Consider the following 223,421-nt stretch of genomic DNA (forward strand, 5'->3'; position numbering starts at 1 on the left):
CTCCCTAAAATATGTGGACCCTCGGGCAACACTCGGACTCTCCTCGTTACATCCTGCTGGACGCCCCGGGCGTATACTGGTCCGCCATGCCGGCAGTCTGTATATCGTATGATACAAAAACATCACGTTATTTTCTTCTTTCTTTCGCCCGAATCGTTGTCCCTAGCGCCGTCTCCCTCTCTTTTCTTGTTCTTCGCCGCGAACGAAGCGAGAACGCCACGGGGCATGTGACCACCATTACGCCTCCCTTCCTGCTCTTTCTCTGCTCGACCTCTTCGTCCTCTTACTCCGTAGTTGCTTTGCACCAGGTATCCTCTTCCTTCTTTCGTTCCGTACCTACCGATCGCGCGACCGTTCGACGAAGATCCCACCTTGGATTACGGCCGTTCGTTAAACGATTCGAAATGCCCGTCGCGAGCAGCGCCGATTAATTATGCTCGCGACACAGAACGTTTTCCATTTTAATTTTTTTTAGGACCATTTGGAGCCAGTTCGAGGTTTCTAGAAATAGCCTGGCCGGGATCGACGATGCTCGAGGATCCGGAGGGGGTCGACCTTCGCTCGATCGCGTCAGTTTCCACGATATCGTTTCGAATTTTTATGAAGGACATCTTTGCAATTTCAAAATAAATTGATCGAACGTTTGACGAGTGTGTCAAAGTATTAGGTTGTCAAAATTATAAAATATCCTGAATTTTCACAACTGAATCGACCAACCAAAAAACTGTAAAAAAATTTTTTTCAGTACGGAATGACACTTTTCCAACAACCACAAGTCTCAATTTGTTTGATCAATATCACTACAGCCATCTAACAATAAGTGAAAAATAATGGATTTCTTTTTCCCCGACCCAATATAACGGAGCTCCGTTTAGATTCAATGCACGACGTTCTCCCGAAGAGAATGAACTGTAAACACTCCTAGAACACTAGGTTTACAGCCGAACAGGCCATGCATAAGATATGAAGCATTGTTTGCAAACGTTTCAATGGAATCAGTCTACGGTTACCGGAACGCAAAAATCGTTGTAATTCGGGAACAAAGGGAAATAGATCATGCATTTGTATGAGCGTACGCCACTAACGTAATCACGCGAACGAAATACTATTAAAAGAACGTTCGAAGAAAGTTTATTTATTGCACAATTTCCTTACCCATTCTCCTGAATCGAGAGATAAAAATCATCGATCGAAACCGATATTAAGCGTCTGGTAGTTTACAGACGGTGGCTGGGAACAACAACAAGATGGATGACTATTTTTATTCGCGCGTCGGCGTAACGTTGACGAGTTTCGATCGTCAATTTATCGATGATGCGCAAACATCCGTTAATATTTCCCGAACGTGTCACACGTCGGCTATAAAGGTTACCGGGAGATTATGTAGCCGGACAGGAATATGGCACACGTTGCAAAAAACCGAATACCAAAATGCCTAATAAATTCTACGCGGATACAAGCGATTTCGAAAGATAATGCGACGAGTGAAAGCACGATGCAATCTTGCGTACGACCGGTGTCTTCATTTTTTTCTCCATTTAATCGACGTCGAAATCCATCGCGGAATGCAGCCACCGAATAGATCTATCGACCGATCGATCACCATAGACAGCAGTTAATACGGCTGTTGGAGGTGTATTAATCTCTTCGCGCTTCGGACAGAAATCTATACATCGTCTCCTCCGTGCCATTTGTATGTTTTTACACGAACTATCGATCGTGGGATAGACGAGGATCGCTACTGTTCCGTAAAATTCGAGGCGCCGCGTCTGACAACGACTCCATGCCGCGCTAGATCTACTTAAAGTGGAACCGAGGCAAGGTTCTTCATACCAGTTGACTAACAAGTAGCATACTTCAGGGGCCCGTCAAAACCATATAAACTCTTAATTACTTTTTAAAGCGAATCTCTGATGAATTCCAACGTCCTTCGGAACGATTCGTCGACGATTAAAATCTTGACGCGTTCGAACGTTCCTTTCTCACGCGGGAACCGAAAGCAAAAAGTCGTAATGAAAGTCGTCGTCGGGTGCTTCTTTTTATGCACGGAAAGGCATACTAATTCTCCGACTAATTCGGTGACTTTCGTCGTGTGCGCGGTGGGGAAGACGGCCGACTGGATAATCAGTGCCTGGAACGGCCTGCGAGAGGCCGACGACAAAAACGGGCCGCGGACGTTGATCAAGGAACGTTTCAAATGAGTCTCGAAACGACGAAGTAACCCCCATCCTCCCTCCCCTCCTGTCGGTGGACCACGCGAACGTACACGAGCGTCACTTTGTCCCTGACGAAGTTAACGTTTACGTATGCGAGCAGCATCGTCCGGTGGGTTTGGAAGCGCCCCGGGCATTCTGGAACGATGTTGTCGGCCGTGGCCGTTTTAGCCCCGGGCGTCTCGAATACGACAGACACCGAAGCCGCGCCGAGGCTTGGTTCCCTTTATATCGGCCCTCGCCAACTGCCCCATTATTCTCGATGGCCGATGGCCAATCGTATCGGCGAAGCACCAACTGTAACTTTACGAGAAGACTCGCGGAGGTCCGTTTGGAAAAGCTCCAGGTGCCACGGAGTATCGCCGGCGAGGCCCTCCCGTGTGCATTATTTATCGTCTTTTTTTTCTTTCGACCGATCGATTTTTCGGTTACTTGGAACAATTCTGGTCTATCGCGACCGAACAGCGTTCTTTGACTTCGTTTGCAACGCGATAGACTGAAAAAAGTGATGTTACCAGCGCTCGCCGCTAGAGGGACCGCTCTCTCGCAAGCACTCGGTCGACCATCGAATGTCATGGCGTCTAAAGCAGCCCTTTTCGTTCTTAACGAGAGATTATGGTATCGTGTTGATTTAATAGCTGACCAAAGACTCGTTTACGATATATTACGATCGCGTCCCTAAAAAACGAGTACGAGCGAATTTAGCGAAATTAGTCTCATTTTTCCCCGATTCTTCCCACGGGGATCGCCCCCCAAGAGCGACAATATCACTTTTACATTGTAACGACGAGCGGCGGATTGCTCCTTGCGCAGGATAATTTATACAGCGTGCAACTACTACTCCTCTGGGAGAGCTGAAAAGGTAAATGAACGGGTAAGTACGAAGCACCCGGCATACCGCGCATACTAAATATCTCATTAGTTGACTCGAAGGAGGATTCACAGATTATTGTTATTATCATAACGTTAAGTGTGATCCATCTAAACGAGAGGCGCACAGATAGCAACGGGTTATCTAAATTGTTTATCGGGGGCAAATTATTTCCCGGATAGAAAAATCGAGTGGATTGAGATCGTCTAACCCGTAACTTGTCCGGCATTTTTAACGGGTCGATAATAATTCGTCTTTTATTATAGATTCGCGAGAAAGCGGATCGAACGTTTCCTGATCGACGAGAAGTATTGCGTATCATCATAGTCATCCGTGGGTTCCGAAGATCGTCTCGACCAGGATGCGTAAGAAGAACCTGATCGACGATGATCGGGCGGTTCGCGTATCTTGCAAACATCTGTTGCTTTGGTGTCCCCAGTCGTGCCTAAAAATACTCTAAATTTTTTAAAAGGATCAGTAGGTAGTTTACTTATTTTTTTTAAGATACTCGAATATTTATTGTTTACAATACAGTTTTACCAACCCTAAGCCTGGATATACATTCGTTTCGCTGCACCCTGGTCCTTTCATCTTCCCTAATTATATAGACTTTCGCAAATCTAGATAAAAGTCGAGTATAACCGCTTCCGGTGGGTTCCCGAGTGCCATCGGGGCGGTTAAAGAAGCTAGACATCGGATTAAGGAATCTAATAAGGCCGCGATACCTCGGGGCGGGGCAACGATGGAGTTGTATCTTTGATTAAATTTCATTTGCATCTCGACAAAGTTGCTCCGACGGTCTAGTCTCTAGACTCCGGAGGGAGGGGGCGGCGCGTTCGACGCTCCGAGCGAGCGGAATCGAAATTGCGCGCGAATAAGGTCCTCGAGACGTGGAGGGTTCCGGTGAACGAAAGTCGCGAGCCTAATTAACCACAAGGGAAAAAGGGACCGCGAGAAAGAAAGCGTCCATGGAAATAATAATAATGATAAACGTGAATCGAATTGACCGCGGGGCATTGAAAGGGGGGGTAGAAGAAGGGAGGTCGAAGCCAATTGACACAGAGCAGAGGGGTGACCTCGAGGCTGGGCGAAGAGGATTGCAAGCTCAGGGCGCTTACCGAAACGCCGCGAGCTGTCGGAGCGTACTGGAGGCGCTCACGGCGGGGGAGAAGGACGACGTCGAGGTAACCTAACCTGTGGTGGGGGTAGACGGTCGACCGGGGGGTGGGGTGGAAGTAGCGCGAACGCTCTGACACCGGAGAAGACGCTTCAGTCCCATTAAGGCTGCGGAGGCGCGCGGCTCGCGCTCCTTTCACCCCTCGAAAGAAGACACGTGAACCGTGACCACGTGGATCTGTGCGCGACACACGAGACCACGAGCCGCCCCCCGATACACGGTGGCTCCGACAGTAGTGCGTTCTGGTTTTTCGACGAACGGGGGATTGTTAATCGGCCACCGTGGACGCGAGAACAACCGTCAACCTGGAGCCCACGTGTCAGAAACGGTGAGCGCGTCGACGTACATTCTCGTTTAGTTTTTTATTTCACGGAACTTAAAAGGTTCGTCGAAACGTAAACCCCACAACTAGGTACTTTGAAGGTACTCGAACGCCCCGAATTACGTTATTAAAAAATGAAGAACACGAATATTTGACTGGATCTGAACGGAATCATAGTAAAACTCTTACTGATCTTCGTTTGCGAACAATGTTGCCTTGTTAATTAACGTCAGAACATATAAAAAAAAAAAGATCTCATCGTTGATTCTCGATTCGTTTGTAAAAGCAATCGTGTAACAGTATAATTAGAAGCAAAGTATCTAATGGTTGCGTTTTTTCCCCCCTGGCGCAAATTACCGTATGCATATCTACGGCGTGCGTCAGTGTGCCGTGGAAAACAGTGTCCTCCGTTCAACCTATAATTTCGAAATCATAAACTCGAATTAAGGAGAGGAAAAAAAGAAGCGGAGAATCTATAAATATCGAAGCGTAGGAAAGCGATTAGAGAAACCAGGGGAGCGTACGTTCGGTCACGATTTATCTAATCAGTCGTTTTACTTTCGCGCCGATTGCACGGTAATTAACTGGCTGGTGAACAATTTATCGTGGCTAGACATAGTTAGCAGATAACGCGCGGCATGCCTCTCTCCTGGCCCAGCTTAATACCCGTTTTAACGAGGCTAAACGCGTCTTTGACTAAATTTTATGCAACGATCGCTTTCACGGGGACGCAAAATTCCACCGTTTCTACGCGATTCGACGATCATGGTCAGTGAAAACTACTTCCGGATCGCACGAACCGCGGCGAACGTGGCTCCAAGCGCCGATGCGGGGGGGAGAGTAAGAAAACTAAAAACGCCGTGATCGTGTTGTTTCCCTTGAGCTCGCTGTCGAAATATCGCGTGTCGGATCGATGCCCGTGCAATGGAAATGGAAACGAAATACTTTCTAATTTAGCTGCTGGAAAGCTGTCGAGATGTAAAATGTCCACCGTAATGACAGCCCGCGGAATCGATCGCGATTTTATAGTTTTTCTACTCTGAACGCTATCTACAACAGCCTTTTTAAATTTTGCATATTTACTTACACGTGCCTCAAGACATATGGATTTTATTCATGGGTTTCTTCCAAACATTTTAGGAGAACATTGATGGATCGATTCGACTGCGATTTTTTTTCTACAAAACCTCGAACAAACGTGAAATGTTTTTTTTGGTAAAAGAACAACAATTTATCGTGGAAATGTATTTTTGAAAATACCTGGGTAGAAAAAAAAAAACACGCGCTCCTGGCGCTTCCGATTTTTTAACCGAACCGAAACAAGCAAATGGCTTAGTTCCGTGTTTACTGAGCCTATAACTACGACCGGGGCCACAAAGGGAACAAAAATTGAAAAACGACGCGGCATGTAACGAAAACTGGCCAAATTTCGCAGCGGAAGAAGTGAAACGTTTAAACAGAAATTTAATGATTTCAGATACGATGTCGGTTACGAGGCAATAAAACCCATTTTATCTCCGCCAAGTGCTGGCGCATTGTCAACTTTGGGGTTTTGCCATTCCTTTTACTTCCGTACGAAAGCTACGATTTGTATTTTTGCTGAGCAATAAACATTTTTCTTGATAAAGAAGCTTGATGTCCGGATTTTACGAAAAGTATAAGCGCGAGAAAATAGATTTTCATCGAAACTCGACGTAGCATTCCAGGATTACAATGGCTGGGCATTGAGTACACATCGAGCAGTATAATCAAATACAGCCAATCGGTTCATTGAATTATATCTATGTACGCAATGTCCAGAAAGTCATCGACCGGTGAAATGTGCACACGAATTTAGGGTTACAGTCGACGCGTTAACGTTTTAACCGCAGGCTGAAAATCGCATATGTGACAGGCTTAATGCGTGACAACAAAGCATACGCGTCGATTAAACTATTGAATAAATCTGCAGCGACGAAACGTTCGATATAGGTGGACTGTTCCAAAAATAGTGGAATCTAATATCTCTTTTGTTTGATATTGTCTATCCTGTATTTTTATTCTCGAGGAAATCGAGTTCGACGTGGGACATCCGCATAAGTAGAAACAGTGAGCAATGGACAGACGCGCCAGCCAAATCGTGCTCGATCTCACGCGTATCCTACAAACGTTCAAACACTACCATAATCTACACTAAAATAGTACTATCTCACAAATAAAGCATTATAAATAAAAATTTTATTCCACATTTTCGAATTAAATAGTGCATTCTGTACGCTTCAGGAAACGTGGCTTATGTTTTGCAAAACTTAATTTTCCTATAGAAGATAAACTCGTGAGTTTTACACGATGAAATTGCATTGAAATTTTTTTCGATCCTAATAAAAAAAACATGTATAATAAGCTGGCTGCGTTCACGAGAAAGGACTCTGTCTTCGTAGATTACGAGCGATGAAGTCACTGGATGCGACATCGCGGATCTTTTTTCGAGGAAAGAATGCGTGGAAAACGCAGGAGCGTAAGAAACGCGTTCTGTTCAGGCCGGCTGACGTCCTCGCGAGAAAAAGCGTAATCGACTGGCAATATTTGCGCCCGCCTGCCGAGGCCTCGCTGAAATCCTGAAGACACAATGATATTGCTCAATCCCGGGCCGCATTCCGGCGTCATCGAACAATGCTTACGATCAATTATGCATCTCCTGTTGCACGCGGTGACATATAATGCCGCACGGAATCCGCTTTCGAGAGCTAATGGAGTTCGAGTAACGCGATACGACGGACACTCGAACGTCTACGAGACTCGATAATTTTTAAACAACGATCTTCGCTTTCGAAGACACGCTTCGAAATATTCGTAGCCACCGCGAGCGTTCTATACAGCGATTTTAAAAAATAATATATTCAGTTGGCCTGATTCTTGATCCTTCCTGACGCGATAACGAGAATATTCGAATCTCGGGAAAGTTGCGTTCGAACGAGTTTCCACAAAAAAAAGAAAAACGCAATCCCGAGACGTTTTCTTCTTTTCACCAGCGCGTAGATCGGAACGCGATTAGTTCTCCGGGTGCGATCAATTTATGAAACGATGGAAAATCTGAATACCGGTCTTTGAAATGTCTTTGGAACTGGTTGGGAACGAAACAGGTGGCAGAAACGCCGATCCCTCGGATGGATTGTTTATGGACAGTAAATGTCACCAACCAGTGCCTAATAATTCAATTTCTTCATTCGAGCGCGTCTTCGTTGCAACAAATAACGCGCGTCAATTTTCCGAGAAGACATCGTAATTCTTGAACCCTTCGACTCGTGTGACGAATAAATCACGCGATTCTGTCTGCTTTTCTGGGAAAGCTCGATGGAAAATGCATAAATATGCGTCATAGTTAATCTTCTTCGTCACATCGTAGCAATGTCTGCTCTGATAGTCTGGATATTCGAATATCTCATTCCTGTAGAAATGTTTATGCATTTATGGGAAATTTTAATCCTCAAAAAACTACAGAATGCATTTGATATTCAAATATATAAGAAATACTTAAAGTAAGATACGAGTTATTATATTTAGGGGTTGAGACAGCCCTCTGCGAAACTTCCGTTTCATTAATTCTATTAATAAAAATGTGAATTTGCATAAAGATCCGCAGTCTATTTATAATAATTTTCAGACGACTGGTAGAGTTGTTGAATCTTCGAAACATTCCAGATATTTTCCAGATTCTCTGGCAGCTTTGTCACATACCGAGTATTTCAACTCGGAACTGTCTTCGTAGTGGACGTTCGATAAGCAAATGGTTTCGAGTGGCCACAGAAATAAAAATCCAGAGGGATTCAGACGCGAGGAACGAGCATACGAGGCAATAGATCCTGCACGACCTATTCATCCGTTCGAAGACTGTTTGTTCAAGAGTCGCATAGTTGCTCGAAGAAGCGCATCGTCATGCATAAACTACACATCTTCCAGTATTTCATACAATCGACTACTCGGGAAATTAACATAAGATTGACTTGTTAATCTGCCATTAAGAAAAACAAGAAGTTAACGAACACCGTGCAAAAACTGTTATGGCGAAGATTGCACCACTGTACCGGGAATAGAAAACGCGAGAAAAGTGGGCAGTAATATCCTGAATCAGTGGAAAGGGAACCCCTACGATCATTCTGTCAACCTGTTTTGGATGATATTTACAGGCTTAATTTTGTAATTTTAGTTGAAATCAAATTAAAATAAAATTTGAGAGAAAGACTGGTGTGGGGGTGAGTTTTACGAGAATCGACGAAGACAAGGTATCAAGGATCGAAGGATCGACCGGTGAACCGTTCCACTTCGTACGTCAGACGTGTGAAAGAATTATTGCAATAAACGGGATATCTGAAATAATTATCGTCCTGTCGTCTCCGGGACGCGTGTAACGGTTCCCGTGAGGAAACGCGGCTCTCCAGTTCGCGATTTATCGTCTAAATAAACCGGGGAATTTACGAGCAAAATAGCAATCTTCTCTCGAAACGAAACGAACGCGCCTCCTTCGTCCCAAGAGAAAAGTTTTTCAAATTTTTTAGGCTTCGAATCAGACTCCTCGACGACGTTCGCCGAGCGTTCCGTTCGCGTTCTCGTTTTTGATACCGCGGCGATCTTTCAATCTCTAATTAGCAGAGCCAGGAACTGACGCGACAGAAAGGCATCCCCCGGCGTTCCGCTTTTCGTTTCTTATTTACGCTGCATCCCGCGTCGATCCCCGTGACCGGAGCACCGTTCGACGGGGAGAATCGGAAAACACGTCGGTGCAAAAGAAAAAAGCGCGTGACGAGCGCGCGTGGTTTCTCATTCGGATACCCGGTTCATTTGAAATAACATCTGGAATTTCGCGACAGCGACGGCGGTGCACTCGAAATCGGGAAAACAACGGGGGGAGGGACGGCGGAAACTTTTCAAACCGGTTACCGATGGCGACGGAGGAGGCGGTGGGCGGTCGACGTACACCGATAGCGAAGAAGGTAGGACGGAGGGCGGTGGTGGCAGGGGGGGGCCGCGTACCACTGCTAGCATTTCAGAACGGATGTGGAAGGGATGTGGACTCTGTGGAAATTGTGCTGGGGCAGGAAAACGGGGGTTGGAAACTGACCCGGGGGATCGCCGTGGGCGCAGACGAGCTCTGCAGTTGCCGTAATTAGAACCGAGCGCCGGGGGCGTCTAGCCGACGGCTGACGAGTCTCCTGCGGACCGAAATTATTCATGAAGCCGCGCCACCCGCGGCGAAATTTTCCCGTAAATATTTTGCCTTGTCCGAGATATCGGGCCCCCGCGATTCACGCGTCCATAGACGCTCGAACCCGCTTCCGCCCCGTAACGTTCCTTTGAAATCCTCCACCTAAGTGCAATCTGGAATTCCTGCGCTACCTAGAACACTAAGATTAATTTCTGCAACAAGACTTTGACACATCTAATAAATATTGCAAATTAAAAAATATGTATCAAAGTTCAGTTTCACTCAAAAATGTATCTTAAAAGCTTGGATACTTTTAAAATAATTATTGGAATACTGGTAGATTTATGTTTTTGGGGGTGGTACATAATCGGTATGAAATGCTCGATTTTCAAGTTTGCAAATTATTTTCAATCTAGAATTCCTGCATTTCCTTGAACAGTCGGATTAATGGGTGCAACAAGACTTTGACACATCAACAATGGAACGATTAATAAATATTGCGAATTAAAAAATATGTATCAAAGTTCAGTTTCACTCAAAAATGTATTTTAAAAGCTTGGATACTTTTAAAATAATTATTGGGATACTGTAGATTTAGGTTTATGGGGTGGTACACAATCGGTATTAAATGCTCGATTTTCAAGTTGGTTGCAAATTATTTTCAATCTAGAATTCCTACGTTTAGAACAGTCAGATTAATGCGTGCAACAAGACTTTGACACATCAACGATGGAACGATTAATAAATATTGCGAATTAAAAAATATGTATAAAAGTCCAGTTTCACTCAAAAATGTATTTTAAAAGCTTGGATACTTTAAAAATAATTATTGGAATACTGGTAGATTTACGTTTTAGGGGGTGGTACACGATCGGTATTAAATGCTCGATTTTCAAGTTGTTTGCAAATTATTTTCAATCTAGAATTCCTGCGTTTCCTAGAACAGTCGGATTAATTTCTGCAACAAGACTTTGACACATCAACGATGGAACGATTAATAAATACAAAAATGTATTTTAAAAGCTTGGATACTTTTAAAATAATTATTGGAATACTGTAAATTTATATTTTAGGGGTAGTACTCGAGAAATTAAGTACTCGATTTTGTTCCAAGACCCCTTCACTGTATTAAATGTAATCTATAGTTTGCAAATTATGTTCTTCCAACAGGGGCATAGAAATTTTCGAGAAAATCATTTATTTGAAAATGAATAAGGTATGAGTGCACATCTTCGTGCAATATGCTTTGATAATTGCAAAGGGAATCGATTACGTTCGTTTAAAAATCTGACAAATATTATTTCCCAGCTTCCAACGATTTAATAGTCATCCTTAACGAAGGAACTATTTTTCTTCTTCGCGAAGTATTTCTTCTCCGGATACGTTTCTTGTCGTTTCTTCAACAATTTGATCGCCAATTATGATTTCAAAACCGCGATCGTCTTCGTTGCTCCTGAGTCGTTTATCCGCGATATCATTATTTATACAACGTGAAATTGATGTTGCAACCTCACGCATTTCTGCAATTTCAACTTCTTCGCTCCCGGTATTTATACCACGTCACGTTCCTAAGTAATCCTTCATTTTCTTTTTATTTGAGGCCATTAAATCCTGGCGAACGTATCAGACGCAGTAGAACGTTTATTATGGATCATGAAATCTTTTATTTATTTTGCATCTTAAGCAAATACATTTGCTTATTGTTTCGATGATGAAATTGAAACGAAAGAAATCGTACTTCCTATTGACTCGAAGGGTACTGCAATGGTCGATGACGGCGATAACCGCGCATTTAACGATCATGACGAAATAGAAATTTTAATCAACGACAGCGCGATAAACTGATTTCTTCTTGCGCCCGCCAGTTTTTACTGCCGATGAAAATTGAATTGCAACGCACCATGACGTTAGTATGCTCTAGTTCAATAACGTTCGATGAAAACGCGACCGTCGAATCGATCTGAATGATGCAATTAATAATTTAATTACCGGTTCAACAACGATAACTGTACTTACCGTTGAAAAATTTCAACGCATGAACGCGGACTGCAGCGCCCACGACACCTTTCCTCACCTGAGCGATCGAATAACGTCTACCAACAAAACGACATCCTACACGCCTTATCTGAACGATTAATTATCGCGATTACAGACACTGCTCCTTAATATATTGCAAAATCCACCTCCCAGTGTTGCAAAACTTTACTAGCACCACGAAGAAAGGAACTCCTACAATTTGTTCCAGAAAAACTACTAGATTCGTTTTTTTGATCATTTAATAAAATTTTAAGATCTCGAAGAAGACTATGTTATGGAATAATAAAATTGATTTCTCCATTTTCTGTATCAACCCTCAACGAGATCCAATTCTCGATACAAAACTCGACACTTTTACTTATCAGATCGAACGTTTATTATTAATAAATTCGTTATCTTATTAGTCTGAAAATACACACGCAGAGAATTTTCTATTTAAAATCAACCCTGTTACATGAAAATTGTTATTTAGATTTCACTGCTATACAAATTCTACCAAATAGGATTAGATTTTACAGTGTACCCAGGCTAATGAGTCCTCGACTGTGACGTGATCCAAGTTTTCACCCCATTTTCCACTGGGAATATTTACTTCACTAAAAACTAAATATCTTTTATTCCCATGTTCGACACAAAAATATCTAATACATAATTCCCATTCAGTCTGAACATGCTAATAAGCACTCGACTGTGATGTGATTCCAGACTTGCCCCACTCGAGGCTAATTTCACCCCACTTTCCCCTAGAATATTTACTTCGTAACCTACCAACGAATCTTCGCTAAAAATTAAATATCTTCTATCCCCATGCTCGGCACAAAAATATCTAATACATAATTCCCGTTCAGTCTGAACATGCTAAGTGATTCATCCATTTTCCTCCGGCATATTTGCTCGATAATGTCCTCGATGGATCTTCGTTAAAAAGCAAATACCGTGGTTGGCGTAAAACTATTTCGGTTTTCGTTCGTACGAAAAAATAACTCGAACTCAAAGTGGGAGAGGGGGGGGGAGAAAAAAAAGCGCGCGGTTATCCGCGCGAACGCATCGCGTCGGATCGATCGCGGCAGCGCGTAAAACGCGCACACCTGGTCGCGTCGGGGCCAGGTTCGTTGGAGGTTTGTGTCGCAACGGAGCGTGTTTTGCGCCGCATGAAATTCCTATCGCGGCTGGGTCCGCTAACGCGCCACGTCTCGGTCAGAGTTTCCGTCTCGTAGGGTAAGTAGGTGAGAGTAAGTGGTGGGAATGGGCGAGGATGAAATGGAGCAAGACATGCATTGGCGCGTGTCGGGAGTGCCTCCTCGGTTCTCCGCGAGGCTGTTGCAGCCCAGGCCTCGCGTTACGTGGGCAGCCTGCGTACCTGAATACTTCACATCGGGTACGATGTAAGTAACGACGCGTGCAACCGCCTCGTAGGTAGGTAGGTACACAAGAGCCCGGGCTAGCAGCGACGACGTATTGCCACCAGGCACGACGGGCCCGAACGGAGATTTACAGAACGGACGCTATCGCGACGACGAAAGAGAGAGAACGAGCACTTCACGTGCAACCAGTCCGGGTCCTGCGTGTATCGTGCGTGTCCCAGGCCGCGGCCTTAAACGATCGAACGCAGAAAAATCGAACCGCCCGGGATTTATTCGACGATAAAAGCGTACCGCGTCTCCCACTGGACGCGACAAGCGTTTAGGAGGCCGAGCTTTTGTGGGAACCATCCGTGAACGCACGCGAGGAACTTCCACGACAGAATTATAACCGACGGGGACGATAAAGTTCAGCGGCGCTGGTAACGATTCTTAAAATGAACCACAGGTATACAGTGATAACAGTTAGGAAACGGAGCTGGATTTCGGAAGTATCGTATGATCTTCGCCCTCTGAGGCGCGTAGTTTGGAACTTACCGGTAATGATTCTTAAAATGAACCTGTGATTCGTAAGTTGAAACGTTTATATGTCTCCCAATTGGGGAGGATTCCCCTTGGAGCTAGCGAAGCGTGAAAGATTGGTGTTGACTTTCGCCCTCCGCTGTACGGACGATGATGTTCATTTTACGAATCATTACTATATACCCTCTCTGAGAGGCGCAAAGTATCCCTTGGAAATCGGAGAGTACTTTCACTGTACCACTTACAGCAACAGTAGAATATGTATTTGTGATTGCAATCGTCAACCTCCCATTGTAACATTATTCGGGAAGGTTGTGGCGCTGCTTCGCTACAGGTAAGATCTCGAGAGAATTGTAGGAGGACGGAAAACGAAAGGAGGGGGCGCGTTTCGTCTAGGTCTGCTAGTGAAATCATCAATAAGACTTTCTAGCAGACCCTGCCTTAGACAACTGGGACATTTTGAAATCGGTCGAGCGCTTGTGAGAGCGCAACCCCTCTGGTGGCGAGCAAGGGAAGCAACGCCACATTATCCCCCTTCCAGTGCTAACGATACCAGATTAGTCTACCATTTACAGGACCTATCGAATACTATGCACATTCTATTTACAGTTGTTCCACTCCTCCGCTAAATAAAAACTTTCTGACTGCAATTTAGGTATCCGACGATATCAATTTCTGTGTCCACGCGATCAGGAAGTCTATAACCGAGTCTCCGAGACAGACAGTCGATTTGACGTATTTTAAACAAATACACGCCGGTTCGAGATCTCGGATAAGATTTCTTCGACCAGGGAACACCGGAGCCGCGGAAAGATTTACATCGCGGCTGGTTTACATGAGACGTCGCGGCGACTGCGTGGTCGATGAAAAATATGGAAGACCGGGAAGAATTTACTCGACGATAAAACGCATTTCCCGTAGGCGAAACGGACAGTTAGGATCCTGGATTTCGAGTAAAAATGCCCCACGCCGCGGCGGGAATAAATTTTCACCGACAATCCCGTTTGATTAACTGGACGCGATTAAATGTATCCGCGGAAACTCTCGTCGGTTTCAGCGAATCTGATAAACGCTCGGGACTCTCGTACTAAATTTGTACTTTTTAAAGTAATCGAGGAAAATTTCTAACAGATTTGTGTTATGAAATGCAAGCACTATATGCATCGAGGAAAAATTGTATTATCAAGAAGTAGTCGTTCCGGTTGTTATCTCGTGTAATAAGAACGTGGCACGCCGAGATTATCGAGCATAAGTAGAATCGATGGTATTAAGGAAACAAATCAAACGTTGAGTTTTCACCGTTAGTTAATCAGGCTATAAAGTATTATAAATCAGGATTTACATAAAAGAAAAACATTGGAGAGTAGTATGTGATAAAGTAAATTTACAGGATACGTAATTTATAAAACATTTCATTAATTATTGCTAAGGAAAATTGTAATTGATGCAGACATAAATTTAAAGTGAAATTCATTTACAAAAAAATTTATAAAAGATTTATAGATAGTATTAGTTGGAGAATAATCTTTACAGTTAGGTAAGAATAACCATATTCGTTAACGATAGAGATTCCAAACCCTTTGAAAGCATTTTTTTATCCATTTATCCGGCAACGTTACTGGCAGATTCGACTACTGTATTATCGATAGAATGTAATATTTTAGTGCAGAATATACTGGAGAAAAACTGAGAGGAAGTAAGTAATGGATTCTCTTCCGATAACAATCCAGCTTTCATGCTCCGATGATATTAACGTAACTAAATATCCGTCCGCGAGCGCGCGGGAACGCAGAACGATGGAAGCTCTCGTGCATGTAAAAAGTTTAATGAAATTCAAAAACGATGTTTCGGTGCAACGGGTAGCCTTTAGAAAAGTAACGTTGAACTCGAGCGGCCATTTGCATTGTAAAGTCTGTTTTTACAAGCGGGATATATACACACGGCCTGCAATAATTCGTCGGTGGCTCGTCCATTCGACTGTTGTAAATTACTTTATCGTGCTCAGCTATGCAAAACCACCGACCGACAGCTTCGCGGATAATTATCGTTAAACCTTTTCGTGTACTTTGGCCGGTATCCTCGATCTTCTGACGAAACGCGTTTGCTTCGCGCGGAACATAGTTTCCGTATCACGAAAGAAATGTGTTCCCGGCGTTAATGGCACGGGCACAGAGAAACTTACGAGTTACCGGGGCTGGTTAATGATAAAGAAACAACAAGCGAGAACTTGGGGAACTTCTAGCGACAAAAAATTAATAAAGGAAATTTAAATCCTGATTCAAGTAATTCGACCGGCCGAGTCAAGGAATTAAATTCCCGTTCGTCCTCTGCTCGGCTCTCGTTAACCAGCTTCAAACGAAATTAGAATATTTTACATCCGCGTAATTAGCAGAGTGTGTAATTACTCGAATCGTTGGGTTTTCGTAGGACGCTGGTCGTTCGATTCTAATTAACGTGTTTTTGGTCTTTTATACTCCAATGCTTTCTGCTCCCACTGCAGATACTTTTTTTGTGTGTTCTAGTAATATTTATTTAAAAGTCTCTGGATCTATAACTTAAGGAGTAATAGCTTTTTTGCATATAAAAATGATCTGCTTCTTTCGTGGCACAAAAAGAATTACGTATCTAAGAAGAGATAGCACCTATTGGAGTCGTCGACTTTGCTCCACCATTTTGGTAATTCTAGAGCAAAAATAAGCATTGCAAATGCTCAATAGATAGATATTGTTATGTATATAAGATTGATTAAGAATGATCTACTTCTTTCGTGACACAAAAAGAACCACATGGGGTCACCAATTCTACTCCAATTTTGGTAACTCTACAGCAAAACTAGGCAGATATAGCCCTTTTGCGAACGCTCGATGGATATTTCTACGCAACAATTAGAAAATGACCGGGCAGAGATGGCAGAGTAATCATATTGCGTGCGTTTCCTTATAACAGATCGAACCGGTTGGGTAATCCGTTAAGTCCTGCAAGTCAGGACTAACAGCCAGGTTCGTTTCACTTTGTGCGTAGAGGCTCGAAGCGACCAGTGTGTGAGGGGATTTTTTCATTTAATAGACGAACGTATTGCCCAACGAGGCGAAGTATCCGGACGTGATGGATCGTTGGTTAATTGAAGCTTCTCTAAACGAGAATTAAGCGACAAGCACTCTCCGGGTGCTCTGAAAGGATAAGCGGGACTACGTGCCAGGCCACGGCATCGATAAATTTCAGACTACCTACGTAAGCGTTCGTGGTAACTGCGAGCGCAAGCCAAACCGGTCGGCACGCGCTTCGGCCATCCACTATCGAAGCTCGTGCATGCACCAAAGAAAAGGAGCCCACTCCTCTTCCTTCTCGTCCTCTTCCTTCTCGTCCTCTTCCTTTTACTCTCGTGCCCCCTTCTTCCACCCCCCCCCCCCACACACCCCCTGCCGCCATCGGGCAACACGGACCTTTTTTATTTGCGCAACCGTACAGGTAATCGCGCCGGGACAATGAACACGCGATCGTCTCTTGCTCCCTGACGTTCTTTGCCTGGTACCCGTACGGTGACATCGCGTTCCATCGTCGTGTTAAACCTCCTCGAAGCTTTTTCTTGTGCCCAGCGGGGCCGCCATTCACGTTTCGAACGTTTAATGAAGTCGAGAAGACTCTTTTACTCTTCGATGCTTCGCCTGGCCCTGCAACGTTCTTGTCGATGAGAGTAATCCTAGCAGACCCTCGCTTAGACTGGGGACATTTGATAGTCGAGCGCTTGCGAGAGACACGAGAGTGTCGCCCTCTGGCGGCGAGTACGGGAGGCTACGAACCCCCACAGTCCAAAGACTTAATTTCGTATTGGGTATCTTTGTAACTTGAAATTAGCGATTTTTCATCGTCGTAGACATCGAGACGGTTTCGAAACGCTATTTTTATCCTTCGGTACGAGACACTAACCCTCAAAGTTGAGTCTGTACGGACTTTGTGGCTCTAAAAAGACCGAATCGAGTACGCGTGCGTGAGCGTCGCGGCGTTTCTAAGGACCTCACATCGGTAAACGCTGATGCCCGGCGGCGTGTCAACTCCGAGGGTTCGTGTCTCGAGGTTCAAAGCAGACAGCGTTTCAGAACGTCGGAATATGAATTTTTAAAAAAAACATAGCTCATTGCTTCGTTAAAGATAAGTTAAATCTCGACCGTGTCAGCCAACGCGGCGACAACCGTTCCCCCCCCGGTTTTTCTTCTCTCCTTTCCGCTTCTTCTTGTTCCTCCTCATTACGCCGCGTCCTTCTGGCGTGCACGTCGCGCTAAGGTGAGCCAAGAAGGCTTCATCTATCTCTCGAAAGCACCGACGCTTATTAAACCTGGTAATAACTACCGTGCCGTTCCTCGTCCGATCTTCAATCAGCGGATCTAACGAGTTACTCGCGTAGCGGCGGATGTGGGTCAGCGTGAAAGCTCGCACAGCGAAGGAAGTCCTCCAGCAGTCAAGGACGTTACACGTCGAACGTCCTCGGCGTACCCGGTCGCGAAAATTGCCGGGGATGGCCAGATACGAAATTATGGTCGACCGGAGGGGTCGTGACCCGCGACTCTGCCTCGATCGCTGACCCAGTTCGCGTATCACCGCAACGTAAACGCGCCGATTTATAGCGCGTTTCGGTGCCGCGTATTTTACGTTGCCACGGTTAATTATCGAACTGGATTGGCCAAACAACGGGAAGCGGATGGACTCTTTCCGAGGGTTTGTCGATCGAGCTTCGATGCCACTTTTCGTTAATTAATCGTTCGATGAAATTGAATTGTTTTGTCGTGGACGCTTTCTGGTCGTTTCGTTAACCCTTTAATGCTCGTTTTAACGTTTTTATCGTAAAAATTGTAAAGTTTTGTGGCGTTACACTCTGAAATCCTTGATAAAGTGAAGGAATAGAGTAGTTATTTAGAAAAATGTATAAATATTAAACAGATTTTAAGTCGTGCAACAGACTTTTACTTTTGTGATTCCTTCGAAAATTATTATAATAGCTAAATGTCATCGGATAGCGGAGTGGTCACCGTTTCGAATCGCGTAAATCATAAGGAGAAATCCAGCCACGGTGAACGGGAATACTCGTTCCCTCCACGATCGTTTTAGTAGCCAAAGGTTGTCGATTATCATTGGCGAGAGAGTCCATTTAATCGACGATAAGTCCGATCGATCGGTCGCGAGCATTCCAGGGACGACTACGAGACGGAGACGGAGAAGAAAGCCAGTTGAAAACGTTAGATCGCGGTCATTTTCACGCCTCGGTGAATACGCGCGGACGCATACGAAACACAAACAATCCGATCGCGTTCCAGTTTCTACGGTTAGTCAGCAAACGACAACCGCGTGCAACTGTCGCCTAGACGGAAATGTTAGGTTGCCCCAAATCGCTCGTTCCCTTTCGTTCTCGAAAGGAAATGTACGATCGTCGATCTTTGATATAATATTATTGAATTGTTTCTAAAATTTCTCACGAAGTATTGCACGAAGATGCTTGTTTCATTTTTTTTTTTTATAAAGTTGGTATATTTAAAATTGTTAAAATATTAATGGAAAATTATTTTATCAACGAATCTAAAAATTGTATTGCTCATGTGGGAATAAAGTGTGTCGAATTTTTAGTGTACAGAGCTTTCGAACCGCCGACGAGGATTAAAGTTACCGAGGTGGATGGTAAAAAAGGGAGAAAACAAAGGGACAATTACAATAACTAGATTCCGATCGCAATCAGTAGAGTCGAAAGTTTACCGCGTCGAAACAGCAAAATCATGCACAGCTGCGTATCGAGAGCAGACAGTCGGAACTGAAAATCAATGCAAACGTAATGCAAAGAGGAAGTTAACGAGCGACGAGTGTTTCGAACACGGTTCTCGCGTCCGCCACTAAGTGCGCGTTTATAGCCTCCTCATGATCGTCGAGCGCTAATGAAACGCGCTAATGATCGACATATGTACCTGTAATAAGGGCTGTTTCTTTTTGCAAGCATCCTCGATACGAAACGAGGCACGAGCTGCCGTCGTAATTGCCCGGCCAACCGCGGACGTTAGTTTGTAACTCGGCACCGAATTTGATTTTTATCAATTTTAAGAATAAATAGAAAATACTAATATTTTTTTAAGAAGAAATCGTTTTGAACGAATAAAATATTGCGGAGCGATATTTGTTTCTCGGCTAGAAATATTCCATTACACGAATGCATTTCAATGGACAAGTATGGTACCATCGAACGTGAAATAGGATATCGAATTTGTTGGAAACGACCCGGATTAACAAAAAAGGCCAACTCAAAGGAAACTCGAGCAAGGAACAAATGAGACGACAAAACGTAAAATGTAAGGTCGGGTAGAATAAATCCGGGGAGAATATCAAGGAGACAACAGGAAAAATAACGTTAAGAGGCACAAATTCTGTGAATGCAGAATAAAAAAAGATCGTCTGCTTTAAGTAGCTATAATAAAAAAATAAAATAACAGTCGAAGACAGAACATTTCAGATCCTGAAAACAACAGACTCCTTAATCGTAACCACGTAGAATGCAATGATAAATTAAAATTACAGACAAAACGTATATTTAATCAAAAGTACAGTAGATAACGATCTACGTCTACCGGACTTCGTTCGGATCCAATTATCGAGGGAAAAGAACGATGCAAATATCCTTTAATTTTGCATGCCGAAAATACCGGAGACTGGTTCCTTAATTGCGTGGAATACGACATAGCTGTGGCGATAAACTAAAATTAGAGGCGAGGAGGAAACGAAGGAAGACGGGATAAGTATCCGTGGGTCTTCGTGTTCCCCGAGCACGACCTCTCGATCATCGTGATTTCTTCGAAAGAAAATAAAAGAGGAAGCTTCGGTGGTCCCGGTAGCGAAGAGAGAATCCTCGGACTCGTAGCATTAACGCGACCCCCGGCGTTCAAATAATACTACCCGCGGAGGGAAATGAGGCATTTTCGAATTTGCATTCGCAGAGGCCGCGGGCCACCGTTGTCCTCAGCGCTCGACGTAGCTCTCTCGACTCGGTTTCTTGTACAATTCCGACGCAACGAGTTCAGGTGGCCAGCACGTACCGCGTACCAGGCGAGCCTGGTTTCGAGTTTCCTGAATTTATAAGCTTGTGTGTGCCCGGCGTGTGCGTGTGACGTTGACCCTGAAGCGTTGGCCAAGTCCTCGGGTAGGGTGGACCTGCAACTCCTCGAGGGCTCGGAACCGCACAACGCCGCGCGTACGAATGCCTTTGTTCGTACGAATATTATCGTCTGAATATTTTAACGGTTCCTGCAACCGGCTATTTCGAATCCCCAAGTTCTTTACGAACTTCGCGAAATCGTACATTGTGCGTTTTCTTTTTCATTTCGCTCCTGGACGACGTGAAATTAATTCCCTTCGAATCGCACGTTTTTCTATTCTGCGAGAAAAATTTTTTCATTTTTATTCGCGACAACGATGCAGACGCGTCCTCGACAGGTTGCCAATCGTTTCAGCTATTGTGCAGATTGGCTCGCGTAGAGTCATGTTTGAGAAACCTGTTTCGATGGAACGTAACGAATCGACGGTGGATATTTCCGAACATTTATCAAAGTTTATGGAAATAAACTTCTTGGAAGCGCGGATCCAGAAACGTCACGATCGATGTCTGAGACTACTTCGAAGCAGTCGAATTTAAACAACGACGTCCAGAGGATTCGAAATTGAACGTGAAAATCATGCAACGTTTAAAACGAAAATCGCCTCGGATTGTACGCAGGCCGCGACGCGGTTTAATTCAATATTTCACCGTTCTGCTAGTTATACGCATCGATAATTTCCCCGATTACGTTGCGGCCCGGAACACACGCACACGTTCGAAAATACCGTTGCATTACAGATATTATTCAGGGAACTGGCGGTTTGCTGGCGGTCGTAACGAAATCGCGAGAGCGAAGCCCGCTGATCGAGCCAAATTATATTTTCCATCTTTTTATCAATTTACGTCGGAGCTGGTTACTGCGTTATTTCAAAAGGAACGCACAGTCGACCGTCTGTTAAATAATGAATTTTAATTAACCCCCACGTTGCCACGCAAAAACATCGAACGTTTTAACTAAATCAAGGCAGTCAAGTCTGATGTAAACTCTCCTTAGTCATAGAGAAATTTCACATTCTCTGTTCTGTTTCTTTTTTTAATTTTATTTAGGTTCACCATTCGTCTGGGACAACAAAAATTTAATAATATATTCTCTTAATGTATCCATTCTTTCGGTGTTTTAAGAAAGGCTAGGTCAAGTTTGTGACGTCACCTCGCGTACTCGCCACCAGAGGGCCACGCTCTTGTCTCTCTCGCAAGCGCTCGACTGACCCATCTGTTCCTTGCTCTTCTGCTTTCAAATTCAAAATATCGAAACAACGAGCAGATAGCAAGATGGCCAAATCTTGTACGTCCCCAGAGTACTGTCATAAGTTTGAATACCGCAAAGAATATCCAAACTGATTCGTCAGAGACGCGTCTGTTTATCGAATATTGCATCGCGACGCGTCGTGGGTAACCTTAAACCGTTTCTTCGCGAAGGAAACGTTGTTTCCTCGAAGGATTCCCCTCCTCCAGTGGAGGTGTCGATGGGATCGGTGGGATATTCACGTCGCGGCGACACGTTTTCCGGAAACGCGTGGTTGCACGCTCGACAACAGGCGGAATTTGCATACGCGGACGGCCCGGGGCGGTCGGTCGGGCGTCCACGCAAACTTACTAGCAGACTTCTAGCCCGCGACGTCGTACACGCGCTGAGGACACGCGCGTGTCCTCAGAACGTGTTAGACGCCTCCTCGTCGTGGCCCCGGGCGACGCTCATCTTGAAGGCGCACGTGCAACGCAGCTGGTCACTTGGAACACGATGACTGCTCCGCGCTGTGCACACAACTGTCGCGGGGAACGCGACAAACCGACCACGACGATCGCAATAAGAATGCGCGTTCTTCCTCAGCGCGCTACCAACGCAGTGGTTTTCAAACGGTTCCAAAGGCAACACGGAAAACATCTCTTTCCTCGGAAATTGTATAAAAATCGGTTCCATTTATAGCTCAATGTGAGCACATGTCATATATTTAAAATCAGTGACAAGACTTTTGCTAACTTTTTCACAAGGGGTTCTTATTTATGCACACTTGTAAAGGAATGATATAAATCCCTCGATGTTTTTAAAATGTATTATTTTTATGCATCGTCGAATGTTTTTTTTTTAGCGACTGTGATATGCAGGGTGTTCTACCACTCCTGGGAAAAATTTTAATGGAAGATTCTAGATCCATTTTTACCAAATTTACCCCCGAAATCCTACCCACTTTTGAGAAAAAAAATCGGATAGGTGCTGAAATTTTTCTGTGAAAAAAAATTTTTCAAATCGTTCTAAAAAAATTATTTTCGATTGCATGGGTCGATTACAATCATTTTTGGTTATTACACATAGCCCCGAAATTCTACGCATTTTCGAGAAAAAAATTCCTTACCGAAAATCTAATGTGAGGCCCAGAAATGCTTCCCTGAAATTACATGCGTATCTTTAAAATGTCATAACTTCTGAACGGAGTGGGGGATTTTAACGTTTAAAAAAGCAAACGACGCGTATTTTAGCGTAGAATATGTAGAAATTCTAAAAATATTCAAAAAGTTGTTCCTTAACCCCGTAAAGTTAGAAAAGCCCCATAAAAATGGTTCAATTTTCAAACAACCATAACTCCTACAATAGTAAATATATTTCAATGAAACTTTTTTTCTGAGGTAGAGCCCATGGATACCTACTAAACAGTATTACACAACTTTTCCGTACAGCGTCAAACAAATTTTTACGAAAAATCGACAGGGGGTACGTGCCTAAATTTTTCGGCGAAAAAAAAAATTTCAAATCATTCTAAAAAAATTATTTGTAGCTAGAGAGGGCAATTACAATCATTTTTAGTGAATACACATATCCCCGAAATCCTGCCCACTTTCGAGAAAAAAATTCGTTAAGTGTTTTTGCGACGAAAAGAAAATCGATTCTTCAATATGAATAGTTGCTTGATCATCCACATTGAAAATATTCCTCTCGCCCCTCAATTCGAAACTCACTGTATTACGCGCCTGGGCTGCCCAGTATCGTCCCATTCTACTTCCGCTGTTGCAGTCACGCTCGCCAGAGAGAACAGAAATAGGGACAAAAAATTCCCATCTGAATAAATATTTCAAATCAAGAACAAACAACTGTTCATCTTTGAATGAAAATTAAAATTGAATTTATACAAAAATAAAATAAAACACAGTTTGATTTTTGATCGCAAAGTAAAACTAACAAACATAAATGGACGAACTATGGAAATTAGATTAAAAAATAAAATGTTCCTTCCAAGCTTGCCAAAAAAAAAATTTACTTTTTTGAATCCACCGAAATAGAAGCCCCTTTTTAAGCAGGATTTATAACGTCGATATAATTGTAAATCGAAGATGGACGCTTCGAATGCGCAGCAGACGTTTCCTGTTGATTTTCATTCTCTAAATTTAGCGTCAAGGAAACCATGGTATTGCATCGTGGAAATTCTTTTTTCTTATTTACCTCCGGGACGCTTTAAAGATGCGATCCGCGCGCATTAAGGTGTCGTTCGGTAAACACCCTCCGGGCGTCGCGTTCATTATCGTAATGTACGACTGTGTCCTGTCTTTGTGATCGTGTTGATCATACGCGCGCACGTCGTTCGTAAATTTTACACGCTAACGCGGTTCTTTTCTGCGTTGTCGACACACGATAGACCAGCTGTTACACCGTCGCGATACTCCCCTACTTTCTCCGGCTAGTCCTGTCCCCGTTCGTTAGTAATTTATTACGAGCCGACCAATAACGCTAACTATCCCGATGGAATACAAATGGTTGCGTTTCTATAGGATGGTACGCTTGGAAACGAAATACCATCAAATGGAAAACTCTTGTCGAGCAACCGATGCGTATCGAACGTTTTCGGTGTCCCGAATCATCGCTCCGGGACATCGAATTTATATAAAAATTAGAAAAGAAAATATAAATGTAATTATTAACGCTTTCAATATTTCTGTTCTTCCACACTGAAAGAGAAAATGTCCCGCTGGTTCTATTACTAATGGACCACCCTGTGTATCTACGAGATCTTCGAGACGAATACACTTTCCAACTAACCAGGTCGGGAACGAAAATCGAACGAAATCTAGAATACCGAGTTTGGATAATTAACCTCTTTTAGATCACTCTCGAAGGCGATTTACGGCGCGATCATGATACAGGTTAATTACCTGGCACATCCGTACGCTGCATCTTTATTAATGGCACTCGCGTACGCGGCGATCGATCGCCCGGAGGCATTCGTATCCGCGATGATCGTTACCGGGACGTTGTTATAAACAGCTCTGGATTCAAATCAATCTCGCGAACAATACGTGAAACGGCATCTTCGCGATTCGACTATTTATCAAACGTTCGATCGCGTGTAAACTTTCTCGCGGGCTCTAATATCGCGTCGTGTACAAGATAGAGATTAAGATGTGGGTCAATTAGATAGATCATTAGTGTTTCATTACCCGGTGGATGAAAGCGGTACACGCGAACAATAGGTCGTAGACTTTCGTGCGTTTAGAGGGAAACGAATTAGAAATTGTTTCAATGAAAAATGGTGAACCGAGGGAAATTAGAAACCGAAGGAGACATCCTTGCGTCTCTGGTAGCGAGACATCGTTGATCAACGTGACAGATCTCATTCCACTTACAATGTCAGCAAATAAAGCAAGCAGAATGGATACTATTAGTTATCGTTGTACGAATAATCAACGTCCATGTCGATCGTAAGATACGGTGATATAAAAATGTAAAGAATGTCCATCACTGACAGTGAGTCAGATTATTACGATTCATTTTTTGATAGTTTAAACGGAGCTTCTGACTACTCGTGTGAATCTAAATGTATGAGTTTTCTCGAAAATAGTGTCCCGATGCTTATAATTATTCGCGAGAGTGAAAGAGGGTGGTCTGCGCCGAGTATGGAGGCCACGTCAGCGAGGGGCTGAAATATATGGGCCAACCGTCCAAATAAACAACCATGCTTGTATTCGTCAGTTATTCTGCATTCATGACCGTCCACGTGAGGTCGTCGATCGGCCCCGGGCGACAAGCATGGCCGTTGTTGCCCTCCTCCGACTTCTTCTTAAGGGTACATTCTCATTGACAAGCTTCGAGTATCTCCTCCAAGGAAACGAAGTTTAAAAATTTATTCCAAACCATCCGTGTTCGTTATATTTTTCTGATCTATCTCAAATGGTTCAACTACCCTACTTTTTAAAGTAGTTAAACGTTGCCCTTTTGCCGTGTTTGTTTGCCATACGTACTCAATTTATTAGGAGAAGCCTTCGTATTTCTTGAGATTCATTATTAAGTTTCAAATCACAGTCTTTGTACAATTATGATTTACACTGATGATTCTTAAAATGAACAGCGGAATTGGCACGTTCATCTTTCGTACATCTTCCATACAAAACGACACCCCGATGGCTTCGAAGAAGGGGATAAAAACATTCAACTTACGAATCACGTGTTCATTTTAAGAATCATTGCAGATAAGTTCTAATCTACGCATCACAGAGGACGAAAATCATATGACAATTCTCAAATTGCTTCGTTTCTTAACTTTTATCCCTGTATATCTGTGGTTCATTTTAAGAATCATTGTCGTATCAACTCGTAACGTGTTTTAAACGTCTTCGACGCTTTACTGGCTTCAAAGGGGATGCCCCACGAGTTGCGAGGGATGGAAACATTCGATTTACAAATCGCGTCCAGGGGTTCATTTAACGAATCATCGCTGTAACTTGTAACCTACGCGTCCTAGAAGGTGGAGATCGCGCGGTAACGGCTTTGTTTCTTAACTTTTATCAGCGAGCGTGTATCTATCCGTCTGTTCGTGGTCTGGGGTTAACCGACGACGACGGAGTATCTCGCAGCGACCAAGAAAAGACGGTGCATCGCGTTTCGCGCGGTCCCCGCGGCGATGCGCCACGGCGCATGCTGGCGCATCGCGGACCAGGACGAGAAGAAAAAGGGGGGCAGGAGGAGGGGGGAAAAGAGAAACCAGTCCCCCTCGCCTTCCTCCTCGTCGACGTCGTCGCAGGAACTCCGGCTTGAAAATAAATATCGCGGCCGCGAAGGGAACCTTTTTCCCGTCTCGAGTTTCGTGGTCGATGGTACTTTCGCCTCGGTTCTTTAATACCCCCACGATACACACTGCCTCGTATTTATCGATGTTTATACGGCGAAGACTAACGTTACCGCGTCGGGGGAATGATTTATACCCGCTGAACGCCAACCCCGCCGCGGCGGGCCGATTTTACGCAGTCAGAATGATCCGGATGTTTGGGGTGAAGTTAATTGATTTACCGTTGCAACGCGTTCGACTCGCTCCGCTGAATTCTCTTTGTTATTTATTCAATTCGCCGTCTCGAGGCCGGGGAATCACCCAAGATTCCATATAAAAACTCAGCTTTCTTCTGGTGTAATTTTGTCGAGAAATCAATTTTGAAAAGATGGACACATCGATAGGTAAAATCCTGGAATTTGGGGGGATGATAATTTTTACTATATGGTATGATCTCTCTTGGCTAGCAGAGTCATTGAAGCCTCCCGTTTTCAAAACGAAGGCGTGGAAAAGACACGAAAGAAACTCTGTGCAAACGGATCGCTGGTTGGAAATTAAAACGAGTCGTGATCTAAAGCTACGGCTAATAAATTCATATCCCGGTTGAACGAGATGCGACGTTGTGTAACTCTGGCAGGATAACAAGCAAATGCGCGTATAGAGTACGTATAATATACAGACAATTCTCGTGTAACGCGAAGCTCCTACAACGTAATTTCACTCCAACACGGTTTGCACACCGTAATATTGACATTCGCTGCTATCCACTTACGCGAACGAATGTTTCCATTAGCGGTAATCGTACGAAGTGAATCGTGCTTGAAAGCTTTCGATCGCGAACGTTTGGCGCGATAAACGTGTCTTAAAATATAAAATGACCGTAGCCTCTAAGGGGGCTATCTTTCAGGCCAATAGCGTCTTCGTGGATAGATCTACCGAAAGGGAACGGTCAACAAACGAAAATTCGTACGAGCCTCGAATTCATCCTTACAACTCCCTGTGTCAACCGACACAAATCAATTTCCTTTACCTAATTCTCTCTCTCTCTCTTGGAGGGCCGCGTGATCTCGAGCGGAAGAATTCGGGGCTACCGTGGCGAGAGAGGCCGTGGAACAAAGCGTAGGAGTTTCGTGTGTACACAGGCTGGAAATGAGTCCAGGATCTCTTTAAACCGTCGGCCGAGGCGACCCAGCCTTTCCAATTTTCTCGTTCCTCGGACCCGCTCGGGTTTGGTTTTCCCTCGAGCGGTCGGACTGTCGTTAAATATTGTTTCGCCCGTTAATTGCCTTATTAATACGTATGAAAATTACTAATTAACGGTCCGATTAAACCGGTGACGGGCCGGGGAACCGTGCTGGGCGGACCGTTCGACCGAAAACAATGCTCCGTTAAATCAGCCTTATCATCGCCCCGACGACCAAACCGTGAGCGTCGATAAATTAAATCAAGCTCTGGGGCGATTGAAATCGGCGCGAACGCGACCTCGTTAGGAGGGGAAAGTTCCGCGCTAATGTCAGCGGCGACCAGTGCACCGTTTTGACTTCTAAATGGCGGCTGCAAACCGTTTGAACCGGACAATTGCACAATAACGTCCCCCGTGTGACAATTATCGGGATAGATCGAGTGGTCGAGAAACTTAAGAGAAATGATGGAGGCTTCGGGCTTTTGTATTTTATTGTTTTTAGTCTTTTGGAAATTTAAATTAAGCTACTAGCAATTAACTGTAAAGGATAACGTTACTGTCGACAAACATTTTTCCGCGTACAATTTGGTGGAATGTTTATTCTTTAGTGATATCGTTCTGTGAGATAACATTGTAAGTGCATAATGTAGATTTTTAATTGCAGACGGAAATGTGAGGCCGACGGAAAGGAGGCGAAGGCGGAACTGCCACAACGCAATATGTTCCCTAGCGCTCAAATTAAAATGAGGTAAATATAGCCTTATTGAGAGTACGTACCTAAAAAGCAACGCATATTGCAAAACGTAGTTCCGAACGACTTTACGAACGAAGCTTGCATGTTAGAAACCGTCGTCGATGAGAAGAAATTAACGTCAAAATGTGAATGAAATAATTGGAATAATAGTAATACGCATTTGCAATGATTGATAACACAAACGAAGAACGATGGGGATTAAGGAATCGTTAATAACACGCCTTTTATAAAGTGACCATTAAAAAAAAAAACTAAAGTTTTCCTTTTTCACGAAAATCTCATTAAATTTTGAGAATTATTTTGTTTCGAAGGGGGCCAAGGCTAGCGGTAGAAACGACGAAGGACTAACATTACGAAGCTTAATTTCAATATGCCCATAGCACGTACGACCATTTAAGGAAGAACGAGGTAACGACGGTCGCTTTGAGTGAAATTATTAATATATTCGCTTGAAATTATTTTTCGTTCAAATTGTTGGGTTACAGGTAAAATACAAGAGTTTACCTTCGAGTAATATCGTTGCTCGGTATGTTCGTTTAACAAAAATTTTACATAAAAATAAATATAAAAAATTTCTGTAATTTTCGTAATCGTGGCGACCTACTGACCGCGGTGGCCCCGTTCTCCCTTTTACGCTTTCACGATTCGTTACGTTTATATATTGTTGCTTGTTTACGTTGTTTAATTCAGCAAAATATACAGAGTGTCCCCGTAACTGGTGGTACAAGCAAGTAGGGGGTGATTCTACGTGAAAAATTGAATCGAAAGTATAGAATAACATTTTTTCATACCACTCTTTATTTTCGAAAAAAATAAGTTCGAAAATTTGTCGTGTACGTCGAGCTGAAGCTGGCCCAAGTGCACGCGTTTTTTCGAAAATAAAGAGTCATATGAACAAATTTTATTCCACATTTTCGATTCAATTTTTCACGTAGAATCACCCCCTATTCGTTTGTGCCACCAGTTACGGGGGCACCCTGTATATTTCTCGCGAGATTAATTCATCCCCGTCGTTCTTCCTGCATACGCTTCGTACGCCTCGCGTAAGGAACGGGTGGCTGACGGTGGCTAATGTCGAAAGTATATCTGTCAGATTGCTGTCGCCAAGCAGTTCGCCGGCCACGTCGCCCACAATGTCGAATTCCTCGTCGCCGACGCCCCCGACGCCGGCTGCACCGGCCTACAACCAAAAGATGACCGGGATACCATGCGTGGCGGCCGCTTCCAGGTACACGGCACCGGTCCACATCGACGTAGGCGGCACAATATACACCTCCTCGCTCGAAACGCTGACGAAGTAAGCACGCACACGCGCGATCGCGTACCTCAGAGTTTCACCTGAATATTTATAACACGCGAAAAACCGGCGCCACGGCCGCTTAATAACACGCGGGACACGCCGGTTAAGCGGTTTAGCGGACTCGTGGAAAGCTCGCCCGGACACCGCGGCCGCCATTCAACACGACCACGCGTCTGTCATTCTAATTTATTACGCGCACGAAAAGTGAAATCTGCGATAATGAATGCGCGATAGAGCGTTTTTAGCGTCGGCTCGAAACACCCGCCAGACGCTCCATGGCGTATTCTGACGGGAAACGCGTATTGAAAATAACTAAAACTTTAATTACTTGTAGTTTCGAAATTATTAGAATTTTCTTCATTATTGCGCCATTGTTAGCTGCGGCGAAGCTTCCTCTTTGAAATGGCTTTTGGTTTTTGACGATCCGACTTTCCGTTTTCGAGATATCGTCATTTATGTGAAAGGGTATTTTTCTTAATTTGACTATCTCTGTCTCCGTCTGACGCGGCGCGTTGAGCCTCATTGACCTGAGGCGCGCGAGTTCATTGACCTCAATGAACGTAAACAAACGCTTCGGCCCCTTATATCTCCGAAACCAGCCACCGCATCGACTTGAAACTAAAAGCGCTATATCTCCGGAACTAATAAAGCTATCGACAAGTTCGAACGCTCATTTTAAAGGGTATTTCATCCTCTATCAGATGACTATAACTACTGTTGTAATTTATGCTGTCTTCTATGTTTATTTTGGCATTTACTTTGACGCTATGTATCTGAAGAAATTTCAGCAATTCCTATCGATTATACGACTGATGTGCGATAAAGCTCGATTATAAATTGTACATTTAATTGAAAATTAATTTAAATTAGTATACACGACATTTCTCTGATATCGACTTCAAACAAAATTCGTTTCCAAAGGTATTTTATTTTTTATCCAATGAAAATTACGAAATTTCGACGTAGTTTGTAACTTTCTCTATGAAATTAATTTTGAGTAAATGTACTGTATATTTTTGTACAGATATTTAAAATATGCGACATAAAAGAGATAGATATCTCACGAATGAACTTCAAAACACAACTTTCCATACATATAATGGAAAAATTAGAAGTACGTTGCCTCGTAAAAGAGAAAAATTAATAATTCAATATTGGGCACGCATAATTGCCTATTTGTTTCGATTAAAAAATTTGTGACATACGAATTGCTAATGGAATTGAGGCCAAACGCTTTGAACCAGTGTTACCGAGGGAAAGAGCAATTTTTCCATCGTCCCGGACAATTTATTTATTCGAAAGAATCCGAGTAATTCAGATTGTTGTCTCCCCGGAGAAGACGTATAGCAGTCTTGGAAAATTTGCCCAGAGACTCGTGGCGCGAAAGCGTTCGGGTGACAGTACACGGTTCGATGATCGAGCGCTGCACTTCTTGCAGGCATAAATCCACATTCCCAGCAGGTAGAAAGACGACGGTTGGTCAAGATTGATGACTACGTTTCGTCGTATATAAATAAATACTTTCTTGCGACGTCCAATCGTGTACGCAATATATCAACGGATCGTCCAGGTACGCGTTTTAAAATCGCCAGTCGACAAATTCTACGACTAATTTTACAGCGAGAAGTACTCGAACTCTCTAAGTATCCGCGTGATTAAATCGTCTCGAAGCCTTCCTCGTATATTACACCGCATAAATACGATGTAACGCGTTAGTTCCTAATAAGTTCCACTTAAAAAGACACTCTTTACCCCGCGAACGAGTACACGAACGAGGGCGTAACTCGAGTGGAATTCCTGCACGTTTTCCATCAGACAGAGCATATATACGAGTCCATTTTTAACGCCGCGGTCGCGTTTCCACGAAAACGGTCCTCCGCGTACGAAGAATTCCAACGTTAGAGAGTAGAAAGGGAGCGTGATGTCCGGATCGCGGAAACGTGACCATCGACAACGCTCCAGGATGTTCGTAGTAGGCCATATCTCACAGAACATATCGCTCGCAATCAGGCACACCGTTACTATGCCCGACAGTGTCCAAAGGCTATTTGCGATATACCCGTGCACTTTATGCATAAAAGAGACGTAACGTGAAAGCACAACTGCGCTTTGCGCCGTGCCGGGACTCTAATCTCCTCGAACGATCCCCCCGGCTATCTAAACGTCGATCGATCGCAAAAATCTACCTCGACTCTTAACGATAACGCGGATGCGCCTCTAATTGGCGCCTCGATAACACGAACCACCGCGTCTTAGCCACGTTCGAATTTATTTCCTTCGTTTAACTTGCGAATTAATTATTCCCAAAGCGTTGATATAACGACAGGACTTTCACAAAAAATAATCTAATTTTCATAAAAATTTCGAGACACTATTCTTTAGAACTTTAATAAATGGATCCAAGAAGTAATGATATCAGAGAAAAAAAACATAATAATGAAGGTTCAACAACGCGTTTTGGGGCACGGAAAAATATTTAGAGGTTTTAACTACAGATTCCGGAGATGTTATGCAACGAGAACTATTTCATAAATAGAAGTGATTCTTACGAAAATTCTTTCCAATTTATTTTTGCCAGATGTTTTTATTTCTTACGAAATATTCAGCTTCGACCGTTGTTTGCAACCGCATGACTGTTTCGGGACGTTGAGAAACAGCGTCCCGGGTAAGTTATGCAACGAGATCGCCATGATTTTTGTACCCGCGTAACACGGTGCGCGGAACGTCGCGTCGATACAGTTAGGCGGGCGTCTCGCGACGTCCATGTCGATGCTCGTTACGATCGGACCGGTACGCTAACTAACCACGACGTGGATGGATATCTGGTGCCCCTGTCGGCTAAGAGAATCGTTAGTTGCACGAGATCGCGGGAGGATCGGACGGGACCGCGTGCGTCCGTGGGAAAGCTAATTCTAATTGACAACCGGCGGGGCCCCGTTATCGTTCGCGTCGTTAACGAAATCGCTAACCGAGTCACTGGGGCTCTGGTTCGTTTCCCGGTACGATGAGCCCCGTCAAGATTTACGAGCCGGTCCCGTTACGTAGACGAACGGATTGCTCGAAACAATAGATACTGTCTGGCCGCGAAATTATCGCTCCAAACGGATCTGCCTACGCGAAATTGTTCGATTCCGTTAAAAGCTTTCGACGAAGATTTCTTTGGTCCAATCGGTGGAGAAAACGCTGTCTCGAGACACTGGTATTTTATTAATTCTATTAAATATATTTGCAATGTTGAATTTGTTGGTAATAACTAACTCGATGTCTTCCGATGTTGCTTGTTCATCGATGGAAAAAAATGATCGAAGCCAGGACTCGTTTTTCATCTTTCTTGAGGTGCATAGTAATTATGGATATTCGACTCGCGCCTCGGAACGAATTAGCTGCGCAAATCGAGGATTTACCCGTACTTGTGTAACCCACGGTTGAGCAAGATCGCCGCGAATAAGGTACGAGCATTCTTCGTGGAGCAAGAATCTCGAGAAGCGCGATAACGAACTCTATAGGTGTTCCGTACCGACACGATAGCGACGTTAGAATCAATTAAGAGGCTCCGTGCATCGCCAGGCATCGATTGCTCCTCTGCAATTGGTATCAATTACGCTATAATGCGACTAATAAAGTGTGGAGATAAACCTAGCAGCCGGGAGAAATAGCGAGATGGGAACGGATAAACTGGCGTCTGTTCGCCGAGGAACATCCACCGAGTTTAGAACAATCGTGGCGCAAGTATTATTCAATGGGAACAATGATCTCTTATTAATTCGGTACATCGATGATAGTTTTCGACTATAAATCAATTACCATCTTATAGAGGCGCTAGCAAAAGCTTTTGAACAAAATTAAACTGTTTCTGGGGGCCAGTAACTTGAAATTAATATCTTTTTCAAGAAGCTAAATTTAAAAATTTTTAAGTCGATACAACTAACACGAAATCTTCTCTTTAAGCGAAATCTGGGGTTGCAATTCGATTGAAAAAAAAGAGTCAATGTCTCTGTACTTAGAACGTTCTATCAAAAGGTGTATTTGGAGGCCACTGAATTGTAAAAAAAAATAATTGAGAACTTTTTAAACATTTTTAAGTCGATGCAACGAATATGGAATTAGCATCTCTGTAGATGGGGTGTTCTTTCAAAAACTGTTTCGAAAAGAGGCTAGACTGTTTCTGTAGGCCAGTAAATTGTAAAAAAAAAATAATCGAGAATTTTTTAAACATTTTCAAGTCGACGCAACGAACATGAAATTAGCATCTCTGTAGGTGGGATGTTCTTTCAAAAACTGTTTCGAAAAGAGACTAGACTGTTTCTGGAAACCAGTAGATTGTCAAAAAAAAATAATCGAGAACTTTTAAAAAATTTTTAAGTCGATGCAACGAACATGAAATTAGCATCTCTGTAGTTGAGGTTTTCTTTCAAAAACTGTTTCGAAAAGAGACTAGACTGTTTCTGGAGGCCAGTAAGTTGTAAAAAAAAAATAATCGAGAACTTTTTAAACATTTTCAAGTCGACGCAACGAACATGAAATTAGCATCTCTATAGTTGGGGTGTTTTTTCAAAAATTGTTTTGAGACAAAACTAGATCGTTTTTGAAAGCCAATAAATTATCAAAAAAAAAAAAATTTCCTCTTTTTTAGAGGAAATCTGGGATTGCAATTTGATTGCAAAAACGGAGTCTGCGTCACCGTGGCTGGGGTTTGAGGGTTCGCGGGGTGGAAGCGGCTTTGAACAAGCTCGGATAAGTGTCGCGAAGAGGAAAGAGAAAAGAGGAGAACGGAACACGGGCGTTCGTCGGTGGATATCGTAGAAAACCGCCTGGGCAACCTCTCCGTCACGCTCGATTGCGCCTTCCTCCCTCATTACACGCCGTCGACCTTATTGTTTTGTCGAAAGTATCGCGAGATTGCTGCCCCGTTCCCGATCGAGCCGCGCAGAACGCGAGGAAATCGCGAGACGGTGGACTGTGTCGAAAGGCTTTCGGTCCAGGCCACGTGTCGTTCCCGCCACCACGTTACACGTAACACTTTGCGTTCAATCAAGACCACATTAATTTTCTCCTGTCCTCCGCGGTCATTTCCGTCGCTCCGTGGATCGATGGGATTCGTTCCGTTCGACGAGTCCTAAGAATTACGGTCTCGTCGATGGTTCGAACGAGCAGCGAACTTTCAGCGGAAACTTCGCGATTTTGTTTGGAATCGGAGAAAGGCGGTAAAAGTATAAATAAAGGCACAATACGTTACGTATCGTACGATAAGTTGCACCTTTCACCCGTTGGGTTGCTAGACAATGCGCGCCTGAAACCAGTCCGAACCTAATTCGACGTCGAAACCGATTTTAAACGCTCCTTTTTACGTTGAAACTCTTTCTAGATAAACTTAAAACGATACTAAGTTTGAAAAACGAAAGAAAACATTTCATTGACAACGAATAAAAGTAGTGGAAAGATTTGTCTTTTTAATAATGAAAAGATGGGCACTCCTTTGCACTTCTGGAAGAGTAAATTACCGATAGAATGAAAAGACTGAGTCAATTACAAGCTGCGGAGCTCGCCTCGAGTGGATTCAACGCGCAGTAAATATCAATTTTCGCAGGTCGGATAAGAATCAGCGATTCAATTAGAGGTGAAGATGCGCGTATCAATGGCGATCTAACGATACCGATATCGTGGACGGTGCAAAGCGGAGCCCCACCCTCGTACACCCGTGTTACTCGCGAAATTGATTTACGCCGGCTAAATCAATCGTCGGCGCGTAACGACATCGACGAAGATCGTAGATAGCCGTCGTTCGAGCCGAGACACCTACGAGAATTTATAACTACGGTCGAGAAACGGACGACAATGGACAAGCAATAATAATGATGATCGAGCGCCGCGATCTCGAACGGATAAGGCTGCGTGCCGCGAATCGTGAAGCAATCGAGGAAATATTGTTCGATATCTGCTGGAAACCGGGGAACAATCGTTAAAACGAGAATATAGAAAGGGAGGCTGGTGAAATATAATATAAACGACGAGGAGGATCGAATTTTGCATCAGTGACGATTTTCATCACAGATTTTGCTCTTGATCGATTTAGGGGATCGAAGTTTATAGAATTTTCAAAGGGTGGCTCTCTAACTCCACTCTGGTTCGAGAAATGACGCGATAGTATTCGAAATCAAAATGGACGGCGTTCGAGGCGAGCTGAGTGTAGGCACAATGCTTCCCACAGCTGGAAAACTTGTACAAATCAATATAAATCACTACTTGTCGTCTCAAGAATCTCAACAACGCCACACCTGTTTGAACCAACAGAATTTTTAACCGAAAGAAATCATTGATTCGCTTATATCGAATCTTTGTGTTTAGAGCTTCCAAAATTCACATGTGATTATATTAATTGAGGACTAATCCAAATCCAATTGTAATCACATCGAATTCCGTATATGTAAATTCGCTTATATCGAAGACCTCTGTTTTGAGACCCAAAAATCAACAGTAATTATAACGAATTCCATATAAGTGAATTCGCTTATATGGATTCACTCGGTTTAGAAGGGAATGGCTTCCGTTTTGAAGTAAATGGTTTGTCCTCCGAGCAATTGGAAACATTGCACAACACGCTACTCGCCCGTAACATAACTCCTTTCCATTTTAATTCCATCAAATGTGTCCAATTAGTATTTGCATCTGGTCAGCTAGAATTGATGTCTTCTCGTTATCCTCGCGTCCCTTTCTTTTGTTCTTTTACCCCATTTTAGAATGCCCGTAACGCTAGTTCGCTATTATCTTTACTACGATCTCGACGTACATCCACACGCGCGCCCACTTCTGCCTCTAACCTTCTCGTAATTCACCTGAATGATGCCCGAAGGTAGTCGGTTCGTAACATCCGTTGCAACACAAATGAAAGTGAAATAATTAATTATCAACGTTCCGCCTTAGAGATTATGCGGTAAATGTCATCTAAGCCAGAGCAGTTCCACGCACCGAACACACGGTACATTATTGCGCGTATCGGAGCTCTGATACGCCTAAATGCAATAATACGTGAATTCGTACGCAACAAAATATAAACTCGCGAATTAAAACTGTGAAAATTCACTCGAAACCCAAAAACAATTTGCACGGTGGCGTAGCGCCCAGAGGCTGCATCTACGGCTTAATCTCAAAGTTATTACGCAAACAGATTAAAACACGACGGGCAAGACAACGCAGGGGGGAAACAGATCGAGCATTATGGAAACCCGAGAAGGGAAAGTTGCACGAAGCGTGGACGTTCATATAAACAGATAAACAGATTCGAATTTTCCGCTTTCTTCCACGCGGATCGCGAGATCCGTTCCGCCAAAAACGAGCAACCGTAATCTAGAAAATGGTTAATCGTAATATACTGTTCTACAGAAGTAACCGTTCGCTGCCATCGTTTAATATATCATGCAACCCGTAACATAAATCTCCGTTCCGACGTACCTGTCTCAAATTACTGTATTACAATATTCAGCGTTCAGTGATTCGTTTCAGCAAAAGAACACCACTAAATGCGAAGCCACGGATTCCGTGTCCATTCATTTCTCCATATTTCACCGTGAAAACGTCCGGCTCGGACGTTGCAACGTCTGGCTACCATTAATAAAACCCAACGAAGTCAAATCATCGTATTAGCCAGCTTTTCAAGCGATCCGTTGCGTAAAATTAATCTTGCGCCGGGCCGGGGGGACGTTGTTTTCCCCCGGACATTTTCAGAAATTACGCAACCGGCGATCATTAGTTTGCGCTTCCGGTATCACGTAATCCCTAAAACATCGTCGATCATCCTGACCGGACCGCCGAGTCCTGGACCCGAAGACTTTACAACGCCCTCCGGGTATCCCATGGAGATCCGACGGAGTCCTCGTTTCCTCGCCCTTCAGTCCGGCACGTGCAATTTGCCCGACTCTGACAAAGCGATTTTGTATTGGTCGAGGCGCCTCGTTTCTCACACACGCGCCAACCCGGTGCATCCATTGTTGCGAGCACGGACGCGACCAACGGCATACATTTTATGCATCGCTTGCACCAGCCATGTACGACGACTTTGGATCGCGCGGAATTACCAAACTCTTCTTGTTAACGTTTCTGGAGGGAAATGTTTCGAAACTAGGACCAGGATCAACGAGATAGCTAGAACTACCGAGAATTCTAAAGAAATTGAAACGATAGATACGTGGAGGAATGTATAATGCAATGTAAATAAGCGTTTGTTTATTCTTTCATGGAAAATTATGGTAGATTTCCAGAAATTCGGTGTAAATTTTTTGTAGTATAAAGGTATCATACGAAGAGTGTAAAACAATATAATGCCAACAATACGCGGTGTTCCCAAGCGTTCAGCCATCTTGGTACTGTCCGCGCCCAACGTTGCTTAACTTCGGTGATCGGGACGGGAACCGGTGTTTCCAACGTGGCGGGATCGTTGGCAAATTTTGTTTTTCATTTATTCGTACGTGAACCGTTAAATATCTCAATGTACAAAAAAGTGGAAAACTCGATTCATAACAACCTTCTTTTTTCATTTATATCGCCATTATGACATAGAACAGAATGCAAGTCTCCACAATTTGATGCACCTCACTTCGAAACAAAATTTTGAGAACCTTGAAACCAATCTTAAAGTTTCTGTAACGTGTACAATGACCAATAACAAGATCAGTCGAGAAAGGAAGTGTGCAAAGGGAGTTTGGGGCCCGGAATTGGGCGAACGTGTTCACCTATCTACATAATCACGGTCGTATAAAGGCAGTCCTGTGCCCCACACACAAACACACACACGCAGCCGTGTGCATGTGTACGAAAAGCAGAGCAGGAATCTGAGTGATGTGAGCCGATCGTTTAGCGTTTTCCCATAGCGAGCGGATCTGACCCGGGATCGGACCTCGGTCGGTCGGTGGGCCCAAGAAATAGCCCGGGGTAATCACGGCGCTCGTCCTCCGCCCCTGGTACCGTTTCCTCCCCCGTACACCCACCCTTTCCGCGCCAGGATACCCACAAACAACGCGTTCCTCACCTGCGAGCACCATACATCCTGCTCTTGCTTCCCTTTTGTTGTTCCCCTTCGTGCTTTCTCGCTTTTTTTCCACCTCTCAACGCCCTGCGCCGCATCTATCCAACGATATCGTTCCCCGATCCTTTTTCTTCCTTTCTCTCTCAGATGAAATCCTTATCTAGATATTACATTTCTAGATAATCCTTTGGAGCCACTCCAAACAGTGACAAAAGTTTTGATCGTCGAAACATTTTCGGGTCAATGAGTCAACTATTTCATATAACTTTGGTTACTTTGGTTTTACCAATGGTGAAAGCGAAAGGGAGGCAACAGGGTAAATTACTACCGTTCCGACTCGATATTAATTGCGTTATACATACATACGTATCGTCAGTATGTAACTAGAAAACATGTTTAAAAATCAGAATTTATCGAACGACGAGCAACTATAATTTACCGAGCTGCTCCAGAGGAAGAACCAACGGCATCTTTCTGTTCTAGCCTGTCTCTGTTATTCTTAGACGCTGGTCGTGGCTCTGTCTTCTATTTTCCATATTATTTCTACCGCAGGAACGGGTCGAGGAAATCGGCGACGCGGTACCAAAGTTCCAGGACGACTAATATTTGATGCCGTGTTTTCGTAGCGGCGGTGTTTTCGAAACGAGATCTCGCGCAATTTTCATTTTCCCCGTCGACCGCTGGTGGTTGCCTCGCTCTACGCGCGCACTCGACTTTCGCGTCGTCGTCGAAAAGAGCGAAAGATAAAGAGGGACCCCGAGAGATATCCTCTTCGTCTGTGTACACGTATAGCGTCGTACCTACCCCGCGGTGTCTTCCCGTTCTCTCTCCTCCCCGTTGAAGTCAGATCGCCCACGGGCTCCACGAGGCCGTCGTTATTATATGTTATCGCCGTGGAAGGTATGGGAACCGGCCCGAGGGGGTACCGGATACCTACGTCGGTATTTCCCCCTCGTTGTGCCATAACGCACCGTCGACGGTACACGAAGAGAACCGAGGAGAGTCTCCGGGGCTCTTGTTCTCTCCTTCTCCGCGCTCTCCCGGCGGCCATCCTCTTTAGCGCCCCCGTCCCTACCGCCCTCTACCCTTTCCTCGTCCTTTTTCCAGGCCACTCGTCTATTATATGCTAAATTACGACGACCTTCGGCCGCGCGCGCAAAACGTGCCGCGGACGCTATCGAAAAACGCATCGAGATCCTCCTCGTTACCATTGACACGACCTGCCCAAGGCCCGTTCCTAACCCTTCCAGTCGAACCCTTCCATACAAACGATCGAAAAGCAAGGAAAAAACAAAGTTTATCCGGCTGCTTCGCGAATTTCTCGCTTATTCTTCTGCTCTACGGTCGATTTAACTGCAATTAACCCAATACCAAGCCCGCCATTTTGTCAAATATTTAAATACGCGATTTATAATCATTCTCAAAGTTTTATACGACCGATTCGAAGGTGGCTGATAACAAATCTGAACGCAGAATGTTCGAAAACAATATGGCCGACACAATATGGCGTTCTAAAAGGATCAGGGTTCCATGGTTTAATTTTAACCCCATACCAGGCCCTCCATTTTGACAAATATTTAAATACGCGATTTATAATCGATGCAGAATCATTTTCGAAGGTGGCTGATAACAAATCTGAACGCAGGATGTTCGAAAACAATATGGTCGACCCAATATGGCGTTCTAAAAGGATCGCGGTTCCATGGTTCAATTTTAACCCCATACTAGGCCCTCCATTTTGACAAATATTTAAATACGCGATTTATAATCGATGCAGAATCATTTTCGAAGGTGGCTGATAACAAATCTCAACGCAGGATGTTCGAAAACAATATGGTCGACCCAATATGGCGTTCTAAAAGGATCGCGGTTCCATGGTTCAATTTTAACCCCATACTAGGCCCTCCATTTTGACAAATATTTAAATACGCGATTTATAATCGATGCAGAATCATTTTCGAAGGTGGCTGATAACAAATCTGAACGCAGGATGTTCGAAAACAATATGGTCGACCCAATATGGCGTTCTAAAAGGATCGCGGTTCCATGGTTCAATTTTAACCCCATACTAGGCCCTCCATCTTGACAAATATTTAAATACGCGATTATATAATCGATGCAGAATCATTTTCGAAGGTGGCTGATATCAAATCTGAACGCAGAATGTTCGAAAACAATATGGCCGATACAATATGGCGTCCTAAAAGGATCAGGGTTCCATGGTTCAATTTTAACCTCATACCAGGCCCTCCATTTTGACAAATATTTAAATACGCGATTTATAATCGATGCAGAATCATTTTCGAAGGTGGCTGATAACAAATCTCAACGCAGAATGTTCGAAAACAATATGGCCGACCCAATATGGTGTCCTAAAAGGTTCAGGGTTCCATGGTTCAATTTTAACCTCACACCAGGCCCTCCATTTTGACAAATATTTAAATACGCGATTATATAATCGATGCAGAATCATTTTCGAAGGTGGCTGATATCAAATCTGAACGCAGAATGTTCGAAAACAATATGGTCGACCCAATATGGCGTTCTAAAAGGATCGCGGTTCCATGGTTCAATTTTAACCCCATACTAGGCCCTCCATCTTGACAAATATTTAAATACGCGATTATATAATCGATGCAGAATCATTTTCGAAGGTGGCTGATATCAAATCTGAACGCAGAATGTTCGAAAACAATATGGCCGATACAATATGGCGTTCTAAAAGGATCAGGGTTCCATGGTTTAATTTTAACCCCATACTAGGCCCTCCATTTTGACAAATATTTAAATACGCGATTTATAATCGATGCAGAATCATTTTCGAAGGTGGCTGATAACAAATCTGAACGCAGGATGTTCGAAAACAATATGGCCGACCCAATATGGTGTCCTAAAAGGATCAGGGTTCCATGGTTCAATTTTAACCTCATACCAGGCCCTCCATTTTGACAAATATTTAAATACGCGATTTATAATCGATGCAGAATCATTTTCGAAGGTGGCTGATAACAAATCTGAACGCAGAATGTTCGAAAACAATATGGCCGATACAATATGGCGTTCTAAAAGGATCAGGGTTCCATGGTTTAATTTTAACCCCATACTAGGCCCTCCATTTTGACAAATATTTAAATACATGATTTATAATCGAGTCAGAATTATTTTAAAAGCCAATATGGCGTCCTCGATAATGTTTACTTTCTCGACTCCGTCTTGTTCACCCGAACATTGAAAAGTTTACAAAGACGTCAGCCTCTACCCATCTCTTCCATATTGGCAGCTTGGAGAGCTTGTAATTTCTCAGGTACAGAACACAATGGCGTCTCGAGATTATTAATACCATATTTATAAGAAGTTCCAATTAACTTCCCGCTTCGTATCGCGGTAGATTCTTTGAAAAATAAATTAACCGTGTTTCGAAGAAAGCAATGGCGTCGATGTCCGATGCAACCAGTCGATGAACTTCCTAGAAAACTGCCATTTTGCCGTTCCGGGCGAGCGCCAGGCAGAATCGCATCTTTCATTCCGGCGACGCGACGAGGATTAATTCCTAGCGTGTTGGCGTCAATTTATTGCGAGATTAATCTCATGACGAAACTCATCGTAACAACTATGCATCGCGGTTGCAACGCTCGCGGTCTGTCTGTCATTATATCGGGAGATGCAATTCTCAGATACGACGTATCGAGTGCGAGGAGAGACTAGCCAGGCACGATCGACGATGCAACGCGAAACGTGCTCGAAAATGTCACGGAAACTTTCTAAAGGAGCCGGAAAAGGTGGCACGGTTCGACGACGACTATCTACGTATCCGTATCCGCTGCAATTAACCCAGACCTCTTTGAACCCCATTACAGTCTCCACTGACCCCAGCAATTAGACATTTTATTATACGTTTATTAGCAAGCTTAGAAATGACGAATTGAATAAAAATTTATTAACGGATACTTGAAAATTTTCAAAGATTTCCTGCAAACGTAAAACCTGACGAAGCGGTATCATAGTATGTACGTATTTACGGAAAAAACAAAAGGTTCAAGAATGATCGTGTTGAGCAGAGGCTCGATTAACTACTTGTCACTAGTCGCGTTATCTACGAACTGGATTTAATTATTTTGTTTTTCAAGGAGTTCCTCTCCTCGTTCCTCGTTCCTCGTAGCTCGTCCTTTCTCCGTCTCCGATCCTCCAGAAGGCATCCGTTACGCCGACTTTCACGAAAATGATGGCAGCAGTCTCTCCTCCGGCGTGGTAGCCGCAATAAAGAGATGAAATTCGAAGCCGGGCGATGACGATAATCGATCGTTGCCACGGGATTGAGCGATCGAAATCGCGCGCCTAATAATCGACGCCGCGAAAGGTATTTTAATGTAATATTAGGGTGTCCCGGGAAATGCCGAGCATTTCGAAACGTCAATTTATTAAATCACGACTGCGAACAGAAATAATTTCGAGGGTAATAGCCTGTGGTCTTTCCGCGTCGTTCGAAAGATCGTCCTCGAGGTGGATGTTCCAAGATAAAAATTTACTTTTCCTCGACTAATAGACATAATAGCGATTCGTTCACGATGAAGTGACTCGAGTTCTAATTTTTATTCGGATTAAATGTTTTCGACGAAACAAAATGGCCCACGGATACAAATTTCAGAGAGAACGTCTCCGTAGAACTCGCGGGCACGGTTTTTAAATCGTAACGAGAGTGCAACGGTTAATCAGGGGGGGATTATTAAAAAGGCAGAATGCTGGAACAGGTGGGCATCATCTCCTGCTTGGAATATTACTCGTTATATTACCACAGACGAGGTGTACGAGTAGACCTTACACCTATTCATTTTAAAATGAGGGTCAAATTAAAAATAATTTAATGTACTATGACATTTGTCATCTTAAAAATCGCAGAGGGCAAGAAGATTCTAATTTTAAGCAAAAGATACTAAGATAAAACAATATACCACGTATACAACCAGTCACTCATGTCGATTCGGACCTTTCGTTCTACGACATGGGGACTGGAGGAATAAAAATCATATGCAACTCACCGATTCCTACTGTTCGTCATCACTGGTCAGTAGTGGTCAGTACTAGTACCAGCACTGGTCAATAGAGGTCAGCACTGGTCAGTAGTGGTCACTAGTGGTCAGTAGTGGTCAGTAGTGGTCAGCACTAGCCACTAGTGGCCACCCCCGGTCAGTTCTGGTCAGTCCGGTTCACCAATGGCCAGAGATAGAAGCCCAAATTCCTCAGACCCGATCCGCTTTGAAATCCCAGTAGTACTGAACAAGTCTGTTATCAGTGCCTCTCCATATACCTCTTCCCAAGCTGAAAGAGTGGGGAGACGCAAAGACAAAGTTAACAGTCGATATCAATCTGGCCTACGGAAGAACTATTTCGGTTGGCCCTACCTCTTGGCCATTCCTGGACCTTCGATCTTGATGTCAGCCTCATTGTTGACCATCGATGACCATTACCTAACCATTGTTGACAAACACATAACGACCCATCAAAACCACCACGAAATCGAAGATTAAAGCCTTCTCACAAGGATTCCCTTAAAATTAATGCACGATCTCTTTAACATTCTGCTCCACTTCGAAGGAGTGTATCGCAAGACCAGGAAATAAAAGAAGCCAGCTTGTTACCCGAAACCGCCACTTTCGTTTTGCGCACAATGTACCGTTCCCTGAGAAATTTCCATTACGTTTTCATTAATCCAATAAAATAATAAGCCGACCGGGGGCCCGGCCGCGTCGATGCCCTTTATTTAGCGGCGCGTCGGTCCATGACAAAATATGCGTTTACGACGTGACGTTAATCGATCCGGAGCGGCGGCGATCGTCAATTAAAGCGAACCGAGGGAGTTTGTTAAAAAATTTCTGGCCCGCAACAGCTGCGGCGCCCTTGTGCCGGTGCATTGCATGTCGTAACTTGGAGCGATTTTGGCAGGTGACCGGTGAATATCGGCACCTGCTCGTCTCAACGAGACCTCGTCAATGCGGAAAGCGTAATTTATATGTCGTTGCTTCGAGTATCCTCTCTGGGAATAACTCCTTAAGGATTCCCCGTACGAATCGATCAACGAGATTTAAGACGACGCGAGAAGACACTCGCGAACGACAGTTTGCTCGAAAGAAAAATGATCGTTGCTCATCGATTTTATTCATTATTCGTCGAATAAAATATACGAATTATAAAATGAAACTATAGATAGATTGGGGTGTTTGTTTATTTACGTCTAGATATAAAGGGGGCCCCACGCAAATGGTAAAGTGTTTTTCCCCGTTGTTTCACCCTAGGTATCCGGAGTCGAGGCTAGCGAAATTATTTAACGGCAGCATCCCCATCGTTCTGGACTCCCTGAAGCAGCACTATTTCATCGACAGGGACGGCGGGATGTTCAGACACATACTAAACTTCATGAGGAACTCCCGTCTGCTCATACCGGACAACTTCGCCGATTTGGATCTGTTGCTGGAGGAAGCGCGGTACTTCGACATTGCACGTAAGAAGGATCCGTCGTTACTTTTTATTATACGATAATAATGAAACCTTGGTACGAAACACCCTGATCAACTGCAACCAAGTTGCTTCCGAAAATCTCGAGACCTGTTTCTGATCGGTATTAAAAATACCGCGTTTCGTTTTCGTCTTCCCGTGTTCCGTGCGATTAAGATTCTTTTTTTTAATGGCGAGTGATTAATATTACGAGAGCGGACGTACCGTTAAATGGAACAAAACGAAGGCATACAAATTCGCGAGAGCCAGGTATTAATTTAATCTCGTATGAAAATCTGAACGGTTGCTGGACACTGTACGGCCAGACGGACAACTTCCTTGGCTTCTGTAGCGAGGCGAAAGATCACGGTACAACGTCGATAAATCGTGTTATCTGAACGTCGGAATCTCTCCCCGGATCATTTTTCCTGCCATTAACCGGCAATACCGGCAGCGCGGAAAGTTCATATTATACCGTATTAAACAGCTGTAATCTTGATAACGAAGAATCACGACAAATATACGGGGCTCGCGAAATTCCGATACCACTTGTATCGCTCGATCGACAAAAGTCTGCTGACGATCTTTCTCAATTGATTTTTATATTCAAATTTGGGGGTCACGGGTTTGGTATCACCGTGCTAAATATCGAGCAATCACTCAGGATGAAAAACTCTATTTAGTGACCTAACAACAGCCCTACAGATTTGTGAGATTCCACTATAGCAACTGTTCGTAAATTGCTGTTCTTCAGAACTTTATATGTTAATAACTTATTACGAAGCCTCGACAAATTGATATTCTTGATTTTCGTCTCACTTTGGGTGGCTGAACACCCTCTATATACACTCCTCAACCGACTGATCCAATATCCCCCCAGCGTCTAAGGCAGGGTCCGCCAGGATGCCATCTCTCGTTAACAGGAGCCCCGCAAATCTGTAAAAAAAAAATAATACAAAACTGTTGAATTTTTTAAATAAATACAACAGAGTTTCGACCTAAGACATACTTAATTAAGGTATAATAGTTTTACAAGACAAGGAAATGCTGTTCTCAGTTTAACGGTTTCCTGCTAACTGGACTTGAGGTCCTCCTCAGGTGGTACTGACATTAGCAAGGGAGGGGACCCCACCATTGGATACAAATTTCCATTAAAAATATACTCTATGCTTCGATCTGTTGCAGCGATGTGCAGGCAGCTGGAGCAAATGAAGAAGGAACGTATCAAGAACGGCACGACGACGACGATGTCCTCCTCGTCGCCGAGCCCGCCGCCGTCCAATCAGCTGGGTAGCCGCGGCACGGGTTGCACGACGGTGCCCTGCAACCGGGACACGGACAAGATACGCAACAGCGACGGGAACTGTAGCTACGAGTGCGTCGCCCTTCACGTGAATCCGGATCTAGGCGAACGCGTGATGCTGTCCGGTGGGCGGGCGTTGCTCGACGAGGTGTTCCCGGAAACGACCCAGGTGGTGATCGACGCCAGATCGGGCGTCGTCTGGCACCAGCAGGACGACCGTCACGTGATCAGGTTCCCGTTGAACGGCTACTGCAAGCTGAGCTCCGTGCAGGCCATCACCAGGCTCCTGAACGCTGGATTCCGCGTGGTCGCCAGCCACGGGGGCGGCGTCGAGGAACGGTTCTCGGAGTACCTGTTCGTACGACAGTCCGTCAACACTTGACGGAGCACCGCGCACCAGCGCAAAACGAGCTCGAGGACGGTTCGTTGCATCCAACGCGACCGGGACCCCGAGTGAGTTGTCCAGGAGAAGACTCATCAAGACTGCGTCACGGACGATTATCCGATCGTTCTGACGGGCCACCACGGTGCAGACGCTCTCGAGGATCGTTCGCGAGATGTAACTGTACGCGTTCTGTTCCCCGGGTTGGAAAGATCGGTATTAAGGTGATAAAACCACTGTAAAAACCGAAAATAAAGCGTCTCTTTGCGATTTTTTTTTTTGATGCTTGGAAAAGTAAGAGGATAATAATATTCAAGGATGTTATTAACCATGTCGTTAAGTGTTAAAAAAAAAATATTTATTCATCAACGTCGTCATTTTGCAATATTTTTGAATAAATATTTTTTCTTGAACATTATGATGCTCTTACTTCTCCATCCATCAAAAAAATCGTAAAAAAACGCTTCATTTCAGGTTTTTACAGCGGCCTTACCCTTCGAGCGACGTCGAAAACAAATTAGCAAAGGAATCGTTACGCTCTCGCGATGGCTGACTAATTTCACGTTTCGTTTGGACATAGGAGTAACCCGTCCTCTCCGTGCCTCCTATTATAGAGAAGTCTTTCTTTTTTTTATTGTTTCGACGTAACCGTACCGGATAGGTTATAATTTTGCAATATTTTCGGAGCGCAATTGTGATAGCGGCCGGACGAAATCGTTGTTCGGATTGTACAGTAAGTTACGCGCGAATGGCGAGCGCAAACAGGCTGTTAGGAAGCGTTCAAGATCGACGGGAACCTAATTTATAAACCGATGCACGTAACACGGTCAAACTTCCCTTCGATCGAAGCTTACGTCGCGATCGAATGCCTAAACGGCACCGCGTACGGCGAGCATCGCGGCGCTGGAAATGTCCCGGAGTCTGTAATTTGAAATGAAAATTACCGTTAAAATTGATTCGGTGTTTCCGGGAACGTTGGTTTCGGGTAGCACAATCGTCGCAGTTACATATCATCGAACGGGTATCATTACGCACGCACGTGACCCACTTATGCTTAAGAACCTCGGGTGCGCCGGTCCTTACATTGCTCTTATTTAATAAGGTGTAACTATATGTATTTAAATGCCATACTAATTACAGTAAATACCGCGAATCAACGTGTATCTATATCTATATATATATTATATATATAAATATAAATATTCTATGTACTTGAATTGCCGACGCTCGGACGCGGAAACGCTCGACAAACGAAATAATTCGCGTTGATCTCATCGGCTGTCGACACGGTCTCTTCAGGGACGGGATTTATCAAAACAATTTCATTTCAGTTTTTACAAAATCTCGTTCTCTCTCTCTTTCGAATGTAAATTTTTGAAAGAGCGTCCCTGAAGAGATCGAACGCGCGTCTCCCGAGTCATCGAGACTGTTCCGGGTTATATTATGAATTGAAGAGAAGAATAGTTTCCGATCGACAGAACTCTTACTGCGATAAGTATCGTTTCGATTGATTTAATAAAATGTTTATTACTGGAAACCGTATCCCTCGTCGTCATTTACTTTCACAATAAAATGTTGTACATCGCCGTTTACATGAATATAGACGATTTCCACGGTGTCGCCGATTGGCTCGGAGAGCGAAAAATTTCTATTATTCGGTACTTCCCGGTGAAAGTTTGTCGACCGACGCCCGCGGCCGATTAACATTCAATTTTCTTTATTAACGGGCAAAGCGACGACGAATAAAGGCCACGGTCGAGCATTGTCCCGGAAACGTGCCAACCGGCTCGCGATACGAGAGGGAAAAAAAGACGGGGAGGCGTGTGTTTCCCGCGGGGCGGCCGCGGCTCGGTTAGGTCCGCGGAACAAAAATAAAATCCGCCGCGAAATGAAATCATTAGTCGGGACAATGCGGTTTCCGCGGCTCTCCGGGCATAAAAATTCGATAGGCTCTAAAACGGGTTACGCGGCATCTGCTTTCGACTCTTCCCACCGGCTGCGTCCAATCCTTTCGGTGCAACGAGTTTCGTAATATTTCCCGTATAATTGCGGGGGGGAGTTCGTTATCTCGCCGTAATAAATAGAAAAATCGTACGAGAAAAGTATCGTGTCAGATGTACGGCCCGTGTCTGAGCAGAGACTGTCCACGTTCTACTTCCCAAGTTTCTGTTTTTGACGCGGTCCAGTGTACGGAACAGAACATAAACTCTAAAGCGTTTTAACATTTTTCAAGGAAAAACAATTCTCGCGGCGCAAAAGGGTTAATAAATTTGTCGTAAAAACTGGGACGAGCTCAAAGTGCCTCTGTTTCGTCGCTCCCAAGATGCCGCGTAAACCTTCAGCCGACAATGGACCGTGGCATTAGATAAAAAGACAAACTAGCGTGCCGTCGACGGTGAAGAAGAGGAACGCAGAGGAAAGGGTGGAACGGCGGTCAGGGAAGGCGAAGCAGGAGAGAGAGCAAAAGAGCTCGGAACCGCGTTGATCACGTAACCGCGGGAATAAGGGATAAAGCGCACAAACGTCATTGCCTCGGGCCCCGTTTCCATGGTTACCGTGAACTCAATATCCGCGACGCCCGGGGGTAGCATGGGCCGCGGGCTGTCATCCCTCGAACCTGCCGAGCGGAGCGCCCGACGCTCCGTTTCGACCCTCTCCCTCCCCACACCCCCACGTTATATACATACATCTATCTCTATCTCTCACTATCTCTCTCTCTCTCTTGGTCCGTGCACTTTTCTACTTTTCCACCTTATTGTTTCCCGTCATATTCCTCGCGACTGCCTCGTGACCGTCTCATTCTTTCCGCGACCTCCCCCTGGGTTTCTCCGCCCGATAATTCTCTCCTCTTCTCTTTCGTAAGAGGGATCCCCCGAAACCTCTTCCTCGTCCCTCGTTCCCGGTGGTTCCTTCGTGGCTCTTCTCGCGACCACCCCCCTCCATCCCCTTGGGTTCTCGCGCTCACCACCGATTCCCCATCTTCGTCCACCCTTTTTCTGTCTGTTTCTCTTCGTCATCCTCCCCCCCTCTGGCTCGCTATTGGACATTTTACCCGCCGCCACTCGACGCGTTCTCCGTCTCTGTCGGAGCGCCGGGCTTGATTATATTCCATTTCTGGATCGCCCCGGGGCCGCCACGGTCCCGGGTCCTTCAATACACGACACCGGGCGAAGTAGCCTTTGGCGTCAAGGAAGACGGGCTTGAAATTTCGAGGATACCCCGGTTACGGCGGCGCTGCTATTGTCTAAGCGAGCACGCTCCACGGACGATATTTTTTTGCTGTCGACGTTCGGGGGATTTTTATGCTAAAACAGCCATTAAATTTCCATAAACGATCCTGGGATTTTCTTTCTCCCGCGCGATTTCTCTGCTCCATCGACGCCTCACCCTACGCCTGCTTTGTCCGTATCCAAGATGATCAATCCGATATTTCAGTGTTCGTAGAGAACAGGTTACTCTTTCGACGATTGGACCTAAAATTAAAAGCAATTTAGAACCCGTTCCAAGTTTTAATTCTTAATCCTGAGTCCCTTGTACGTTTCTCCTGCTTCGCGGAACAATCCAATATGGCGTCGCTGTTCTGGTGTAATTTTTCTGCTCGACGGATACTTACGAAAATTGTTTCTGTCGTCGTGAAATATTCGCCCCTGGGAAACAGCAACTAAAAAGAAAATAAATATAAATATAGCTCTTAAAATGGACGAACCTTCGTTGGAATTTCAGATTCCACAATTAGGTTTAGAAATTAAAATATGACTGTTGCGTGAGTGGATGGCCGCCATTTTATTTCCTTACATTTCGAGGAAACCTCCAACTTCTTGAAATCTTCTTTCGTTACAAAACGAATTTGTCGCCACGCTGATTCCCCCAAAAAACCTAAAACAGCATTAAAGTGTCAGTTATTGCAAATTAACGTTTCTAAAGGATCAATTGCATTTTATGTTCTTTTTTATTTCCAAATACCTCAGACAGATTGCTCGTAGCAGTTTAGGTGCTATAATCTAAAAAATAATTAAAATTTTCACACATTTTCAACGACCAAGACAACATGTTTATTTGCTCGAAATGCAAAATTTGAACTTTATTTTATTATTAAATTCGCGAATGAACTTTATTCTACTTTGTTCGCTTCTAATACGTAACTTCAACCCACAATGGCTTCCATGCACTACAGTAAACTGAATTATTACGATGCATGCTGCCTATCGCATTCTTTTATCTTTAATTTATTAATACGAATTTTTCGTACTACTGAACCACGGTTCGCGCGAATGAGCCAGTGAAGTCGCGTCCGTTGTCGGGATATTGAAGTATTTTCGATCCACTCGGTCTCTCGATAGTTAATCAAACATTCGGTTAACGACGTGTGTTGCATACTCGCGATTAAATTCGCATTAAACATGGTATCAGTCAATAAAACGTTCCGAGCCCTATTTTTTGACCCTCGTCAGAATTTTTATTGAGGTAAATGCAACAAAGAATAAAATTATTTCAACAACGAACTTAAAATTACGATAAAGTGTGATAAAGAAAAATTCAACGAGTCGTGGCTTACTTGCTAGATGCTTAAACCGTACGAAATATACACAGAAAATTGTTCACATGTTTCTGAAAGTGAGAAAATAATGATTGAATCACCAGTCATGTTTGTTTCTTTTTTTTTGTATTGTTTGCTCGAACTGATTAATTCCATAATATATTACTTTCTATTCAGATAGCTATATTGTTCCCAATAGTACTTAATTGCAGAGAAAAGAATGTAAATAATTCATACGTGGAATCGAATGATTGCTGTAATAGTTGATTGATCCAACATGATTTATGAGAAAAAATTATTTATTTTCACGATCTCGGTGACATTCTGATCTTGAAACATTTTTTTTTGCTGTCCAAGGTCGATTAAACTTTTATTTGATAACTTGAGCGATAGATAATTGCAAAGCAACGTGTCATTCGAGATAGCGAATGTAAATAATTTTCCTGCTTCAACTATAAGTAGCGGTCGAACGATTGCACGTGGAAACGCGTTGATTCGGCTCGAAAACTATAAAATAGTAACACAATAAAAGCATATATTGCAAATGTTTGTAGGAGCGCTATTATCTACTTTATAAATAATCGTTACATATAAATAATTGCACTGTACATGTTCGAATATTAACACGAACCATTGGAAACGTAAGACAGAAAACGATACAACAGGGAATAATGTTTACTCAGATTGTTACTTTCAGCATTTTCATCGTTTAATTTTGTAAATACACTAACAGCCCGACACTTTATAGACTTTATAGCTTCGCGGCGAAGATTATACCTAAATATCGAACTATAAAAGGAAACGAAACGAAAATTTGTCGCCATCGAAAGAAAAATAATGCACGTCGCAGGATAAACGCATTTTCTTTTTTTTTTCGAACAAAAAAGAACACAAAAAGCCTAAGAATAAAAAATTCGGGCTATTCTTTGGTGAATCTTAATCTTGTGTTTTATTACTTTTTTGTCGGTTACGGCTTATCCAATTACAATTTGTAAAAATATCATACTGTACCAAAACTGCTATGTACCTTTAGTTTTGTTGTTACTTTTTTTTTTTTTTGTGTTTTTTACATTCCTCTATTTTATACTTTATATTAATAATTCCACCTAGTGGCAGTAAGGAGAACGTTATAATCTATACTTCGAAAACTTGCATATTTTTTTTTCTTTTTCCCTTTCATCGAGCTCTCGTAAAAAAAATGATGCGTCTCGTCATCATTGCAAAGAGGAACACGCAGCTAAATCGTAAGTAAAAATTTCTTTACATGTGAGGTGCGCGGCAAAAAGTATGGTACAAGTAATGGTATGTGCGTCTTTCAGACGATGAAAGTATACGGCAGCTAAGACCGAATTATTTACATTGTTATTCGAATAACTTTTGCTTCAACGATCCGCAATGTACTTTTCTTTTCTTTCCTTTTTTCAATTTCCGGCTTCTCTCCTAATATAAACTTATTATATCAATTGCATTATATAAAAAGGCAATCGCTTCTTGGTGCACGCAATAACAAATAGAATTATAGTTGAGATCAATATTGCAATATACCATTGCACCCTATTACTTTTCAAATAATTTCCTTCTTTTTTTTTTTTTGTACTGATACACGTCTCGCAAATTGAACGGCGCTACAGATTAATCAAATGTTTCATGATTCCGTTTAACTTAACAGTTTCTCGTTTATTTTTACATATTTCGTCAGTCTTGTGCGCGTAATTGTATTTTAATGGTTTTGTGTTGAACCGTTGAAGCAATGAACGTTCCACGTGAACTGTGTAACTGAAACGTTACGTTAGACTCGCTCTTCGTTTCTCTCGTTATTTACACTAGAAGACTCACAGGTGTACGTGCCGTTGTAATGTTTCGCGAACGCCGGTTCAGGAAATGTATCGTCGTGCTTTCCAGCGAGCACGGAAGCACGAAAATCATCTAGAGGACAACGGTTAATCCAGATTACCGGGAATACGCTTTAGAATTTTCTAAAAAAAATTGTTCATTTACAATGGATAATCTGAAGTAACCCTTTCTAGCCGACTACTATGAAAAATAAATAGTATATATACCACGGGTACGTTATCGTTTCTGGAACTTCGATCGAGCTACTGACAGCGTAATAGAAAAAAATTCTATTCATTGCCTCTCGACAGTTTATATTACAGGCTACGAAAATCGATAATCATGACTGTTACTTTTTTTTGTCAGTGTCGCGTAAAGTATTCGAAATAATCGAGTGGAATCAAACGTTTGATTTTCTTTGTATTAGTACGTAAAGAGTGTACGCAAATCGTTCGAGATACGGTGAAAAATTGAAGCCGTTACAACATAAGACCGCTCGTGAACAGTCTGAAACCGATGTTTACGCTAGATTGAAATCTAATAAACGCAATAAACAATACATACGCATACTTAGCTACTGAAATGTATGTAAATAAACAACTCCGTTGCATTGATAGGCATTATACATGATTACTCGTAATTTTTGCACGAAAGATCTCCGTCGGACACGTGTAATGTGAGAACGCTCATGTAATGAGCAAAGTCAGGAAAGATCGATATCTTTTCAATTATTACTCTGTACGACAATAGGCACCCACGTACATCTGCAGCAAATTCTTTTACATTATAAATCAGGTACACGCTTTGAATTCTTTTTTTTCTTTTTCTCTTTTGTTTCTTTTCTTCAATTGATTATACGCGAAGCACACTTTTCTCTGAACATTAGCATAAAACTGCACCAATTCCGAAGAGGAAATATAAATAATTAAATTAACATCGATCGAAAAAATATCCGTAATTCTTACTTTTGTAAATATTTCTTTAATAAAAAACGTAACAGCTAATTCTTTTATAAACACTGAAAATGTAGATTACAACATAATATACTGATAACAATTCCATCTTATGGTGGAGAGTAGCTATATTTTGTTGTACCAACATTGAAATTATCACTATTTAGTATTTTTTTATGTGTAAGGTATTGTACAAATTATTCCATACTTTTTGGACAGTGTGCTCTCACGTTATATTATTACATTACAATTTGCAAAAATACGATTTACTATGATAACAAAACCTGCACTCCTTTACACTAGCGCTACAGTGTCCAAAAGTATAGGTCAAGTGTTACAATGCAGCGGGCATATACATAAATGACAATGTACACTCATTCATTCTGCATACACGCACGCACCATATAACAACATTTATATATGGCCATACGACATCCTTGCCATAAACAGACTACCCAAGACTGAACATGAGGCATGTGCTCATACACATTGCTCCTTCCTCAATGATGTAATTTTGCGTTGAAAAATAAAGAACAATCTATTATATTACATTTAAAAAACTTTCAGTCATTTACAGTAGGGAAGCTTATCGACATGGTAGAAATAATCTTATTTTGAATGTATGTGGAATCCCGATGTGATTCGCAATGAAACTTCATTGTATGCAACTTATGAAACACTGTACAATGCAACGTACACTGACGTTACACGATCCATCAAGGTCCATTGAGGCCAGCTCACACAAGACCATATAGGTAGGGCGCCAGATATCGGGCGGGTCACTCAAGTTCCTGCCCTTCACAGAACATCACTTCAAGTACGATTTATACAACATTGTGCTCCTACACGTTTCTTTCTCCTGTTCAAGAAGGAACAATAAGTCTCTGAAATTCACCCTCTTCAACCGTGGTCTCATTGGCATTTGTCTGTTGATACCGGTTGCCGATGTGTTCAAACCGGAATTACTTCCTGGACTACTGGCGGACCCCCCTACGTCAAGTTTAGGCTTTTTACGTGGACCGATCGCTTGTAAAGCCGTCAAGTTAGCTTCTCTTTGCCTTAATTCTTCCATTTCCGCGCGTTGCATCTGGAATATTTCAACCGTTACAATTTACCTTTGCTCACCTTTGCTTGTATATCGTTAATTCGATCAATTTTGCAAAAATACCTCTTTAGCTTTTGCTTTAAGCTTAGCTTGCTCAGGATCTTCCGTTTTCGCGCGACTTTTCGCAGCGCGTAAAAGTAACTCCCTTTCGTGTTCTTCGTGTCTTCTGCGTTCGACTTTATCCAAGTCTTCCAAGAATTTTAACTGTGCCCTAACATCCTGTGTTACCTCGTAACGTGGATCCACCTATGAAAAATACGCATCCATTATACCCGCGATTATATAAATCAATGTTAATTTTAGGTTATAACAATCTTCGAAACCTTACCTTTATCAAATCTATCCTGTGTTCTGCAATTACTGCTAATTTTTCTACTAAATTTTTTAACCTCTCTTGGGCGGCGTGCGAAATTAACGCCGCAACTTCTTGATTAGGTTCGTCTAATCCATACTCAGAAACTAAAAAGTAAGCGTGTGTATTATGAAACTCGTGTGATATACCATCAATTTAAGTTAAAGGATCAATATAAACAATTACCGATTTGTTTAATCCTGTGCTGTAATGGTGTCATATGTAAAAATACTTCATCTTTACAGGATCTTATTTGTGTCCCAACAAATTCTGTCGAACCAAGAATCCTTTGAGATTCCTCTGCAAGATTGACACCACCCATAGCCGCGACATCGTTGATATCATCATCGCCCCTATTTACAAAATATATATACATACTCGTTCGCTTTAAAACTTTATAGATACTGTACATTTATAAAGTGTGACCATTGTCACGCTTATAAACAGCGATTACTTACGTGTATCCCGCGGACGAAAACGTCTTTTTTTCTTTCTCTTTAGTAGTTGGCTTTGGAACAAAAGAAGGCACTACGGCTTTATTAACAGTAGTGGTTGTGTTGACTGTTTTGCCTTGTGTTGTAGTCGTAACTGTCTTAACAATAGTGGTAGTAACAGGTGGTTTTTGAACCATAGGAGCAGTAGGTCGAATTCCAGTTACTGCTACCGTAGACTTTACAGTGTACGCTGTGGGGCTACGAACTACTGTTGTCACAGGTCGTATCTAAAAGAAAAAACAGGAAAACCGTGCTATCTCTTCTAATTTACTGTACAAGCAAAGTAGGAAAAAATAGAAAACCACAAATTACTTTTCTAAAATCCTAGTTACCAGCACAGTATCTATTAAAGACTAATTGCTAGGAATTACATAAAACTCTAAATTATGTCAGTATCTTACCAGCCTTTGCTGTACTGGCTGAGTAGGTCGGGGGACTGTAGTTGTAGCTGCAGGTATTGGAGTCATTACTCTTATTTGAGTAGTAGCGGTAACTGCAGTTACAGGGATTGTTGCTGGTGTCACAGCAACAGTTGGTCTCAGCTGATTCTGCTACATTACATTACAAAATACAATGTGAGATACGTAGCAAGTACATGTACCATATAAATCGGAAAAGCATGGACAGAACTGCAACGCTATTCTTAACTACTTCATATAGCAAACGATCCACTACATTACGTTCACTTAGATAGTAGTAAACGTTTCTTACCTGTGTAACTACAGGAGTGGCAGATGTGACAGGAAAAACAACATTGGCAGGAGGTGGTTTTATGCCTTCTATGACTAACTCTTTTGTAACGAGGGATTGCCGTAAGAGCGGCAAACTCTTTTTCAAAAATCCGATCAGGCATGGTTGGGGTGATGCATTCAATAATCTTTCGAGTCTATCACAGAACTCCTCCGGTTCGACTTTAGTATCAATTAATTCTTGAATCAAAGTTCGAACGTTTCGCTCTACCGCTTTAGGTTCTCGACTAGACAACTCTAATAAATTTGCTAAAAATTTACGGCACTTTTCTTTGGTATTATCTGTAGTTTGACGCTAAAAATAAAAAAAACATCACATTACAAAAATACAGTAGTTGCAATGTCACCAAATTTTATATTATCAGTAATTGAAATGTATAAAACGCTAGATGTAATTCGTATCGATAGACATAATACTGTTAATTTATTTGTACATACTGGTGTAGGTGTCTGAACCGTCTGAACAGTAGAAACAGGCGGAGTAGGCGTTGTTGTGGCGGCAGCGGTCACTGTCACTGGGGTTGTAGTTGCTGTTGTGATAGTTGCAGCCACAGTCTGTTTCAATAAATGAAAACAAATGTTTTATAACACTCTTCCATGTTTCAGATTGTTTAAAAGAGTTTTTTTTTTTTTATGAATGATAAAAGAAGAAAACGAGAAGTGTAGTTTATTTTTTAAATAATATCTGTGAATTTGTAACTTCTCAAAAATTTGATTAGATTTATGAAACTGCAGTATCACTCCAAATTAAAAGCATGTTTTGCAGCATTGCTAAAAATAAAATAGAACTACAAATTTATAACATAACAATAACATTTCATTTATGCCATGCTTTCATCTTTGAAATATATATTTCTAAGCTTTATACGTTATTATTTCTGATACTCTGTTGCTCATTCTTAATAAATATTTGTCGACTACTTTTATCATATAATATATTTTAACCTTACTGAACAAACAAGACATTGTTTAGAAGTCTAATTTGGGAAAATTACATTGTTCAATGTTTTGAAAAAATATAATAATAAACTTACTTCCCACATGCATTTTCTTATTCAATATTTATGGAAATATTCGCGGTATCATATATTTTATATTTTTCTTCATTGCTATATTTCTGCTAATAAATAGGCCTTTTCTACATATACGTTTTCTTACGCATGCTGAACTTCAGATCTCCCAAACAACAAACGCTAAATGTAAACTATATTTTCGAGTAATTTCAATATTTCAAAATGAACGGACATAATTATGCTGCTTTGATGCAATATGGTAATTATACTACATATTGAAGACGCACTTGTACCTTGTACAGACTCATCATTATTTTTACTTCAAATTAAGTTTTGATTATTTATTATTAAAAGATACATACTGATTTGCTATAATCTTTATTGTACTTCATTATATAGGGATTGAAGTATTTTATGTGTTTATAATAAAAAAGTTTTATATAAAACTAATAGTTTGTACATTAAACTATTAAAATACAAATTTCATAGAGAAACTCAGTAGAAAATTAGTACGTGAAAAATTATATTCTTTGTAGTTAATTGCTTTCAGGCTATTTCATATGAATATCCTTGTGATTCGACAATTCATAAAGCGATTTATAAATTTATACGATAATTTCAAAATACGAAACTTGTACATTTATAACAAATATGAAAGAAGGTTTATTATTTTCATTTATATGTATGCAAACTCAACCATTTTTTTTTTTTTAATTATTACTCTATGATACCCTTAACCAATGTAACATGCAATATGTGTATATATGATAAAGGCATTAATTTTAATAAAATAATTGCACTTTTTAAAAACTTAGAAATTCTACAGTAAAAAGGCATCCCAGCAAATAAGCCAATAAGAAAACGAAACTCTTTATATACTACAGAAAACCTCTCAGCCATTTATGGAAACTGAAAGTTTAGTAGTAAGTACAAAAGTTTACACGAAATTTTAATTCAGCTGTAAATAGAAAATTCTCTTTCTTGCATACATTGAGATGATATTTATGTAGCATACAATATATGTTGAAGGTTTTTAAAAATTAAGAAAGAAATTTAGATGCAATAAAAGTGTTATAATTTAAAGAAAATTCGATAAGACTGAAACACTGTAAATTAATACAGAACAAAAGAATATAAACATAATACATAGCCTTACCAATAACACCATTCCAACTAATGTCACAAACTAAAAGTCTACTACAGCACTACATCGAGTCTTGTAAGAGGTATAAGAGTGCGTCACCTGAACCGTTTTTCTTAAGGTGGCGAGTGGTGGGCCAGTGAACTGTGTGTTCAGCCTACTTACAGCCGGCACTGAGGCTAAACGATAGGTAGTGCCTGGAGATGGTGCAGCAACCACTGCATTCCCCGCTATACTATTTGGTGTAACTGTAGTACCAGCCGGAGTACCTGCAGTCGGAGGTGGTCCTACCCTTATTAACTGATACTGTCCAGTTTCTGTTTTTAATAATATATGACCCTGAGTCCCAGGTTGAAGACCATGAAGCGTTTGTAATGTTATCTAAAAATTTTTAAACAAATACTGTAACAATGTCCTACAATACAGAAATTTATGAAAAAGAAAAATACAAAATTTGTATGACAAACATGCATGAAAAAATGTTTCCGATAATATATTATTAGATTTAGATAAGATGTACATATAAATGTGAAAATTATATGAATTATCAACATGACCTTTAGATGTACACATAGATTTGTTTACAAACTATGAATATCTTACCCCTGGAGCTCCAGGTCTTGTTCCAATCATATGTTGACCAATTACTACTCTAGACGCAACTTGTTTCCCTGCCTGCTGTCCTACCACTGGTGTGCCAGGACGCATTGCATTCACATTAAGAATTTGCACATTGCTGGGCACTATTGTAGATGTAACCCCAGCCTTACCCTGTAGTGCTGTGCTGACAGCATTGCCAGACACAGAAACAGGAACAGACATTGGAACGGAAACCATACCACTGGGTGCTACACTAGTCTTTATCACTAAAGCTGTACCTGTCGGCTTATTTACACTAGCCACTGTTTGACTACCCGTTTCACTAACGGAGCTAACATTAGTTACAACATTCGATGATGTCTGTAACACTCCCTGGGATGTTATTCCCAAAGTACCATTTGCTAGCTGTCCAACAGTTTGCGCAGGAAAGGAAAGTTTATTATTGACATTTGCTACCCCCGTGGTTGCTATTACCTGACCAACAGTCGGATAAATAATCTTGACAGGCTCGTGTGCTTTAGTAAGGCTTGGTATGTGTGTTGTTTGATTACTGGTCACCTGGTTTGTAGTAACTTGATTGATATAAGCAGCAGGGGGGACTGCTGATTGTGTATGCTGTTGCTGTTGTGTAGTAACCTGTGGCGCCACTGTGTTTGAGGTAACCACGTTTACTGGGAGAAGAGTGCTCGTGGTAATGGACTTCGTAACTTCTTGAGTCATCAGACTATTTACTGTAGTAGCACCGCCACCGTTCGAAACACCATGTTTCTGTGGCTGTACCGCGTTGATGGTGCCCCCGTTGGAAATACCACTGTTCACCTGATGATTCTGCTGGCTGACTGACGCAGAACTTGCTTGATGACCAGCGACAGCCGGCGTCGATGTTACCAGTTGCGTCTCAAGGGAGCCCACTATCGCGTTCACTGCGGATTCATCGACGTCCGTGCTCAGAGCTTCCTCCAGAAACTTAGCTGACGCCATTTTCTTCCAAGCTCCAACTGTAAACTGATCTGCGCATGCGCCTGTCGCAAATTGTTCCCATGGTGCATTGCCCCCCCTAGCGCAGCTGAAAATTATACGCGGCCTTTCTTCTGTTTACCATCCGGCGGTACTCGAATTGATTAATATTTCTCACCATAGTGAAAAATTCTATCAATCTCTTTTCATTTGTATGACGAATTACCATGTTCTCTGCCACCGGAGCATCGGGAAAGCGATTATCGCCATATTACGTACAATGTCGTTCATTTATGTTATGGCTGTCAATACTCGGCATGCAAACACGTCACCCGCCAAAATGGCTATCTTCCAAACTGTAGATTCGTACACGATTCGTTTCTTTGATAACGATGTCATGTTGGCATACAATTCGAAAAATTATAAAAAATTTATAAAAATTTTTAATCCCTGAGAGCTCTATACATTTACTTCCTTCAAGTATACCGTTAATAACAGTTGCTTCGAACATATGTATTCCGTAATCAATCATTTCCGACCACTGAGTCGATTTTGCGTTCCGCAATGCTTCGACGTTGAAACATTTCTATATTGTGAACAAGACCTAAGGATTTCAAGCGATCCAACGCCCTCTACACGGAACGGATGCTACTTTCTTGGTTAATATATCCTATCTTGTCTGCATCGTATATTTAATGCAATTCTAAATATGAAAGAATTTAAATTTTCATGCGAAATATTCATATTTATTACATATGTATAGTAATATTATACATTCCTTTGAAAAAATCAAAGCAAAGTATTACATTCACAATAAAAATTTAATACATATATACATACACTTTTTCGCGTTTACGTATTATATACATTCTTCTAACGTACGTTGAACGACTTATAAAATTGTTGTATTTTACGTCGTATAACGTACAGTAGTCAACAGTATTTTATTAAAGTATTTATACATCACATTTGTAGTCGAGAATATGAAATTCTTATGCGATATGTTCCGACTAATTTCTGTTGTAAATCATAATAATCGTGACATCTCTTAGTATAGTATGTAAACGCTATGTAATGTGTCACGTGATCTCTGTATTGTTCTTGTTTCCCGATTTCCGGCTCTGTACGCTCCTTCACTCACTTTCGTCTCGTCAGCCGTATTATAAACACAACAGCGACTCTTCGTGTACAGTTGAATATGTGTTAAAATAAATTCCTTTACAATAAACCAAACTACAACAATTTCAACTAATCTAGAAAAGAGATCTTCGTATTCTGTTTACGTTTTAATCATGTCAAGTTCTTTTTATTCTACTTTTAACCTGTATTAAAGACGTTATAGTGATATAGATTTGTTTATTATTAAATTAGACTCAGTGTTATATTTCGAATGGTTATCAGCTTATTATTTAAATAATCGCGTCAACGTATAATTGCATAAAACTTTGGACGATATGAACGATTAAATAAATGTGAAGCACACTATGTCAATGTATCACAAAATATGAATTAAAATTTATTATGACTGTGGCGACCAATGAGGCCAAGTTTTTATGACACTGTACAAAGCGTCACCCGGGCTTAATGTCGGAGAGACTTGTCGGTGCCCTAATAGCTTGTAATCCGGCGCGATTTTACCCTTTTCTACGCCCAATTCGATGATCCGTTGCGCGGCATATAATTGATTTTTCGGTGGTATAACGTTATTAAATGTACCGATAAAAGAAATACCTATACTTATGTTATTATATCCAAAGGAATGGGCACCTATGTAATCCCAACTCCGGCCAACATATACAAGCCCATCGCCGCCAACGAGAAAATTATAACCGATATCCGCCCATTTTCGAGACTCAATATGAAACGTTTGGGCAAACCGAACGTGGAATGTACATTCCGATTGAGTCGAACAGAACTCGGTAACTGTGTGACTTATAATCACATACGGTACCGGAAGTTTTAGTTTTGTCAAAGGCCCTGAAGGCGGTTGAGCACCCCATTCGTTACGTTCGACAAAACGTACATTTTTCGCGTCAACATCTGCAACTTAAATATTACAATTTTATTGAGACGAAAAATATCGACATATTTCGCGATAAACCAAGAACGCATTAATAACTATACACGTTTATACGTTATACGTTATCAGTATCCGGTGTATTTACGTAAACAACATATGATAGATACCTGGTATTTCCGGGAAAACAGGTGCCGATGGAATAGCAACATTGTTCGCGATGTAGACGCAAGCAAAGATCACAGCAGTCGCAATTAAAACTAGTACACAAAAAATCACCGCGCATCTACGAGTCCATAACCAGTCCGTTACTGAAATAATAAACAAAGAATCAAAATTTATCAAACACGGAAGAACTGACTACTGCTGATATACTAAGGATACTCTATTTTAATCTTTGTCAATGAGCCGTTATCTTCGTATCTAGCGATTTTTCAAATAATTACTTTCAAACCTATTTATTAAATAAATCTTAAACCACGACCTCGCCTACCGTTACTTTTTCTAGATTGTTATCGAATTCATCTAATAATCTCGCAAAGATAGAATTCAAGTGTCGCTGGAGTTGGCGGATTAGATAGAAGACGTTTGTTTGTGTTCAGCAATGACCGATTTAGATAAAATATTCTAACTCTAATTCTAGAAGCTATTAAAATGTCATCGATAAGATCTACAATATTGATTTATTCTTAATTGTTTCATGACTTTATATATTTGGTTTATAACCCCCCACCGGGGTCGCGTTTATTGGTCTTCGTAAAATCTTTACACGACAGACTGTATAAATGAAATATACAGGCAATTTTCATTTTACGAATTTAACACAATTTTCAATGGAAACAATTTAATTGTCGGGAACAGGTATTGGAATGAATAAATCCAGAATGGCGAGAATTACCCGTATTTACACAGTGCTCTTATCATAATCACCTTTATCGACGGCAGGATTTTGAGACAAGATTGGTCTGTTGGCATTGGCAGACAGATCTCCGTTAGCGGTTGATAAATCAGATGCGTTGGTATTCGAGACACGACTGGTGTTGCCCGTAACCGTGTCGCAGTCCTTTATCGCAATTGGATTCGTGTAAATGAACTGCTTTATTGTCACCGGATCTTTGTAAAATATCTTGTTACCAAGATGCACATTAGCTGAATTCTTTACGCAGACATCGCCGAAGTTCGAGGCGTCGGCGTGAGGTAGCGCCACATTCCCATTCGTGGTGGCCACTTGGTGTTGCTGGAACACCGTCGGCACAGGTAAATCGATTATCCATTCTCCATCCTCGATATCGGTCTCATCATCTTCGTCCTCGTCCTCTACGTCACTGCACTGCGTAGAGGAACCAACAAAGTTGTCATTTCCAGCGACGACGACCGCGGTGTCCGTGGGGGTGTGTACAATTTCGCCACAATTGCTCACAGTCTCGTGACTCTCGATGGCAATGTGACAATTGGCTTGTTCCTGGTCCTTCTGGTATCGGTTCCCGTCCGGTACTGTTTGCTGATGCTGCTGCACCAATGTCACCATGCCCACGCACTGAAGAAGAACGTTCCATGCTATCGTTTTGTTCCGAAATTTGAATCACGGCTCGATCATAAAGCGTGATTATTTACCTCGATTATAATGCACGATAAGTTATGTACGATCGATAATCAAGAGAAACGGTTCAATGAGTTAACGAAATTTAACGCATTAACGAAAGATGTATAATGATGATAACACATTGATTAATGTAACGCAACACGAATAGCATACAGTGTTCCATCTTAATCTTGAAAAATACATAAAATGCATAATCTGTTTTTTCGAAATATTTTTTCTAACCTAACCTAACCCTGTATGGATTATCTGATACAAATCTTAGTAGACTCTACATTGAGGTAAAGTAACCGAGTCTAATAGGTCAATGCTTCTTGTTAACGGTTCATAAACTCAGGTTTGTACAGTCACGTGTAGTACGTGCAATCTATACTTGTGAATTCTAGGACACTACGTACTGTTTCATGTACTTTGCATACGATGTAGCAACGTAAACATTCGTACAGCGGCTACACTTCTATGAAATACTCTGAATTTTAAATTGTTGAAAAATGAATCTTTTACATTTGCAATTAATTATAGCATAAGAAACCTACAGTAAATATTAAATTTTCAAAAGCACTAATTCATTAATCCATTAAGTCAATGATTTTCGAAAGTTATTAAACGACGATTTCGTATAATGCGTCATAACGCTAGTATGCTAATTTTGGCTTCCGGAGATCGTAAAACTCAAACTCACAGTCGTTCAAAACTATCTTTTCGATCGATATTTGTTCAACAACCATACTGACAAAGGCTTACTCTGTTACTAAGTTGTCATCGTCGAGATAAAAGATATTACGACTTTTTCTTGTTTAAATGGCCTACCATTTTATTCGTGGCATTGTAGAGCGTGCTATTCGTGTCGTTAAAGGGCAAAGTTTATCGTATCAGACAAAATTTACGCAATTACCGAGGATTGTACGCGACAAAATAAAAAAAAAAGTCACTTTTATTCGAACGGAAGTGTATCAGAAGTTACGGTAAAAATGATACAGCAGATGGTGCTATAAATGATAATAACAATGGCGATAAGGTTTGAAAAAAGTTGTAACAATGATGGACACCGATAAAATTGATTTTAATCGATCCGGTTGTTTCTCTTTGTGCGGTACAACTGAAATGTAATTACCTCGTACAAATCATCGTTTCCCTTATCCGCGGTCACTGCCAGCGTTTGATCACCACTAATTACAACATGGCGTCTTCTTAAACGAGTTTCCTTCGTCGGTGCTCGATGGAAATGTCTCTACAAGCTTTTACAAAGTTGCACGATTACCAACAGTAACTTGCACCACGATATAACGATCCGTTGATTATCAAAAACTCGTTTATAAATTACGCATTAACGACCTCATCGCGATTCTACGACACTGTCGCGGGCACTGCAGCCGGTTAAACCACGCATCTTCCGAAGGCCACAGCTGCAGCTAAAACTTGTACGCGACACGACTTTTATTTAAATCTCCTCGGTGATCCTTGACATACCAAACGAGATTCTTAACGAAAACCGCAGGGTTCTATAACCGATTCGATAAACGGCACATCCGTAACGTCCCGTGGATTCTTTTGTTAGTACGTCGTATCGTGTATCGTTGGTTTTGTAATTCTACGTCACTGCTTCGTGACGTGGGACGAGTTTTCACGAAGGACGTGACTGTCGTTAACGCTGCTCGCTGGAGGAAGAAATCTTCGTGGTCTCCGATACGTCATACGAGTAAATTGAAATAAAAATGAAAAAACCCAAAAACTGGTCGATGGTAGAAAGTCCACACGACTTGGCGACGATTTCCCTTGTAACGCGCCGTACGATAGGAACGGAAGTGACGATCAATTGAAACTAAACCGTTGACGGGTTCGGATCGCGACCGATGTTGATATGCATTATCTTTCCGCTAATCGTCACCGTGACGAACTGTCGGTGTTTCGACGATCGAGCTGCGAAATTGCTTCCAACCCCACTCTGTATCTTTCTGTCTTCGTCTGGACATTCTGTAGGAGTGTTCGCGTGTGCACACGATCGTCGAATTACATAGATTTCCAGTTTGTTACTCATGGAATTTCTGATACACCTACATGATGCGACAGTGCAGACGAACCGTCAGGTTAAGCTAGGGTTTTCCCAGTTTACTCTCACGATTGTCATGATCGTGTCCGAAATAGAGGTAAACAGGTATCATTTATAGGTTTTCGATCGATCGATTCTATTTATAAATCAGTATACGAACTGAATGAATCTCTTCGATGGGTGTATCATTGTAATTGTACACACTTTCGCCGCAATAAAAATCGCGTTACGTCCATCGATACTGTAAGTAAACACACGAGCTGGTAAAAGATATTTGTATCTTGTTGAACTTTATCTGTCGAAGCGATATGTGCAAGTACATCCGTACATAAGCAGTATAGAAACGCTAATCTCGTGTACATATTCTATAAAGCTATTAATATATTATAACCTTAAAAAATGTGATAGATATTCACATTTTAAGCGACACTGTTTTCCTTAATGATAAAATGATTCGGTCTTCGGTTAAGCAATGCAAAACGTAGAACGTTCGAAGACACTTCTCTTAGTAATCACGGTAAAAAACGATTTACAATCACGTATTCTAACGACGTTTGCGGTAATTGCGTGTGATCAAAGGTAGAGATAAAACTAAACTTTCTAAGCACGTACTTAAGATAAAATTCTTCATTTCACTTTGTGCAATTAAAAAAAGATAAACATTGCACTCAAAACTATATCTATTTATTATATACGCATAAATATTGATTGAAAACTAATCGTAACTTTTGATTTCGATACTGTTACAAGTTCTATGCATGAAATTTAAATAATTGATGATTTAACAATTCTATCAAGTTTTAAATGAATGTAATCATACTTTTACATTTAACGTTTGCTCTGTGCGTAGAATGCCTCGAAGTAATTGCGAGATGTACATTCGTGAATCATCAACTGATAAAAATATAATATACATTGCTAAATGTTTTGAAAATCAACGTCGTTACACGCGGCTATTAAAAATCTTATTCATTATTCATTATTATTCATAACGTACAACTGTTACGAGTTGAATTGTTTACGTGAACGGAATCTTACGGAATTAAATACACGGAATGCTCGAAAAATGAAATATGTAATCAAGACTTTTATTAAAGCACGCCTACGATGCTTGAAAAATGAAAATGCATCGACAGATAATTAGTGAATTTATTTATTTGCGATTTTTAACTGTTTTATCGCACATTATGTCTGCGACATCTTACGGTGGCCTGTTGAACTACTTTCGAATGTTACCTTTCACCGATCAAATAGCACCCTATTAACAACTCTACATCTGCATAATTTTATTTACTGACATTTGTGCTTTCAAGTAGAAAACCTTTCTTAAACCGATAAATGCGTATAAACGTATTTAAATATGTTGACAGTACAATTTGGACAATGTGGAAATCAACTAGGGCACACATTATTTTCAAAATTATCAGCTGACATAGAATGTGTGAATACAGGTGTATCCTATAATACTAATTATCAATATTCAGAAGATACATTTAATAAATGGTTTAATGGTATTTCTAAACAAGGTAAACGTTTAGCAAGGGCAATTCTTGTAGATACAGAACAGAAAGTAATAAATAAAATGTGCAATGACACAACTATTCCATGGACGTATTGGAACAAAAATATAATTTGTCAAGCTGATGGGGGTTGTGCAAACAACTGGGCATACGGTTATTTGATAAAAGGATACAAATTGAGCGATATGATACTAAATGCAATAAGACAAGAAATAGAAAAAACTGACCATTTTGATGGATTTCTTTTACTTTTAAGTTCAGCGGGTGGAACAGGGTCTGGTATTGGGAGCAACATTGCACAACTATTGCGAGAAGAATATGAAACAAAATCAATTGTTACAACAACAATATTACCATTTTCATTTGGTGAAGTGTGCACCCAAAACTATAATACATTATTTACTTTAGCAAAACTGTACAATCAAAGTGACATGAATATTATATTTGAAAATGAACAAATTCATAATATATGTAAAAATCTATTACAAAAGTCAGCCACAAGTTTACAAGATATAAATGAAATTATTTCAGAAAAATTATTAGCTGTTTTCCAGCCAATAAATCATGCAAGACATAGCATAAATTCAATAGTGTCTCAAATAGCATCGCATCCTTCTTATAAATTAGCAACAATTAAAAGTACTCCACATATAAGTACAACATCTTCTGAATATGAACCTGTATGTAATTGGAGTTCGTATGTACATCATTTAAAACAAACACTTCGAATGCCTAATTTAAATTCACAGCTGACTGATCTTGAACTAAAAATGCCATCCGGTTCAAGAGGAAGTACCACACATCATGTTTACACCTGTTCAATATCGAATATTCTAGTAACACGTGGTCCTACAACAAACGAAGACTTTATATTACCTGATGAATTTAGAAAGAAACATTTATATGCAAACTGGAATACAACTGATTGGTTTTCCCATTTGCACCAAAAACGAAAACTGTTAAATCATGATAAATTTCTTGCTTTGATTACAAATAATTCTCAAATTTGTCATCCTATGAACATACTTTTAGATAAAACTTGGAAATCTTACATTCATGCTGCATTTTTGCATCAATATAAACAATTTGGCTTGGAAGAGGATGATTTTTTACAAGCATTTGCAGTAGTTGAAAACATTGTGAAAGAGTACAAGGAATTAGTTCCACACGCAAAATCATAATTAATTTAATTTTATGAACTATTTTTAATCTTGAATATTTCTTTTACAAATAAAAAATTCAAATACTGCATACGCGAGAGCTAAGAAACGTGTATGTGAGAGGGTAATTATGACGTCATTAGAGAATCGACCAACTTGCGACGCCGAAAATGCATACACATGCGTCAAAAGATGCAACGACGGCAGGGAGAATGTAAAGAACAAAGGAAGATGGAATGAAAATATGAAGAAAAAAGGAGGAATAGACCGAGGGCGGCTTTAAGTTCAACGTGGGGAGAGTGGGATGAAACAGAACGGGCTACCCAGCTAAACACATCCCTTCTACAACTTTTACATGTTCTGCGCTTGTGCAAAGGGACGACCGAATTCGTGGAACAATATAAATGCAGAACGAAAAAGCCCTGACCGTTTCCGAGAAATGATGGAAAGACTTGGGAATCGATGGTCATTTCTACTTCCTTAAATATTTTTATATCTATCCCAGGAGAGTAAAAAAAATAAATTTCTTGGCAATGCTTCCATTACTGATATTGCAAATATTGTCTGATACAATACAATTTTTTAAATATAATTGTACATAAACGTAATAAAAATGTATATACAATTGATAAAGATTTCAACAACGAATGAAGTATTTAATACTTTCAGATTATTTCAAGGGTATCACAATTCATATTTACAAAAATACGCAATCTAAAATATGTAATGGAAAACGTTAAAAATAAAAACAAATCCTTAGATTCACTAATAGTTGAAATTATCTAGTGAAACGTCCTGCCATAGCTACGTAAGGTGCCTCAAGGTCAAAGTTTTAGACACGTTACGTAAAAGTAGAAAAAGAAGAATGATCTATAGTGTGGTGAATACTACATAAACAACGACAGATGCACTATCCGCACCGCTCTCTAGCATCAGTCAAGCGTTACAGGTACAGCCACGATTGTCAAGAACTCGTTTGCTGCCCCTTCATCACCCCCACTGCATATCCTAACTATTGAGCACCTTAAGATTAAACGTACCACCCCACCACTAATCTCCTAGACCCTACGATAGTGTGTGTCGTCAGAAAAAAAAAGAGAAAAGATTTATATATAACTGTTACTTCGTATTTTTCAAGGAATAAAGAATTCACATTAAATTCATAAAATCTTTTTCCTTTCTTAATAAAACAAAAAAATAATGCACCAAAGTTTTCTGTTAGCGATTTTTGCTAATACATACGGGGTAGAAGGAAGTAACATGTAAAGTTGTGGCGCCATCTAACGTAATCAGGGACGCACGCTCGTTAGTTCTCAAATGTTTGTTTATTATAGAAATATTTCAAGGTACGACAGTCTCTATATAACATCTATGACCATAATATCGAACAATAAAATCGGTTAAAGCCTTTATGGTGAAACAGTCATAAAAATATACAAACAGAGGTTATATTTTTATACCGTATATTTTGGAAGCATGCGTCCCTGCAAGCCTGCATACAGCACACAGCACAATAGGTAGTGAATCGGTGTGCGCGACTCGAATACTAAGAGGCGTGGTTTGAATAGATGGACCTGTTCCAACTTTGTCCCCCTCTGCTGTATAATACAGTGACGCCGTCTTTATACGCAATACAGAACAAGCGCACTCTGGTGTCGAAGCCGCGGACGACAGAGCGCGCCATTTTGTTTAGTGTCCGCTGGACGCGTCGTGCGTCGGGGTGTTGCGGGGTTGTTTTCATGACCGTCAACAAAAAGATATTCGCGGCTCTTTGAGCTTGCGTATAACTCGGACTAATACGTACAGTGTCACGTTCAAGAAAGTGCAATACGTGCATATTCGTCCGTATGATTATCGTGACGTGCAAAACGAGGATAATTTCCCCGAGAGAGTCGAAGACTCTTGAGCATCTTATAGTGTCAGACTCAGCAGTTGCGAAGGCTTCACAAATGCATGGCGCCAGTTACAACTTTATGGATACTTCGTAGGGAATCGTCGTTGTCGCCGTCGCTGTCGGCAGAAATTTTTTCTCCAGGTAAGAAGAGGGGTAGTGGCATGAGCTTAATCGATAAAGCGTCTCCCATTCTCTTCCTCTTCCTTGGTTCCAAACACGAGAGTCTCGTTCGATTTGTTCTATACTTTTTGCAAAAACGCGACGCTTCATGCTTCGGCGAGTTTTTCATGCCAAATATCGCGAGCCCCTGGCCACGATAGTGTCCCGCTTGTGCAAGCCGCTCGAGGAAAGTGAAAGCTCGTTCCCAATCGTTCTGCATTGAGTACGGATCTCGTTGCGTCCGTCGCAGCGGCACATGTTTTGTACTACTCTCTTGCAGTGTTACACGGATTGAAACGTCACTAGGGTCGAACTGTCGACACTTCGAACTGCACTCCGTTTACCATTTCGATAGATGCGTCGGTTATTTTTATACGAACGAATAAAATAGAATTCTTAAAGGGGCAGCGTTACAATCGAAATGGATTTTCGAAACATTTCTTAAAACTTCGAACAATGATATCAAAACCCAAAATGAGTATTAATGATTTCGTATTACCTGATGTATTCGAAACCAGTAAAATATTAAAATTGTGCACTGGGATAAGCAAATATTTACAATTTATATTTCAAGAATATTATATTTCTGAGAGAAATTTTTCTTGTTGGAATTCGTTATACTTCCAATTATGTACGTATACTTTTTGTGTATTCAAATTTTAACAATTTTTATATTTCTCTTGCCACGTATCCTCATTATATCGATTATATTAAATTTCAAATATAATAAAATTAATTTTTCAAAATATTATTGAAACTGCGTTTATTTAAAACTTAGCCGTAACAATGCATATGCCGATCACTGATATTGTAGCAGCGTCGCGATCACTGAATTTATCGAGTGATTTCAATGCCAGGATGTGCAGTATAATTCTGTTGCTTTAGCGAAATATTTAACAATACGTAAGTCCTATTTTTACGTGGTTATACAAAATTGCATAACAAAAGTGACGTAAACGCGTATAGATAAAAAGATGGTAATAATCAAACTTAATCAATTAGCACCGTTTGTATTTATTCTGTTGTACTTATATTGTTTCGCGTTGCTCGTTCATTTAATTGTATGTTTCTATTCCGAAACTGTATTATCCATCGACCTCGATATTAGGAAATATTTTTAGACTATTATAAAACCCGATAGCCGTTTCAAATATAACGAAGTTATGCACATGCACGTATGTGACGAATATTTCAAGGGTTGAAGGTGATGTAATATATTCCGTTAGCTTTATTAAATTTGTCGCTTCACGTTAGTCACCGAGTTGTTAACAGTGCCTAAAAAAGAAGGGGTGCAACATGCTCACTCTTTTGGAACATCGATCCGTTAACTCAAGCAAAATTTGAAGTGTACGTGCCTTTTTCTGTATGAAACAACAGCAGTTCTCAAACATACCAAATAACAATGAAAAAGAGGAAAAGAATTATTTTTTTTTTATCTTTAGCATTATCCTATTTTGATAGTTTTTAGTAAATGATTTACTACAGTTATATCCAATGTCTATTGAGCTTAATGGTACAAGTCCCTTTTGTACAGTACATGTAATCGTTCAAGTCGATCAATAAAACGTATTTCATTGAAACGATGTGATTATTGCAGTTCCTGTTATGCATTTTCTTTGTAATTGGAATTAAACTTTGACTGACACGAGATTTAGAAGGTTTCGGGGGTTGCTAGTAGCGTGTTAGAAGCTTACCTAGCTTGAATACAGGTGCTTGGGATTAATCCAAGGCACGCCTACGAGTGACTCACTGTACAAAACTTCGTATTCTTTTTTTTTTTTTTTTTTTTTTCGTGGTGCGAAAGGGTGCCGCGTTCAAACCAGTATATGGTAGTTATAGATCTGGTTGGATGCGTAATTAACTCGTTTGTTCTACTTTTCGACCAAATAGCGAATATAAAAAATCTACGATTTAATATCATGTCGGATGATACGTAAATTTAATTGAAATCCCAAATTTCTCCTATCATGTAAATTTTAATCATAATTCGTTAAGAAAAATACCTTTACTCGGAATGTTGATTCATTTTTTCAAAGATCTTCTTGATCGTTAGCTGAGAAATGCAAATAATACGGTCCTGCCTGATATAAGGAATTTACACGAAAAACAAAACCACGGTTAAGTTAGGTATGTGACGGTCACATACCACGCCTGTTACTAGATCGGCATTCCATTGAACCCAACCTCCCCATATTATGCCAAAGGTGATTTCTTATTCGTCTCTTCTCCTTTTCATCCGTTGCCTCATTCTCTGTAACACGGTAACGGATAACATTACATTTTGCACGTGTTATGCGTTTACGCGTGTACACAATGGGGTAAACAGAAACATTTCTAATGTGATAAGAAAAGAATTTGTGACGTAAGAAAACATTCTACTTAACAAGCGTTTTAACTCCTGTTTTAGAAATTGAATACGGAAAGATAGACAAGAATGCGCACCCCTGCTGAGACCGAGACACTACCTCAACCTGAGATGTATAAACTTGAATTTCAGGAAACGGAAGCACCGTCGGGTGTTAATGAAGTTGTTTTATCACCTTCGCACCCAGAAACGCATATATTTACTAATAGGTAAGAGTACCGGAGATAAACAAATCGATGCACGACAAATATATAAATTCGATACGTGCACTAATAATCTGCGTGCACGTGTATTTTATAATAATATACGCCCAAGACTATAATCTCTAATAAATATACATTTGAAACAACGCGCTTCCTTGTTAAAGTTACGCGCGTAGAGTCACGCATGCGTATGCTTAATCGCTTGTTGTGCGTCTACCGTAAATTATTATTTCAAACTGTAGCACTAAGAAGAATAGAAAACAATTCTGACTCGTACCATCGATTTCGACAAGTATTCTAGCATACGCGTTAACGCTACGAATATGTTGAAGATTCGTAAACAACGCGAGTTTAAATATTATCGAACCACATGCATCGGCAGCTGCGAACAATACATTACACTTGATCGTCACGCGTATGTCATATTGAAGGAGCGAACGGTAAATGCCGGCCCTCTGCCGGCGAATTCGCCAGTTTACGATATGTCTCGGGCTCGTGTATATCGTCTGTAGTTTTCACGTACTTATTTGTTGCTCGTCTCGCAAACGTTCGGTCGGTGGCATGATTTTGTAACACTTTCTGTCAGTGCATGCGACACGAGTGTTATATCCATATGCTACGCGTTGTACGATGGTTTTTACACGGCTTTTCCTCAGGAAGACGCGGAACGACGATGCGGCCGTTCCAAACAACGTCGGTACGAGGAGGTGAGCTCGAAGGCCAAATCGTCGGAATGCGCTTCCGATAACGGCACCATCGTTGACGGCTTCGATCTTGTCCTCGTACCAATACATCCGCATACAAACTCGCGTTTTCCAATTTTTTTTCATTTATCAGATACCCGTAACATAGTTTCCGTTTGCACGATCTGTTTGCACTCGCATCTTTCCATCCTTCGCGATTTTACACATAATTTTAACGCGCGATTCCACATCCTTAACGAACCTGAAATACATATTCTCATAAAACGATACAGCATAGGATGCATAATAGATTTCGAAGTAGTGTAACTTGTAGTGTCTATTCTACGGTTACCTATATTGCTGGCGATATATCGTTTTACGTGTAACATTACTTGTTTTGATTTACGCTTACGATTTATAATTGTTGGTTAAACATTTGACAGGTGTACAAATCACGTAAAAAAAGCATTCTAACGAGTATGATGCCCTTATTTTCTTATTGATTTTTAATTATTTACTTCGCGACATTTTATGAAAGACAATATTCGTGTTCATTGCTAATTTTGTATGGTATGCTTTATGTGGTTTGTATTGTATTTTTTTATTAAATTATTTTTATGTCGAAAATGAACGAACAGTGCTTCAAATTTACAGAGATACTTAACTGCATGTTATATTTCTTGAATAACACAATTTCCTCGAAGAAAGTTACTCGACTGCGAGCATAATAACGCGATTGTATCGTCAGCTGACTGTTTGCACCGTGATAAGACCAAACTGCAAATCAAAACAATAATTTATTTCTCACTAATTTCATAATCTCCATAGGACTTTTTTTTAAATTGGCTTAATTATCTTACTTACAATTTCTTCGATTTATATCGCGTATAAATCGAATACACGTTCGGCTATCGTTCGAATATTAAAATCAAATAATTATTTCTTCGTTTCTTTATATGCTCTGTTCTTCAATTAAGATACTTTTAGAAACAATTCTTCATTTTGAACGAATAAAATAATATTTGAAATGGAAGCTCATAAAATAATTTACTTTTCTTAAATTATTCTAGTGACTATGTCCGCACTGTCCGTTATTGTAATTATGAAGCTTTAAATGGATGAAAAGCCCTTGAAGTATTTGGTAGCATTGCAACACGTATCCGTTAAATCAATAATTGATAATCGACTCGTATATAAAACCCCGCTTAAACATGAATTTATTACTTTTTTTTTTTTACATTAATAAATATACATATACGATTTCCTTGCTTAGCGCGTAAATATTATTATTTGTGCATTTATTTAAGTTCGTAATGATCATTATACATATATGTATAGGTATCGCGAGATGCAACATAAAGAAAGTATATACAAATTTTACCATATGTACACACACAAGCACATAAGATAAACTTCCACGGATACATCACGTTTTCCGTCATCTTTGACCTAAACATTACTAATCACGCGCGACCTTGAAAACTTCTCTCAGAATATGTTAAAAATTACAAAAAATAAATGGAAAATAGTTCTAATGATTTGTCATATTTTATATGTATTATTCCAGGTTTGTAAATTAAATTAAGTAATACCGTTTTGTTAAAAAACAAAAGAAATAATTAATTCGTTTTTGGAAGTAATAACTGATAAAAATGCAATTTAGTTGTATAGATAAAATTGACTGTTAACATTTTTTAAAATTACCTGTAAATGATCATTTTTTTGATATCTTGTATCGTTTGTTTTAGCATGTTATGCATTCAAGAGGAATTGGGTCAGCTGAGTGGTATTGCTGGTGGTCCTATAATCACTGACACGCGTGATGTTCAATTACCTAATAACAATCATACCAATTCTGAAAGCAATAGTAATTCTAGTGAAACTGCAACAAAATGTACTCCAGGCTCTGTAACACTAGATGCACAAAGAACAAGTTGGGTAGAGGGTATACTAGGATGTATGCGTCCGGTGTGGACTATGCTTTCGAAAGCAGCTGTAAATGAGAAGATTAAAGGGCATCAAAGTAAATACTTATTTCCTACATGTTTTATACATTTTTTATAAATATAATTAATAAAAAATATTATTCCAGCGGATGATTGGGAAATACCGTTTGAATCAATTAGCGATCTTCAGTGGCTCGGGTCTGGAGCTCAGGGAGCAGTATTTAGCGGAAAATTAAATAAAGATGTCGTAGCTGTAAAAAAAGTACGTGAACCACGTGAGACTGATATACGACATTTACGAAAGCTTAATCATCCAAATATTGTTCAATTTAAGTAAGTTTCCAAACGTATTACCGAGGTGTAAAAATGTGTAATGTAACAATATAAAACGTCTCTATATACCTTTCAGAGGGGTCTGTACGCAAGCACCATGCTATTGTATAATAATGGAATTTTGTCCATATGGACCGTTATACGATCTTCTTAGGGCTGGAGAACCAGTTCCACCTCCAAGATTGGTATCATGGTCAAAACAGATTGCAGCTGGAATGGCTTATCTTCATGCACATAAAATTATACACAGAGATCTTAAAAGCCCAAAGTATGACGTTTAATGTAATATAACTCAGTTGTTATGATTTTTAGACTTACATTGACAAAAGGATTTAATTCACTGGAAATTATGCATTTGTATAGTATTGCGAATTTTTTCAGTGTGTTAATAGGACAAGGAGAAGTAGTAAAAATAAGTGATTTCGGGACAAGCAGAGAGTGGAATGAGATTAGTACAAGAATGAGTTTTGCCGGTACCGTTGCCTGGATGGCTCCCGAGATAATTAGAAACGAGCCCTGTTCTGAAAAAGTAGATATATGGTCGTACGGTGTGGTACTGTGGGAATTATTAAGTGGAGAAGTACCTTACAAAGATGTAGATTCTTCCGCGATTATTTGGGGCGTGGGCAATAACTCTCTTCATTTGCCAATTCCTGCAAGCTGCCCAGAAGGTTACAGGTTACTCGTGAAACAATGTTGGGCCGCAAAACCACGTAACAGACCTTCCTTTAAACACATTGAAATCCACCTTGGCATTGCGGCAGTTGAAGTATTATGTACAAAGCCTGATGATTATTTTAAAACACAGGTAAAACAATAGAAAGATTCTTAAGAAAACATAATACTATGTATAATATTAAAATATTTAATAATTGTGAAAATTACAGCAATCTTGGAAGAAGGAAATCAGGGATCACATGAAACAAATGCAAACAAATAGTTGTAGTAGTCCAAGGTTTGAAGCTGATCTGATCCGACGACGCGAGGATGAACTGAGGCATGCTCAAGATATTCGAGAACACTACGAACGTAAACTTGAACGTACAAATAATTTGTGCTTGGAGTTGAATGCTGTTTTGTTACAATTAGAACAGCGTGAACGAGAAGTGATCAAGTGAGTAGTAAATCGACATTTAAAATATGTTCGATAATAGAATGGTTATATGTAGTAATTTCGTTTGATTTTTTATTGTTCAGACGGGAACAACAAAATGGATATAAACAGTGTAAGAGACGTCTTGTACATCCTCTTTTAAAAGCTCAAGAAAGACTCCATCGTAGACGTAATCCTACAACACAATTTTCAACATCGTCTACACCAACGACTCCACCGTCGCCAACAGATTCTCCTCAGAGTCCGGTAAAAGCCACTATGTACACGCAATTAAATGAATCCAATAAACCGGAGACAATTTTAGCTCCTAGTAATAGTTTCAAACAACGCAAATACAGACATCGTAGAGTAGGATCCGGGTGTGGTGTGAGTTCTAGCCCAAGATCAAGTCCTCATCGTGAAAGAAAAGTATGTATTTATATACTAGAATATATACGTATATATTTTTATATATGTATGTATTCGGTGTGCACAGAGCGTAATGTTAAATACTCGTTTGTTTTCAGAGTACAGAAGTGTGTGTACGTTTCGTGGACAGTCAAACACAAACAGATATAATGCACATAAGTGAAACTGATTTTAGTCCCATTCTAAATACAACAGCAGCATCGCCAACAGAAAAGCTTTCTGTAAATAGCATTAATAAACAGTCATTAAGTAAACAAGTACCAGAGTGTTTAAATGGAAATTCAATTTTGTCCGAAGTTCATTATAGAATGCAATCTAGTCCTTGTTCCAGTCCTGAACCTACAAATGAAAATCATGCAAATGGAAATGAACGTTTAAAGGACTGTAGTGATGACGATAATCTTGAAACACTTGGCCGAAAAGTTAGTGAAATTATCAATGCTAATCGCCTTATTTCTCCGACAGATAATGGAAATTGTGACGATGTAATAATATCGCATAGGTAAGGTATATTTTATATACAAAATTTAATAACAATTATCATTATTATTATAAACAACAGTTAATAATCAATTTCAGGGGTAAAGAGGAATCGGTGAAATTATCTGGACATTTTTGTGGAATTATCGTTAACGGTACTAATGTACAACAAGAACAATCTGAAATTAAAACACGGCCTTGTTCTGATAGTGTAGATACTTTATGTGACCCTGAAGATGATGCTTATGAAGAAAGCTGGTCAGACGAAGAAGGCGAAGATCCAAGTTATACATATAATTATTCTCTTAGGAGAAGAAGGTACATTTTGAAAAACACAATCGCAAATATAATACGCTTTTGTAGTATAGATATATTTTAAACTAAAGAATTTCATACTTGTAGTATTGCAAGAAGGCCAATTGGTCCTGGATGTAGATTAAGAAGATTTAAACACGCAACAGTACGAATAGAACGGGTGTTGCCATCTGATGAGGAAAACACTTCCGAATATTCGCATCCTCCGTCCAGCCAATCCTCCACGTTAGAGAGCAATCCTGATGTGCAAAGAGAACTTCGTAACATACGTTATTCTCATAAGGTGGGTTAAAGTGCTTATTTCTTATTTATTGATATGTGAGATATAGTATGACATGTTAAAATTTTTGTTTTTATTCAGAGGAAAGGAATAGATGATGTTTCTGATACATCAAGTCAATCAGAAACAGATGAAGTCAGTGAGATTACAATTGCATCTCAACCGGTAGATGCAAATTCTAAAATAGAAAGCAGCGTTTAGATTAACACGATTTTTATATCTCACATTTACGAGTGATATGTTATAAGTACCTAATAGCAAGTGCATTTCTGTAGTGTATGTTCTCATTCGATCCTATGTTAAATATTGTAGATACTTATCCATTTAAGATATACGTTAGATATGTATGTACATTAATTTTACGCATTATTTATCAATGAAATGTTACATCAATATTCTAAACATTTTTGGACGTTAGCTGAAAATACGTGAAACAATTTTGAGTCACATTCTGAAACTAAGTACAACTTCTGTTATTTTATAGAAAATGTTCACCATCCAGGTACATTCAGTATATTAATTAATTCAATGAAAATGAACTTTCTATAATTATTTATAGTGTAGTTCACTCTATGTTATACAAAATGGACACTTAAAACTAATTACTTTTTCTATGAAAAAAAAAATATAGTATAGATTGATATTTTCAATAAGGGTGAAAATTTACAAACACATGTTTAGCGACATGTTACTATATAGTATTATTTGTAAATACATCCACCTCATACTTTCATACAAAGGGAAAGATAATTCATTGCTTCATAAAATATTCATTCCATTATCTCTTATTTTTTTATAGTTCCTTGTAGTAGGTATATCAATTGCAGCTAAGTATGAATTAATTGTTATCATGTATTGCATTTGTTTCACATTATTAACAAAAATTCAATTTTGGATTAATAATTTGTACAATGAATGCAAAATCAATTACTGATGATTGTATTCGTTAGTATGTATATATAGGGATTTACCGTAGTGTAGAAATCGATTAAAAAAAAAAAAATAGAAAACTCGTATGACTGTACGGTAGTCTACAAGAAAGTATTGTATATAAATACAATGAAGTCGTAAAAGAATAAATATTTCATTAGAAAGATATACACTTTAAGAAACGATTTAGGTAATAAGCAACCGAATGACAATGATTAAATAAATTTTACAACATAAGTGCCTGTGGCAATTTGCATAAAGTACACCAAACAATGACTATTAAAATATTAAAAAGAACAAAAAAAAAAACTTAAAAATGAATCAAGTTGTAATGTGCAATATGAAACAGTTAAAACTTATAATTGGAAATAAAATGATTTCGATACAATACGTTTTCAATTTTGCGAACGTTTTACTTTTGAGAATGAATTGAATTAAATTATGACATGAGGTATTACTCAAGTAATATCTAATCAGGTCTTCATTACACAGTGTCATGAAATATTCTTGATGCACTAAAAGTACATTTTTACAATTAATCTTATTATTGATGCATGTAATAGATTTTATTTCATTTCTCAATTATAAGATGAAAAAATCTAATTTAATAACTCTGTTTACAATAAAATTAGTATAAGTTGTATCGTAAACATAGCGAAAACAGTGCAGGTTGTCTGAGTTTCAAACCGAAACTCAACAATAGTATTGGACTGTACATGAAAGTCATACTCATTCTTTCAAATTAATAACAATAAGTATTGCAATTACGTATGCATAACTAGACGATATTGTCAACTCAATTGTCCAGAGTACTGTTCTGCATCCATCTATTGTACCTGCTTTGAAACTCAAATTGCCTTAATGACAATTACTATACATTGTAAATATAGACAATACAACGCGTACAATTAAGCAAATAGTAAATAAGATACATTATAACATTTTGATGTGCTCATTTGGACGAAGTAATTAATAAGACATACAGAGATGTACTTTCTAATAATCATACATATTGTATCGATTATATTTATGCAGGTAGTTGCATAAATTGTTCCTCCTTGTGCAGTGGCAGCTAAACTGACTAGTTCTATTATTCTTTAATAATAGAAGCGGTACATAAAATTTGTGTTACAAATAATAAAGTTGATTTACAATAATCTATTTGCTTCGTTTTATTGTGGTTAACCTTGTACAGATTATACCATCGATTGAATATTCAAATTTTGTTGAAATTAAATAAAATTCCTTCTAAGCAAAGTACAAGACCTCAATGATTGGTATTCATTAATATTTAGAAAATACATCATTTCATATTTGCGTCTGATTAAAAAATAAATATATTCATGTGAAGAAAACCAATAATACATACCACAATTTCACTTTATATAAAAATATATTAACTCACTAAAATACATATAATAAATATTCACACAGTCTCTTTCCAATAACCGAGGGTAATTTGAAACTCGGAGTTGAGTCGTCGAGAAAGCGGCAAATTCGAGCGAAGCCCGATATATCTCGAATTGAATTGTATCGAACGATCTCGAAACAGATCAACTGTCCCAGATATATCGAGCTTTGCTCAAATCCATCGTTTTCCTGATGGTTCGATAATGTAGAAATGAAAAAAGCGTATGCATTCTAATGCAAGAGAGTTTCTAATAGAAGAAATATATAATAATGAGATATTTCAAACATTTCAAACATTAAGAAACTGAATACAAGTTGAAAGAAATTAGCTTTTATAACATAAATGCTACATTGATACACATTTGTGTAATAAAATCCTTGTCCTGTACAACCATATTTACATTCTACAACTTAGTAGTTATAATTTCTTTTACTATACCATATGATTAGACCGAGGTTTTATGACTCATTTTATATCTTGTACTTTTTCAAGGTTTTATAATTCTTCGTTTAGTTATAAATTTGTAAGAAATTTAAATACATTGCATATATATATATACAGGCTAATAAAAAAAAAAATGTTAAGTAACAACATTAAATTTTCACTGCTATTTAGGATGTAAAGTAAAATTATGTTTGTCTACATTTTTTAATGTGTATACATTTGACAGTCTTGAAAATACATAGAAAAACTTAATGATCTGTGTATTTGTCACTCTTGTAATAAATATGATTATTTTATAAGTACATTATTAAAAGTGATGAGAAATGAACAAGTTGTCGCTCGTGATATAATGAAAAAATAAAAATCTAATAAATGTCATGGTATTACGAGATTATTAATCAGATATGCAATAATAAATTTGGTTGAAACATTTCGTTAACGAATTAACAACTTCAAACGTTCACTACTTTTATTATATTTTTTTGCCGATCATAAAATAAAAAAATTATGCTTAATGTTAACTACTTTTGAATTTACCAATAAAACGAATTCTGAAGAAATTCGGTAGTAGATTTGTATATTGATGAAGCACTTTGTCTTAATCCAGTAAATAAAGATACAACACCCTCTTTTTCATCTTCTTGCTCGTCTTCTTCTGGCAAATAATCTGGCATATCATCAGTGTCACAATTGTCTTCTGTATTAATCTGCAAATTACATCATGTATCATTAAGAAAATATGTAATTCAATTTACATGTATATATTTACCAGTGGAACAAGATACTCTTGGTTGAATTTATTTCTTGTAACCAATCTTGCTTCCATGGTCTCTGCATTGTTTTGAATAGCTTCTGCAATTTGTTTCGCTGTGACATAACTTAGCGTACGCATCGTAACACGCTGATGTTCTACATCGACTACAAGAGAAACCAATCCGTCGATTCTTATCAGTATTGATTCCAAATCTGAACGGGTCTCCTATTTCACATATCATTGGTATGAAATGCTAAATTTGTAATAGTAAGGCACGCATGTATTGCTTGAACTTACTGGTAATAGCCCTTGAATGTGTAACACGATAACATGAGTTTTTAGTTTTTTAGGTTCAATAACTCTTCTACATCTACTACGTAGATTATATATCGGGGGTTTCATTCTTTCTATGTCATCTTTTATATACTGAGCTCGGTTAGCTATCTTTGGTTCATCTATATTGTACTTATTTATAATTGCATCCAGGGCTTCCCGAACACCAAAGGTAGAGGTTATGTGTACATAATTATCCACATTTTTAACAAATAATTCGAGAATATCTAAGCTCAGAGTCATAATTTCAACATCGGGTACTTCTAAAACGTATGCTACGTACGACAGGACCGTTTTGTCCTGGAATAAAGAAATTGTGGCAATAGTAAAATCCTAACGAATTCGAAACAAAATTTTACCTTTAAGATCGTGTCATGGTTTGCAACATCGAGGGCCAACTTTTTATATGTTTCAAGAGTTATTTTCACATCTTTTGGATCTATAGAATCCTCTACGTCCATTATCTAAAAACGTAATGTTGACATTAACTTGAGCTTAAACCAATATGATCAAAACAACGAAAAGTATGTTGAGTAACGTTATGTGGTTATCCGTTTTCGTCACTATCGATAGCCATTCAGGAATTAATGGAATTATCCGAATATTTTTATTAAATTTAATATTTAATAATGAAAATACACGTTTCACGATAGTCGAATGTATCCACCGAACTGATGCCCTGACATTCAAACCACAGAATGGATTTTAAATTGATTTGTGGGTCAAGTTCTGTAAGTTCACTCGAGATATACTGTATAGAACATTAAACTAGAACCGATTTGCTGTTTTAAAATTCTTTGCAATTAAAACATCCAATAAAGTCGATTTCATGTAGTTTCAACAAAAATTCATTAATTGGTTTTAAATAAAAAAAACTAATTAAGATAAATGCAGGTTTCATTTAAGTCTATCCGTGAGATAGAAGATAATTTGCATACAACAAATGCTTCAAAATAGCAAAAATGGATAAAATATGTATACGTTTGACATACACATAAATTTTTTATGATGTATGCAGTAGGTACACGAGTACGTGTACGTATGCATTATTCATATATATGAATAAATACATGTAATACACACGAGTAATTTATATGTGTATCAGCATTACCCTACGTAGTATCACAGACGAGGTATGGAGTATAGACACAGACGAAGTATACTCGTATACTTGATCTCCACTACTAGTATACTTCGTCTGTGATTTTACAACTATTATCGACAGCTGGGTTACATACTGTTCTTAGAATCGCCGTCCATGGGCGCAGAGTGCGCTTAACTGATCTTTCACATAGTCGGTACTTAAGGATATGCGATCATTATAACTTCCATAGAATGTGTTTCCATAATACTCGATTTTATGTCGCGTGTATGGTGCTCCGATTGTAACACAGTGGAAAACAAACCGATTATGACAGAGTGTCGTGCGTTGTTCTATCTCGACATTGTCGCGATAAGATAAAAATAAGATAACGAAATTAATGCTTGTGGGGTTGACGAGGAAAGGGAGAAATCCTCTAGACGATCGGATATACGAATCTAACCTATGTCTACAGCTCTATCTCCGAATAAAATCGTCCGTTTCTTGTTTTCGTTTCTTATTTATTTCAATTAGTTATTAGCGAACAACCACTATAAGCAAAATGAAGTTATCGCAGGATTCCATTGAAGCTGGCGTAACGAGCACTAACTCGTGTAGATTGTGCCTTCGTTCCGAGGGCTGCGTAACGTCAATATTTACCGAGGAAGAAGAATCTCAACGTTTACGTTCCCACATTTTAGATTGCTGCCCAATCACAGTGAGTTTCTCGGACCTTTTTTCTCCGTCGTTTAGGCCAGTGTTTTTCAAAGTAGAAGGTACACCTCCAAAACAAGGGTGAATAACTTACACATTTTTTTATATTAATCCCTCTGACCCATTGGACGTACTTACACTTTTGTCGTAGAAAATCATAATTTTAATCGTAATTAAATAAAATTAATGGCGGTAAGTATTTTCTTTTTGACTGGGAGTGTATTACTTATTCGGTTGCTAAAATTTCTTCTTCCTCAGAGGAGTAACTTCTAGAAGGGTTGGAAATCACTGGATTAAGCCTTTAATTTCCCTCGCGTCTTCGTGTATCCCCTCAATCATGTTATCGCTTCCGCAATCGTTCAGCTGTCCGAAGACACCCGGCTGCCGCAGGCGATTTGCACCGAGTGCAAACACCAGGTGGCGGTTACGTACCAATTTCGCGAGCAGTGCAGAAAATCGGAACAAAAACTTCGATCGCTGTACGGATCGAATTATTGGAACGAGTTTTACCGCCCGAATACACCAAACTATAAAATCGTTCGGGTAAGTTCGACGAAAATTGCATATTTCCATCTATAAAACAATTTTATTTACTTTCGACAGGATTACGGTGTACAGACTAACAACTGGTCAGGATTGGTGATCGATTTGACAAAAGATGACGGGCAAAAGAAGAATGATCGAAAAGCGTCTCGCGTTAAAAAAGTTGCAGTACGTTTGTCGAGGGTTGGACGAATCGAGAAGAAACGGAAAAATGATGCTCCTTTGGCGAAAAACCGATCGTCAAAGAAGAAGGTCGAGGCAAAATTCGAAACTGTTAGAAAGGGGAAAAATAAGAAGGATGAGACACAAGTAGAAACTGTTAGAAAGGAGATAAATAAGGATGGAGCCGAGAAAACAGTGCAAAATTCTGTGGAACGGAGAAACGAAAACGTAGAAGAGGCAGGACTTAAAGGTGTAGAAGAAAGACAAGATGGCGACGACAATCACGATCACGATTCCGAAAATCGAACGAAACCGGCCAACGATAAAACAGGAAAACCGTATATGTGCGACGTTTGTAGCAAGACGTTCGCCTCCAAATCCGGATTGCGATTACATTTCAAATCGCACATTGGCGCGAAGCCTTACGTGTGTCGTCACTGTAACAAAGCGTTCGTTCTCCCGAGCTACGCCAAAAGGCACGAGAGAACTCATTTGGGCGACAAACGGTTCATGTGCCATTTATGTAGCGCCGGGTTCGCCTCTTCGAATGGCCTCAAGTATCATTTGAACCTCCATACCGGCGAGGCGAAGTATCGCTGCGAGACTTGCGGCAAAGCTTTCTATCGTTCCAAGTTTCTCAAAGAGCACATATTCACGCACACAGGCGAGAAACCGTTCGCGTGTAAAACGTGCGGATTCACCTATAAAAATTCTGGCAGCCTGTTCGCCCACGAAAAGAAATGTAAAGCCAAGTTTCAGGCCAGCAACGAACGCGTATCCGCGGTTAAAAAAGAACTGAACGGTAGCGCCGATTTCGGGGGCTGATTCAACAAATCCGTGTACAAGAATTTATAGATTGATTTGAAAGATGGACATAGTTGAACCGACTACGAACGGGACACACTACCTAACGTTAAATCTTGTATTTTATTTCGAATGTATAAGCTTGTCATGAAACTCGTTATAACTCGAAAACAAGATCAAATAGAATACACTTTTATACGAACTCTTTTTTTATTGTTTCCACGTGCAAAATTCCATGCTACGGAACACCCTGTATAAGATGCTACGACTTCCAGAAAACACTATATTCTCATCCGTCAAGAGGGTCACAACACTGCCTATGGCATGTATAAATCGCACAATAATTCATGCAAACAAGTTTTATGAACAATTGGATTTCTTGTACAAAGGGTAATCAACCCATTAAATAAATAATAATAATAATTATTATTATTATACACACTCGTAGCTTGCATCGAAATCCAGCGCGCGCTTACACCTAATATAATCTAACGTAACGTAATCGAAAGTCTTTGGTATCGCGAAGAAAGATTTGTCAACGAGCGCTAACGCGATCGTCAACAGTTTGGGTTTTTACGGACGGACATTTCCGAGGTGGCGATCGACATCCATCGATCGGTGTCGGAACGGAACCAAGTCAATCCTAGGGAATATTTGCCGTTAAGATTCGCGTGTTGGCAACGACTGAACCACCATCCGCCGTGGTAGTTGCTGGCGCAGTGGACCTTGCTGAGATCCATGTCGCGATCCTTGGCGCTAAAGCCCATCCCGTTCTGATAGGAGAGCGCGTCCGTCGCGTTACCGGCGTAACCGTTCACGTACAGTCTGTACCCGTTGGCCGCTGAATCGACCACGAACGAGTCGTATTCGGCGCGCCAACGTTCGCCGTAAATGTCCAACAGATCGACTCGCAGCTTGGCGCAACCGTCGTGGGTGAGTTTGTGGAGCAACTCGTTGCCCATCCAATACTCGCCGACCGGCGAACCGAAACCGAGGGAGTACTCGTGCCAGTTGCGATCGAAATCGAGGGTGCCGTCGCGACGACGGGCGATCACCATCCAACCGTCGCGACAGTAAGCCAGCATCGGTTTGCGAGCTCGACCCACCCCCAAAAGCCTAAGTCCGTCCCGATCTTCGCAATCGGTCGGCAAACTGTCCGCGATCAAATGATACTCGTCGTCCAGTTGCTCGAGTTCTAGCTCTAATTCGAGCATGTTCGAAGGCAACGACTCCGTTTCCGGCTCCGGGGCGGCGAAGCATTTATCCAAAGCACCCAGGCAGGTGCCGTTCAGGCGATCGATCGCCTCCTGCTGGCCGTCGCTTCTCTCCTGAAGCTTCGACGCGCTCACGCTCAACGCCTGAACGGCTCGACGCAAATTGCTCAGCTCTTCCCTGGTCAGCGATAGTTCAGCCCCTTTTTGTGCCGCGTTCACGCCTAGCCGTACCAATTCCCGCTTGGTCGCCGTGTCGTTTCTCTCGACTGCCTCACCCAGCACTCGCAACGAGTCGATCAGCTGTAAACCGAGCGACTCGCCGACGTTTCGCTCGGCAATTGCATTCTCGCTGATGTTCGAGATCTGTCGGTACAGCTCGGCCATGCTCTTCTCCAAACCTTTCATCCGTTTGCTCAAGATCATCGGCCATTCCTCGTTCTCGTACACGATCCGTTTCTCCAGCAACGCTCGCCGCTGCGAGAGCAAAGAGGCGGTGCGTTCCAGGTTCTTCAGACGCTCCTCGATCCGGATTCGACGTTCCTCGCTTCGTCGCCAGTAACCGTGACGTCTCGGGACCCGACGCCTGGGCGTCGTCGCGTCCAAGCTTTTACGATCCACGTTCCCCGACTCGGCCTCGATCCTCGACTTCTTTTCGTCGCGGTGGGCCGTCGGTCTACCCGACTCGGCCGACGACAATTCGCACCCGAGGGACTTCACCTCGACTTGGACCGCGCTCAGCTGAAACGAGAAGAATGGTCAGAGAATGGTCGTGTCCCGGGCGAAAAAGAAAAAGGCGCGTTTCGTTTCTTCTCGGACGGCATTCAAAAGAGAGGAACGAACGCCAGCTGGGCGTCCAGCTGGTCGCGGGGCAGCTGCAGCTGTCACGGTCGCGCCCTACGCTATCTATCGCAGCCTCGAATACCGAGACTTTTTTCCCAATCGAGACGCGTAAAAGCAACGGTAGGATCTCCAAGGCGGAACAGAGGGATGGCTGGAAGGAAACCGGGAGGAAACGAACGTAACGAAGGTGAAACTGGGCGAGCGCGCTCGCGAGACTACCGGGACATATGGAATGCGAACCGAACAACGCAGAAACAGAGAGGGAATCGAGGGAACGGGGCACAGCAAGCATGCCGGTAGAAATTAATACTGGCAGCGGAGCGAATCGCGGAGGGGATGTGGAAAAAAGCAGCTGCGTAGCGGGCGCGCTGGGACCGCCGAAACGCGGAGAGGTGTCCGCGTTTGTTTGCAGATATCCCGACGCGATCGCGGAATTTATCACGCGTAATAAAATGAGCAACCGGCAGGTAGATAGTGGCTCGTCCAATTACGTTCTCTGCGTTCCTTCGTATCATGAACGAAGCTACGCGAGAGGAGAAAAAAACATGAGAAACACGAAGAAAACAAGCGAAATCGAGGCAGATGCGCGTTCGATCGGGCACGAGCAGGTGGACAGAAGGATAAGAAGAATGGAAGGGAGAAAAAAGGCACACGACGACCAGGGGGAAAGTGAGCGTGTGCGGCTCGGGAAGGGATTGAAGAGGGACAGCGTGCCGAGAGCGATAAAGTGGACGGTACCTGACTGGCGATGTCGGCGCAGGTGCGAGAGAGCTGACCGAAGCGTTCCTTGACCGCCACGATATCGACGCGAATCGTGCCGAGGACAGCCTCGATCTTGGTGATCCTGCCGCCGAGATTTCGTACGCCTCTACCGACCGCGTCCACGTCGCTCTTCAACAGAGACAACTCGCTTCTCATCCTGGACCTCTCGGCGAGCTCCTCGCTCGCGTTCCTGGTCATTAGTACTTCCGCGACCTCCCCCTGAAGCTCGGTCACCGCGTTTCCTAGCCATTGTACCCGCAATCTCTCGTTCTTCGCCTCGTTTCCGTTACCGCCGCGAAGAGCGTTCACTTCCTTTCTGAGGGAACGAAGATCGTACAACACGCAAATTAATACACCGGCCTCGTTAATACGCAAACAATCGTTCGAGCCATTCTACGCGATTACCTGAGTTGCTTCACCTCGTCCTTCAGGACGAACAACTCTGTATTCTTTTCCATCGCGCGCTTCAAGCTTCCCTCCAGAGCGTTGTAATCCTGTTGCCGGTGGTCCAGAAGAGCGTTCACTTGCTCCCGCAGAGATCGTATCGCGTCGGTGACGTTCTCCTCGGCGCGAGTTTTGCTGTATACAACTAGAACGAACGTTACCCAGAACAACCACGTTTTCCCGGTCATCTTCGGGCCGGAATTCAAACCAAATCGACGATCGAATAACACGGTAAATATTCGAGAACTCGCGTTCGTTGGTAAAAATTCACAACGATTCGTTTGTATCGAGCTCGTGTTGTTCCCGGTTTCTGGTCGAACTTGAACGCGCGCGGTCCCGTGCGCGTGCGATGTTCCACCACCGAAAGCTCACTGGCCCGACCGAAATCCGCCCCACCAGTTTTATATCGTCCTCGTACTTTCCGTAAAAGGTTGGGGGCAAAATGGGCCCAACCCAAGGCGCAGGTGCGCTACGGTAACCGCCTGCAACCGCTACTACCGCTTCGCTTGTATTGTCTCGTGCGTGCACACGCTGCGCCCCCGATCCGTGATACCGATACCGATAACGCACGTGTTCCACCCTGTACTCGTTGACCCTTCACGGCTATTTTTTCCCCGCTGTGATACCTCGACCGCGAAATTCCTTTTATTATTCGTTCACGCTCCGTTTTTTTCTCCAGTCAACATTCTTGTCCCTCCATTGGCTTCCCTCGAGTCCCCTCTTGCGTACCCTAGGCACAGTTAAAATTAATTAAAAAGAAGCCCACGTGTGCGTTGTACTTCTCAAAATTGTCTCCCAATATACTTGATCCAGGCAAAAAAATCATCCTTTTGTAGAACCGTTAAACAGCTTCTCCAATGGGCGGTTGTCCAATTTTTACGCTGTCGTGCCAAACGTTTTCGCTTATTTTGCGACCGTGGCAATGACTTTCTGACGATAATTCGACCATGTAGCCGTGCAAACCGCACCAGTAATCTTCCAAGCCGTTTTCCACCTATTTCGTTTGCTGATGACAGTAATTTGCTCATCTTCGACCGGTACAATTTCTCTTGGGCGTCAAATATTCAATTACGCGTTGCGGTCCATGGACTCTTTATGATACTCTCGACTTCCGTGCAGTCTTTTGGTTGCTTTTGTCGATCGTGCGGTGAACGATTATCGTGACACGCGTTTTTACCTGTAATTTTTTCGTTTTCGAAGGGAATTAAACTCTTTTTGTACATCAAAGAAAAAAAAAAGGAAAAAGTAACATAATATAGATAACATAATATTTATATTCCACCTTTTATTTTATTTTCTACCATTTTAGTCGCTATGTTACTATTTTCGTTACATGGTTTCACTTATTTATCCGGCGAATATGTTACCCAAATTAACTTGGGTACGACAAGTGGTTATTAAATTAGTACGAGACCTCGACAAGATACGAATCTAGTCTGTATCGTATGATTTAAATTTAAATCCCTCAAAAAGCGCTCTCCTTATTATTGGTTCCACTCCTTCTGCTTCCGTCTCTACCAATCCCATCATTCAATCGTCAAACGTACTCAAAAACCTTAGCTTCATTCTCGATCCAACCTGGACGATTATGGTATCGCCAATACGATAACCACGCATACTCGATATCTGAATTCATTCAACTCGTTTTTGCTCGCAACGTCTTATCTTCCGGTTCGTGAGTTTTTCCTCGGTTCAGCCACACACGGTGATTTTATCATTATCAACCAATTTTTCGAAGACGCTGAAATTATTTGAAACTGTTTGACCAAATGTAAGATACACCATTTTAAACGTGAATCGTCTTACCTATTTTTCTCAAAAACGACGAGCTTTACGGGAACGGGAAAGAATACGTGTAAACTGTGAGCGCATTGCGTAAGGTCAATAATTTATTGAAAACAACTTGTTCCCTGACAAGACCTAAAATTCTATATATTTCTAAGGAAGTGCGCGCATGGTTCTATTTATCGATTACGGTACGACCATAATTTATGTACCGTAGTCGTCGGTATTACGATCGCAGCACGGTACAAAGAGACGTGTCCTGTCGCCTAGAGCGATTATTACGATAAAAAAAACTCGCTCGCGTCGAATAAATTTTGAACAAAAATTGCATGCAAAGTCAACTAATTTGTAGTGTAAACCTCTTCTTATTCGTCGCTACTTTGCTCGTTTTCCATAAATGAGAAACAACAATACACATTGTGTACGCACGTCGAGACACACTTTGCACGCAGAATCGACGATGTCGATAAAAATTGCAACGACTCTGCCGGTCAGTATATTCTACTTGGTAGAAAACGGTCATCGTCGAGATGCAACGCGCAGACGACCGATACAACCATTGGCACAACGTGTTTCGATAAAATTTCAACCGGTATTTTTTTTCTTCGCGTCTAACCTTATCGAGTAAAATCTTATGTACAGAAATAATAAAAATACATTTGTTCGAATCCAACGGCCTCCTATATAGCATCCTCTAAACTCGTGCTAAAACGCGACACGTTATATATTAAATGGCACTCTCTTTCCTCGATTAAACGAACTGAACGAAACGAATTTCAAAAATTCTGTAAAAATTCCACGCATGTTCGCTAATGGTACAAAAAAAAAAAAAACAACAAAATTTCATGGTATTGTTCGTACGTGACAGTACTGGTCTTACGTGGTTGATGTTTCCGGGCACATGCGTGCTATTAACATGTTGACCGCCACGTGTATCCAATCGGATATGTACTTACGTGGGTCCAGGGTGAGAAAAAAAATGCGGCGATCAACGTGTTAAATAAGGTTGTGCGTCGGAGAAAAGTTGCTTGAACGGTAAGCAACGTTTCTACTTAAGTTTGCGCCGATCCGTAAGTTCCTGTCGGCGGACGATACAACTTGGGTAGTGTCAGAATTTGCAAACTATTAAACGCGTATTTTCGAATTCCGATATTTTTCCAGGTATTCTCTCGTCGACATCCCTCGCTGAAATAAAAAGTAACATTTTTTTGTAACGCGTCAAAAAGATCTGCACCTTGAATTTCATTAGTCGAAGGGGAAATTAACCTTCTCATGCAGTCGAGAGCCCTCGGGAATTCGTGCTCGGCCAGATGGTACTCGCTGGTCAGTATGTTCACTTGCTCGAGAGTAATCGACATACCGGTGCGATCCTTTGCGCTTTTGCAACTGGTGAACCTCAGGCCGCGCATCCTTCGACAGATCTGAGAGGACAGCTGCAAGATTTCGACGTTCTTGTTCACTCTGGCCTGAACGCTCGTCTTCAGATTGGCCATGAGCTCCGCCAACGTTTGACCAAGCGCCGATCTCGAGCCGACTAAGTCGAACAGAAACGGAATAACACAACTATACAACCAACGGTACGAATAAACGCGTCGTGTTGGGTACGAAGCACGAACGATGACTGGAAAAGCTTACGTCGAGTCGATGCCGTTTCCGTGGGCAAGCTGAGCTTCTTAAACCGCAGATAGTATTCGTTCAATCTGTCGAAATTGTCCATGTTGCTCTTTTCTTGCGGTTTCGTGGTTCCTAGGCTCTCCGCCAGGGAGGCCATTTCGTTGATACCGACATTGAAGAAGACGGGGGTAACATTAAAGGAGATAGTTTGTCTGGAAGAAGGAACCAGTGGAAGCAAAGAATAAATCGCATCCGGCACTGGAAGCATCACCGTTAACGCAGCACGAGATCCAAGTACTCTTGGTAGTGGAAGTTGAACCAGCGGTCCGTTGCAGTTTCCTTCGAGCCTAAACAGCGGAAGAATTGGAATCGGTTAGATCGTTGTTCTCATACTAGGTGTATACTATACGTAATGTTTGCACCTCGACTGAATACCACATCTGGTCAGAGTAAAAGTTACGGTATGCATGTCCTCCACTGCCACAGCCATGTCTCCCCACATGTCTATCTCATCCCCGTAATAGCTAAGAAGCCCTTCGAACGAGACCAGAGGACCCAGGGTAGTTAAAATTAGGAGAAACATGGGGTCGGGCCTTTGACACCAAAGTTTCGCCATTATGCCTGATACCAAACTGGTCAACTGCAACCAAATAACAGTTCCTTATACGAAACTCGTCACCTCGTAGCTGAACGCAGTACTTACAGCTTGACTGAAGCACACGTCTCGCCTGTATCGAACGTTGCAAGCACGCTGAGCCATTTTCGCGTCCTCTTGCACTCTGAACACCGAGTGCGTCAATCTCGCAGTTTTCAAGAGACCGTCCATGGCTTGACGCAACTTCTTCATGCTTGGTCTGAGCTCGCTCGTCCAGTCTACGATCGAGGCAAAATCTAGACCCTCCGTGAACTTGTTTCTTTGTCCCGAATTACTTTTGATCACTCTCGTCATCGAGTCAACCGCCTGGCACACTTTCAATCGAAAATCATGAAACAAAAAATTATTACCGATATCCTCCCGTTAAACAAATATCAGAAACAAAAATCAGTGAAACGGATCATAGCAAGCGGAAAGTTCATCGATAAACGGATAAAGAATGCTATTTAACATGTCGTCGTTTCGTACCTTCTTTGGCTTTCGAAAAGGCTGGCAGCGTTTTCTCCGTTCCCGGGCTCGGATGTTGTCGCGAGGCGATACGATTTTCCACACTTTCGAGAAGTTTGATCGACTCGTCGTTTTTTATGTCGTTTTTTGGCTGAATCGTTACAACTTCGACGCTTTTGTTACGATTGTTCGGCATACATCCTTTCAAGCTGTGCGATCTTCCAACGGTATTTTTATTCCGCAAACGCACCGCCGGACTGCTGCATCTGCCGCAGAGAAACTTGACTTTCGATACCAGACACATCACGCTGGCCTCGATGTTCAGCTGCGTAAGGTCCCAAGGCTCCGGTTCATCCGTGGGCTTGTAATAGTTCGCTGATGGTGAATTGCACATTTTCTGAGTATCCAAGAACCGTTTACACGGATCGATTTCGCCTTTGATCTCCTCTTTCTCTTCGTTGTCCTCGTGTTCGTTAACGACAATATTATCATTCGCATTGTCATTACCGATATCGTTGTTGTCATTCTCGTTGTCATTGTCATTATCATTATCACCAGCACTTTGGGGTTGACGAACACCAAAACCGGTGCAACTCGTTTCCATGTACGTTTCGATTTCCGTTTCTTTGCTGGTGTCATTCTCAACCCCAGGGAAAAGTACAAAATTTTCCTCGGCCACGGAATCGTCGTTGCCGATAGAACTAATATGCTTCGCTCGTTCGCGGTCGCGTTCACGTTCTCGTTCTGTTTTCGCAGAGAATGTTGCGTAAGTGTTCTTTTCGTTCTCCTTCATCCACAGATCCTTGACGCACTCCGGAGTATCGGGTGTAACGAAATCATCGAAATCCGGGCTCTTCAAATCGAAATTCAATTGTTGGGTGATCCGCTTGAACGGGGACAACGATTGATTCGTTTTGAAGTCCAAGTTCAGAGTGTCCTCGTTCGCGTCTTCGGGAACCTTAGCTACTTTATACTCTTCGAGAAACGTTAACGCTTCCTCGACCAAACCCGGATCCCAAAGACTAAGCAGGATCCTGGTTTTCGTAATCATGTCCTCGCAAATTGGCAGCATTCCGCTCGTCTGCTTCTCCTTCGCGAGTTTCATCAGAGCGCGCATCGCGTCGACAACGTCGCGTCGGAGTTGCTTGATCGCCTGAATCGCATCGTGCGCCATCGTTATCTTTGATGTTCCTTGATACAACTGGCTACCGCGTGTCGGCGATTCTTTCAAAGCTTGCACCAATCTGAAACAGAATTTTCATTGGTGGAAAATTACGTATCTTAACCCTCTGCACTCCTGTGTCGAATGTGACTCGACATTTTATCAAGTCCAAACCAAAGAGATATACATTTGAAAATTACAAAATACAATATTTTTTAATTAACGTAAATTTCAAATAAAACACTTAAAAGCATTGGGAGCAACTGGTAACAAGATTGAAATATAATTCGGAGTGCAAAGGGTTATTGCGTGTATAACGAGGCCTGCAACTCGAACGCGATTCCAATTACCTTATCAGACCTCCGTTTTTGCTTTTATGCGAATGCGCGGTGAACGCTCCGACGGTTATGAAATCGTAAAATCCACATTTGTTCAAGGTGTCGTTGTGAACCCACATTCTCTGAAGGTGTAGATTCAGTGGTGCAAACTCTAGCGTCCTATCGTTTCTGCGCGATGACCGTTTAAAGTAACTCCCTGAGGAAGACAAGACAGAAATATAAATAAAAACGAAGAAGTGCAAAAGAAGGCATGTATTTACCTTTAAAGGTAGATAAATTCTCTTTAGCTTGCGAATAGAGGTGCAAGAGATGTAGATGACGATCGAGCAATTCGATTTGCTTGGTGTGCCAAGGCTCTCGCAGTTCACCCATTCCGGCCACCTCCTGCAGCAATTCCTTCTCCTCTTGGATCCAAATTGCACTGGACAGATTTTTTTAGAGATAATTTCAACAAGATATTTATTTATTTATTCGTTATATGATACACGTGATCTCACTCACAGTAAGTGCTGCGGAAACTGAAAACAAAGTTTACTTTCGGCCATGATCTCGTGGACGCAGATATCCCCGCCTAAGCCAGAGTGAAACCTGAAACGGCGACATTGCAGAGACCGCGTTGGAATAGGGTATAGTCTGGGCCACGATATAGCGAGGTCGTAAACTCGAGTAGGTGTAAACGTTTACGCGTTTCAGCTCCCAGAATAAGTGAATTGACAGAAATATGAGTAGTTAAGGACCTTATTAGACCAAGGTCAGGGCCGTACGAAGAAATGTTTTATCCAGTGTCGCCATTTTTAGAGATATCGTAACAGGCTGGTAATTTACCTGCTTATAATATATGTATGTAGAAAATGAAAAAAGGTAGTGCAATTACAGACACAGAAAAAAAGGCACCCTCAAGCAAGATGTCATGTACGGTACTAAGTGCCCCAACTCTCAAGAGTATAGTTTACGACCTCGCTATATCGTGGCCCGGACTATACATTTTCATTTTACTCGCTGAAATATACCTGTAAGTTTGCATGTACGGATTGGCGAAAAGAAGCTTGAGTTGTCCCTGATGCGGCAATTTGATTTTTGTTCCTAGTCGAGGTGGCAATGATTGCGAACGCCTGTGCGAAAGTATCTGCCGGGTAAGAGCGAACGAGCGAGTGAATGAACGGGAGGCGAGAAAGTAAATCGAGACCAGAACGAAACCATGGAGGAAATCAATAGAGAGCTATATCTCGATGTAGTCTTACCTGCTGATTCGACCCGGAGGTAGGTTCCTTCGACGGAGTGCTCTCCGTGCTGTTCCCTTTATCCTCTGCCTCTAGGTTCCACACGTTGATGGTCAGGAAGCCAACGGTCGTCGTTTTCGCCGATTTCAACGGTATCCTTAATCTAAAATCGTTCGATCGCTAGTCAAAAACGCGATAGCTCGGCGAACGTCGAAACGTAGTACGAAGGAGACAATATCGAAACGAGAGTCGCTAGAATTACCTGGGAGTGTCTTGAACCGCGTTCAGGGTGACGATCACGGTTCCTATCGGCGTTGCTGTCTGACTCACGCGTTCCCTAACGTCGTACGCCGTTATCCTCGCTTTCGTTCCTGTGGTCAAGCCGTCGCTGGCTCTGAAGCTCACGGTCGTTAAGAAACCGGGATTGCTGCTTCGCTGTGAACATGTACAGACCCCGTAACGTGAACACGGTGACCATACAGGTACGGAGGAGTCGTTAGAGAACACACGGAGCTCACCTCCACCACCTCTGTTCGCGCGTACTTGATCCAGGTCTTGGAACCCTTTGCCTGAACGTCCACCTCGAGAACCGGATTAGGCGGCCGACCGTGACCGTCACAGAGGAGATTGTCGCACGCCAGCGATATCTCGCACATCGGTATCTCGGCGGGATCTGAAATGGCGAATACGGATGGAATGAACACAGCCGGACGCCGCACAGTGCAGCCATTTGCACGCCAAACGCGATAAAAAATGGTTTTATATAAATATACCCCGAATTAAATAATGATTCGCTAATATATAATATACGTTCCATTGTTTACTATCTAGCCTTTGAAAAAAAAATTAAGAAAAAATCAGAACCTTGTACAAAAGAGGTTCTCCCAATTTTGGAAACTGAAGAAGAAGAAGATACGGATGAAGAATCCATCGATTCATGAATTCGTCCGTTTCCAAATATATACGTAATTCTAATTAAAACGTGTATTATTTGTCCCTGGATGATTTTGAGATTGAACATTTGAAAATCATGTAGTCGTATAAAAAATCGACGAATGATAAAAAAAATCACACTGAGTCATGGCTAGACTGCGGATATTTATGCATTTGTGGGAAATTTAGATTGTCAAAAAACTATAGAATGCATTTAATATGCAAAAATATAACAAAAACTCAATTAAGATAAGAATTATTGTATTTAGGAGTTGAAAGAACCCTCTACGAAGCTCTTATTTTATTAATTTTATTAATAAATATATGAATTTGCATAAAAATCCGCAGTCTAGTCATGGCCCATGTGTCCCATTAACTATTACGTTTGTATGAAACCACTTTTTACCGCGTTTGGCGTGCAATGACCCCCACTGTGCGCTGGGCGTAGAAAAAACACGAACCTGACGAGATACCGCGTTGCAGTCGCAACATTTGAATGTCCGTGTCCTGTTTGTGCCCGCTAAATGCTTCTATTCGTTGCCTCAACGCCAGCAACTGGCTTCTCATGCACTCGTAGCTGGCCAGCTGAAGCGCCTGCAGCCAACTGTCCCTCTCTTCCGCTGAATTTGCGCCCAACGCTTGAAACAGACCTCCGTCGAAGACTGAAACGCAAAAACGATAAATTAGATTCATCACCTGATCGTTCTCTGTTTCTTAAAACAACGTTACGTGATGAGACCGTTGTAAAAACCTGAAATAAAGCGTTCTTTTTTGATGGATGGAAAATTATTAACCATGTCGTTAAGTGTTAAAAAAAAAATAGTGCAAAATGGCGACGCTGGAGCCATTCTCGCGAGGCGTGTTTTGAATTTGAGTCGCTCTAATGCAAATTAGTATCTGGAAAAAAACAAAAAATTTTTTTCTTAATCTACACCGAGTATAGCTAGAGAAATACGCAGGGGATCTTCAATAAATTAATTTTAACATTATTTATTGACAAATGATTGCCCCATTTTTTGCACAAAATTGAACTTTCTCCTTCAAAAATTCCCTACGTATTTCTCTAGCTATACTCACGTAGATTAAGAGAAAATTTATTTGTTTTTTTCTAGATACAAATTTGCGTCAGTTACGTCCCGCAAGAGTGGCTTCAGTGTCTTCATTTTGCACTATTTTTTGGAATATTATTATCCTTTTACTTTTCCATCCATCTAAAAGTTTTATTACAGATTTTTACAATGGTGCCCTTACGAACCAAATTGATTCAGAGTACGGTAGCACATAGAAAAGCCCCGAAGCTAAAAATTTTACCCTGAAAAGCAAACGTGAACGCGCGAAACTTCGTCGAACAATTTCAATTTTACTTTCCTCTTATCGCGAAAGTGGAACACGCATCCTCTCGTCTTATTGCTTTTCGTACGGTTTATATCTCTCTCCGACGTAATTACGAATCCATGGCGTCTCTACGCGATACTACCCGACCAACGCGAGGGGAGCGGAGGGTTAATAATAACGACTCGTAATAAAGCAAAGAGACTTACCTATGCTGAATCCATAGGGGATATGATTGCTCGGTTGTTCTACGCGAACGAAGCATTGCTCGAGTATTATTACTCCCAGGGGTTCCGACCATTGCTCCCGCGATTTGAAATAAAACAACAGGTTCCCCCGTAATCTGCACCATCTCTCCAAACTTACTATCCAACAGAGGAGACAACGATTTGTGCGTTACTTTCTCAACGTCGTTTAGACATTAGAAGCTTTTTTGGAAGCTCCCGGGTGGTAAAAATGTTGAAAAGCATGAGATTGTATGGGACCCCCTCGACCTCGATGATCAGAAACAAAAGACGCAAGGGCGGTACGACACGTGTGCGCCTGATTCTTGGACATTGGTATGCGTGAAGTGTGTGTGTGTGTGTGTGTGCATGCGTGTGAATTTAACCGTTACACGGGGAGAACCAAAAGCAAGAGACAGCATTGGGAAAGCTTCTTACGAAACAGAGATCCTTGACCCTTCGAATTTTAGGGTCAAGCTTCATCGCGCGACGATGGATCAAAATTGTTCCGATCATCGATGGAAGTCGAAGAAAAATGATTCACGCGATTACAGGGTGCCCAATAGCATTTGGGGGCCGCTTCTAGAGCGAGACACTCTGTATATTACAGACAGAGAGGCAACTATAACTTTTCTTTTGATGTTATAGAGCACGAGTGTAAGTTTACTCTAAACTTAGTAAACTGAATGAAAAGAAAAAAACTAAAGATTTATGGTATAATGAAGAAAGTTGTGGTAAGTGGAATACTGTTTAATTTGCATGTGGACAGTTAAACGAGCGATGAGTCATACAATTAATTAAAAATAGAAACGTGATTAACAGCTTAATAAAAACGTGTGACATAAAAACACTTGTGATACTATTATGTTAAAGTACCTTGACAAACAATGCATTATCTGACACATGTTCCGAGGTCGACAGAAAAGAAATAATTGACTTACACTGTCCATAATGTATTTAATTGATAAAAAGCAAATTTTGTTCTTTTATGAGTCATAAGAAGTCATAAACCACGATAGAGTCCGGTTGGGTCGGTTTCATACGATACGTGCAAAATAGTTTCCAACGAGCATGCGAGATATGGTAATCTAACAGAGCCTACGACAGAAAATACAATATAAATCATGCAATTATGTTTAACGTGCAGACACGAAACTCGAATCTCGCTGAAGGCGGACATGCCAGGCACCGTTTAACGTACGTCGCATATTCTTGCAAATATCTACTCGTGCAACAACAAAAAAAGGGCGCTTTTCTTTCGCGAATCCCTCAGCCCCGATTGTTAGACCAGTTCCTCGGGGAATCAAAAAAACGACAAAAATAAGGACGAGGAATTTTCGGGGACGAGGAGACGGCGGGGAGAACATCTGAAAGCGCGAAGCGATTCTTCGATCTAACGTTGCTCTGCGCGTCGAAGGGAGGAGAGGCAACCTTCGTGAAAAGGTCCGGTACGTTTTAGTTTTGCGGCGATAAAGCGTGTTAATCACGGGTGGATCGAGTTAAGACAGTGATGGGATAACGATGTTGGGAAAAAAAAGAAACAAAAAACTCGAATATACCTTTACTCGTACTGGCTGTAACGCAACTGAAGTCTCGCAGTGTCTTATGCGTTTTTCCCTTTTGAAATTTGTTGTCAGATTGTTTACCTGTACCTGCAAATTACATGTAGCTACGGGTAGCTTTTAATTTGCTCGAAAATGGAAAAGCAGTCGGACGTGGCTCTTTTCGTGCGTATAAACTTCGATCTGCATAATAGTTGCTCGTTACCAGAGTTGGGCGAGAGTTTAACCGGGTATAGAATCGAATAAAATCTAACCTTATTCGTTATTCGTTATTCGTAGCTTCGTATAATCTTGTTTAACTTTATTCCACGAACAGATGTTTCGACTGTAACTGTAATTTCGCTTTAAAATCGAAGTAATTTAATTATATATTTGCCGCCATTAATTCTACGAAGCGACTGCACTGTAATTGTACCGTAATTATATTACAACTTCACGGCAATTATAGAGTCTAATGATTTACGATTATAATTATCGTATAATTGCAATATAATTACAGTATAATTACGTGGTAGAAATAACCATGACAAATCTAATTACATCATATTTAGCCTAATGCTGCTTCAACTTGTCGCCTCGAAGTTACAGTTACGTTAGTGGAATAACCTGAGATAACTTCATTAAAGGGATAAAGTTAACCAAGATAGTAATCTATTTAATCTAATAATTAATTTAATGTAATTGTAATTGCTAATCCTAACCCAGACCTAATATAAATTTTAATCAATACAAGGTGTTCGACCCACCCCTGGGAAAAACTTTAATGGCAGATTCTAGAAACCAAAATAAGACGAAAATCAAGAATACCAATTTGTCGATGGAGGCTTCGTTAAGAAGTTATTAACGTTTAAAATTCCGCCCTTGCTGAATTTTTTTCTCGAAAGTGCGCAGGATTTCGGGGGTATGTCTATTCACCAAAAATGCTTGTAATTGACCCCTGTAACTGCATATAATTTTTTTAGTACAATTTGAAATTTTTTAACTTTGTCTAAAAATTTCAGTACCTTTTTGAATTTTTTTCTCAAAAGCGCGTAGGATTTCGGGGATATGTCTATCGACCAAAAATAATTGTAATCGACCCCCGCAACCAAAAATAATTTTTTCAGAATGATTTGAAGTTTTTTAATTTAATTTTTTAACGAAATCTCAGTCAATTGATATTTTTGATTTTCGTCTTATTTTGGCCTCTAGAATCTCAGGGGTGGACAAACACCCTGTATACTTTGGTCGAGTATTTATTTAAAAAAGTATTTTTAATCCTTGGTTCGCTTTAAGCGTTTCTTTTCTTTGTCTCGAATCCGTTTGTTCGTTCCGTTAAAGTAACGCGTTACACGAGACCTCGTTAGGGCACAAGTAGCCGGAAGAATGCAGCCCACGGTATTTCGTTATCTGGGTATTCGACTCGGAAGTACGTATTCGAAAAGAAAAGAGAGTATGGTGGTCGCGTACGATGTCCACAAGCACGTCCGACTCGGGGAGCCTCGGCTGATCGTCAGATTCAAAGGCATGCTCGACGGGCACTTACGAGATGCATCGAGATATTTCGAAAATAAAAAGAAAAACACAATCGACGGTTCTACAAACTCGAAGATACAAGCTACGATAAGTCTAGGCCTTTGACAAAATTCTCATATACTATATAGAGCGTATCCGCAATTATAAGACATCCCGAATCGACAATCTAACGATTGCAAAATGGCTGATTCATCCAGCGAATTGTTCGTATCTCGTTCTTATGCCATCAGATACTAAATCAGCGTGCTATCTTCCTTCGAAACTTCACAATTCTAGACAACAATGCTACGATTAGAAAATTTCCCCTCCATAGTGGAAGACAGATTGTATGATCACCTTCGGTAAATATACAGGGTGTCTCACCTTAACTTCCTTAATATGTCTAGCTGTATCGTTTGATGCATAAAAAAGTACCTCATTCCCTTTAAAAAAACATAGTTGACCTTCATATATCCTTGACGCGTCCGCATACGAAAAAACTAATAACACAAGAATTATGCCCAACTCGATACTATTTAAATTCCCTATGAAATATTTTTCGCTACGTGCCACGATACCGAGGAAATCAAGTTGTAAAAATCGGCTGAGACACCCTGTATACATACCGAGAAATTCTCTACTACTAATAATTATTCTATGTGTGTGTTTCGAAATAAGATCTACTTACAATATCGAGCAAGGAGTAGAACGGTCTATTCGGGATGTTTCGTAGCTTCAACGCCCTATACATACATCGTAGGTTTGCACGAGGTCAACAAATTCTTCGTACACGGCGACATAAACTTTTTACGGTCGCGTTTCGCCTTTAAAACGGAGAAGAACGTCGACGCTCGTCGGTTCGTCGATATTCGTGAACATCAGTACCGTTCGTACGAGCCGTGTCTCAATAATGTTATCAGCCGATCATCGCGAGAGGGATGCGGCGGTCTCGTATAACTGCGAACGTAGACGAGCGTCGTATAACAAATGTCGCGCGATGAGTCTCAAGTTTTTCAGCGAGTACAACGAATCCCGTACATTCGGAACAGATGATGGGCTCTACATTAAACAGAAAACGAAGAATTTGCGTATCACGTGAGTTTATTTTCAAGGATCAGACATGTACAATGTAGATGAGGGAGATAAGAAACATGCGTCGGCCTGTGTGGCAAAATACATGTAAATAGAATGTACTCGATTAAAATAGGCGACCAGTCGCGCTAGTATCGTTCGTATTTGCCAATGATTGGGTCACTCACTCTCTGTTCTGCGAAAGAAGCCTTCTTGCCGCTCGCGTACATACAATATACCCTCCTTCTCGAATTTCTGAGACGGTTGCGTGGCCAGAGTCAGCAATTCCTGCTTGTTGAATCGCATCTCGGAGGACAGTCGTTGGTTACACCCACGTTATTCGTGATTATCCACGTTACGAAGTTTTCTTTGTCTTCATCTGTCAAGAATCAGACAATTAGGGACACGTGCGTCGAATCCTCGTCACGCTACATGATATTCGCCGATTAATCAACAAACGGGAACAAGATAAAACGTATCAGTCTCCGATTTCACCAAACGCGCTTGTCACATCGAGCCTACGAGATCTCTAACCTATTCCTTCCTACGCGTCTTGCGCTCTGCGATTCTCTCCTCCGCCTACTCGCGCCCTCTCGCTTCATCTCGAGTCGACCTCTCGTCTATCCTCTTCCCACTTAATCACGTTTACCGATACCTTGCGAATTTTTTGCATTTCGTTATCTTGTGCAAAGGAACAATTTTAAATCGTCAAATGCTGGTAGCTGACAAAGAATACGAGACTTTATCGTTCGAAACGAACGGGGAAGAAATTATTCGAGAACGAATAACAAGGGTAGAAATTATTACGCGAAAACACGACGTCACAGATGAATTTGTCGCACTGCTCCATAACGAACCTTCGTGGACAAAGTATCGTTTGGTGTCCTCTCGGAAATCAGTTTCGAGGCCCTTCTTGTCCTCGTGGTAACTTGTTCCGACTCACACATTTCGCGTCTTGACTCGGAATTGTTACCGAAACGATTAGCATTCGTCTGAAACAAATTTCAAGCAATGGATTGCAACGACTGTGGTGGTCGCGTGAACGTTTAAACGAAAGTACATGCTTGTTGGCAAATATGCATGCACGAAACTAAGAAAACGCGACAGTTGCTATATTAAAACGGTCAAAGTAACGATCTAGCCATAGAGAAAGGAACGTGTACCGTGTTTTACATCGCGCAACAAAGACTACTGATCGGTAGGACGGCGAAGCGAGCAGTTCCGGACATTATTGTCATGCCGGATCGTTCGGCGTCGGTTTTTTTTCGACCGTCGCCGAACATTTCCGAACAACTTCGAGCATTTCCGAACGTTTCTATAAGTAATGTCGGTAAATCGTCTCGTGGAAAATGAAAAATGTCATAGAACGAGTAAACAATTCATTTTTTGTTCATATTTAGTTCAAGTTTGCCCACTTTTGTCTTAAAATATTAAGTGTGCGAATCTTCGAGAAGGCAAAAAGTATTCAAAAGTTTCGAAAGAACTGTGTACCAAGTAAAAGGACCATGGAATCGTTCCTCTCGGCATCGAAAGCAGCTCTGGTAAATTCACATTTGTTTTTTATTGTTTTTTTTTATATTGAATATAAATCGAGGAACTTTTCACGTCAATTTATCGAACGATACCACAGACGAGGTATACCTCGTACTTCGCCGATGAACCAGTGTCGCCATCTCTCTTAAATATACGTAAGAACTAATTGAAAAGGGAAAACCGGAAGTTGGTAATACGTAAAAATATTTCTTAAAGCAAAGATCAAATAATTTCTAGTTTTCTGCACTTTGAACGGTCGCACGAATCGATTAATTGAATTGAAAATTGAAGAGAGTAGTGCAAAATAAAAACGCGGGAAAAGTTTGGCAGATCTCTGTTCCCTTATGATTTTAACCATTATTTTAGACGAACTTATCTCGCTGCAAAAGAATACGCATCGTTTTGGGTAACGGGACCTGCGATTTAGATTCCGCCGTATCTGCTCTGATCCAAGGATTCTCCGAATATCTAGATGGAATAAAAAACAAAGAAGTGGATTTGACAGTAATTCCATTAATGAATATACCGGAGAGAGAATATCGCGTGAAAACGGAAGTCGTGTATTTTTTCAAACGTCACAACATTTCCTCGAGTTCATTGACATTTTGGTGAGCCGAATTTTAAGTTTAATATAGCTGAAGTTCAGACGATATATGTACATGTATATAGACGACCGTTCTTTTCGTTTGTAGGGATCAGATAGATCTGAAAGCTCTAAAGGAAGATACCGAAAAGAATTTAGAAGTTATACTCGTTGATCACCACAATCTCCGGGACGAGGACATTTTTCTAAAAGACTCTGTAATCGAGGTTATCGATCATCGACCTCAAGACGTACGGTGGCCTTGGCCCGATAGAAAAGTTCACCTAGAAATTGTCGGTAGCTGCGCGACTTTGGTGGCGCAAAATTTCCTTCGCAAACATCCGGAAATGATGGACTCTTGCTTGTCGAGTCTTTTGCGAGGCAGGTCATTGCGTATCGTTTTAACAGACTATTTAGTCAAAAATTTCATCGTTTATGTATACCTATCGCAAATTTCGTAAATTTCAACAGGTCCAATTTTGATCGACACTTGTAATTTATCGAAGGAGGCAGGTCGCGCCACTTCCATCGACGTTGAAATTGTAGAGACTCTCGAGAAAATCGGGCGTCTGGATCTTGATAGACATCAAGTGTATAATGAGATTTTGGAAGCAAAATCCGATATCAGCGGACTAACTCCTAGCGATCTCCTAATTAGAGATTTGAAAATCACTGCAGGAGTGCCAATTGTCGGAATGCCTATACTGTTCGAGGTAAAGCGTGTCGAATAGCTCGGTCTACCTATCAGATAAATATAAAGTATCTTATTAGTATTTTATAACTGCATTTCAGAATTTTCTCAAGTTACCAGATGCGTCTGCAGCCCTTCGACCTTTCGCCGAGTCTAGAAGCACCACGATCGTCGTTCTGCTGGGAATGGAGTTTAAACAGGAGACTCAATTCCGAGATGTTGCTATTTTCTCGATAAACGGCGATCGACTGAAACAAAAGGTTGGCAGTTAACAAAATTTTCTTTGGAAAAGGAAAGACCGATTTATTCGATTTTATCATCCCCAGATAGTGGACGCGTTGACCACGGCCTCTGAACCGTCCCTTGAGTTGACCTTGACAAGGGAAATTCACGAAGAGAATGAAAAATGGAACTTGCTGATCTACAAGCAAAGAAATATACGCGCTACGCGAAAGCATGTGTTGCCGATTGTCAGAGACACGGTATTATCGCAGTGTGGATGCTGAGGAAAAATGTTTGCATGGTTAATACTATTTCATTTGATATTTTTCTTCATGCCTGGAAAATAAATTTTCGGGGAGCATTGTAACAACATTGTAATTAGGATACCCAGTTGTATAAATGTACAAAACTTGGTCGAAAATTGTACGTTGTAGTCATTTCCCTTATGTAAGAGTATTTTCAAAATTCTTCGATCGAAAAATGGAGTCCTCTGTGACAACGTCGTCGCCGTATCAACACCGACGTTATAATACCAGCAACGTCATTACCGTCGTTGCGAGAACCATCACTGGATGGTGGACGCGTGGGAGGGTGACCTTCCCCTAAACTCCTGCTACCGCCCCGTTCTCCCACCCTTCTCCATCGCGTTCGTATCTTCGAGCCGGCTCACCACGGGGCAATATCGTGGATGCTGGCTAAAACCCTGTACCGCAACGGGACTCGCGGTGGGTTGCAACTCGGGAAACTAGTTCGGAACGCGAACGTTGGAAAAATCAACGGAAAATATACAGACGCACAAGTGATGCGAAATATCGAGGGGTGTAGTGCCGCGAGCAACGATACTTTAACGTTCGTTTCTTCTCTTTAAAGATTTTCATTTTAAATTCGCGTTTCGTTGCGAGATCGACGAAGAACCGCGCGGCCGATGAAGGAAAAACGAGAATCGAAATTATGACAATTCGGTGCACGTTGATCCGGTTGCATTGAACCATGGTGAAATTCCCTCGGTTTCCCGGACACTCCGTTTCCGCGATACGCGTCAAGAATGGAAGATGCCGAGCTTGAAAGGTAAGCGATCCTTCGAATTCGATCGGACGTTGTCTTGGTGTTTTACGAAGGCACAGCAGTTAATTACGAGTCGCGCAAACGTGCTTTCGCGGCGAGAATTCGGCAGCACATCCATCATGGGTGTGGATGGAACGTCCTTACTACTCGACTTGAGCGTTGTGCATAAAACTATCGCATCCTATTTATCTAACAAGGTGTACGAAAATACAGTGGAATGGCTCTGACACTACGCTTCTAAAAATGTATTTTCAATTATTGCATACTCTCTCGCTAACGACTGTGCATCCGAGTTAACGGGGTCAAATTTCTATCCGGGTGTGTAAAACAATTCTACGACGTACTTTCTGAAACACAACCAAAGGCAGTTTCTATAATGGTTTAACTCTTATTCTCGTTGAATTCATTGCACCCTCGGGTTCTTTCCTTCGAGAGAACCGTTCGTTACGCAACAAGCTGAAGTTGAAAGGCTAAGGGCATATGTATTCATATTGTCGTCACGATAAGACTGGTAGCAACGTTAACGCGCACCTGAGTCTACCGAATGATCTTTTTACGGTCTCAAGAATGTAAATGTGGGTGTGCGTGTGTGTGAGCGTGCGCGTGCAACAATAGGAAGACCCTGTAGCCTCGATCTCCGGAGGAATCGAAGGAACGTTTCAACGAAAGTTTCATCGTCGTTCTATCGTTCAAGGCCGAAATCGTCATCTTGGTCGTGCTCGTATCGCGAACGAAATTACGCGATAGCTATTGCATACGAGCCAGGATGTACCACGGAACAGGCATGGTCGATCTCTTCCTTCCTACGGTTCGCTCGTATTGATCGTGCTTTACTTGTTGCACGCATAGCAGCCTCCGACTCCGTGCGCATTCCCTAACCCTCTTTGTCTTCATTTTCCATCAGCGAATCTAATTAACGTACGGCCGAACTACACGGACGCGATACCCACGTACAGGTGGGAACGTATTCGATTCTTGATCGCGAGAAGTCGTCGATCGATCCTTCGAAAGTCTATCCTGCCGATCGTCACGTCGATTCCTACTCTGGTCAAAATACATACGGAATTCTGTCACAATTTTCCCGTCCGGAAAATCGTTCGCGGTAACGCGATATCGTTACTTCCTGCCTCTACTTTCGACCGATCCAAAAAGTTTCCTCGAATTCGAGAAAATCGATTCGTGGTTGTTCGGTATCGAGTAAAATTGATCATCTTTTCGGTCAACTTTACGTAATTCAAGTTACGTTAAAAAAAAAAGAGAAACTTCTGTTCTTGGACGAAATATTTGTAGCGAAAAAACTGCGAGATAAGTTCATCGATCAAATAGGTTCTACAGTTTTAGTGGACCAAGTGATGATACCAAGCTACTCGACCTATCATGAGCTGTAAACAAGTCGAAGCGAATGCCAGGACCCGATATCAAGATGCGCCGCACGCTAACGATCGTCTCCTTGGTAGTGTTTTTCGCTGCGGCGTCCTCGCCCGTGGAGGATTCGACTAGGAACGTTTTTGGTAAATGACACGCTCGTACGTGAAGTAGAAAGATTGATGGAATATAACGAGTACCGTGTGTCCGTTTCAGACCAGTGCATTCTACCGCTGGGCATGGAGGAGGGAAAAATTCCAGACGATGCGATCACAGCTTCTTCCAGTTACGAGACTAAATCGGTGGGCCCTCAAAACGCGAGGTACGTTCGATGTATGGCTAGCAACGAATGGGATAACATTATAGTATACGTCTGGTACAAGAATACCTCAGCTTGTAAAAATAGATACTTACGTACAATACCCTTGATCCCCAACCGTGACCATCAATCGATGATCGTCTCGTGGTCGCTCTTTTTTCTCGACGAGGGAGGCTATACTGTATAGTCTGTAACAAATATATCATAGAAAGGTGTTAGTAAATTCGATCGAAAGAGAGCAAGACAAAGGAATGAAGGGAATAAATTTCTTGTAACCTAAACAACCAACTTATTCTTTTCGAGCGTGTTCGTAGAATACGACAAGAGAAGAATGGCGGCGCCTGGTGCCCGAAAGCGCAGATCAGCAGCGCGATACGGGAGTATCTGGAAATCGACCTGACGAGAAACCATCTGATCGCGTGGACAGAGACTCAGGGACGATTTGGGAATGGCCAAGGTCAGGAGTACGCGGAGGCCTTCTTTCTCGAATATTGGCGCGACGCACGGTGGCATCAATACAAGAATTTGAGGGGTGACAGAGTTCGTGTCGTCGGTAAATCGACCGGGAGTCGTCCGCGTTGCTTCGAACACGTTGTCGTTGAACAACTGCCGACAATGGGACAAGCAACGCGTCGATAAAATGACAAAGTAACACGGAGTGAGCGTGTTCGTCGGATATCCTTATCCGGTTTTCGGTTCGAGACGGCTCGTTCCAATCACTCGAAAGCAAAGCGAGACGTCTCCGGTGAACGTTGGTCGAAGAGACGAGTTGCTCGATTCCTGGCGACATTGATCGAAGCTCGCTCGTTTCAGGTACTACGCGGAAACAGCAACACCTACTTGGTGGAGAAACAAAAGCTAGACTTGCCGTTCGTCGCCAGCAGAGTGCGATTCGTTCCATACAGCCAACATCCGCGTACGGTTTGCATGCGAGTCGAAATTTACGGATGCGTCTGGGAACGTAAGTATAATTCAGCCGTCGAGACGGTGATCGCGATCGAGACTCGGCCGCTCGATCGTTTGCCCGCAGAATACGTCGCGAGGTACGCCGCCCCCAAAGGATCGACACCAGGCCCGAAAGGATGCAACGTCGAGGATTCGTCCTACGACGGCGCAGAGCTGGACACGCTCCTCGTGAACGGTCTGGGCCAGCTGACGGACGGAATTCTAGGCGAGGTTTCGGAAATTCTGACCGCCTCGACGACCAGCACCAACTGGGTCGGCTGGTCCCATCGCGACGTCGTCCAGCTGATCTTCGAGTTCCAAGAGTCGCGAGAATTCGAAAATTGTTCCATCCACGTGGGCCGTTTGCCGGCACTAGAAGTCGAGGTTCATTCTCCCTTTTGATACCGTGACATACTGAAAGGCGTTCTCGATATCCTCTTGATTTCCAAATCGTTTTCTTCCGAGGAATCTGTCGAATAAAAATCGATTGTAGACAAATCAGGGGAATATCAACTTTCACGATAACACAGTCGACTCCCGATCTAACCGATCGATGCTTGCAGACGTTTTCGACTTTGCGAATCTGGTTCTCCACCGACGGCGAAAATTACCAGGCCAATCCGGATATATTTGAGACTATGCTGATCGATGCCAGCCCGACCACCAACGACGCTATCTTGACGTCGATCGCGTTGCAGTCCAGGATCGGTAAATTCGTGAAACTGGAATTAAGTCTAGCGGGCAAATGGTTGCTCCTCAGCGAAATCACTTTTCACACTGGTAAGAACGATTAAGCAATAACCATAGAATAAACAGAGAAGGTAACCGGTTAACGTTTGGAATCGACAGTCTCGTGTATCAAGAATCGCTCGACCGATTCTTACTCCTCGATCGATGGATCCTTTCGAGCGGATCGAAATCAGAGCGAGTTGCAACCAAGGTCGCCCAACTCCGAAGGAACGATACCCGGCTTCAACGAGACAGAAATTTACGAAACCAAGGAAGACGTTTTAACACCGGACGCGTTTCCTGTCGGCACATCGCAAACTTACGTCGGCCTCGTGAGCGGCCTACTAACGGTGCTCGTTCTCTTTTTAACCTGCACGATATTCCTGATCAAACAAAGGGGCCGTAACAAAGTGGCTCTGTTGCAAAAGCACACGGCCCTTCTGTGCGACTCGTCCGCGCCCGGGATCGCGATCAGCCCAAAGGACGTTAAACTCCCGAACTCGATCGTGAACGGATTGTCGCTCGTACGCAAACCGATCACCATCGCCACCGTGGTCTCCGCCACCAACCTCGCAGCCAACAACATGCCCGATCAATTCGATCGTACGCGAACAAATTCTCGGGGCACCGCCGATTCCGACCGTCGTCCTTCCACCGTTTACGAAAGAACCTACAAGCTATTTTCTGACGAAAATTTCGTTCACGCGGAGCCAAACGCGTCCGCTTGTACAACCAATTCGTGTACCGGTAAGCCTAACATCGTGTTTCGACATGTTTTTAACCAATCTTTATCCAACAACGAATCTTGCAGATTTTAAATGTCTGCCAGGATTAGCAAAAGACAAATCAACCGAACTGCGATCGAAGAAGGTGCACCACTACCAATCGGGGAAAACGACTCAGAAGGTGCACGAAGGATATTACGCGGCAACAGATATTTTGACGGTGAGACGAGATGTAAAACATATTTGAGAGAATGCAGAGCAAGAGATATATAACAGAATATTATTTCAGATAAAAAGGCGAGTCCTTCCATCGACCGTGAGTCCATTCACGTCGCTGTATATTCGCGAGAAGGGTGTACGTTTGCCGCGTACCCTCGATCCGTACGACGTTCAACGAATTTCCAAACACAGATTGAGGATCTTAGACAAACTTGGCGAGGGAAACTTCGGTTTGGTAAGAACGAATCGTGCGCTCTATCGAAATCGTTCGGAATAAAATTTGAAATTCGAACAGGTTCATCTGTGCGAGGCAAAGGGCATTACGAATCCGGAATTGGGATCTATCCAAAATCGGCAGACCGTGATCGTTAGGTCTCTCTGGCGAGGCGTTGTAGATTCTTTGAGGTAAGCAGATCCATCGTGTAATTTTTAATACGCCATTTGATCGAATTTGATCAGTTTTTATTCTAACGCTCTGAGCTTCGTAGGCTAGATTTCACGAAAGACATGCTCGTGCTGGCGGCGCTTCGAGACCCAAACTTGACGAAAATGATCGCTCTGGTAGAAGAAGAACCGTTTGGGGCTGTTTTTGAGTACGGCCAACACGGGGATCTGCCAACCTTCTTAGAGAATCGCGAGAAGTCTGGCGGCGAGGACACTTTCAGGTAAAATGTTCGTTTCTACCGATCGAGATCGGACACCAAAACTTACTTCTGTTCCCAGCTATGGTAATCGTCTGAATTTTATCACGCAAATCGCGTCCGGTATGAAGTATCTTGAATCCATGAACATACCGCACTGTGATTTGGCGGCGAGGTAAGATCTTTACTTGCGAATCCACCGATCGAGTCAACTTAACGGGCGTCTGTTCGCTCTGTGCGTTTCAGGAACTGTATCGTTGACCAAAATCTGACGATAAAGATATCCGACCATGCCATGTACTGTAGCAAATACGATCATCATTATTACATCGACGGATGCAACGCGAAAATTCCTCTTCGTTGGATGGCATGGGAAGCGGTTTTATTGGTAAGCGTTGGCCTTCCTGTTCGTGATTCCGTTTGCTTGGATCTGAATGTACATCTCTTCTATTTCTCTTGCCAGAGTAAGCGTAGCTGCCAAGCCGATGTTTGGTCGTTCGCTGTAACAGTTTGGGAAGTTTTCATGAACTGCAAGGAGATACCGTATCCGGAGTTAACGGCGGAACAAGTTCTAGAGAATTGCGGTCGTTGGTACCAGAGCGAGACGTGTGTCAATGGAACCGGTGCCAACGACGAAAGAAATCGGCCTCGAACTCTTGCAAGGCCCAACCGTTGCTCGGACGATCTCTATCGTATGATGAACAAGTGTTGGAGCAAACGTACCGAGGATAGACCTACCTTCGAGGAGATCTATCTTTATCTCGAGAGACTAGCGCTCGATTGAACGTTTGATACTCGATCGAGTAGCACGGACCAAATCGGTTACAATCAGCTAAGAAGCATCCTGTCCTGTGTACGTAAATTTATCTTTTTTACGCTCATCCACATCCTCGCCCCGTTTCACCGTTCCTCTTCTTGTGCGCCACCCTCCCTCCCCTTCCAAGCATGCGATATCCTTCTTTCCACGGGAGAACCGTAACAAATCGACGCGTCGCTCCAGGATGCTCTGGCCATCAACTCGTAATGCTCAACTAGGTTTACTCGAGTCGATCTTTACGTACATAAGAATATATTATATTATGTCGAATACGTTTACCATCACGTGGGTAAACGCAAAGTTTTTTATAAAAGATAATACGTATTCTCGTCTTTTCGTCTATGACCTAGAATATTTGCGCGAACGATAAAGGTTTACTCGGACGTTGGCAAGCATCGCGTTGCCCGCCGATCGGCGGCGGTATTGCGTCAACAGACATCGCGATTGCGCCGATTCAAGATATCCAACACCACGGACCTTCGTTAATGTCCGACAATGCTACCGCTCGCTATACGTACGATATACGATATTATGTAAGTAAACGTAAGTAAGGGTTCACCAGTTTGGAATAACGCGACGTAAACTTGAATCCGTTCGCGTTATTCTCGATTTCGCGACAAAATCGAGGTTTCCTATTATGTAATTTCTCGACTAAGCGTTCATCTTGATCGACACTAAAATCAACTCGTTCGCGAAAGGGGTTCTCGCGTACGAATGTCCACGGATAAAAACGGGCCAAGCAGGGAACACGAGTACCCGGGCATTCGTACGATACGCATTCCCTTTCGTTTCTTGTTTCAACGATACGATCGATTCTGCGCTAATCTCGTAATTAAGCGATAGCCTGTAAATTATTTGGGCGCGTTACTATAAACGAAACGGGACAATCAATTTCGCAAACGTTGTTTCACACACCGCGCGATACGCATGACGAACGATAATTATCGATCGATTCGCTCGTACCTGTTTATCCGCACTTGGGACCTGTTAACGGTTTCTCCACTTACGTGTCCCGTGCCCGCGCGTGTGATCGATAATCAGTCGTGTCATCGTATCGCGTTGGTATCGCGCGTTCGTTTCTATCGAACAGTTTTTTCCATTTACGGTTACAGTTAATCGAAATTTGTAATACAAATCGCACACGTATCCCATCAAAAATTATATTCTTCATATTTCCAAAGTTACGACGAATAAACATTGTTATACCATCTAGGAAGTTACTGTTTCTGTGCAAAGACGGAACGACCACGGAAAGAAGAACTCGTCCGAGCGATTCCTACCAACTTCTTCGTTCCGTTTCAATTTTTTATTTGCACCAAAGGGACGATATTCATTTCACGATGAAATTCAACGAGCGGCTGCTCCCACCGTTCCTCGAAGTAAACTCCCAACAGAAATTTCGCATTGATTCCCGTCCTAATGGCCCACGAAAGATGATGTTCGAGGTACATCTTCCTTTGCCTGAAAGCCGGAAATGAAATCCAGCAACGCTCGGATACAGTCGAAACAAGTATAGTAATGCACGGCTAACTCGCACCAAAATCTGCACGAGTAACTTTCGATGATTTTATATTACTTCGACAAACACTTTTCGAACAAATCCTAACATAAACACGATACGATTTCTTATCGTTTGATACACAACAGTTTCGAAAATTTGGATTCATTTTTATCAGAAGAATCTGACAAAATATATAACGCGAAAGCTACGGAAAGTAAAATTTTGTATGTTGCAATGATTATTTTTTTTATCATAGCGGCATCTTTTTAAAGCGCCAAATCTCAACTATACTATATCCATCGCGCTTCTTTTTGTTGTAATCATTCTCTTTCTTTGTCTAACAATGTTCGAATTCAATTCTACATGCGTAACTTTCTCTGTTGGGCCCAAAATCTTATGAAAGTTAACCGTGCATTGCTGTATTCCGTTCCCTTTACCTTGGACGTAACCGATACGCTCCGAATATCGCTCCGCTCAAGCACATTGGCAAACGTAATTGCAACGCTTCTATCCACTTGACTGACACTTCACCGAGCATCGTGGTTGGCATTAGAAGCATCGCATGAAATATGTCGTGAGTTTCTCGATATCGTTGCATTACGTACGCCAACTCGGTATCTTCGACGAATCTGACCGCAGGTCTAGAATCGGGGGACACGTTCTGCAAAATAACGAATACCCTTGACTTTGAATCGAATGCCCCTCGTCGAACATAGTCGGTGAACTGTACTTGCTCCCGTGTACGTGCAATTTTTATTAGTGTAACGTAACGAAAGGCAAATAAAAATGTGTCGAAAACGATGCGTGGCCGTGGGATCGCGACGGTAAATATTGGGGCACGAACGTTTATAGGCTTGGTAAAACATCACGTTGAGAAGCGAGCAAATACGACTTAGAGAGTCAGAGTGGGGCATACGCACAGGTAGAATACACGGGTGAGCATCGTGAGCTTACGTTCACGTCCAAAAATTCGCGATAAGTCCTGCCGACGGTCCCCTTTGGCAAGCGTTTTAACGCGGAAAGGTCAATCGTTGAGGATGAAATGCGGGGCTTTTCGACGAGGATGCGGCGTCCCTCGGAGGTAGCTAGCATTTGCTGGTGACAGTAGGAAAGCGCACCGGCGCCGGTAGTTTCTCCCAGGCATGCAATCATGTCACCGCGAAACGGACTGACGAAGGATATCGCGGCTGCACCCATCGTCAAAACCGCGCGTTGCATGCGCGACAATGAGACGTGGTGTTTCGCATAATCCTCCGCGAACTGCGCGCCGCTGGAAAACCATCGAATCGAACTGCCTGAAACCGATCGAGGACAATAACAATCGATCATTACTTTTCTCCATAAATAGAATTTATTTCAATAAAATTTGTATGTACACATTGCCGCACAATGACGACACTGCGTCTTTTAAGTGTACGAGTATGTATATATGTACAAATTACGCTTTACATCGCGAATGGTCGCGTTCACCGCTAACCGGTACGCTATGGCACAGCGCATTCTAGCCGGTAACGATATATATTCACTTTGGTATGACACTCGTTGTCTCTTATTGTTACGTCCTTACACGTCTCCTTCCACCGGACAATATCGCAATATTCCCTCGCAACGAGACACAAGGAAACAAACAATCGGGAAGAGTGAAAACTATAGGATAGAAAAGGAATGGTAAAAGAAAATTCACTCACCGCAAATACGTCCATGATTAAAAATTAAAAACGCGACATAGCTACGAGATCATTGACTACGTGGAACTTTGTGACAGAAGGGAGCGAATGAGATAACGTTCCTGGTGCAACAGCTCACGATATGCGATCATACAGTCTGTGCTTTGACTACTTGGTCCTCGGAAAGAGGCGAGTATTTGTGCTCGCTGGACTCCTTTCTGCGGAAGGTGACCCACGTGTAAACCAAGCTACCGATTACGCTTAAATTCAGTCCTATGAAATTGAGCCATGTAAATATATAGTCACCGCCGATCATCATTCCAAGATACGTGACGCATATATTTTTCAAGCACCCAATTATGGTAGTGGTCAGGGCGGAGTTATGCAGGGTGCAAAGAATCATGCTATAAAATAGCACAAAGCCCATCACGCACGAAAGCCCAAATTGTACAACAAAGAAAACATTGCCCCAATGTGGAAATTCCACAGTGGAACGCACGTCTCCCATCCAACAAGCAATAGTAACTGCTGGAACAACCATGAACAAAGAATTATAATACATCAATCCATATTTTCCAAGCTCCTTCGAGTCCAGCTTCTTCTTCATATAGACGCCGTTAGCCGCGGTGAAGAAATCATTTAGCAGTATAAAGAGATATCCCTCCAAATTAAAAGCGAGATCGTTCGATGCCGCCACCACTGCTCCTAGAATCATCGTATAGACGCTCAACTGAACGGAAACGCGCGCCTTTATTCCGAGGATATAATATTCGGCGAACATGGTCATCAAAATACTGAATCGTCTGAGCGCGGTGAACATTGGGAGGCTGAGCTGTTTGGTTCCGCCTAATCCAAAGACCATGTTGCCGATGTAGATAATTGGTAATGGCCATATCTTCGTAAAGGTTTTCGCTTCTAGGTTAGGAAATTCGACGTAATGCAATTTCTTTGCGACGAACAGCAACACGATCGTAGCCAACATTTGCCCGACGCCGAGCATTTGAAACGACGGGAATTCAAATGTAGTCAGCACCGTTTTATTCACGACCGTGATCATGAACGATGACAATCCATAAAACACAGCGGAACCGACCCGCGCAAATATCACATTCTGCTCGTTCGCCGGCATACCGATCGATTTGCTCTGCCGCAGTACAGTTGCATCTGGTTCTTCGATCTCAATCCGCTCTTTTATTCTTGTTAGAAAGATATGTCAAGTGTGATGGAACGTACACTGATATAACCTCATTGTTCTTCCTTCCGTTCCGTAATGTAGACAATCACCAAAAATAACTGTCGATCACTGCAGGCAACGTTACTGCTTGAAACTGATCAAAATTTTTACGATTATTCGCGCGTTAAACCAAAAACACAAAGTTTTTCTTTTCTATGCGACTGCTCGTACATTTTTCGTCAACGTGTCAGTGCTTATCTTCGTCTCCCTTTTTGTTGTACGTTGTACAACGGTAATTCGTGTACTGCTCACACGTGTGTGCGCGCGCATCTCTTTTTACTAATCTCGATTCCCTATACAATCGTTTATGATCGAGAAAATTGTGCTATTAACATTTTGAATATGTATGATAAATATCGTAGAAAGTATTATATTCACTGCATCAGTGCTATTTATGTTCTATACATACATGAGTAAATATTTATTTGACATAGTAAGGCAAAAGAAATAGATTATTCTTTAATTTAATGCTTTCGTTCCTGTGGAAACCAAAAATCCCTTCGATGGAATTTCACCATAGATGACCAAAGAGGACCAGAATTCGGACTCTAAAGTACTATGTAATCTGTAATGTACATCTTAAGATGATACTTTACTGTAATTCGGTCAAACATCGATGCATTTACGATCCTAACACGGTTCTCTTATCGTTGATATCGGTCGTGTCCCCAATGCAACGTATGCGAACGCAATGTAGGCTCTGATGAGCTAGTGAAATGTTTCAGTTTTAGCGCAGTGTGTGTTCTCTTAAAATTATATTACATAACACTGAACAAAAATTGAAAAAACATAGACTTATTAAAATGTAAGTTGGATATTTTATTTCGAAGAAACTATGAAGAATTTGAATTATCTTTCATCGTTGGTTAGACGAAACGCAAATCGGAAACCGAATGGTAAAACACTTTCGTTGCTTCTAGGATGGAAAAAAGGATTTATTAAAAACGTGTTTTTATCATGGTATTTGTTTTCTGCTCGATCAGAATTTCCCGGAACATACCATGTTTATCCCCTTTGTTGAAACTTCCCCTAACTACGGTACGTAAAACAATTTATATATTTTTTCAAAATTCGTACAAGATTTGAAGTTTTAAAAAATTACCATGTGTTACAGTATTCCACAAAGGTTACATCAAGTATAAAGAAATTCACTTCTACGCAAAGGCATTACTATTTATCAGCTGCAAAATATGCACAAACTCAAACTCAAACCAAAGCATCAACATCCTTTGACCATAAAAAATCTACAGCACGTAAAGGCGCAGGAAATAATACCCAGAAAGATATACCCTTAAATGAGTCAGAATGGAGGGATATGACATTAAACCCTGTCAAGTTGCAGGACCATTGTTTTATGTTGTCCAAAATAAGATTAACATGTGAGCAAACCTAGCATTTCTCTGTAACTTTAATTTGTGGTTTGATGCATTTGAATGAAAGAAACTACAACTTGTGGTCTATTACAGCACTGGTGGTTGTAACAACCATGGCTGGATATGCACTAGCCCCTGGTCCATTTGATATTACTACTTTTCTTGCATGTGCTGTTGGAACCGGGATGCTGTCTGCAACAGCAAATAGCATCAATCAATTTTTTGAAGTTCCTTTTGATTCACAGATGTCAAGAACAAAAAACAGAGTACTAGTCAGAGGTTATCTAACGTAAATATAATATTGCATAATACGATATTTTTTAATGCTTAAAAATTACAGTAATAAAACTACATGTAAATTACATCCTTTTTGGTTAGACCAGCACACGCAATGACTTTTGCAGCAATATCTGGTTTTGGTGGATTGGCATTGCTCATTAATGAAGTAAATGGATTGACAGCTATCTTGGGTTTATCTAACCTAATCCTTTACAGCCTTATTTATACACCAATGAAACGTATTAGTATTTTAAATACCTGGGTGGGTTCAATTGGTAAGTATATTGCTATTTTTCCATGAATAAACTCGAATGTCTTTTACAAATATAGCCTAATGCGTACTAATTGAAATTATAACAATTATTCTTTAGTTGGTGCCATACCACCATTAATGGGTTGGGCAGCTTGTGTCGGCAATGTGATGTCTCCTGGTGCTTGGATTATGTCTGGTCTGCTATATGCATGGCAATTTCCTCACTTTAATGCTCTATCATGGAACTTGAGACCAGATTATTCGCGTGCTGGTTACAGAATGATGGCAGTGACGAATCCAAATCTTTGTCGCAAAACGGCACTACGTTACACAGTCGCATTAACCGGTCTTTGCTATTTGGCACCTGCCATGGACGTAACGAACTGGTGGTTCGCTCTTACATCAACACCGCTTAACGCGTACTTCCTTTATCTTGGTACGTTGAAAAAAAGTAGTGACTGTTGATAGGATTAAAGGATTAAAGGATCAAATGATTGCATGACTATCATCTAATGTCAGTTTCTCTTTTCTAGCTTGGAAGTTTTATAAGCATTCAGATAGTGGAAATTCGCGAAAACTTTTTCGCTTCTCGCTAATTCACCTACCGGTGCTGATGATTCTTATGCTCGTAAATAAGAAATACTGGTTTATCGAGAAGCAGGAAGATATGGCAAAGTATAAAGAAAACCAGACTGGTGGGTATTCGTTTATCACCGGCGTCTTCGACAACTTAGCAAAAAATTTCCATCAAAAATCGTAGTTGTTCATAATAGTACAAATCGTTGCGATATTCTGCCGTTTGAAACTGTACACAAATACGAGCCCGTAAGACACTCATCGACAAAGTATTGTATAGAATAATATAATTACAGAATAATTATTTATAACAATTATTTTGTGTTGTATATCGTCACTATGTCGCTCAATTTACTCGATCATTTAGTAAGACGAAGTTCGGAAGTAGAGACGTCGAAATTAAATGCAATTTTTATACGCATATACGTACATATTCACATGTTTATTTAAATTTTATTATTTACACGGTCATATCGTATCATCGATGGTTTCCCGTTTCGCAGCGAATCCTATCGCCATTTGTCTCCTGGTTTTAGCTAAATTTCCGTGTCCAGTGCAATCTAGATTTTCCGTAAAACATTTGTTCCGACAACATTGTCGGCACAATTTGTAAATGCACTTAAGACTCTACGAAGGAACGCGAACGAATAAAGTAATTTCATTTAGCTAGAAAATGTTGGAAAATATAGAATCACTAAAATTAATTTCTACTAACCACCGGATTCGGACAGTCGTAACACAAGACGGATCTTCTTTTTACAACAACGGCAGGCCTATTGGGACGACGCGATATTCGTCTAAGCTTCTTTAAACGTTTTCGCGATACTTCGTTTCCATCATCGTCCTTAAATTTTCTCTTCCCACTTTCGTTTTTCTGCGAAAATTAGGAACGGTAGGAGCGGGGATTATACAAAAATTTCAGCAGTGAAAAATGAATATGTTCTACGTAACTAACCATCTCGAGCTTTTCCGTCTCTAACCGTTGCATTTGCTCTTCCGGAGAACTCCGTACGTATGGTTGACATAACCACGGTGGTAATTTCAAGTTATAGTCTGAAACGATAATGCAAATATCGATAGGATACCTCGATAACAACAATAGCACAACACTGTTGATCGATTCGTTGAATTTGATCTGTATGTAAAGAGCACAGTTGCATACGGACCGGCTGTTTCTTCCTGCCACGTCAGACGTCCTTCGTGGTACGGTAGATATCGATCCCTTAAAGAGTACACGACGCTTCTAAACGACTTCATGGTAGAGTTTCTGGCTAAATTCTTCCTCTCTTCTTTATTCTCTGCTAAACAAAGTCTAGTCTCCAGTTAAAAGAACGTTGAACACATAATTCAATGTATAATTTGCAATAACGTTCGCGAGTTACAAGTAGCAAAAATAGCGCAAAACAGTTGCCAAGCAGCAAAATCGACCGCGCCGACAAAGCCAATACATACGTGTGTTGGAACAATTTGAAGAGATGACCACGAACGTAAGAAGCTGGAGTTGGATACTGTTCCACCAAATCTAAGTATTCAAGCGCTGGCTCCCAACTAGGCGGTTGACGGGCCTCGAATATGTAAGGATTATAAAGATTGCCTTCCGCCGACATTACACCGTTCGCACCTGTTTCCTCTATACATCTTTCGATATCTTGCAGATATTGTATATTGCCGTTGGCGAATACTGGAATCGCGACGGCCTGTCTAACGTTCGCAAGGAAGGATCATGAACGTGAGAAAAGTACTAATGGATCGGATAGAGAAAACACAAATCAGTTATACATTGTTATTTATACCTAACTGCTTTGATGTGTTCCCAAGACGCTACACCCGTTAACGGACCTTTTTGCTCACGGGTTCGTCCGTGCACGGTAAGCAATCGTGCCCCGGCGCTCTCGAGCATGCGAGCATACTGCACGGTTTTTTCAATCTCCGCGAATACTCGTAATTTGCAAGTTACAGGTACACGGAGTCCCTTGCTCAAGGTGCTTACTGTAACATTTTACAGTAAAACGAATATAATTAGATAAAAGGAAATTGTACAGAGAAGTGTAAAATTTATAATTTATTATATTGTGGCGCCGCCTCCCATGCTCGCCACCAGAGGGGTCGCGTTCTCACAAGCGCTCGTCCGACCCCTCGGTTGCTACATAGTATACAATCCTAGATCGACTTCCCAGAGACTGCTAGAAAGCCTTACCGATGAGTCCACTAGCAGGCCCTCCTTTCCTTTTCTGCGAGTTTTCTCCGAGTTCCTACCCGCAGCAGAGCAGCAGCGCCACAATATCTTAAAATACTAATAAAGGAACTTTGATTTTCAATACTATCCACAATTTATTGTACGAACCGATTCGTTGCAGCAAATCCCAATCGTCCTGAAGAAAAGCACCATAGCGTCCGCGTTTTGCGATAGCTTGGGGACAACCTATATTTACGTCTACCGCGTCGCAGTACGGCTCGGCCAAAAGTGCCGCCTCCAGCAAGGTACTTGGATCGTTGCCACAGAACTGTAACAAACGAATGTGCATAAATAAGAGCCGGACAGGACGATGACCGCAGAAACTCCACCCGAATTTAATACGTATCAAGTTTGAAAATTTTATGCAATCCTCTGTTGTCTCGTGAAATTTCATATAAAAGTAAATTTATTTACACGCAGTTTTATACCTGAACGATCAGCGGCCGATCTTCGTCGGTACTAGCAAGAGCTTCTCGTCGATACTTGGTATCTCTGCAAAAGACCGATGAGTGAAGCATCGGTGTGTAGCAAAGGTGCGCTCCGTGACGTCGACTCAACAGCCTCCAGGCTAACTCGCTCGCATCGACCATCGGTGCAACTATGTACTGCGGAGAACCCAACACGCTTTCCCAGACATTATCGTCCGCCTTTGATTCGTTGGGATCGGCAGTCTGGCCGGTCGAGAACGATTTCGCTGAAACCGATGCCATCTACGGGGGGGAAATTGGCCGTGAGTGCACAAGCACACGCGATCTATCTCGTTTACAGATTAGCAACCAGCACGCGAAAAGTAAACGGTCACGCGAACACTCTTTCTCGTTGAACGAATCACGTTTGCGTATACGAGATAGAACTCGTTCGCCTCGAGAACGCATCGAACAGTTGCTGAAGCTTCATGTTCACGACGAATCGAGTATCGAAAGTTCAAGCTACACGGTGCGCGGGCGCCTCGATGGACGAGATAAAAAATTATAGAAGACTGTCGCAGCGATGGAAATCACATTCCCGACGATGGCGGATCGAACCGAGGAGACGAGGAACGCGCGATACGCGACGACTGAGGTGAATTGGTGGAACGAAGAGATAGAAGGGAACACGATGATCGTGGCGACGCGGGTTTCGACAGATCCGACTCCAAAATGGGAGAGAGCTGTATGGATTGCGTTACGCGTGAATTCGCTTTCAGTCTTGGTCTCTTTCGGAAGGACGAGGTCCGTCGAGGACGGGTGTAGATGTGAGTAGCGGGTCTCCTCGTCGTCGACGATCCCGCCACTTTCCGCGTTTGAATCGGAATATGCTCGCAGGGGTGTCCGGTCAACGAACGCAGCGGAGGAAGTTTGGCAGGTGGACGCGGAACGGAGACCGCGAATGTTTTCGTGGGATCGGAAGCGAGAACAGCGACAGGCGAGGTGTCCTCCATCTTGACTTCCGGTCGAGCCGTATCGGCGCTAGGAACCACCTTGTTCTTCGATGCGCGGACGGCGTTCGCGTTCGACGACCGTCGGCGACCGTTTCTTCTCAGATACGTTCGCAGAAACTTTCCTATTCTTTCAACGGTTTCGCAGGAATTCGTCGGGGCGTGCACCGACTCGAGCGAACCCTCGCTGCCGCTCGGTCGTTTCTTCGATTTGTCGGCTCTGCTCGCCGAACGACATCGCACGGCTATCGAGTTAGCAGCAGCGAAGCAACAAGAAACCGGCGAGGGCGTCGAAGACCCGACGACACCGACCGAATCCCGGAACACGATCGTGGATTGGTCACGAGACGTGTCGGACGGTATCCGCGACGAGAACTCTATGGAAGTTTCGTTAACGGTCGACTGGAGCTCGTACGTGAAACAGAGTCGAAAATTGTTCCGTTCGTCGTCCCGACGACCGAATCGAATTTCCGTTGCGGCTCGATTCGATTCCCCTTCGACGTCTATTCTCCTGTCGCCGCTCAAACACGAATCCGTATCGGTTCTATGGCCGGACACGAACCCGCGAAAACCGTTTAGTCGGGTCGTTGACTCGGGAACGTTAACTGCGGTTTTCGTTATGGCAGCCGGCGGTGCGTTCTCGTTAGAGTCCGCGATCGTGTTGTTGGCAGCGACCGTAGCGCTGGCAGTGGCGGCGGCGGCGGTTGCGGCGGCGGCAGCGGCGGTGGCAGTAGCAGCGGCGGCGGCTGCCGCCGCGACGGCTGCGGCGACCGTGTTTCTTTCCCGCTTGTTACGTATGTACTCGTACGTGGTCAAACCGAGGCAAGCGATGTAGCCGTGAAAGAAGCACAAATGAATCAGTAGCACCGCCGCGATCGCAGAGAGGATTCCGATCGCGGATATCAGGATTATAGAGCCGGTGTCCGAAACTGGGATGATAGATAGGCCAGGACCGGTCGCGTTCTCCATACTCGCGTTCGCGATCCGATCGGGGATCAACGACAGCAACAATTCCGTCGCAGAAAGGCCGGCGACGAACAGACTCGCCAGTATCGCGGAGATCAGACACACAAGAAAGGCCAAATAGTTTCTACCTCCGATGCAATTGTTGAGCCACTTGCAATGATGGTCGAACCGTGAAACGCATTTGTTGCAAATCGAACAGTGCTTGGTCCTCTTGCTGTCGGTGGTTATGTTGCAAAGGTGGCACCGACCATTCTCGATAACGCGCGAGTGTTTCGCCCTGTCGAATTCCGGCACAACTTTGTTCGCCGGTTGGGATCTGACTTGGGGATCCGCCGGGTCCAACAAAAGTACGGTCACGTGAGAACAAAGATGCGTAAAAAAAATCGCTGCTATCGAAATCGAGAAAACCGGACGTAAACTGGTCTCGAGAAGCGGCGTTAAAACTGCAAACGTGTTTATCACAATAACCAGAATCACTATCCAGCCGATCACTTGTTGGGGGTGCAACGGTAACTGTAGTCCGTGCACGCGCCTAAACTTTCTGCGTTCCGGTGTTACGAACGCATTTTGGCCCGAGCACCATCTCGATACGATGTCGCTCGTGGCTTCGTTTCGCATAACGAGCCGCCGTTTCAGCTCCCATCCACTATTAATCTGTTCAGCCCTTTTCTCCTCGTCAACCTGTCACCTCTGTCCGATCGACGTTTTCTTTCCCGTTCTTGAAATACTTATTCTCCTTGCTCCTCCCATCACTGTCTTCTCTCTTTTATTCCTTATCCGCGCTTCTTATCGGACTCGTTCGTTTTTCTACTTGTTTCACCATTAAACGACCATCGACGTTACTACGGGACCGCTTGCCGGAAAACTAGTCGCGACGCGACATCGCGATTTTCCCCGACACGTCTCGGGAAAACTCGGTCAGATGTCCCATTCGACGAAACGCGCTTTGCGACTTACGAGTTAGTTCGTCGAATCGATACTCGCATGGCAACGTAGTCGCGTAAACGACCCTAAAAATACGTGTTGAATTTTCCATGAATGTAGACGCAATAGTGATAATTGCTCTCCTCCGAATCTCGACCTTTCGCGTCAATAGCTATTTTCTTACCTACCGTAAACATCGTTCTTTACTCTCTTCTACTTACGTTCCCCACTTCATATTTTTCCGGAAATTTAACTATTCCACGTTATCGAAGTCTATAACTGTGGTCTAACTCTCTCTTTGACGACTTTTTTCCAAAACATATTCCATTTTATGTAACACAACACGAATGTACACTTTTCGAACGATTCAATATGGAATACACGTATTTGTGATAATCGAACAATATGGAAAATCGTAAATATCTACCTACTTTACCAACCAACTTTACCAACTGTGTTCCGATATTTTTGTGTCTAGAATAGTGCAACGTATCGACATGAAAGAATAATTTTCTTTGGGATTATTAACACGTGCAAAACTGCACTTTATCGTTCAGCGACAGTTTTTGCAAATTGCAACGTAGATACAAAACTATTATATTTTATATCCTTTTCGTTTAATTACGAACGATTTCATTAAGAAGACCAATTCTATAATTATTATATTTTTAATTGACATCGTATTTTTTTTTATTTGCATATAACAACCTGTTAAACTTCAAATAAAGGTAACCTATAAAAACGTATAGTAATTTGTATTTCACATACAAATTAGTTCAAAAGCTACATATTGACATCGATTCAACATAATGTACACGACACGATAAAAGTATGTTCTTATTTTGTTTTAATAATTACTATTTAACTAACTTAATATTAATTTTTTAACAGAAAGTCAGTCACTTAATTTGTTTGCATTTGAACGTACCACGAGTAAACCATTAAAAGTAGTTGCGTCACATATCGCGTTCGTTTAAATCTTAAAATGCACTATTTTACAGATAAAATATGTTGACTAACCTTACTCTTGTATCCAATTTATAGGTTAGCCCAGGGATTTTATTTAAATTATAACGCACTCTAGTGTAACTGAAGTAAAATGTGCTTCGCTTTAAGAGATGACTAGAAACGTATTTAAAGTTTAACGATGCTTAAAGATAACTGTGATTGTTCTTAACTTATGTAAAACCTGTGCCGTTCGCGTCACTATTAAACATGGTTGAAAAAATTCGTGTTCCTTCAGTTCCTCGAGAGAGTATCGAAACCGTAAGATCGATATATCGACGGGTTCAAAGGAAAAACTAGAAACATACCTATACACGTAAATAGTTTGTTTCGTCAGCTGCCAGTATTTCACTAATGATCATGAATGCTCGTTTCAGTAATTTCGTTGCTGTTCTCATTTAATCAAATTGCTCAATCATTTCGACGAAAATTGTTATGTCGTTAAACGAATATATTTGCACCCCTTTTGTGCTATGTAATTCGTAAAAATGACTGGGTTAATCGTCTTTTGTACGATTTGTTTTGTCCTCTACTGCATTTTCACCTGGTAAGGTTAACAGTTATACGAAGTTACAAATTCTATATACAGTCGAAAATACAGTATTTTATTTAATTCGTTTATCAGGGTGATACCGAGACTTCTAGCATGGCTAGTGAAGAGACGATACAAAATTTATCTACGAGTCGGCCACATTTCACTACCGTATTTTATACTTCGGGACGTAAATGTTTCTAAAAATGGTTTTACGTTGGTAAGTAGTTACGAAATATTGCTATACGACCGAGCGTAATTTTACAAATTAAAATTAATTTCAGCAAGTCGAAGAAATCAGTATACGTAGCAGTCTCTTTAGCAGCGATGTAGCAAAACTTTTGGCAGTGATCATGAAAGACGTTAGAATTAATAAGGATGTTCCAATGAAAATTCCATGCGTGACAAAAAAACCCAAACACCCAGTGGATTTCAGGAATAAGAATATTCCACCCATAATTATAACGTTTGTACAGGTATGTTTCCTAGAAAGAATATCACACTGTTAACAAATTTGTTGCACTTGCCATTAGTTTGGCTAGTAGTGTGCGAAACATGTAACCATATAAATCATTTTATGAAAGTTATTTAATTCTTGCTTAAATCTTACGATTGCAATGTCTAGATGTTGACTAAGACCACTCTAAAATTTTCTAGTTTATGGCTGTGCACGTAGAAAATTTAAGTCTTCTGGTTTTGGGTAATGGTTGGCTTGCTAATGGGAGCGCAGAAAGTCTCACTTTGGATGGTAGCGTTGTTCATGGAGCTCGTACTCTTCTTGCGTCTGCAGCCGTAATGGGTGGCGCGATGAAATTGTTACGCCACGCGTCGGATGCGTGTCTTTCACAAGTATTCTTTGCCGGTACTGCGGAAGCTACTTTAAAAGCGCAAGGAGAACTTTCTGTAGAGGTAAGGAGATGTTGTTTACAGCGTTTGCATGCATTGTAACAGCTTAATTGTTCTTATGCGCAAATTACAAAAGCTATAGAGTAATACGACATTTATACGGCAAACCAAGAATTCAGCTCAATGCTTTGAATGGTAGCTATTTGTGTTTAGCGCACTTAACGGACGATCCTGAACAACTGTCCTTTGAAATGGGAATAAATTGGAATCAAGCAGGATCTAATTTATAGAAATTGTACATCGGAATAACGCAGACAGAGGGTTCTGGAGGAGCAGGTCTAATTACTTTCTTCAAAGACAGAAGCTCATTAACAGCGACGTCTTCGTATTCTGATGCACGCGTCGATTCTTCCATTGATTTATTGGCTCGATTAGCACCGGTTATACCGAAGGTATAGTTCGCTGGCGCCCAATAATAGGAGACATAGGTCTTGTTAATATGATTAAATACGAACTAAAAATGTCTAGGATTTCATGCTGAAAGTAGGAAATACTTCTATAATCACGGGTAGAGAAGATGGCGTGGTACTTGGTTTCGAAGGTACAATGAAAGGTCTTCAAATTAATACAAAATTTCAACCATGTTCGTCACAGTTAAACCTTACTTTAAATTTGGACGGGCTGTCTGTCCGTAGCAAACTTCCTATTTTGACGTTGCGATCCCTATTAATAAATTCAAAGGTAATAAACGATGTTACACGTTAAAACGTTTGCATGTTATTTGCTTTGCTAATAAATCGGTTTGATTTATATAATGTTACTTACATAGGTGGAACAGAATGTTTTGCAAATTGCTACTCAAATCAATAATCTTTCCATTATTTATGATCACAAAGATTGGGAGACGATATTATGCAGCACCGATCATGAAATTTCAAGACCCGTCGGTAGCATAACGTTAAAAAATAAATTACCTTGGTTAGATGTAAGGGTGAACATCGAATTCTATGATTCCTCCTTAAGTGTCAAGTTATTGGATGTCGATGAAGTTTCGTGCGGAGTAGCTCATATGAAATGTTCTCTAAATACGCTTACAGGTACTGGTGTGATGTGTTTTTGCATCAAGCTTCTTAATTCGAACGAAAATAATAATAGCAGTCGTTTAATTCGATAGACACGACCGATGGTTGGAATACGGAATTAGTAGTGGAATCTCTATATTGTACTTTAAACGGTTCCAGTACCGTTACCGCGGAAACGTCTCATCGATGGGGAACACCTTTGTCTATCGGGGTATTGTTAGCTACAACGCGTACCAATGCTATAGGAATTGCAGTAGACGCTCTCGTAACTGAATGGAGTTTAGAACTTGCTAGATTTCTTGAAGAGGCGTTTAAGTAAGTCATACAACCGCCTCGAGTAAAACATTCGAAGCGCATCTCGATATTTCCGATAACTACGTTTGATCATTTTAGATGTTGTCAAAGGTACAGAAAATCCGAAACAATTAAGAAGACCCGAGAGCCGGACAACGTTATTCAATTGAATCTCAAAATTACGAATTGTAATTTAATTTTTATCGCGGAAAATAATCGTACGTATTAAAATAAATGTATGCCTTGTCGAGTGAGATGCTTGCGTCTGAAGGATTACATTCAACAGCACAAATTTGCCACAAATTTGTATATATGGTGTTCCAACTTCCATTCGATCTCTCAGGAGCAGACATCTGAACTCGTCGCGGTATAAATGTATCAACAGCTTTGGGTAGTCGCATAATGTTTTTGTTTATTTACAGTATCTGTAATGGCACGTTTGGACACTGCGAGTTTGGAGCACAATGCAAAACGGCTTGTAGCCGTAGCGGAAGGTGTGAGCGCGATAACCCTGAATAAAAACGAGCCGATTATTTGTCAACACGCACAAGCGTTAGTTCATCCATTTTTAGCTATAAGGAAATGTAAAGGCGCTGTCGCTTCCGAAACGATAAATATTAGTCTAGATGGTACCAATTTAGCATGGAGTCCGAATTTACATCTTCGACTTCTACAGCTTTGGCTAGAGTCCGTAGATTTTAGATCGATTATAGGTCGAGATGCATCACCGATCGATGTTCAAGGTACCGTGCACTCCTTTTTTTGTTTCTTTCACCATTTCGATTGTTTATAGCGAAAGTACAGTTTATATCGATCTAAATTTTGTTCACAGACAAGAAGGTTGAAAAGCAGAAACGGGTGGTGGATATACTGGCCACCGGTGGTATTAATCTGTCAATTGATATATCTCCGAAACACTTCCTGGAACTTTCATCGGATCAGTTGCGTTGGTCGCAGGGAGAGTGGAGGTTGAATTATGTTCGCGCTACATTAGATATGGCCGACATAATTATGATAGAGGGTTTCGAACTTGTTAAAGCATCGGAGAATAAAGAAGTGCGAATAGAAAGACAAAGTAACGAGGGTTTTGTTCTGGATTGGAACGAGACTTGGGTGCTTAACATCGAATCGGTGAAGGCTTGCTTCCCGTACGAGCATCAGTTCACTGACGCTATCCAAAACGAATTGTTCAGTATAAGGAAATGGTTGAAGGAAATTCATTCTGCTTCGAGTAGGAAAAAGGAAAAGCGTTTACCGCGCGATTTGATTCTGAAGGTAAGTTCTTCTCAGCCAAGCATTGTTTGGGGGGAAATAATAAAAAGCAGGAGTTATCATTTACCAATCATTTTATACGATTGCAGATAAAAGAGTGGGTATTCGAAGTGAGCGATGACCCGTTCGAGGTACGGTTGCGGGACAATTACGAGCTTTTGGAGGACGAATACAAGGAGAGCTTGAAACGTCAGGCGATGCTCGATGCTAAAGTACAAGAGCTTTGTCGTGCTCATTTGTTGTTGCCCCAGGATAAAGTCGAAGAACTATATGCCAGTTTAAACAAGAAGAATGCCGAGATTTACGTGCAAAGGTGGAAGCAAATGCAACGCGCTGGCCCAGCGAGGACGCGATTGTTCGCGTGGTCTATGCTAGATCTCGAAATATTGATCTTGGCGGATCCATCGATCGACGGTATGGATAATGCGACAAAGGCTCTCCGGGAAATGGACGCGGAGACGCCTTGGCCCGAGGATGGCCTCGAGTTTAGCGCGCTCTGGGTCAGAGGAATAAGCCTGAAATGCGCCGAATGGAAGCTACACTTACGTGATTTCCCGCAGCCATTACTGCTCGTTGAAAGTTTGAGCGTGTGGGGTAGACTGGCTGGCGCGGAGGCTCTGGCGCCATCTCGAGCAAGACGCACCGTGAGAATCGAGATCGGCGCGCCTTGGGAGGATATCGTCGTGGAAAGAGGAATGACGTCCTTGAAATATTATCACGATCTGAATTGGGATATCGATAAATTTAGATACGCTTTTGGACCGTGTTGGGAACCGGTGATAGCTCAGTGCAATCTCAGCTTCGAGAAGATACTTCATCCGTCGCGAGACCCGAGTCCTCCGTTACCATTCTGGGATAAAATGCGACTGGCTCTTCACGGAAGATTAACGCTTTGCGTGAAACAGTTGACGGTTTTGCTTCACGGCTCGCTAGACCCGTACAACACGACGGAAGAGATGGAACTGACATGGTCGGGGCTGGAACTGGATTGGACACAGGGAAAGATTATCGTGAAAGGGGATCTGGACGTTTACGTTCGCACGGCGAGCAAATACGACGATTGCAGATTGCTTCATCTACCGAACGTGCGTCTGAGCATAAAGCTGGCATGGGTTTGCTTAGGCGATCCCAGGGATCATCATGCCGCGATACCTTGCGCCGCCGATCGACTTCCGGAATATTCGAGCAACCAGGAGCACGATTCGTTCAGGGCGTTTCGATCGCAGAATTTAAACGTCAGTCTTTCGCTCGAGACGAAGCCGATCTCCGGGTCTCCGGCACTCACAAGCGCACCGACCGCGTTGCTTTACGGGAGTACTTTAAGATGGTTCGAGAATCTCAAGTTCATTTTGTCCGGAGCGACGAGGCCAACGAGGAAAGGACCGCTCTTCAAGAACATCAGACCTCGGAAGAAGCAACTCAGCAGACATTACAGAAAAGTCAGATTGACCTTGGCTTTCCATCGATTTCACGTCAGCTATTGGATGTCGTTCGCGATGCAACGCGGATTTGAGGTGACCGGCGGGAGGGTGGCTTGTAGCTCCGAGCACAGCTTGTCGTTGCACCCGATCGGCGACGGTTTGATACATCGACCGCGAGCGGAATGGTCGGTGGTGTACATGAACTGCGAGCTCAGCGATGCGGAGATTTGGCTGAAGAGCGCTCTCCAAGAGGACGAGGAGAGTGCCTCGCTGCGACAACCGGTCGAGAAGTGTTACTGTTTGAGCGTGGCTCGTGTCAGTTACGGCAGAGAGGCAATGGTAACCGGGGTGAGCGGAGGAGACACGCCCACGCATAGGCTCGTCGTGCACGATTTGAAGGGAGCTTGGACGAAAACGAACAGAGACGTTGCCTTCGCGCTTTTCGATTCCTTCATAAAAACTCAACAGCTGAAGAAAAATCTTTCGACCGCGGCACTGAAAGGATTCCACAGGGAAAATTCTGTGACTGCGCATAAGAATCGAACGAGACCCGTCGAGCCGCAAAACGCACCAGCGCAAATAAGCTCGTCGTCCGCGACGAAACCGCAACAGGGGGAGGCAGTCGGGATGTTGCAAAGATTGATAGCCGAAGCCGCGAACAAGCCGGTCGCGTTCAGCGACGATCTTTCGGTGCAAACGAGAGGTCAGCAATTGCGCGGATTGGCAGCTTGTCACCAAGACGACGTTCTGCACAAAAATTGGCTAAGTATGGCCTTGCTCTTTATCATTGTTATCATTACGATTTACCTTACCTGTAATTGTGCGTTGTCTATTTCAGTTGCCTTGGTGAACAGTCAAGTATTGCTGAAAGGTATTGAAACACGAGGTTACGTGATTTTATCCGCGGCCAAGGCTGAAATATTGCAGAGAATTCATCAACCAGTATGGAAGGAGAGAACTCTGGTGTCGAAGACAACGTGGGTCGGGTCGTTGGAATGTATGCAATATTATGCAACCGTCAGCGCCAACATTGACGAAAATATCGACGATAATATAATGTGGTTGACGTTGGACAACATACAGGTACTAAATAAACAGAAATTAATACGTACAGAATCCATTGACAACGGTAATATTAAAATTAACAAAATTGTTAAATTTACCCAAGGAAAAAGATTCGACTGTGATAGCTGGTTTACCGGATGTACCAGCACTGGTAGGTTCCGGACAGAGCGTAGGCGGTGTTGTGAGTCAAACCGTTGGTGGCGGTGGCGGACCCCAACACCAACTCCAACGAATCGTCTCGAGATGCAAATGTGAATTTTTCTACGTTGGCTATGGCCAGGTGCTAGACGTTGGATCTATAGATCAAGTCCCTCCGCCTCCAAGAGAAGAAGTCAGTTTATGGGAAAGAAAAGAACTTTCGGCTGCCGATGCATTCACGTTAATGCATCACGATTTGGATGTCTGTACGAATTCCCTGCAGTACGCTATGATTTTAGATATTGTGAACAATCTATTGCTTTACGTCGAGCCAAGGAGAAAGGAACGATTGCAGAGAATGAGATTTCAATTACAGCTACACTCGGTAGAGGATCAGAAACGACCGATTCAACAGTTGCAAAACACTGTGCGCGGATTGGTAGCGAAATTAAGAAGATTGGAACGTGAAACATACTTGGTGCAAAAAGCTCTCGCGGATGAATCTAGTCCTGAGTTGTTGGCAGAAATGGAACGATTGGAAGTGAGAGTTTTCGAGTGCAAGGAACAACTCAGTGCTAAGGCGGAGGAACTTGATGTGATGTTAAGCTGCTATAAAGAAACCACCGCCCCCACCACAGCCTCGACTACTTTAAAGGATAAACCAGCATCGGTCGCGAGAGTGGCTGAAATTTGTTTCAAGCATGCCCAGTGGAGGTTGACGGACGCGGATGGACAATTGGGTATCGCTGACCTTATCTTAACCAATTTCTTGTACACCAAAACTAGCAAAACCGACGACTCGGTCGAGCATCTTCTCGAGTTGGGATACGTTAGGATGACTAATTTATTACCAAACCAAATTTACACAGAAGTATTGACACCCACGGAATTACAAAGTAACATGCCCGTTGATAGGCAAAGAGCCCTTCGAGTTTTTTGTAGGGAAAAAGCACCGGTTGCTGGAATATCCGTGAAAGAACATTTCGAGATCAATGTGGTTCCTTTAACGATAGGTAAATTGAGATTCTATTTAAAAATTATAGAATTTGTCGATCCCATTGTTTGTAACTTCTAATTTGATTTAGGTTTAACGAAGAAATTTTTCAACACCATGCTTAAATTCTGTTTTCCCGAGAGAGATCCAGAGGGAATAGAAGAGCCACCTGCGCCGCAACGAGATTCCTCGTTTTACGTACCAATTGAAAGAAGAGACGATGTTGAAAAGATGAAAGAAAGAGCGGATAAAAATAAACTTTTTATATACATAAAAATACCAGAAGTACCCGTTCGTGTTTCTTACAAGGTATCTATAGAAAAAACGAAGGCATCTAAATTATTTATCTTACAATGACAAACTTTCTGAATTGATTGTTTCGTTATAGGGGAATAAAGAAAAAAATCTAGAAGACGTTCGTGACTTTGCTCTAGTAATACCTACATTGGAATATCACAATGTCACATGGACGTGGCTCGATTTGCTTCTGGCTATGAAAAGTGATTCCAGACGCGTAATATTAAGTCAAGCTATTAAACAAAAATTACAGATCAAGCCAAGAGGCCCGCAGGAAGAGTCTGCCCCGCAAGAAGAAGATAAAGCTCGACTTTTGTTAGGAGCTAGACATCTACCCGGTGACGCGAGAAAGAAAGGAGTATTTAAATTTAAGTAGTCTACTATTCCTGTCCCTAGACATTGGTATTTATTGTAATAAAATATTTACTAAAAAAAAGGAAGTCGGATGTATTCAACATATAGTACCTAGACTAGATTATGTACATCGTTTGCGCGTTAAGTATTTTTATTAAAACGAAACAATATTCGTAAACTTTTCTATTTATACTAATTGTACAATAAAATTTAAACTCATATAATAGACGTTACGTGTTTCATTTTATAATAGTTCTTTTCTAAATTTTGTAATGTTTAAACATTGTATAATGTTAATACACTGTTATTTTGATTAATCTTCTGTTTACATTTTAAGCATAACTGTGCATATTTTCAAAAGTAGCGCGATTGCCAAGTAAAATGTGATCGTGCCTCATCTACAAATATACTATTGCCTTACAAGGGATCATAATAATTTGTAATCGCTTAATGATGATCAAAAGTATTTCATTACATTCTGATTGTAAGACCTGTTACAAAAAATAAAAGATACCTTCTAATAACATTTCGTAAGTAAGGTTATATTTCCCATTTAAATATTTATAGTTCACACACAACATAATGTTAAAGAGTAATTAAGGGAGCCTCTGCATTTTTCCTTGCATGCCTCCATTCATTTAAATCAGCTAAAATTCTCCTACCGTACATAGTGTGCAGTTCACGAAATGTTATCCTTGTTCGTGGAATATTTTCAGTTCTGCCAGGAGCAGATCTGACACTTTGAGAACGATGATGAGATTCTGGTCGATTAAAAGGATTGTGTCGCTGTCTCGGTGGTGCTTTAGGCGATTGCGCGGGAGGTACAACCACTGTAGTTTCTTCTTCCGCAGCATCCAACTGTCTTTGTAATTCTGCCACCATAAGTTTCATGTAATCATAACTCGCGCAAGCCAAAGCTTTCATCCACTGTTCCATAGATTCCTAAAATGTTAATGCAGACATATTTTTACAGACTGTAAGCAAAGCATGGCACTATAACAGTATTTCTACCTGAGATTCTGCCGCAAGAGCATAGTTTCTATTATTTGGTCCGTGAAATACAATTTGAAAGCCAAACTGTTCCTCATCTTCTGCTAATTCAATAGTACAACCTTCTAAAACTATCATACCCACTGGTTCTTTGTCACCACGCCGTTCAAAGTAAAATAATATATTTCCTTTGAGAACGAACCACCTCTTTTGATAACCACGATTTAGTTCACCGCGTTTATTTAACCAACCTTCACGATCCACCGGTGTTGCCGAAGTCGCGAAAGCTACCATATTTTTCTCGTTTATTTTCATCGCATTTGAATTGTACTTTCAAATGGACGTATGCCAAAAGCTAAAGCAAGTCACAACTGAAGACAAATTATACTGACTTTACACAGTACTTTCTTCGTTTGATACTTTGATATTTCTTATCAAAAAACAAACGTAATTGTTTCACTTGTCAACGTCGTTTAAATCATTTCAATACAAGACAGGTTAACTTTGTATATCGAAATAATTGAATCTCTCAAATAAATATGCTTTAAGTAATACACAGCGAAAGTTTGTACTTTGTTAAGTATTTATTGTGCACAGTGCTCATATTCTCTATTTTGACATTACTCGACAATGTTTACGCGTTTAGAAAATTGCTCTACTAGCCAGTGTGGCCAAATCTGGCTACGGATAGCATGCAAAATCACTAACAGTGATCACAAAATCATGATTACGCTTGTGACTAAACTCCACTCACGACCGTGATCCGAAAGGTGGCGTTTTAGTAGCGGTTGTGATCGTTAGTGTACCGCTAACTTCGCTCAGTGGAAATTCAAAGAATTACAAATGCGCCAAATTTTAATTGTATAGTAATGTAGTCTAAGCAATGAAAAAGGCTGGATTCGGTCTGGGTTATTATTTAAAACTAACAACATACATAATTTTGATGGTTTTAAATTAATCCAGCTTTTGAAAATATCGGAAGAATTTTAATGGAGTAATCGAGTTCCCATTAATTCCCGTCGCGGCGCTATATGTACTGTGACCACGCTTTGAGGGGAAAGTCACTAGCACCGAATTTACAACTTTTCTTAACGTTTGACGGTTGAGTGACATAACTGAGCAGAGTCATTATGTTATTAGCTAATTAACTTTCCCTAAAAAGAGGCTACGTGATGACTCGTTGTGTCGAGAGGACTATATCATGTTGCTAAGCTACTAGGCGACACATTCCCTCCAAATACTTAAAGGGAACTTGAAAATAAAAACACTTAAATTAAATTATTTAAATAATTATCAAATAGATAATGAATAATACAATTGTTAAAATCCATCGAATGATTCAGACACACTGAGTTGAAAATTGATCTGAACTAATTTTTTCACAAATCTCTTGCTCGGTAATTAACAATATTTAAGTGTAGAAGAATATCATTAATAATTTACTAAATTTCTTACTATAAAATTTGTAAGTGGTAGTACGAATTACGAATACATGTATCTCTTAAGGAAATGCAGTATTTCGTTCAACATTCTCACAAAGAAAAATTCTTACAAATGTTTACGTTTAAAATTTATTTTGATACGCAGTGAGAAATTATAGATGGTTCTATAACATTACTACTGGCGTTGTATTACAATTCATGAAAATGAAACAAATAAAATGCATGGAAGAAAAGTAGTAGAGAAACACAACGTTGGCTTCGTTCGTATAGTGATTTATCGTTCGTGCAGGGCAAACGAGTGTAATAAAGTGACGCATTCTGCTAGCTGCTAACCAATTTTGATTCATTAATAGGTCGACCCGTATGACCCAAAGTGTCAGAGACTACTAAACGAATTAATTTACCCACGTTCTTAGTGCGAATACGCAATGTGTACTTTTTCCCTGCAAAAACAAAATTCTGCTTGTTTTCAATTGTGATTACTTCTGTTTGGGAGAGTTATCTTGTATGTACAATTTGCATGAACAATATAGTTCTATTATAAATTGAAGGCTATTCATCTTAAGAAATTCCATGCAATGTAGGTGGAATTCTCGCGATCGTAATCTTGTTTATTATAAACCTATGCGATATGAAGGTAATTTAAATAAAAACCATTTATCGCAGAATTTTTCTTTTTACACTAGTAATCGATAATATCGATTAAAATACAAACACGTAATTTTCATTCCCAATAAATCACCGAACAACCAATCCGATTTAAATACCCTGTTATTAAAACACATTAATATAGTCAACGCATTTACGTTATCTTTCCCTATTGTCAAAGTTGTTGATATAGTTTAACACCGCATAAATTTGTTAGAATGTAATATAAATCTTGTAAATTTTGTTCAACACAGTTAATACAATACAAAATACACAGTTGTATATATTTGTATAACATGTGATTATTAATTGTTGTAGTATATGTGTTGGTTTTCTTCTTTTAAATAAACATTACTTTTATTTGAAGTTTTACAACTTCGCTTGAACAACTTAAATAGATAGTTCTTATCGTTTTGTTTGTAAATGAATCCGAAAAGTAAACGGTTAAATTTTGTATTACGAACAATATACGATTAACTATATTTTTCCAAGAAGAAACAATTTATTTGAGTCATAATTATGTTTCATTGTTGCAATATTTTTATCCTTGCGTATGTGAATTATACATGCACGTATATACTTATAGGACTTACTCGATATTTTTAATTGTTTAATATGACGAATCTAGAAATGTATGGCGGTAAACTTCCGTACATGCAATCATATGCATAAAATTTTTCACAAAGCATACATAACTACGAAATATGCAATAATATACAACAAAAGTTATGCGTTACGTTCATCAACGTAACTTAAGTTCGAACATAGAAATTTCAATTCTGACATTAAAAGATTATTGCCTGTACGAATTTAACATATGTTTATAATAATATGATGGATTGGTATTGTAGAAAAGTTGAGTTAAATTATATTAATTTTTGTTGTAATATATTAGTATCGCGATCGTTATGCTGTTATATTTAATGTGTAGCAATAAATATTCGTATGAAAACGTGAATTTAAAAGATTTATTGCCGTTAAGTTTAATTTATCAAAATTTCGACAAATTCTTAATTATGTGTCTCATTGTTTGTACAAGTTGAATATGTTCGATTGCTAAATATACGAGGGTACGAGAAAAAATAAAGTGTTGAGAAATACATATATGCAATTAATCCGTGCAATTAATATTTCGTTTAAAAACAAAACCAGAAGAAATATGATTAAAACAGTTGAGTTATTAATTTCAATAAAATCACTTAGCACACATCTTTGCGGAAATAATGCGGTATAATCTAAGAATAATTTGACGAATTATGAAAGTCATAATGGAAGTTGCATCCAACTGCAAAAGTGTTTTGATTAAAATTTTATTGTTTCTTTTAAATATAATTTTTTATTAAAATGTTACTGTGTTAAAATGTTTTAATTAAAAACGAAATTCTCTCTATACTTTTCAATTTCATTTTTTATATAAAGTACAAAATATTCCTTGTATTTTTATTTCTTTAAAAAATTTTATCAAATTTACAGATGCAGTGGTTTGCCATAATAATGTGCTTATATGCAGGAGTGGCAAGCGCACGAACAGAAGAAGATCAACAAACATCCTCATCGATCTCGATTACAGGAATGTCTGGTGGTCTTTTGGACCAATGTTTTCATCAACAACCATCCGAGTGTCCTAGCATTGAGACAACTGGATGTTCTTGCAAAAAGATCATCCTTGCTCCTAATAATCCTGAGGCCAATGCTGTTCTTTGTTGTAATCTGGACAGCAAAAACTTTGAGTCCGAGCTTTCTTGCGCAGGTCATTATAAGACTGGTTTATTACATTATCATCCAATAAAATAATTAATAATTTCTTTACATGGTATGCTTGCGTATACTTTGTAGGATTTCCATCAAATATATCTTATATACATATAAGAAATGCAACATTAGATGTATTTAATGTGAGTGAAATTCGATGGAGAAGATTAAAGTCACTTGCAATAACCGATGGAAGAATTAATCGAGTGAAAGGACAATTTCGGATGATGACACCAACATTGTGTTTGAACCTTTCGAACAATGCTCTCATCGAAGTAGAAAATAATTCGCTTACTCGCTTGGTTCAACTTACTACTTTGGATTTGTCTTACAACAATCTTACACATTTACCAGCCTTAAATACAATGAATGGCCGTGAATTCTGGTTGGACATTTCAGGTATATAAACACAAAGACATAAAGAAAAGATACTTTTCTTTTGATACTAGTACTTTTTAAGTGTTGCATACAAGTAATATAGTTTGTTACATTTAGGAACAAACACACTTTGGTGTCACGATATCTACGAATATATTAATAAAACAGGGGAGAAACAAATTAATTTCAATCGCGAAAATGAAACTGTATGTTCAGCAAGTAAGACATGGCACTGGTTCAATACTACGGAACAAGTTCCTCTGAAACAAGTTCGATACCTTAGTTTGGTAATATTTTCAAAATATAATACAGATAATAAGCAATGATGTAGTTGTATTACTTTGATCAATATTTAAAAATGCTTTTACTGTCTTACAGTTACAAACAGAATGCCCTAAGGGGGATACATGGCAATGTCAATGCAATTTTGGAAGATGGGATATTGCTGCAGGTAAACCACCAACTTTAGCGGTAAACGTGGATTGCAGTGGAATTCAAATTACTGAATTACCTGAAAAGTTACCTCGCAATACCATAACATTGAATGTGTCGTATAATAACGTACGTAAATTTTACACATTATTGCATTATTTAAAAACTGTTTAAATGTCTGTAACCATTACGGTTTACTGTTACAGATTACTGCATTGGACGATCTTAGTACCAATCCGTGTTACGAAGATATTAGAGAATTTTATGCCGATTATAATAATATATCGTCCATAAATAAACTGGAAGGTTCCAAATTTTTAGATAACTATGCTCTACTTAGCCTGCGATATAATAAAATCAAATCTGTAAGTAAAAACAGTAACAGCGAGTGTTACTATTTTGAGAACAATATCAATGTTGATTTAAATTTTTAGCTTCCAACGTACATTTTGAGCCATAATACACACGATAAAAGTATTATCAGCTCGCGGTTGGTAAAACTTGGAGGAAATGAGCTACATTGCGATTGCAATACGGCTAAATATTTAAAGGTCCGTATACGTTATTTAAATGTGGAAATAAGTATATATGTATAATATTTAAAATTACATCTCAGGTGTGGCTGCAATCCCGCATATTAGATTCAGACGAAGTGTTATGCGAAAATGTAAAAGAAAAAGTCGTTGATTTAGAGCCATCGAAGATGTGCGTTTATCCAGGTGATTGGACAGATTATATTTACTATATTATTGCCACGGAAGTCGTACTTTTAATAGGTCTGATAGCTAAAGTATCTTACGATTATTGGATCTTCAAAACAGCAGGTTATCTTCCATGGCCAGCAAACAAAATGCCAAAATTACCTTGTGACTGGCTATGCGAGACCTAGCGTTATATCGTTAATCATATTTCACTGAATCATGCAAAACAATATCTTGACACTATTTCTACAAAATTGAACATTGTTCATTTTATTAACACGTTCACTACGGCTCTATCGATGACTCATTGTCATCCGCACAAAGTAAATTATTAAGTATTTACTCGTTCGTACTGAACCATAAAACAAATTATATACAAGTAGTCATCGTCAATCGTTTATAACAATACTGAGATCTACCGAACGAAATCAAGTGTTATCGTGAATGTGTTAATATTCTGTTATATACTATATCTCTTTCTAAGTGCCTTCCTATATGTACTAAACACGCGTGACCACAGAGATCGACAGTAATATGCAACTGGAATATTAAAATAAACAGCAATATTTTTTATATAAATGATTACTTAAACTATAAATTTGTTGCATATAGCTATGTAATTGCAATTATAGTAAGTTCTGTATATACGTGGTTAATTTATTCGGCAGCTCTGCGTGTAAATCAAATTTTATAAATACGATGTATTGCAGTGAAAACGAAAGATCAGAATTGGTTAAAGAATAATGTGATGCCGTTATTAAGGGAAATGTAAACTGTGTACAGTAATTTTTTAGTCGCAAATTTTTGACCTAATACGATTAGCAATTCCTGCCGAGGCTGATGTTTCCCTCTCTACAATGTTTACTATATAATCATTGTTAGAATGTTAGATGCAATTAAATAAATCTATACGTACTCTTTCATGGAAAAAAAATTGGAAAAAAGAAAACTTTAATCAATGCGTGACATAAAAGACGTAAGTGAGAACAAACGCGCGTATCTATCGGTGTAATTCAAGGATACACTGTATTTTGTACGTACACTGCGTGTAGGCCGCAACGAAGATGGTTAACTGTTTAAATTTGGAGATTTTAAATAGCAATTTGATTAAATGTTATTGCTTTTAATAGGTTAGCGAACCTCTGTGCATTTTAAGTTTTGACAATAATTAACATTATAAAATTATTTATAATTGTAAGTGTTGTTTAAGTAATTTAAACTTTTAATTAACGCTTTTAGTACTGTTCTAAAAGCTGTAGTACAATTATTTGCAAGCAATATTGTGACCACTCTTAATTTAAAATAATTCACTCCAGTAAATATCAATTAACATTAATCTATTATAATTGATTTGAAATGTGGTATGTTTTAATGCAAGATAATAACGCAAATCAAATACGTAAATTTAATTACTTGTTATTGCGCAATAAAGATGTGATATTTTTTACTATAAATTGTTGTTGGTGTTTATCATTAATTAATATCTCATAATCAAAATATACTAATGGGATATTTTCGAAATGCATGAAATGTTATTATTTATATTATTGCGTATAATGTTTAATTACAAATTTTTGGAAACAGTAATAAATTATTACCTTGGTATCCATGATTTTTACGACTTTCGTAATGTTTTTTATTTTTAATTTAATCCAAAATTAATTTCATTTAATATCGGGAGTTTTTTTTATTGGTTTCCTATAATTAGAAACGAAAGAATCCAATTATAAATAGTAATGTTTCGGGTCGGTCGCTCATCGCTTATGCTATTACAAACGTATATATGAAAGTATTATACCTTATTTTTCCTTTATTATGTACCCGATTAAATTTTGGTATTGTAGATATTGTTTCTCTGGTAGGAGCTCTACGTTCAAGTTTTCGTCTTTCCTTTTTTGTATGCTTCTTCATAGTTAACATGTACTCAGGAACATTGCACCCAGATTCACGCATTACGGCAGCTATACTAAAATATTAATATGTATAACAGAGCTACTTATCCTTGTGTTACTAATTTTATTGATTATTAATAATTACCTTCTCAAGTTTGTAGTATCTTCCTCGGTAAAAAAAGTAATCGCTTTTCCTCTATGTCCAGCTCTCCCGGTACGCCCTATTTTATTTAATCCATGATCAGAATTTTAAGCTACATATTTCTACATTGAATTTAGAAATACATACCAATTCTATGAACGTAAGAAATAGCAGATGGCGGGAAATCATAATTAATGACAAGATTTACACCCTTAAAGTCAATACCTCTTGCCATTAATTCTGTACATACCAAAACCCATATCTTTCCTTCTCTAAAGCAACGAACAACGTTATCTCGCTAAAACAAAAGGAAAACAATATTTGTACTGAATTCGATTTTATTAATAAATAATAATCCGTATAAAAAAAATACCTGTGTCTGTGTTCTATCAGCGTGAATAACATCGACGTTAATTCCATCATATATAAGTTCGTTAAATAATTCTTGTGCCCTTTCTTTACTTTGTACAAACACAAGCACAGGTGGCAATACTCCCTTTATTGAATGTAGAGAAGATAAAATAGATAAAATAAAAGTATTTGAGTAGAAATAGTAATCATTTACGTAAACTATTATATCCTACTTTTTGAATAATATTTCTAATCGCTACGAGTTTCCCTCTTTCTGTTCCAACAAATAAAAGTTCCTGTTCTACTAAATTGGTTGCAGCATTTCTGTAACAAGTATAATGCTTGTAAATGCATTGTTTAGGAAAATAATATAGAACTTTCACGATTAAATGTTAGAAAAAGAATAAAAGAGAATAATATAAACCTATGACCAATGGTAACTGTTATAAGACCCTTCAAATTATGTCTGCACCATTTTGTCACTACGGGAGTATTGGTTGCACTAAACATTGCCACGCGTAAATCTTTGTTTGTGCACGCTTTTGTAATTTCTCCCAACTGATCTCTGAAACACCGCGTTCCATCTTCAAAAAGTTTATCTGCCTCATCCACAACCAGCCATTCAACACTATGTAAATTAAATCATATAAATATTATGCTTTATTAAAATGGAATCAATGCAAAATAAAATTGATGAAACTTACTTTGTTAAAGACACAGCCGGTGGATCCTGATTTAAAAGAAATATTATTCTTTTCGGTGTAGTAATTAGTATATCTGTAAATTAAGAATGCCACAGTTTTTGTAACTACCCGAATAATTATTATGGAAGCGAGTTTCTATATATATTTTTACTAACCAAATTTTTGTGAACTTTTAGGCCCATATTTGCTTAATGCTTGGTTAATTTTACTTATAATATGAACTCTCAAATTATAGCCTTCGCTAAGACGTACACATTCTCTGTATGTTTGTTTAGATAATTCTCTCGTAGGACTTAAAATAATAGCTCTGAATCCTTTCTTCTGTGCTTCACTTAAATGGTATATTATTGGCAACAAAAAAGCAGCTGTTTTGCCAGATCCTGTTGGAGCACATGCTAATATTTGTCTACCCTGTTTTTTTATCACGAATATAAAAAATCAATACTTTGTTTCTTAGCAAAATGTTTGTTATTGTCAAAATATTAGAAGTTATAGGCCACAATTACTTTACTTGTAACATAACAGGCATAGCTTGCATTTGAATTGGCGTAGGATGTACATAATCGCATTCTACAAGATTGTTTAGTAATCTTTCAGGTACAGAGTAAGTTGTAGACAAATCCGTAAATTGTAATATTGGATCAGGCACACGACCTCCTGTCACACTTATATGATATTGATTACGGTATTGATTAATCTGAACAAAAGAATAGTTCTTTAAAAATTTATCTTTACAACCATTCGATTTGTATAAACATAATGTTTTAAACCTTTTCTTGTTTCAGCTTTAATTGTTTCTCTTCGTTCAAAGATTCTTTAGCTTTCTTAGACTTTATTTTACTACCATCTTTAGGAACAGATATTCCATCGAGCAGTATTAACCTATTGGTGTTTTCTGTTTCTTCATTAATTTCGTCATATTTTCTTTTTGCGGGCAACATTAAAGAATTTACGTTATCCAAGGTATTGATTTTCTTTTTATGCTGGAACCCATTTTCAGTCTGTTTTTTTACAAGCTATGGCAAACAAAACATTTATAAAACTGTTGAAGTACATTTAAAGTGTTTATTTTTTTATTTTGGAAAAGTACCTGAAATTTTTCTGCTTCGACATGAAAACGCTTTTTGTCGAATTTTACACCACTAGAAAGTTTTTGAAACAGTTCATACGCATCCATCCTTTTTTCTTTTTTATTTAATAATGATTAGTTTGATCGTAGTTTGTTTTGATAAACACGTGCACCGACGTCGACACTAAAAACGACGAACTTCAAAATCAAAGTTAAGACTGTTTGGTCAACGAAAAGACCAAAAATAAACATTCTTTGTTATAAAATTAAAGAATTATTATTTGGAATAATACAATACTTCGGAAATAAATCGTTTGAATATAGTTTATCAAGTCTTTGGACATATAAGGGTTTTTGACTGAGTTGGGCAAAATATAATCAGAAAAATGAGTAATGATTATGATTTCAATAATGTGTGTAATAATGACTAATAAGGGGTAATTATTAATATACATTGCAACAATGATGTTTTGTTTAAAAAATGATGCACAACATCAGGACTGACTAGCGCAAAATTATTTGCATTATAGTCATAGATTAATATTTTAAGCTTGTATTGGACAGTTCAATCTATACGTATTACATAGAAAATTATTTCTTAATATAAAACAAATTTATTAAAAATTCAGGCACGGAGTGGGCTTGTTTACATTTTATATTTTATACATGTATGCAACGTAATAAAACTAGAATAATAAAAGGCACTATTGTAGTTTCACCGCCATGGTTTCCTTACAGTTCCAGCACTAGTACTCCTTTTAATACTATGACCTGAAAGTTAAAAGTTTTTTTTTATGAATGTGTAGTCTACTATAAATATACACAAATCAAATACGCAAGCAAATAAATAAAAAAATCTTACAGAAGAATTTTACAGTTTAATCATTGCATTAAAAAGAAATAACTTACATAAAATGTTTGGAGAAATAAGTTTTTCTTTAACATCAGACGTCCAAGTTTGACATCTAGATCTAGATAAACACGAACGTGCAAATGAAGTTGGTTGATATTCTTCCATCCTGACAAGAAGACAAAAAAAAATATAAATAAATCACAGCATATTTATTACTAATTAAAATTTAAATACTTATATACTACATTGACATAAGAATAGAAATAATATACATATAATTGTTCATTTTCGAATTCCCATCTTGTACAAAAGAAGCCGCCTAAATGTTTAGAACATGAAGCAGCATTGCACAAAGCCAGTCGTTAAGTATGCGCGATAAATATTAACTAATTGACAAAATTATGATAGTAAATACATTTAATGCAAATGGTAACAACAAATAATGAAATAATTTATTTTGTTTTGATAGATTTCTACATCTTAAGTATTTATCGAATTTTCTACAGAGGGCAAAGTAAATTGTACTATGCAGAGTCATACTCCTTCTGTTTTTTCCTGGCTAAGGTCCGTTGAGTTGCAAACGAATATGATCTGGCAGACATCGGACGTTCTATGCGAGATTGCTTGATTTCACGATCTTGCGCTATTACTTGCATTCTTTTCTCGGGATTTTGGGCAAATAACTCCACTATATTCATAGAAGCTGCATCGCACTTTTAGAAATCACAAAATTTTTATAAACAGTCTTTTAGTGGAAGTTTTCAGTCTCAACATGATTTTACTTTTACTTATGGCCGATAACGAGATAGTAACTTTAATAAGCCATATATGAAAATTAACAATGATTTAATAGGTCTTGCCAATTATAAAATATTTGCTCTATTACATCTTATTACTCGCCAATAACTATAAAATGTGAATAATAAAGAGGAAATGACAAATATTATACTACTATGTATATGTATAACTAGTAAAACTAGATTTTAACAATTAAACTACTAAATATAAAAGAAGCGTATAATTCTATCAAACTGCTGCTAATATTACCTGTAGTTGAAGGCGATGTAGAAAACTAATTTCTGACCGATTAAGAGGTGCATCAACGTGAAGCTTGAGCATATAGTGTAAAGCTTCCTTATATGTATTTTTCAAAGCAATCACGCGTTCTGTTCGCATCAATCTACGTACTAAATAGCCTCTTGTATATGCATTGATCACGTTTGCTGCTTCTGCCTGTAATATAAAAACTGTTTTAAGATTTTTCTTGTAATTTAAAATGAAAATATGATTTCTTACATGTTTTTCCCCATACATTGTCCTATCAAGCACTGGTACATGAATAGTTTTACTATCTAAAGGAAATAGTTGTCGACTAACGTTTAAACGTTTCCACCCGCGACCTTCTTCTACCGGTTTCTCTTCATGAGTCTTATTATCTAGTTGCATCTCAGAGTCTTTGTTTTCATCTGTTATTGCAGGATTGTTGATTTTACACGATGATTTCAACTTTAATGTATCAACTGAATGTGAACATTTAGTAGAATAAGGTTCCAAATTACAAACATTCATTTCGGGATAAATATAATCCAGTGGGCATGGAATCAAAGTTGCATTATTGTCACCTAAATGTCCTATTTCGCTTTCTTGTTGTAAATTACTTTTTAGGTTTTTTATATTTTCTGTAGTATCGTTGCTATTTTCGAAATGTTTTTCTCCATTGGGAGTAACTTGACTAAAAGCGGAAGACAGAATGTTTTCAGAGAGCAACGGAACTGAAATCTCCGGGAAGGATTTTCTGATTTCTGTGAGTAAAAGTAATTGTTGCTTTTCAAACTCCTTCTGGAGCAGTGTCTGTTCCCTTTGCTGTCGAGACACTAGTTCGTTCATTTGTTTTTTATGCATTTCCTGCACCTTTTTGTAAACTGTTAGAAGTTTATCAGATGCAATGGAAGATTTTAAATTGGACATAGAATCTTCTGTTTCCGTGTTCTTTGAAATTTCTCTTGTGAAATTATTACTCATGGAAATATTATTATGCTCGCTCTCCGTGCATTTGGAAAATGGTACACCATTGCTGGTTAAATTTTCCAAAGAACCACCATGTTTGTACGTTGATGGAAAAGTAAAGGAGCTATTGTACTTTTTCCATTTTTGAAATCTGTGTTTCTTTTCATTTTTATGGTCCATGGCATAGTGTCTATTGGAATTAGTTTGTGCATTACTTCTGTCACCATTTTCATTGGCTAACATTGTTTGAATGCAATCAACAGATCTTGTAGCTGGATATGCTACATAAACAGATTCAGGTTTCGACTGCAACGAATTTGATTTACATATTTTGGTATTGGTACTAGAATATAAATTTCTTTTCTGTTTCGGAGCTATTCTGTATGATTCTAGAGGAACAAATTCTTTACTCTTGGATTCATTTTGCCACTCGATCTTGGCTTGTGCAATATTCCATTCTTTCCGACGTATTGTATTTGTACACGTTGTTGGAACATATTCTGAACAAGGGTCGGAATTCGAACTAGACATTTCCATTTGCATGTGTGCAAGTAGTATAGGACTTGGAGTATCCAGCACATAAGAACCTTGACGTACTAATTTAGGAATATCCCCTGTATTGGATAAACTGTTTCTTTGATATTTTTCATCTTCTCTGGAATTATAATTACTCAATATCAATGGAATAATATCTAATGTTTTAGGCACTTGTGGTTTTGAAATCTCCGACTCTCTTCTAAAAGTACTGAATTTCGTTGATGTTACTTGATTTAAACAATGATCTGTGCCAATTCCAATAGTAATCAACTCTGGATTTATTTGACATTCAGACTTATATTCTGTATCTAACTTCCGCATATCCCATTGTGTGATTTTTTCTACATTTTCATTAGGACTTTCAGAAGTGTCTGTTGAAATATCATTAATAGCCATAACATTATTTTTATTCTGATCAATACTCTTGCATTCAAAAGGAACTAAATTCTCCTTCAAATTACAAATTCTTTTTCTAAGTTGCAAATTCTTAGATCCTTTCCTAACTGTTTTTGCATTGATATTGTCATGTTCCTGAGCAACATGTAAAATTGCCAATTTTCTCTCTATATTAATTGCAATTTGTTTATAATTGGACATTTCCTCTTTAATATCTTTAGTCATCTGAAAATAACAAAATCCTATTATAGGGTAAACATCATCCAATAAATATTATTATGATACAACATAATTAATATGCATACCATGGGCGGTAAGATAGGAACTCCGTTAATTTTGATACATGAAATATATGAATGAGCTTCCATATTTTTAACTCTTTAAACAGATCTGCTAAAAATGATGTTAAATATGTACTTACAGCAAACATAAATGAACCAAAGAATACTTATTTGTCCTGATAATAGCTCTTGTCTAAGGTGGATAGAAAACAAAATATTTCTTTGCACACCAATCAGAAAATATTATATTAACAAACATACCGTTCGTTTTCGCAAAAATATGAACAAAATAATTAGATGACAATGTTACATAGTAATCTGGAAAAAAATTAAATAAAGCATTATAGAAAATGATGGTAGTTTTTATTCATAAGTATAGTCGTACATTATACAATAATTTAAAAAAAAAAATATGGTAAAGTTGAAATAGAATTTATGGACATTAAAATGCACATTTAACAAATATAATTGAATCGAACATAAGTAAATATTTGTACAACAGAAACTATAAACTTAGTATACTGGATACCTGTTTTACAACTTCTTAGTATTTCAAGATTTGAATAATTTGATAAATTTTATTTAGTATCAACCATCACTTACTTCTATTTTATATTTTATGATTAGTATTTCAAACCATACCACAATAAATAAGGAAAATTGATTACCAAAGTGTCTGTTTGTATTTATTAAAAACGTTGAGAGACCAATACACGATTCTGATTTAATAACAAATTCTACGTTAAAAGCACTAAATTAACAGAAATTAATATCTAAGAATAAAAATTCCGCTAATTACTTGTATATTCTTTGCGATCTGAAAATTAAAACATCAAATCGGTTACTGTTTACCTTAATTGTAAGTAAGCAAATACAAAAGTCTAATTTCGTTACGGTTATTAATGATTTAACAGGTTGGGTTAGACTAGTGTGGCCAGATTTGGCATAATCGAATGCATCGACAGGCGACACTACTAACGACGAACTTCCTTAGCAACTATCGGATTCGTGGGGAAATTGGACACATCTTATCACACGAATCATGTTACGTGAACTCGGTAATTCATGCAACTTCGGGGAATCGAGAAAGAAGGCCAGTGCGAGTCTATCCTTCTTGATCTTGATATTTTCGCAGTGAAGTAACGCACCACGGATTATACACGAAGCTCTGAGATAGGCGACAAAAAAAAGTATGGTCCCCGACGTCAGTGTCTCTTGGCGATAGGAGCACGAAGAATAAACGTAACCTCGGTTTTATACGATATACGTATAACCGTACTCTGTACGCATACTCCGTGAACGGAATTGAACGAAGTAGTGGGAAGTAATTGCAAGAATATTCTGTCTCGTTTGTAACACTTTTTAACTTGAAAATTAAATCTCAGCAATTTATTTTTACATCAACTATGTTTGTAATAGCCGTGATCGAATTTTAACGAAAGAACCATGTGCGATAATGTGAACAACAATCCATTCGCTGGATTGTTTTCAACCATCAACGATGCCATGTCATTCTCGTCTCAAAATCAGACGGTTATCGACGAAAATAATGCAACCAATTATGTTACGGAGCCTGAGAATATAAACGTTCACGATACGACGGAGCCCACAGATTTAAAAAATTCCAAAGATTCTAAAATCAATAGTCAGATTAATCAGCTACTTGGTGACATATTTGGGATAACATTATACGCAACAGAATCGAACGATCATCAAAAGCAGAGATTGATATTTGTTGACGTCGATACGATCGAGCAAGCAGTTTTCGAGCGATTAATGCTTCCCGATCTTGAGTCTAAATTGGTCCCTGTGGAAGGTTGTCAGGAAATGCCCTGTGATTCTCATACATTGGACGAACAAGCAATATCTTATTTATTTGAAAGCTATTGCAGATTGCAACGATACAACAATAAATTAGAATTATCTGATACCTTCTGTCAAATACATCAGGTTATTTTACAAAATGCAGGTGTTGCATTACAAGAGCCATACCTGTTTGAAGGACAAGAGGTATATTACATATATAGTTGTACAGAGGGTACTTCAAAAATAGGCTGCCAAACTTTGGTGTCATATTCTATTCTCCTTAATTGGCGTGGAAACTCTTCCTTTTCAAGATATAAACACGTTCTCTTTACAGTGAAGTATTTTAGGAATTGTTACAACTTGTTTAAAACTTGTTTCAAACTGATATTCTTCAGCAATAATATATGTTTTACATCAATGTTTTAGAAATACGTTGAACATGTTTAACAATTTCTGGTTTATTGCAAATGTGAAAAGGAAAGGTTTCTTTGGTAGAAACTCTGCTCTCTTGGTATTAGAATAAGCTATCCTAATAAGACTATCTTATCTATTAAGATCATAATCATGTGCTGTTTTTGATATTAGGATGATTTGCTCTATTATGATATTTACTTCTAACAGAAGTATTTACAATAATTGTAATTCTACAGCTATTCATATAAAATGTTGAGACGAATAACAAGTGCTTATATCACGAAGAGGAAAAGTTTCCAGACCTATGTTTATATCACCCTTTTTTTGAGAGAGTGGAAGATGATACCAAAGTTTAGCAACATATTTCCAAAGCATCCTATATATGGTATCTTGTTCAATGTTTACAAAGATGAAAGAACAGATGACATTTGGAGAAATGGAATTTAACTCTGTTATATATTTCAGGTTCACAAGCAATTTATCGCATTATGTATGGACGTAGCTGGTTTGAAACCAGAACTTATATCATTTACCAATGGTATTGTAACTGAATTGCAAGTAGAAAACAGTGAAAATGCTGCCCATATAATTGGTGCATCATTTAGTCCTATTCTTAATATAATTTACAAAGAAGTAGCTCAGAGTAATTTTATCTTGTACCATAAATACTGGTTTACTATATTACAGCTCTTTTCTTTGAATGAATCTCTAGCCAAATTAATAATTAATCATAATGCTCCTGAAGATAATCAAGGTCGTGCTTATGAAAATACATTATTAGGTGCACTCTTTAGTTTAAGTTGTTTACCAAAAACAGTAGAAGAACAATTCAATTTTTTTGAAACGCCATTCCACGAGGCAAGTGATATATCAAAGTAATCCCGAATTCCAAACTGGCACTGGTTTTTTATGTACGTTTATTTAAATTTTTGCATTGCAGTCTAATTCTACTATCGAAGATAACATTTGGACAGGCCTAGATGTATTAAGCGAATCTTTGCAAAAGATTTTCCATTTGTTGTTAAAATGTTCGGCGGAAGTTCGTCATTTAACATTACAATGGATAGGGAATTGTCTTCATTCAAATTCGGGTAGGGGGAAAATTTGGAATTTACAGACCGACGTGAGTTTTAACACCGTGTGCGTCTCTGATGGTTTTATGTTAAATCTGGGAAATGTGTTATTACGTCTTTGTCAGCCATTTTGCATTAAACTAAACGAATCGAAAGTGCCTAAAATAGATCCAACATATTGTGCTGCAGAGGTTAGTCAATATTTAACAAATGGGTATCGAGAAGCATTGTATTTTATAAAGATTAATTTATTTTTTTAGACAAATAATGAGAATGAATGTTTAAACCATACTATACATTTAAAAGGAATGTCTTCTGAAACTTGTTTAATACCAGTATCAGAAGACGACACGAGACCAGTAGCAAAGACATTCGGATTTACTACAGAATGTTTTTTTTTAACTCATAGAGCTTTAGACCTTGGCTACAGAGTAGTATTAGATAAGTTCTTAAGGTTTGTACTCTTTCTGTATATTTTTCTAGGAAGAGAGTAAAATTTGTAACAAAATGATTATTATTTTTCATAACTGCAGAACAAGTCATGATTTGGTGAGAATACAAAGAGTATTTCAGGATGCACAAACTGGCGGTAGTTCAGAAGTATCAGAATTAATATCCCAGCGCATGAACGAAGAAATGACTAAGTATGAGCTTGTTATTTTCAAATCTAAATATTATATTTTTTTTATTTTTATTAAATGTAAAAATATTTGTTACGCAACACATTTTTTAAATATGTAACTTATACACACCATTGTGAATAATTTGTCGTAAATTATAGGTATCTGTCTTTAAAAGCAAGTCTTTTAGCGCCAGAGATGTTAAAACTCCTGGTAAAATTCCATGCAACAACAGCATTCTGGTTAGTGCAAGTTTATCTAAATGATGTACAAGCTGATGATAGCAAACAGAGCAATTATGCTCCAAAGGAATATAAAACGGTAACATTTCCTTTGCCAGAAACTGTTCCAGATACTCTGAGGTATCTATGAAGAATCTTCTGAATGTTCTATCTTTTTCATTCATATTGATAATTTTCGTTTTTAACAATACATTACTTGCATTTAGATGCATTCCCGAATTCGTGGTAGAAAATACCATTAGATTTTTGTGTTTTTTGCGCCGTTTTAACCCAAATGTTTTTGAAGAACAAGGCTCATTTTTTTTGTCCCCGGTGTTAACGGAGGTGAGCCAAAAGTGTGTTTAACAAATTAATATTAACGCGATATAGTAAAATAATTAGGTATGTTATCTTAGATTATAGTGTTAATGGAGTCTCAACAACAATTATACAATCCTCATTTACGAGCCCGTCTGGCAGAGGGTTTAGAAGCTCTTTTACCTACAATGGACGAAACCACGAGCCCTTCAACATCCAATTTGGGAACATTCCATAGAGAACAATTATTTATGACACACCCATATAGACAGCATGTACGTAATTGCTTCTGAATTCGTAAAATATTTTTCTCTCATGAGATTATATTTTTTGTAATTTAGATCGTTGCCAACTTACTTAAAGTATTTGTAAGCATTGAAATGACTGGACAAAGCGTACAATTTGAACAGAAGTTTAATTATCGACGACCAATGTACGTTGTTATGGAGTATTTATGGAAACTCCAAGAACATCGTAATAACTTCATGTAAGTGAAAAGTAAAGTACATACATAAGCTGTTTACATAAAGTACAAATTGATATCAATACTTTAGTTTGAATATTTGCCTTATAGTGCTTTAGCCGAAGAAGCAGAGGCTAATATGGACGCGGCTCAACCACCATTATTTTTGCGTTTTATTAATCTTTTAACGAACGATGCAATTTTTCTGTTAGAAGAAGCACTTTCACACATGGCACAGTTGAGACAATTGCTTCATGCAAGGTATTCCATTTAATTAATATTAAATTCTGATTTTTATTTGAATTTGATCAGCAATCGATAGAGTTCTACAGTTTTTTGTTGTTAAGTAATACGATATTAATTTAAATTGAAAGGGAAAGTGGCGAATGGAACAAATTACCACAACACGAACGCGATCAACAGGCTCACTATTTTCTACATCTTGGCATGACTGCACGATTTGACAACATATTAGGTAGAAAAACAATACAGACGTTAAAAATGTTAACGACAGAGATCAAATCTATTTTTTGTCATCCAACGATGGTAGATCGCATTGCTTTTATGCTTAATTATTTACTACTTCAGTTGGTTGGACCAAACAAGAAGAACCTTAAGGTACAAAGTATAATCATGCATCCATATTATTTGAACGCAAAGAGTTTTAATACATCGATTTGTTTTCAGGTGAACGATCAGAAAGAATATGCATTCAATCCAGCTAATTTAGTATTAAATATATGCGAAATTTATATAAATCTTAGTCACAGTGAATCTTTTACGCTCGCCGTTTCTCAAGACGGTCGGTCATACAGTCCTGAACTTTTTAAATTGGCCGATAATGTTCTCGGTAAATATTTATGCGCGACTAATTTCAGTAAAAAGAACAGAAAATATATAAATCAATAATATTTCAGTTCGCATTGGAGGTGTGGGTATATTAGGCGATTTGGATCAATTTGCAAAAAAGGTAACATCGGCTGCAACTAACAAGAGAGAGGAGGATGAAATTTTGGTCAATGCTCCCGAAGAATTCCTGGATCCTATTATGTCTACACTGATGATGGATCCTGTTATTCTTCCATCTTCGAAAATAACTATTGATCGTCAAACTATTTCGAGGTTGATACTGATAATACGGAACATGATTAAGTATATTAAATCATATTTACTATCGATATTCTTTAGGCATTTACTAAGCGATCAAACCGATCCATTCAATCGATCTCCCCTCACTCTGGATATGGTAAAATCTGATGTCGAACTTCAACATCGAATACGAGAATGGGTGCAACAACAAAAGCAAGAATTGAAACGAAGTTCTTAGTGATTATTCAAGAATAAAACTCAGCCGGTGATCGATCGTATGCATAGCATATTTGTCAAGTTTCGCAGTTGTGAAGGAATGGATAAATACAGTAAATCCATAAGGTTTCAGGATAACAAAGACAGCAAAACGTGATCTATGGCAAACCCACCATGTGTCTATGTCTTTCAGTTTAAATTTTGTTATTTTATAATATACAAGGGCATATATTTTTGTATACAAATTCTCATTATAGATATGTACAAATATCAATTTTGTCCTGTAATTGATGTCTTTTTGTAGAACGTTCGATATTGCATGTTGTGCAAAAAATCGTGTTCTATAATAATCTATGTAACAATGTAAACATAGAGCTAAACGTTTGTTATTTTATGATGAATGTAAAAATTGCACATTACAAAGTTTCTTATATTTAATTTTGACCGAGGTAGGTGTTATAAACGAATTTTAAATAAAACTGACTTCAATTATCGAAATATATAGCATAAATTTAGTTTTTATCAATGGATTAAATCGAAATCGATTTATGAAATTTTCATATGTTATACGTTCGTTGAAACATTTTTATCGTTGTTGAATCGTTACGAATAATTTAACGTTTAGAATATCATCTCTTTGCTTTTATAAAGCATTAGTAAGTTCGTTGAAATTGGTAATAAACCATGGAGCTCTTAACTTAACGCTTTCTCTAACTATATTCCCTCCATATCCTGAGACAAAAATAATATTAATCTTAAATAATAAGCAAAATTATTTATATATAAATTTAAAGTAATTGAGATATACCTATAAACGAGTCTGCTATTGAAATAGTTTCTAAATCTGTTACTCCATCACCAACATGGACAATAGTTTTAAGCCCGATTTCTTTTTTAAGATGCTCAATTACTTTTGCTTTTCCACCGCTTGCAGCAGTCGGCTGATTTTCATCAAATCCTGCATATTCTCCTATAAGTGGCATTCATTAAATTTTCAGATATAACATATTAAGCTAATCAAGGGGAAATTTAAATAGATAATAAATGATAACCTGTGAAATAGAATTTTAGTTTGTTTGCAAAGACATTTTCTATTGGAATATTAAGCAATGTGGCAACTGGTGCAATTAAACAGTGAAAACCACCAGATACCAAAAACACTTGCTTTTTATGAGCTTGTAGGGCTGTTACTAAAGCTCTGAAAATTTCTTAATTAGTTTTAGAAGAAACAAAGAATATTGCATTATAGTAATATTTTCCAGATTAAAATTATTTCTTACATTGTACCAGGCGTAAGTTTTGGTGGATGGGACAATAAGAATTGCTTCACTTGCATATAACTTGGTTTTATGATATTCAATCTTTTGGTTAAAGATTGACGAAATGTCACATTTCCTTGCATTGCCTGACTGGTTCTAAAACCGTTTTCAATTTATTTTTTCCACGAAAAATTAAGATCACCATTTGTATGTGTTGTAGAAGTTGACTTGAAAACGCACGAGTATTCGAATCAACAGAAATGAGAAAAAAACATCTTACAAGGCAGCAACTTCGTCTCCTTTTCCACAAAATTTTGCAAGCTCGTCAATTCCTTCTTCTTGTATAACAGTAGAATCGACATCAAATGTAACTGCATCCGCGTTCCTCCATATAGATTTCACGTCTTCCAATTTTGCCATCTAATTTCTGGGCAACAACAGGTGGTACGAGTATTTCAATTTTTGATCACGTCAGATATGGAAAAATCGATAATTGTTTGCACAAAAGTAATATCACTAAATAAATATTTGGTGAAAATTGTCTTAGTCGTTAATAAGAGAACTTTACACGGAAACAGGAAATTTATTGTAATCTCTTTCGGCCACGTTAAAGCGTTACATCATCAAAATTTATGTTTTAAAAATGTCTAATATTCTACTGTTATTGGAAAGCGTTAACATTTTTACAGGTTATGATACCTTCATATAGCATATCTACGTTATGACATCTACATATTGTATTTCGCACATTATCTACGCGTTTAATTTAATTTTTTTTACAAAGAAAATTTACGTACATGATCGAGATCAACAGTTTTACTGAAACTGTATGGTATTGATAGAGGCAACATTTATGAACATATTTCGTTTTAAGGTGTTGTTTGTTACGTGTATCTCGCATTTCATATTTTAATTACATAATTTTTACTCGTTAATATCTTTATTAGAGTACATGTTAAATTTGTCGATAATTGATTGTATTGTAGGTGATTTATGATGCGTCGAAAAGTCGACGAAAGTGACCCCTTTTTGGATATCATAAAATGTCTACTTTCAGTTTGTGTTGAAAGACTGGAGTAAATATTTTACTTTAACTTTCATTTTTGTAATTAGAGTCATAACGGGGACTAGAATTTATTTCTTAGATAGAGAATACATGTTTTCTTTAACGAGTAACCAATCGATTAAGGTTACTTAAAGATTTTTAGATTATTAAAATACGATTAATAAAATATGTACCTCATTGATAAGTACACCGCAAATCAAATAGAAGTTGAGCTCATGAATACCTACAAAAAAGTATTAGACAACATTTCATTTTGATTTAGATTAAAAATCAAATTTATATTGTTTTAAATTCGCAGCCATTAGCTCGGTGTTACCCATAATGAAGAAGTTCTTCTTCAAAGGTAACAACCCTGGCGGTTCCAGGAGTACTGAAAAGATTTGGTCAGCGGTGGCCACTTTTATGCAGGCGACCCAAAAAGCAGCAGCCAATCAGCAGCCAGTCCGCTGGGGGCGACACTTGCTTAACAAAGTTGCATAAACATGTTTATGTTGGGGGACAATTTGTCTATCAATGTTGTACAGATGTCGCTTGGTCACTCTCCATGGTCCGTGCTCCTTGATGGTTATAAGAGCCCCCCTGGGGCGCTCGCGGGAGTCCTCCCCCAACCCCCAAGCAAGACGGACCGTATCGAGATGAAGAATTTAATTGAAGATGGCGGCCAAGGGACAAACCGGTCTTTTTAAAGACCAAGAAAATCTCATATTTGGGAACAACACCTAAACTGAACAACTCAGAGACTGAACACCTCTGTTGTGGAACAACTTATGTAATAAAACTGAACATGGTATATTTGCCTATATAGGCAAAAAATATACAAATACAAATTGAATTAAATATTAAATAAACATTCTGTGTTATAAAATTAAAGAATTATTATTTGAAATAATAGAACAGTTAGAAAATAAATCGTTTGAAAATAATTTCTAAAGTCTTACTTGATAAACTATATTCAAATGATTTATTTCCGAAGTATTGTTTTATTTCAAACATGATTAGGGGGTCTTAAAACGTGTATTTACGTGAAAATTTTTCATTGCTTATAGTATGTATAGCTCGAAACGAAATAAAAATGCATTAAAGGAGGAATGATTAAATCCTAACTGTATTGCAAGAAATCGTAATTAAATTCAGACAGACATGATAATCTATTGTAAAGTTAAAATATAGTGGATCTGTCGACGGTAAAAATCGGACATATATATGTTTTGTGAATATTTTCCAGTTGCATTAGGTAAGATTAACTGGTAATGTTATGTACAAATATTTTTAACAATACAGTTTTTAAATAAAGAAGGCAAATATTATTTATAAAAAGGATATAGCACAATAGATTTATTTCTTCAAATAATACATTTATGTTCAATGTGTACATGCAATGCTTCATATAATAACGAACATTCTTGATTATAATAAAACAAGAGACACGATTTTTAAAGTGCGCTCATTAATAACATTTCTTATGCCTACGTCTTTATGGAGAGCGTATATCCTTTATTTCAAATCACCGATTTGATTAAAAAAAAAAAAAAGAAAGAAAAAGTCGGTAGACTAGAATTTAACATTGATCGTCCAATCGATATATACATATATAAATGATTTTAAAAGAGTGTAACTGATGTTGAAAGAAACAATTCTTCTGTGTCACTTTCTTTACGACAAAAATATCTTCGTATATCAGTCTGCATGCGTTATCAAATTTTGATAACTATCTAATGCGGAGCAATGAAGGATCGTTGTTTTCAAATTTATATGGAGATCTGAAGAAGCATGTTTTCAATATTCCCAATTTCTGTTGGCAGTTCGGTGTACACAGAATTCCATTCATTTGGAAAATCTCGTTTCGCAGATTTGATAAATTCCACGACAAAGCTGATCGTCTCTGTACAACAAATATAAATACATAATAAACATATTAATCGTAGTAGTTACATACGTATTATAATAATGTATTAATAATTGATAGTATAGTAAAAAAAAAATTGTGTAACACACCGTAATCGGTAGTAATGTCCTTTTGTAATACCCTGAGTGCCACCTTAAGCAACATATGCATATGTGGTTGTAAAATGCAATGACCAGCCTCATATAATACTAATATACTTTTAAAAACTGCCTTATTTTCTTCGAAATCTTCTTTCAATGGCAACTGATTAACAAAAACTGGAAATACTTGGTCTAGAGGCAAAATGGAGTAATTAGCAATAATGAGTCGTGCGATTGCACCGACAACATTATCGCGAGCACCTGCATGAGTCTCTTTAGCGATCAAACTTGACAAAACTTGCAAAATATCAGGATAATGTCTGAGGCTTTTGTTAAGAAACATTTCAATATCTTATTCATTTGCTCTTCCTTAAAATTACTTTACAGGGGTCTAAGAATATTTGAAATGACAAATTAAAAGGATACGAATAAACAGCATCTTTGCCATGTAGAGCTAATTCACCAATTCCATAAATCGCATTATTGCGAACTTCGGCACTAGGATCGTTTGTGAGTCTCAATAATGTCGGAAGAAGCTGAGGAACGAAAGCTGCTACTGTATGTTTAAGTCCTGAGAAGCACTCCGAGATTGTACCAACCGCAAACGATCTCTGTGCTTCGGACTTATTCTTTTTCTGAAAATATTAATTAATTATTACACGTATAATCAGCCAATGTTCGACTACGCGTATTGATAGAATCATACCAATCTTGTTAGAAGCATTGGCAATGCAGCTTGGAAATAAAGCGCAAAATCGTCTGGAGCGATTACATCCCCAAAATTAGATAATACATCACCCGCACATTCAATCAATAATTCATCTTGTTCGGCTTCGGTCTCCACTTCTTCTGCATCTTCTTCGTCCTGACATGCTGTTTTACCTATAATAAGCCACATTTTGCATACATATTCGATTACTAAAAGAATAAAATTTAATAAACTTGTTTTACTTACCCGACATAACATCCGTGACAGAATTCATTATAGCATCTTTATGGCCTTCTCCAATAAGAACAACCGTCTTAATTTCTTTCAAAAGTTCGCAATAAGCATCCAAACCTCTAATAGCTACTGTTCGTTCGTTGTCTAGTCTTATCAATTCTGATAATTTTGGTATAAATACAGAAAGAGCTTTCAGTAGCGCTTCCTTTCCTTCGTTACTATCAATTTTGGAAAAATTAATACAAAACTGTAAAAGACCTTCAATGGTAGCTTTACGAATATCTTCTTGTGGATAATTCGTTAATTTAAAAGTTTCCTCAAAAGACTTTTGTAGATATGGCAGGAATTCCTCTCTACAATAATTTATATGTAATAATAAATATAAAAATGATATAATCAAACGTGTACAATTAATATGTCAGTAATAAATATTTTACCCCGTATGTTCGGCGATTTCCTTTAAGGCTAAAATTGCTCCTATCTTTTCATCGATGTATGCATTTTCCACACTGTAACGCGTCACATCATAATCGTCATCGTCTTCCTCGTTATCTGTATTTTCAATATCTTCTTCGTCATTTTCATTTCCACTGTCGCTAAGATCTTCGTACACTGGAAAAAGAGAAGTCTCATCTTCCTTATAGTGAGCCTATAAAAAAATAAAGCGACATAATTGTAAAATATCATTGCATCGGTAGTACTCTTTTTACAATTTACATACCACTATGCCTTCTGAGCTTTGTATGCTGACTATCATGTGTTCGATCATTTTTGGCAAAGCACTCGCCATTTCCTTTTTCATTACAGTACTAATCGAGGCAAGCAATCCGTAAATAGATTTTTTTAAATCGGGATCTTCGGTTTCTTCTAGTAATTTCATTCCAAAATTAAGATACCTGGCAGCCAAAGGTGCAAAACTTTTATCATCTATCGTTCTTGCAATTATTCCAAGAGTATCTATAATATCGATTAACTTTCAATAATATTATTAAGCATTGCTTAATTGTTAAGTGTACTTTTTAACATACGAACCAATAGCTTGTGCTTGGAGACACATAGTTTCTTCCGTTGGTTTTTCCATAAGATAACTATCAAGAATGGAAATGATCTTTTCAAAGTATGGCAATATGTGCTCTTTACTGGCCATAACAGCCGAACCAATAGCGCTCAATGAAAGTTTTCTAACGTGAATCGGAGTGTCGGTATTCAAAATTTCGAAAAGCCTTTCCATTAAAGTCGGCAGATATGGTAGAAGACTTTCATTCAAATTTTCACAAAACATTTCCAACGCATAAAACATACGATCGACCGAGGGCGGTGCTTTTTTCTCTTGTTTAATATGAGCACATATTTGACCAAGATACTCAAGTAATACAGGCAATAATTCCGAAGAATATTGAGAAATGTCTGGTTGTAAATATTCAGAGAATTGTCCCAAAGCAAAAAGAGCAGCATTCCGTACCACGGTAATGGAATCTGTAATCCCTTGACAAGTGCAACGCAAGAAAGATTCAAGATATTTAGTACGGATGTATTCCGAACAACGCTCTGCTAACACTGCCATTGCTAAATACGATGCTTTCTTTGCATATATGTCTGTTCCCTGGAGACTAGGTTCTATGTATCGCAACTATAAAAATTATATAGAAATAAAACATTAAACTAATATTTTACAAAGAGAACGATTATATGCGTTTTAAATAATACCAATTGAGGAATTAATTTCTCTGGAGGTAAATTAAGTGCAAGTACATCCAAAACTTGCGCGGCACAAGCTACGAGTGTATTGTCTTCATCATCGGTAAAATAAACTTCATCGTCCTCGTCCTCGGGTCGTGTGGACATAAGATTGAACAGCATGTCTACAAAATCGTCGTAAGAAATTATATCCCTACAGAACGATATAAAATCATACATGTAATATAACTTACCTATAATGGGTTCAACAAGCTTATGCTTTATTATGGCTTTCTTCTTTATTCTGGCTACCAAGCCAATACAATCAACAGCTTCGACTATAAGAGCATTATCTAACGATTTATTACTAGCAATACCAAGGCACATACTGACAAGCAGTTTGACGTGAGGTGCTATCACAGCAACTGCATTTTCACATAGTTCATTTATTAGTTCAAAGCACTGTACACCATCTTCATTGTTAGCAATACGAAATTGAATTGTGGTCATTACTAGTGGCATCATTTGATGATACGCGTTTACCATCTTAAAAGTAATTTATCATAAAAGAGGTTTAACACTATTTTTGATAAGTTTGTAATCATTGTACAAACTTACCATCTGATAGCCTTGAACTAATGGAACAAGGTTTTGCAATGTCCGTAGAACGTAATATGCTACTGGGTCCCCTAAATCGTCTAGACTACTTAAAGTTTGATTCAGGAGACCCATCAGCGACTCTGCATGTGGTAGGTATGTATCGGGTGCCATTTCTGTCATAATTGATAAAGTATAGGTTCCCAACTATAATAAAATTGTTCCTTAGTTTTTATTTGTCATCTATTACTCAAAGAATTTTCATACCTTTTTATCAGATAAACTTTCACTGGTAATTAATTGTTGAACAAACTGTAAAACTTCTGGCCAACCGTTAGTAGGCAATTCGTGCTTGACTATTAAACCTATTAACTGTGCAATTGCATTTTTTACAGATTTGTCTGGTTCATTGACCAATGCCTGAAACAATGCAAATCATATAATTACATATAATTTGTTTTAAAAACGTGATTTTTTAAATATTATTACCTGCAATATTACTGTCTTAAATAGGCTGCGTATATGTTGTGGTAATTGTAGCCAATGTTTTCCTTTTTCATAACGTTTTCTAAGCAATACAGCTGCATATTGTCGTATCTAAACATACATAATCTTCTTGATTTACAGGATTCATGATTATATTTACCAAATGGGGTATTTACATAGCAAAAGTACAAACCTGAGATTTTTGCGACGACACTATAAGTTGGCATAATGTTGATATACTCTCCGGTTTTTTAATAGCCTCTGTGAGTTCAGCTGTTCCCTGGAAATTACATCAGTACAATATTTTGTTGAGTTATGTAAAACATAAGAGCGTCTGTGTGTAGGTGCCTGACAGCTACATGCTAATAAATGAAGCGCAGCTCGTCTTTATTAAGGCTTAAAGCTACCTGACACGCATATTAAATTATGAGGGTGGTAACAATAGGGAAAGCGATACAGGCTGTATTTAATTTATTTCGTAGAATAAACAGCACAATGTACAGAAAAAACAGCATCGTTGATTAAAATTCCTGACGCGAATCTAATAAAATAACTTCGACAGCATTTAAAATGGTTATCAGCCGATGCGAACACGCGTTTTAAACATCGTAAAATTTATTCCTGTTTTAAGCAGTCACTTTTCTAGACATACCTGTTCGACCGTTGTGTTATCAGCTACAAGTAACTTCGATAGTATTTCCTCCATTATCGAGTTAATATTAATAATAAAATATGTATTTAATAGTACTTCCGAACAAAGTAGCCGGCTGTCTACCACCGTTGCTCTGACCTGTTGGTGACGTCCATATGATATTTCAATGCTCATGCGCGATATTACATGTATAAACCACGAACAAAATTTATTTCCAGATCAATTTTTCTTTCCATATAATTTGTTTAATTTACAAATAAAAACATTTACAAACAAAGTACACGACTTAATTATTATGGATATATATTTTAACGCGTCTACTGACTTTTGTGTTACTTAAACAAGATATATCGCCGCTACGAACGACGAAAATTCTTCAACTGCCTGTACAGTGTTTGAGTTACGTAGATGGCGCTTCAAGCGTATTTATTACCGAGCGAGTACGAAGTTTTACTTCTTCGCAGAAAATTGCAATGCATTGAATCTTTTTGTGTAAAATGATTATTTAAAGTGCCGTATCATGCTAATTAAAATTCAAACGGTACTATTCATAGCTGTGATTATTACTAGAGTATTACAGACTATTATTTTCAACAATTTTCACGCGAAATACAGTCAATGTTCGTGCAACTAAGAATCTCTCTACATAGCCTTAACGAAGCACAAAACATCTTATTTCGAGTCAAAACGGTCGAACTTTTGTACATTTTCTGTAACTATACACAATATTTGATAAAGTTATCGATCAATTCAAGCTTTGTGTCTTTGATCCTGCGTTAATTGAAAGTACGATCCTTTATTCTAATGAATCTGTTTGCAAGAATATTTTTTGCAATTTTTTCTAACACGATTGTAGTTCGAGCAATAAAGACAACCTTGTGGATTAAAAATTTAAAAATATTTATTTAAAATTAACAAGATAAGTGTACACTTTTAAATATTAATCTTTTTTTCATATAAAAAATTTGCGAACAACTGTTTCCTTTTCATTGTTGGCAATGTAAGACCAGATCTTTTTATCTTCGTGCCTGTACAGTGTAAGTCACGCGGACCGTTTGTTCCAACTTCGCCTAAAGTCTCGCAACGCGTTGAGCAGTTTATTATTTTAGAGCAAACTCCTTCCTTCCATATTCTCCTCTCTTTCTCTATTCCTTGTTCACCCTCGTTTCGATTCGTGCCCGCTCTGTCGTTTCCTCTCGTGAACGTTTCGATACGAAGGCGCCTTGAGATAATGCAGTCTCCGAAATTCTCTGGGCCGCTGTTTTGAAAAACTACGTACGCCCCGATTCGTGGAAAATGTTAACCGTCATTCCGTCTTCGTCGTTATTTTTCAAATTGTTGTTCAATCGTCCCGATTTCCCGTCTTCCGGACCAGCTTTAAAACCCGGTTATTACGTTCCGTTTACTTATCTGATAGATTAAATGTATCGTAAGTTACGCCCGTCACAGCTCAAGAACCGACACTCGTCGTCGAAGTTATGTGCAGTGAAAGTGGCTCCTTAGATTCGTTACAAGTGGATGGTAATTATTAGAAGTACGGTTTCAAGTTAAAAAAATCTACATCGAGATAGATGTCGCAATGAATGCATAATGTATTCATAGAGGGCAGCAAAAGTTGCCATGCTCGGTTACATTTTCTGCAGTATCGGTGAATAGTATCGTTATTCTTCTGGTTTTTAAGATAATAGCTATGCTAGAAAATGTACTTATAACTTTCGTGGATAAGATGTACGATCTATCTCGAGAAATATCGCAGAAACGCTGTATTCGTCGAAGCACAACCAGAAGACAGCGGATAGCCTGTCAGCGGCATCGTTGAGTGACTCCTCTTGCACCTCGTGCATATTCGTCCTCTAGTTTACGTGCATTCCAGACGACCTCAGACGAGCTCTTTTCGTACCAATTTAGTATCGGGATCGCGTGTTGTCAATAAAAATCGATCAAGAAACCGGCTTTCACGAGACAAAAAATACTTGGCCATTTCCCGCCATTTTTTGGCGCCCAAATAATGTCGACGTCGATTTTACTAATAAAAAGATGTAAGGTTAGGAAATTTGACACTCGAGTCTTTAATTGTACACAACTGATTAACGAAGAACAGTATTATTTTACAAATAATAAGTAAAATGTTAAAATAGTTCATTTTTTGCTTTTAAGGACGTCTACCTGTGACCTTGTAAAATGGCGCCAAGAAGTACGTGGCATAAAAATACTACTACATCCGTTAGGCGACTTACAGGTATTTTATTGAAAAATTTTTAAAATAATCATTAAACATTTGAAAATTTTTAAATACGAACTTCGTAATTTCTAATATACGAATGCACACGAAGGGAATCGTCCGCTACGTCATTGTACGTGTCGATAGGTGACGCCTTCGTCGGGGAGAAAAATCTTAATGCGTAATTAATGTCTGTGATGAATCAAGCCGACACCACATGCGATTCGCTATCGAGCGCAGTGTTTTGTAATTTATTACATAAGCAATCGTGTCTCTCGATTCTCTGGGTCGAATAGGATCGTGGAGAAGCATTACGGGTACTTGTACGATTTATATGATTCGTTCTCTTATTTGACTGCGATAATGTCAGAATGAAGCGCCACCGCGACATTTCAGGACGCGACAGGATCAGTTATGGGGTCGACGTGACCGCGCGAAGGTGCAACACATGATTTATAGGAACGTTCACAGAAGGTGCCGCGGGACTATTTGAACACATGACCGAAAGAACGTCCGAGGGAACTCCATATTGCTCAAATAAGCGTATCCTAGATGGTTCGAAAGGAAACTCCGACGTGTTCGTCATTTTTATGGCAGGGACAGGCAACAAGCTGTTCCAATAGAAATCTGTCGCACACTGCTAGCGTTGACGACCGTATTATCTTTTTTATAACCAAAAAAGGAGCCAGGCTTTCTGGCTCCTAATTCCGTGAAAAAAGTAGCGGAATCTTTGGAGTTCAGACTTTTTTTTATTTCCCTTTTTTTTTCTCAGGAGAGATGAAAAATTTAAAAAAAAAAGACCCAAGTTTCCGAGGTCGTAAACGTTGTTCTTTCGAACTTCTTGACGTTACGGAATTTTTAAGTACAAAATCACTGGAGTTACTGGCTCCTCCATAATCCTTTGAAAGAGCCTTTCGATTCTCCAGACTCTGGCAGTTTTCTTGGGACCTCGCGATATTACTGATGTCAAGGAAGAAGGGAGTCGACGCGATCAAAGCAACAAACACCATTATTTTTATAGCAAAGAACGTTTTAATACTACAGAATCTGGTTCGCGGTGGACTTAAATTAATTATAACATTTATTGATATTTATAAATATAAATAGGAGGTCGGCGAGCGCGGTTATCGAAGCGGCGCACAGTGGGGCATTTCCATACCAGACCCAGTTAAAAAGAAAAGATATTGCAACGATCACTGAACCGTATTGCATACATTTGAAAATGTAAAATAAAAATGGAACTTATTCGACAAGATGTAACGCAATTCAAATACGTATCTCGATTACATAATTCCCCTCGTTTGGTATGCAATTGCCCCGCTGTTCGGCTGGCTAAAGTATAGTTCTTCGCGACTTGTACAATTGTGATACGCTTCGATTCGATCCTCGAACGCGCGACGTAGTTTCCGTTTCTTTACAACTTATACACACAAACGTGGCCTGTCGAATAATAGAGATCCATTCGTGACAAAGTTCCTCGCACTCGTTTCTCTTTTTTTTATTATTCTTTTTTTTCTCGAAAGTTCGCTTCGACACTTAGCTTTACGATAGTACGTTGTTCCAGTTCGTTCAGCTCGTCACGTTCTCACATACTGTACTTGATCTGATCGTAATACATCGTCGACGACGGCGTCGTCGTCGCCGTGTGATGAATGTTCGAGGAAACCGCGCCTGGTATGTTCGATATACTCAGACCGCCGATGTTGCTCAGGTTCAGCGAGCCTAGGGAGCCTAACGAGCTCAGGGTGACGGATCCAGCGGGATGGCCGAAGTAGGACGGCTTACGGTCTATCAGCCCACCACCGGAGCTGTTCGAGTTCGAGTTCGAGCACGGCATCTTTATTCCTGAAACAGAAAAATTAATTACTCTTTATTCGAGTCCTCGTTCTCTCGATGGGGTTGATAGACTTCTATAGCTTGCTTGTGTTTCAGAATTGAGCAAACCATGAGCGCTGGCACGACCAGGAACTTAGCAAAGGGACGCAAATTAGAAATTTATCAGAGAAGATAGAGGAAAGTTTATGTCAACATGTCGATTGCCACTAGGAGAATGTCTTCAACGTTTGGTCGAGTTACTTGTTACGGGTCACCTTGTATAACGGGTCTGTGCGTATCGCGAAAACGTCGAACCACGTATCCCGAGGACACGGACAAGAGACCTCCAAGTACTGGTCGAAGTAGCGAGTCCTTGGACGAGTTTTTCAGAAATTTCACTCGACCTAGACCACACATGATGCAACCGAGAAAGAGAGAAGCGAATGCAGGAGATCTCACGATACCAAATCAGTCCTTCTATAGGTACGATAAATCTGAACCTCCAGCAGCTCTCAAGTAGTTCTTCCTCGAGTGTGCACTTCACTTGTGTCTCGACGCCGTCTGTGTCTCGCTGAATCCATTTCTTCCTTGTTCGTTGCTGGCCGAATTGCTCGACGTCGCCAGGGATAGGAAATATCATTCAATTAGCATTCCACGATACAGTTTTAAGTAATTTCTGTTATACGTGTAAATAGACAGGGCTCTGTTGTTGTTCGCCCAAAGAACGAATTCAAAATAGATACATTGTCATTCGCTAAAAAATAGAGAATACAGATTGTTAATAATCGGATTAACGGAATATAAATTGGTCGATGACTAGGGTAGCGTCGAGGTTAGCGGAACAAATTTTTAGCGAAAACTGGTCTGTACCACGCAACACGAGAAATTGCAAAAAAATACTAAAAATATCATGTTAACAGTTGTGGCACGTTTGAAGAATCTTGACGTGATTAATAGATACGATGTTTAGCTTTCCTATCATTCGAGCGAGACAAATTTAATCGAACGAGTTTCAACTTGTGATTCACTGCTAAAAAGAAATGGAAACAAACCATTTTTTCTTTTAATGCTCGGTTACGGGCGATGAGAAATGGATAGCTTACAGATCAGTGGCGGATTAACCTTCGACGGGGTCCCAGATAATAACATTTTTCATCGTGAAAATTTTAAAATAATCGACAGGTGAATAAGTTATGCAACGGTGGATATTAAAATGTAACGTTTCATACTACATAATTTGTAGTATTATAATATTTAGGAAGTCCAATAGTTTATTGCAAAGGTTGGTTCTACGGCTCAGGTGTGTTATTAACCGCGGTTAATTTTTTGCAGGATTCAGATTTCGGTGTGTAGTCGAGGAGAAAAATTTGAAGATGTCGGTGGTTTAAAAGCGATCCGTTCTCGATGGCAATCGGAATTCGGTTTAATCCCAGGTCGAAGGCAAGTGTAACGACGGCCTTAAAACGGCGTCGTGTGCGGTCTGAATGGCAGTGCTGTCAGTCAAAATCTCCCCAGCCGCCTCCTTCCGCCCCCCCTCCTCCCCCTCTCGGGGAACGAATATCACCGATGCTTCCTGGCCGTCGAAGAGACGCGGTACGCTGCCCGCCGCGAATTTTCATCTTTTTTTATTTCGACCGTTGTGCACGGTTCGTGGCACGAAACACATCGTTGAAAACGGCGGCAGTAAAAGAGCAGAGAAGCGATTCCCCGAGCGAGCATCGCGAGGCGGCGCGCCAACAACGATGCCATAGTAGCGCGGGCAGAGAGATCGCGGGGCTCCAGAAATACATCACCGAGACCTGTGTAGAAAAAGGGAAAGAGGACAACCCGGGGCCTAACGTGGCGTCTGCAGATTGATCTCGTTTACACTTCTACCGACTGAACGTAGAGAAGAGGAGGCGGTGAAATGGCGGAGGGGCAACGGGGGGGCAGGAGCGGCGGAAGGGCGCGTGGGTGGCACGTTTATACCCCTTGTCGATTTCACGGTGTATCGACGCCGGAGAACGGGATCGTACTTGCGACGGGAGTGCGCGATACGAGAACGATCTGTTGATCGACTCGATCCCAGACAGCGTTGGGCAACATGTAATTGAAATTAGGATTAGAATTTAAAGTATATGTACGGAGCCAATAACCTACGACTGAACGTATCCAAATGTTTGTAATAACGGTTAGGTGTACAAGGTATAAGAATGTTGGAATCAAATGTTGGAATGTTGGTCAAGTAATGTTCCTTTTGTATCATAAGAGTTGGTATCAACTATGAAGAATAACGGAATTTGTAATGGAATTTGACTCTTGGACAAGGCGTTAACACCTGCATACTTCTTGTGCCCCTGGGCCCTGTGGCCCAGGGATATTTAACAATAGTAGGGGGGGGGGGCCCTTAGACCTAGTGTGATGATGTGTGTAGATGTTTGGCCTATTGGTCATCCAACGAAACACTCCTTTGGGCATGGTTAAACTATTTCAAGGAACACATTGTGCAATAGAAAACAATATTTGTCAGGGGCGTTTCAATTATAAGTAGCAACGGTCCATTTTACATTTCTGTTGAATTATTAGTATCATATTGCCTTGATCTCTAGTGGTTTGATTATTGTGATGTGGTTTATGGTCCCTGATTTTCATCTCTTTCATCCTCTCCTGTTTAGTAAACTCTCAATCTGCCATCACGTATATGTACCAATGATGCACCTGTTACCAAACTTTAAGCCTTTCAATCCTGTGTTTGTCCGGTATACTGTCTCAGTATACGGTCAAATTAAGATTCTTGAGGTTCTTTTGATAAGGAATTAAGGCACGATTATAATTTTATCCTTAATGAACTAAATATGTAAACACTGAAAGCTCGTAGGAAATTGGCCAGTGCTATCTTTCTATGTTATCTCACATGTAACGCGAGACTCGTTCACCTAGTATAAGCCACTGATATAAGATCGTTATAAGAACCCGAATTCTGGCGTTTAGCTGATTATTAGTTCGTTATCGAGTAGTCAATCTTCACCAACCATAACATTCCTCGGGATTGCGGATCCACATACTGAAACTGGTTCCGCGGAGAGGTTTAATAAACGAACGTCTAGTGTTTGAGGTGGCCACGGTCGATGTACTTAGATTAAAGAACATCTTGTTTACTCCACTTGTAAACGTTTACGCGATAAGCGATTCGAGACCACGCTTGGTAGCACGCGACCACTGGTAACCGATACAGAAGAAAAAAAGACGAAACGTGTATTTTCGTTCGTCCCGATCATTTGTTTATCGCGCGACTGAACGTAATACGTTATTATACACAGTTACGGAATCGGTTCATTCATAAATGAAACCACGGAACGCCCTGGGGTTAAAACAGAGGGCTATAAACGTTTCTAACTCCAAGCCATACTTTCCGACTCTAAAATTTATTATCCGTCTTCGCAAAAAATAGTTCTATCGTCTACTGCTTAGAACTACCGTAATATGTATTGATAAGACTCGTTATTTATTTATATAGTCATTAAAATTGATACTGTAGAATTTTTTAATCTCATAAAAGGCATGGAACTGAATAAATACAACGTAACTAGAAATTTCTGTAAAGTTTTCTGGTATGAGTGTTCCAAGGTGTTCACAATGTTCTAATTGATAGAAAAGATGGCGTCGTTGTTCCCTTTTTAATAGATACGTCGACAGATATGGTTCAAGCCGATGAAAACCGCTTTCGCGAGCGTTTCGTTGCAGTCAAAAGCGGACGTTTAACGAGCGTTTGATTGAGCGTTTAACCACGGTTCTCCACGCTAAATTAATCCGACGGGGAACAAGTACGAGACTCGGTGTCGCGCCGCGTTACACGTGTTCGGTTACCAGTTTACGAATTATGACTTCTCCCATGGGCGTGACAGACTGTCACCCCTCGACTAATAGGTCCTGTCAACTCCGGTGATTTCGTGTCTGTTCGTTCCGCGGGAAGAGTACTCTCTGCTCCTATTATTAAACGGAAGTAATCTTTGGATGCACCGGCCCAAAATGGTGTCGCTCGGCGCCGTTCACTTCCGCCTTTCATACAAAATTAAACGTCGAACGTTAACAACAATAGAACATCGATAAAAAAAACAACGTGTAATTTATGATATAGGTTTGGGGCTATTTTTCAAGTTTGTTTATTCGATTAGTCTACTTCTAGTTAGGTGTTTGTGGAACTTGTAAAATGTCTATTTCTTCTAACAATGATAAACCACAGTGGAATAAAAAAATTACTTCCTAGGAAAAATATTTTTACTATTTTTTTTTGAAAATAGAATCGAGTTTCTAAAATTCCGATTCATCGTAGAATCGCGTGAATGTAAAACATGTCGAGACACTTTGTGAACGAGTGTAGACGACAGTTCGGCTTCACGGAGCCCGGCGCCTCCGCGGTCGTAAACTGTCTACGATTTTCCAGATGGCCCTACCCGACTGTCATGAATTGTCATTGTTCCCTCGACTCCAGAATCTCCGTGAATCTGCGTACAATTCCTTCTAGTTATCGAGCATGAAACCCCAAAATTTTCGTATTCGCTACTCGTTGGATATCTCGTAAATAAAAAAAATAAATGGACTGCTCTGATATAAGGGCTACTATTCTTTCAAGACAAATTAACACGTTGAAGCATACCTGTTACCATACATGGGTAACGTGGGTGTCAACGTGTTAAGGTCGTCCAAGGTCAAATTTTAGTAAATACCTCGATACTCAACGTTGAGATTCGAAGACGCGTCCTTGACATTGGATGCACGCATTCCCTCCTTCCTGGAATGCTCGTGCTAATGTTTTAAGAACGCGTGCTCGTTGTTTACAAACATCGGTATCGGACTTTCGTCCCGTGTTTACGAGCTACGTGTGTGATTCCGGAAAATGCTTATTAAACTTTGACCTCATACGACGGACTAAAGTATTATTTATCGCAAGAAAAATTCGTTTTATCTTTTAATTTTTTTTTGGTCGCTGCATTGTAAATTAACTTCGGTATTTCATTACCAACGAGGGGGTAAAAATAAATACAATTTCCGTTCGACGTGTCCCAAAATGAGAAGGTCAAATATGCTCACCAGTGTCCGTTACAGGTGTCTGGCAACTGCTGTGCGGCGAACTAACGTTTCCTACGGGGCTACTGTTGCCGGTCTGTTCGGGGATCCCCTGCATGGAAACGTTCGCGTTGGCGCCGGTATTGTTGACCCCCGGTAGACCGTAACCCACGTAATAGTCCTGCCCAGGTGTCTGCGCGGCAGGCGTCGAGTTCGACTGGCACTTGTAGTTCATCATAGCCTCGTTGTCCTTGTAAACCGTATCCGGATGATGTTGCTGATGATCCTTGACGGAGAAGCCCTCGGTGGGCCTGTAGGTCAGCTGATCTTGGTTCCTGGCCGAGTAACCGGGCTCGCTCTTGAACGCGACGATCTCCCCGTTACGATACACCGACGGTTCACCGGTCTTGTACGTCACCTCCGTGGTCTTGTACGTCACCTCCGCGATGGGCGGCGTCTTGTACGTGGCCTCCGGGTAGGCCCAGTCCGCGGACACGGCGGCCCCGGGGCCGTACATCGCGTAGTCCTGGTAATTCTGGTACTGGTTCTGGTATCCGTTCGCGTACTCCATACCACCGGGCGCCAGGTTCTCGTAACCAGCCGCCTGGACACTGACGGGGCCGCTACCAGAGAAATATTGAGGATACTGGGGCTTGAGGGGCTGGCATTTGCGACGAAAGCCCCGGGGACGACGACGAAAACTGCCCTCCTCGAACATGTACTCCGTGGACGGGTCGATCGTCCAGTAGTGGCCCTTGCCGGGTCTACCCAGACCCTTCGGTAGCTTGATGAAGCACTCGTTCAAGCTCAGATTGTGGCGCACGGAGTTCTTCCAGCCCTGGTAGGCGCCCCGGAAGAACGGGAAACGTTGCTGCAGGAACGAGTATATCTCCGAGAGGGTCAGCCTCTTCCCGGGGCTCGACTGTATCGCCATCACGATCAGAGCTATGTACGAGTACGGCGGTTTCTCCTGTCGTCGAGCGCCAGGCTTCCTCGGCATCTCCGTGCTCGTCGGGTTGCACATCAACGAGTCCAGGCTCTGATCCTGGCCCAGGCTGCTGGCGATCGACAGGCTCGAACGGGGCACGATGGTGGCCGAGTTCGGATGCCCGACGGCGGACTGGTCCTGCAGGTGCAGGCTGGCGTCCGACTCGTTCTTCATCGCGATCCTCGCGTTGTCCACGGCGGTGCAGCGCGGTATCGACGGTACGATCACTGTCTGGTCCATGGAGCACGCGACCCTGTCACGCGTCGACGAACATCCCCACGATCCACGATCGACGGTCTATCGGTGCACGGTGTCCCTTAACGCAACTCCTGTCCATCGATTTCGTTCACTCGCAAGCGACGGCCTGGCGCGCGCGGTGTTTACCGTTTACGCGTGTCCCAGCCAGGGCGGACGTTTCGCGGCGGCCACCGCGCAACGTGGACGAGGGTGGGTTCTCCTTATTTACTACGACCGTAAATTGTTTGCACCGGCGGCGCGAGAACACGGTGGGGTGAAATTATTTGGATTCGCTACGCGGTCGGACGTCGCGTCGATGCGCCTCGCTAAGTGTTTTCGGATGACTGGACCTCGGCACGAACTCCGGCCCCGTTGGAAGCTTCGCGCGTCCCGATGACGCCGAGGCACGCCGTCGCGTCGCGACCCTGCCGCGTCCCTGGTGGGCGTGACCGTCGAGGGGGCAGACTCGCGACCTCCCGTTGGCCCCGGCGCGATCAACACCACCGAACCTCGCGTCCCCGGCCAATGGCAACCGTCCTCCACCCGCGCCGTCACGCCTGACAACGTTCAGCTCTGCATACGAGCCGGGGTGTTCGAGCAACGAAAAAGATTGCATAATTTCCACGGTTTTCATTGTTATCGCGGATCCTTGGCGATGATTATGGAGACCGGTGCTACGTCGGGTTGCTACCAGTGTTGGAAACGGCGTGCATGCAGTCGACAGGTTCCGTTCGAGTCAGGAGATAGAAGAATGCGGCTGGTCTTTCGACTTTTTTTCTCTTCGGATTTCGCGACTTTGTTCCTTCTCAAAGTTAACGTTGGAGTGTCTCTGAAAATATTGCGAATTTTAGTTGGTGATTTAACAGTAGAACTAGAGACGACTGGCAAAATTAATAAAAATAATCTCGATTCCCACAGTGACATTTTGTTATCTTGTTCTGTAACTTTTCTCTTTATTCGTTGAATTCTGGAGTAGCCAATGTCATCAGGAGAGCTATGCAGTGATTATAGTTGTTAAAACACAGTTGAACGTAGGTTTACGAGTTCATCGAACTCTGTGTTTCTTGTTTTGATCGATAAATATTAGACTAGAAGATTCTGTTTACTTCCATAATAAAAGTTGCTTCCTTTGATGTTCCGTGTATTCTGTTATTATCATAGAATTTTTAAATCCGTGTGTCGTCAGATATTTTACTAATTATACCCTACTTAACCATATTATTCTGCATTCCCTAAGTAATGAGCCTTCGCGGTGCTGCGTGAGCGATTACTCGAGAACAACATTGCAGTAAATTTGAACTTGCCAGCAGACGGGCACGAAAAAGCTCCAAGAAGCGATTGGTCCACCTGTTGGCCAACGAGAATGTTAGACCAACGCTCCGCCCGAGTATAGAACCGCCCCTCTATCTTTCTTTCGCTCTTCTCTCGGGATGACTGCATCATCGATTTTCCTGATATTAGCGGTAATTTTCTCGAAACTTCACCCATAATATCGGTTCTCGTCATAAACGAAGCGTCATTCCTAATCTTTCGTGCATCGAACATGGGATATCGAACCGGCTCCATTATTCTCTGTCGTTTCTGGCAGCTTATTCGATCCGCCAACATTAATTATAATTGGTAATATTATCGATATTTCATTAAACATCTTCCACATTAAAAATTACTGACATTGTTCTATTAAAGTGTACGCGATCGACTATAGCAATCTGTTGTTTGAAACTCTGATAGACTCAGTGTCTTCACTGTGTTATTAAGAAGTGACTGGTTTAATTATCGATGATTATTTTTACATTAATTTTACAATTCACAGTTTTGTAACGAGTTCATTATTCCTGTTGAATCGATCGGTCCTTTGGCGAACGTTTTACCCTTTATCTAAAGGTTAATACGTTGACCACCAAATGGCAAACGAACTTCCCAGGCCATGTGGTTCGTCGTGTGTCTCGTTCCTTCGCAATTGGCCCTGCTGTTTTTATTCTGTCTTATTCGTATCTCTGGTCCGTTTTATCCTACTTGGTCTGTGTATCGCGGGAGTTCTGCTCCATGCAACTTTTATGGCAAATGGTACATACGAAACATAAGTAGACACAGATACATAATTTTGTACTGAATTATCTAGTACTACAAACCTAAAATAATTACAAGAAATAGTGTAATTACATTTGCTGTATTTTATATAAAAGAGCAGAGAAACATCATTCTGACTATGTATTATTTTGTGAAGAATATCAAGTCCAAATCTTAAATACTATTAGTTAATATTTGCATTCTTTTCCAGAATTTAGACTCAACGTAGCTTTTGAGGTACAGATATTTTGCACACGTTTTGTATATGTTTCAGTTATCAGTGTAAGATAAAAAGTCGGCTAATGGCAGACGTAAGATTACCTATCATCGTGATTAAGTCGTAACGGGCCGTCCATCAATCGGCTCGTTGATCGTGATCAATGGGACTGCAATGTTTATCTAACAAAGCACGTGACAATGTATCGAGTATTCAGGCCAGGACGCAGTTTCGTGCTTATCAAGACGTGATCCTCTTAATTAGGTTCCACGAAAGCCTTGATTTACACCCCGACGTTTCCGACTCGGTGAGATTGATAATCGATCGATGTACAATACCTCTTTATTCCCTTTCATTCGATACTTATTATTGCCTTTATTCGTCCGAAATGTGTTTACAGATTCACCAATTAGTACTCATTGAATATTTATTATTTTAACAAGATAAACTCTCCAGTGAAAGAAAGTAAGAAGACGCTTCCTTTGAGTATCAATTTTATATTCGTTTCTGAAATAAATCACAAGTCCAAAAGTGTTATGTAACAGTAATGCATTACGTATACGTTATTACAAATTAAAAAATTCAATTTAAAAAATTTAGAGCAACCAATCTTCCTACTTTTTGCGGTTTCTTTCTGTTAGCTTCGTGACTCAGGTTCCGCGAAACACGGAAATCTGGGAACAGAGTACATATCCGCCGAGCAATCATTTAATGTCATCCAGCGTCTGTCCAACGATATCGTACGCCGTGTGCTCTCTAGACCACGAATTCTCAAGAAGTTTGTTTGCGTTACGGCGAACGATCCGACGAAAGAGAAGCGTCACGGCCATCTTGTCTTTCCCTTCAGGCTGGATCTCTGCAACGAGCGTTCGTGGCTCCGTTAATTCTCAACTATACCTTGATTCTTTCTTCTATTATGTTGCTCCAAACCAAACAATCTCGACCATCAATAACAGACTCTTCCACTCTGCGAATAAAATATTGGATAAACAAACCCCAAAAAATGGTAATTGATCCATAAATAAAACCTATATTTCAAATACATTTTCATGAATTTTTTCAAGACTTTATACCATAAAAATATCAATTTATAAGAGATAGAAAAATGTAATTGATAAATACTTCTATAGGTTTAATTTAATAACTATTAGATCTATAGAAGTCCTAAAATTAGAAGTCCTAAAATTAGAAGTCTTAAAATTGTAATTACAATATTAATAAAAAAGTCAAGTTTAATATTCTAAATATAATTTTAAGTTTGCTTCAATTATGTCGGCCAATGAAGACCAAACATTTACAGTAGAAAGCTTTTAATAAAATGTTTGTAAACACTAATAATTATCCACTGTGGCTAGGAGATAGAATAGACAGGAAATCGTAAAGTAGCAAGAAAAAGAAACAATTTCCCTTGAGTACCCCAAACCCCAGGTGTTCCAGTTGAGAGTTAACCTCTGCAAGGATACTGGTACACTTGTGTACGTTCAATTTTTAGATTGTGTTAAATATTCTAACATAGAAGTCGCCACAAATATTGCACAATTCATTTTTTAAACAACGTAGCACAGTACTGAAAGTAGTAATAAAATGGATTTTGTCTTGGTTTGAATTTCAAGTGGACAGCACTAGTTTGCACTATTCTTATCGAATAGTGAAACGTCGGATAGATCTAATTTTAGGTTCCCCGTTCAGGCACCTTGCCCATTCAGAGAATCTAACTTTCAATGGAGCAAAGAATTTGAAACAATGACTCGTAATTGACGGTCGTCGAGGGTTTTCAAGACCCAGGGACATTTTACTGTTTCGTACGCTACAGAATTCAGACACTTGGCGAGCGAACCTCGTGCCTTAAGGGTTGAAATTGAAGTGCTGGCCCTTTCTTTCTGGGACCACCCTGCGCAGATAGTGGCGCCTGATAGTGTTTACCATTTTACTGCTTCCAAGTTTACCCGTGACGTTTTCTGCGACAGCTCCAAGTGGCTCTTGGAAAGAACTAATCGAGCCAGAGACATCCACGACAGGGGAGAAAGTACACCAGCAGGAGAAGAGCAACAGTATTTCATAAAATTTGTTCACCCTTTGGATCTTAAAACGCCTCCTTTCCTGCAACAGAGAGATAAATTTAATTGTACGTGAATCAATCAGTCATTAACAATTCTAAAATCAAAGAACACGCGATATTTGCTAAGTCATCCTCGCAAGTGCTCATCGAGGAGCGAGATTTATTTTTATTTGGAAAGAAAGATTAGCCCTGGCCATTGTTCCTTTCTCCAATAAACAACGCCGACTCTATCGCCGAATGGCGGACCGTTCTGGACAGTTTTTTTTAAAGATAAAACGAGGTACTGGCGACAGAGACCACCCGAAGAAAACCCGTTTCGGTCGCACGTGTTCCCGGTAGGAAAACCGCAGACCGGAACCAGACATTCTCGCTGGCTTCCTCACACGCACGCAACAAGCTTTCCGTCCGTTTACATCCGGCGGGGTGGCCATTTCGATCCCGAGCGATTCGCCTTTTTGAGAACAGCAAAGGACTCCAGTTTCAAGATTGTCTTCTGATCTGAAACGCTAGAAAAGGCATTCTATTCTTTGCTTATAACAGTAATGATTTTGCTAGGTCCTCAACATCTTCAATATGAACTTTGATGCTACCTTTACTCTTGACGATGCTTTAACTTCTTCCTTCTTCTTATTAATAGTGGAAATTAATGGTCTTCTCGGTCTTGGATCATGAAACATCACCAAAGACACTTTGAACGCATATTCTCTGCTCGCGAATTAATTTGCCAACCGGAAACCGGTAACCCGGATTGGAGGCGTTCGATAGTTACTCGCGGTTCGTCGATTTGGCCGCGAATTTCCGTTTCGTCGTTCCCTGGCGATTCACGCGATCTGGATGCTCGACGAGGTCGAAGTCAGAGCCCCGCTGCTTGTGGAGAACACGTGAGGCCCTGACGGCCACCCAAGCGGCCATCAGACGCGCCGACGATATTCTCTGTTTACACGATACCGTAATTTTATGCCGCTGATCGTGGGTGCACGTTACGAACCCTACGTTCCTGTCGCATCTCCGGCCCTACGCTCCCCGTCAAAATGTATTTATTTTCCGCGTACCTGTTCAGTTCCTGAACACGGCTCGTCGACTATTCCGACAGCCAGAAATTTTCTCGGAATCGTCTAAAACGACCAGCGTCGAAAAAAGAAAGATCTTTCCGAAAATACCTTCGTTACTATTATTTCATTTCGGAGCCAAAGGTGGAAACTGTTCGACTTTGAGACACTATAGTATCTAATCACAGTTACATAAATCTGATAAGTGATTCAAAGCATCCTCTTAGTCGCTATTATTTTTTAAACATTTAATTCGCTTAATTACACTAAAGGATTTCTTCCATATTTTATTTAGAGGACCTTCGAGGTGGAAACAGTTCGGCTACCTTTAAGGAAACGGATATCTTGTCTGTGGTAACAGGCCGCTGTTTTCGTTGGGTCCTAAACTGTATTCTAGGCAAACAATTCCATTTCTACTCTCTTTTGCAGGCCCGCGTCCCGCGCGACGACCGCTGGAATGGAAGGGGTAAAATGGAGCAGCATGTGGTTGCCACACTGGTTCTCGCCTTGTGTTTCCAAGTTTCCAAATTTTCTGGTAAGTCAAATTGAAATATCCAAAATGACTTAATTATTATTAGAAACATGGTGGTCTTTATAAGTGGTCATATAGTATTGCTATAGCGTCTGTAAACATAGCTGTTATTAGATTCTGCAATGTACAATAAATTATAAAATAGGGCCAAGTATGTTTCCTAGAAAATATCATCCAGATGATTTTGCAAGTTATTGGAAGCTTGACCGTGGTCTTCATAAGTGGCCAGTATTTGTCATCTGCAATGTGGGAACTGTCGTTAGAAATCCAGGGCCAAAGAGGCGAGCGTATCACCACCCATGTCGTTTCTTCGCAACGACACGCTCTCTTAGGAGGATCCTTGAACCGTCGCAGACAGTGGGGCGGTCTGTTTTCACCACTTGGGGAAAATCGAAACGCCGTGGCTCGCAGGGTGAAAAGGCCTGAAAAGTACAACCGCGATCGCGGGGGTAAATCGTCGCCAGTATCGATCCGTCCAGAAGATCGTAAATTCACGACGAACGTTGCTCGTCGTCCTGCCTTTCCTCGAACCCCGCGACTTCCTCTGGATCTCTGCGGTCCATCCTTGGCGTACAGTGTCTGGATAGTGTTTCTTTTGCGCGAGATCAGGCTCGTCCGGCGGAACAGCCCGAAGAGGAAAGGAGAGAGAAAACCGGGCTCTCGAAATAAGACATGTTTATCCGCCGATGCTGCTATTTTCGAAAGAGCGCAAGTCCCTCTCCTGCGCGTAAGTCTCTATCGGAAGCTACCCTTGATTCCCTGCGATACTCCCGGTCGAAAGCTCGGATTTCATACTATCGATATCGATCCCCGCGATATTTTGCACTGTTTTTTCGTTCTTTAATCGCTTCCAGACGCGTCTATAGACGTAGACGATTTATCTGCGCAGGGGTGACCTCGATCCTCCTAAAAAAATTTCTTTGCTTTTTCAAGTTCCTCGAAACGATTATTCACCGATGCCTCGGTATTTTTAGTGCATTTTATATTAGGACATGCACTTGTTACCATTGATACATTTTACTCCCCTACTTCTGCCAAAAGTGTCGACCATCTAACATTTTTACTTGATATTATTTTCCAAGTTTCATCATTTTTACTGATTTAAGGTACATTTATTTGAAGAATCGTTTCAAAACGTTCGACTTTTGGAAGCTTGTATGATTCGAGCCCAGGTCAGGACGATCGTCGATTAACGATTGCGATTAATTTAATCAGAGCTTGACAAAGACTCTGGTAATAGATGCTTTCCTGCTGCGTAGAAATTTTTCACTAACTGCTCCGCACCCCCGTGGAGCCCGGTTGTTTACGCAACGTGTGTACCCCACTTAATCCAGTGTTTTAGTGTTTAGATCTCGACTACCGTAGGGGGTTGCTCTGACACGACCTCTCAAAGATTCCGTCCCGAGTCTTTGGACCCTTTTTTTCTCTTGCCCGTCTTTCCTTTCGCTGAGAAAAAAAGATAGAACTACAGGGACACCCGTGTGTCCCATGTAATTCCAAAAGCACGGTAGAATCTCCATTATAAGAATGTTTTCTATTCAATTATTCGTGGTCATCTGTTAAAAAAAAAAAATATATTAATTATATTTTAATAACAACAAAAAATTGTATTGAGAAAATAATGTACACCTGATTAAACTACTGAGTAGTTTTTTCAAAGAATTTTCGGTTCAAGATATTAGACTTCTTAATGAGAAGTAATTAGTATAATTTTTTTTATGAGAAGTACTGTTTATAAATTAATAAAACAAAGGTTTCCATCGATTCGCGTCTTTATCTAACAGAATCTGCTTTAGACGAGATTAGGTGGTACACCGATTATCAATATGTGGGGTCCTCGTGTTATTTTTAAAACCGCTAACCGGTTAATGTCTGTAGCCACCTGGTGGTGGGTGCGGAGGAAACTTGAAATATTAAAGCTTATTGCTAGACCACATGCTTACAAAGATTATACTTCGTAAATAATCAACCAAGAAATTATGCTCCTCTTACTTTCATAACGTACAATTAATACAAATTTTAAACTAATTTTACACTGGAGGAAGTAAACATCATTAGTCCAACACCTTTGGAATACCAAAATATCTAAAAAACATCTAACTTTACCTAATTTTTAACGTTGCAAATAATAGAGATAACTAACGAAATTTTCGGTTCAATCTTCAAAGTAAAAAACGTTAATTTTTAAAAGTTTTTTCTATCTTTACTTAGGAAATACTTACTATTTTTCTATTTACTTCGTAGTATCATAATTAATGTATTAAAAATTGTTTAAAACAAATTTAATCTCCAATCCAAATAAGATGCATAACTTCGTAATATCGCGCCATTTTTCGTGAACTAATTCGGTCACGTGATAGGAATCGGAACGATTTATTGTTCCCGCCAATTCCGCCACCGCAATGTTTAGTCGAGTATAATCGGTACCGGTACTTTGATTCGAGTCGTTTGGACGCCTGTGAATTAATATTCGGTCGGTGGAAACAGATTGGCCGGTTAAATCGAAAACGAACGGAACAGATATCGGGGAATCCGCGACATAAATTACGTTCGCTCGATACGCCCTCGTCGATCGGCCTCGTTCGGGTTGGAACGAAGAGCGTTACAGCTGCAGCCATCTTGCCGGGCCGAGGTTTAACGGCATCGTTAAAAATTAACGACCGTTTGTTAAAAGACTCGGCCTACCGGAATAGAAACCGGGCATCGTGAACATACTGCGGCCTGCGTTACGAGTCGATCGTAACTGCGCGCGATTTCTCCGATCACGGAATCCTGGAACACCTGAACGACAAGAAAATCGTAATTGCAATTTTCTCTAACATTCGTGATCGATCGATCGAACGACTACGTGTACTTATCTTACGTCCAAACAGTTTAAACTTAACGAAAAAATGTAATTTGCGATTAACGATTGTTTATTTACATAATTCGGTATCAACAATTTTAATTAATATCGACAACCATCGGTGGGTTCATACTTACGTTTTGTCTAACGCTGTTAATCAATGGGATTTCGTAAAAAGTAACAACCTCTTTCACTAATCTATGACCGACTGTAAAGTTCAAATGGGTTTATGATATGTTAGTTTTGAGAACAACTGATCGCTATACGTGCCACGATAGATTCTGTATATTTGCGTATCGTTCATATATCCCACTGTAGTTTTACTTAGCGTCATTAGATTTGTAGTAAACGTTTGTTACACAATCGCTTTAAGTGGATCGAAGGTGAGGTTATGAAACAGCAGTTTATACCGTCTCGTAACCTAACCTTCGTTAGGCCCTCGCGACAATCGACGTGATGTGCCCGTCGATAGCGTCCGTCGATGGTTTTTAGCGACCGCGATCTTTGCGAACCGAACGCCATCTTCTAAGAAATTTCTTCAACGAACCGGAAGTTATAAATCTTAACTCTTTCTCCCACCTCCAGTCCTTTTCGTCGCTGGAAATATTGAAGACTGTTTTCTGGCGGGTTACTAGCTGGTTCGCGACAGGGGAAACCGACAATACTTTTCCCGCCCTTTCTGTGTTTACAAGACAGAGTATCGTTACGAGCTTTCGGACGTGAACCATCTGTTTGGACCGTCCAGCAGGAAGATGATACCAAAAAAAGTATCTTTCTTTTCTGCGTCACCCTTGCGTCACACCGAGACAACCCTTGGAAAGATTCCGGAAATTGGTAAGTCGACAAAATCACTAGTAAAACAATTCCACGTGTTATTTGCTTTATGCTTATTTAACACGCAAAATTAGAAAGTACTGAAAATTGTTATTTTTGTATTCAAAAATGTTTTCAATAGTCGAATTTTTAATAGTCCTATTGGCAACTCCATTATTTCTCATGGATAAATCCTTTTTTTATAAAAAGATTTGATTACTCCTTACAAATTTGAGTTTTTATCGATCCAAGTTCCCTGTAATCGATGGTTGATATATATATAAGGGTGGTAATCGATAAAGTAGAAATTCACGTACCAGCAGAGTGTTGGTAAAGTCAATTTCGTATGGGGACTGATCTACGGTGGATTGTAGAATTCTGTTTTATCGACAAGTTACGTCGTTGAAGGTTAACATTTCTACCGCCAGAGGTCACAATTTATATCGAAGAAAAAAGCTCGTTTAATCAATAGTGACATAATATCTGAATCAATTTTGTTCCCGTAGGGATTTACTGATACAACAATAATCATCCAAGATAGTAGGCGAGCTTTACTTCATTTTCAAGCGTGAATCTGTCAGCACAAAACTGTCGAGACATCAATAATCATCCGAATAGATTGTAAATTCAAGATAAATTAATATTCTTACGTATACATTCGTGGGATCGAAAAGTTACATATCGAAACCATTCATGGAATTACGTGTACTTTGCGTAATACGCGAACCCGAATCTTTAAATTCTTCTAACCCAGACTAAATAAAAACATCGCTCGAACCCCCTGTCCCAACCTGTTCACTGACTGATTTCGTATATTTTCTGAATCAATATTGAATCTTCCGCGTGACCTTGGTACAACAGGTAGGTTAGTTAGATGGGAACAGGTCTTATTCGCTTTTTCTCTTTTTCTCTGCACTTTCACGAACGGGACGAATTACAGTCGTTCCTTTTCGATATAAAATTTATATCAGACGTAACTTTCACCTTAACGATGGGATCACTGACGGTGCAGTGCAATTTGCATATCAATAGAAACACAATGAGTCGACGAAAAATATTTTTTTAGTTGTCGAGTTGCAAATTCACTCGCTAAAATAACCTTTCGATCAACTCTTTTCGGCCTACTTTTTCATACGAACGTGGTCAGGTGAAATCCAAGACTCCCTTTTTTACGTTTTACCGAATTGTGAAAAATTCTCAACTAGACAGAAATTTCGAAAATTCAAGGCTCGAAATGACTAGAAAGAATTCACATAAGACTAACGATATATGTGTTTTTATACATATTCTTCGAAAACTGTTACCTAATTTCTGTTATCTTTGACGTTAGGTTTCATAAAGTTAGTATAAACACATTTATTATGTATGTTTGGCGAATAGCATGGCGAATGATGTAGATTTCCTCAATCGGTCGGCAATGTGTTACAAAAACGACGCGTTCCATAAAATATCTCAAATTTCGGCGAAGCATGCCACTTCGCGAGCTCATAAATCAAAAAGAAAAATAATATTGATGCATTGTCTTCCGCGAAAATTTTCGAAATCTAGTTTTGCGCGACTTTTTGGTGCGAATATTCCACCATTGCGCCCAAACCTAACCTCACCCAATCACCCAACGAATCTAAAACGACATCGTTAATTCCCCCGCGACGACGCGTCCGCCATTAAACGTATCCTTCGTCGGTTCGTTTTCTATTTCGACGTTCCTCCGGGCGATGTCGATGATTATCGCGCAACGTTTCGGCGAAACTCGTAAAACGGTGAAAAACCGCCGCCATCGGGAACGAGAGCGTTCACGGTACGAGGACAATTTCGTTGAAATAGTTCTCGAGTGTTTGGCTCGGGGGGAGGTAAGGCGATTCCGTAGGTAAGGATGCAGAGAAGGTCGTAGTGAAAAAATAATCGGAACGTCTGCGGGACCTGTCACAATTAACGTTAGGGGGCAATAAAATGGAAAACGTACGAGTACACACGTCACGGCCAGTCTAAATATTCGATTTCGACCGTGCCACTTACGAATCCTTCGACCGTTCTCTCGCACTCGAGCTGAGAACGTCGCCACTTAATAAGGGACGAGCCCGTGCCACTTTTATTCCCCGAAAGGATACGTCCCCCTTTTCATCTGTCGCCTTTCTGTACGCGTTGAGCGACGAACTCTCCCCGAATACGGAGACATTATTGCCTTCGTCTCGAGATCGAAAGATAAGGTTAGAATGTCCCTAGTTATCAACTAAAAACAAACGTCGTTCGAAAATTTGGTTTCGACGTAGCGCGTCACGAGGAACATTTGTTTCGGCTTAGAATGGGGATCCACCCTTGTAGGTGGTTGGAACGAGAGAGGACCGCGTACCCGGGGCCATCTGGAACGACTTAAAACACCGAGAGAATGGGAGAGACAAAGATGAGCCTCCCCGAGGTCCTTCGTGCCAGCGATCCAGCGAGGTCCTTTCCTTTCGACCTCGTGCCCTTTTCGTCCAACCTTCTTTCGGATATACGTGCACCGAAGGGTACGAGTCGGATCTGAAAGGATGGTCGAGACGACCGTACGTCGGCCATTGATTGTCGCCGGCCGAATGAATGCGTAAATGGGTCTAGATTAACCTATGGATTACGGATTCTATGTCAAACAACGCCACCAGTCGCACAGCGGGAAAACGTGGAAACCATGGGACGATGATTCGAGAGTGCACCGCAGGCCCCATGTCAATTCGTGGGATTATACCGGCTTAACTCTAATAACGCCACCAGTCGATCCGACGGATAATCGTCTTCATCGAGGAACACCAATCTGATCTGGAAACTCCAAATCTTAGCTTTCGTCGACTTTCTTAGAGGCAACGACGCCATGGAATTCCCGTGCGTAAGATGCGTGACTATCTAACCTATAACTGCCACGATACTTTATAGTTACAATAATGGAATTTTATCTAATAATGTCTCTGACGTATTCCAAGGTGAGTGAAATCAGAGAGGGGGAAGGGGGCCCTCGTGTATATAATTACCAGAAATCTCCCACGAAAATTTGTCGGGCGTAAATAAATTACACAGAAACGTCCGTTGTGAAATAGAAAGAATCGGAGAAGGTACGAAAGATCCCCAAAGAAGACGGAAGTAGAGCGAGAGAGAGAGATGGACGAAACGTCGCGGTGGACGCAGAGAAGGAAGGGGCCTCGATGGCGAACGACATCAAAGAGAAGCGACAACGGATACGCGTAAACCTCGAGAGCTGCGAATGCCGAAAAACCGACAGAGGTTCGAGGTAACCGAGGCGTTCTCGGGAAAACTCATCAAAGAGCCGCGAACGGATAAATGTAACCGGCCGTTTAGCGCGAACCCCTCGCTAATTTTAATTGCCGCCTGATTTACGTCTCGATACGTTTCTTCTCTCGCTTTTCTATTTTTTTTTTCTTGCCCCCCTCCTTCCTCCACGTGCCGCCGAGTATGCCACTCTATCGGGCTTTCGACGCACATGGGTGGAGGTCGCGAGTGGAAAATGATAAATGTCTCCAGGATGAGCGGATACGGATCAGCGACGAGCAAAACTGAACACATGGACTTTTAATATAAGTAATCTTTCGCTCGGTGCTCGAGTATGGAATTTAAAAAAGGAACGCAGAAAGCGACGGGGGATTATTTGGGGGAAAAGTAACCCACCCTCCTATTCTGTTGTAGCCCTTTCAGTATCGTCTTTGTATCTTCAGAATCTTTGAAGGAATTATCGATAACTTCTAGCGTACAAGTTTGTAATATTTTTCACGTCGTTATAAGTGGTGGCGGAGACCGGAGGGCTAAGATCAGACTCGTCGATCGATGTCCACGTTCCGCCCCCTGCCCCGTTCAGATACGCGTCGAAAGTAGGTTCTGTTTCCTTCGCGGCCATCGTATCAGCGTGTCCAGGAGGGATGAGGAAGCGACATAAGCGTGAACGCAATATTCAGTTTGGTTTGATGCCACAGTCCGTCACCCCCGCGGCTGTTTTCACACAAAACAAAGAAACCCTCCCCCCTCCCCCGCGTCGATATTCTCTCGTTCCATTCCCGAAGGGCGGCACTCCACCCCACCAAGCCACCCTCTCCTTCGTCGACCTGCGCCTTTCTTCGATCGCGGCTCGAACGTGCTCGCGAAAGTTCGGTGCCCGCGGTTACGGGCTCAAGGGGGAGACGAAAAGCGTCGTCACCATTGGCCCGACGGAAAGCGGAGCTCGGGGAGGAGGGTTGACGAGAGCAAAAGTGTCGCTCGTTATAAGGGTAACGAACAGACCAAGGATACCGTAAGGTGAATGTACCGATAACCACCTAAACACCTAGTAGACCAAAGTATCCATTTTAAATTTCACCCTCCAGAATCGAACAAGAAACAATCTTGTCTCAGATTCTTTCCTCTCGTATGGTAAGCGTCGTCCAGTCGTTCTTTATGGTTTCTGTAGGAACCGCCGAATGGTAGTACTCGCGACATCTGTTGCAATTCGTCATAGGTTACCTAATTGTATGCATTGCATATTCTCTTGTCGACCTCGATGCAGATGCACTATTAAACAGTGAGATAGTGTGGTTAAGGTATATCTACATGTATCAGTTTAACATCTTAGATATCCCAAAAAACAGTCCCAACAGTTTTCAACGTAGCTTCCGATGGAGGTTAGAGAGGACCTCGCTCGCCATCGTGGTCGGAGAATGCCGTCTTTGGCAGACAGCGTGGCACCGAAAGCCGTCTATCCTCTTTTTTTTTTTCCTCGGGCGTGGCAATAAGGAAGTGGGCCCGCTGCTTAAGAAAACAGAGAGCCGCCAATATCGGGCAGGCCCTGCCGACTGCCTGAGAAAACAGTGAACCGTTTTCGGAATCCTGTCGAGGATACGAGCTGGACGTTGCTTTCCGTTATGAATGAAAACGTAAATGCCCATCGCGAGTTGTCGCGACGGACGGAGATGGAAACACGAAAGTTTCGAAAGCATCGTCTCGGTATTCTCCCAAGATTCTTTGATACGTGTCGATTCACGATGTTCGACGCCCGGCGGTGCTGCCACCTTCGCTAGTGCACCAGAAGCAAACACGCCAAACTCAGATGTACAATGCTTTAACACTTTGACTGCCACGTCATACATATATGGGTGACAGGGTTTACAATTAAGATACTAGAAAAATTAATTTTCAAGTTAAAACGTCGAGGGAAATAAATTTGAATAGAATATGTGAATTGTAACAAGGTTACGGAAAATAAGTACCGAGACAAATTTTAGGTTAAGTAGTTTACAGTGGTTTCAAATAAAAATTTTACTTTTGTAGAATATTATACAGTTTTGATTTGGCACTGAACGTGTTAAGGGCTGTTTTTTGAGTCGAGAGACAACGGTAATTTTTTACGGAAACGGGCATACGGCCGTCTGGACTTGAAAACGAAGCAGACGTATCGTCTTTCCGGGACTGTTTGCCGCAGAGACAGCGTGGCACCAGAAAATCCGTGCCGCCGGCCAGGGTAGGCGGTGACCGCTTAATTAACGGCCTGACGAAAGGCAGCGGCAATTAATACGAAGCCAGCTTCCTTTCGGGGCCCGGTGTCCCTTCGGGGTCCGGCTTGCACGTGTGAAATACCAGAAGACGATATTTGTCACGGTCCTGTGGCGCGACATTTTCCTCCCGATCCTTCCCCGGCGCAGCGGTGCACTCGCACGCAAAACAATGCGGTGATTATGTAAACAAACAATGGGCGTCAAACGAAGCATCAGTGTCCGAACAAAGCATCGGCGGTAGACATTATCCGCGCCGAAAGAAAATGTTTTGGCTCCCGTGGAGTCAGGCCCAACCTAAACCAGCATTCGCAGATAGCCTTTTCGAGGACACCGACGCATGCGCGTGTTTTACGCTCGTTAATTATTTCGAACGTGTTCGATGTTTAAAAAGTCCGTATCCAACGCGAAGTAAAAATATTTTATTGCATTTTCTATACAAATATATCAGATGATAACGAATCGATAGTTTCCCACTCCGTCGTCATTCGTGGCGTCACGGTTGTCGTGGCAGGTCTGTTTTTAATTAAACAAAGGCGTATACTCGCGATCGATCCCGGGTTACGAAGCAGAACTCGTTATCGTTCATCGAGCGACGCCAAGTCGTTTCGGCTTAACGAGTCGCCGCGCGATAGAAACTTCGGTCCGACGAAGGTGCAAGGCGGATACACAATGTGTGTATCTTTCGCTACGTGGCCATAATGGGGCTTAATGGAGCTGACTGTCAGCGCGGAGTTTCTCCTTGTCTCGGTAGCAGTTCACAATGCGTGCTCGGTAGCCATGCTGCCGCCGTTATTTGACAGGACGTGTCCGCGCACACGTGGACACACACACACCACGCGCGATCATTGTGTTGTGAATGAATGGCGTATCGGGAGTATAGCGGGTCCGAAGATGAAGCAAAATATAACGAAAGGCATGAAATCGAACTAACGATTGTGACAAGTAGATTGCAGTTAACGGAGCATTCGAGACATCGAAAAAATGCTTAACCACTCGGAAGGGACTTCTTGTTTGCTTGCGTAGATCATTAGCAATGGCGGCTGAAGCATCGGCGTCTAATACCAATTTTTAAATAATATTCATACATTGGGAATGGTAAAAATTGTATTGGGGTATATAGGGTACCCCTGGGAAAAATTTTAATGAGGGATTCCAGAGGCCAAAATAAGGCTTCGTTAAAAAGTTATTAACAATTAATTTCAAAAATTTCAAATCATTCTGGAAAAATTATTTTTGGTTGCGGGGGTCAATTACAATCATTTTTGGTGAATAGACATACCCCCGAAATCCTACCCACTTTCTACAAAAAAATTCGAGAAGGTGTGGCATTTTTCGACAAAATTGAAAAGTTTCAAATCGTTTTGGAAAAATTATTTTCTGTTGCGGGGGTCAATTGCAATCATTTTTGGTGAATAGACACACCCCCGAAATCCTACCCACTTTCTAGAAAAAAATTCGAGAAGGTGTGGCATTTTTCGACAAAATTGAAAAGTTTCAAATCGTTTTGGAAAAATTATTTTCTGTTGCGGGGGTCAATTACAATAATTTTTGGTGAATAGACATACCCCCGAAATCCTACCCACTTTCTAGAAAAAAATTCGAGGTGTAAAATTTTTCGACCGGAAAAAAAAAATTGCAAATCGTTCTGGAAAAATTATTTTCAATTGTGGGGGTCAATTACAATCATTTTTGGTGAATAGACATACCCCCGAAATCCTACCCATTTTCTAGAAAAAAATTCAGTATTGGCGGAACTTTAAACGTTAATAATTTTTTAACAAAGCCTCCATAAACAAATTGGTATTCTTGATTTTCGTCTTATTTTGGCCTCTAGAATCCCCCATTAAAATTTTTCCCAGGGATGGCTGAACACCCTGTATACACGAAATTGATCAAACACATTATATGTTAGTCAGCTATGAATGACGCGACTTTTTTCGAGTTTCAGCTAGTTCGGTGCAATGTCCTCGTTACTATTGCTATCGTAGTTGCTTTCAGGACGCTAGGTCTAACAGATTCACGGAGCTTCGTACCCTTTGGCACGGTTTCTGCCTGACGATCGGCGATCCTCCTTCGGGCCATCGCGTCCGCCGAAGTCAAGCCATTCTCCGTAGGGCCGGTGTTTTGACACGATGGCACCTCCGAGGATAATCCTTTAAACGGCCACGACGGGTGGTCGTTCGCGAGTCACCTTGCTCGCAGGACCTGCCTCGCCGCTTCCGCTTTTAATCCCGTGGGCCAATCCGGCGCGCGGGCACTTCCTGGCGTCCACGAAGCCAGTAAAGTCTTCTGTTAATCCTGCAAAAGTCTCGGTGTACCCGAGCTGACCGCAGCTTCTGTGCACCGTGGCCGGAAGCGCGGACATTGCGGAGAGGAGTTCGATTCCTTCTCAAAAAATTCTTAAAAATCAAAGTCTGTCTTCCATTCGATATTTTATTAAAATTGATATAAATCAACTGAAGTTTCACTGTAGAAAATACCGCCGTGTGTTGCCCGACATTTTTCCGTACACAATGCCATCGTTGTCCTAGAAACACACACGAGTACCGTTACAGGATTCGACGCTGCACACGACGACCACTCGTATAACCCGATATTCGAACAGAGATCCGACTGTCGGGCCCGGGAATCGTAGAAATTAGGGTTCGACGATCCGAAAAGTGAATTAGAGTGTCTCGAGCCGCGAACTTCCAATAAAATTAATTCGTAAACTAACATCCGTTTCCGTTTCGTTTGTAAATCCTTTCGTAAATTAGAATTCATTTTTTTCCGCGAATAAAATTTGACGAATAAAATTTCGAAGTTCCAAAGTTCGAGGATAATGAATTTCGTAAAGATCAAAGTCTCGATGCTTCGACGATCGTTACGCCTGTAAATATATCGCCCCGATAAAAATCGAAACCAGTTCCCCGCGCCGTGAAATTTATCGTAGTTACTTAAATAGAGTCATATCGTTGCCAGAGAAACGATTAGATGCAATCGAATTCCAGGATCGGTCTGTCGGCTGAGTTTACACTCGAGTCTGGGCATAGCTTTGCTATGTTAGGTGGGCCAACGTAAGCAAACCTCTTGAGACGAGGCACATGTGGCCAACAATGGGCCAAATAGCGCAGAAGGTTACATGTGTAACGTAAGATAAGGACCGGAACCGGATGCCGGGAATTAAAGACAAAGGTTACACCGTAGAGACGCGAGCCTTGGGGAGGCCGAGTGACCCGATAAATTGCTCCTCGTCCTTTTCCTTTCGCTGTCCACGATCTTTTGCCAAAAATTCAACGCGTAGAATAGATAAAAGGGGTTGACAAAAATTCCACCCCCCCAACAATTATAAATAGAAATAGAAATATTTTGGGTGGTGGGGGGGGGATTTATAAATATTCCTCTTTTCTTGTAATTTTCAAATCTCCACATTTCGACCGATAGGGTAGCAAAGTTTGGGAATATTTTTTCAGGACAAAACACTTGGTTTTTTTTTTTTAGAAAGGAGTGTCGTTTGGACCATCATCCCCTTTCTGTGTCATTTCAAAATATTGCTATAGTCAATTTATAATATCAAGTGGATATTATAAATTGACTATAGCAATATTTTGAAATGGTATACAATAAAATTCTTATGAAATAATTTTATAGGATCCAAAAATCCTATTTAATAATAGAGCAAATTCAATTTTTTAGTAGATATTATAAATTGACTATAGTAATATCTTGAAATGATATAAATAAACTAAGTAAAGTTATTAGGTTCATACCCTAAAAATAGATTTAAATTGTTGCATTTTGGATAGTATGTAAAATCATTGTAAACGCAGCGATGGGATACATCGAACGATTGGTTCCTTTTTTTATTTCCATCGTGAATTATCTTTCGAACTGTTCGACGACAAATAACGCCGCGTGACTGGGTATAGCTGTGTGTATGATCTAAAATAGGGTCGCGTATAGCACATGCGCGCGTATACGAGATGTCATCACAGAAAACAAGATTTCCACGAGATTCGTGGATCCCGGTGGTTTCCAGACCGTCAGAGCGGACGGTGTTCATCCCCGCGTGAGTTTGAAACTCCTGGAATCTCGTATAAATTTTCTACTAGCGTCGAGTTTCCCGGAGCGTACCTGAAACAAGACGAGGATGAAATTAATTCCGGGTTAATCTCCGCGGGATGACTGCGGCGAACCTTCAACGATTTTCCTTTTCGCTCGGGTCGCGTTTACCTCGAACAATTATAATTCTAATTTTCGATAACCTTGCACCCTTCGTGCGTTGCACGAGTCTAAAATGAAAAAATAGTGATAAGTACGAAGAACACACTATTCGAAAGCCGCTAGTTGCATTTGAGATCAGGATACTTTGTTAAAACTTTATCAATCTCTGACCATTATCAAAAGTACAATAGATATACTGAGATCATATTAATATGTTGGTGAAATTATAATTGACGTAATCACAATTGCATATTCACAAGATTTATATAAAAAGACGTGTTTCCTTTAACTGCCGATACAAGACTGTGCAGAGAGATCGACAAAGTGCACTGCACTTTTATAAAGCCTAGATGGCACCAGTAGAATGTCTATTGTATGATAACAGATGTCGCGATTAGCCTCATACTCGAATTTCCACACATTTTTAACTTGGGAGTCCCCTCTGTGGCTCCGCAACTTGGACGCCTGTCTTCGATTCTTGAAGTCCCAAGTTCGATCCCCAGGACATTTTTAAGTCGAATTCGAGCAAGAAAAAAATAATTTTCGCTAAATGAACACAACGCACACACTCTTCGATGATCTTGCCCCCACGGCTCTCCTCGAATTTTGGACCCAACTTCGACAATGGGGCCCGGGGTGCGAAACGTCAGAGATCCCCGGTCCGAAGGCTGCCAATCGGTCGTCGACACATCTAATAAACGAGTAAATAATTTCGGTCACGTACCGCCGCGGCGGGTACAGTTCACAATGGGCAGCTCCTTAAATAGGATTATATTAAGCTGTTTCGCCGGCGATGAATGGCGAGTCAAATGGAGGATCGTCGAGGATGTTTTGGTAGGCGCGACTACGTGAGCAAGTCGATGCCACCGCGACGCGTACCGCGGCCGAAGAACACGAAGACCTCAAGAAGAGGAGGAAGATGGTTGACAGGTGAATGGTCACGGGCATCTCCCCGTGACCCGTTGTCCACCAGCTTTCCCACGTCCTTACAATCCCCCAGCGTTGTCCTTTCCGTTCCTCCTTTCTTCGAGCTTTTCACGCCCCCCCCCCCCAAACCTTCGAAACTTTACGCAAGTTCCACAGAGATTATTCGTGAAAAGTATTGCGTACGCGTATGGTCGAACCATGTGGTGATCATTTTCTTTCGTATGGTTACGACCTAGAAAGTGTCTTCTGTGCTTTGTACCCAATTAGTCGAGTTGACTTCCATAGTTATGGCTAGAGAATTCGTAAAAGAAACAACAGTTTTTGATAAATTGATCCAACGAACTACAAATGCGAATTTGTCGTTGATTTCTCTGGGTACCGTGCCCCATCCCAATTTGTCGTTTCAAAGAAGCGTTTGCATGCATCAGTGCACAGGCCCCGTTAAACTTTCATTTTGCAGCGCACTCTGTTACTCGTTCGCTCGGACAACGTACATTCCGATCGAACCGCGGCCCATAAAACAGAGGCCTTTCATCGTTAACAACGCCGCGCGCGGAACCGAAAATCCTCAACGGACTATTTCCGAGACGCGCGGTTTAAAAAGCCCGCCAATCGGAGATACCCGGCTGCCGACCTGTCGTTGGATCGCCGTTCTTTGTCGTCGAATTATTTTAGCGGCCGATATTTCCATCCGTACTGCCACCTAAGCGGGGCCTCGAGCCAAAGTCAACACAGAACGAGCCTCTCCTCCTTCTAGCTTCCTTTCGTTCCTCCGCCTTTCTCGTCTCGTCTTCCTCCCCCGTTCGCGTGAACTTACTTCCAGAAACGAGTCAGAATTCGTGGATAGGCGTCTCAGCGTACAAACAAGTTCCGAGAGGGAAACCGTCGTACGAACCTAGTCTCGCGAATTTCAATTAGGGCATAATTTGATACGCCATCTTTGAACGGCTCGTTGGGGACGAATTACCGATCGAAGTAAAAGTTGTTAAGAGAAATTGAAAAAATATCAATTTCTCGTTTGTGGTAACGTTTGTTACTTATTTAATCCACGCCTGGTAGGCTTAGGATGACTTCCTGTTACACGAGGGTGGCGTATCACGAAGTAAATCGTTAGAAGATGCACCATTTTCGTCGCCTGCATATTTTAGGATATTCTTTCCACGATCGATCGACAGACGACTCTGAGAATAGAAGGATTGCCGCGGGCCGACGTGTCCTGTTTCTGAAGACGCAGCGACGAGTCCTCGGCGTCCATCGGGCGTCCATAAATCGGTCGTTTGCCGTGTATCCGCGCGGGAACAGAGAAAGCAAACAAGAGATAAATCAACGATAAAACGCTCCGGCGATCGACGAATCGACCGGAAGAATAATAGTTGCCCGCCGGCACGATGATGGCACCGCGCTAGGTGCCAAGCCGTCTAGTTAGAAACGGGCAAACAAAAATAAAAGTCGGCCACCGTGCATCCAATTATCGCGAAATCGTTTCGCCAGCCAACGGGGCGCGTCTCGCGTTTCGGATTTTCTTTAATCCAACAATGTTTCGATCGATCGTGTGGATACTCTGTGTTAGCTCCTCGCTAACGTTCGCCACTCCTACCCTCTCCATATTATTCACAGAGTCATCCCCAACATTTCTAGCCTCACGACCTATTTTCGGAGAATTTTTTTCTCGAAAACGCGTAGCATTTCGGGGGTATGTGTATTCACCAAAAATGATTGTAACTAACCCCCACAATTGAAAATAATTTTTTTAGAATGATTTGAAATTTTTTAATTTCGTCGAAAAACTTAGATACATATTCGAATTTTTTTCTAGAAAATGCATAGGATTTCGGGGGTATGTGTATCCACCAAAACCGATGGTAATTGACCTCCACAACCGAAAATAATTTTTCGATATCGATTTGAAATCTTTTTTTTCGTCGAAAAATTTAGGCACCTATTCGAATTTTTTTCTCGAAAGTGCGTAGGATTTCGAGGGTATGTCTGTTCACCAAAAATGCTTGTACTTGGCCCCCAGACCTGAAAATAATTTTTCCAGAACGATTTAAAATTTTTTTTTCGCCGAAAAATTTTGGTACCTAAAAATTTGTTTTTCAATTTTAATAAGTTTGTTCGACGTTCTACGGAAATGTTGTTTAATACTTTTATGTAGCTACCCATGAGCTCTACTACACAGATAAATTTCAATGAAATACATTCACTATTATAGGAGTTATGAACGTTTGTATGTCGCCCAAAGTTAAGACAGTTTGCAATTTCACCTGAACGCCATGATGCCCGCGTAGATGCGAGGATTCCATTGGAATTCATCTTTCCTCAAATATTTGCTATCTCGCGTGGCACTCGATTCGGTGTTAAGAATGTCATGGACGCTCGACCGGTGCCCGTTGTTGACCGAGAAAGCGATATATTTGACGGTTGCGGGTATCCTCGAATCAGGTGTCGCGTCGAATCGGAATTTTCGATGAAAAATAGGGACCGTGAATGGCGGTGGGGCGAGACTCGTCCGCCGAAAACTCGACGATTCGACGACTCACGGGGGCCACCGTCTATCGGGATCGTCCGACTTATTTATACTATAAGCAAAATACCCCGAGCTCCCGGGCACGCCGGTCCGCGGGGCAGAATATCAGCGGCACTCGTAATTCGAACGAAGGATCGGAGCTCCACGGCTGTCAAAAAACGAAATACCATCCGGTCAGCCTCGAGCCTCCACGTCCACTCGAGGATGGTATTATGAATGAACGGACGGGGACCGAGGAACGGGTGCAGAGAAGAGAGAGAAGTGACTCGAGTCTCTCGAGCCACTCCAGGCTCAATGGAACCGAGAGAAAAATCCGTGTGGTCATTTTTCGAGCGCACAATGAGCGGGGCCCTGGGGCCCCCCTCCGTTCCTCTCCCTCTGATCGAGTCTCGGTGTTGCTGCGTCACAACAGTGACACACACCGTTCGAGATTCCTGGCCCGAACACCGGACGGTGGCGAGAAACGCGAGGGGCGAAAGAGAAAGAAGCTCAGATGTGGCTCACAATGAGCCTCTCCCGGATGACTAGCGTCGAGGAAGAGGCCTACGGAGGGCTATTTATGCGATCTCATTCCGAGACGAGGTGACACGGCCACGTCGCGTAAACAATGCGATCTTACGAGGGAAGAATGTCCACTGATTCGATTAACGGCGATGATTGGTTGCTATCTCGCCGGTTGACCTGTTCCACGGGATTCTTTGGAATCCCTCCTTTCTTCTTCAAAAAGAATGAGGCTTCTGGGAACCCTGCCTCGAAATATCTCTCTCCACGCGTGTCTCTTGTAACAATTATTTGCTATTTTCCAACTTGCTACGTCTTTAAGGAGATGGTTACATCATTCGCGAGTGAACTTTCGATAGAAACCATCTCTAATAACTAAAATAATTTTAAATATATTTTCTTAAATGCCCCGGGGAAACGGTTTCGAGCTACTAAACTCGATCACTTCCTCGTTGTCGACTCCACGAACGAAGTTAAATTATTCAGGTATTTATCGCCCACACGGTGGCCGTAAATTTCCGAAAATATCGTATAGGCACGTAGGAGACACTGGATACCCCGTTGCCCCGATCACGGAGCTTCTCGATCGATCACGCTGGTTCAATGCGAAAGCGTGATCCAGACGGCGTTTCGAGAATCGTTCGGTCGATCCATCGGTCAAGTCGTTGACATCTTGACGAGGCGCAAGGAACGTCTGGCGTCACGTAAAAAAGCCGTTCGTCTTCGGGAACGCATCCACCCACCGTCGACAGGTCTGACGCCTTCCGAGGGCCTGATGTGGGGTCTTCCCGAGCACACCCACGCTCCGATCCCTGCGTCTCGAGGGTCTTCAGCCGTCAGAAGCCGATTCGCCTTTCGAAATTTAACGGACGTTAATTACCAGCGGCTCGGTTAATCTTACGTGATTAGGTTTGCTCACTGGCCGCGATCTCCACCGATAAAGATATTAATAATATTACGAAACGGTTCGCGAAACAAAAATAAATAATACGAGCGTCTGTGCTCTTCTTTTTATTATATCGTTACGTAAGAGCAATTATTAACAGGCATTAAAAACTGTAACATAAAATTATTTAGATAAACAAAAATATTTTCTGCAACACCCTAATCGAGTTACTCTTAATGTCGCTACACTGTTGGGTTGTCTGTCGACGTGGCATCCTTCCATACCAATTTTACAACGAAATACATGACGATTCCACGTAATTTAATTATATCTCTGCTACAATGTAAGAAAATACTCTTAATGTCACCAAAGATGATCGACACCTTCATCAAACCTTCTAAGTGGGAGATTCCCACCCTTTGTATTTAAATCCAGACACCGACTCAATAACATCTAAATAAATTAATTACCGTTAACACATTCACTGTCCATGACCCGTATATGGGTCATATCGCCGTGCTTTTGGATACTCCGCTGAGAATCCGGACAGTGAACGTGTTAACCCGCGTTACTTTATTCCCCCACAGTAGGGTTTTGACAACTCCAACAGGCACTCGATTCCCCTTTTTTTGTTTCTACGCACAAGACTGATGTAACGCCGTGTAATTAACAATTTTACGGCCTGTTTTAGTCGTCAGGGGGACGCTGTTAGGCGTTGACGACCAGCGGAAGCGACTCCTGCGATCCGCCCACCGATTTTAGCGGAACAGGAAAATGTCGTCGCCCGGGTAAGCCTCCCTCGGTAAGTAAACGATCGTGAAACCAAGCCTCATGTTTTCTTAACGATTTCACGATAAATAAGTCCAACATTGATATAAAAAAAACCGAAGGTTCTGCTTTCACGCATCTACGAAAGATACTTTGCGCGATGCTACCCGTTCGACGTGGCTGTTTGCGTAGGTTCCGTTCCGACGCGTAGAAATCCGAGTTTCCTACGGTTGTCACTTTGAAAACGCTTCCGACGGTCGCAGCCGATTTCCCCCGTCGCTGCGAGCGTGTCGACGCTGGGTGGTTCCGCTATCAAACGGTTGAACGCCTTCGAAGACGAATGTCTCTCGTCTCCAGCATAATTTTTTTTTTTACCCCTCGCGCCATCACCCCTTTCTCCTTCTATTTCCTTTTCCTAGCCCGTGAGCTTTCAAGCCCCATTACCGTCGCTTTGAAACACGCTGCAGCGGCCCGATGCGCGTTTTTATTGCTCTATTATTGGCCCACGGTTCCCGAGGGCCACCGCAAAAAGATTGCCGAACATTTCGACAAAAAACAGTCTCGAGCTCTCGTTCCCTGGCCTCCTAAACGGACGACATCTTCAACGTTACATTTCAATTTTGAGGTTCGTTTGCTGCTCAACGAACGCCATTTTGAATCTGACCTCAAAGAACCGACAAACGATTAACGATCGTTGAAACTTCAACATCCTAGAGCATTTCTAGATCCGCCATTGCGTCTATGGTTCTTAAAGTTTTATGGAGTGTACCCTGTACTCTGTGAGAACTCCGTTAACATTGGGAGTTCCCTGTGTTTGCGCGAGATTCGCGTGGAACGCGATTGACGCCGTGTTTGTTGACGTATCGACTTTTCCAGGGGGGATCTTTGGTTCCGATAGACGCCGAGATTCACGCTGATCCGGGTTATTAGTGGAGTCACTTGCTCCCACGGACGTGAAACGAGCGTCGAGTTTTGGGAAACGTGATATCAATAAAGCACCCAAGTCCCCCTGTCTGGTTAGCCGAGAAATTGATCTTTTTATAATTGCTTGTCGCGCGGCTCATGATCCGCCCGAGCGATTATTATTTCTCGCCAGCTCGAGCTATCTAATTTTCTTGATCCGTGGTTGGCGGATCTGTCATAATATGTTCTTAATATTCAACAGCGCTTACGACACGTTGTGTTGTGTCAACACAACTCATTGCCAGCATCAACAAGAAACGGTTAGTCTAGGTGCGCGTCCAAGATGAACAGAATCATGCACCCGGTCTTTATCACGAAGCTATATAGAATCCTAGACTCTGTCGGTGTCTCTCTACTTTCCGTAGCCACCATTGATCTACACGGATCTTTCAGAATTACAAACTAAATAGCGACAGTCATCCGATGTCATCTCCTTTGACATCAGCCAAGCCTTTGACTAGGCTCCTCAACTTGAGCTCCTCAAACTCCAGTGACCTGACTTACTTTTAATATACACAAGAACCAAAATGGCAGCACACGAAAACCCTGCAATAGCAGACGTTTCCAAGAACGTCTCGGATCCAAGTCCCTTTTATTCTGTATATTAGAAAATTAGTAAGTGATAGATAGAACGCAGAGCAAAGATTTATTGAAAAAGTAGCGTGCCTTCTACGAGGAACAAAGGTTCTTATTTCGCTTCCTCGCGTCCTACGTTCTACGTTCTTCAAAGTGTACTCGTCAGACAAGAGGAAGTGCTTTTTGTCCTGCCTTGGCGCGTCCTACGCGTATATTTAACTTGGCATACCTACTTCAACACCTTCCGCGCCCGAGGAACAGCCGACTTCTTTGCCTTCTTCTATTGTCCACTTCTCAGAATTGTTCGCTTCCGAAGCAAAACGCGAAAAGATATTGAAACAGAAGTGAAAATTCGAGCAGTAGAGATTGCAAATTGGAAATAGAAAAAGTATTTTGCAAAATTCTCTACGTAGATTATATAAAATATTGGACCAATATTTTAGCATTGGGCTCATCTTTTGTCGATTTGATTCTACTAAACTATCTACGAAATTGCATAGCTCCGTTGTAGGTATAACCAGGGCTAAGCATAGTTGAGTTCGGTCACGCACTGAGAATATTTTGTCAATCGTCGGTGGTGCTCGTTAGCGGCATCCGTCAGAGACGCGGAGATGTCTCGGCGCCATGACTTCTCGAAATAATCACGTAGACGCATAGAAGTGGCTTTTTCTTATTCTTCCTCCTTGCTCTTGTTCTTCTGGGTGGTTGCATAGATCCCTAAACTTCGCATTGTCTGTACTTATAATCGAAAATAATAGAGAAACAAAACGTGTCCAGTAAACAAATCAACGATTAACCAGTAAATATCGTATCTATCTGTACCAGTACCCCATTCTGTACCCCTTCTACGAATTAATATCCGCGAAGACAGGACTGTCGTCGCGGGCATTATCGCGTTGATCTATCCGGTTAGAGACAACGTATCGTTCACGCGGGAAAACATTTAGGAATAACAGAAAAGCCGGAAAAGTCAACGGGTAAATATGTGGGTAAATAAGTAAAAGATCCAGAACGCAGCGACGATACCGCGCGATGGTTATTCGTTCGTGCAGGTGGTTTTGCACGAGGACACGAAGCGGTGCTTGGGCTGCTGTTTTCAGAATAAACTAGCGAGCTTATACTCATAACAAGAAAAATATTAAATCACCGTCATCGCCCTGTACCCACCCTATCGGGGGCCCTTATCTGTGTAGAGCTTTCGATAATAATCGCGCCGAGTCAAGCAGCTTATTTGCCCTAACCGTGTAACGATTATTTTTATTTTCAGTTGAAACATTAATACGCAATCATTTATACGAGATACGGACGGGGCAAAGGATTATTACCGTTGCGGTACCATTCTCAGTCTCTTGAAAAAATAACTACGAAATAATTCACGTCCCATAACGCGCAAAATTAAAACAAATCTTGGTCGAATGTATGAATGTATATATATCGTAGTATATATCGTGTTTCGTCTTATTGAAAGATATGTAATCTTCTTTTGTAGCGTATCGTCTTAATGGATAGAGGAAACGTTTGCCAGTTTATTCGTTTTCTTTCTTCTCCGCTTAGCTCGTACCATGGCGGGACCGTAATTCCGTACCAGATTCCCTTCTAGGTTAAAGCCACATCAACGACGCACCGATTGAGCCATTATGTCCGATGGTAATGCTATTTCGAAGATAGGACGACCTGCGGGCCGATCCGCGTTGTGTTCTCGTTCTACCGTGACACCACAGGAGGCACTCGTGTACAATGGGTTTGCGTAAGGCCATACCAGACCCATGGTTAAGGAACGCTCGATTTACCGTGAAATCCGTGAATGTGTCCATGTGTACACTCTCCTCCCCTCTGTCAGCACGATGATCTTTTTCAGGGGATCGAGTTCGAGCCAGAGGGGAACCGTTCCGATTCATTCTGGGCTAATTGTTGTTTAGTGCGTCTTTTATGGAAGCATCGGTGAGGACAAACGCGCAGATTAAAATTTTACGTCTTTAAACTGTAATCTCTTATCGATTTCTAATTATTTGGGCAAAGTCGAGCAAAATTTCTTCCTACTAAATAACCAATAAGACGAGTATACAGCAGTTTATTCGATCGAACAGTTTAAAATGTTTATTTCTCTTTAACGATCAGCGAAAAAAACATTGTTCGCAAGTTCGACCCATATAAGAGTTTTGCCCGTTTTCATGTACGAAGCACCAGCGCCCTCTCGCTGTTTCGATCGCGAGTCACGTAGTTTTGTTTACGCAGTTTGTCCTCTATCCGGGCAAAGTCTAACCTCCAATACGTGACGTTCTCGCGTCTACGTCGAGCAGTGAAGATACTCCCGTAGTATTTCAACGCGAGTAAGTGGACAATGATTTAATCCGACGTGAAAAATAGAAGTCGATCGAGCAGCGACGCGGCCGCCCTCTCACGAGCACATCGCCGACCAGCGTGCACGAATTCGAAACAATGATCTCATTGTCCGTTTCTCATTGTATATCTTTCTGGTCAGGAGGATACCCCCGGTTGCACCGACGGGGCCCCGAAGGTGCATTCGCGTACAATGCGTACGCGCGATGGGCGCGTAACAATACAATCGGTAGGCGACAGGAGGATATCACGCGCACGACTGGCCACCGGCAATGACTTAATGCTATTTGGAGCCCACGGCCTCCTCTTGCACGCCATTATGCACGCGTGGCGGGTGCGCTCGTCCGTGAATGCCGTAACACGAAGCCCAAAGAGAGAACGCCGACACAACGGAAATGTTTACGGTTTCACGGGTCGCTTTAGGACGAACCTTGGCCACCAGATCGGAATCGATTTCCCTGGGAGAAAGCGAAAGACACCAAATCGCATGGTGCACCCAAGTACCCGTTTAAATATTTTTTAATCGAACGTTCGCACTGACACCTATGTACTTAACGAGTATTGTACGCGACAGGGTCCATTTGAATGTTGAGAAAGACTGCGGATGTTTATGCATTTATAGGAAATTTTAATCCTCAAAAAACTACAGAATGCATTTAATATGCAAAAATATAAGAAATACTTAAAGTAAGAATTATTATATTTAGGGGTTGAGACAGCCCTCTGCGAAGCTTCCGTTTCATTATTTCTATTAATAAAAATGTGAATTTGCATAAAGATCCGCAGTCTAGTAATAACGTTTGGTAAATTTATGCAAAAATTTGGATCTAAATGTTTTCTTTATCTTTGTCTCGAACGGAACAACAGTCAAGTACAAGTTTGTTCAAAGTGGTTCCATTAACTTGGCAGAGCCAGAGGCTGGCGAAGGTGTCAATATGGCGGAATTCGCGTAAACCTTTCGTACGTTTGCATCCAAATAAGACGAAAACGTCCCGAGGCCGTTGATCCATCAACGTGACGTCGGCAACGATGCAATTCCGGGAAGAGGAGTCTATTCGACGATTTAATGGCATTCGGTGTCAGAATTTCGTGGGACGCACGTACGTGTAAACAGGCACGGTGTCGGGCAACATACTGTACCGGGGGTTGAACACCCTAAAATTAGCCCCGGAGCGGGACGCGACGCGTATACGCGAGCGGCCCGATCGGACGTGGACCCACACGCGTGGAGAGCGTGAAAAAATGCTTACATTATCATCCGTAATTTCGTAAACACACCGCGGGTAGTACGGGGCTAGACTACTGGGGACCCGATGGTGCACTCGTTGCGGGTGGCCCGAGGAACAGCGTCTTCCGTAGTGGGTTTTCACTATGGGAAGTGGGTCTCCCGTGAAAGGAACTCGAAAACCGTCTCACGTTACGGTTTCAAAAGGGAAAAAGAATGCTTCCACAGGCGTGTGCGCGATCGTTGAAACGAAATTAACGGTAGAACAGCATGGTAATGCAGAGCATTGGTATGATCTATTAATTCTTGTTTGCACAACGAGTTAACTCGTAGCTGACAATCTGTCGTTTGGACGCTACCTGTTAGTAAATAACGGATAATGGACGTTCGAGGGAAGAACAATAATCGGTGGAGTTTGGAGCAGGGCTTCTCAAACTTTCATGCGTTGGTTAGAAAATATCGCTTTACCAGTTTGAGATTTATATTAATATTTCATGGTTGGTGAGAAGAGGAATGCTATTTTGTTATGGGTGGGTGTATGTCCCCCCGCGACGATGGACGATAATAAATAGTAATCTTCAGCGTTTCGATAAAACCAACAACGGTTTGAATACAAACGAACGGCATTAACCGTGGAAAGTTTCCGCGTCTGCTTACCAGAAAATACCACCGCTGCCGGAATTATTCCGTTCGCCCGGCCGTTGTAAACAATCCCGAAAAACAGATACATGTAAAGTGTATCGCGCGCGCGGGATAATTCAACGGAAGTCGTAGGGTAAGATCCACCGACGCGCGTGTTAATTAATTGCCTATTTTAAATTCGAATTATATACCATGTCATTATAACGTGTCGCGCGTTAGGATCGCCTCGGGGGACAGCGTTACGGGGGGGCGACGGAGACGTACGGACGGAATAGTACGGGCGAGACATCGATATTCCTGTGTCGGTGTGGTTTGCCAATTAAATTCGAAATTACCGGTGAAAACGAGCAAATTGTTGCCGTTGCGCAGCGCCCCGCGAACCTGGCCACCGACGTTCCCGCGAACGTTCATCGCAACCGATTTAGCATTTAACGTCATAATGACGTTTGCATTTTCGACTGCGCCCGTTGTTTACTTTATTTCGAATCAAACCGCGATTAAGCGTGACCTCATCTACGCGAATATCCACATAATGATCACCGTGTCTCGCGATCCGGTTAAAAACTCGCGACGAAAATCGGTTTCTTCTTAACGGATCATCGCTTGTTTGCTTCTTAACGAAATCTATCAGAAATACGTACGCGTGATCTTCGGTGCGTTTGCAACCGATTTTGTAAAATATGTATCTTTTTCATGGTAAAAAGACGGAAGGAAAATATTTCCCCTGCCATTTAGTTTTGCTTATCGCGGGGGTTGAAAAATGCGCGGGGGCCAGGCTCGCGATAATGACCGGCCGGAATTCCAAATCGAGTTTGCCGGGTTCGACAAATATTTTTCTCGCGGTGGATACGCATAACGAGAGGTCCAGGCGATGCTCGGCGCGCCTCTAAACCGCTTTCGAGGGCGATTTTCAGGATGGTGGTCCGCGGGCAGGGCCGATGCTCCACATCCGGCGACTATCGATCTGTACCTGCGGATACCATTGGATACCGGACCTTCGTTCTACACCGACGCGAGCCAATTTCCATTGGTCCGCGGCCGGCCGTACTTCGCTACGCTTTCTGTTTTCCTTTCTTCATTTTATTTCCCCCCGGCTGCCCGCTTTTCCTTTGTCCTCTTTTTTCCCACCCCCCTTCGCCCTTCGACGTTCGTCTGAGAGACACGTACCGAACGAAGACAGAGCGAGAAAATATATAGCCGTGTCCCGGCGGTACGGAATATTGTAACTTCGCCCGCCGCGCCTTTGTAATTGCCAATTTTAATTGGCCCCCGGTTCGAGTTACGTTTTCCAACTCGTCCGCCCGATTCTTTCTTTCCGGGTACCCCCCATACCCTATCTTCCGTTATCTGCCAGTTCTTTTTGTCGCCGCCGTCGAAGAGCTCTCTCGACTGTGTTGGATGTAAATTAAATTCTATTTATCCACCGACCAGCACGCTCGTCGGTTTCATCCTTTTGTTCCACATTCCCCCTCCCCCTCCCCCTCTGCCCATTTCCGCGGTACTTTTTTCGGAGTCTGCGGCCGGGGTCCTACCCTCCTTTTTCGTGGAAGTTTGTTTTAATGGACCGGGTTCGTTTCAATTTTGTTCGTCCTCCGCGTTATTACTCGTTTAACCCTTAAATGGTGCGGTACCTTACTGGTTATACTAATAGTACTATGGGGTGAATTTTTACTCGTACGTTGTGATCATAATTGGGTTGCATTTTACCATTAAACGTATCAATTTTATTAAGCAAGAAGAACTAATATAATTGTAGATTTTTAAAGGCTTTGTAGACTATTAAAGTAATAAAAATGACTCTAAGGATCCCTCGTTGTTGGAGCTTTGTAAACCTAAAAATTGCTATCAAAAACATTAAACGTACCAATGTCAATTTTATTAAGCAAGAAAAACTAATATAATTGTAGACTTTTAAAGGCTCTGTAGACTTTTAATAGAAATGTCTGTAAGGATCCCTTGTTGTTGGAGCTCTGTAAACCTAAAAATTGTTATCAAAAACATTAAACGTACCAATGTCAATTTTATTAAGCAAGAAAAACTAATATGTAGATTTTGAAAGGCTTTGTAGGTTTTTAAAGTAATAGAAATGAGATTCCTTGTTGTTGGAGCTTTGTAAACCTAAAAATTGTGATCAAAATCATAGAGGGGGTTGCAATTCGTGGATATACTTGTAAATACAGTGATTTCAACTTTCAAACGACAATTGTAACATTTATAATATCCCCATTGACATGGGTTCTACATGAAAATCGCTACCCCTAACTGACCACTCGATTTTGTCACTCGAAAACTCGAAATTTGTTTTAATGGACCGAATTCGTTTCAATTTTGTTCGTCCTCCGCGTTATTACGCATTTAACCCTTAAATGGCGCGGTACCTTACTGGTTATACTAATGGTACTATAGGGTGAATTTTTACTCGTATGTTGTGATTATAACTGGGTTAAATTTTCCCATTAAACGTATCAATTTTATTAAGCAACGAGAACTAATATAATTGTAGACTTTGAAAGGCTTTGTAGGCTTTTAAAGTAATAGAAATGAGATCCCTTGTTGTTGGAGCTTTGTAAACCTAAAAATTGCTATCAAAAACATGGAGAAAGGCGCAATTCGTGGATAATCCTTGTAAATTCCGACTTTCAAACTACAATTGTTACATTTACAATGGTACTAGGGGATGAATCTTTACACCTCTACGCTGTGATCATAACTGGGTTCCATTTTACCATTAAACGTACCCAATATCAATTGTATTAACAACTAATATAATTATAGACTCTAACGACACAAAATATAGTTATTCTTGTTAAGTTACCTTACTGATTATACTAGTGGTACTATGGGGTGAATTTTTACTCGTACGTTGTTATTATAACTGGGTTGCATTTTACTATTAAACGTATCAATTTTATTAAGCAAAGAGAACTAATATAATTGTAGAGTTTTAAAGGCTTTGTAGGCTTTTAAAGTAATAAAAATGCCTCTAAGGATCCTTCGTTGTTGGAGCTTTGTAAACCTAAAAATTGCTATCAAAAATATTAAACGTACCAATGTCAATTTTATTAAGCAAGAAAAACTAATATAATTGTAGACTTTGAAAGGCTTTGTAGGCTTTTAAAGTAATAGAAATGAGATCCCTTGTTGTTGGAGCTTTGTAAACCTAAAAATTGTTACCAAAAACATGGAGGAAGGAGCAATTCGTGAATATTCCTTATAAATTCCGACTTTCAAACTACAATTGTTACATTTACAATGGTACTATGGGGTGAATCTTTATCCCTGCGCTGTGATTATAACTTCCATTTTACCATTAAACGTACCCAATATCAATTTTATTAACAACTAATATAATTATAGACTTTAACGACACAAAATATGGTTATTCTTGCCTAATAAAAATTCTCTGCGAACCTCCGCACCCAAGAGGACCTCGAGCAACGTTTTATTCTATTAAGTGTACCGTGTGTCGTTGATTTCTTATCGAATAGAATGGAAATAAATATCAGAAGGCGGGTGATTTCTCGTTTTTAGAAGCAAAGGCGAGCCAGAGAGAGATAAATACAGAGAGCCGGGCGTACAAAGGACAAGTAACAACCGCAACGGTAGAAGCTGGCTACATGTATCGAGGTTAGGTCACGGCATTCTAGCAGCGATTCCAGTTTCGCGTTTTGCCGCGGGTCTCTGGGAAACGCGCACCTGTCGTCTTTCCCCTGGACGAGCAGACGATGGCGAAACTCCCTTTTCGCTGCCTCTCTGCCCTCTTCCCGGGTACGTTCGTTCTTCTCTTTTCACCCTCCTTCTCTCCGTCATGCCTTGCTCCCTGCCGTTGCACTTTTACGGGCAAAAATATTCCTGAAAATTTACTGGAGACGTTTAGGCGCGAAACCACTAACCGTCTCTAAGCGTTGTTTTTTCTGGCACGGTTATGAGAACCGCGTTTCGAATTTTTGGTTTCCTCGATTCTATGATAATATACCTCCGACCTGGACCACTGCTTTGATTTACCCCAAATTCTCTGTATTTTAAATTATTAAAGCGGAACCTCGGTCATTTGATCTGGACCAGTAGCTCGGTTATCAGGGAATTCTCCCCTATTATTCGCCATGTTAGAAATTAGGCAACGTTAGTAGCTTTTTAGATACTGTATACATGGTGTTGTGTCGTCGAAAAAATGGTGGCTTAAAACCAACGGCGAAGTTTAGATTTTGCTGTTTATTATTTTTGCGTAAACTGCCACTATTTTAGAAACACTTTTTCTCGCTTTTCGGGGGTTTTTTGCGGGGCTCTGGCCCTTCAACGAGAATCAATCGCGCTCCAACCGAATCCATTATACTTTATAGCCGTTTACGGATGAAGTTTGCGGGTAAACTGACAAAAACGTTCGATGGTTCTTTCCTCGAACACCAGACCACTAAATCTCGCGTTTGCCACTAAATCGTTCAAAGTCTGTTGATGAAGACCCGTTGAGAAAAAAAAATTGCCATTTGTATTTTAACGTCCTGTTTTAGCCAGTGTTTCTCAAACTTCGCGCAAATATTTTTGACAAACCCCATCGACACAGAATTAAACTCCTATTCTTTAAATACGATTTAATATAAATTCTGAATATCGCGGTGTAAATTTTTCTTTGTTCCAAGAACTTGGGGATTCCCGCCACACTGTTTGTGGCTCGAGGTATCGCGGTTTGAGAAACGCTGTCGTAAGTTTCAACGTCGTCTCATTGCGCGCTGCTTAGATGTAAAATAAAAAAAGAAAAAGATGGTTACACGTAAGACGGAAACGAAAGAAGGTTTACGCGTTCGATTCCCCGTCTCTCTTCGTCCATTTCGTAGAGCGAACTGTTTGTTTAAGTAAAGCTGGCGGCCAAACTTTTTTCTCTCTCGTTCTCTTGTTTGAAATTGATGATTGCACGAACCGCTAATACGGCCGCAACGGTTACGCGGGAAGAAACAATGAAAGTGGAAAAAAGCGTAACGAAATTTGCGATGGGGAACGTAACGAAAATTTAACGAAAACTAAGGTTTTTCGATGCTTCTCGATACTTTGTTACAACAGATTTTAGTTTATTTATACAATTCAATTTTTACTAACGATTCCCAATTATTACATCAGCACCTTCGCGGTTCGAGACATTTTTGATATTTCGTTCGAATAGGTACACGTGCAATTTAGCTATTTCCATTCATACCCTACGGCCAATATAATATACTTCCTTGCGCAGTTATGAAAACCCAATATTCAGTGATAGATTTAATATAATGAAAGCAATAACTTAAAAAATATGTTTATATTTATAATGTGCAATTTAGTCGTCGTATCTTTTGCCCAGACTTCCACCTCGCATGTTCCGGACACAACTCTTCTTCTTCTTTTTCCTTCGCTTTCTACGGTTTCGAAGCACGCCGCGCAATCTTCATGTTTTTCTTGCGACCGTGGCGTAATTATTTTCAATATCAAAACACGCGGGATAAATTATAAAAATAGTTGGGGAAAAAGAATGAACGTTCGCAGCGAAAGAAGCGCGCTCGTTCCTTTCCATCCTCCGTGCGCCCAACTGTCATGGCGGTTACTGCGACCCGCGGAGTCAGTTCCGTCGAAAATGATCGTCGTTTGGACCGTGGTTTTTCCGCACGACGATGTTTACGCCACCACGTGGGAACCTCGACGCGATGTCATCAAACTTTCCAACGGTTTTTACAACCGAGGATTCCTCTTTCCAAAGTGACGTTTTTTCCTCTCGCCGACAGATGCTCCCGCGCCGCGACGAGCTGACGGAAACTCTCTCCTCGTACCAACAACGTCACGTGGAACACGGTTTCCAAATTCTGCGAACCGTTCGTTCCTAACCCCGTTTAATTACTAGCAATTTGTAATTTGCTATACTATTTAATTTTATTTAAATTTGTTCGTACAAGGAAAAGAATAGATTTGTTTCACGAATACCTCGTGAATGTAAAAATGTGTTGATTTTAATTTATGAAGCTTGACAACGACTCAGACACGTAATTGTATGGCAAGGGGTTAAAAATAACGAAGATTTAACGACATTGTTATCTATGTCTGTAAAATTTGAAAACGCAACCTTCCAATATTACTTTAACCTCTTCACTCCCTTCGTCACATACGTGGACGTTTAGTTTTTTATAATTATAGTTACTGTCAATAATAAATAGACCAAAATTTTCACTACAGATTATAAAAAAAAAAAATCGACGCTGAAGAGGTTAAGGTGGAGGTACAAATCTGGGCTCAAATACGAAATTCTATATTATGGTTTCAACACGGAAAACAGTAGATATTTAAATGTTTCACGGGCTCGAATTTCGCTGTCGTTTTGGCGGCAACGAAAGTCCCGAGACTCGGGTTTCACGGGATGTGGGTTTTCCCGGTAAATCGGGCACGCTCGGGTCCGTGGCAAGGTACGGGGCCATTTGGGTTGAAGTTCCGGGGGCAGACGCATCCGCCTTTGCGTATTTGCGCGCCGCGGGGTGGATAATTTTAAGTGTTTGCCGTGGAGATAGAGAAACGGAGGGGCCCCACCGGGTGACTTTTGCACCCCTCCGGGTTTCCATCGGTCTAAAATTGCCCCGTGTGCTTGCTCTCCGCGTGTTTGCACGGTTTAGAGGCTAATGCCGTAGCCACCATCACGAGGAGTTTACGTTCCGCGCAAATACCACTTCTGACGCCCGTCACTTTCGCCCGTCGATCGCTAATTTAATCCCGCCTTTGATAAAGTGGCCGCCATCGTAACCAATTGACGAACGTCGCGATAATTTTACGTTAATTCACATGACCGTTAGATTTCCCCAGCTTTCACATCGATTTTACATTCTTTCAAACCCTTCCAACCATCATGCTTTACCAATCTCTATTAGGTCTTAATTAATTCTCGGGGGGCCCCCTACACTAAATCACCCCGTAACATTTGTTCTATTATTATATCTTGGGGGGTCATAAATTAGGCGAGAAATATCAATTAAAAACGATATTTAGCGGGGGCAAGATGGCGTCCGTCAATTTGACCCAAACAACGGGGACTCGAACCCGCGACCTCGTTGCTAGCAAGCAAGTGTGCTATCGATTACACCAAGATCGCTTCAGGCGTTTGTCTATTGAAAGCTTTACATTGTGTACTATGTTAATAACATTGCGGAAAACCATCGAGTAATAGTTAAACGACTCGAAATTGCAACGTACGTGAGGCGGTTCGATAGGTAGAATTGGACTCGCAGGAGCACACGTTTACCTTCTGGAGATCCTCGACCCCGGGTTTTCCATAAACCTAGGGCCCCAAGGCGAGACGAGCGGAACAGACTGACGCGTGCTCGAAGGGATTCTGCTAACTGGTCGATAGGTACGTATACAATCTATCTTTCGGCGAACTAACGGATTGGCGGCACGGAACGTTCCAAAGCCTGGCTTTATCCGGAGCACGTGTTTCGGCAGATGCAGTTAAATCCCGCCTCGAGCGAAAACCACCGACGACCGAGCCCAGAAACTTTGTTTGCCACTAATCATGGGTCCGTCGGTGGTCGTCGATCCTCCAACATACCCGGTTTCCTTTGAAAAACATAATGCTCGATTTATCGACGGTCAACCGTTTCATTTCGCGTCTGCAAGTGCAAAATCTAGCAAGCAAGATGGACGAAGTCTGAACATTTCGTTCGAGTCGCATAAGACGATAATTAAGAATATCAATTTGTTGACTGAGGCTCAATTAAAAAGTTATTAAAAAATTTCAAATCATTCTGGAAAAATTATTTTTGGTTGCGGGGCTCAATTACAATCATTTTTAGTGGGCACACATACCACCGAAATCCTACCCATTTTCTAAAAAAAAATTCGAGAAGGTGTGAAATTTTTCCGCAAAATTGAAATGTTTCAAATCGTTTTGGAAAAATTATTTTCTGTTGCTGGGGTCAATTACAGTAATTTTTGGTGAAGAGACCTACCCCTGAAATCCTACGCACTTTCGAAAAAAAAATTCGAGAAGGTATGACATTTTTCCGCAAAATTGAAATGTTTCAAATCGTTTTGGAAAAATTATTTTCTGTTGCTGGGGTCAATTACAGTAATTTTTGGTGAAGAGACCTACCCCTGAAATCCTACGCACTTTCGAAAAAAAAATTCGAGAAGGTATGACATTTTTCCGCAAAATTGAAATGTTTCAAATCGTTTTAGAAAAATTATTTTCGGCTGGGGGGTTCAATTACAATCATTTTTAGTCAATAGGCATACCCCCGAAATCCTACGTACTTTCGAGAAAAAAATTCGAGAAGGTGTGAAATTTTTCGACAAAATTGAAAAGTTTCAAATCGTTTTGGAAAAATTATTTTCGGTTGCAGAGGTCAATTACAATAATTTTTGGTCAATAGACCTACCCTCGAAATCCTACCCATTTTCTAGAAAAAAATTCGAGAAAGTGTGAAATTTTTCGACAAAATGAAAAGTTTCAAATCGTTTTAGAAAAATTATTTTCGGCTGCGGGGGACAATTACAATCATTTTTGGTCAATAGACCTACACTCGAAATCCTACCCATTTTCTAGAAAAAAATTCGAGGAGGTGTGACATTTTTCGACAAAATTGAGAAGTTTCAAATCGTTTTGGAAAAATTATTTTCTGTTGCGTGGGTCAATTATAATCATTTTTGGTCAATAGTCATACCCTCGAAATCCCGCACATTTTCGAGAAAAAAATTCAGTTTGGGCGGAACTTTAAACGTTAATAACTCTGTAATCACGCCTCCATCAACAAATTACTATTCTTGATTTTCGTCTTATTTTAGCCTCTAGAATTCCCACTAAAATTGTTCCCATAGGTAGTCGAACACTCTGCATAATTTTTGATGATGCAAAATTTCTAATAAATAGTACAATTGATAATACTATTATCTGTATTGATTAGGTAGCTAAGTGCAAATAAATACAGCAGTGGAAGTTATGAAAACGAAACCCACGCGCGGTGAGTAATACTTTTTCCACCATTTTGTATACCTTCCCTTGCAGTTCCTCAAAAAGAAAAAATTCCATCTGGTGTTCGTTCCTGGTCTACGCCATCACGTCTGCTCGGCAATTATTTATCCGTGCCTACCGGAAGCGACGAATCGAACGCAAATATCGTAACTTTCACGAACCGTCGATAAAAAGAAGCGACATTTGAAGCGCACGAAACGAAATTCCATCGAGATTACGCGCGGCTCTCGGATGTCGCTCGTGTCGGGGCGAACGCAGCAACGGGCGGAACAGGCCGAGATATTCTTACCTTTTCATTACCGCCCACGCCAGGGACCCCGATGCGGCCGGGGTGAAGTAATGTTTCGCAGATCGCGACTAGAAATAATCGGGGATCGATTCTGCCTCGTGAGAAGCAACAAAGTGCCGCGGTCGGAATGCACGCACGGAGCTGCGTGAAACGAATTCTGTTTGAGGATTCCGACGCGGTTCTAAACACGCACCCCGGTCTCGTATTATTGTTATCGCGATTTCCATTCGCTGCTTTTAATATCCCGTTCTCCTCAGCCCGAGATCCTCGACGCCGCGTAAAAATGGCGGGGCAATATTTCCACGAAAACTATCGAACGCGTTTGTTTCGAAAACCATCGAGTCTCGTCGCCAGCGACGATGTCGTTCGATGGCACTGTTTGTTCTGCGGTCTTGTGGTCCGCCAAACGCGCGGTCACGCTCGAATTTTTCGTGTTGCGTGGTTGGAATTAATTCGGTTGACCCGCGACTAATTAAAAAGCCGTATTGTTTACGCGCCTGTTTATTATCGCGTGTCGAGCAAAGAGGAGCGAAATGTAACGAAATATTTTTTTTCCAAGCGCTCCTCGCCGAAAGGCAAACAAACGTTTTCGACACGGCTTACGCCGAGAGACAATAGCTTTCCAAGTGCATCGATTCGAAAGTGTCCGACCGGAAGGAATCGGTGCAATAAGGGAATCTACGATATTTGAAATTTTTATAAAAAACCAAGCCATTTCGATCCTCGTCGATTTTTCGAACACTAGTTGCTCTATAAATTGAAATCGATTCGGGGAATGCGAGTCCGGCTGTATTTTTGGTGGGAAAAAAGATACGAAACAGCAGCTTCCGTGTGATTCATTACGTTTATTTCGTAAGGTTTTCGTATTCGCACGACTCATCCTACGTTAATAGTTTTGCGGTAATATTATTAATATTAATCGTAATACCAATACGTTTTTTGTATACATATATATATATCTGTCTATTTATACATATATAGTTTCATCTATACAATCTATATCTATTTATATATAATATATTTATATTCTTTGTAATAATATACACGCAGAGATCTATCTAAGATTACGATTTCTCGTTCCAAATCGTTTCTATTATTCACATATCGCACGTTATCAATAAATATATTATCTCAGCTCTCGTCGAAACGACCAAACTCGTGCGAGCCTCGTGACTCGGGTCTCGCAGGGAATGACGTTACGAATAAATGCACAGGGACGAGACACGCGACCTTCGAAACGATCGCCATTTTGCTTTTTTTTACAACGAATTCTTATCACGTCCTCCAGGCTAAATTATCTAGGAAGAAACTTTCATGATTTCGCTGAACGCATCCCGCGTGAATCGCGTCTCGCGACGAACTTGTTAATTATTTTAACTCTCGATCCTAAACCCGATAAGATCGCCACTCGATTTGGATCACGATTAAAAGCTATTCGCGAGAGCTGAAAATGTCTCGACGGTACAAAAGAGGGGGAAAAAATCGAGATTTAATTTATCAAAAAAAAAAATTCGAACGATCGATCGCGGCGCTCGGTGCGCGTCGCAATGGACGCGTTGGAAATCACGAGATTATACTTTTTCTATTTACTTTCTCCCCATTTTTTTCCATCGAAAAATCTGTTCGTACGCGGCGGCGTTCGCGTGTGCCGTGGGCGGACGCAGGCTAAAAACAAGGACGATCCGATGTTTTTTCTGTCGGTTAATTTGTGGCAGTTTGTACAGTCGCGGAATTGCCGCGCGGCGGTACCGCGAAAAAAACATCGTCGCGAAGAAATTGGAATTTCGAAACGGGCGAATTATCGTAGGTCGGGAGCGATCCTGGCCGTGTTTGCACAGGTGACGACTATCGTCATTGATATTCACGGTTATTTTCGCGGCTGATCCCGCGTCCGATTCATTTTATCTGGCAACTCTGCTGGAGATAAGAGCGATTAGAATCGTTCGATTAAAAGAAAGATCGTGTGTTGACCCTGGAAAGACCAAAGGGGTTGCCTCGAACCCGCCGTTTAGAAAACGTTTTGAATAAGTTACTTTAAGAATTTTTTACGACGAGTCTGATAAACTGTAACCATTGCAATCGTATTTCTGACATTTAAAATTATTTATTTACTCTTAAACACGTCGCCTGGTGGATCTCCAGTTTGTGAAAGAAAAATGTCACGGAAACTTTTAACATTAAAAGTGGTTTCTACGGTGTTCAATTCTCGGGTTAAACGTCGTCGAAAGAAACGACACGGGAGGAATTTCTATGGCCGCCGACGGCCAGTTAGAGGTTATTTGTCAATCCTCGAGCTCCTCCACAGCGCTAGAATACACGTGTTCTGGGGATTTTTTTGGTATCTAAACGGTGGACACGTGTTCACTGATCGCGATAAGGATTTTAAAAATGGCGAGCGTTGGAATTCGAGGAAACTTGAGATTTCTTTTAGGTTAGCTCTGCCTGCTCGTGTGGACAGAGAAACGTGACAAATAACTTCATATCGATGATCGAAGTGGAGATCAACCAGGGTTTAGACGAGTCGAGTTTATTGGGAATACTTGACGGTAAACATTTTCTTCGACGGAATCGCTAATAATTGCTTCTATTCGTTGACGTCGTTGCTGTGCCTACTATGGTTCTATCAAGAAATATCTTTGAAGCCCCTTTGGGTTTTGACTCACTTTTGCAAAGTTTACAAAGCTGCTAAAAAGATAAAGATTTTTTTATCGTGATAACACTAATTTAAGATCAAAGGGTGAATCTAACCTCCAAAGTGGAATCACCTTCGCCACTACTTTATGCTTTTTTGGTTTGAATGACCAGTTGCTGTGCAATTAACCCTCTGTAACTCAATTTGACCCCCCAAGTCACATATTCATTATCTACGTTTTAATTTAATCCTATTATCAATTTTGTTTTTAAAGTAATAGAAATGCCTGTAAGGATCCCTTGTTGTTGGAGCTTTGTAAACCTAAAAATTGTTATCAAAACCACGAAGGGGGTAAGCACTTCGTGGATATTCCTTGCAAATACAGTGATTCCGACTTTCAAACGACAATTGTTACGTTTATAACATCCCCATTGGCATCGGTTCGACGTGAAAATCGCTGCCCCTAACTGGCCACTCGACTTTGTCACTCGAAAACGGAAACTACTGGCACATCACGGCTTTCGTTAACCACAGTATCTACAGCTATTCATCGCGTAACTCGGAACAATTTCTTCTGGGTCGATCGAAGACCACCGATCACTTCCGCGCCGTTTCATCGTGATTCTATGACTTATCTAGTTCCATTCTTTGGCGAGCTCCTCCGTGGAGGGGATCCACTCTTGCTTCACGTAAACCAGGCTCGGGTCGTAGTGATCGGCGTGGTGTTCTTCAAGGCCCCGATGATGAAGCCTTGAATTTCGGTATTCTCAGTATTTGTGCAGCGTGATCGGTAAATTGCCGCTGGTGTTGACGGTGTTGCAGTCTTGGTAATATCTGTGGTACAGGGGCGGCGACGGTGCCGCACTCGTCGAAAGTGGTGTGGGTGGGCTGGATCTGAAAGAACACCGATAATCCACAATTAACTACTGGTTGCTTCCCAAAGAGTGTGATTGAGAAAATGATGACCCCCTGAAATATTTTTTGGTGTCTCTGTATAATTCCCAACATTTCTCTATTAATTTTCGAATACAAGGCACGCTCAACCGTGATCTTGGTTCTTACCTGTAAAGCTGACAGCTCGGCGATTGAGTGTCCTGGTAAATGGCCGCGGTGTCGGGACTGGCCGCCTCCTGGTACCATTGCGAGTGTCCCGCGGTGTTGTTATGGTTTCTCGAATTGTATTCCGCGTGTTCCATTATGTAACCGGTCGCTGGCGTGCAGTAGGGCGCGTACATGGTCCCGGGCGGTGATCCGTTGCTCCTGGAGACGGTGCTACCGTGGCCGTATCCGGTGGTCGCCATCATCGCCGCGACGGCGGCCGTCGTGGTGGTGGTGGCCGAGCACACGGACGACAAATGGTCCCTGGACACCACACCCGCGCCCATCGACTCTCTGCTCGTCATGATCGAGTGCGAGTGAGGGTGCGGATGCTGAAGACCGTGAGGGTGGTGCGCGTGGTGCTGGCTGTCTCTGGACATCAACGCGGCGCTGTTCTCCCGCGTCGTCATCAGAGCATCGACGCTGAAGCTGGTGGGATCCAGGCCCATCGATACGTCCTGGATGGGGTCCTGATGGACCTGGTGAGCTTGGTGGACCTGGTGGCCGAGCGCCGTCTGTATGACGCTCTGGCCGGGTATCGCGACGGCCGCCGTCGTCGTGGCCGTGGTTTTCGCCTCCTGAATCGGACTGTGAAGACTGTACTTGGCCTGCACGGCCATGCAGTGGCTCCCGGCCTCGTTGACGGGCTCCCGCTTCGGTTTGCACAGGGTCGCGTCCAGCGTGCCCAGTTTCTTCGACGCGGCGTCCGTCGGTGGCTGAATGACCATGCTGCTCGGTTTCGCGTCGTCCTGGCTGCGTTTCTCCGGCACCAGGCCCTGCCTCTTCAGCGCCTCCTCCTTCTCTTTCAGGGCGTCCTTCTTCTTGAAGCGTCTACGACGTCTCAGATAAGAACCGTTATCGAACATGTTGTAGCTGTCCGGGTCCAGCGACCAGTAGCTTCCTTTGCCCGGCTTCTTGTCGTCCCGCGGCACCTTCACGAAACACTCGTTCAGGCTGAGATTGTGCCTGATAGAGTTCTGCCAGCCCTGCTTGTTCTCGCGATAATAGGGGAACCGTTCCATGATGAACTGGTAGATGCCGTTCAGGGTGATCTTTTTCTCGGGCGCGTGCTGTATCGCCATCGTGATCAGAGCTATGTACGAGTACGGCGGCTTGACCATGCCCTTGTCCGGATGATGGATGTGTTGCTGGGTGATACCAGAGACCGGGTAGCCAGCCGCCGTCGCGTAACCGCCGTACCGGTACTGCTCGTAGTATCCTGGCGTGGCACCGACCCCCGGATAAGACGGGGTCCCCATCCCAACGGGGACGGCCGTTGCGTGCCGGTAATAGGCATTCTGCTCGCCGAACAGCGTGTGCATCTTCGCTGACGCGTTCGTGAATTCGTCAACGCGCTCGTAGCGAGGGAATATCCTTCCGGAGGAAGACTCGACGGCTGCCAGCCAGGAGCTTTCGCGTTCCCGTTCGCGAAACAACTTCAGTATTCTCCGGACATCCTCGTTAGCCTGGATTCTTTCTTTGCGGTCGTAGCGATTTCTCACTCACAGTTCTCAGATGGTCACTCACGCGGGTTCACACTGTCTCACGAGTTCTACACCAGATCGTGACGCGGGATCTCGCTCGATCGCGCGATTCGATCGAGCGTGCGGTCGCGGTCACTCACTCAACCTTCCGCGGGGTCGAACCGTACACAGCGGCAGCCATCAGGTCGATCGATGACGGATCGTCGACGATTGATTCCCCGTCGGCGGGACGGAGACGGCGGGTTCGTTTGCTCGTTAGTCGGTGTTTTGTTGACGCTTCGGGAATATCTGAGTCTGCTCCGTGGAAAGTTACTCTCCCCGACGGCCGAGGAAGACGGGCGGCGCGTTGGCGCGAGACGAGGGTGCGATTCGGTGGTCGATGCCAGGCTAACCCGTAAACCCGCGTGCACGCGTATTATGATACACAACAGGCCGGAGTTTACTCAACCCCGAGTAAAAACACACTGGGGCCTCGGCCTAGCGAGCGAGCGAAGTGTTTCGGAGTCGTGGCGAGCACGGCTGCGCGACCCGTGGCGTGGCGCCTCTCTTCGAAAAATCAACGGTACGCGTCACCGGTCTGCCGCCTCTCGCGCCTCCGCCAATCCCGTAGCCGTCACGGCGATCATGTGACTCCACCTACGGGCGGCGGCCAATCGCGCGCCGTCTCGTAACGAGGCGAGCAGGGACGCCTCTGCGACCCGCGGTGCCAACAATCGAGCGACGCACCTAACCTAGTCACGCCCTCGCGGCTCTCGCAGGGCCGACGCAACGAAAGCGAGACAACGAAACGTGTCGCCCCGCGTGGTGTGAGAGCCTCGTGAAATTTTTACCGCGTGATCGCGACTACCACTGGCCGTCGGATACTTTTACGACGTCGGATCGACGGATTCGACGAGATCCGGCGAAGGTCGTGGTCGGAAGATTCGGCCCGAACGGGGGACGGTATCGAGCCTCTAACGGGCTGTTCGGGCACCGGCTTGGTCCCCCCGAGGAACGCCAGGGGAATCCCTCGAAGTGACACGGTCGACCACGTGGTGTTTCGATCCTATCGATTTGCGTTCGTACGGGGTTTCTGAGAGTGTTAATCCAGTGAGAGATTTCGTTCTAGGCGGCCCGGAGTTCTCGATGGATAATTGTTTTTGCTGGTGGTGGTAGGGGTACTTCCCTTAGTGCCGCAAGTTTCATTTAAATTGGTGCAAAAATATGAGATAAAGGAGCAAAATAATCAACGTTATTGTAACCTTTAACCGAAATTAATATTATTCTTTGGTACATGATTTTCAAGGGACGATGTGTGCCACCTAGCACCGGACATGACAAAAGTGAGTAATACGTTTAACGTGGAACGGTTTCGAAATAATTTACAACGATCAGAGATATAATTGAACGTTCAGGAGTATCAACGACACATTTCCTCTCATAAAGATGTGTTAATTCTTTGGAAGAACTTCGGTGATAAAGAACACGCGCTCCTAGCATTCTCGATTTTTCAGATTGCGTTTATGCGAATGGAAAAACTAACATAGTTTTGTGTTTCGTATCAATGCTAGCCCCTGTTTAATTTCTGGTAAACGGTATCATGGTCGTACAATTGCTTATATATTTTCATTGTGCTTCTGGGTAAAGTAAAAGAGCGTAATAAATTTAAATAGAGTCCTTTGTTTGCAACAAGATAATTTAACTTAGAAATCAAGTAACGTGGATTAAATTTTGATCGCCATTTGAATATTGTTTCACGTTTGGCGCGCATTGAGTAGAACTCGTAGGTACGTTTGTTTCCCTGACACAAATACTTTTATATTCATACTTGGTACCATCGTTAACAATGTTTGCATTCGCCGACACTTTTCAAACGATAATGATCTCAATTGCTTCGCCGGGACACACGCAATTAAGAGACAAAAGTCACACGTATCTCGCTATCACTGTATCTCCCATATGCTTAAAAATCTTTGAATTAAGTCTGCACATTTATACTCAAGACATTGCAAGAAACCAATTCACGAAAAATTCATAAATTAATAACTCTTTGCTAACCATTTATTCGATGGTAGCGAATTTAGAAACGGATATTCTTTACAATTACAGAGACCTAACAAAAGAAAGGATTTTTATTTTTTAAAAGGCGCGTGATTCATATGAATTCCCTCTTAATTTTTTCCTAATTTGTAAGAATCGATTTTTGAACAATGGATAATTGCCTGAGGAAGATCGACGTTTTAGAAAATCGATTTAGCGTCGAATATTCGTAGGCGACAGTTTTTCCACGAGAAATACAGATAGGTGTGTAATCTGTGGACGAAGAAACTCGAGAAACCCCGACGAAAGAGGCTCGAGTGGTAGAGTTATATAGATAAGGGTGGGACATCACGTTCTTATAGACGAGGGATTCAATTTGGCGTCTGTTTTTCCAAGGGTTCGACTCCAGCCTTGCGAAAACACTCGAGAGGACACCTCGGCTTCCATCTTGCCGTTTCTCCGCTCCTCCGCGAATCGCCCGAACTTCTATTCAGGTTCTCAAAATATCTTCGATCGCCGCAATGTTCCACTTTTTCGTTTACGGTTTCGCGGAGACCACGGCTGCGCCATCGGCGACAAATTTTCCAACTATCCGCCATCACGGATCCCAATCGAGCAAGCCCAGGCAATCTTCCGCCATTTTCTAATTTTATTTCGATTCTGGCAAATATCATCATTTTTCCTTAATTTTTTCCCCCTTGGATCACTACTTTGGTGGTTTCCAAACTTTTCAGAAGATCCTTACGTAAGAAAAGATAATTCTCGAGTGGTAATTTTAAAATAACACAAGGAAAATATACTCCTACGGTAGTTAACGGAAAGAAACGCTCTAATCATCCACGTCTTTCGCCTTCCATTTTGGAAAACACTGTTTGAAGAGAAATTTCAACTTTTTCTCCAGATTTCGTTATTAATAATCGTTTCAGAAACAGTTGCGGATAAATTGTAAATATACGATGAATTATAACTATACGTATACGCATGTAAAGTCCGTCTAAGAATTATATTATAAATCACTAAATTATTGACTTTAAAATACCTTTGTACGCGTGCATTGCCGTCGGTTTTGAAAGGCTTAAAATTAGATTTTACAGCGTAATAAATCAACTATTACACTTCC

The 223,421-nt window shown here is 41.1% G+C and overlaps 26 protein-coding genes, 1 long non-coding RNA gene and 1 pseudogene across 61 annotated transcripts; 10 read left to right on the forward strand and 18 right to left on the reverse strand.

The window, feature by feature from the left end:
* Positions 1-4,472: 4,472 nt before the first annotated feature.
* On the forward strand, positions 4,473-47,273 carry LOC122395224 (BTB/POZ domain-containing protein KCTD1). Its single transcript, XM_043392645.1, has 5 exons — positions 4,473-4,589; positions 28,691-28,774; positions 29,874-30,077; positions 45,390-45,595; positions 46,774-47,273. Exons 2-5 carry the CDS (start codon positions 28,746-28,748, stop codon positions 47,271-47,273), a joined length of 939 nt encoding a protein of 312 aa, XP_043248580.1. The 5' UTR covers positions 4,473-4,589; positions 28,691-28,745.
* On the reverse strand, positions 38,397-38,516 carry LOC122395489 (annotated as a pseudogene).
* A 7,484-nt stretch (positions 47,274-54,757) lies between the features above and the next one.
* LOC122395015 (transcription initiation factor TFIID subunit 4) lies at positions 54,758-61,376 on the reverse strand. Of its 3 annotated transcripts, none has more exons than XM_043392288.1 (10): positions 60,054-61,376; positions 59,616-59,831; positions 57,735-57,851; positions 57,259-57,591; positions 56,949-57,098; positions 56,512-56,774; positions 56,240-56,406; positions 56,030-56,160; positions 55,765-55,947; positions 54,758-55,683 (listed from the first exon to the last, which is right to left on the reverse strand). In XM_043392288.1, exons 1-10 carry the CDS (start codon positions 61,029-61,031, stop codon positions 55,405-55,407), a joined length of 2,817 nt encoding a protein of 938 aa, XP_043248223.1. In that variant the 5' UTR covers positions 61,032-61,376; the 3' UTR covers positions 54,758-55,404. The 3 variants fall into 3 exon arrangements, with proteins under 3 accessions (XP_043248223.1, XP_043248222.1, XP_043248221.1); XM_043392287.1 differs by having other exon boundaries at positions 56,949-57,095; positions 59,553-59,831; XM_043392286.1 differs by having other exon boundaries at positions 59,553-59,831.
* Positions 61,377-61,860: 484 nt separating this feature from the next.
* Positions 61,861-66,516, reverse strand: LOC122395017 (peptidoglycan-recognition protein LA-like). Of its 2 annotated transcripts, none has more exons than XM_043392291.1 (4): positions 65,739-66,516; positions 63,955-64,561; positions 63,195-63,335; positions 61,861-63,047 (listed from the first exon to the last, which is right to left on the reverse strand). In XM_043392291.1, the coding sequence occupies exons 2-4, from the start codon at positions 64,550-64,552 to the stop codon at positions 62,527-62,529; spliced, it is 1,260 nt and encodes a 419-aa protein (XP_043248226.1). In that variant the 5' UTR covers positions 64,553-64,561; positions 65,739-66,516; the 3' UTR covers positions 61,861-62,526. The 2 variants fall into 2 exon arrangements, with proteins under 2 accessions (XP_043248226.1, XP_043248225.1); XM_043392290.1 differs by having other exon boundaries at positions 61,865-63,053.
* Positions 66,517-68,034: 1,518 nt separating this feature from the next.
* LOC122395016 (tubulin delta chain-like) lies at positions 68,035-69,870 on the forward strand. The gene has a single exon (XM_043392289.1). It carries the CDS (start codon positions 68,035-68,037, stop codon positions 69,373-69,375), a length of 1,341 nt encoding a protein of 446 aa, XP_043248224.1. The 3' UTR covers positions 69,376-69,870.
* A 1,243-nt stretch (positions 69,871-71,113) lies between these two features.
* Positions 71,114-80,354, forward strand: LOC122395058 (mitogen-activated protein kinase kinase kinase 12). 2 transcript variants are annotated; one of them, XM_043392359.1, is made up of 12 exons: positions 71,114-71,389; positions 73,815-73,981; positions 76,407-76,681; positions 76,751-76,937; positions 77,014-77,205; positions 77,319-77,745; positions 77,825-78,051; positions 78,135-78,459; positions 78,558-78,961; positions 79,039-79,257; positions 79,342-79,537; positions 79,616-80,354. In XM_043392359.1, the coding sequence occupies exons 2-12, from the start codon at positions 73,842-73,844 to the stop codon at positions 79,733-79,735; spliced, it is 2,712 nt and encodes a 903-aa protein (XP_043248294.1). In that variant the 5' UTR covers positions 71,114-71,389; positions 73,815-73,841; the 3' UTR covers positions 79,736-80,354. The 2 variants fall into 2 exon arrangements, with proteins under 2 accessions (XP_043248294.1, XP_043248295.1); XM_043392360.1 differs by lacking the exon at positions 71,114-71,389 and having other exon boundaries at positions 73,852-74,682.
* LOC122395063 lies at positions 72,207-75,370 on the reverse strand. Its single transcript, XR_006258956.1, has 3 exons — positions 75,324-75,370; positions 74,499-74,920; positions 72,207-73,658 (listed from the first exon to the last, which is right to left on the reverse strand). It is a non-coding gene; the product is annotated as an uncharacterized LOC122395063 (long non-coding RNA).
* Positions 79,427-84,722, reverse strand: LOC122395061. 3 transcript variants are annotated; one of them, XM_043392362.1, is made up of 6 exons: positions 84,645-84,722; positions 83,766-83,870; positions 83,371-83,706; positions 83,089-83,298; positions 82,857-83,026; positions 79,427-79,493 (listed from the first exon to the last, which is right to left on the reverse strand). In XM_043392362.1, exons 2-6 carry the CDS (start codon positions 83,865-83,867, stop codon positions 79,481-79,483), a joined length of 831 nt encoding a protein of 276 aa, XP_043248297.1. In that variant the 5' UTR covers positions 83,868-83,870; positions 84,645-84,722; the 3' UTR covers positions 79,427-79,480. The 3 variants fall into 3 exon arrangements, with proteins under 3 accessions (XP_043248297.1, XP_043248298.1, XP_043248300.1); XM_043392363.1 differs by lacking the exon at positions 84,645-84,722 and adding an exon at positions 84,079-84,165; XM_043392365.1 differs by lacking the exons at positions 79,427-79,493; positions 84,645-84,722 and having other exon boundaries at positions 82,663-83,026; positions 83,766-84,048.
* A 106-nt stretch (positions 84,723-84,828) lies between these two features.
* On the forward strand, positions 84,829-86,800 carry LOC122395060 (zinc finger protein 37-like). The gene is made up of 3 exons (XM_043392361.1): positions 84,829-85,205; positions 85,565-85,744; positions 85,805-86,800. The coding sequence occupies exons 1-3, from the start codon at positions 85,050-85,052 to the stop codon at positions 86,729-86,731; spliced, it is 1,263 nt and encodes a 420-aa protein (XP_043248296.1). The 5' UTR covers positions 84,829-85,049; the 3' UTR covers positions 86,732-86,800.
* A 357-nt stretch (positions 86,801-87,157) lies between these two features.
* LOC122395381 (protein scabrous-like) lies at positions 87,158-92,228 on the reverse strand. Its single transcript, XM_043392894.1, has 3 exons — positions 89,932-92,228; positions 89,503-89,842; positions 87,158-88,662 (listed from the first exon to the last, which is right to left on the reverse strand). The coding sequence occupies exons 1-3, from the start codon at positions 90,156-90,158 to the stop codon at positions 87,268-87,270; spliced, it is 1,962 nt and encodes a 653-aa protein (XP_043248829.1). The 5' UTR covers positions 90,159-92,228; the 3' UTR covers positions 87,158-87,267.
* A 137-nt stretch (positions 92,229-92,365) lies between these two features.
* Positions 92,366-105,034, reverse strand: LOC122395380 (type II inositol 3,4-bisphosphate 4-phosphatase). 7 transcript variants are annotated; one of them, XM_043392888.1, is made up of 19 exons: positions 104,971-105,034; positions 104,665-104,799; positions 103,996-104,186; positions 101,240-101,332; positions 99,666-99,821; positions 98,586-98,786; positions 97,710-97,864; positions 97,454-97,626; positions 97,213-97,354; positions 96,982-97,097; positions 96,473-96,559; positions 96,232-96,392; positions 95,984-96,167; positions 94,493-95,715; positions 94,073-94,338; positions 93,792-94,009; positions 93,391-93,716; positions 93,022-93,289; positions 92,366-92,940 (listed from the first exon to the last, which is right to left on the reverse strand). In XM_043392888.1, exons 3-19 carry the CDS (start codon positions 104,111-104,113, stop codon positions 92,808-92,810), a joined length of 4,020 nt encoding a protein of 1,339 aa, XP_043248823.1. In that variant the 5' UTR covers positions 104,114-104,186; positions 104,665-104,799; positions 104,971-105,034; the 3' UTR covers positions 92,366-92,807. The 7 variants fall into 7 exon arrangements, with proteins under 7 accessions (XP_043248823.1, XP_043248822.1, XP_043248824.1 ...); XM_043392887.1 differs by having other exon boundaries at positions 104,665-105,003; XM_043392889.1 differs by lacking the exon at positions 101,240-101,332 and having other exon boundaries at positions 104,665-105,003.
* An 85-nt stretch (positions 105,035-105,119) lies between these two features.
* On the forward strand, positions 105,120-107,120 carry LOC122395382 (exopolyphosphatase PRUNE1). The gene is made up of 6 exons (XM_043392896.1): positions 105,120-105,348; positions 105,707-105,948; positions 106,033-106,304; positions 106,395-106,636; positions 106,716-106,874; positions 106,941-107,120. Exons 1-6 carry the CDS (start codon positions 105,313-105,315, stop codon positions 107,118-107,120), a joined length of 1,131 nt encoding a protein of 376 aa, XP_043248831.1. The 5' UTR covers positions 105,120-105,312.
* Positions 107,121-107,765: 645 nt separating this feature from the next.
* On the forward strand, positions 107,766-113,787 carry LOC122395383 (discoidin domain-containing receptor 2-like). Its single transcript, XM_043392897.1, has 14 exons — positions 107,766-107,904; positions 109,237-109,412; positions 109,483-109,588; positions 109,900-110,125; positions 110,399-110,914; positions 111,094-111,310; positions 111,380-112,006; positions 112,071-112,204; positions 112,274-112,438; positions 112,499-112,608; positions 112,692-112,868; positions 112,927-113,019; positions 113,091-113,232; positions 113,308-113,787. Exons 2-14 carry the CDS (start codon positions 109,304-109,306, stop codon positions 113,626-113,628), a joined length of 2,943 nt encoding a protein of 980 aa, XP_043248832.1. The 5' UTR covers positions 107,766-107,904; positions 109,237-109,303; the 3' UTR covers positions 113,629-113,787.
* Positions 113,788-114,811: 1,024 nt separating this feature from the next.
* On the reverse strand, positions 114,812-118,297 carry LOC122395385 (ubiquinone biosynthesis protein COQ4 homolog, mitochondrial). 2 transcript variants are annotated; one of them, XM_043392900.1, is made up of 4 exons: positions 118,063-118,297; positions 116,117-116,453; positions 115,600-115,823; positions 114,812-115,122 (listed from the first exon to the last, which is right to left on the reverse strand). In XM_043392900.1, the coding sequence occupies exons 2-4, from the start codon at positions 116,378-116,380 to the stop codon at positions 114,960-114,962; spliced, it is 651 nt and encodes a 216-aa protein (XP_043248835.1). In that variant the 5' UTR covers positions 116,381-116,453; positions 118,063-118,297; the 3' UTR covers positions 114,812-114,959. The 2 variants fall into 2 exon arrangements, with proteins under 2 accessions (XP_043248835.1, XP_043248834.1); XM_043392899.1 differs by having other exon boundaries at positions 114,816-115,122; positions 116,117-116,457.
* LOC122395384 (UDP-sugar transporter UST74c) lies at positions 116,535-118,088 on the reverse strand. The gene has a single exon (XM_043392898.1). It carries the CDS (start codon positions 117,956-117,958, stop codon positions 116,978-116,980), a length of 981 nt encoding a protein of 326 aa, XP_043248833.1. The 5' UTR covers positions 117,959-118,088; the 3' UTR covers positions 116,535-116,977.
* A 263-nt stretch (positions 118,298-118,560) lies between the features above and the next one.
* Positions 118,561-120,804, forward strand: LOC122395142 (protoheme IX farnesyltransferase, mitochondrial). Of its 3 annotated transcripts, none has more exons than XM_043392511.1 (7): positions 118,561-118,868; positions 118,984-119,101; positions 119,178-119,442; positions 119,530-119,715; positions 119,820-119,990; positions 120,087-120,404; positions 120,502-120,804. In XM_043392511.1, exons 2-7 carry the CDS (start codon positions 119,021-119,023, stop codon positions 120,726-120,728), a joined length of 1,248 nt encoding a protein of 415 aa, XP_043248446.1. In that variant the 5' UTR covers positions 118,561-118,868; positions 118,984-119,020; the 3' UTR covers positions 120,729-120,804. The 3 variants fall into 3 exon arrangements, with proteins under 3 accessions (XP_043248446.1, XP_043248445.1, XP_043248444.1); XM_043392510.1 differs by having other exon boundaries at positions 118,564-118,868; positions 118,934-119,101; positions 119,530-119,725; positions 119,815-119,990; XM_043392509.1 differs by having other exon boundaries at positions 118,564-118,868; positions 119,530-119,725; positions 119,815-119,990.
* A 161-nt stretch (positions 120,805-120,965) lies between these two features.
* LOC122394960 (tRNA-dihydrouridine(16/17) synthase [NAD(P)(+)]-like) lies at positions 120,966-127,233 on the reverse strand. Of its 3 annotated transcripts, none has more exons than XM_043392173.1 (9): positions 127,108-127,233; positions 123,209-123,490; positions 122,889-123,048; positions 122,338-122,533; positions 121,997-122,245; positions 121,711-121,856; positions 121,500-121,597; positions 121,260-121,418; positions 120,966-121,171 (listed from the first exon to the last, which is right to left on the reverse strand). In XM_043392173.1, the coding sequence occupies exons 2-9, from the start codon at positions 123,488-123,490 to the stop codon at positions 121,013-121,015; spliced, it is 1,449 nt and encodes a 482-aa protein (XP_043248108.1). In that variant the 5' UTR covers positions 127,108-127,233; the 3' UTR covers positions 120,966-121,012. The 3 variants fall into 3 exon arrangements, with proteins under 3 accessions (XP_043248108.1, XP_043248110.1, XP_043248109.1); XM_043392175.1 differs by lacking the exon at positions 127,108-127,233 and adding an exon at positions 127,016-127,071; XM_043392174.1 differs by lacking the exon at positions 127,108-127,233 and adding an exon at positions 126,309-126,638.
* LOC122394959 lies at positions 123,491-126,317 on the reverse strand. The gene has a single exon (XM_043392172.1). The coding sequence runs from the start codon at positions 125,779-125,781 to the stop codon at positions 123,778-123,780; it is 2,004 nt and encodes a 667-aa protein (XP_043248107.1). The 5' UTR covers positions 125,782-126,317; the 3' UTR covers positions 123,491-123,777.
* On the forward strand, positions 126,785-135,560 carry LOC122394958 (protein KIAA0100). 4 transcript variants are annotated; one of them, XM_043392167.1, is made up of 17 exons: positions 126,785-126,916; positions 127,470-127,639; positions 127,718-127,844; positions 127,909-128,100; positions 128,282-128,533; positions 128,761-128,922; positions 128,999-129,211; positions 129,300-129,567; positions 129,645-129,867; positions 129,946-130,064; positions 130,269-130,589; positions 130,679-131,121; positions 131,208-133,305; positions 133,378-133,622; positions 133,708-134,755; positions 134,828-135,045; positions 135,125-135,560. In XM_043392167.1, exons 2-17 carry the CDS (start codon positions 127,581-127,583, stop codon positions 135,407-135,409), a joined length of 6,273 nt encoding a protein of 2,090 aa, XP_043248102.1. In that variant the 5' UTR covers positions 126,785-126,916; positions 127,470-127,580; the 3' UTR covers positions 135,410-135,560. The 4 variants fall into 4 exon arrangements, with proteins under 4 accessions (XP_043248102.1, XP_043248103.1, XP_043248105.1 ...); XM_043392168.1 differs by lacking the exons at positions 126,785-126,916; positions 128,282-128,533 and having other exon boundaries at positions 127,500-127,639; XM_043392170.1 differs by lacking the exons at positions 126,785-126,916; positions 127,470-127,639; positions 127,718-127,844; positions 127,909-128,100 and having other exon boundaries at positions 128,411-128,533; positions 128,684-128,922.
* Positions 135,561-135,644: 84 nt separating this feature from the next.
* Positions 135,645-137,022, reverse strand: LOC122394961 (sesquipedalian-1-like). Of its 2 annotated transcripts, none has more exons than XM_043392176.1 (3): positions 136,867-137,022; positions 136,399-136,808; positions 135,645-136,329 (listed from the first exon to the last, which is right to left on the reverse strand). In XM_043392176.1, the coding sequence occupies exons 2-3, from the start codon at positions 136,690-136,692 to the stop codon at positions 135,973-135,975; spliced, it is 651 nt and encodes a 216-aa protein (XP_043248111.1). In that variant the 5' UTR covers positions 136,693-136,808; positions 136,867-137,022; the 3' UTR covers positions 135,645-135,972. The 2 variants fall into 2 exon arrangements, with proteins under 2 accessions (XP_043248111.1, XP_043248112.1); XM_043392177.1 differs by having other exon boundaries at positions 135,645-135,878; positions 136,050-136,329; positions 136,399-137,022.
* A 1,168-nt stretch (positions 137,023-138,190) lies between these two features.
* On the forward strand, positions 138,191-143,040 carry LOC122395394 (protein halfway). Of its 5 annotated transcripts, XM_043392921.1 has the most exons (9): positions 138,191-138,324; positions 138,404-138,456; positions 139,941-140,217; positions 140,304-140,618; positions 140,715-140,884; positions 140,976-141,158; positions 141,236-141,394; positions 141,464-141,580; positions 141,646-143,040. In XM_043392921.1, exons 2-9 carry the CDS (start codon positions 138,451-138,453, stop codon positions 141,916-141,918), a joined length of 1,500 nt encoding a protein of 499 aa, XP_043248856.1. In that variant the 5' UTR covers positions 138,191-138,324; positions 138,404-138,450; the 3' UTR covers positions 141,919-143,040. The 5 variants fall into 5 exon arrangements, with proteins under 5 accessions (XP_043248856.1, XP_043248857.1, XP_043248855.1 ...); XM_043392922.1 differs by lacking the exons at positions 138,191-138,324; positions 138,404-138,456 and adding an exon at positions 138,645-138,687; XM_043392920.1 differs by lacking the exons at positions 138,191-138,324; positions 138,404-138,456 and adding an exon at positions 139,217-139,322.
* A 247-nt stretch (positions 143,041-143,287) lies between these two features.
* On the reverse strand, positions 143,288-146,065 carry LOC122395396 (probable ATP-dependent RNA helicase DDX52). Of its 3 annotated transcripts, none has more exons than XM_043392930.1 (12): positions 145,910-146,065; positions 145,590-145,835; positions 145,331-145,516; positions 144,975-145,230; positions 144,820-144,892; positions 144,540-144,743; positions 144,349-144,439; positions 144,138-144,260; positions 143,912-144,062; positions 143,768-143,843; positions 143,529-143,696; positions 143,288-143,428 (listed from the first exon to the last, which is right to left on the reverse strand). In XM_043392930.1, the coding sequence occupies exons 1-12, from the start codon at positions 145,994-145,996 to the stop codon at positions 143,395-143,397; spliced, it is 1,695 nt and encodes a 564-aa protein (XP_043248865.1). In that variant the 5' UTR covers positions 145,997-146,065; the 3' UTR covers positions 143,288-143,394. The 3 variants fall into 3 exon arrangements, with proteins under 3 accessions (XP_043248865.1, XP_043248866.1, XP_043248867.1); XM_043392931.1 differs by having other exon boundaries at positions 145,590-145,861; positions 145,910-146,045; XM_043392932.1 differs by lacking the exon at positions 143,288-143,428 and having other exon boundaries at positions 143,637-143,691.
* A 453-nt stretch (positions 146,066-146,518) lies between these two features.
* LOC122394949 lies at positions 146,519-150,959 on the reverse strand. 3 transcript variants are annotated; one of them, XM_043392147.1, is made up of 8 exons: positions 150,857-150,959; positions 150,631-150,779; positions 149,987-150,280; positions 148,038-149,906; positions 147,789-147,974; positions 147,282-147,454; positions 146,798-146,907; positions 146,523-146,659 (listed from the first exon to the last, which is right to left on the reverse strand). In XM_043392147.1, exons 3-8 carry the CDS (start codon positions 150,047-150,049, stop codon positions 146,604-146,606), a joined length of 2,457 nt encoding a protein of 818 aa, XP_043248082.1. In that variant the 5' UTR covers positions 150,050-150,280; positions 150,631-150,779; positions 150,857-150,959; the 3' UTR covers positions 146,523-146,603. The 3 variants fall into 3 exon arrangements, 2 of the variants coding, with proteins under 2 accessions (XP_043248082.1, XP_043248083.1); XR_006258946.1 differs by lacking the exon at positions 147,282-147,454 and having other exon boundaries at positions 146,519-146,659; XM_043392148.1 differs by lacking the exon at positions 150,857-150,959 and having other exon boundaries at positions 150,631-150,845.
* Positions 150,960-151,260: 301 nt separating this feature from the next.
* Positions 151,261-156,642, forward strand: LOC122394948 (ubiquitin conjugation factor E4 A). 3 transcript variants are annotated; one of them, XM_043392145.1, is made up of 15 exons: positions 151,261-151,972; positions 152,648-153,040; positions 153,123-153,446; positions 153,516-153,709; positions 153,789-153,899; positions 154,037-154,237; positions 154,324-154,441; positions 154,513-154,689; positions 154,756-154,901; positions 154,989-155,138; positions 155,252-155,495; positions 155,565-155,727; positions 155,795-155,999; positions 156,066-156,241; positions 156,309-156,642. In XM_043392145.1, exons 1-14 carry the CDS (start codon positions 151,409-151,411, stop codon positions 156,202-156,204), a joined length of 3,129 nt encoding a protein of 1,042 aa, XP_043248080.1. In that variant the 5' UTR covers positions 151,261-151,408; the 3' UTR covers positions 156,205-156,241; positions 156,309-156,642. The 3 variants fall into 3 exon arrangements, with proteins under 3 accessions (XP_043248080.1, XP_043248079.1, XP_043248081.1); XM_043392144.1 differs by having other exon boundaries at positions 151,262-151,972; positions 156,066-156,642; XM_043392146.1 differs by lacking the exon at positions 151,261-151,972 and adding an exon at positions 152,316-152,567 and having other exon boundaries at positions 156,066-156,640.
* A 61-nt stretch (positions 156,643-156,703) lies between these two features.
* LOC122394950 (phosphoserine phosphatase) lies at positions 156,704-158,807 on the reverse strand. Of its 4 annotated transcripts, none has more exons than XM_043392150.1 (6): positions 158,681-158,807; positions 157,722-157,868; positions 157,463-157,597; positions 157,235-157,380; positions 156,991-157,152; positions 156,704-156,914 (listed from the first exon to the last, which is right to left on the reverse strand). In XM_043392150.1, the coding sequence occupies exons 2-6, from the start codon at positions 157,859-157,861 to the stop codon at positions 156,826-156,828; spliced, it is 672 nt and encodes a 223-aa protein (XP_043248085.1). In that variant the 5' UTR covers positions 157,862-157,868; positions 158,681-158,807; the 3' UTR covers positions 156,704-156,825. The 4 variants fall into 4 exon arrangements, with proteins under 4 accessions (XP_043248085.1, XP_043248088.1, XP_043248086.1 ...); XM_043392153.1 differs by lacking the exon at positions 158,681-158,807 and adding an exon at positions 158,239-158,320; XM_043392151.1 differs by lacking the exon at positions 158,681-158,807 and adding an exon at positions 158,141-158,259.
* A 1,144-nt stretch (positions 158,808-159,951) lies between these two features.
* LOC122394947 (importin-4-like) lies at positions 159,952-164,989 on the reverse strand. The gene is made up of 15 exons (XM_043392142.1): positions 164,849-164,989; positions 164,390-164,476; positions 164,200-164,307; positions 163,978-164,130; positions 163,732-163,917; positions 163,368-163,659; positions 163,144-163,298; positions 162,469-163,066; positions 162,158-162,393; positions 161,874-162,085; positions 161,449-161,789; positions 161,200-161,375; positions 160,920-161,128; positions 160,503-160,813; positions 159,952-160,389 (listed from the first exon to the last, which is right to left on the reverse strand). The coding sequence occupies exons 1-15, from the start codon at positions 164,900-164,902 to the stop codon at positions 160,256-160,258; spliced, it is 3,252 nt and encodes a 1,083-aa protein (XP_043248077.1). The 5' UTR covers positions 164,903-164,989; the 3' UTR covers positions 159,952-160,255.
* Positions 164,990-168,654: 3,665 nt separating this feature from the next.
* Positions 168,655-175,158, reverse strand: LOC122395245 (forkhead box protein K2-like). Its single transcript, XM_043392674.1, has 2 exons — positions 173,955-175,158; positions 168,655-168,914 (listed from the first exon to the last, which is right to left on the reverse strand). The coding sequence occupies exons 1-2, from the start codon at positions 175,156-175,158 to the stop codon at positions 168,655-168,657; spliced, it is 1,464 nt and encodes a 487-aa protein (XP_043248609.1).
* Positions 175,159-218,467: 43,309 nt separating this feature from the next.
* On the reverse strand, positions 218,468-220,120 carry LOC122395242 (fork head domain-containing protein crocodile-like). Its single transcript, XM_043392671.1, has 2 exons — positions 218,763-220,120; positions 218,468-218,594 (listed from the first exon to the last, which is right to left on the reverse strand). Exons 1-2 carry the CDS (start codon positions 220,118-220,120, stop codon positions 218,468-218,470), a joined length of 1,485 nt encoding a protein of 494 aa, XP_043248606.1.
* Between the last annotated feature and the right edge of the window lie 3,301 nt (positions 220,121-223,421).

Source organism: Colletes gigas, unplaced genomic scaffold, assembly GCF_013123115.1.
Source record: "Colletes gigas isolate AHSC1104 unplaced genomic scaffold, ASM1312311v1 Colletes_gigas_Sc00005, whole genome shotgun sequence".
Lineage (NCBI taxonomy): Eukaryota > Metazoa > Arthropoda > Insecta > Hymenoptera > Colletidae > Colletes > Colletes gigas.

Coding starts and splice junctions, on each gene's coding strand:
- LOC122395061 (XM_043392362.1), bottom strand. CDS start 83,867: ATGGACGTAGAGGATTCTATAGATCCAAAAGATGTGAAAATAACTCTT. Junction 83,707..83,765: donor ACCATGACACGATCTTAAAG/GTAAAATTTTGT, acceptor TCTTTATTCCAG/GACAAAACGGTCCTGTCGTA. Junction 83,027..83,088: donor AAGAGTATCTTGTTCCACTG/GTAAATATATAC, acceptor TGTAATTTGCAG/ATTAATACAGAAGACAATTG.
- LOC122395016 (XM_043392289.1), top strand. CDS start 68,035: ATGTTGACAGTACAATTTGGACAATGTGGAAATCAACTAGGGCACACA.
- LOC122394961 (XM_043392176.1), bottom strand. CDS start 136,692: ATGAAAATAAACGAGAAAAATATGGTAGCTTTCGCGACTTCGGCAACA. Junction 136,330..136,398: donor CTCTTGCGGCAGAATCTCAG/GTAGAAATACTG, acceptor TTAACATTTTAG/GAATCTATGGAACAGTGGAT.
- LOC122395245 (XM_043392674.1), bottom strand. CDS start 175,158: ATGGACCAGACAGTGATCGTACCGTCGATACCGCGCTGCACCGCCGTG. Junction 168,915..173,954: donor GACACCTGTAACGGACACTG/GTGAGCATATTT, acceptor TTTCTGTTTCAG/GAATAAAGATGCCGTGCTCG.
- LOC122394950 (XM_043392150.1), bottom strand. CDS start 157,861: ATGGCAAAATTGGAAGACGTGAAATCTATATGGAGGAACGCGGATGCA. Junction 157,598..157,721: donor GGAGACGAAGTTGCTGCCTT/GTAAGATGTTTT, acceptor AAACGGTTTTAG/AACCAGTCAGGCAATGCAAG. Junction 157,153..157,234: donor ACTAAAATTCTATTTCACAG/GTTATCATTTAT, acceptor TGCCACTTATAG/GAGAATATGCAGGATTTGAT.
- LOC122394960 (XM_043392173.1), bottom strand. CDS start 123,490: ATGGCATCGGTTTCAGCGAAATCGTTCTCGACCGGCCAGACTGCCGAT. Junction 123,049..123,208: donor ATCGGCCGCTGATCGTTCAG/GTATAAAACTGC, acceptor CGTTTGTTACAG/TTCTGTGGCAACGATCCAAG. Junction 121,598..121,710: donor GTGGCAGGAAGAAACAGCCG/GTCCGTATGCAA, acceptor TTATCGTTTCAG/ACTATAACTTGAAATTACCA.
- LOC122395242 (XM_043392671.1), bottom strand. CDS start 220,120: ATGCACACGCTGTTCGGCGAGCAGAATGCCTATTACCGGCACGCAACG. Junction 218,595..218,762: donor CCGAGCTGTCAGCTTTACAG/GTAAGAACCAAG, acceptor GTGTTCTTTCAG/ATCCAGCCCACCCACACCAC.
- LOC122395381 (XM_043392894.1), bottom strand. CDS start 90,158: ATGACCGGGAAAACGTGGTTGTTCTGGGTAACGTTCGTTCTAGTTGTA. Junction 89,843..89,931: donor GACGAGGTGAAGCAACTCAG/GTAATCGCGTAG, acceptor TCGTTCCCTCAG/AAAGGAAGTGAACGCTCTTC. Junction 88,663..89,502: donor GCGCCGACATCGCCAGTCAG/GTACCGTCCACT, acceptor TTCTCGTTTCAG/CTGAGCGCGGTCCAAGTCGA.
- LOC122395394 (XM_043392919.1), top strand. CDS start 139,573: ATGCAATTAATCCGTGCAATTAATATTTCGTTTAAAAACAAAACCAGA. Junction 141,159..141,235: donor TGAATGTGTCGTATAATAAC/GTACGTAAATTT, acceptor TTACTGTTACAG/ATTACTGCATTGGACGATCT. Junction 141,581..141,645: donor ATACGGCTAAATATTTAAAG/GTCCGTATACGT, acceptor ATTACATCTCAG/GTGTGGCTGCAATCCCGCAT.
- LOC122394949 (XM_043392147.1), bottom strand. CDS start 150,049: ATGGAAGCTCATTCATATATTTCATGTATCAAAATTAACGGAGTTCCT. Junction 149,907..149,986: donor TTCCTATCTTACCGCCCATG/GTATGCATATTA, acceptor TGTTATTTTCAG/ATGACTAAAGATATTAAAGA. Junction 146,908..147,281: donor GCCAGGAAAAAACAGAAGGA/GTATGACTCTGC, acceptor TCTTCTTGTCAG/GATGGAAGAATATCAACCAA.
- LOC122395224 (XM_043392645.1), top strand. CDS start 28,746: ATGTTCCCTAGCGCTCAAATTAAAATGAG. Junction 28,775..29,873: donor AGCGCTCAAATTAAAATGAG/GTAAATATAGCC, acceptor TATATCTGTCAG/ATTGCTGTCGCCAAGCAGTT. Junction 45,596..46,773: donor GCGGTACTTCGACATTGCAC/GTAAGAAGGATC, acceptor GATCTGTTGCAG/CGATGTGCAGGCAGCTGGAG.
- LOC122394958 (XM_043392167.1), top strand. CDS start 127,581: ATGACTGGGTTAATCGTCTTTTGTACGATTTGTTTTGTCCTCTACTGC. Junction 129,212..129,299: donor CCCTATTAATAAATTCAAAG/GTAATAAACGAT, acceptor TTACTTACATAG/GTGGAACAGAATGTTTTGCA. Junction 131,122..131,207: donor CGCGCGATTTGATTCTGAAG/GTAAGTTCTTCT, acceptor ATACGATTGCAG/ATAAAAGAGTGGGTATTCGA.
- LOC122395385 (XM_043392899.1), bottom strand. Junction 115,824..116,116: donor GCGAATTTTTGGACGTGAAC/GTAAGCTCACGA, acceptor GTTATTTTGCAG/AACGTGTCCCCCGATTCTAG. Junction 115,123..115,599: donor GCGTATCGGTTACGTCCAAG/GTAAAGGGAACG, acceptor TCCGGCTTTCAG/GCAAAGGAAGATGTACCTCG.
- LOC122395396 (XM_043392930.1), bottom strand. CDS start 145,996: ATGGATGCGTATGAACTGTTTCAAAAACTTTCTAGTGGTGTAAAATTC. Junction 144,440..144,539: donor ACAGTTACCATTGGTCATAG/GTTTATATTATT, acceptor TACTTGTTACAG/AAATGCTGCAACCAATTTAG. Junction 143,844..143,911: donor TTCTTACGTTCATAGAATTG/GTATGTATTTCT, acceptor TAAATAAAATAG/GGCGTACCGGGAGAGCTGGA.
- LOC122395058 (XM_043392359.1), top strand. CDS start 73,842: ATGCGCACCCCTGCTGAGACCGAGACACTACCTCAACCTGAGATGTAT. Junction 76,682..76,750: donor GAAGATTAAAGGGCATCAAA/GTAAATACTTAT, acceptor ATATTATTCCAG/CGGATGATTGGGAAATACCG. Junction 77,206..77,318: donor AGAGATCTTAAAAGCCCAAA/GTATGACGTTTA, acceptor GAATTTTTTCAG/TGTGTTAATAGGACAAGGAG.
- LOC122395142 (XM_043392510.1), top strand. CDS start 119,021: ATGGTATTTGTTTTCTGCTCGATCAGAATTTCCCGGAACATACCATGT. Junction 119,443..119,529: donor GTCCAAAATAAGATTAACAT/GTGAGCAAACCT, acceptor GGTCTATTACAG/CACTGGTGGTTGTAACAACC. Junction 119,726..119,814: donor CTAGTCAGAGGTTATCTAAC/GTAAATATAATA, acceptor CTTTTTGGTTAG/ACCAGCACACGCAATGACTT.
- LOC122395384 (XM_043392898.1), bottom strand. CDS start 117,958: ATGCCGGCGAACGAGCAGAATGTGATATTTGCGCGGGTCGGTTCCGCT.
- LOC122395380 (XM_043392888.1), bottom strand. CDS start 104,113: ATGCGATTCAACAAGCAGGAATTGCTGACTCTGGCCACGCAACCGTCT. Junction 97,098..97,212: donor CCTCCGGGTCGAATCAGCAG/GTAAGACTACAT, acceptor CTTACCCGGCAG/ATACTTTCGCACAGGCGTTC. Junction 92,941..93,021: donor GCTCTCGACTGCATGAGAAG/GTTAATTTCCCC, acceptor TTTTTATTTCAG/CGAGGGATGTCGACGAGAGA.
- LOC122395015 (XM_043392286.1), bottom strand. CDS start 61,031: ATGGCGTCAGCTAAGTTTCTGGAGGAAGCTCTGAGCACGGACGTCGAT. Junction 56,407..56,511: donor TTTTCGTCCGCGGGATACAC/GTAAGTAATCGC, acceptor TTTTGTAAATAG/GGGCGATGATGATATCAACG. Junction 56,161..56,239: donor GCACAGGATTAAACAAATCG/GTAATTGTTTAT, acceptor CTTACTTTTTAG/TTTCTGAGTATGGATTAGAC.
- LOC122395382 (XM_043392896.1), top strand. CDS start 105,313: ATGGAATCGTTCCTCTCGGCATCGAAAGCAGCTCTG. Junction 106,305..106,394: donor CTTGTCGAGTCTTTTGCGAG/GCAGGTCATTGC, acceptor AAATTTCAACAG/GTCCAATTTTGATCGACACT. Junction 106,875..106,940: donor GCGATCGACTGAAACAAAAG/GTTGGCAGTTAA, acceptor TATCATCCCCAG/ATAGTGGACGCGTTGACCAC.
- LOC122395383 (XM_043392897.1), top strand. CDS start 109,304: ATGCCAGGACCCGATATCAAGATGCGCCGCACGCTAACGATCGTCTCC. Junction 112,205..112,273: donor CGGCAACAGATATTTTGACG/GTGAGACGAGAT, acceptor ATATTATTTCAG/ATAAAAAGGCGAGTCCTTCC. Junction 112,439..112,498: donor GCGAGGGAAACTTCGGTTTG/GTAAGAACGAAT, acceptor AAATTCGAACAG/GTTCATCTGTGCGAGGCAAA.
- LOC122394959 (XM_043392172.1), bottom strand. CDS start 125,781: ATGCGAAACGAAGCCACGAGCGACATCGTATCGAGATGGTGCTCGGGC.
- LOC122394948 (XM_043392145.1), top strand. CDS start 151,409: ATGTGCGATAATGTGAACAACAATCCATTCGCTGGATTGTTTTCAACC. Junction 154,442..154,512: donor TGTCCCCGGTGTTAACGGAG/GTGAGCCAAAAG, acceptor ATGTTATCTTAG/ATTATAGTGTTAATGGAGTC. Junction 155,728..155,794: donor ATTGGCCGATAATGTTCTCG/GTAAATATTTAT, acceptor ATAATATTTCAG/TTCGCATTGGAGGTGTGGGT.
- LOC122394947 (XM_043392142.1), bottom strand. CDS start 164,902: ATGGAGGAAATACTATCGAAGTTACTTGTAGCTGATAACACAACGGTC. Junction 164,477..164,848: donor ATAACACAACGGTCGAACAG/GTATGTCTAGAA, acceptor TGTAATTTCCAG/GGAACAGCTGAACTCACAGA. Junction 164,131..164,199: donor TTAAGACAGTAATATTGCAG/GTAATAATATTT, acceptor GCATTGTTTCAG/GCATTGGTCAATGAACCAGA.
- LOC122395017 (XM_043392290.1), bottom strand. CDS start 64,552: ATGGTGACATTGGTGCAGCAGCATCAGCAAACAGTACCGGACGGGAAC. Junction 63,336..63,954: donor AAATCCTGCCGTCGATAAAG/GTGATTATGATA, acceptor TTATTATTTCAG/TAACGGACTGGTTATGGACT. Junction 63,054..63,194: donor TGTTTTCCCGGAAATACCAG/GTATCTATCATA, acceptor GTAATATTTAAG/TTGCAGATGTTGACGCGAAA.
- LOC122395060 (XM_043392361.1), top strand. CDS start 85,050: ATGAAGTTATCGCAGGATTCCATTGAAGCTGGCGTAACGAGCACTAAC. Junction 85,206..85,564: donor TAGATTGCTGCCCAATCACA/GTGAGTTTCTCG, acceptor GCAATCGTTCAG/CTGTCCGAAGACACCCGGCT. Junction 85,745..85,804: donor CAAACTATAAAATCGTTCGG/GTAAGTTCGACG, acceptor TACTTTCGACAG/GATTACGGTGTACAGACTAA.